We start from the raw sequence: 224,855 nt of genomic DNA on the forward strand, positions 1-224,855 counted from the left end.
TCATCCATCCATCCATCCATCCATCCATCCATCATCCATCCATCCATCATCCATCCATCCATCATCCATCCATCATCCATCCATCATCCATCCATCATCCATCATCCATCCATCATCCATCCATCCATCCATCATCCATCCATCATCCATCCATCATCCATCCATCCATCCATTTCTCCCTCTCTCTCTCCATTTCTCCATCCTGTGCACGAGGTTTTCCTTCCCTCACTGAGCTGCCCTGTACCCTCAGCCCCTCGGTGACAGTGCCAAGCCCAGGCTGGTGACACCAGGCTGGGGATGTGCTGCCGGAGTCTGCTCTGGTGGCACCTGGGAATGGTCTTTTCCTGCTGCCCTCACAGCTGCTCCTGAGCAAAGGCCCATCCCACCCTGTTTTCTGCCCCCACACCTGTCCCTGCCCCACAGTGCACGGGGCTTGCGGCCAGATCCTGCCTGGCCCTTGCTGAGGACAGGGATCTGGGCGGGTTCCTCTGCAGATTTTGGTTTGTCCAAGAGGGTGACTGCTGCCCCTGCTGCTCCGAGACTCGAAACCTGCTTGGGGGCCAAAATAGCTGCGGGTTATGCAGTGAAATTCCAGTGAATTTTAAAAAAGCAAACCCAGTCAGAGCCAAAATCCCCTTTCACGGTGACCCACGGAGACAAACGCCCGCTGTGCACAGCACGTGGGACGAGAGCCCCGGGTGCCTGCGTCACCTGCACCAGGTGACACCCCCGTGGAGGGCATGGGATCGGCCTTTGCCAGCTGAGTGGCCACCAAAGAAATCAGAAGATCACCTTTTTCAGAAGAAATCCTGAGGCAGCAAAAATAGCAGGACAGGGAAGGTGTGGTGTTGATGTCATGATGCCACCTGCTCCAAGGCCCAGGGAATGGCCAAGTGCTCGGGCAGAGCTTTGTGTCCCAGCTCCTCTTGGCCTGAGCTCTTCACTGGATGCCAGTCTGGGATGCCAATCTGACCTTTCCCACCCCTTCTCCCCCATTCCCACCTCCTCATTTCAGACACAGCTTTTCAGGCAGATCCCTGAACTGGAGGAACTGGGGGGTGTCTGAAGGGCCAAAGCTGCAGAAGCCAAACTCCTCTGGTTGCTGGGTCTGCAGTGTGTCCCCTCCTGTCCCCTTCCCTCCCCACCTGAGGCACTGGGAGCTTCTCGTTTTGCTCCTGGGGGCCCGGAGCAGCTGAGGAAGTTACCAAACATGGGCTGGGGGGACTCGCGGCGGCGGAAGGAAGTGGAGGAGGGCAGGGAGGGGCCGTGCCAGGGCTGCAGCGGTGACAAACAGCACGTGGGGCCACCAGGCTGACACAGCCAGATCGGGGAAAGGGCTCTGGAGCAGGGGCACCTCCAAGGGATGTTGACATCAGCATGTTCCTGGGAGCTCCCTGGAGCAGGGAGCTGTGTTTCTCCTTATTGCTAGCTGGTCTGAGTTCAGGGGATCCTGGGGATGCTGGTGCCACACCAGGGTGACAGCAGGCAGTGGGACCAGGTGGCTTTTGGGGTCACACAGAGAGCAGGACTCACATCCCCAGTGGCTCCCACCCACGAGGAGAGGTAGCAGTGAGTGTGGCTGTGGTGACACCAACGATGATGTTGGAGCTCCAGCCAGAGCATGGCCATGGAGCACTGGCAGCTCCAGCACATCCCAGCTCAGCTCCTGCCCCTGGAGCTGCCCACCAGCCCCAGCAGGAGGAGGAAGCTGAGGCTGTGCTCTAATGAGCTCATTTAGACCTTTGGGCTCTCTGTGAACACCCCAGAGTCAAAGAATGGGTTGGAAAGGACCTTAAAGGTCATCTTGTCCCAAACCCAGCAGGTGAAGGGACACCTTTTAACTGGACAGGTTGCTCCGAGTCCTGTCCAACCTGGCTGTGGACACGGAAGTTCACCTTACACTGAAGTTCAGTTCATCACAGTCCTGTTCCCATTCTCTCTGCTCCGCACCCAGACACGCTCCCTGAAACAGCAACTCCAGGTGAGCCCACTGCTCCCCTGTCCCTGAGCTCCCCCAGGAATGGAGCATCCCAGCCCAGCAGAGCAGCTCTGCAGCCTCTCCCCACCGCCTGTCCCTTGGAGGGAAGGGGAAGCAGCGTCACTGAAAAGGGAACCTTCTTGTGTCTGGTTTTCCCCACAACTTGTGTTTTTCATTTCTCAGTGCACACTCAGAGGATCCTGAGAGACTCTTCCGCAGCCCTTGAGAAATGAAACTGGGGCAGAGACCTTGCTGCGGGCAGATCTGACACCAGACGCTCCCCTTCCACCTTCCATGGAGGAGGCGACAATGCAACTTTACATGACCCAATCTGTTGAGGTGACAAAGATTTTCTGGCCAGTTCTGGGCTGGGAGGGCTCCAGAGCTGTCCCACTTTCGGCAGAGGAGTCTGATCTGCGCTGATCTGGGGCTGCCGCCATCCCCAGCTCTTCGCGCACCCCCGGCTCCGGGCGGGATTCAGCCGAAGCTGGAGCCCCTCTCCTCAGTGCTCAGAGCTCCTTGCCCTGACAGCAAGGGACTCCTGCCCGGATCCCTCTCCGGGACCTGGAGGAGCGCACACAGCCCCGGGAAGGGGCAGAGCGCTGGGAAGAGCCGGGCTGGGAGCGGCTTTCCCGTGGGCTGAGGTTTCCACCCTGTGTCCTGCTGGAGAACTGCAGCGATGGAGCGCCTTCGGCATCCCCCGGGGGGGCAGCTCAGCCGGTCCTGTGGGCAGTGAGTCCCTGGAAAACACTTCCCAGAGAGTGCTCTGCCTCTGGCAGCCTCCCTGGTCAGCCCGCAGGAGGCACGACGTGAGGGTGCTGAAATTCCGTGGGTCCCGTGGGACCTGCAGCTGCGGTGACCCTCAGTCTCGGCCACCTCGGAGCCTCCAGAGCCAGCAGTGCCTTCACTTCCCAAAGCACCACAGCTCCTGGTCAGCAGCCAGCCCTGGACTCGGGAGCTCGCTGCGGCCACTGCCAGGTGAGCTGTGCCCATAAGCAGGGCTCGCTTCAGGTCCTGATGACACTGGATGAATCTGGACAATCCCTGGGGCTGGCTGCACACCAGACCTGTGCTGTGCCACCCCTAGGCCTGGGGACAGCTGGACACATCCCCGGGCAGCCACACATCCAGAGCTGGAGGTGACAACATTGCAGGGCTGCGAGCCCAGAGTAGCCACGGTTTGTTCTTCCCCACAGCCACGGGGGAACTGAGGCAGCACTGCCCAGCCATGGCCCAGCCTGTCACTGTCATTGCCCCTCCACTTGTGGATGCACCTTTTGTGATGGCCAAGATGTAAATTAGGTGTAAATCTGAAAATCTGGCTAGAAACCACAGGTAGGTTCCTGCACCCCTCGGGAGATGGGCTCTGCCTTACCAAATGCAGGGGCTGAGATATTTCCATAAGGGACATCCCTGAGGAGCAAGGGACAGCCAAGATCCTCAGCTGGGACCCTTGGGGCTGTTTGGCCTCTCCGGAGGTTTTGCTCCCAAATGAGGCTGCAGCGGGAGAGGGAGAGCTCCAGAAAAACAAGGACGGGGATCCATCCCCTTCCAGCCCCCTGGAGGGGTCCCTCCCCCCAGACACGACCCATCCTCAATCCCGTCCTGGGCTGGCACAGCGGGCTCGGCGCTGGGACCCCAGCAGATGGCAGCAGGGCCTCAGGGTGAGCGCCTGTGGATCGTTTCTTGCTGCCAATTTCCTTTTTTCCCTGCTTACTTTAAACAAAAGTAATCACCCCGTGCAAATCCACTGCAGATGCACCTTTGGATAAGCTGGACTGGGAGAGGGACACTGGCCCTGCACCGTACCCAGGTGACAAACTCGTTGTCCTCTGCAGGCACCTGGATGATATGTTTGCATCAGCCATGAGGAGAAAATGGGGTTTGTGGACAGGGTAAACGGGAAAAACGGGACAAAGATCTCACCTAACCCAAGAGAAAGAGGCTGGAAGCAGGACAGAGCCGGGCTGGAGCAGCCCATCCTCAATCCTCCTTTGGGGGTAGCAGGACAAGGGGATGTGCCAAGGTGGGCACATGTAGTTCTGAGCAAGGGCAAATCCAGGACTCTTCCGGGCAGGAGGCACCACCAGACCCTCTGCTGTCCATAATCCCTTAAACCTCAATCCATTTTGCACCATTGACAATGGCCAGTTCCATCCTGATGCTTTAATTTGCACTTAGAGAGAAGTCACTCCATGCTCAGCAAAGCCTCCGAGGTGCCATCAGTGGGTCTAGGCTTAAATAAACTGGTGTGTTTAAAGCAGGTTATAAACCCAACCCTCTGGTTTATCAGGGCACCTGTGGCAGGGTGGATGTGCTACAGGTGTCTCCAGGTCTCAGGCAGTGCAGTTTTCTCTACATTTGGGTGCCACGAGTGCAGCTCACAGCCCTCACTGACCCTCACAGCAGCGACATTTTAGTGCTTCTGTCACCCCACAGCTTACGGTGCCACCAAATGACCCCGGTACCTGTGCGGGGAGACAGTGCTGTGGGCAGCATTTGCTGGATGGGAGGTGCTTGCAGCTGGAATTCCGAGGGGCAGCGCCTGCGAGCATCCCGCGGGGTGCCCGGGCCAGGCAGGATCCGGAGCCGAGGATCCAGCGGAATCCAAGCAGGCGCTGTGCTGGGAGAATGGGTTTGCTTTTGTCTAGCGAAAGATGAACAGTGAAAACCAGCAGGAGGTCACTGGAGCCATGGAGGGAAGGGACAGAAAAAAGATCTTCACCTTCTCCTGCCCCTGGTTCCTGAGGCATCGGGAGCGGGGATGAGACCTTCAGCTGCCTCTCCTGCCACGGACAGCGAAGGGCTTCCCCGAGGGTACGAGCATCATTCTCTGCTCAATGTCTGGGGAAACTGAGGCTGACCCGGCGTGCTCCATTCGCCTTCTCCCACCAGCGCCCAAATCCGCCCCCCTTCGTGCTTCCCGTGCGCTCTCCGGCATTCCCGGGGCTCGGGCACGCCGCGGGACCGGCTCCATCGATCCACGATGAGCAGCAGCCGACAGCGAGGAATTCGGCTGGGCAAACAAAATCCCCTCTTCCGAGGGGACCGCGGAGCAGCGGGGCAGGGGGCCCGGCTGGGGATGCCGCGGAGCCCCCGGCACTCCCTGCTGAGCTGGGAGGGCCGTGCAGGGCTCCGCTCGCTCAGATCCCCCCGTGGCCCGGCCCGGCACGGGCACCACACCCATGAATGGCACTGGTGGCGGCTGGAAGGACGGACGCAGGCCGGGGTAAAGCCGCGGAGCTCCGGCAGGGCTGGCTCGGCAGGAAGCCAGCGCCGGGATGGGCGGGATGAGCGCTCTGTGTCCCGGGAGGAGGCACGGGAAGGTTCCTCCGCTGGAGCTGCGGCCCCGTTCCCAAAGGCCCGGCCGGAGCCGCTCCCGCCGCCTCTCTCCAAGCCCTCCACTGCGAGGTTAGAGCCACTCGAAGGCCACTTCTTCCAGCTTAATACATCCTTAATTATAATTAGGTTAGGATGGCTGCCAAAAGGAGCCCGAACTCTGCGCAGCGCCCTGGGGAGGGTCCTGGAAAACTCGTCCTGACAGATGGCAGAGCTTTGCTCCGGGCTGGCCCAGGGCTCACTCCCAGCACCTCTCAGCAGCATCCCGTGATTTTGGGCTGCCAGCAAGACCCCAGCACCCACCGTGCTGTCTGGTCTGTGCTTTGATAATCTAAAAAAAAAGATCTGCAGAGTGGCACCAAAAACTCAGTGAAGTTTCTCTGAATTAAACATTTAATTAATGAATTTAAACAAAGGGCGTATCCCCATCCCCTTTTCTCCACACTGATCCCCAGGAATATTTATACAGAAATCGGCCTCCTCCAAACCCAGACCTGTTTCCTTCACCCCACATCTCCCACACCTCAGCCTGGCAGCGGATTCCTGCAGATCCCTGAAACTGAGGTTATAGAAATATGCAGGGACATTCCCTCCATCAGTGCAGGGGGTCCTGCCAGGCCTCCATCAGTTCTGTGCAGGGAGATCTCCCCAGCTGTGTTGGGGCATTCCCAGTGACCCGAGCTCCCAACTCAGGTATTTCTTTCCCCTGGAGCTCAGGACATTGTTGTGAGGTCACCAAGTCCCTTTTGTCCATCCCTGCAATGTATTGCTCAGAGAAGTAATTTTGACTTGGAAACAGCTTCCAAATGTAGGGTAGCTTTGTTTGGGGTGCAGGAGGAGCTGGGCTCTGGAGGGTCTGTGCGTGTTCCTGGACCTGCTTTTCCCCGGCAGCGTGTCCCAGCCTAAGCTGCCTTGTTTGTGTCGTTCTCGACCTGCAGCCACCCAACCGAAGCCGTTGTTTCTGTCAGGTAGCACGCAAATAAATCAAAGGCTTTGACAACTTTGCCATCCAGGGGCGCCCCCGTTTTCCTGGGAATATCTGGGAGCCGCAGTGCTGCAGCAGCCGCATCCACCTGCGAGTTCCGTGCAGTGCCTGAGCCGCTCTGGACAAGTCTGGCTCCTGTTCAGGCCAGCCGGGAGCTCTCCTGTGTCCCGCAGCTCTGCTGAAAATAAATCAAATATTACTCACCGACCTTCCCAGCCTGCCTGCCCTAAAGAAAACATTTTGCAAGAGAAAATATAGTATTCCGGAGGCTTATCTCACTTGGTGGCAATTGTGGGTGTGTAATTGAAAACCGAGTAGATCATTAGAGGTTCACAGAGATGCTGAATAGCCCAGTGTTCAGTGGTCTCTGCCAGCCACGGCCAATTTACATTAAAGGCTTGATTCTTCAGCCCACTTCTCAGCCCCTGGGAAATCTCCTCGGTGCTTATTCCTCGTTTGCAAGGACTTTCTACTGCGAGGAAAAGTCTTGCCTGGCTCTGCTGTCGCTGCTGTCCAGGCTGAGCCAGGATGTCCCTCACTGACTGTGGGCATTTGCAGGGGATTCAGCATCAGCCCCATGTCCAACTCCCCCATCCCAAACTGATAGTCAGGCTTGACCCTCCCTTCCTTAAACGGTTACTTTTTAATGTAAAATTCGTTCTTTTATTTATTTTTTTTTTTCCTCCTCCTCCATGAATGAAAGGAGCCAGAGGTGTGGTCTCCCGGGAACTGAAGAGAAAACTGGATTAGGGGCCAAGGAACTACAAAGCGATAGGGGAAATTACACTTGTTTGGGAGCAAAGCGTAAATATTAGAGCGACAATAATAACAATAACTGCCTGCCGGGAGCCACGGAGCTTTAGGGTGGAGGATTAAATGTCATGTGCAAATGTTGTCATCCGTGCTGGCAGAGAGACATGGGTCCGGGAAGAGCCAGCGGTGCCTTCTTCCCTAATTCCCTTGGTACCGCTCTCTCTCCCCTTTCTCCGCGGTGTTTCTATGACCCTTCAAGCCAAGCAACGCGAACCAAGTTACGGATCAGCATCCCTGCACGATCCCTCGCCCTCTCCCTTCCCTCTCTCATCGCAAAGAAGCGACCGGCTGATCGTTTTCGCATCCCCGAGCCGGCCCTTCGGAGCTGAGGGAATTTGGGAATGCCCCGGGCTCTCTCGCTCCGGTTGCAAACGCCTTTGGGGCAGCGGGGCTGCTCCGCTCTGCGCTCCGGTGACGGACGGTCCGTGCGCTGGGGAGCGGGGAGGTGCCGGGGAGCGCCCGGAGGGGACCCGAGAGCGGCACAAGCGGCCTCGGCTGCGGTTCAGCCCCTCCCGGAGCCGCACGGTGCCCGCCGGAGGTGAGAGATGCGGCAGCGGTGGGGCGGTGCCGGAGCCGGGCAGGGCAAGCGGAGCGGGCCCCGCGGAGTCTCCTCGGTCGCTCCGCCCGGCTCCGGCCGCCGCTGCCCCCGCGCTTGCGGAGCGAAGTTTGGGGGGTTTGAGGGGAGCAGCCCGGGCCGCCCGCCGTGCCCGTGTTTAAAAGATCGCGGAGATATTTTCACACCTTAAACCGCCGCCCCCCTCTCCCCTCCAGTCCCCATCGCCTTGATTTAGTCCTTGGTAATTAATTTGGCATTTCAGAATAGCTACTGGGCTGGATAATGGCCTCATTCATCTCCCCAGCCTAATCTGAACAGAAACTGGAAGAAAAGCTTTCAGAAAGACAGAAACTGCCATTCGGCAACTGCTCAAAAGAACTGTCACTCCAGGGGAATAAATCGCTCCTGATTATTTCAACCCGGGTCTTCTCTGCTTTTCCAGCCGCTCCCGGTCCCGCCGGGGAACGGCCCCCCGAGTGCCGAGGAGGAGAAGAGCCGCTCGGGCTTCCCCCTCCCTTCTCCAAGCCCGGGCGGTGCAGGGGGAGGTGGGCGAGGAGCAGCGCATTGTTCCCGGGGAGGAGGACGAGCTCCGGCACCCGAAGCCATTTGACTTTTAAAACAGGCTCCGAGCGCTGGGGCCGCCTTTCCCGCTGCCCCCAGTGCGGCTGAAATAAAGCCCGTCCCGGTTCTCCGTTCTCGGGGCTTCTCCCCGGCCAAACACCGAGGAACGGGGACGCTCCGCTCTGGCCCGGCCCGGCCCTGGGCCCGCTCCCGGGCAGGGACCGGGGTACCGGAGCTGATGCTCCAGTGTGGTCCCAGCGGTGTTTCGTTCCCGGTGGAGGTACCGGAGCTACTCCGGTGCTGGTCCCAGCAATGTTCCGACCCCGGTGCTGGTAGCAGCGAGGCTCCGGCCCCGGTGCTGGTACCGGAGATGCTTCGGCGTCTCACAGGGGCTGCCTTCGGCAAGGGTCCGTCCCCTCCCGAGACAGGACACGGCCGAGACTGGCTGATGCTTCATGACAGGAAAATCAGATCCGAAGGGGGGCGATAAGGGAAGGGCACGGCCTGGTGGCCCGAGCATCCCCCCCGTTCCATCCTCGCGGGCCGGCCCCAGGCCCCTGCCCCGGGAGGGCCCGGCAGAGTCGGGCCCGGGACCGGCGAGCTGTGCCTCGGTCCCCGCGGAGCTGCTTACATGCATTTAATAGCTCGAGGGAGAGGTAATTAGAGGAGAAAGCCTCAGTAAATCACGTTAATGACCGCAAGAGCCATTACAAACCCCGGGGGTTGTGAAACACCGAATAAACCCAGAGAGAAGGGCAGGAGGGCGGCGAGAGCCGCAGCTCCGGGAGCGCCAGCGGGCAGCGGAGCCCCGCGCTCGGCAGCGCCGGGAGCTTGTTAAATTAACACCCTACTAATGGGATTAGGCAGCACCTCGGCTTTGAGGGGGAGTTCCGCGGGGATCAGCTTTCCTTAGATTCACCCCAAGTTTTGCTGTGAGGTGGTGAAGGACCGTGCGGGCTTTGAGGGGCCGCCGGGCGACTTTTAGAAGCTCTCTGGGACTTTAAAGAAACGCTGACATTTCAGCCCTGCCCTGGGCACTGGGGGCACTCCCGGGACCGCGGTCGGGCCGGCAGGAAGCGCCCGGAGCCAGCGGAGCCAGACCCGCATCTGTCCCCGGAGTATCGAGGCTCCTGGCACCTGCTGCGCCCCGAGCGGGCCCCGCGTGTCCTCCCGGGCACAGGAGCCGTCCCCTTGTGCCCCTGTCCCCCTGTGCCCCTGTCCCCTGTCCCCCTGTCCCTCTGTCCCCCTATCCCCCTGTCCCCCTGTCCCCCTGTCCCCCTGTGCCCCTGTCCCTCTGTCCCCCTGTCCCCCTGTCCCCCTGTCCCCCTGTCCCCCTGTGCCCCTGTCCCCCTGTCCCCCTGTCCCCCTGTCCCCCTGTGCCCCTGTCCCTCTGTGCCCCTGTGCCCCTGTCCCCTGTCCCCCTGTCCCCCTGTCCCCCTGTCCCCCTGTCCCCCTGTGCCCCTGTGCCCCTGTGCCCCTGTGCCCCTGTCCCCCTGTGCCCATGTCCCCCTGTGCCCCTGTGCCCCTGTCCCCCTGTCCCCCTGTCCCCCTGTGCCCCTGTGCCCCTGTCCCTCCGCAGCCCCGGCACGGCCGCGCACGGGACAGGGAACCCGCGGCAATAGCTGGTCCCGGACACGCGTGGCCGAAGGGAAATCGCCAGGCGAGTAAAGCGGGGGATCACAAACGAGGGCGATGCTCATGGCAGGCACCTGCAGGGGTCTGTGGGCCCAAAAAGGGCGCTCCGGTCTGGGCATTCCCGTCCGTTGTCCCTGCCGGGGCCACCCGGGGCCGCGGTGATGTCCCAGAGCCTCTGTCCCGGCCTGGCCCCACGGTCCGGGACAGCTTCATCTGAATTATCTCCCTCCCTCCTTGAGGTAGACGAGAGCACACACACCCCTGTCCATCTCAATTCTGCAAAAGGGCCATGAAAAGGGAGTGGGGTTAAAATCTTCTCCGGGGCTGGCGTATCCCGGGAGTGTCCGGGAGTGTCCTTGGGTGCATCGGGTGGGACCAGAGGGACGGGACCGCCAGTCCCGGCTCGGCCGCATCCCCAGGCACACACAGCCTTCCTCCTCCCCCGGCGATGGAGGGCGCCGGCAGCGGGACGGAGGGGCTGTTTCCCGGGGAAGAGTTAACAAATCCCGGGAGCGGTGGGGCTGGGGGGGCGGCTGGGGGGGGGTCCGGGGGGAGCGATGGGGGCAGGGAGGCTGCGGAGCCCCGCTGCCCTGCAGGGAAGGCGGTTGCATTGCCAAAGACGTCCCGCTGGGCTAGCAGGCCCGGGAGCAGATTAATCAGGCACTAATTCAATTTACAACAACCACTTTTATTCAGCTCGGTGGCAAGGAATTCAAAGCGGGGAGAGAGGCGGGCGGAGAGGAGGGGGCGGAGGCCGGCCTGGGGCTCGCCGCTGCCCGGGCAGCCCCCGTCCCCTCGGGCCGCCCCGCCGAGGCTCTCCGGGGAGGGGACCGAGCCGCCGTGCCAGGGCCCGGCCGCTTGAGTGACACGGCGTGGGCAGCGCTCCGAGAGAGGGCACCTCCGTTGGAAAAATAAAAGTGCCCTTTTAATCAAAGAGGGAGGGAAAGGGGGCGAGCAGGGCGGTCGGGAGCCGAGGGAGGGAAACTCTCCGCTCCCTCCCGGGACCGTCTCTCCGGGATCTCGGTACCGTCCCCCCGGGCCGTGTCCCCGGCCGGGATCACAGCGGGAAGAGGATCCGGGGTGGATCCGGGGGGAAGCGGCCATCGGGGGCGGCCCCTCGGCCCTGGGGGTCCTCAGGGTGGGTAGGAAGGGGAGACAGGGGCTGGGCCCGGTGCGGGACAAGTGCCGCCCTTTAACCCCTTCCTCGCCTTAACGGGAGAGCCGGCGAACTGCAGAGCGAGGCGGGGGGCGGCAAGAGGCGCCTTGTGCCCGGTCTCTTCGGAGCTGTGATAGAGAGTCTGCCTCTCTTCACCGACCCCAGCCCCCTAAAACAACCTGCCGGGGGTCGCCAGGCCCAGTAGTTCCCGTGTTGTGACTTCCCTCCATTAAATTTCCCCCGCACCGGATTTTCTGTCCCAGGAGCGGGAGCTGAGGGAGCCCGCTCGGGCCGGTGCCCCTTCCGATCCAGCTGCGGGGGCCAGTCCCTGTCCGGCCCGGTGGAGAGGGGAGGCCAGCAGGGACCAGGTGGGAGACGTCCCCATCCTGATCCCCCAGCTTCCCCACAGGTGGGCGTGGGGCCCCTGCCGGCCGCTTCTCCCCATCCCGCTCCACGCCCACGGAGCATCCCCAGCTGCAGGGCTCAGCAGGTCCCGGCTCCCCCAGCCCCGTCGGGGGCACCGAGGGGCGGGGAGGGGGAGCAGAAGGGCCCAGGCCCGGCTCCTCGGGGTGTCTCGGGAGCCCCGCGGCGGAGCTGGCGCCCATCACCGCGGTGTCGAGGCGGGCTCCGTCCCACTCCCATCCCCCCCCCGCCCTCCCCGAGGCCTGCGCTCGTCTCTGGCTGAGCCGCCAGTGGATGTCGTTGTTCTGTTCCTTGAGCGCGATGTCACTCCTTTAGCATGACCTCAAACGCGGCGGGGGCTGGGACCGCCAGTCATTCTCCGTGCGAGGGCCGGGGCGGGAGGCAGGCGGGACCCAGCCCCGCCGCCAGCCCCACTTTTGTGGTGCCGCCGCCGTCGCGGTCTCCCCTTTCTCCGCGGGGCTGGCCGCGGGGCGGGCGATGCTCCGGGCTCCCTGAGCCGCCGCACCGCGTCCCCGGCCGAGGTGCCCCGCGGAGCGGCGCGGTCGAGCGGCGGCTCCCCGGTGTGGCCCGTGTCCCCCTCCCCGCTGTCCCCACGCCGCGCGGAGGTCGCGCAGGATGCCGCGGAGGGGAGCGGAGGCGCCGCTGGCCCTGCTGCTGGCGGCGGCGTGGCTGGCGCAGCCCCTGCGCGGCGGCTACCACGGCGTGAGCATGTTCGCCGTGCAGACCGCCCAGCCCGACCCCTGCTACGACGAGCACGGGCTGCCCCGCCGCTGCATCCCCGACTTCGTCAACTCGGCCTTCGGGAAGGAGGTGAAGGTGTCCAGCACCTGCGGGAAGCCGCCGTCGCGGTACTGCGTGGTGACGGAGAAGGGCGAGGAGCAGGTCCGCACCTGCCACCTCTGCAACGCCTCCGACCCCAAGCGCGCCCACCCGCCCTCCTTCCTCACCGACCTCAACAACCCGCACAACCTGACCTGCTGGCAGTCCGACAGCTACGTCCAGTATCCCCACAACGTCACCCTCACCCTCTCCCTCGGCAAGAAATTCGAGGTGACCTACGTCAGCCTGCAGTTCTGCTCGCCGCGCCCCGAGTCCATGGCCATCCACAAGTCCATGGACTACGGCAAGACCTGGGTGCCTTTCCAGTTCTACTCCACGCAGTGCCGCAAGATGTACAACAAGCCGAGCCGCGCCGCCATCACGAAGCAGAACGAGCAGGAGGCGGTGTGCACCGACTCGCACACCGACGTGCGGCCCCTCTCCGGCGGCCTCATCGCCTTCAGCACCCTGGACGGCCGCCCCACCGCCCACGACTTCGACAACTCGCCCGTGCTGCAGGACTGGGTGACGGCCACCGACATCAGGGTGACCTTCAGTCGCCTGCACACCTTCGGCGACGAGAGCGAGGACGACTCCGAGCTGGCCCGCGACTCCTACTTCTACGCCGTGTCCGACCTGCAGGTCGGCGGGCGCTGCAAGTGCAACGGGCACGCGTCGCGCTGCGTCCGGGACCGCGACGACAGCTTGGTGTGCGACTGCAAGCACAACACGGCCGGCCCCGAGTGCGACCGCTGCAAGCCCTTCCACTACGACCGGCCCTGGCAGCGAGCGACGGCCCGGGAGGCCAACGAGTGTGTGGGTGAGTCCCGACCGCGGACGCTCCGGCACGGGCGGGGAGGAGGAGGAGGACGGGGACGGGGCGCGGAGGTCCCCGGAGGGGAGGTAGAGGGAGGGCAGAGCGAAGGAGCAGCGGGGAACGGCAGCGAAAGGCACGGGGACGTCCAGGAACACGCCGAGCAGAGCGGGGACACGCAGGGAGATGGAGAACGGGATAGCAGGAGGACACTGAGGTACCGGAGAGCGTAGGGATGAGGACGGGACACCGAGGGACCTTGGAGCGCGGAGCAGGGATGTGAAGGCACTCGGGAGCGCAGGGGATGGGACACTGATGGGCCCGGCAGCTCAAGGCAGGGAACACTGAGGTGCTCCGGAGCCCGCTGGTGACAGCACCGAGGGATCTCCAGGTGCAAAACAGAGGGCACGGGGGACCTGGGACCATCGGCCGGGCACAGGAATTTGGGGCAGGGGATACCGAGGGCCCCGGAGACGTGGGACGGGGACACTGGAGGCACCCGGCCGCGCAGGACGGGGTCCGCGGGGGACTCCGACGAGCAGAGCAAAGGGAAGCTCGGAAACTCGAGGCAGGAAAAAACAAGGATCTCAGGAGCGGGGATATGGGACATTCGGGATTCTGGGGAAACGCCTTTCGTGTCCGGAGAAGCGCGGAGGGGCCCTGGCCGGCCGGGCAGCGTCTCCCGTCCCGGGCGGGTCCTGAGCGGGGGGCCCGCAGCCCACGGCCCGGCTCCGGTGCGGGGATCCCGGAGCTCGCCCGCCGGCCCGTTCTCCTCCACGGGACACGGGCTCAGAGCCGCCGCAAAGCCCGAGAGGCTCCGCGTCCGGGCGGGATGGGGATGGGCTCCGGCCCTTTGCAGAGAGGGAAGGCGGCCGGCAGCACGGCAGGGAAGCGCGGCGAAGCCTGCAGCTCCCGTCCCTGCATCCTCAGGAGGTGCGGGCGGCCCTGGGAGGAGGCGGCGGGGACTTGAACGAGCCCCAGGGCCAAATGAGAGCCGGGCAGCCGCCGGTTCTTTCCATCTCGAGCGAAAAACGCGCGCCGTGCTGGCTGTCCCCGGGCGGAGAGGGAGCGTCCTCTTCTCTGCCGCGGTGGATAAGGGTTAAGAGCTGGGGAGTTCTCCGTGAGCCCCACACATCCCGCCGAATGTTCCCTCCGATCTTCCACCCCCGCTTCCCAGCGGGATCCCCACGCGCTGCCGCTCCTCTTCTCGCGGTTTAAGGGCCCGGTGCTCAGCCGTGTGCCCGTGAGGACCCGGGCCCGGGGCTGGGGTGGCCCGGACTGGGCTCGGCTCCCCACGCCGGGACCCCCCGGCCCCGCGGAGCGCAGCCCCAGATCTACCGCCCGCCTCCGCCGCTGCCTTGTTTACACGGAAAACACGGCCCCGTCTTCCAAAATATTTGCAGCTCCGACGATAGGAAAAAACCCTCGCCGAGCGGCCGGAGTTGGCCGCCTATTTTTACTTTCTTTTTTTTTTTTTTTTCTTTTTTTCCTTTTTCTTTTTTTTTTTTTTTTTTTTTTTTTGCTTTTTGTTTTTTTGTTTTCTTTCCCTTCTTTTCATTTTTTTGAATTTTTTTTCCGTAAAATCACAATCAGATGTGTCCCTTGCAGAGAGCGCAATTTCACCAGGGAGGCACGGCCGAGCCGGCTTATCTGGCGGGGAGAGGGGCCCGCTCCCGCGGCCCGGTGGCACCGGGGCACACTCGGTGGCAGCTCCGGGGGCGGGTGCGGGGTCCCGCAGCCTCGGGGCGATGCTCGGCCCCGCCGCGGAGCCCCCGCTCTCCCGGGCTGCGGATCGGCGGCTGCTCCTCTGCTGCCGGGGTCAGCTCCGGGTTTGCTCTTCCCCCGGCCCGCGGGTCCCGGCGGCGCTCGGGACGGAGCTCCGCGTCTCGTTTACTTCCCAGCACCGCCTCTTGCCCAGCAGCGAGGCCGGGGGACCAGGAGGGGACCGGCTTTCCCAGCTTCAGCCCCGCTCCCTGCCTGCAGAGTCACCGCTTTCGGCGATGCCGTAAATTCTGGTGCGGTCTCGGGGTGCTATCGGACCCCCGGTCTACTCCGCAGGATCCCCAAATGCTCCTGAAAACGCTTCTATTCAGTTATTGTGCTGGCGCCGTGCTCCTGCCATCCTTCTCCCTTCCAATTTATTTCCAATAAAAGGGAAGCAAGTTCCCAGTTTCCAGTAAAATATGTCACTTTTATGCCAGGCTTTGCATTTCAGACCATGTGCAGTCCTAGCCGCGTCAGACTTCTGCAAACGAAAATCGCTCTGTTTTTTCCTTTTCCACCGGGTTTGCTGGGAAGTGAATGTTTTGCAAGGATGAAGCTACCGTAAAACAATTTTCCGCAGCCGAGTCCTGCTGCTCCTTCCCTGGGGCCGCACCTATCAGTCTGTAAAACCAGCCACGGCCAAACACCCGCGCTGCCCTGCCAAGCCCACACCGCCTGGAGTAATCCCCCCAGATAAAGATCACAATAACCCCATTCAACTCCCACCCACTCGCTCATGACCGTCGGCCCACCCTGGTTTCTCTCCCAAATCCCGAGAGAAAGTCAGGCCCGGGTCAGCGGGGCTGCGGAGCCGCCCGCGCCGGGCAGGGGCAGGGGACGAGCGGGAGCTGCTGCTGCTGCTGCCTCCGCACGCTGGAGGCTCCTTCCAGCTGCAGAGGGGATCAGAGCGGCCGGAGCCTCCCGAGCCGAGGGGAAGGTGAATCGGCCAAATCAGCTGAATTTGCATCAGGTAGCGGTGAGAGAACTGGTTGCGGTTTTTTTCTCTGAATTTACTTTTTTCCGTTCTGGAAAATCGTTGGGAGTTTTATTTTTCTTTTTCTTTTCATCCAAAGAGAAAAATTATAGAATGTGTCTGCTTTGCTCAAAAATTTGGGTGTTTTCTTTGGTTAGCCCATTTCCCCTGCCAAAACCGAATCTTTGTTCCTATTCATGCTCATTTGGGGCTGAAAAAGAAATGCTCTGGAGTTTTAGACAGAAAGTCAAAATTTCCCACGGGAACGGTTTTTGCCAGCTAGATCGAATTTTTCTTTAGAGCTCCTTGTGAGATCCCAGCGCTGCACATGGAGAGGACAGGGCTTGTCCCAAGGAGATGTTCTCCAGGGATCTGCTCCTGCAGAGCTTTGCACAGCTTCAGGTTCCCATCAGCTTTACCTGGCAAGTAACTCATCCACGTAGAGCTTGGCCCCGCGGTCCGGCTTTGGCCGAGCGCCTGGGAGCCGGAGTGCTCCAGGGAGAACTCAGCTTGGAGAAGAGCTCCAAGGTCTGTTCTCCATCCTGCCTCTCTCCAGCGCCGCTGGGCTGGCTCTTTGCTCAGCACTGGTCCAGCCCAAGTCCCCTTCAGACAGCCCAGTCTGTCCTGATGCAGCTTCCAGCTCCCCCGGGAGAGGGGATTGCAGCTGGGAAAGGTCTGAACTAAACCGCTGTCAGAGCTCAGCTGCTGGCGAGCTTGTGTGGACACAGGAAAATGCAGGCAGGGTCTTTGATCAGATTTAACATCACTAAAATATACATGAAAATACCACTGCAGCTTCTCTGGAATTGCGGTGTTATTTGGAGTGCTGGCAATGAGCCTGGCCATGCACCCTCCCTTCAGCTTGCACGGAGCACCTTGGATAAAGCACCACTGGACAAGCCCAGGCTGCATCCTGCTGACAGGCACTTGGAGAGCTCCAGACTCCATTCCCAGTGCTGGCTCTGGATCCCCACAGCCTTCCCCCCATTGAGCCAGGAGATGCTCCCTGCACCTGCAGGTGTTCCTGACGTCAGCGGCGGCTGCAGGTGCTGGGCGCCGCTCGGATTTTGGCCCTCTGTGATGCCTTGAGAGCGTTTAACTAACCCAGGAGCGAGCGCAGGGAGAGAAAGGAAACACATTGTGTTCCCAGATAGGGATTTGGCACAGGCAGCACAGGGAGCCTGGTGTTGGACAGGCTCTGCTCCGCTGCCGAAGGGTTCCCAGGCTGGGATGTGTCTCATGTCAGAGCAATTTCCGAGCAAGCTTCTTATTCAGCGGAAAGGAAACTTCACCTCAGACAAGGAGTTGACCAGGAACTCTGAGAGACGTGCCCGCCAAACACTCCCAATGAAAAACTTCCAGTCAAACCTGGGGCTTTCTCACCTCCGTGGTGGTCCAGGGAGGCAATTGCAGGGCAGTGCTTGGGGCCCCTCCACCCTCATCACAACCAGGGAAATCAAATCCTCCCACACAGCCAGCTCCTCTCGCTCTGCTCCCACAGAGGGATGGGAGGGATTTCATGCCAGGGCGTTCCTGGTGTCCCTTATTAAATTCAGATGAACCCTGCATTAATCACCTCCACCTCAAAAGCCTTCCCAGCTCCATCCTGTCTGTAACCTTTCCCCAGGCTGGCACAGTGGGATATTGGGGAGCCTCATGAGAGGATTCCTTCCCATTCTCCTTGGCCTCCAAATAGAAGAAGGAGTCGAGCTGGTGGTGACTTTGGCTCTGTCCCACTGGACAGGAATTTCTTGTGAGCCAGTGCCTGCCTGCGGGGTCCAGGCCCCGGGGTCAGAGCAGGGAGCCAGGGCAAGGCCTGGGCCACCAGGGGCTGGCAATGGCTCACAGTGGCCGAGGCATCTGACCAGGAAGGGCTGGGCTGGTGGGAAATGTCCTTTCTGCCTTCTCCTCTGCCGTGGTGGCTCAGGCTTTGCAGATGGTTTATCCTGAGGGGGACAGAGGGACAGAGGCACTGGCTGCTGCTGTGGGAGGGGGACAGGCAGAGCTGGCAGGGACCCTGTCACACAGGGGCACATCCAATGCATCCTCTGCCCCTCTGGTTCTGTGGTGGGGTGGGGGTCAGACAGAGGAATGAAGTAGCTTTGCAAATCCCCCTGTGAGGAGAAAAGGAGTCTGAGTGTCCCTGTGTTCACCCTGCTTAATGTCCACATCTGTTCCAGAGGGATGGGGAAGGTTGCAGGCATTGAGCCCTTCTTGCTTGGAGAAACAGCCACATTCCCAACCTGTGCGGAGAGGCTCTGAGCAGGTTCCCCAGGGTGCCAGAGCAGGATCCCCACAGTGTAACATCCTTTGTCCACCCGAGGCAGACGCTGGTGCCTGGATCTGGCAGCACAACACAACTCTGCCCCTGCAGGATCCAGCCAGGGTTCTCAGGTGGATTTTGGAGCTGCTCTGTGGTGGTGCTGCCCGTTACCTCCTGATGATAACAGGAATGCTCATAATTTCTGATATCCAGGTTCAATTTCCCTTCATTCCCTCAAATGCCTCAATTTCCCCATTTATAGGGAGCAAAGCGGGGGGCTCTATAAAATCCTCCAGATTTGTGTTGAGAAAGGCACAAAGCATTATTGCCTTGTACTCAGAAAACTGCAGCTGGGGCAGCTTCACCAGCAGCTGGAGCAGACCCTGCAAGGGCTGCACTTCTTGTGGCTCCATGTGCCACCCTTGGAGCCACAGGTCCTTCCCAGCCCCTCCTGGTGCAGCTCCCAGCGGGTCGTGCTGCATGGCGAAGGGCACGAGCAGGGGTAACTGTATTGCTGAGCAGATGGGTGCTGTAGCCATAGAAATTTGGGCTCATGAGCTGCTGAGGCTCCCATTGTAGCCTCCCAAGGGAGCCTCGCATGGGCAGAGCTTTCTCACAGGCTTTTATTCTCAGGAAGCTTAAAGTTAAACTGATTTCCAACAGAAAGGTTTTTACACCAACAAACAAACAAACAAAAAAGCGCAGCTAAGGCTAAAACAAAACCAGGCTTGGCACTCCGGGTTGGACACTTGCCTTCCCTTGAGCTTGTCCACGGCTAATCTCTGCCCTTCTCTTTCTGGGCCAAATCATGTCATCCTTATTCAGCCTCCGCTGTCCTCGCCTCGCAAACTCCCTGTGCCTGCCCGGGGGGACGTGCTGCCTCTCCAGGGATGGAGCAAAAAGCACCCGAGGGCTCTGCAATCCCCACAGCCCAGAAAAGCATTCCCAGGATTCTGGGATTTCTATCTGGCCTGTGAAGTGGGAACAGTTGGGCACACAAATTTGTCTTCATATTCATAATTTATCTCCCCTCCATCGTGAGGGATGGGAGATGGGTTTTTGTGACCATGGAAAGTGGATGCCTTTTTGGCCCTAAATCTCTCCTGCCTCCCTTTTGTGACAGCTTTTTGGTAGTGGTTTTAGAGGCTCTTGTGCTTTGTATGGGACTGCAGAATTTCATTCCAGGTGATTCCTTTTCTCTACCCTGACTGATCATCTGCACCTCAAAAGCCTTCCCAGTTCTCATCCCGTCTGTAACCATTCTGTGGTTGGGCTGTGCAAGCAGAGTTTGATTGGGGATTTTCTGGAGGATTTCAGGGTGCTGTGTTGAGTTTTTTCCTCCACCACTTTTGTCCTGGGGGAAATATGGGGAAAAGGTGACGATGGGTCAGGATGGCTGGAACAGTCTGGGTACCTGCCTGCCTTTGCAGGAGCCGTAGATCATTTGGCCCCTTGTTGCTGTCAAACAGTAGAAAAAACCCCAGAGCAGCCCCAGGACCCATCTAATCCAGCATCCACCTCTTCCTAGAGAGCTCTGGCACGGCAGCCTGGGGCACAGGACCCCACGGCAGGGCGGTGTCCCCGGGACACGGGGGCTTCACACACTCAACCCCACCAGGGTGATTTATTTGCAGCACGTTCATGATTGCACCGAACACATTCCCCCCGTTTTTCAGGAGAGAAGGGAGAGGATTTGCTGCCAGGATCAGCCCGTGCAGAGGGCTCGGGGCCGGGCCGGGCTCGGCGGTGGCAGAGCCGCATCTGCTCCGTCCCCAGGGTGCCTCTGGAGCAGCGGCTGCAGTTTGGCCTCTGCCGCTCGGATCAGCAGGAAACGTTTGCTTTGCATGAGCCGAGCTCCCGTCCCGAGCATCCCTGCCAGATCCCCGCTGCTTCCCGCATGGAGCAGGCACAGCCGGGGCTGGCACGGCTCAGCCTGGCTCTGCAGCCCCGCGGGACCGCGAGCTGTGCCGTGTCTGTGCAGGGATCAAAGCACGGGACAGGGGACAGGGGACAGGGGATGGGGACAGGGGACAGGGACAGGGACAGGGATAGGGGACAGGGGACAGGGGACAGGGACAGGGACAGGGACAGGGACAGGGACAGGGATAGGGGACAGGGGACAGGGGACAGGGACAGGGACAGGGACAGGGACAGGGACAGGGACAGGGGACAGGGGACAGGGACAGGGGACAGGGACAGGGACAGGGACAGGGACAGGGACAGGGGACAGGGGACAGGGGACAGGGACAGGGACAGGGACAGGGATAGGGGACAGGGGACAGGGGACAGGGACAGGGACAGGGACAGGGACAGGGGACAGGGACAGGGACAGGGACAGGGACAGGGGACAGGGACAGGGACAGGGACAGGGACAGGGGACAGGGGACAGGGACAGGGGACAGGGGACGGGGACAGGGGACAGGGACAGGGACAGGGGACAGGGACAGGGACAGGGACAGGGACAGGGACAGGGGACAGGGGACAGGGGACAGGGACAGGGACAGGGGACAGGGGACAGGGGACAGGGACAGGGGACAGGGACAGGGACAGGGGACAGGGACAGGGACAGGGACAGGGGACAAGCTGAATCCACAGCCGGGGCAGTCCCGGCTCTGCCCGCAGCAGAGATTCATCCCCGCTGACCGAGCTCCGAACAGTCTGGAGAGCTGGGATGGAGTGACGGGCAGGCTCTTAAAAAGATATCTGTAAAATGGATTTCGTTTCTAAGGGGATTAGGATGCCCTGGGGACTGATAAGGAGACAGAGGCTTTTCCTCTCTCAGCCAGGGCAGCCGTGGAGGCTCTCGGAGAGAGCGGAACGGGGACCCGGCCGCTCCCGATCCACCCCAGGCAGAAGCAGAGGGATCAGTGGCACAGAGGGGCTCAACCCTACACTGAGTGCGAGTTTGCTTTAGGCTCAGCAGGAAACAGGGAATTAATGGTGGGGAGGGGAAAATCCGGCCTTCTTTTGGGAGACACTAAAGAAGTGTATTGTGATGTGGGAGAGCACGGGAATGGAAGAGACACTCAGCTCTGCCGGGAGATGAATTCATGGAAGTATTTTGTACACTGCTGGTTTAGTGGAGACAGGAGTCTGAAAGCTGATGGAGTGATGTGGACAGAGAGATTATTTTGTTCTGGGGCTCAGCAAGCACTCTGAGGTTTCAGCTGGCATGGGGGACATTGACAACACAAACTGGGCACAGAACTGCTGCCCACAGCGGGCACCTCCTGCATGGCCGGGACTGCAGAGGGCAGAGAAAGGAACAGGAAGGGAAAGAGCCTGGATTCATGTCCCACACACAGCCGTGAGACCATGGAATAAATCTTCCTGGGCAAATGTTTCCACAGGCAGAAATTTTCCTTTCAAACCTTTTCAAAGTGTCTTGTGAGTGACGGGAGGGTTGAAAATTGTGTCTGCATTCCCCCCTGGACAGAGGGTTAGAGCGCAGGGAAGGAGCAAACCTTTATTTCACTCTCTTCTGGAAGTACAAGGTTTTCCTAAATGATTTTGCAGAAGGGCTGGAACGGGCCTCTGGCTTTGCCCAAGGCCTGTTGTCACCCAGGCTGTGGTTGCTCATGGAGAGGGATCCCCCCTCGGGCTGAGACAGGACACCTGGGGATGCTGCACTGGGAATCACAGCCCTCAGCCCAATTCCTGTTCCCCTGGGGATCAAGGGGACACCAATGGATGAGCCCAAAAGTCCTTGGACATTTTCTGCCAAAAACAATCAGCAAAAGGAGATTGTGTGGGCAGGTGAGTGGAAACTTCAGTACAGGTAGGGGGTAGCATCTTTGGGAGTCTCTTGGGAATCAAAGCTGCTGAATCTCCGATTTGGGGAGAGGATGGAGAGCCCAGGGCCTACACCCAGCATCCCCAGTTTCCCCTGGGAAAGGGCCAAAAGGCCGTGAAGGGCAGGAGCAGGCAGTGCAGTGACACAGGCTGGGAGCAGCCCGGTTCTGTGGTGTCATTTAACAGCAAATTTATCCTTTTTGATGTGCTGGGGTGGGAAACTCTTTCTGCCAGGCAGAAATAGACACAGATGTGTTGATGGTGCCTCCTGGAGTGGTAAGAGCATTCCCCATTTCCCAGTGCATGAAGGAGGGAGGTGAGGTGTCCTGCCCCTGGCCCAGGTGGGAACTGGAGGAGCGTGGCAGGAACACTCCGGCTCAGCAGGCCCCACGCTCCAGGCTCGGTGCCATCTCCGTGCTGGGGCTGTGCACTCCCAGTCCCCGTGAGGAGCAGCCCAGCTGTTCCCTCCCGATCCATCCCCGCGGCCTGTGCGCTCCAGGTTCAGGGCTCGGCTTGGAAAGATGGATGAGGTGTCCATGTCATCATCCCTGTGGTGTTTCGGAGCCATCCATCACCCAGATCCCTGCCAGGCTGCACTGGGTGGATCACTGGGATCTGTGCTTTGTTTTGACCAAGGGAAAAATTTTCATGGGAATTATCATTAATTAATGTCCCTCAGTGGCAGCTCTGTGGGTATTTAGGGTGCAGGCTCAGGAAGTCAGAGCAGAGTGGGTGAGGAGAGAATGGACAGCACACCTGATTGGAACAGGGAGTTTTAACACTCACTGGGGACTCCCCAGCACTTGCTCTGCTCTCACAGCCCCAAAACAACTTTCCTTCAGGCTCTGGAGTGTCATCTCTGCGTGGCCAGGAGATGCTCTGGGGAGAGCTGAGCCCTGCATGCAGGGAGGGGAGGAGAGGGAGGGACAGTGCAGGCAGGTGAGACCTGAATCTCCCTGTCGGCAGCATCCTCTTCGTGCAAAGCCTTCCTCGGAGGGGTGGCCCTGGCTCTTCCTGTCCCACTGGCTACCCCAGCAGGTAGCAATGCACGAGCAGAGGAGCCTGTTCCAGCAGCAAAGCGAGCCCTGGGGGATGTGACAGAGGCATCAGGACGCTGGAAATGGAAAGGGAAGAAGGAAGGTAAAGGTTGGGAAGAGCCGCGGACAGAAGGAAAATGTCTGGGTTTAAAAATCAGTTTGTGGTGCACGAGAGCAGCCTGAGGAGCCTCCTCGGGGTGGGTACAGCCGCTCCCTCCTGGCGCTGCCAAGAGCCTGTTGTTTCGCAGCTCCATCTGATAAGCGGTGCAGAAGCAGCCCCGCGTTTCGCCTTCCTCTGTCAGTGCCGCCCGTCCCGAGCCGGGGCTGTTCACTGCCTCATCCTCCCCCTTTTGCAAGAGGGAGTCAGTTCTGGTTAATGTTGGAGATCGGAACGTGATTACCGAAAGCCTCATGAAATTAAATCCGTTCTCTTCAAAGCGGCCGGGGAGGGAGGGAGGGAGGGAGGGGAACGTCCCTCTGGCAGCGGCGGCGGCCGGGAGGATATTGAGAGCAGCCTGGTGGCCAGCGCTGCCCCGCGCACAATCGGGCTCTGCCAGGGGGAAGGCAAATACAAACAGCAGCTTGTGTTTGCACACAAAAGCTCTGCGCCCCGCCATCCCCGGCCCCGGGCTTTACACCCTCGGCTCTTGGGCAAAAAGTCCTGGGAGGGCTGGAGGGAGGGAAAGTCGGCTGAATATTTAGGGATGAATTGAAGTGTGCAAACACGCCTTTGGGGAGCTCGCGGAGCAGCGCTTGGATCAGCTGCCCGCCGGGGCTGGGACGCAAGCGCTGCGCTTGAAAGGGCGACTTTCACGCTGAAGCAAAACGGGACAAAGGAAGATAAATGAAACGGGCTCCCGGCAGGGTTTGGTTTGTTTGTTTTTGTAACTCGGCTAATATTCCCGCATTGTTCAGCCCAGCGGCCCAGTGTCTGTCCTTCACACGCTGCCCGTAAATCGGGGCTGGGCGGGCGGCGCAGGCAGCGGGCGGTGCGGGAGGGACGGGAGCGGCGGGACGGGGATGGGAGCAGAGGGACAGGGATGGGACCAGAGGGACAGGGAGCAGAGGGACAGGGATGGGACCAGAGGGACAGGGAGCAGAGGGACAGGGATGGGACCAGAGGGACAGGGACCAGAGAGATAGGGACAGGATGAGTGGGACAGGGACGGGACGAGCGGCTCTGGCCCTGGGGACCAGGGATTGTGCTCTGCGGCTCCTGCGGTGCCGGAGTTGGGGACGGCGAGGTGGCCATGGCACCGCGCTGAGCTGGGCAGGTCTGAGCCGGAGCGGGGCGCTCAGCTCTGGTCATTGCCAGCTGTTCCCGCATTCAGCCAGTGGCGGTTTTGAGCGCAGTTCAACATCTAACAGAGGTGTGTCGGGGGGGCTGTGCACCGGCAGAGCTCTGCTATCAGTTCATTCCCCAGCTGAGCGTGGCGTGTCCTGATGATTTTCCACAGAGCTGGCAGCAAATGTGCTGAGATTTGCCCAAGTGGGGACATGCCAGGCAAACCGTGGGTACCAGCGCTGATGTGTCAGCCCATCCCATCCCATCCCATCCCATCCCATCCCATCCCATCCCATCCCATCCCATCGCAAGGAACAGCGCTCATCCTCACTGTGTGCGTGCTCAGGGATGGGTCCCTGCAGAGCTCAGAGCCTGCCCAGGACTGATCCCGTGGGATGGGCATAAATTCAGGATTAGAGATCTCAGGGTGGACTCAGCCAGGCTGATGAAGGCGCTCGTTTGATTGCAAAGATTAGAAGATCCCCAACACAAGCCTCCTGAAAATTCCCTTTCCCTCTGGATTTTAGGCAAAGCAGGTTTAACACCGCAATATTTCTCTAGTGTGAGCTGAGTAAGCAAAATTTAATAATCAGCTGCATAATAGTTTAGCTCAAATCAAAGAGCAAGAGCAGCGTCGCCTTTAAAACATTTGAATAACATTTAATATCCTCTGTAGCATTTACTTTTCCACAAGCCTCTGCAAAACCACCAAATGTTCACAGAAATTTGGCAAACCGATTTCTGCAGAAATCCAGCCCCCCAGATGAGCTGTTTGTTAGTCTCCACTTCACAAAGTTTCGCCCAATCAACAACAACAACAACAAAAAAATCCCAACAAAACCCCAGACAGCGCCTCACGTGCTGGGGGTGACCAAAGAAATCCCCTGGTTTGGGTGACCAATGAATGTCCCCAGCAATGAAAAGCAAACAATTTGTCGGCAGCCCCTGCACTTGAAAACGAATGATCCAAATTATTCAGCGAGTCTCCCTGGATAGTGAATCCATTGAAAGGGGATCAAGACAGAGTCATAAATTATTCATTACCCAGAAGAGACTGAAATGCATATAATCATAACAATAATAATAACAACAACAATCGTTACGCTAATAATAGCAAGCAGAGCCCACGCATTCTCCCAGAGAACCAGGGAGCCATGAAGCCTCCCAGACTTTATTTTCCATTTATCCCAGCCCCTATTTAGAACAGCTGTGTTAAATAAAGGAATGTAAAGTGGGTCGACATTTGGAATAAATGTATTTATTGCCAATAATTGGACTCTCTTGTCTTGGTTGGGGGTGATGGACTTTGTGCTTGGGTCCTTGGCAGGGAGCAGCTCCATGAACTCACACTCATCCCTGGTAATTGCTCCATGGAATGGATTTCTCCGTGTCCTGGGCTGCTTTTAAGGAGCCTTTGGAAGCGGCTGCAGCGGAGGCATGTCCTGTCCCTCTGTCCCTGGAAAATTTATAGGTGTCCGTGGGCTGAAAGAGAAGCGGGAAGTGCCGGCCTGACACATATCCTCGGGATTTGGCTCTTCCCGGCTTGAACCGGACGTTGCTGGTGGAGTCCGGGCGCAGAGCGGGAGCTGGGAGAGGCCCCCGCTCCTGTCCCCGGCCCGAGGGTCCCCGGGCACCCCCGGCCCCGGCTGCGACAGCCCCGGATCCGCCTCCAGCCGGTGCCTTCAGCTCCCCGGCAATTCTGCTGCCCTTGGGACCGAGCTTTCCTTCGGGCATCTTTGACTCGGAAGCTCCTTCCAGCGGCCCCCCCGAGGGGATTTTCTCCACGGGGAGCTCTCTGCTGGGCGATATTGAACATTCAAATACATTTCTATGCCTGCACCGTGCTGGAAGGAGCCCGGCTACCACTTTGGCATGCAAATGAATGCAGGGGCTCAGCCGTGGCACTCGGCCATCTCCCGAGCCTTTCCCACAGGTCGCCCCGTGGTCGCACGGAGGGGTCGGAGGGGCCCGAGGATCCTTTCTGAGGCTCCCTCGGAGCTTTCTCCACCTGCTGCTCTCCGGGAGCAGAGGGGAGGGCTCTGCTGTTTCCTGCATGCGGGCAAAAATGACATTTTTAAAGCCGAGGAGCAGCAGGTTGGGCCGGGAAGGGGTGAAGCGCTCGCCTGCTCCGGCTCCAGCAGCGCTGGGGGCTGCAGAGGGGGCTCAGCACCCACAGGGCTGGGCTGGGGGGCTCGGTGCTGCAGCAGAACCAGCCCACGGGGGTGCTTTGGGTACCAGGGCTGAAACAGCACCACAGAGATGGTTCTTGCTTGCTCGGTGAGTTAATCTGCAGCTCGGGCTGGGGAAGGTGCGGGAGGATGGGGAGATGAGGCGGACAGAGCGGGGCTGGTGGTGCCCGGTGCTGAGCCTGGTGCCATCAGCAGGGCTTGGGGACACGAGGGACATGTGGGACCCCTCCCTGTGGCACGGCAGGAGAGCTGAGCTCGCAGATCCTCTGCTGCGGGCAGCTGCAAGGCAAGGAGCAGAAGAAAGAGTTCCTGCTGGCATTTTTGTTGGAAGTCGCCTGAGTATTAAGTGGAACACGGTTTTCATTACCAGCCCCATTTTGGTGCAATAAATCATGAACTAGAAACACGCTTCTGGCCTGGATTCTGCCCTCAGTTCTGACTGGCAGTAACCAGAGGCAAAATCCAGCCTCGGCTTCAGCGTTACAGCCCATATGGTCACCTTTTGGAATTAATTTCTTCTGGTAATTTCTGTGTAATTAGACAGCACTGAAGGTTGCTTCCTCTCCTGGGCAATTAATGGTGCTGATCTCGTGCCAAAGGTGCACTTTACACCGCACAAACCTGTGAGGAGAGACAAGCTCAGCCTCCAGGTGACAATCTGGACCCTCAGCAGGATCCTGGACACCCCCAGAGTCCTGGGAGGAGATGGGGCCACCAGGCAGCAATTCAGCACAGAGCAAGCCCTTGCTGTTGGGCTGTGAAGAGAGCACGGAGTGTTTGTGCGAGCTCCAGCTGCTGCTGGAATATTTGGGAGGTCATTCCCGCAGAGCAGGCTGCAGGAACCTGTAATTGCAACAGATGCTCTCCGACAGCGGCGGCCCCGTGGGGGAGCAGAGCCGCTCATCCCCCAGGGCAGGAATCTAATTTATATCTCATAAGACAGTTTTATTTTTCGGGATTACCGATGGATTCCGTGCCAGAGAGCCCCGCGGGCTCCGGCCGCTGCCTCGCTCCTGCCCCAGACAGGGGGAGTGCAGGCTCATAAAAGAGACTCCTCGTGCTGGGTTATGGGGGCTATAAAATTATCCCTGCTAGGAGCCGGCTGCCCATTTAAAGGAGCAATTTAAAGGGATAACAAAGGCAGCCCCCGGCCCCCTCGCAGCTTCTGTACAAAGCCCGAGTTTGGGTGGGGAGGAGAGCTGCGGTGGGCTCGTGTGAGCCGGGCTCTGTGCGCTGCCATCAGCATCCTCCATGAGAACGGCCCCAGCTCCAACGGGACAGAGAGGGAGAGCAGGGAGGAGGAGCAGGAGGAGGAGATGCCCTTGCCAGGTATAGTTATCCGTCTCTGAGATTCACTCTTGGGAGAAAATGAATAGAAAACTGGGAGGGAAAAGTGGATTTTTTTTGCATCTCCTGTGCATCCAGCTCTGAAAATCAGACTCATCTGGTCAGGGGTGTGCAGCTGTGTTGGGTGAGCATTTCCATCCACGGGAAGCACTCTGCAGGTCAGTCCATCACATCTGTGCTTGGGAGCTTAAAATCAGCTCCTCGTGCTCAGTTTCAGTTTGAGATCCCAGGCAGAGAAATGCTCCTCCAGCCACAGGTTGTCACCTGGTTTCAGAGTGAGCACACCCCAGCAGTGCTGAGAGCAGCTTGTCCCTGTCCCATTACCTGGACAGTGCCATCCCTTCCCAGACAGCTTCCCCACCTTCCCAAACCTCAGCTCCCAGGGTCACGGGCTCACATTTTCCCTCACTCCTTCCTCTCACAGCAGCACAGAGAACCTGGGAAAGCAGGAGCTGAAACCCAAGGTGGCAAACAGAAAAAAATTATCAAACCTTCTCAGAGGAGAGAAAACCCCTCTGGTTTTACCCCCCACCAGGGCTGTGCATGGATCTGAGCACTTTTGGGGGACAAAAAGGGACAGCCCAAGGTCTGTCCCTCCCCTGGGGTGGATGCTGGGGAAGCAGCCACAGCCTCTAAACAGCTCCCCAGGCTCCCAGCCTCCTGAGAGTTTAATTTTTGGGAAGCTTTAACATCCCAGCTTACCAAGCTCTGAAAGAAAGGTCAGCTAATCCTCCAGAGCGTCTGAATGAATTCAGGCCCAGAAGTGAGATTACTAAACAGGGGAGCGGGAGGCCGGCAGAGCTGCATGGATACAGGGACCCTTCCCATAGTCAGGCCTGGCTTTCTAAAGAAATGGACCTTTTATTCTAGTTCTCATCCCCTGGGAGGAGGGAGGGGTGGGCAGACGTGGCCAAAGCACCCAACTCCTCCCCCAGCAGCAGGGCTTGGTGGAGGGGAGCCCTGAAAGAAACCTGAAGGTCCCCATCCATGGAGGGACAGCAGGGACACTGGGGTGTCCCACAGACACTGAGCAGCACCCATGGCCTTTGGATGCCCTGCTCTGGCAGTGAGCTCAAGCATTTAGGGGAAAAAAAACCCAGAACCAGGGTCCTTATGTCCCTCTTTGGCTGCTTGGGTGGCTCCAGATCCATATCAGTGGGCACTGAGGTGCCAGCAGGCACCAGGCACAGGGTGACACTGACAGAGTGTAGGAATTCAGGCCATTGTGGCCACTGCTCCCAGCACCTGTCCTCGTGGCTGAGGCAGCCTTTGTGGGACACCTGAGCTGTGCCTGGGCTGAGCAGGGTGAGGTGGGTGCCTGGGGAGGGCAGTGGGCACCGTGCCTGGGGTCTCCGTGCTGCACCCGCCCTCCTTTGTGAGCCCCCTGGGTGATGACATGGCAGCACCACTAAGGACGAGTTTTCCTGCTGCAGATCCAGTGTCCTGCTCAATGCTGGAGGAGCAGAGCCCATTGAAAGCCGGCAGGCAGCAGCCCCGGGCGTGGATGTTCTGCGGATGAGCCATGGTAACCTGGCTACAAGAGTGCCAGCACAGACACCCAGCCCCCGAGCCTCCCTGCCAGGCTCCCCAGATCCCTAGCCTGGCTATTCAGGCCACAGGGGCTTCTCTATTGACCTCGAGACACTGTTCTGCATGGGAGAATTCTCTTTCCTCCTCTCCTGGTAACTGCAGAGCCCAGAGTTTGCACTCAGAAGGTCTCACTCCCACCACAGTCACAGCAAACCGTGACTCAGCCAGGAGCTGGTGGCCCTTCATTCTCAGTGTCCAGGGGCCAGCTGGGGAAGAGGAGGATGCTCTTTCCAGGCACGCTGTGGCAGCTCCAGCAGGGTGGGATGATCCCTTCCCACCAGCACAGCACCCAGTGCCAGCACACAGGACTGCCAACTCCAGTTCTGTTCCCCACAAAGCGCTGGGGGCCCTTCCCCACCTCCCTGGGGGTGTCTGATGGAAAAAGCCCACCTGGCTCCCAGGGAAAGCCTGAGGTCAGACCTTCTCCAGGGCTTGGTTTCTCCTGCAGAGCCCTGGGAGAGTCTGCAGCAGTGCTGAGGTGCTGCCTGGCCCTGGGAGCCACCTGCAGCTCCTGCAGCTCTGCAGGTCCCATGGGGAGCTCAGCATCTCCCAGCTATCCCGGGAAAATCGGGGAGAGGCATCACTCACACCCCTCAGCACCCTGTGGGACCATGGTGTGGGACCCTGGGAGCACCATGGTGCTCCCAGATCCCTCCTGCAGGGAATAAACTCCTGGTGCTGGTGGGTGGGATCTGTGTGATGAGAGGTTTTACCACCAGCCATGGGCACAGCCATCCAGATATGTTCTGTGAAATCCAAAGCTAAATTACACAGGAACCTGGATTCTGAGCAAATGCCCAAATTACAGTGAGGAAATGCTCAAAGCCACTCCCCAGATTTCACTGGCACGGTCAGGGCAGGGGCAGGAAGGTGTCCTGCAGGGCTCTGGGATTGCTGGAGTAGCCAGCCAGGAGCAGTCTCCCTTCACTGTGACACCTGTGACAGCAGCAGGGACAGCCTGGTGCCACCAGAGGCAGTTTGAGAGCAGCCTGTGGGGATTAGTGCCAGGGGGGAAAAGGACAGGGGCTCACACAGAGGGAGAGAGGTGCAGGACAATCATGAGCTGCAGGGTTCAAATCAGCCCCGTCTGCTTTCTGGGGAGGTGTTTTACCCTCACTTTGGTGGGGAGTTTCCAACTACAGCCCTGATTAGAAACCAAACTGATGTTGGAGTGTCTGAGCATGACATCTGGTGGGACATGCAGTCCCTGTCCTGGGGACACTGAGGCAAGGAACAAGGCAATGGCCACCAGAGAGGCTCCCTGGTCTTAATTCTCTTGCTTTCCCCAGTCCTGCACTGGTTTTACTCCAATTCTTGTTTTACTGGGAGGAGAGAGGAGACTGGTCCTTGCTGTGCTGGGGAGCATTAACCTGGAACCTGTGGGCTTTTGGGGCATTCTCATTTAGCTTGGCCTGATTTCAGGCTGGGCTGGTTTCAGGTGCACCTGAACATTTCCATCTGGTTTTGCTGCCCCTAAACAGGGACAAACATTAACCATGGGTGGCTGTGGGACAGACATCGAGCGCCCTGTCCTGGCAGGAGGTGCAGAGGGCTGTGCCAGCACTGAGGAGAAGGGGACAGTGCTGGCTTTGGCAGGAAAAGAGGGTCCATCCCGTGTCCCTGCCCATCCCCTCGTGTCCCAGCCCTGGGTGAGCCCATCTGAGCCTCCCCATCCGTCCCCTCCTCAGCTCCCACTCCTCCAGACGTTGCCCCCAGCTATTCAGCCTCTCTCCGGATCATTAAACATATTGAGCAACACCAGTCCTGTGACTGGTTAATTAGTAAAGACCTGACTAATTAGTTGATCGTGTTTACCAAGTGCTTTGAGAGTGCTCAGTGTTATTATTTTTAATTATGGCTGGCCCCGGGTGCCCCTCCCCTCCGCATGCCAAGGCTTGCAGGGCTCACGGCCTTTGTCTCTGCCAGCCCAGGCTGGGTTTGGGCTGGGAATTTGCCTCTTCTCCCCTGGTCACCAGATGTCCCTAACAGCCTCTTGGGAGGATTTAGAAAAGCCCCTCACAAACTTCCACACACCCTGGCACACTGAACTCTTCCAAAGCCATCTCATCCCTGGAGGAATCAGGGTGGGCCCTTGGGATGCTCTACAGAGCAGAGCCTTTGTGCTCCCCTCACCCCACATCCCTCTCCCAACCTTAGGGAAGATCAGCCTTGTTCTCCCTCCCCAATTCCAGCCCTCAGTGCTGCAGACACCTCGGATTTGGGATCCTCCCATTGTATATGAAAAAAATCAGATTCCCCACAGAAGGCAAGGCAGGTTATTCCCAAATCTCAGTGGGGCTGGTCAGGAGAGGACAGGCAAAGATTTCATCTGCCCAGAAGAATGTGGATGGCATTTGTTAGTCAGGGGAGGGTCTTGGCATCTCTGAAGAATCACCAAGTCTGATCTCCTTGGGACTGTCTTAATTTGTAAAAATGTCATCAGCTCATTAAGCACCCTCATAAAGAGCCACAGTCACCCCTTATCACTGTGGGATCTGCAGGGGAGGCTGCCAGCACCAGCTGCAGGAGCAGACCCACCTCCACAGAGCACTCAGAGGGGAAATCTGCCTCTGGAGCAGCCAACGAGCTGTAAAAGTCACCCAGGGCTGCCACAGGAGCAGGGCTTGGGAGTATTTCTGTCCCTGGGAGTCGGACAGAGTGCACATGGCCAGTGACAGTGACTCCAGTGCTGCTGCCTTCACCCCAGCCATGCTGTCCCCAGCCTGCAGCTGGCAGCTCTTTGCTTCTGCTCTGCTAGAAAGCCCCAGAGGTGTGGGCATGGCCTGGCACCCCCAGGTGACACCTGGATGCCGATGCCCCCCTCAGTCCGTGCTGCTGGGGGTGTTGCTGCAGGAGCCCTGGCTGGGAGGTGGGGAGGTATTTCTCTTTGTGCTCTGACTTTCCTCCTGGAAATCCTCCCTCCCTCCCTGGCTGCCAGCAAAGGGCAAAGCAGCCTAAAATGGGCACAGTCAGAATGTCAGCAAGAGTGGGGATGGAGCCCAGCCTTGGGCTCTGCAACTGGTCCTTACACTGGTCCAGAGAAAGCACCTGTTGATGCAGGATCCTGCTTCCACTCTGAGCAGCACCAGATCGCCTGGGAGGTGCTGGATTATGGAGCAGCCGTGTGGCTGTTGGGGTTTCTCTGTGATTTGGGAGTTTCTCTGACATTTAGGGCATTCTGAACCACAGATGGGATCCTTGCAGTTCGTTTTAGTGACACATCAGTAAGAATGGTTCAATGGCTTCCACTTCCATGGATCACTTGTCCAGGACATTTTCAAGTTGTTTATATGGATTAACTGCTACAGGATAAGGACTTAGCAGAGGGTGGGACCATTTGGAGTCTGGAAATTTGATTCTCAGCTGCGCTGCATTTGTCTCCCCATGTGTAAAAGTCAGAAGGGGCCCTGGGCTCTGTGTGGGCTGTGGCCCTGGCCTGTTGTCACTCCTAGAGGGGAGCCCACGAGTTCCTGGGTGCCTGCTGGAAGGGCAGTAGCACCAGAGATCACTTTAATTTCTTCCACAAGACCAACTTTGCTCCTTGTCCTACCTTCTCCCCACCATCCTCCTCTCAGAACCCATTTCTTTGCTCCTCCTGCAGCCAGGGACCACCAGGAGCCCTTCCCCATCCTCCCACTGCTGGGGTGGGGGAAACGCCTCTCTTCCAAAGTCCTCCTGGACAGGGCAAGGCCCCGAGCCCTGCTCCTCAGCCTGGGGTTGCCAGGATGGCACCATGTCCCTGGGCTGTCAGAGCTGACCCTCTGCCCCAGCCTGGCCACAGCTGTTTCCAGGCAGGAGAGGCTGCTCCATCTCTGCCTCTTCAGAGAGAGAAACCACGGCAGGCGGGGAGGAAGAGAGACAAACTCGGCTGCACCTGGGAGATGTCATGGTTGGTTTTCCAGCTCCAAATGGGCAGTGACAGCAGCTCCACGGGGGCGTGAGCAGGCGGAGCAGGGCAGATTTATGGCCGTGGGTCAGGCTCAGGCTGAGCCAAACCTCCTGCCTAGCATCAGTTTTATGAACAAGATGAAATGCAGAACCTCCAGTGCAGGCGCCCTGTGAGAGGAGAAACCCTGGAGAGCAGGAACAGGGGGTTCTGTGAGGGGCCATCCTGCCCCTCTCCCTGCTCTGCTCGGGGCTCTCCTTTCCAGGCTGGGTTTGGGATTGCAGTGACCAGGCATGAGCAGCCCCCAGCAGCTGCTGGGTCTGGGCCCACAATCTCATAGAACTCACGGGCTGGGAGCCATGAGCAGAGCAGCTGGAGGCTGAAGGAAGCAGGAGGCAAGAGCTCCCCTCTTTCAAAACAAAATAAAATTCACAGCAATTCCCAGCCCTGCAGGAGGGAGCAACGCCAGACAGAGAAATGAAACCTCGGAGACAATTCCAAATTCAACACCCTTTTGGGCATCGGGATTGCCAGGCCAGGGAGATGCTGTGGAGATTGTCACACTACCACAGGACACGAGGGCCCAGGCCATGCCAGGGCTTCCCTTTCTGGCCAGACAACCAGACTGAAACTCTTGTAAACTCATAACCTCATAGAAAAGATTAAGCAAAATTCCTGGAGGCTCCCGGCTCTCCCTGAGATCAGCGTGGGACAGACCTTTCTCCCAGATGTGGTGAGATTGTCACTTCATCACCGTTTGCTTCTGAAAGCTGGGTTTCAGCTGGGCTTTGACGAGTAATTGATGGATGATGCAATGGTTATTGTGACTGCAGTGTCCCCAGATTGTCCTCTTTGGCAATGCCTTTTGATGTCCCTCTTCAAAGGACAGGGCAGATCCTGCCCTTTCCCTGCAAAGGAATGACCAGGAAAGTCTTGGCAAACTCAAAGTGCTTGTGGTGTTGAGGCTGCTCCTGCTTCATCCCAGGTCCTTCACCTAAGGCAGGCAAGGTATTTTTCTGATACTTTTGCTCTGTTAGACCTTGTGGCATCTCCCCAGGTAAACTGGGGGGATCAGTGCAGTTGTTTGCCATTAAGTGCTGGGTACCCACACAACGCCCTGGGCAAACAAAGGCCATGGCTCAGTGGCTCTTAATGAGTTACAAATCCTCAGCTTGGATCTGTAATCGGATGAAAACGCAGTTATTTATTTATGGGATTCGAAGGGCTCGTTTCATGCTGGATAAAGCCAATGGAAGAGCTGGAGGCAGCTGCTTCTCTGGAGTTAATGGCAGCATCCCACTGATCCCAGTGGGAGAAAGGCAGAGCTCCGAGGGGAAATGCCAGTGCTGGGCTACCTGTGCTGCTCCCTCTGTGCAGGATGAAGGGAGTGTCTGTCCCTGCAGCTCCTGCTGCACCAGCTGCAAAGGACATAGCTCTCCAGGCGGCTCCAGGTGGCCCAGGAGGCTTCCAAGCCACAGTGGGTTTATTTTCCAGGGAAGCCACTATCAGAGCTCAGCTCCCTCCAGCTTCACTCCCAGCTTTTACTCTGGGTACTGCCGTGGTACCTGGTGAGCACCAAAGGCCTTCTGGCCCAGCAAGGCTGTCGAGGACCTTCACCCAGAGCCTTCCAGGGTGCTCTGGGGCCACCCAAGGAGGGCAGGCATGCTCCTCCAGCCCAGCCAGGGTGGATGGGGGCTCCTCCAGCCCAGCCAGGCTGGTCAGTGATGCTCCTCCAGCCAGTGCAGGTGGGACAGCTTCTCCAGTGGTTTGGGAGCAGCTGCTTGTCCTGCATCTGGATTTGAGCCTGGCTGTGGCTGGGAGGGTTCCACAGCCCCAGAACCCGCTCAGCAAAGCCCAGCCTGTGCAGGGAATGGGGCAGAAGGAGCCTCTGTCCTGAGCCTTGGAGCCACATCCCCTACAGCACTTGATGGGGCATGGGGCTGGGGGATGCTGTGGGGCAGAAGGCTCTGTGGGGACATGGGGGACTTGGAGCAGGAGGGGATGAATGAAGCCAGTGGGACCTCGAGCCAAGTCAAATGTAAGGATTCCCTCATTCTTCCAGCACTGTGGGCAAGCCACAGAGCTCCTCACACTTGGATGCAGAGGATGACTGAGGGCTCAAGGAGGGACTCTGGGGGGGAAGGGGGGGCTCAGATGCTCTATTGATGTGTAAGGGGAGCTTGACTCCCTCTTTGTGTTTGTGCTGGTAGGAGAAAATTGAGCATTGTCCACACACCTTGGGATTGGGAAGGGATCGGGAAGGGGAGGCAGGCCTGGCCTTGTTTCTCGGGAGCAAAGCCCAGAGAGGGCCGTTCAGCAGAGGAAAGCCATGTCAAAGGAGGGATATAATGGCAGATTACAGGGAATTCCTGGGGTGGCATTGAGCTGCCTGGCCCTGCTCAGCCCAGGCATTAACATTCATTGTGCTGCCCGTGCCCCCAGCCTCTGCCTCGCAGGAAAACCTGAGCTGTGCCTGCCCCAGAGCTCCGTCAGTGCTGTCACGGGGTCACTGACAGGCTGCCCTTTCATGCACACGGTCAGCTCCCCGGGAACCCCTCCTGAGGTATTTTGATCCCGCAGTTTGTCAGTGGTGGCCCGGAAAGGGCTGGGCTGTGCCGCAGGGTGCCCAAGGTCTGGGAGAGCTGAAGGTCCATTCAGCACAAGAATACCCCAAGCCAGCAGGTGGGACACGGGAACCCTTAATCCCAAATCATTTTTCCTGCTGGCATCCTTTTTTTGTTGGGAATGATGATGACTGCGGGCCGCAGCAAGGCGTGGGCTCGCCCCTGGGAGAGCGATATTATTCCTCTCCTTTTGTGCCCGGGCCCGTGTTTGATTTGGGAAACAAAGCTGAGCAGCTTGTGCCTCCTGTTGGAAGCCTTCCTATCCCGCTGGGGATCCGGGACCTTTTCATCTCAGCCCATGCACTCCAGAGGCTTCTGCCTCTTCCCATCTTTAAGTCTTTAGTAAATATCAGAAAAGAGAAAATAAAGGCGATCCCCAGGGCTCGGGAGTGTTACCTTCCCTACATTAAACAGAGGGGGGGAAAGGAAAACAGATATTTATCCTCATTTTTGCATTTTTCATGTGGAGCTTGCAGAGAGTAAATAATATTTAGTCTGATTTTGCAGGCTGGAGACACCGTAGAGCAGGGTGGATTTTACTCTTTGTGTGTGTGCCCAAATGTTGGGGGGGTCCAGAACCTGAGCCGTGGGAAGGGGAACAAAGCACTGCCAGCTCGGGTGCTCCCATCCCAGCGATTCTGGAGCCAAGGGCAGAGCAGGCAGGGAAAGGGAGAGCTCAGCCCCCCTGGAACCATCTGGACACAACTCAGTGGCAAACCCTGCTCCCTAAAGCTAACCCAGGAGTCAGGAGTGGCAGCAGGCTGAACAGGGAGGTTGTGCATTAGCACAACCTTAGCATTGCTGCTAAGAAAGGAGCAGTTTAAAAACATCCAACTCCTTTTAATTTATTGTCTCAGATTTGATGTGAATGTTTGGAGGAAACTCTTCCCTTTCCATGAAGTTTTTGATTATCTGATGGAAGGCAATTCAAAACAGGACAGGAATATTTCCTTTTTCTTTTGTTTGGAATCCGAACTTTTGGCTTGGCTTTCAAAACCCCAAATGAAGTCATTTAAATCTGACATACACCCAAAAATGTTTCTACTATGTTTCGATGTTTTTCCTTGGAAAAATGAAAATTTTTCCTCCCACAGCCTCCAGGCACCCTGTGATTTCTGTCTGAGGCTCACACTGCGATCAGCTCTAGCTCTGACACCCAGGCAGGTTGGCAAAAGCCGAGCTCAGCTCCCCAGCTCGGGCTCTGTGCTCTGACATCAACAGTTGCACAATTCCCTGTTATTCCTTTGCAGAGGAACACCACAGGAAGAGGTTTCCTGGCATGGATTTGAAGATGGCACTTCTTCGTCTGACTAACGATATTCACATGTGGTTGTTGTTCATTCTTTGCTCTTTAATACTTCCTTTTCCTCCAAAGCCGTTTCCAGGCCAGGTTTGCAGTTGGGTTCATCTGATGTCTCCAGGGCAGCTGTTGTCCCTGGTTCTTCTGGCCCTGGAGGCTGATGGAGGAGCTGGTGGCTCCAAGGTGGCTCAGGGGACATTCAGAGTGTCCCTTGGCCACCATGCTGTGTCCCCTCTGCAGGGAGCTGCCACCTCAGGGACGTTCCTCCCTCCCCAGCAATGCCAACAAGGTGGGGACTGGTCCCCAGAGCCAGGACAGGCTTCTGCAGGAGATGTGTGGGAGGTCAGGGCTGGGGGTCATCGAGAGCACCAAAATCTGCTCCTGCCAGCCTTGGAGCAGTGGGGAGACACAGGAGGTGACTGAGGTCACGATCCCACACCTCCCCAGTGTCCAGGCCTTGGAGCAGGCACCAGGCCTGAGCCAGAAGCCCAAACTTGCCCATACAAACAGGTGTGTGCTTGGGAGCTCCAGGGAAAACAGCCCCTTCCCAAGATACCCCTGAGGAGCTGCAGGGCCTGAACTGCCCCCAACACTGATTTTCAGCTCATTGGTCAGTGGGGCTGAGCCAGGTCCCCCCTGGTGCAAACCCAGGTGCAGAAGGAATGAGTTTGCTGCCCTGGCTGCTTAGAAGAGCTCCCAGAAGCCACCCCCTGCTCTGGCAGAGCACAGGAGGCATTTGGGGCTCTCTCCATCACCTGTCCTGGGTGCACCACCAGCAGCGCTTCTGAGGGGGACCTGCCACCTGTGGCACTGCCAGGGACAGAGGAATGCTTTCACTTTCAAGCTGTGCCCAGTGTGGTGGGGCTGATTGAAAGCCTCTCTCTGTGAGGGTGAGGGCCGTGCATGTGCCCTGCTCCAGTGAGGAACGCAGCTACAGCAGCTGTGCTGAGAGTTCAGATCCAGCTCCCTGCAGCTCCGCAGGTTCCCCCAGGACTCCCATAATTGCTACATTTGGTTTGCTCTGCCTCATTATTTCCAAGTTTTCCAGCCCGAACGCCAAAGGAGGCTGCATTCGATGTAATTATTACTCAAAACTTTGAAAACTTAAAGGAGAAAAAATAGGCCATTAAACAACCAAGGAGCAAAGTAACAAGTGTGAATTATGGCTCTGCCCTGTGGTTTGCCTGTGATGGGTTTGTTCCACCCATGGAGAGATGCTGGAGAAGGGAAGGTTGAGTGGGTTGTTTTGCTTAATCTCTCTGCTGTCAGAGTTGCAGTCCCCAGAGAATGCAGATCTATAGAGAAATGTGCCTCCCCTTTGAAAGGCAGCGCACATGCCCAGCTCCCAGCAAAGGACTTTTGTTCTGCTCTGATTTATACAATTCTCTGGGGCCAGGAGAAGTGGCTGTCATGGTTGCAAGGATTACTCGCAACTGGAGGCAAGGGTGGACTGTGCAAGGGTAATTTGTTCTCTTGGCTGGGCATGGAGATCCTGCTGCCCCTTCCGCAGGCTCCAGCCCTCGCCCATGAGGGGTTGCTGACCCCCAGGTCCTGCTCTGCCCTGAGGCTGCCCCGTCCCCTCACAGAGTGAGTGACAACCTGGGGACGCTCCTGCCCGTGCCCAGGGCTGGAAAGGGACCCTGAGGATCTCACCCAGAGCGGGGGATGCTGCCAGGAGCTCCCCTGGGCAGCTTAGCATGTGCCCAGGGCTGAGTGCAGCACCCCAGAGCTGGCAGCTTCTCTCCCGCGGCTCTGGAAGGGAACTGGGGTGTCTGGCTCAAGGGAAGCCCATGTGGCTACTGACGCACAGTCTGAGGCCTGTGGGCTTCCCCCAGGGCCACAGATTGCTCATCCTCTGAGTGCACCTTGAGCGAGCTCTCCATGAGGAGCATCCCCTGCTCACCCACGAGCACGGGGTGAGCTTTCTAAACTCCACTCCAAGGCAAGGAAAGCCCTGAGCCTGTTCCTGGTGTCCAGGGCTGTCCCTGGGGCTCCTGGAGCAGCTGAGCACGTGGTGCTGGGTGTGGGCCTGTCTTGTAGGGCCCAGCAGCCTCAGAGGGCTCCATTTGTCCATCCAAGGGTCACCTTCCACCTCCACCAGCACCTCCACCATTCCAGCAAGGGACGTGACTTCACTTATCTGCTCCCGGAATGTCTCTGCTTGTTTGTTTTGTTTTCATCCTCTGAGGAGGAGGAGGGTAGTGCCTCCACACGCACAGGGCCAGCCACCTCTGAACCCCAGCGCCAGAAGCCCTTTCCATGCTCTATAAATTTTATTGGAAAATCTGTTTTTCTTGGGGGAGGGGTGGTGGTGGTGGTGCATTTCTTTGCTCCCCCAGTAACGCACCATGAAAGGGCTCGTTAAACACCAGCTCCTCGCTCTGATGAGTCCTTCCAGGCAGGCAGAGGTGACACAGACTGATGGCATTTCCAGCCGGGCTGTCCCCCGGGACAGGCTGAGGCGGCCGGAGGAGACGCCTTGGATGGTGCCGAGGTTGCTCTTGGCTCCGGTGCTCATTTTGTGGTGGAGAAGTGCCTGAGGAGCCAGGCAAAGGCTGTGTCCCTGGCAGGACCGGCCGAGTTTGTTCTCCCGTGTGTTCCGGGGCCTGTCCCGGGGCCACGAGCTGTTCCAGCCCCGGGAGGGCTGGGGAAGGTGAGGGAGGCCCATCCCAGGTGCTCGCAGGGCCCCGCGGCACAGGGCAGTGCTGCCTGAGGGCTCCTCCGGGAGCGCCTGTCTGCACCAGGCTGTTTTGTTAACCTCAGCCTGCAGCCTGGCCCTGCCAAGGCTCTGATGTTCTTGGAAAGCCCTGGGCTAAGGAGACACCTTCCCAAACAAGAGCTGCTTAAGGGACTGCGCGGCCATCGGCTCAGCAGGCACAGCTCCCAGCAATCAGCAGCAAGGTGGATCTCCCCGGATCCCCAGCACTGTTTGGGGTCAGCAGTGGAAACTCCACCTTGACCCAGACCCTTCTCCACCTCTTTCCTGACAAGCCAGACTTGCCTTCTGAGGAAGGTCATGAAATGCAGCACCAGTTTAAGAGTTGTGAGAACCCAAAGAAGAAATCCTATCCTGCCCCATCCTGTTGGAAGCACCGGTGCAGCTGGAGGCAGGAAGAGCCAGGGGTGCTCCCAGGCTGGGTCAGAGACGTGCCTGGGGCCACCCAAGGTGTGCTGGATGGAAGGCAGACCCCTCTCAGGAGGTGCCAAGGTGCCTGAGTAGTGCTGATATTTCTGTGCTCAGATCCAGCGGTGACACCAGGCTGAGATCCATCAGCAGAAATTCCCTCACCCTGCCAGCTCCCCCTGCCCTCAGCACACATCCAGCCCTTCCCTCATGGAGACCTTCACCTCAGCCTGGCCAGGGACCAGCGAGGTGCACCCAGCACTGACTCCACCTTTGCTCCAAGGGTCTTGGCCGTGATGTCCAAGAAACATAAAGGCTTGTAATGCTTTGTCGGGCCAGGAATAGAGGGAATTTGTGGCAAGAAGGTTCCCATGTTATGTAAGTAAGACAAGGGGAGCTGTATTTGGACTGGCACAGCAAAGTTGTTTTCACTTGAGCAGAGCCCAGCTCACGGCTGCTTCCTCGCTGAGCTCTTGTTCATCTTGGCCTGAGCAGCTCCAGGTCAGAGAGGCAAGGCTGTGGCTCCTCCATGGGAAGGGAGAGATGCAGAGGGCAGCACAGGGCAGTCCCTGTCCTGGCTGGAATCAGGCTGGGGTCAGGCACAGCTCCTGCTGGCCCTGAGCTCCAGCACAGGGTCCAACATGGGTCACTCCCAGCCAGGACTGGATCCAGAGCTGCCCTGAGCTCCCTCCCAGTCACAGCCACTCCCAGCTTGGGAGCTCTCAGGATCCCAGTGGGAGCATTCCCATGGAGTTCCAGCAGAATTTGGAGCTCCAGCCCTGAGCCAATTTTACTGAACCAGGGCTTTTAGCCCTGGGAGCTGCTGGGAATGAGTAGGAGCTGGACATGGAGGAGTGGAGCATCCCTGGCCTGGCTGCCATGGGCAGCACCGGGAGCATGGTGGGATTCCCGGGGTGGGAGGTGCTGCTGCCATGGGCTGCAGGAAGGAATTGCCCCGAGGAGGGGGCACAGAACTCGCTTTTGGCTGCCACCCTGAGGACTGGATTCAGTGTGCGGCCACCTTCATGCTCGGCGCCGCCTTTCCATGAGGCAAGGCGCTGGGGCTCAGCTCTGCCTTTGCCTCTGCAACCTCAACCTACTCTGAGCAGTGCCAGTGCAGCTTCTGGGCTCAAAGCCCATCCCTGTGGTCATGTCAGGGGTCAGGAGCAGAGCAGCAGATCCACAAACTGAACCCACCAGGCAAGGATTAGCGAGAGTTTCCTGTGCACAGCCTTTGTAGAAGACCCAAAGCTGACCTGAGGAAACGAGACATAAATGTGATGCTTGGCGTGGAGAAGGTTTTCCAATCCCTGCTGAGTGAACCCTCAAAAGCTTCATCATTGACCTTGAGATTGCTGAGATGTCTCAGGGGTCAGCTGAGCCCACGGCTGATGTCTTTCAGCTAAAGCCTGTGTCTCCCATTTATAGCCATGATGCTCTAAATGGAGCTTTTCTGCTCACGTGGGGAGCCTCACTAAGGCTGCAGAAAAAATCAGATTGAACTTTGCCAAAAATGCAGCAAAAGGCACCAGTTGTGGCAGGAGATGGGCCAGGAGAATTTTTTCCTCGATGTAGTAATAAAAGAGTGGCAAGAGCAGCAGCAGCTCTGCCAACAACCCCCGGCAGGGCCTGGTGAACCTCTCCTAGCCCTTCCTTAGGGGTGCTGGCACAGGGAGCTGGGAGATCCTCTTTATCTTGTGTGGCTGAAGCAGCCCGTGTTAAAAGGGGATGAACACAGCACAATGGAGGCCGAATTTGTTTCCGTGCTCTGGGATTCATTCAGGGGGATTACAGGCGCTTTTCAGCCCCTTACCACCTGGAGAGGCAAATACAAGGCAGCGCTGCTTGGGATCGGCTTCCCACCGAGCAGCCTCAGTTGTGCCGCAGCCAAAGCTGGGCAAGGTTAAAAACGATCCGGGCAGGAGCTGAGCCGAACAATCGGCTGGAGCACGAGGATGTGTGGGGCTCACGGGGATGGCAGCACTGCCCGGGCTGGGGAAAAGGGTTTGCACAGGCAGGGACCAGCTCAGAGCGGGCTGCAGGTTTGAAACCGAGCCTAAGACCCCTCCGAAGGGAACTGTACCCCACCTTTAGAAAGGGATAGAGAATTGCACAAGGAGTAACAGCTGGGGCTGAGTTAGGGACCTCTGTGGTCAGGGGGAGGACCCCTTTATCCCCGGTTCCTGGGTGGGATTGTTATGGGTGAAGGGATAAATGACATCAGGGCGGAGCACCAGGTGTGGGTGGTGTCTCTTCTCCGTGCCGATGTGCCCCCGGGGGAAATGGGGTCACCCTGAGCACCCTGGGATGGAGAATGAAGCCAGTTCCCCATTCCCAGCATCGCTGGAACGCGTGGAGAACATCCCAAAGTGCCACCACAGGGTGGGAACTTGATGCCCCCACTCTCGGAGACCAGCTGAGCATGCCATGCCCATGGCCCATCCTCTTCTCCTCCAGCCACTCTGAAAGCAGCAGTTCTCTCAGCCAGACAGCATCTCTAAGCTTCAGTTTGTATGGTGTTTGTTTGGGGCTGTCACGCCTGAAAGAACAGGCTTTTGGGATTATGAAAACTGTGAGCTGAGTGTCAGCAACTCCAAAAGCTGTTTTCAAGAGTTTATTGCTGATGAAGCCTCACTAGAAGCAACCAAACCCATGTCCTCTGGGCCATATGCAAAGTCCCTGCAGCTCTGAGCCAGGAGGGTGGGCACACAGCAGTACACACCCCTGGGGCTGCTGCTCCTCGGCCCTCTGTCCTTTCCGAGGGCTCCCAAAGAAAATGCCATATTTGTGGTGAAGCAGGGTGCTCCTGCTCCCCTCCTCAGCCAGCACTGCACAGGCTGGGGACTCCCAGTCCCTGGGATCCCATGGTCCCTGGGGATCCACAGGCCCTGGTGTTCCATGGTCCCTGGGCACTTCTCCTGGCCACAGCCACACAGCAAATGGCTCCAGGACTGGAACTGGTGATAAATGACCCAGTAAAAAATGACGCCAAACTTTTGTTCCTCAGCCAGCTCTCCATGCTGCCCAGAGAGAGGGGAAAGGACCTGCCCAAGGCCGTGCCACTGCTGAGGGAATTCCCTCCCTCACCCAGGAGGGCACCAGGGGCGAGGGCAGGACTTCTGGTGTGCCATGGGGGTACCCCATCCCCAGGACACTTGGGGTACTCCAGCCCCCCTGGCAAACATCCCAGCTCCAAACAGCACCCAGAGTGCTCTGGCCACCTGCAGGAGCAGCCCCTGGGATGAGCTGCGTGGCTGGAGATGTTTGCTGTGCCACGCACTGAGATCCAGGGAAAGCTGTGTCCCAGGGCAGCAGCTTGGCTGTGTGCCCCAGCAGCAGGCAGCAGTGAGGAGCTGCAGCTCTCCAGCCATCCCCCCCACTGCTCCCTGGCCACAAACACCCCTGGCCCGGCCCAGGGAAGGCTCTGAGGTGGCATTTGAATGACGTGTCCCCTCCCCTGGCACACAAGGCCCTGTGCTAGGATGAGCAGGGCACCCCCCGGGAAGCCCCCCCGTGTGAGGGGATGGAGCTGTGGCCAGAGCCCGGCCGGCGGCAGTGGCTCAGCTCTCAGGCACAGCCCCTCAGTGCCAGGCTGCAGCAGATGCCCTGATTCCACACCCCAAGTGTCAGTTCAGTTAACTTGTCAGCAAGGGCAGTGAATGAAGGCCTCTGACTTGCATTTCCTGAAGGGGTGCAGCTGGAGGGGACCTGCCACGCTGTTCCAAGGGAGAAAGGTTTGCTCCTGGGAGGGAACGGGCTTGGCCAGAGCACCTCGAGCTCCTGAGGGAAAGGACAGCAGAGAGAGTGTCGGGCTGCTGGGCCAAGCCTGGTTTCAAAAGAAGCAATGTTTGTCACGGTGAAGATGAGTGTGTTTCTCTGCTGGTGATGGGAAGTCCCCAGGTCTTCCAGGTGAAAACACATCCATTTTCCAAGTGGAGTCATCAGCCAGCCTCCTGCTGAGTGCCAGGACCTCCATCCAACACCCCCATGACCACCAGGAACCACTGAGGGCCAAATACAAGAACCTGAAAGGTGCTCAGGCACTAAGGCAGGGCTGAGGCCATGTCCCCTGTGCCTCTCAGCCTCTTCCATGCCACCCTTTTCCAGGCTGGGCTTTGCTCCTGTGCTCTGGGTGTGATGGCAAGGTGACGCTTTTGTGGCTGTCATGGGTTTGTTTGCCTCGGCTCAGCCCTGGAGTCCGTGTTTCTGTGGCTTCTGAAGGCATTGTTTCCTGATGTGGGAATATCCCTGCAGGCCCTGCACATTCCCTGACATCAGCGGGAGCAGCCCGTGGGTTCACAAACATCTGGGTTCCTGGGAAATGCCGCCTATTCCTGCCTGGATCGCTGGCTGTTAACGCTCAGAAAATGATGTGGGTTTCCGGCTGTGGGGAGCAGGCTCCAGCTCAGGGTTATTTCCAGGGCCAGAGATACAAGCCATGGCAAAGGAGGATTCAAACCTAGTGTTCAGCACTGGGCAAACCACAGGTATTTCAGGGCTTTGGCTTGGGAAAGGCTCACCCCGAGGAGGCAACAAAGGGAACTGCTGTGACAGGGGCACCCCGACTGCGCTGGGTGGGGATGGTTGTCCCACCCAGCTCCAAAGCCTGGCCCATGAGGGACAGAGGCACCCACCACCCCTGGGGGCACAGCTGGACTCTCCGTGGAGCTGCTGCTGTTCTGCAGGGTGGCTGGGCTGAAAAACCAGCCAGGAAAGCTTCTGTGGGAGAGGTTTTGCACATCAGCCCCTGCTGCAGTCAGGCGTTTAGGAGTTCACAGCCTGGGTCTCTCCCAGAGCTGCAGCTTTGTTTTGGGGCCAGCAAAGGCAGAGGCAGGGCTGTGCTTCAGGCAGCTCTGGGTGGGAGAGTGGCTGTGGGGTGTCACCTCCAGGCTGGAGGGGTCTCCCATCTCAGGACACAGCTGGGTGGCCCTAGGGGGAGCCAGGAGTGGGCGAGTGCCAGCAGCTCTGGCCAAGCTCAGAACTGCAAAAGCTTTTCTGTCCAGAGGTGGGCTCGAGCTCAGGCCTGCTTTCTTTTCCCTGCCAAAGCATCTGCTGTCCTGCACACTTCCCTTCCCCCTTCCCTGCAGTATTTCAGGCCATGGGAATGTTTGATGTGATTCCCCCCACACCCCGGCACAGCTCCCTTTGGTTGGATTCTCTCTGGTTTGATATCCCTCCTCTGGCTGCCTTGAGGTGACCTTGGCTTTGCAGTGCCATTTCTCACCGGAAAACCAAAATATTGCATTTCAAAATTGCCCAGACGGGTATTTCCAATGAGCTAACAGGAAAAGGAGCGTTTCTTCACAGCTCCATCACCCTGACTTTGTGAACAGCTCCAGCTGGTCCCAAGCTGCTTTAATAACCAATAATTTATTTGGCTGGAAGCGTCCCCAGCCAGGTTGGGATCCCGCAGTCCTGGGGCCGGTAGGTCTGGGTCCTGTGGTGATCCCTGTGGTCCCACTGTGATTCCTGGGGTCCAGCTGTGATCCCTGAGGTCCAGCCATCACAAATGTGAAAATTTGGTGTAAGAGCTGTGAATGGAAGTGCCCAGAGAGGAGCCTCTGAAGCAGGAGCTGAGGCTGCTCCAGGGACACCACAGATCTTCTGCCCTGGACAAGGGCAGGACCTGATGTGCCACCATGGGAGGTGGCTGTGAGAGAATCATCTGTGCTGGCCACCTCACCATTTCACGGTGATTCCTGTGGAAGGTGGGAATTGGAAGATGATCCCACTTGCTAGGTCATTTAAACCTGGGTTTAAATGTTGGTCTGCATCTGTGCCATCCCATTAAACCTCTGTCATGGTGTAGCCTTGGGCTGTGGATGGCACAGCCTGCAGCAGAGTGGGGGACATGTCCCCCCTCGATGGCACTGGGGGGCTGCAGACTCCTCTTCCCTTTGACTCCCCTCAAAAACCCTACTTGATCTGCACAGGGATCAGCAGATCCTGGGAGGTGCCTCCTGCACAGCTGGCTCAGGTACAAGGAGCCCACAGCAGAAACACATCTGGCCCTTCAGGACAAAGGACAAGCAGGGATGTCCTCCTGGGATGGGGGGATGTCCTGGGGGAGGAGGGGGCAGCTGAAATTAGGAACACCAGGGAAACCACTGGCACAGCAGCACCAGCACTCGGGGTGTGTTTCTGAGCTGCTCGGCATCCTCATCCTGGCAAAGCCAAGCTCTCATCTGCCAGATCAGGCCCTTCCCTGAGCGGGCATTGTGATGGAAAAGCTCCTGAAGGCCCTGTGAAGTCACCGAGCCTCGGTCTGTGGCCATGCTGGAATGCACTATCCAGGAGTTGTTTTGAGGTCAGAAAGGAATAAGTTGTTTGCAGACAATTGATGTTGTTATTAAAAACATCCACGGCACAGAGCAGGGGGAGGGAGGTCTCTTTCCTGTTTGGGAAATAGTTTCTCACTGCATCCATCAAACGAAAGAATTCTTTATGAAAAATTAATTTAGAAAAAAAAAAGTTTCTGGGGCACACGCGCCTGAAAATAACCACAGCAGGAGCAGAGGTTTGGCTCAGACCAACATCCCAGACTCAGAGGCAGAGGCCAGATTAAAGCCTAGGACTGCTCCCAGCCTGTTGCTGGAACTGAAGGAAGTGCAGTTTCCTTAAGAGAAATGCAATGCTCTGTAACTTTTGGACAAAATTCAGGAACTGCAGCTGAAGCCCGGAGCAGTCTCCCACTGAGACAGATTTTGTGAGTCTGGAGCAGCAGCTGCACTGCAGGAAAGTGGTGAGCACGTACATAAAGGAGGAAAAACCCCTCAGATTAAGGGATTAGGCTGTCACCCTTCTCCACACGGTGAATCTCCCAGCCAAGGGCGAGCAGTTTTTCCATCCCTGTCCTGCAGCTGTGAGATGTGACCTGAGGAGCAGCCACATCACATGGAACTGTCCTACGAGAGCCAGGGCACCCTTCCAGCATTGCTAGCACCACATGGGGCCTGGCACGGGTGGACCTGGCCCAGCTGTCCCTGTTCCCAGCCACTCTGGGTCACACATCCAGAGACCTTTCCCATGGGATGGACAGGAGGAAGCACACTCTGGACATGAGTCAGTCCCTGCAGTGTCCCTGGCAGGTCAGGTTGAAGCTTTGGGTGTAGCTCCAGTGTATTTTGGGATGGGAATCATGGCTGGTGTCAGGATTTGTGGGCACATGGCTCAGTTCCTGCCCGTGCCCAGGCTGTCCCATGTCCCTGCAAGCACCAGCCTGACCCTTCCTGTCGAGGTGGTCACCACCACCCTGGGTCCAGGACAGAATGGAGCCTCCCTTCATGGTGGCGGGATGGAAAATTTTAGGGACAAAGTGGCACAAGCCAGAGTCTGAGTGGTACATCTCGCTGTCGCTCCCACCGCGATCCCCGGGAATGTCTGCACTTCTGCAGCCTTTGAAACCAGCCAGGTCTGCAGCCTGCACCGCGGCCGGAAGAATTAATTATCCGTGATCAGCTAATTAAAGGGTCCCGATAAAATCTGCCTGACAGGCACAGGAGCGTGTGGTGGCCCTGGTGCCCCCAGGGTGAGGGAGAAGGCGGCTGCTGGGACACCCAGGGCTCCATCACTGCTCCTCCCCTGCCCTCAAGGCATTGGCAACACCTTTGCTTGGTCCTGGGCTGTCTTGTTTCTCCGCTCCAGGTGGGTGTTGGCAGCAACCCCGGGGTTACAGGTGTGACTGGGTTGTTGGCAGTGACTGCATGGCCACAGCCCCGTGGAGAACAAGGGTCTCAGAAAATATGGGTGGTGTGGTGTTTGGAAAGGGGGGACCACAGAATCCTTCCCTCTCCCTGTGAACCCACTCCCGGGCGTTCCCATTCCTCAGGTTTAGGCCAAAATGTAAAGCAAAGGTTCCCATAGCTAAACAGCTTTTGCTGCCCTGCAGAATGTGCAGCTTTTTGTGTCTGGGTTCATGTCAAGCTCCTCTCCAAAGACCTGCCCAGTTTCCAGGAATGCTGTCCCATCCAGGGATTACCCATCCTCTTCCAACAGTCCTGGTCTTCTCCAGCCTCCCTGCCTGGGAGAGAAAGCAGCCAGGGCCAGGCTGGCCAAGGCAGTGTCCCAGGGCCATGGCATGCACAGGAGGCTGATCCCAGCAGAAAAGCTGGGAAATCCCTGTGTTGGACTAGCTTTGATCTGGATTAAATCCCTCAGAGACAAACAGGAACAGCTCTCCTGTGGCTGTGTGTTTTGACTTGAAGGCATCAAAGTTTGCCCTGAGTGACCCTGAAAAGTGAGCAGGCAGCTGCAGGCGCTTGGCTGGGCAGGGAGGAGCTGCTGCATTTCCAGGTGTTGTCCTGGCCCAAGGGAGGCTGTAGGATCAGGTTTGGATTCAGGATTGGGTAGATGTCTGCCTGTTTCATCCTTGATGCTGCTGGGTCAGTGGGATCGCTCCAGCCCCATACAGGCTGGGCTTGGTGCAGAGCCAGGAGCTGTGTCCTTTGCAGGTGTCCTCTGCTGCTGGCAGTGTGTCCATAGCCACCCACTCCCCTTGTCCTGCACCACCAGGCATTTCTCTATCCAAATGCTGGCTTAAGGCAGATGAGACTTGGCTCAAAGTCCCTGTCCTACAACAGTCCCATGAGCCCAAAGAGATTTGTGTTTCCAGCTCTTGAATTCTTTCTGTTAGGAGCCTCACACCTCTGGTATCCCACAGCCTTGGGGTGGAGGAGCAGGGAGGGATGAGCACACACAGGTGTGTGCAGGTGAGGAGCACAGAGCTGCTGAACCAGCCCATCACGTCTAGAAGCCCAGAGCTGTCCCTGGGGCAGCTTCCAGCCAGCGCTGGTCAGCTGCGAAGCAGCAGCACAGAGAAATAAGGCATCCCATGGCAATCCCAGGAAAAGTGAGGAGGGGATGTGCCATGTTCTGGATGGGTGTGGGACCCCTGGACTGGCAGCTGCTCCCTCCGGGGGGTGATGTGGCCTCAGAATGTTGGGGTCTGGGTGTTAAACATGGGCAGTGCAGGACGGTCCCATTCCCATGGAGACCCCGCAGGGGATGCTGAGCCCAGCCAGGGCTGCCTGGCCTCCCTGAGCTACTGGAGCCCAGCACAATCACAATCCACATTTCTGCCCAGAGCCTGTTACAGAAAACCATTAACAGTAGCACAGCTGCCCTGATAAGGCAGGATAAGCCTGTCAGCTTTTGATAAAACCCCAATCTTCAGGAAAACAAAATACACCAGTGCCTTGTTGGGAGTGCCGGGAGCTCCCAGCCTGGCCAGGAGCAGAGAGCTGTGGTGTGGGGGGAGCAGGGCAGACAGCTCGTCCCAAAACCTCCCTGAAATACCGCCATGCCCTCGCAGCGATAGCCACTGGGATGTCAGGCTCATCAGCCGCAGTTTTCCTTCGCTCTCAGATGCCCTGATAGTGTCCCGAGATAAGATAGCTCTGTTTACCCAGGGCAGCAGAGCTCTGTCCACACAGCCCTAAAGGTGTGAATATCCCTGAGCAAACACAGCTCTTCACACCTGTAGGGCTGTTCCAAAGCCAGCCCAGGGTGATGTCAGGTCCAGGTGACTGTGGGATGGGAGCTGGGCACTCACCCCATCCACCACCATGATTCGTGCTTGGACTGGGTTGCAGGATTAGCTCAGGTTTAGGAAGGCTTGGAAGTGGCACTAAAATCCATCTCTGCTGAGTTTTCCCAGCTGGGGCTGAGTTTTTATGTCATCCAACATCATTCTGCAGATCCACAGACAATTCTGGCTCCTGTCAACCAGAGCTGAGAGCCTTTGCCACAGCAAAACCCTCCCAGGGTCCCTCTCCCTACTTCCAGAAAGGGAAGCTGAGGCACAGTGGAGCTAGGCTGAGCCATGACAGGACCTTTCCTGCATCCTTGGAGCATCTCCTCTCCAAGGACAGAGCCTGGCTGAAGCCAGGCCATGGAGCTCATGGGACAGCCCATGGCCAAGCTCTCCATGGCAGCCCCGGGGCTCAGTCCCGCTGTGCTGGGTGAAACAAATGTGCTGAGCTGCCAATGGCCCCCCTGAGCCAGCCAGGCTCGGAGAGAAACCAAAACCCTTCCCAAGAGGGGTTATCTGTCAAGCTTGGGTTACTGTCTGGCACCTCGAGTGGCCAGGCATGAGGTTTGTCACTCATGGGAATGGGAGCACTCCCAAAGCCACCCTGAGCTCCATCTCCTGGGGAGAGGCACAGGCAGGACCAGCTCCCAGCAATGTGTGACAAAACAAGAGGGACCATCCCCCTGGAGAATCCTCTTCCCTGGGGCTTCTGTCCATGCTGGGATTTCTGGGATCTGCCTGCAGGAGAACGCGTTTCCCCAGAGGAAGGTGTTCTCTGGCTAGGGAGCCCCTGTTCCTTGCTGCCCCGGGGACACGGGGTCTGGGGGTGTGAATGCACAGCTGCAGCAGCTGGCCCTGCCTGGGGGGGTCAGGCCATGCAATCCTGTAGAGAGGAGGGAAGGCCACACCAAACCATGGTGGGGAAAGTACAAAAGGACAGTGATGCAGACTCCAGGGGGAAATCCTGCAGGAGCTGATCTGAAGAGAGGTGGTTTTGGTGTTGTGGCACCATGTGGTGCTGCTGCTGGTTTTGAGGAGGGATGGTGAGGCCTGGGTTGTGCCCAGCTCCATGCTGGCTTCTGGCAGCAGCCACAGGGTCCCTTCGGAAGTGGGGCTGGCTGAGGCTGGTTTAACAATTCCCCTGGCCCTGCTCCAGAGGAGATTGGGAAATGATCCGGGGTTAAAACAACACAACACGTTCCTGAACGCTGTTTGTGCAGAGGAGCCCGGCACAGCCCGACCTCACAGGAGGCTGAATTAGCAGCGACCAGGCACGGGAGCAGCATCACTTTAAGCCGGGTCTGCCCTGGGGGAAGCACAGCCTGAGCTGGTTTAAAACCGCCTCGCTTTGCTTTCACCCCTGGCTGTGGCAAAGCACAGCCAAGTTTTCCGGCTCCCTGGGGCACCGATGGAAGCAGAGCTGAGGCTGTTTGTATCCCTGGTCCTTCTGGGCTGAACAGTTTTAATCCAGATTTGAAAAGCCTTTGACTCTTCGCTGGGCTGGTTGTGTTATCAGCCTTGTGCATTTTGGGTAACCTTTGCTCGGAATGAACAAATTCTTTCAGTATCTGTGCTGTGGCTTTAACACTGAAGTAGCTGATCCCTCCTGGGGCAGAAATGTAGGAAAGTTTACAGGGAAATGTCCTGGAGGATCACCTGGAGCTTTGGGGTGCTCAACCCCACCACGTGCCCTCCTTTTGAGATGCAGGGTTCTGATTTTACAGAAACACAAACGTATTGGTGAGACCAAGCGCTTGGGGAGTGGGATGAGGGTGGGATGAGGATTTTGACCACTTGAAAAGCATTCCCTGAACCCACAACATTTCAGAGCTGCCATCAGGCTGGACAAGAAACACCAAGGTGTGGGTAGAGAGAGGAGAAAGGTCTTGGAAGGCACCACAGCCCTGGAGCAGCTGAGGGAAGCTGCTGCTGAGATCTGAACCAGATAAGAGGGAAACCGCAAGGGCAGAGTCTAAGTGGGTAAATTGTTCCCAAGTGGATTCCCCTCTAAATAAACACTGACACTTCAGGAGCACCTTGGAGCTGGGCTGGGGGGTCAGAGCAGGGGCTGGGGGCTCTGTGCTATCCCTGATAACCCAGAGACTGCAGGGTGAGCTCTCCCGTCAGCTCCTGCCTTTGAATGGCATCTGCATGAATTATGGGATACAAACAATTCATTTCAAAGGATTGACAATCTCAGGAGACTGGGCTTGGATGGTGAAATTAAACAAAGCAAGCTGATGACAGGCTGATATCATCTCCCAGAGTGAAATAGAGTTCACTTCTTGACTTTTCCCTTCTCAAAAAATAATAATAATAAAAAAAAAGTATTAAGCTCTTTCTAATCTGAGGTTTATCTGCAAACTTTCTGCACAACACCTGATTTGCAGAGAAAATCTCCTGGTCAAATCTGAATCAAATCCTGGTCAAAGCTTTTGCTGGATGCTTTAAGCTGCACCAGGGGAAGTTTAGGCGAGACATTAGAAAAACTTTGTTACAGAAAGAGTGGTTGGGCATTGGAATGGGCTGCACAGGGAAGTGCTGGAGTCACCATCCTGGAGGTTAAAAGAAGCCTGGATGTGGTGCTCAGTACCATGGTCTAGTGACAAGGTGGTGTTGGGTCACAGGTTGGACTCGATGATCTCCAAGGTCTTTTCCAGCCTCACTGATTCTGTGTTTGTGAGCGCTATCCCTTCAGTGTCCCAGCAGGACTGGCTGTGGGTGCAAGGTGCTGGCACCCAGGGCAGGACAGGACAAAGCCGTGCTTTGCCCACGCCACAGAGCAGCCTTCAGGGGAGATCCCTGGATCCCAGCTCAGAGCTGGCTCCTGAGGCTGATTCCTGCTGAGGCTGAAGGCTGATCCCCAGAGGCGCTCAGGAGAAGGCTCCGCTCCAGTCTCAGGGCAGCGCTGTCCCCTCGCAGCGCTCTGGAGGAAGCGAGGGCGATTTACAGCCCATTTCCCGGCGCTTGGAGTCCAACCGTGTGTGCTGCACCAGGGCAAGGCTGGCTTTGTGCTCCCCATCCTGTATTGAGTAAGAGCGCTTTTGTCTTGGGAGAAAATGCCTTGGGTGAGAGGCTGCCACAAATCCCAACATTTCAATGCAGCACAACGGGCCCGTAGGTTCCTCCTCCACCCCCATCGCCTGCTGATGGACCCTCAGCTGCCGGCTGGCTTTGAAGGAGCCATTGCAGGTCACTGGACATGTCCCTGAGGACTCCAGCAAGGAACACACAGCTCAGTTGGACCCCCAGGGCTGCCAGCAGCTGCTTGCCACGTGTGCTGCCTGGCAGTGCGGAGAGCTTCGCTGCCCAGAGATTGTTCAAATCTGGCTCAAAATCTGGATATCTGGGAGCTGTAAATCTCCCAGGAACAAGTCTTGCTCTTGCTCCTCTGATGCTTCTTGTGGGGCCACAAACACTACGTGTACAGCCAGGAAATACCTCGAGTGGTTCTGGTGTTCCAGTCCAGGCTGGGACCAATCAATGTGGAAACACTTATGGAAACCTCTCCCTCCATGGAATGAATCCAAACCTAGGTCAGACCCAGCACGGCAGCTGAAGATCCCAGCGGTGTCCGTGGTTGTTGGGATCAGCTCCCGTGGCTTGTGAGGCTGGAGGATGGGTGGGCAGCCAGTGCCTGGTGGGCAGCAGCTGCCAGCTGCTCTCCAAAGGGATCTGGTGTTGTTGGGAAGAGTTTTGTGCTCACCACACTGCAGAAAGTTGATAATTCTGAGTGTTGACTGTTAACCCTCAGCAACTGATCTGACAGGACTTGTTCTTCCCTCTTGTGGGGCTTGATCTGTGAACAGCTCTGGACTTTCTCCCTGGACCTGCTCTCAAAACCAGACACCATATTTTGGGATTTGGCTGTGCAAGCTGTGCATCTGCTGCCCACTTTGGCTGGGCACTATTTCATCTGGTTCTGGGTGTTCATGGGCAGCTGGTTCACCATGGACGTGCCTGGTTTGCCCCTCTTGTCGCTGGGGTCAGGGCAATCCCAAAACATTCACAGGTTCAATCTGCCAAACTGCTGTTCAGCATTTGCTTTTCCTCCCCACTCCCAGCATCTGCTGGAAGTTCTCCCTTCCTGCTGATGGGCCTGACAATGACCAGGGCAGAGCAGGGCTCCATTGGGAAGTCCTGATGGATGGAGGTAAACCTCAGACAGGAGGGATCAGGGTGGCACTGCCACACCTGGGGATCCACCAGCAGGACAGGAATCCTCTGCCCTGTCTCTACAGGCCTGGTTTTGGGCTTGGTTTAGGCAGTGAAAATCAGATTTTCATGGAATTCAGCTGCAGAACTCCATCAGCTTTGACCAAATGTCCTCCCTTTTTCAGTAACTGAGAAATGCAGCTGAGCTTGAGCAGCTCTTCTTAGAGACGGCAACAGACACATCCCTAGCAGAGAGCAGTGTTTTTCTTTTTAAGCCTTGGCTTCAAATGTAAGGGCAATAGATTTTCTTTAAGGAAATAAATCCCCAAATTTGTTAGGGTTGGCACAGCACAGGATTTTTCACTCGCCTTGTTTCTCATTTCCAGCTGAATCATTTTAGCAGGGACTTTTCTAGAAATGCTCAGCCTGACTCAGACACCCAGTCTCAAACATTTCAACCCAAACACTGAGTCTGGCTTTTTTTTTTTTTTTTTTTTTTTATAGGAAAGAGAATGAGGGTCTTATCCTTGGAAATCCCAGGCGGGCGTCAGTGTTCTGTTACCAACTCCAGTGTCACAGAGAGTTGTTACACTTTGCAGAACCAACACTGACAGCAGGACATGTCCAGGGCCTCTCTGTCTGTAAGGCATATGGGGATTTAGGAGCTGGCAAAGTGGGAAGTGAAGGGCACTTGGGTTGTGCAGCCTCCCCAGGGAGGTCCTGAGTCACTCTGATGACATGTCCTCCAGAGCTTTTCCACAGAACTGCCATTCCTAGGGATTTTCAAGCATGGAAAAGTGTTCAGATCCCCTAGATCTTTCTGTGTTGAGGGGGAGATGTCCTCACCGTGTTTCTCCCCAGGATCCTGCTCCCTCATTCCTTGCTTTCATGGGTGGAGCGGGGACCAGAGGTATTTGGGCTCCTGAGGAGTGATCAGAGTGTGAGGGGCTCCCCAAAAAGCCCTCACTCCAACAGGGGGTCCTGGTGAGGCTGGGGTTCTGCCTTTCCTTCCCTCTGCCCATCCCCACTTGCTGTTGCTGCAGGCCAGGGCTGTGGCTCTGGCCTGGGGGCGATGCCAGCCACAGTTGCAATTTTTGTGGTGTGTCCACACACTTCCCTCCATCCCTTAGCTCTGACTGTCAGGAAAACCTGGCCCTGGCGCAGCCCTCATGTCTGCCCCTTGCAGCCACAACACCCCCATGGATTTCCCCTTGCCTGAGCCAACCCAACCAACTCCTCCTTACTCACACCCAACTGCTCACACAGATGAATTTTCCTGAGAAAATGTTTTTGTTTGCTGGTGGCCAGCTGGGGCTGTGCTGAGTGGCACTGGGCCACTCGGGAGGGCATGGGGACAACTGCCCTGTGAGCAGAGCTGGGTCTGACCCCTCAGTCCCTATGGCTCCAAGCCTTGGGGCCACATGTGGTGACTCCACTCTACAGGACCTTGCCACTGGTGTTCATCCTTGTTTGGCCATTCTGCTGCAGCAGGCACAGACAGAAACCCTCCCCCAGCCTGGGGTCATCCAAACCCCCAGGAGAGGTCCCTGCAGGGTCACACCTGGAAGCACTCATGGGGCCCTGGCAGCCTGTGCTGGACTGGTGTGACCTGTGGTGGTGTGAGAGCTCATCCACCACTTCCAGGTTCATGCCCAGCTGCTCCACAACCTCAGACCAGTTGGCAGTGGCTTGAAGGGACACTGTAGGGACGCCCTCCTGCTGTCCCCATGGGCAATTGCTCTCCACCTCCCAGTCCAGACACGTCCCCACTGGCTCTGGCTGCTTTACCTCTGTTGTCCCTATGGGTGTTCCATCGACCATTATGATCCTCAGAAATAACACTCCTGATATCTCTGAGGATATCAGGGATATCTAGGGATTCCGTGGGAGGAAAGCCCCCCCAAGATGGGCATGGGGTCCCTCTCAGGGACTGGGACCCCTGCATGTCAGGATTTCTCCTGCAGAAGAGAAATAATGGCTCAGGCTGAGCTAGCAATTTTCTGGGGAAAAAAAATATTTGTTTGGGAAAAGGGTAATTTTAAGGAGACTAGGACTGTTCATAAATTTGAGTCAAATTTAGAGATTACTTTCAGTCTCTGGATTCTTCCATCCTCCCCTTTTCCTTCCCCCCTCCCCTGAATTATTGTTTGCAAAAATTAAAACAAAATGTTTTGGGGTTTTCGTTTGTTTAAAAAGCAATTTGCATTTTGAAAATTGCCAAAATATAAGCTTTGGGAGGGTGGGGTCTTTTGAAAGGGCAGCATTGTCATTGCTGAATGAAAACCACGGAGAGGAATTTGTCCTGCGAGACACAGGGCGCTGGGGACATGGTGGCAGCACAAGGACCACAACCACAGCTCCCAGCACAGCCCCAGCCTGTGCCTCCATTCATGTCCCTCCTTTCCTTCTCCCACATGGAAAATCCTGCCCACCTTGACCTCCTTAAGGGGTTCATTTGACCAAGTCACTGGTTTTAACACGGAGAAGGTTCCGCGGTGTTTTCTCCGCCTGCTTTCCTCTTCCCCTCTTCAACCTTTTCCAGGTTTCAGAACATCTGTGTTTAAATGAAATCTGGTTATCCAGAGCTGAGCCTGGCAGCTCAGGTAGAGATGCTCTGATGCAGCTCTGCACATCTGTGAGCAATAAAATCAGGGAACAAAAGGCTTGTGAGGTCTTTGGCAGCGCAAGAGAAAGAAGAGAGAAGAGACAGCAGGACTGGGCTTAGTGGAGCAACCAGAGCCAAAACCTTTCCTCACAGAGCCCTCAGCACCTGGCCCAGGTTTTGCTCATAGCAGGGTCTGCAGCAGTGCAGGGGTGTCTTCTCCACCAGGTGCAAAGCAAAGTTTGAGGAATGGACATGATGCCAATCCTGGAAGGTGATTTTTATTACAGCCCTCAAAGGCGTTCATAGAAAGAAAAAACGGGTTGCTAAAGAGCCACTTGAATTCAGGGAAATTCAAACTAAGAAGCAGTGGCAGAAAATTAAAGCCAGGCCAAGTCATGTTAGGAACAAGGCAAAATGCTTCAGCACAGCAGGGGATTAACCTCGGGCCGAGCAGAGGGAGGGCGGGAGCCGCGTTTCCTGAGCGCCTCTGTCCAGGGAAAACGTGGCCGGGGAGCCACACACCCTGGGGACATGCACGGGTTTGGAGCTGGGATCCAAAACCATCCCGACCTGCTGCTGGGGCCAGCCATGTGCCCAGGCACTGCCCACACTCTGCACCTCCAGAATTATCTGATCCCATCACAGCGTGTCCCAGCCTTGTCCACACAAGGACTCTGCGACGCCTGGCTGGGACATTTCTTGCATTGCCCCAATTCCTTCGTCCCTGTGTGCTATTGCCAGGAGAAATGGGATGGGCATTTTCCTTCAGTCCCTCTGTCCCTGTGTGCTGATGTCAGGAGAAATGGGATGGGCATTTTCCTTCAGCCAGACCAAGCCTCTCCCACTGGGCATTCTGCAAACACACCAGGCTACAGGCAGAGCGGCCAGCTTGCCCTGGCTTGTGGCCAGTGGTGCACAGCACTGGTCACTCCAGCCCAGGCATTCAGGGTGGACACAGGACACAATAACTCCAATTAAAGCCGTTCTCCCTAAGTTTGGCCCCTCTTGACTTCAGAAACAGGTGGATCAGGAGGGGTGGGTGCTGGAAAAGCAGCCAGGTGTATGGGGATGGGAGGAAATTGGTGCCAAACTACTTCTAGCTGTTTCCTGGGAGTGGAAGGAGGAACTGAGGCTGAGCTGATGGAGCCAAAAGAAGCTGAGAGGTCACAGTGGAGGGGTGGCTGTCCCTCCTTGGGTGCCTGTGGGGATCTCGAGGGAGGTCATGGAGTGGGGCTGGACCAGACCACGCCTTCTCCCAGCTCACTCACTGCCTTCCTGGAGGGTTTGTCCCCCAAGGCAGCCACAAGATTTAGGTCGTTGTCTCTGGATGAGGACAGGGATGGATGTTTCAGGGAGCTCCTTGCAGCTTCCTGGGAGGTTCAGCTTCTTCCATTCTTCAGGATTTTCCCATCCCTGGAACACCAATGGAAAACTGATCCTGGGAGCAGAGCTGGGAGGAGCTCTGTACACTCAATTTATTCTCCCACATTCCTGTGCAGCTCTGCTCTGGTGGCACCAGTGGAAATGTTAGCAAAGAACTCAAGAAAATCCCCAGAGTTCTGTTTTCCTGGCTTTGCAAAAAACATTTCTGCTTATCAAGCAACCCAAAGAAATGCGAAGATTTTCACTCACTCTTCGTGTGGGCTCAGCTTTGAATTTTAAAAAGGAATTTGCCAATGCAATCTTGCAAAATACTCCAATGCCAAGTCCAGATCTCCTAAAATACAAGTTTTAGGAGGAGGTGAGCTTTCATTCTCCTGGGAAAACATGCATTTCTGACAGATTTGAGAGAGAGCTAAGGCTCCTGTGAGGCCATGCCAATCCCTGGAGAAATAAAGGTCCCCTCGTGTTGATCGACAGGGACCAAATCCTGTGGTTTGTGGCACCAAAGGCAGAGCCGCTTGTGAGCCTCGAGGCTTTGGATGACTGAGACGTGCCCACGTGGTCACAACCTACAATAGTCCTCAGACTGAGGGATTTAAACCTTTTTTCCTCTGTTTGAGCTGAGTCCTGAGGCTGTGCCCTGGGTACAGGTGCTGCCTCAGGGATTAGGTGTGGCCAGGAGATCATTCCCTGTGTCCCAGCCCTAGTCTGTGCCCTTGGGAAGGCTCTGCCCTGAGCATAGGAACCAGCCCTGGGTCCTGCACCTCCAGGAAAAGGACTGAACCTCTGTAAAACAAGGGCTGGGAATTTAAAAGCCCCACCTGCACCCTACAAGCTTTGCTAGTGCATTCTGCAGGGCAGGAATGACCTCTAAAACCCTTTTTGTGGTGGAGCCGTGGCGTGGGCCGGGGCTGCTCAGCACGTGTGGGATGAGGAGAAGGCAGAGCTGAGCGGCCGCTCCAGCAGGGCACAGCAGGCTGCTCTTCCTGAGCTTTCCATGGAAGGGGAAAACCCACGAGGGGGGGACACACAAGTGTCTGGTGCGTGCTCCTGTGCTGCTTTCTGTGCTAAAAGTGCAGCTTCAGCACATGTGGGGCTGGGCCCGATCTGAAACAGCCATTCCCTCCGGAGGCAGCAGTGCTGTCTCCGGGCTCCCTCATGCTTGTGTCCTGTTGGGGAGATGACAAAAGCTCCTGCAGGCTGCTGGGCTCATCCCAGGAGGGCCAAACCGCGGCTCAAAGCCGGGGCCCAGCTTCGTGGCAGGAATCTCTCTCCCTCACGCCTGGCAAAGCTCTCCCAGGCCGCTCCTGTCTCCATCAGCACGTCGGTTGCTGCTGCTCCTGCTCTGCCGGCCTCAGTGGGGATGTGAGGTTTGGCCTCTCCGTGTCAGCCACAGGAATTCTGACGGCAGAGCACGGAGACAGCGGCTCCATCCCACTGAGGGTGCGGGGACGGGGGTTCCGCTCTGCTCGGTGCTGTCACGGCGTGTGTCAGCTGGGGATTGCTCCTAAGAAACACTCCGGAGCTACGCTGTCATCTTCTGGGCTGAAATTTGATAATTAAGCAAATACAGCATGGCTTTGTATTGGGAGAGCACCATAAGGTAAACAGGAAGGAATGAGGGATTAAGACATCTCTGCTCTGAGGGAAGGTGACAAGCCCGGAGCTGTGACACCTCCGTGCTGAGGCGAGGGGCCCAGCTGTGGGCTGGCATGGCACAGCTGCATTGTTCAGGGGTGAAGAACAAATAAAAGCCACGGGAAAAGAAAACAAGCTATAAAATTCTCAGCAAAGCACAGAGCCCCAGCAACTGCCTCCTGATGGCCCCGTGACAGCTCTGGGGAGAGGCAGGCATGGGGTCGGGCTTTTGAAGTCCCGAAGTTGTCCTTTGCAAAGGCCCCCTGTTAAAATAGGCCTGGTGTTGACTTTAGGCTGCATATGGTGGAGGAATTGGACAGCTCAGTCACAGCAATCAGAGCAGGGGGGCACCTTCTGGAATTTGGTTAACTGGGTGTCAGGCCAGGGCTGTCCCAGGTGGGATGGGGGATGCAGGGGCAGAAATGAAGATTATCAGCCTGGTCAGGGCTGCAGGTGAGTGACAGAGCCTGTGGCGTGAAAAGCTGAGGGAGAAACCAGCTAGGGAGGTCTTGGAACAGCATTCAGAGCTCAAATGTGTGTGTCAGAAGTGGTGAGAGTGGGAATACTGGGAAGGTCGGGCAGGTGGTGATGGAAACCCCTTCCCACAGGGACAGAGGGGGTTCCTGAGGGGTTTCTCAGCAGTCTGGGGACCTTTGACCAAGCAGTAACAACACAAAGAGAGAGTGGATGAGAAGGGAGATGAACGGTGCTTCCATGGGGGAAAGTGCTTGTGACAAAGCTGAAGGTGTCACAGGGGTTTGTGTGCCCTGTCCCCTAACCACAGAGGGGCCCCTGTCCTCACAGTCCCCCCATAACCCACACTACGAGCAGGGAGGTAAAGTCGGGTGCAGGTGGTCAGGTGACGCTACCTTCCCGAAAGTGCCTCCGGAGAGGAAAGCGTCTGACAGGCCACAATCTCACACATACACACACACAATCATACTCACAATCACACTGACACACACACAATCGCACTGACACACACAATCACACTCACACACTGACACAACGCAATTACACTCATACACACACACACACACACACACAGAGTCACACTCACACAATCACACTGACACAACACAATCACACTCACACACTGACACAACGCACTCATACACACAATCACACCACAGACAGCTGAGCAATGGTGGAGAGATCTTTGTGTGGAGTTCCAGTGGGGTTTATTGCAAGCTCACACTGAAGGAGTCCAGGAACAAAGCCAGGGAGCAGTGGAGGGGCCACGGATATATCTGGGCTTGAGGGGGTGAAGCTGAGGGTCAGGATCCAATAGGAACAGGGGAAAGTGGTGCATAGGCGGGGTCAGGGACATGGAGAGCCAATGGGATCACAGGGGCGGAGCACTGCAGCAAACTGTGGCCAATGGGGACACAGGGAAGGGAGAACTTTCTAGGGAATGGACATATTATGTAAAAAGGGGAGGGACAGCCCACAGGCCAGCTGGGTACATAGACCTGGGGTGCAGTAACATGGTGGTGTGAAGAACTATGGGAAAAGCTTTTTTATTCCGTCTTTATGTGGGGGAAAACGTTCCTGTTATGCTTTAAGTTCACACCTTACAGGGAGAGGCAAAGCCGTATTTAGGAAAGTGAAATGTGGTCTTGGCAACCTCATTTTGCCCTCCCAAGTGCTGGGCCCAGCCCACAGCACAGGTCAGGGGGGGATCTGAGTGAGCAGCTGGCTTCTCACAGCCAGAGGTGCCTCCCATCCCGAGACCCCCCCCAGTCTGACAGGGCACGCACAGAGGGGTTGGCAGCAGCTCCCCAGGGTTGGCACCTCCCTGTTTGGGCACAGATGGTGACAATGTCCTCTCTTTGCCTCTCTCAGCCTGCAACTGCAACCTGCATGCGCGGCGCTGCCGCTTCAACATGGAGCTGTTCAAGCTGTCAGGGCGCAAGAGCGGCGGGGTGTGCCTCAACTGCCGGCACAACACAGCGGGCAGGCACTGCCATTACTGCAAGGAGGGCTTCTACCGCGACCTCAGCAAGCCCATCTCCCACCGCAAGGCCTGCAAAGGTACGGGCTCAGGGTGGGGTGGTGGGAACACTCAGCTCCTCCTTCCCCAGCCCTTCCCTGCAGCTCTGCTGCCACAGCTCTTCCTCCCTTCTCCCAAACCGGTTTGCAGTTGCTTTTTTCGCTATTTGGAATGACTCCTCGTGCCCCCACATTCCCTGCCATCACCTCTGCAGCCTCCTGGTGAGGACAAGGCCACCCACATCCCCTGCCAGCCCCTCTCTCTGCTCTCCCCCACCTCCCGCTGAGGACGAGGCCATGGAAATTAAGTCCTTACAGCTGAGGAGGACTTCAAGATATTTCAGGGTTTATCACTTACAAATGGTGCTTCATCTGCTCCTACCTGGTCATCACTCTGCAAGGGCAGAGGGGCATAAAATCCCAGGTATGGGTGAGATGTAGAATTTGAATCAGCCTCCTCCAAGCCCCATCTCCAGCTCCCACCTTTCAGGCAGGGCCCACGTACAGAAGTTGTCACTCCTCCGGATAAGGAGAGAACAGAAAAAGGGGAAACGAGTTTATTTTGAGCTCGGTGTATTTTGAGGTTTCCTCGTGTGGCCGTGGAGGCGAGCTGGGATTCAGCTGGGGCGGGAGCAGCAAGAAGAGCAAATCCTGTAAATGAACCCTTGTAACTCTCAGCTGCTGCTGGAAGAGATGGAAATCCTGAACCTGAGGTGCAGTGAAAGGAATTGAACAAATGTTCAAAAGCCAGATTAGAAAATGCTGGGGTTTCCCACAGAAATGCTCAGCTCTTTTCTCTCTAAAGATTTGTTTCAACAAGAAATCGAAAGCTTTTTGGCATCAGATCAGGATTTTTGGCTGGGAAGTTTTGGGTCTCCAGCATTTTTATTTTTGGGGTTTTTTTTCCTTACTGAAAACAGACATTTTTTGTCATAGCAGAAAAGAAATCCCTTTTTCAGACAGTCCTACTCCCCCTTTTTGAACCTTGTGAAAACTATTTCAATGAGATATTTTTGATATTTCCCAGGTGCTCATTTCTGCTTTTCCCAGCTCTCCTCTGTGGCTGGGCAGCTGTTCCCCTCTCCTGTCTGTCCACTTTTCTGTCCCCTGGCCCTTCACTGCCACTGACAGCACCGAGCCCTGCCCAAAAACCTGGCTGGGTGGCCCCTGCAGGTGGGAAACCTCTGAGCCGTTCAGTTCCTCAGTTTCCCCAAGCAAGCACTGAAAAGACCTCATTGGCCTCCCGGAGGTTTTCAGGCTGAATTCCCCACCATTCTCTCTATGAAATCCTCCTTGCAATTGCTCTGTTCTCCTCCTCCTCCTTCTCCAACCTCTCCCATATTTGAAGCTGGAGATGGCTAAATTTCAGCGCTCCTCCGCAAACCTCCGCAGTTTGTGACAAAGCCATGCCCACCAGACCCACCAGACACAAAGGTTTGTGAAATGTTCAGCACCTGGCTCGCAGCCTATTAGTGCCATTTCCCAGTCCTCGAGGGGTTTCTGTGGAGGCTAATTCACCGTCCCTACAACAGCAGCAAAATGAATCCCCCACAGCACCGGCATCCCTTTGAAAACTCCTTTTCCCAAGATCTGTTTATCATGCAGTGGGGTTGATGTTCCCTGGTTTTCTCTCCTGACTCAGGGCTTCTGCTGAAATAATTGTTGAAAATGGGCAGGTTTAAACCCAGCCCTCCCATTTAACAGCTCCAGCCACCTCTCCATTGATAACAACATTCATCTACCATCTCACCAAACCAACACTCCCAGAGCCTCCTCTTGGCTGATTGTCATTAAAATTAAGGAATTAAATCCTGAGCTCCTGATACCTACCTCATCACTGCCTGCACCCAGAAGAACCATATTTTCTGTATATTTTCTCTATAAAACCTGATTCTTTAATCCATCTCATCACTCTGATCATGTCCCACACATAGCAAATTTAAATAAAAGCATCTCAGAGAACCCTGGTACCTTGGGAGCTGCTGAGGAGCTCGTGGCTCTCTCACACCCCAGCAAGATCTTGGGTGATCTCACAGCAAAGGCTTCATGAAAGAGCTGCCAGAGACATTTTTTCATTAATTCAACTCCATTTATTCAGCCTAACAGACACATCCAGCTAAGTTGCCTGTCCTGTGCCTTGCATTCCTCATCTCCCACTCCATCCCATGCACGAGGTGCCTCAACTCACAACACATCAAACATCAGCCAAGAGGCTGGAGTTGCATTGTTTGAAATGGTTGGTTTGGGTAATTATGCAAAAATATGACACATTATGCAGAAATGTTTGCACAATGTCTCCTTCTTTTTAACTTGGAGAAAAAGAGAATTCCACCAACTTCTGCACATGTTTCAGGGCATGAATGAGGCTCAGGCAGCAGAAGGTGAGCAGAAAGCAGAGCTGGGCAACATCCCCTGCCCAGCTCAGGGTTACTGGTGTTTCCAGCAGCCAAACCTTTAATAATTAATAAAGAAAAGACTTGTAATGATCTGAAGTTCAGATCAGAAGTGCAGGTGAAGGCATGAGGAGCTGGGCTTTAAGGATGCCTTTCCCTGATGGCTAGTAATGATCCAGTTGTGCCAGGTGCTTTGCTCTGTGTTTGCTTCCAGAGGTTTCCTTGCAAAAATGATAAAAAGCCTGGAAGTTGCCAGTGGCCAGAGATGCCCTGGGACAAAGCCACACCAGGCAGGCCATGGCACGGAGGCTGCAAACCACAGGCAAAGGAATTGATGACAGATGGAGCAGGGATATTTCATGGAGTGGCAATGCTGGGTGTGTGCCAGACCCTGCCAGGCTGGAGCTGGGCACGGAGGATGTGGCTGCTCCGGGTGGGTGGTCAGGCAAGCCCTGGGACACAAAGCCAGGGCTCCCTTGGAATTCTGAGGTCAGATTGCAGCTGATCCCTGCCCCAGCCATGGATCCTGGGCTGGAAGAGCCTGATGGTCCTGCTGCTCCTGCTCCAGGGGGATGGGTGGGCTCATCCCAGCGGGCAGGGGAGCAGGATGCCCTTTGTCCCAGCAGACACATCGCAGCCCTGCTCCTGGGCACACCCCTGCTCTGGGGTGTGCTGACAAGCAACAAAACTCGGGGTATAAGAAATGCTCACGTTCGTTTTTTTCAGACTCAGACAAGGACAAATTGTCCCTCTTTTCTCCCTGGTTTTTGAGAAATCACCAAGAGCTTCCAGCACGCTGAAGCCCTGCTTCCAGTTCCTTCTGCTTTCCCTCTGCTCCAAATGATGTTGCAAGTGAATTTCCACATCTGGGTCCTGCAAACCCTCGTCCACCCTGCTCTGTCATGGGCTGCTGTAAATCTGGGCCCTGCTGTTGGTTCTTTTGATTAAATTCCCTTCTGATATTTGCCAGATTGTTGGCACTAATTTAATTCCATTGGAGTAGAGAATCTGCAGGGTTTTATAGCCTGGCTGTAAAACAGCTCTGCACTTTGGGGAGAGGCTTTGCACACTTTTTGATGAAAAGATGACAAACGAGATGTGCTCTGAATGCACTTGTGCTGAGGCTGCCAGCACAAACCCCTCGTGCTGGGGCAGGATTTGGCACCTGGAGAGGTCACATTCATCAGGGCTCAATGTTTTGGGAGGAAATGGGATTGTCAGTGTGTCTGGTGCTGCTGCAGCCTGGGGAGTTTTCCAGCTGTGCTGGAGGATTTCATGCCTTGTGCAAACCCCAAAAAGCACTCCCAGCCTCCCTGCCTGTCCTGGCCTGCACCCACCAAGGGTCAAGACTTGACATTTGCATTTTGGAGGCAGTTTGGGCTGGAGCAGAAGGAGGTGAGACCCCATGGGCTCAGCCTCCCGTCCTTGATTTCAGGGGTGCAGATAAAGGGTTTTTCCCCAGCCAGTGGCAGGCATTGAGCAGGGCAGAACCCGAACCCCTTTGGCTCCAGGAGCTGCCGGGAGAGCCGAGCAGAGCCCCCGGTGACAAGGACAGTGGCACCGGTCCCCGTCTCTCTCCACTGACTATAGAGGGAGCTGCGTGACCAGCTTAGAGCTGAGAGCTCATTCCCTGGAGGTTGGACCAGGGGAGATGGATCCTCTCTGTTCCTGCTGCTGCGTCCCGCTGGGAAGTTGGGGCACAGGAGGTGGTGGGGGAACACCCGCGGCAGACAGCACAGTCTGAGAATGGTGTCACTGCCACCAGAGGTGTCCCACTGCTGGTGTCCTGCTGTGGGACAGGGACACTGGTCTGTCCATGGTTCCAGTCATGGTCAGCATCCCTCCAGCCTTGGAGATGTCCCCTGTTCCCACAGTCCCCGATCCACACCTGGCCGGGGCAGACTGAAGCTGAAGCATGCCAAATGCATTGGGATGGGCTGGCTGGATCCCACCAGGGCTCCAGGGCCAGCAGGGCCAGCAGTGGTGGCTCCTGCAGGGCTCTGTCCCTGGAGCCCTCTGTTCCTCACTGCAGGTCTCTGCTGGGACCAGCCCAGCTCTGCCCTTGGGGTCACCTCAGGAGGGGCTGAAGCGCAGCCTTGAGGGAGATGCTCCCCTCGAGAGCTGCCTCATTTTGATGCCCATCTCTTGTCCAGCTCACTCGTGGTTTTAAGGCAAACTCCAAGGCAATAATTCCCAGGAATGCACCCCAGGGAGTTGTCCTTAATGGTCAAATTTCCTTCTCTTCCTTTTGATCCTCTTTGGATTCCAGCTGGAGCTACTGTTGAGGTGAGAGAGGAGCCAGCTCGTGGTGCTGGCAGGGCTTGGGTTGGGCTCTCGTGTCAGAGCTTGGTCACCTCTGAGAAATCACATCCCTGGAGAAATTCCAAACTTCCCAGGCATTGATCTGACAAGCACAGACTTTAATTTCTCCCCAGGACTGTAGAGATTCTCTTCCACTGCCACAAGAATGATTTTCTAGTTGCATTTCCATCCTGCATTTGTCAGTGGCTGTGCCCTTCCCCACAGCCCCATAATTCCTTATATTGATATTATTGCAAGCCCTGAGAGCTGATTTATGACTTCTGCATCTAAAACTTGTCATCACAACCCCCAGACACACACAGAACATCAGAGAAGGTTTCTAGAATTGCAGATTTAAGCTGTCCATGCTCACGGGTCACTGTGGGAGTGGCCTGGGGCAGCACGGGAGGCTCCAGTGCCACCAAGTGTCACCTCCTCCACGGCACCGCCAGGACCCAGGGCAGAGCTGCACCATTCAGCCACCTGGGCTGGAGGGATCCCAGAGGAAAAACAGGACATGAGCATTGCCAAAACCCTTACGCTGTTCTGAGTTTGTAGAATGCAACCGTGGAAAAGCAGTGACTTTTTGTTCAAGTAAGACTCAAGCTCAACACAAAGCATCTCCCAGCCCACACCAGCTTTTAAAAAATCCATTAAAATCCACATTTTAATGATGGATAAGCAGACACATCAAATTCAGCAGCTGCCTTTGTGTGGGCAGAGTTTGCTGAATTGTAGAATTCAGGGCAAGACACTGCTGAATCCAGGGAGCCATGAGGAGAATGGAGGAGCCCCTCAGAAAGAGCTGGAATCTCCATGGCCACCTGGAAACCACCTCAGCACCTTCAGAGGAGAGACACAGCTCACAGCTGAGTCCCGAATCCGTGGCAGACATGTGGATGATCCAGCTGAATAGGAAAATGTAGACAGCATTGATTCCCTGACAGGAGCCGGCTCTGCATTCCTGAAAAATCACATCCTGGCAATGCTGGTGCCCAGCAGGAGTTTACTGGATAAACTGGGGCCATTTTCCAAACTGCGGTTTGCGTTTCCAGCAGAGAAGCATCCAGGAGCAATCCCGGAGGGCAGGTTGGGATGTGGTTTGTCAGAAGTGGAGACACAATAGAGGGGAATTTGCACCCTATTAAGAAATAAAACCAGACTAAACCCCAGCTCTCCATTGCTGGTCTCAGACTAAGGACAAAAGTTGCCAAATTCACTTGCACAGCCGGACCTTTGCATATCCACAAGACAGAGGAAAGAAAACGAATAATTTGCCTTCCTCATAAATGTTTTCCAATAACTGAGATAATTTCCTTCTTCAGACCAGTTCTCAGGAGTGGAAAGTGCTTCAGGCTCTCAGATCCTGAGAATTAAACCCAAGCTCAGTCCTGCTCATCCCCACACTCTGGTTTTCAGCGTACTAAAATGAGAAGGGTTTTTCCTGGTGGGAAAGGATTTCCAGTTAAACAGATGCTTCTCAGAGCATCACAAATGAGGGCCTGGGTTTGTGCCCCAGGAGCTCTCACTGGGATTTCTCCCTGATCTTGGGGTGTTGGGGACTCTCCCCACTGTGGATGCTTTGGTGTCCCATGAGGGCTGTGCACACCAAAAGGATCCTTTTCTGCAGAGCTTTTCCAGCTTCTCCCTCACCTTCCCCACTGCCTCCTTTCCCAAGGCTTGTGGCAACCTCATTATCTCTGAGACTTCTGCTCCGCTGCCAGATTTGAATTTTATTATTAGTGGGAGAATGCACTTGTAGGAACCTCGTTTCCTCCAGAGCCAGGCTAAAAACGCATCAGGAAGAGAAAAACTTTGCCTCTCTTTTTTTTTCCCTCCAATAACAGCATTCCCAACCCACTGTTCCTCGTGCAGCATCTCCCATGAGAACAGGGGGAGCTGGGTTGTTTTAGATCCATGAGGCCACCGTGCCCCACTGAGCTGCTGCTCTTGGCCTGGCCAGAGCTGCTCCTGCAGGTCTGACATTTTTGATGGAAAAATCAAAGGGATCACATCCTCCACAACAAAACCTAAATCTTGCCAGCAACGTGGGGTGAAGGAAACCCCAGCGCTTCATCTCAGCGTCCCTAGCAGCTTCTCCAGCCCTGCTGGAATCACATGGGAAGTGGAGCTCTCAGTGGACAGGAGAAGTTTTAACAATTTTGGAACAAGGAAATTTTCCAGCATTTGGGGAAGTGCTGCCATAATTGTCCCATTGTGTGTGTCACTAATTCCTGCCCACGGTGCTCCTGCCCAAAAAGTGGATTTATTGCCGGGTTCCAAGGCCCCTTGGATTAGCGGCGACTCTGGCTCAGTGGAGGCTTTGTGGCCCCGTCTGTTCCTTGTTATGGAGAAGACAAAGCCAAGGTCTAATCTGTGAAATTTGGCCCAAACTGCAGGGCACCAAAGCCCTTGGCCCCCCGAGTGCCAGTCCAGGAGGGGAAACGGGAGAGCCCTGAGAAGTGGCGCGGGAGGAGGGGCAGCAGGAGACACCCAGAGATTGTTTGGCTCTGCCCAATAAAAGGAGGAATTCATGTTCTGCTGGCAAGAAACCTTTAAATCTCCAGGAGAATGTGCTGAGGGACATTGAGCATGAACATGATCCTTTGGAGGGCTAAATCCAGCTCCCAATGCTGCAGACAGGCTGACGAGCTCCCAGCAGAGCAGTTAATGGTTAATATTTAAAGTCATTATTTGTATTCAGAGTTAGCACAGAGACATTTCCACCCCTGCTTCTGCTTTGCAAACCAGCTGGGGCCAGACTGGGTGGGTGCACACCAAATTCCAGCTTCTCTTCCCTATAAATCCGTGGGATTTGCAGGACGTGCTGCCCATGCTGGAGATGCTCTGGCAGTGCCTGTGGGCTCTCCCATCCCCACAGGATGTCCCAGGGCCAGCACAAACCTCTCCTCAGAACTCTGGTGCACAAGTTCAGCTCAGACTCCCCTGATCCATGGGTGAATAACCGGGATTGGTGTCCAAAGGAAGGAGCCCTGCTTGTTTTGAATTGATTTCCCAAAGACAGGAGCCAAAAGAAAGCTGTGAAAACATCCTGTCCTCCTTGGGACCACTTCAAGGTCACCTCTGGGATGGATTTCAGCTCCAGGAATTCTCACACCTTGAGTTCTCTGGGAAGATGTGTTCAGAGGGAGCAGGATTTGAAGTACCTGAGCTCCTAAAGACAGTGGAGCAGGAAAAAACAACTCTACAATAACAACAAAACCTCACTTCAGTAATAATGCCAGAACCACCCCTCTAAACACTAAACCATAAGGTGAAGTAAGACATGTTTGCTGCATCAGGATGCGTTGTTGAGGCAACAGGAGAATTTAAATTGAATTTATTTTGACATTTTGACAACAAACCTGGGTCTGTTGCATTTTTTTTCCAGAAGTTTTCTGTAGCCACGTTTTTTTTTACTCCTGTTGAAGTCTTTGGAGGAAAGAAGGGAAGCAACCAAAGGGAAGCAATTGTTGGCCATGATTCTGGAAAAGCATTTTAAAGCCTGATTAAATATAAGTGTGCACCTAAAGTACATTGGCTACCTGGGATAGAATTTGCACTTCAAACTGAGTGTGATTTCTGAATACAGGAGCCTTCATCAATGATTATTGCAAATTAAGGGTGTTTTTTCCAGTTGAATGCATTGCTGGGTTCCTGCTCAGTCCAGAGGCTGGACCTGGAGCCCTGGGAGGTTTGTGATCCTGGCACATCTGGGGTGACACCCTGGCAAACAAAGCCTTTTTTTCTTGTGCAGGCAAAAAGATTTTTCATCACTCTGAAAACCTCCCAAGGAATCTGCTTCCCCGAAAACAGGAAGATGCTAATTCTCAAAAAATGCAGCTCTTTTCAGGCACCTTCTCCATAAAGGTCACACTTGAGGAGAGCTGGGCCAGGAGCTTTATCCCTCTGTTTACCTTTCAGCACACGTGTGTGGGGCAGGATTAGGGGCTGGGAATGCCTCTGCCTGAACACCGGGGGTGTGAAAATATTTGCATTTTTGTCCTGCTATTTGTCAACCTTCAGTGGGGCAGAACCATCTCAACAAGTTCAGCTGAACTGAAAAGCCGTGGTGTTTTTCATCCCAAGCATGGCCCCAAGATGTTTCCAGGTGTTTTTTAGCCCCAAACCTGAGCTGAAGCACAGAAAAGCATCGCTGGCTGGGCTGGGGTGGGCAATGCTCTGTCTCAGCGGGTTTGTACAGAAAATAGGGGCTGATTTGGAAGCTCCAGACAGAGCTATAAAAACCCACGGCAGCCAGTTCTGCAGAGCCGGGCCCCGGGGGAAATCTCCTGGCTGCAGGCGGTGAGGAGCTGCCTGGCAGTGCTTATATCCGTATATATATTAATCCCAGCTAATGTAACTACAGATGTTCTCATTCAGAGCCCTATCTAATCCTGTTGGGCCCTTGCCATGGTGTCTCGTAGCAGGAGTTCTACGAGTTAATTACGTGCGGTGCAAAGCAGCGTTTCCTTTTATCATTGAAAAGGTTGCCTTTTCAACGCCCTCAATGTCCCTTTGTTGCTGGGCTTTAAGGACCAGTGAAGAGGAGCACCTGTCTGACCTTCCCGGCGCTGTGCATTGCTTGGCAGCCCTCCACCGTCTCTTGGCAAGGCGTTCCGAATCTTTTCCGTGGGTGCTCTCCGTGCCTTTCACTCCAGCTCCCAGCTGAGGACGTGCTATTGATTTCTATAGTGCCCTGATATGAATTCAGAGTTTCTCTCTCCCCCTTTCACAGCACAGCCTCCCATCTTGTGGCTCTTCTGAGCTCCGCTGCAATCAGCCAGATGTTTCATTGACTCTCAGATCTTTTCCTGGAGTGGATGCTGGTAATTGGGACCCTTCAGCGTGGATGAGCCATCCTGTTCCCTCCTAACAATTATGCCTCTTTCTGCACTCCGGATTTTGGCTGCTCTCCCCTCATCCACTCGGCCGCTCTGGGTCTGTCTCGCAAAGAGCGACGTGGTCTCCTCACATCTGGAGCAGCCAAGCTCAAGGTGCTCACCTGGGAATGCTCTCAGCTCCCTGCTTTCCAGGCCATGGTTACTTTATAGGGAAAATGACTGCTGGGAGCAGAGGCACGCCCACTGCTGCCCTCCTTGCCTGTTAAAGCCTCCCAGATTCCCGCTCCTTGATTTCTCCTCCACAGCCATGTTTTCAACCAAAAAATAACTTCATTTTCCACTAGGAATTCCTGGTCATCTCTGCCACAGACACAGCATAAATTTTCAAGGTTTTCTGAATAGAATGAAATCCTGAGAGTTGTTTCCCTTCCCCCGGTGCTCTGTGCACTGACAGAGTGCAGATGCCCTTTTCTTGCTCCAGCATCATCCCCGTTGGCTTCTCACCGTACCTCTATGGGGCGATCCTTCCAAGCAAGGCATGAGGAAAAGCCTCGTGTGTTACCCTCCTTATCATCTCCAGGATGTCCCAGCCACTCCTGCCCTGGTGAGGGCTCCGCTCAATGCAGGGCACTGCTGAATTTCTGCTCCTCGGTGAACAAATCCACGCGTTCTTGCAGCCAGGGCAGTTGAGGGATGGGATTCAGGGAAGTTCGGGAGTGCAGATGTGTTCTGTGAGTCCCGAGGTGCCCATGGGAAAGGCGGCGATGCCAAAGGGGCGTTTGCACCAATCATCCCCGTTCTGGCATCCCGGGGCAGACTCCCCTCGGTTCGGGGTTACAGCCCAAAGGAATTTGAACTGGATTGGAAAAATCAGCATCAAGCACCAGCAGCCCGGCCCTCCACGGCTGGGGAAGGAGAAGAGCCTGTAATTGCTGGCTGCAAGTGTTTGCACTGGCCGGGGAACTGTAAATTACCTTTAATTGCTCCTAATTGCTGGCGCCGGTTCAGCTTCTGGAGGACAGGGACAGCAAAGGCACATCTGCAGCCGCTGCCGGGAGCACCGGGAGCGCCGGGCCGCTGCTGAGTGCCGGGCTTTGGGAAGGCAGAGCGGGCTGGGGACCCAGGGGACACTGACACTGCGGTCCCTTTCCCCACGGTGTGGCAGAGATGGGCCGGGATCCCATCCCGGTGAAATCCGGAGCCTCTGCCACCCTGGGCACATCACACACGGGGACATCAGATCCTCACAGGAGCCCGGCTGGGAGAGAGGAGGCAGCCTGGGAGAGATTGGGCTGTAAAAACAGCCCCGGCGGCTCCGGCCGAGCTGTGCCGAGCCGCTGCCTCATGCGGGAAGGGAGCACCACCATTTATTTATTTATGTGCTGCCCAAAGAGCGCTCCGTGCTCTCAGCCCGGCCTCCAAGAGCCCGAGTCTGGGGATCTTACTTGTTGCACTGTTTTAGGATGGCAAGAAGCACGACACGACTCTCTCAGCTGCATTGTCCAAGAGAGCAAAGTTTATTAATTTTAATCTTCTTTTATAGATGGGTTTGAGAAGGTCCGAGAGGTAAAACCCTCACTGGTCATTAAAACAACACATCACCATCATTGCTTAGGCTGAACACCACCCCTTGACTGTTTCCCAAACAACACCTGCTAAGATTGTTGTCCTTTACCAAGGACTCTGGATTCTTTCTCAGGCCAGAGTGAGAAGCCTGTGTGATTTAGTTTCACACAGGCTCTGTTCCCTGCTTGCTTTTTGCATTTAGTATCCACACTTATTCATCACCAGGGCTTTTTTCCCCTCTTTTCCCTCTCTCATCCAAGCGGTCCCACTGAAATGAGGGCGATCCACTCACATGGGAGAATCCTCTGGACTCTGCAGGGAATGCCCGGAGCAGCCCCAGAGGGGACGCCTGAAACATGAGGGTGTTCCTCCCCATCCTCCTGCCCTTTGCCTCTTCTTGGGTAACCCTTCCCTGATTTGCTTATTTTTGTATTAACTCCTGACCCTCTGCTCTTTAACTCTTTCCTGTTCCTCCTTCAGGCCTTCATGTTTATTTCCTTTCCCCCAGAATTACCTGAGCCAACCCTTGGGGCTGCAGCCTGAAGGTTTTCCCACCTAAGCATCCCTCTGCTCATCACCAGCCACGCTGTTTCATGTTAAAACATTTCCAATTGAAATTAGCTTTAGAAAAGGAGATTTCTGCTGTGGGCAGGTTTGCAAGCAGCTGTTTCCCAGGGGGAGCTCAGGGTAGGGGGAAGAGAGGGACATTTAATCAAAAACCCCAAATCAGAATTATTAGGAAAAGAGCATAAAAGGAACAAAAGCTTTGTTGTTTTCTTGAGGGTTTTTTTTTTTTTTCCCTCTCATGTGAAAAATCATTGGGTTTTGGCAAGGCTCTGTCTCTTCCCAACCAGCACTAGCGGGGTCAGGGCTGGTGGCAGTTTGCTGGGCTCTGGGATGTCCCCAGGGAGAAATGGGACAGTGCAGGGGTGCTCCAGGCACCATCCAAACCCTGCTGGGCAGGGATCAGCCTGGGAGCTGCTGCCCAGTGAGGGTCAAACTGGCGGCTGCTGGTGCAGGGTGCAGGATCGTGCTGGGGTGGCTTGGAGGGCAAACCAAACACCAAAACTTGGAAACCCAAAACCAGTGTGGGATGCAGTCTGCTGTCCCAAGTGAGACAGATTGAGGGTGTTTGAGAGCCAGCGGGGTGCAGAACAAACCAAGCAGCACTGCAGGATCCAGGAAAAGCCCTCTTGGGAGCAACGTGCCCACTTTGGGGGCTTGGGGGCTTTGAAGGCACTGGTGCCCATGGGGTGCCCCCTCCAGGGCCCGGGCAGTGGGACACGTTTCCCCCAGGCCCAGCTGCTGGCAGGCAGCTCCCTTGAGGGGCAGGAGGAGAGCGGGATCAGTGCCCCCCAGGGAGGGATTTGGCTGGCTCCTTCCCGGGGATGCTGCAGAAGAAAAGGAAAGCTTTCCTTCCTGCCTGCCTGTCCCTGCCACCGCTCAGCAGGGGCAGCCCGCAGTCTGGCACGGCGCTTGTAGCTCTTACAAATCAGGGCTGTTAACAAATGTGCGAGGCCGTAATCCTTTTGGAGCACTGATGATAACAAGCCCTGATGCTTTTTTCTTTTCTTTTTTTCTTTTCTTTTTTTTTTTTTTTTTTTTTTGGCTTTTCTTCTTTTTGCCGTATTTTTTGGTTTTGTTTTTTTTTTTTTTTTTTTAATTTTTTTTCCCCAAACAGCTGCACCGGTAAAGTCCCACTGTGGGAAATGAGATGGTGAATGTTTTCAAGTGCAGTATTTACATCCCCTGCCAAACCCTTCACATCTGCCCAGCTCTGCCGTCAAGGCTGCATCCATCTGGCCGGGAACAGCAGGTCCTCCACCCCACAAGGGCATTTCCTTCCTGTGCCCGCGGTGCCAGCTGCCAGGGATGCTGCTCAGCGGGAAGGGCTCGAGAGAGAGCTCTGAAAGGACGGGTTTGATTTTTCTTGAGTGCACGTGAAATGAATTCCCAAGCTCTCTGCAAGCGATTGCTTCCTGCCGGAGCCGGGCGAGCCGAGGGGTGGTGGGACCTTGCTGGGTTTGTACCTCTGTACCAGCCCTGCCACCGCTCCCGGGAGCCCGGCGGCTTTGGAGCTGCTGCCCTGCCTTTAAATCCTGCGAACTCCCAGGATCAGTCACCGGCTGCACTTCTGTCCCTGTGACAGGGCCACCCCTTCTGCCGCGCTGTCCCCCAGCCCCGGTGCCAAATGCCAGCTCTGTTCCAGCTCATTCCGAGCTGCCAGCGGCACAGGAGGTGGAGCCGTGCCGGGGGAGCTGCCCCGCTCCTGCCGATGCCGCACCGCCACCTGTGCCCTGCCCTGACCCTGCTGTCGTGTGTCCCCCCAGAGTGCGACTGTCACCCCGTGGGTGCCGCCGGCCAGACCTGCAACCAGACCACGGGCCAGTGTCCCTGCAAGGACGGCGTCACCGGCATCACCTGCAACCGCTGCGCCAAGGGCTACCAGCAGAGCCGCTCCCCCATCGCCCCCTGCATAAGTAGGTGGATCTTCTTTCCGCGTCTGTGGAGGAGAGGTTTTAACCCTTAAAACCCTGCCGGAGCCGCTGCCCAGGCTGGGGGGCTGCTGAACCCCACCGGCGCCCGGGGGCCGGAGCTGCCTGGGGACCCCACCCTCCGCTCTGCCCAAACGTGCTCCAACATCCACAGCAGCTTCCAGCGGCTCACCTGCCCTGTTGGGGGGGTTCTGTGGGTGCATCTGCAGCCAAGCTTGCTGGGAATTCAATTTTGCTTCATGGGACAGATGTGCTCCAAGAGCACTTTTATTTAGGGGTGCCACATCAGGGCTGGATGCTAAAGCAGGTTTTTCTCTCCAAAATCAGGCTGTGCTACCCTGGCACAGAGCTCATCAGAGGAGCTGCTCCTTTGATGGAGTTGCCATCACAGCTGAGAACACCTGGATTGCTGAAAGGGCTCTTGCACTCACACAACCCTCCCAGAAACACGGGGGGTTTTACCTTTGGCCTCCCTGGGTTTGTTTTGCAATTCCCTTCCCAAGGCTTCTCTCACCCTCTGCTCCTGAAACAACAGCAGAAGCACCAGGTACAGCTCCCAAAATGCCTCCATTGCAGCATCTGCTCTGCAAACACCTGGATCCCCTCAGCCCCTCTGAGCTCTCACTGCCCAGCAAAGTTGGGGTTTAGCTCTGTGCCCCTCCCTGCTGCCTCTGGGTTTGCTGCTGTTGGATCTTCTCATGCTCATGCACCTTGTGGGACATCCCCACCTGCCCTAACAAACAAAGCACCAAAATTTGTGGGGATGGGATGGGATGGGATGGGATGGGATGGGATGGGAAGGAGGAACTGCTCCCCTAAGGGGTGATGCCCTGTTGCTAAAAGGAGGAAAAGTCTCAAAAAGAAAAGTGAAGGTTTAAAGAATCAAGCCTTTGTTGGGAACCCACAGTCTGCTCTCACACTGTTCCCCCTCTCAGCATGGCCATTGCCAAATTCTGGGGCAGAGACCCTTTCTCCACCTTCTCCTCCTGAAGAAAACAGACATTCCAGGGTGGTTTGGGGTCACTTGGGATTCATTTTTCCCTGTGTCGCAATGGGACAGTCAGAGCCCAAAGCAGATGCTTGTTGTCCCCAAGACCTCCAGCCGTGGCTCCAGTCTGCTGTGCAGCAAGTGTGCACAAAGGTTTATCATTAATCATTCCCCAGGGCCAGGGGAAATCAGAGAGTAAATTGTTCCTTGCATCAGCTCCCTCAGGATTCATGGCACTAAATAAAGACAGACCCAGGATTTCAACATGGCCCATCCAGGCTTTGGGGCTGGGCACAGTCACTCTCTGATTTACCACTGCTCACAATTCCCTGTTCCCAGAGACTTGTAGTCAGGGAAGGAACACCTTGAGAGAAGGAGCGAGACCCCCGTGGGCTCTGGGTCAGGCCAGGCAGGAGCAGCCCCAGCTCTCACTTTGTGAGATGGCTGTGCTGGCTCTCAGTGCTGCCTGGCCACGCTCTGTGCCTTGTGCTGTGTTTAATTGCCCGAGGGTGAGTGACCCAGAGATCCCCCAGTGCTGATTGGGCTGCACATGAGCTGCTGCCACACACCGCAGCAAACCCACCTTGGTGGCCGTGCATTTCTCCAAGAACAGAAGCAGAAAGAGGCAGATGCCCTCTCCCAGCTCATGCCTAAATTCCATTTTCAAACAGGGCTGGTGGGATGTTCCCCCACAGAATGGCAGCACTGTGCCCTAAATGCAGGAAGCACATCCAAGGGGAGCATCCTGCAAAGCCAGGACCGTACAGCTCCCTCCATCCACAGTCCATCCTCTCAACAAACACAGCCAGGCCTGGGAAGGAATATCCAGAGCATGATGTGGATTCAGCTCTGCAAAGCTGGCCCCAAATCAGAGCCAGGGACCAGGGAATTTGCACCAGATGTGTTTGTGTTTCCTCAAAATGTGGGAGGCAGCGCTTGCATCCCAGCAAAGCCACAGCCTGTACCTGCACCCTGCCTCAGGCACCAGCACTGCCTGGGTGACAGCAGCTGGAGGGGACACTCGGGGACAGGCAGTGACCACAGGGGCTGGGCACAGTGCAGCACGCATCCAAAAGCCAAAGTTGTGGTTAAAAACCCCCTTTGTGACAGCCTCGAGGGATGCCTGGTTCCCCAGCTCCCGGTGCACTGCTCTGGGGGCTCTTGCTGGGGCTCGTAGCTGGGAGCCCTCCTCGCAGGCAGACATGGCTGGGAAGGGAACCTGCAGTGTGTGCAGGGGCCAGGATCTTTGGGGTTTGGAATGATTCCTCCTCCTTTTGTCTCCTCTCTGTTGCCGTGTGGTCCTGGCTGTCCTGCAGAGATCCCGGCTGCTCCACCCACCACGGCCGCCAGCAGCGTGGAGGAGCCCGCAGGTACGTTCTCTTCTTTTGGAGCTAAACCTCAGTGCTAAAATTCTCTTCAGCAATCATTTCCCTCGAGATAAATTGCACCAAAGGCATAAATCCTGTTGTTTGTACCGGGACAATTGGTTTCCTTCTATGCCCAAACGTGCTGGAAACACACGTGCAGCATCCTGAGGTTGGTGTTCCTCAAGGGCACGGAAGGTGCAGGAGGATTTCCCGCTGAATCTGTGAGCACAGAGGGTTACCCAGGGTTGGAACCACAGCTGTCCCCCCCAGAGGGACCCCTGCTCCCATCTCCCTCGTGTTAGAGGGCTCTGACCAGGGGATGACAGCAGGAGCCAGAGGTCCCAGGAAAGGCTGACGTGTCCTGGGCTGCTGCCTGGAGGTCCCCCGGGTGTTTGAGCCCCAGCTGTGAAGACATGAGGTGTAGAAGCTGTTTACTTTTGTCTCAGCGGTGCAGGAGGGTTCATAAATTAAGGAGTTTGTACTAAAAGGGATGGATGTCACCCTGGATTGATCCCTGAGCCAAGTGGCAGGGATTGACACCCTGCGTGCTCAGGAGCAGTCCCTGGGTGGGAAACCCAGGCAGCAAAGGGACACCTTCAGTCCCCAGTGTCACAGGAAGGTTGATCCCAGCAGCATCTGTGGGACTGATTTCAGGGACTGGTTTTACCCCATGCAAACACATCTGTACCCCTGCCACTGGAGAGGGGCTGTTTCGGGATCTAAAACCCAGCTGAGTTTGCATAAAGCCAAAACCAGAACATCCCAGCAGGGTTAGAGCCCTTCCTTAGCTGAGGAGCCCTGGCTGGAGGCTGGGAGAGGGTTATCCATGGTGTGGGAGTGATGAGAAATGCCTGGACAGTGCCTTGTGGATGCCTGTGTCCCTGGAGGGCCCCCATTCCCTGCCCAGAGGGGTGACCAGGGACCCGGGCATCCCACCAGGAGCCTCCGGTGCCAGTGAAAACCCACTGAAGGCTAAGCCAAGCTGAGCAATCCAACAGACCCAGAATCCCACCATGATTCTTCTCACTGGGATTTTATTGGAGTTTCTAAGCACTGCTCTGTCCAAGGAGCCTGAATCCTCTGTATTTCATCCCTTTTCCTCAACAGGGAGCATCCAGCAGTGCTGTGTCTTGGCATCTCTCAGCTCCCCCCTCCACCCTGCTCAAATCTGGGGGGTTTTTAACAAATTCCTAAATCAGTGTCCATGAGCCAGAGCTCCCATGCTATGGGAGAAAAAGGGTTTGGAAATAAGATGGAAAAAGCAATTAGGGGGAGATTTTGAGTGCAGGCAATTGTGGGAGAGGTGCTGCTCCCTTTCCTGTGCTCGTGGCCACGTGGGACAGAAAGTGGCCGAGAGCTCAGGGAGCATCACCCCAACCTGGAGCATTGCACAGGAGCACGGGCCAAAGCTGGCCTTGGAACAAGGGGTGGGACAATGTCAGCTCTGCTGTGGGGGGTCCTGCCTGGCTCTGCCTACTCTCAGGGGTCCCAATCAGTTTGGGAAAACGGGCCAAAACTGGATTGTTTAGATGAAATGCATTCATGCTCTCCCATGCTGGGAGATTGGAGGATGAGGAGGGGCTGCTCCTCATTTTTGCTGCCAGGCAAGACGAGCTCTTCTGGTCCTTTTTTGGTCCCTCTTAGACAGAAGAGACCACAGTGAAAGGGAAAACAAAAATAGCACAGGGGGGGTGAAGGCTTACAAACCTGCCAGTCAGGCCTTGTCTTATCTGAATCAAATCCAGATTTTCTGGGGAATTACTATCTGAGGTGGATGATTTCAGCCAGTGGGCTTAAATAAAACCAGGTGATTGCATTGATGCAGCTCCCCATGGTTTTCCCCTGGAACAGGGCTCAGCCTCCTCCCCGAAGGGCTCCTGGCTGGAGCACAGGCTTCTCTTCTTGGTGAGGATGCTCCCAAATCCAGGGTTGGGAGGAATTTGCACTGATGGGGAGAAAAGCCCGAGCCCTTGGCTGTGGGGAAGTGTCAGCCCTGTGGAGAGCCGGGAGCATCCCAGAGCCTGGGAACAAAGCGCTGCCCAGCTCCCTGCGGTGCGGTCGGGAGGGGAAATCATCATTTCATTCACCCTGGGGTAAATCTGGGCTCAGCCTGCGAGTCTCCAGCTTTGTACCCGTCCAAAGGAGGAATTCATTCAGCCCTGCCCGGGCTTTCTCTGCCTTGTCCCAGCTGTAAGTGAGGTGATGGATTGACTGCATGATTGATTGACTGATTGATCAGCAGCATCCAGCTCCCTCTGAAAGGTTTCTCATGGTGATCCCTGGTGAATGGCTGGGAGCACAATAGGGGAGAGGGGCATCCAGCGAGGGAGCTCCTGGTCACTTCAAAATAGCTCCGAAAGTCTGAAGGAAAAAACCTCCAACAACCCCCCCAAAACCGCTGAAATGCAGATAAGCTCCATGCACGAGGGCAGCGTGCTCTTATCATCTCAGTGCAGGGCTTCCTGCAGCCCCACATCCATTCATTCCCCCATCTCTGCATCCCTCCACCCCCAAATCCCTGCATTCCTCCAATCCCATATCCCTGCACCCGGTTTCCTCCACCCCAAACCCCTCCATTCTTCCACCCCCTTATTCTTTTATCCCCATAACCCTTAATCCCTGCAACCCTTTACCCCCACATCCCACCATAGCCAAGCCTCGAGCTTCAGAGTCAGGACTGACAAGCTCCCTCTCCCCATCCTGGGACATTTCCAGAGGCTGATTCCCCCGGTTACACAAGCTCTTGTCCCCAGCACCAGCTCCCTGTTTCTGCATCTCTCCCCGAACAGAAAACTGATTTTCCTGCTAGGCTGGGAGCTGCTCAGGCAGGAATGTATGGGGTGCTGGGCTCCCGAGGACAGATGTTTTCCTAGGAATGTATTTCACGGTGTTGGCAGTGGATCTTGGCAGGGCACCCCTGGATCTGTCCCCAGCATGTCCTGGGGCTCGACACTGGGGGAAATCCTGTGGGAAGGGATAGGAAATGTGGGAGCCTCCCGGGAGAGGGCTGAGGAGGGGGCAGAAGTGGTGTGGAAGAGCTGTAAAACTCCGAGTTGCTGTGGAGTTTTCTTCCAGTGAGGTGTTTTCCGGTTCACTGTTGGTTTCCAGTGCGGTGTTCCCACCGCAGGCTTTTCCCGTGCAGTGTTTCCAGTGGGTGCCTGGCACAGCTGGACTGTCCCCACTGTGCCACCAGCAGCCATCGCCTGCCTCCTGCTCCCTTTAGATCCGGGAGAATTGGGATGCGGCTGCTGAGGCCACAGCTGCTGTGGGCACGCCTGTCCTGGAAGAGCAGAAATCCCCATCCCCAAAGGGCAGCAGGAGGCGGGGAGCGAATCCCCCCGAGCTGCAGCGGGGCCGGGCCGTGCCTGGGGCGCTTCCCTCTGACCGTGCCCCGAGCTCCCAGGGATGGAGCCGCTGCTCCAGAACATTCCCGGGATGTGGGGGCACAGCCCGCTCGCATCCTGGGGGCGCTGGGGTCCCGCTGGGGATGTGGAGGTGAGCAGGGGCTGCGGGCTCCCGGGAATCCCTCGCTGCCGCTTTCCAGCCGCTCCAGGCGAGAGGCTTTAATCTAATTACATGCTTTATTTGCGCCAATTTGTTTTTCAATCAATCTTGCTCAGCCAGAAGAAAGGAGGCTACTGCGGGCTCATTTGCACCTTCTTGTTCCAAGGGAGAGGTTAATGGCCGCTCTCCGCTGGGGTCTGCGCTGCCTGCCCGGCAGCTCCGGGGCTCTGCGACTCGCTGCTCTTCTGGAGCCGCGGCATCCTGCACGAAAGGTTTTGCGTACGGGGATTGCAGTGGGCTCCCAGGGGAAGGTTGAGTCTGCAAAGCACCAAAACAAGCAAATAAATAAGCGTGGAAGTTACTCCTCCCGCTTCTCCTGCCCTGCCGGGGAGTGGCACGGTTCAGAGCCGGGGTGGCTGTGCCCGCACAGGGCAGGGCTGGCCTCGGTGCTCCCCACGCTCCTGTGCGGGTGCCAAGGGCTCCTCAGCCCGCTCTGGAGAGCAGAGGATGCTCTGATGCTCAGCAGGTGCCTCTGCCTTGACGGACTGGTCACAGACCCACCTCAGCTGGCGGGACAAAGCCCTGCCAGCTCCTGGGCACTGCTGCTCCCAGCTGGGAGGTGACCAATGACAGAGCACCTGGTTAATATCACCCAGTGCCAGAACCTTGCTGTGCACCCAGGCTTGGCACAGACCCTCTGGGGGCAGATCCAGGCCCCTGGAGTGCCCTGTCACACCTGGGCACCATCCTCTAGATAACACAGCAGGCACGGCTGGAGCAGCCCAGCCGCAGCTCATCCCAGCTCCAAGGCTTGGAAGGGATGTGCCTCCCTGTTCCAGCTCCTGGCCATGCTGGGGGAATGGCCATGGCCACCCTGCTGGGGACACCAGCTGTCCTGCAGCTGGCCAGGGATGAAGGGCACTAATTTGCACATGATAATTACAAAGGGCATCGTGTGGGACAGCTGGGCCATGGCCAGGTGAGAGGAGAAGAGCCAATTAGTGATAACAGACCCTGTTTTGTGATAACAAACCCAGTTCTGTGATAACAAACCCCTGTCCACTCAGTGGCCAGACAAGGCTGCAGCAAAGCACGGGACAAGCGATGCCACTGCTGAAATTAATAACCTGGGAAGGATTCTCTGCCTTAGCTTTGCTATTTTATTAAACCTCCTTTATGTTAAAGCAGCCAGCTCTGAGACAGAGACTCCCAGCCGAGTCCTGCACCAGTTAAATGACAGCTGTGATCCCTCGCAGTCACTGTGTGCCCTGTGAGCCAGACATGCAGTCCCCACGCTTGTCCCACAGGGATGGTCCCATCTCCATGCTTCCTGGGAAAGGAGAGGATCCAGAGCATCCCGTCCCCGAGGACGTGTGGTCAGCAAGGCCCAGAGCCAGCAGCTTGGAGCAAGCAGAGCTGGAGCTCTCCAAATGACTCCAACAGTCTTTCCCTGGCACTGATGGAGGTGGTAAAATAATTCCTTGGAATGGAAGCAAGGGGCAGCTTCAGTACTGTGGGAAGTGAACCAGGAGTTCATGGTCATCGGGGGAAATCTCTCCTGAGAGCCAAAGGCATCCCTGGCAGGACTGCCACAGGACCATCCTCTCCTCTCCTCTCCTCTCCCAGTGCTGGGTTGCATTTTATCCTGTGTCCCTTGGGAACGTGGCAAATCAAAGCAGCCCCACTGATCTGCCCTGACCCACTCTGGGGGTGTGTGGGACCCCAGGCAGACCCCACTCCTGTTCTCTCAGTCCTGCTCTCTCTGGTAAAGGAATCAAGGATTTAGAACTTGATATTTGGAGCTGCACCTACCTTTGGTGGCTCGGTCTGGTTGCACATTCCCCCTGGTGACAACAGGAGATGGGGACACCCCAACCCCACCCACAGAGCCCCCAGAGAGCAGAACCCCTGGGAGGGAGGGCAGGAAAATGTCCCTCAGCCCCAAGTGCTGGGGTCAGGCTGTCAGGGCTGGGGCTCCGCTCCTAAGCCACAACACCTCCACTTTGGATCGCAGCCCACAAAGGCATTTAGGGCCTTACCTGGGGGAAATCAATAGGAATTTAGCTGCATAAATTTGGATTAGAAATCTGAATCCCCTTGGGGATCTAAGCCTTATATCTGCATTTCCAGTTAGGTACCCAGGCCAAGAAATGTGGCTTTAATCGCTCTATCATGTCAGAATCAAGGGGCCTTTAATTTCCGTTCCCGACATGTGGCTTTTGCAGCGGCTCAAAGCTGATTTTGGAGCTGCAAGCGCAGCAAGAGGCGCCTGGTGCAGGATCTTCCCTGCAACAACACTCAGCACCCCCAGCCCTGCTGCCAGCACCTCCTCCCTGCACTGCCCTGGGAGCAGCACTCCGGGAAGGGCAGGATCCTTGAACAGACCACGGGATGACCACTCAGCACCTCGCAGCTCTCAGCCTCACCACAGCGACCCCAGACACCTCCCGAACCGAGGATGTTTAAACAGGAAAAAAATTAAACTTTCTGAAGGAAAAAAAAAAAAAAAAAAAGAATTAAGCAAAACAAAGAAGGTGTTTAGCTGTGAAAAGTCTCTGCCCAGCCAGAGAATTAGTTCTATCAAGGGGATGGGCTGAGCTGCAAAGCTGCTGAAGGCTGTGCTGACACGTTTTACTGCGCTGCGAGCGACACGAAGCAGCCGCTGCCACCTGCTCCCCTGCGAGCTCCAGCGGCCGCTCCCCCAGGCTGACTCAAAACCCACCGGGGCTTCGGGCTCGTGGCTCTGACACAGGCGTTTGGGATATTTGTGCAGCTGAGCAAACTCGGGGAGGGCCAGGAGCAGGGGCTTGGATGTCAGCGGGGTGCTTGGGACCGGGCTGGACACGGGCTGAGAGGGGCTCAGGGGGGTCCTGGCTCTGTTGAGGGCAGCCGAGCCCTGCCAGGCCAGGAGGACAGGCAGGGTGAGCAGGGGACACTTGTGCAGCACAGGGGGACAGGGAGCTGGGGCTGAGCCCATCCTGCTGCCCCATCACTCCTGCAGGACAGGAGCTGGACGCTGTCCCCATGCAGGGCTGTCCTTCAGGCAGCTCTGTGAGCTCTCAGCCCGCTTTGTGGCTGGGCTGTGGCCACAACGTTATCCCAGGCTGGTCCTCTGCAGCCTCGTGGAGAGGGGCAAGAAGGACCTGCAGTAAAGTCTTGGGACTCCAGAGATTTGTCACATGAACACGTGGGGATAAATTTTGCACGGGTCTCACATCATTTGCGTCTCCTGTGCATCCCCACGAGTCACTGAGCCCCACATCCACCCTCCCCTCCCCTTGCCACAGGCTGATCCTTCCTCCCATCCCTTCCCCAGCTCCACCATCCCTTTTCAGCGAGGAGCAGCAGCTCAGCAAAGCTTCCCCAGAGCCCAGAGCACTGAAGAGTCACTCAGTGAGGAGAGCAGGGTCTGTCCCTGGCAGCACTGACACACCATCCTGCAGCATCCCCTCCGAGCACTGTCCCGAGGGGCAGCACCACCCCACACACACAGAGCTCAATGCCTGGCTCATAGAAATCCCATTTGCCCTCCCAAAGAGGCCCCAGAGGATCTCCATGTCACCCAGGAGGCAGAAGAGCTCTCTACGAGGGAGACAAAGGAAATGAACCGGAGCAAATCCCCCACCCACGGAAACCAGCGCTGGCATCTGGTGATTCCCAGTGATTTACACCAGCTGGCTCTGGCCAGGCCGCTTCAATTCAAACCAGCTGAGGCTCTGGCACAGCCCGTGGGGCTGGGGAATGAGGGGAAGGACAGGGCAGGGTTGTGTTTAGGCAAAGTAGGGTCAGCCGTGGATCTGGCAGAGCCCCAGGCTGCCACCCTGGGAGAAGCAGAGGCTGTGGGGGCTGCCCTGCAGGGTGTGGGGGTAGCTGGGTGCTGTGCCATCACCCCACAGCCTGGCAAACAGCCCTGGTGGGCTCCCAGTGGGTCTGTAATCCCAGGTAGAATGGAATTTCCGTGGCAGCGGTGCAGGGATGGGAGCTCAGCTGAGGTCAGGGATGTTTCTGTGGGGAGAGATTGCTGAGGTGACTTGGGCTCTTGTGAGGGTTCTGGACTGGAGTCCAGAGCAGTGATGTCTCTGGTTGCTGCTTTTTTGGGCTGGATCCCAGCAGGAGTGGGGCTGCTGGGGGACCTGCTGCAGGTGTGCTCTGCCAGCCTGGCTGCTGCAGATCCCCTGTGGGGCTGAACCATCAATGTGCAGGTGGGAGCCGCTGCCCAACCCCACTGCTTGGGGCCAGCTGCTGGCCAGCGTGTCCTGGATGTGGCCAGGGCAGGAGGGATTGTGCAGCCAGAGCTTCCAGGCTCATCCCTGCAGGCGTTCACTGCCCACCTGTCCTTGTGTCACCTCTCGTTCTGCCCAGGGGCCAAGGTGTGAACATCCACAGAGCTCCAGGATTTCTGTGCCAGGGAGAGCCAGCAGCAGCTTGATCACACCCCCACTGCTGTGCCGAGGACATCAGCAGCCCAGCAGAGCAGCCGATGGCCTGTCTGTCCCCTGGCATTCCCTGCTCCCCCAAAAAGCTCAGGGGAAGCTTCCCCGGGCTCTTAGGTCACTGCACAGACATTCAGCTCCCTTAGAGACTTTTCCCTCAAGGTTTATGGCCAGGAACTTTGGATCACCAGTGCCTTGGATCAGGAATGTTTCTGCTCTCTGTGCTCAGTGACACCAGGCAGCCATGTCCTGTGTGGTGGCATCCTGCCCCCTCCTGCCCCTGGCTGGGGCTCTGCTAGCATATCTCCATCCACTCAGCTACTGACGGAATATCCACGCCTTTCTCAGTGTGTTTCCAGTTTTACTCCATGTTCAGAAATGTTAAATGAGAAAAACAAATGGGAGGAGGCATCAGTGGCTGGAAGCCCTCAGCCATCAGGGTTTGGAGGGCCCTTGGCTGGGTTGCAGCTGGGCACAGATCTCAGCTGGGGCTCTTGCAGGAGGAAGATGACAGGGCTTGGATTTGGCCCTGGCTGGGTCCTGCTGGAAGAGCAGGAGGCCTGGATTTCCTGAGGGTGTCTCCTGAGGAGTGGGAGCAGCAGAGAGCCATGGGCTCAGACAGGCACTCTGCATGGCCAGGTTGAGAGGGGCTGGGACACACATGACTCACAGGAGTTGGTGCTAAGGGAGTTCCTCCTGGTCTTGGCACCCAGTGTGAGCTGGCCATGGGATGCCAGCAGCATTCCCACCTTCCCGACCACCCCAGGGGCCGTGCTGGGACATTCCAGCAGGTTCACACCTGTGCTCCAGCAGAGGCTGGGGAAGGACAGTGCTGGGAGAGATGGAGGCCTCCAAGGGCTGGCATTTGTCCCAGGGCCTCCTGCTGCAGACAGATGTGTCCTTCCTCCCTGCACCAGGGGATCCTGTGCTGCTGGGGCCCCTCTGGCACTGTGGGTGCTGAGGAGCCGTGGATGTGCCTGGGCAGCACAGGGGGAGCCCACCCCAATCCTGGCAGCTGGCGTGGGATGGCTGCTCTGGTGCCACGGGGACGTTCCTGGTGGTGGCCAGAGGACACTGCCACCTGCTGCAGAGGCAGTCGCTCCCAGGGTGTGGCTGGGTGTCCCCACGGGCTCCATCCAGGGCCGTGCCCGTGGCCCATGGCCCGTGGCCAGCGGCGGTGGCAGTGCCAGGGGGCCGTGCCAGGCTCCCGCCGGCCGCCCGGGCCAGGCCTGCGTGTCCCAGCAGTGGGGGCCCATTAGAAATGAAATGTTCCTACTGGGGTATTTTATTTGCACACTTCAGTAGAGTGGACACCAAAAGGCTTTGCTAATGCTTCATGGGCTGCTAATTTCCTCTCTGACCCGCATTGTGGCGGGGTGACCCCAGCCCGAATCTCTCGGCAATGAATGCCAAAGGCTGACACCGGCCCGGGTTAGGGGTGACAATGGGGCCTCTGTGGGCTCCGGGCAGGCTCCAGTTGGGAGCTGGAGAACAGGGGGAATTTGTGTGGCTCTCAAAAGCTCTGGGTGGCACAATAAGGGAGGCCCCCGGGGTCTCCCAGGAAGACAGAGGCGGCCGGGGAAGCCGGGCCGGGGGAGGCGGAGGGAGGATGGGCTCCTTTGTGAGCAGCTTTCTTTAGAAAGGAAGGGCTTTCTCAATGCCCCCTTCGACGACCCAATCGGGGCCTGGCAGATGGATATCACAGGCACGCTGCTTATTCATGGCAGGCTGCAGCTTTGAGCCGGCCCCCCCTTCCCCCAGCGCTTTCTTCATTTTAAGGCTAATTTGTTTTGTTAATGTTTTCTTGCCCTCCCCCTCTCTCGGCGCAGACTGTGACTCGTACTGCAAAGCCTCCAAGGGGAAGCTGAAGATCAACATGAAGAAGTACTGTAAGAAAGACTATGGTGAGTGTCCCCTCTCCGAGGGACGAGCGTGCCAAAGGGGTGCGGGGCAGGAGCATCCCCGGGGGTGTCCCCAGGCCCAGCCAGGCACAGCCCTGCAGCTTTGGGAATGGCTTCTGCCAGCTTTGGACAGGCAGCAGTGCCGTGTGTCACTTGGGAAACTGGGATGAGCACTCTGTGGATCCTGAGCTGGGTCTGAAAAGACTCATCTTTTCCAAGTGGTTTCCAGCATCTTCTGGGTTATGATGACACCGTGTCCCCTCTCCTCTCACTGTGCTGTTATGTGACACAGCTTCTAAATATTTTAAAATATTTACAATATTTTTTGCTGTGGGAGTGAGCAGCAAGCAGTCTCCTGTCACTGGATCCAATCCCCCCATAATTCCCAGGAAGCTTCAGAGGGTGGCACAGCTCACACGTGGATGTCTTGGAGATTTGGGTGTTGCACTCGGATCTGTCGGAGGTTTGGGTGACACACATGGATCTGTTGGAGGTTTAGGTGGCTCTCACATTTGGATCTGTTGGAGGTTTGGGTGACACACATGGATCTGTTGGATGTTTGGGTGCCACACTCGGATCTGTTGGATGTTTGGGTGCCACACTCGGATCTGTTGGAGGTTTTGGTAACTCTCACATTTGGATCTGTTGGAGGTTTGGGTAACTCTCACATTTGGATCTGTTGGAGGTTTGGGTAACTCTCACATTTGGATCTGTTGGAGGTTTGGGTGCCACACTCGGATTTGTTTAGGGCTGCCCTGTGGGCTCCAGCAGCCCCTGGGGAGGGTGTGGGTGGCTCCAGAGGGGTCCCAGGCAGGGAGCAGTCAGCAGGGAAGAGATGCCGCTGGAGTGGTGATTAGGGGAGCTGCAAAGAGCTTTTCCTTCTCTTTTCTCACTCGCCATCACTTGTGCAGCCTCCCCAGTGAGCCGGAGCCGACTGCTGGGGCTGGCTCAGCTGCGGGGACACTGTCACGGTGCTCCCACCCGACCCTCCTGGCCATGGAAGGGTCCCCCACAGCCAGGGCAAATTCGCGTTTTGGGGACAAACCAGGGCGGTGAGGCAGCGGGGTGAGCGATGCCGGGGCAGCCCAGGCTTTCAGCAGGGCCAGGGAGGGAAGAAAGGGTTGAAAAGGTGCAGGGAGGGATAATAAAGACTTTGGGACTGACACCCCAGCAGGAAGCCAATTAGGAGGCTCTTTTCCTCACCGTGCTGCTGGCATCGCTGGGCTGAATGTCCTAAAAGGCCCTAATTAGCTTGAACAGAGTTCCTTCTCCCGCGGGCTCAATCGGGAGCTATCATCCGCCCCGCGCTCCTCAATGGGGCTTTTTAGCTCCCCGCTTCATTCAGCCTTTCAAAGGGGATATTTTCCCTTATTTATTTTTCGTATCTGTTTGTTTTTGTCGGGTTTGTGGTGTGTTTTTTTTTTTTCTTTTTATTTTAATTCGGGCTTTTTTTCCCCCGCGAGATGGGTTTGGGTGCAAATATTTGGAGTGAAACAGGAGGGGAGGGCAAGCCGGGAGATCCAGGGACGGGGGGAGGCAGGAACAGAGGCAGAAAAGCTTTTCCTGGGTTTATTTTGGCTGCGTGGGGAGCGCAGGGCCACTCAGCTCCCAGAAAAGCAGGGAGAGAGGAAGGGTTTGCTGGGGTGGGGGCAGTTAAATCCCGGGAAAGCAAAAGGGATTCCGGCTGAAGGCACTGAGCGTGGAGAGTCCCAAAAGGAGAGGGGATTTGATGAGAGCAGGCGATGCTGATCCGGGTGAGGTGTGAACATCCTTTACCCCCTCAGGCACCACATTTTCCTCCCGATTTTGGGGATCTTTCCGCTCTCCCTGGGGTGTGACTTTGGTTGAGGAAACCTGGAGCTTTCCCATCTCCGTTTTGCCGCTGTTTCTGAGCTGCCTGTGCTGCAGCGGGGCCCGGTCCTGCACGGATGATGCTGGCACGTTTTTGTACCAGCACTGCGGTCCCAGGCATCGCTCCCATGTCGGCCCTGCATCCCCATCCCAGCACTGGGGAGGGAACAGGATCCTCATCCGAAAGGTGAGATCATCTGCTCACTTTGCCCTTTCTTGGAAAAAAAAAGTAAAAAAATCCTTCCTTCAGTGGAGCCTTCTCTTAGTCACCCCCTTTGTCGAGAGGAGCTTGGCAGGGGCTGCTGGAAAAAAGCAAAACGTGTTTTCAAAAGGCAGCTTGAAAAGAGGGCGGGAGGGGGGAGAAAAAACCTGAATCCTCAAAAAAAAGCCAAGGCAGGGGGGAAGCACCAACCCTGGCACTCACAGCCCCTTCCACTGCTTGGAAGGTGGAGAAATCCCATCCCTGGAGCTGAGCAATCCCTGCTGGAGCCACGTGCTGAGGGAGAGAGCTGGGGCAGTGAGGGGTCCCCCAGCAGCAGGGCACACCCAGGGATTAGGGATCATAAATCTCCAATATTAAACCAGTAGGAAATTGGCAACTGGAGCGAGGCAAAGCCGCCGCCAAATAAATTAAAAACTGAAAAAAAGGGGGGGAAAAAAATTCACATTTTAGCACTTTGCTCCAGTGAGGAGACAGCCCTTTACATTCCCAAACCCAGATGGTGTCGGGGTCACCTTTTGCTGTGGGTTGGAATAAAATCCACATGGACTGCACTCCACTTGTGCAGTGAGAGGGGAGCCAAGCCTTTGGAAACCCCTGCCTTGCACTGGGACATCTGTGCCTGCCACCGCTGTCCCCAGCACCCCCTTCCACCTGGCCATATTAAATACCCTCAAACTGCTCTGTTCCCACTGCCACTCCTTGGGCTCTTTCCCAGGGGCCAGCACTGTGATGGTCCCCAGATCTGCAGCTCCCACAGACAGGTCTGTGCATGGGGTATGTGTGAAATTCCAGGATTCCACAAGAGGATGCACACATTTGGCCCTGCAGCCCAGCCCTGAGTCAGCCTTAGCAGGGGAAGCCTTGAACTCAGGAGATTTATCACAAACCCCAAATGTAAATTAAAAAAAGAATGAAATAATTAGGTTTTCCCCAGCCTCCCTCCTTTGATGGCAGCCTCAGGATTTTGGGGCTCTGACTCACTGAATGCTGCAAGGCACTGCTTTGCTCTCAGCCTTCAGCAGCTGCCCTGCCCAAAACGTTGTTTTGAGGCTTTGGGCTGGGATTTGTTTTTATGAACATCAAACCATCCACCCCTGGGCTATCTCCAGCTTGCAGCCTTTGGGGCTTTCTTGTGGCTGGAGGCTCCCAAGAGCCAGGCCTCGAAGAGCCAGGAGCATCCCTGAGCTCTGGGGATGCAGGAGAGGACCAGGGACCCCCCCTGCCCTCCCACAGCCTGAGACCACTTGCTCACCTTCTTCTGCGAAAGAACCATTGTGTGCTGAGAGCTGGAAGGCAGCAGCCAGGTGGGATCTGAGGTTCAGGAGTATCAGTGTCAGGTGGGATATGGTTCATGGGGCAGCCCCAGCTGCCCCCCAGCTCCCCAGGCCCTTTTGCTGCCTGAGAGCTCCCTTGGGAGCAGAGCAGGCTGCAGGGAAGTGAACCTGGAGAAAAATCTCTGGAACTCTGGGAGTGCCTGGGGTGCAGCAGCTCCAGATTCCCCCCAGGGCTCGGCTGCCCAAAGTTTGCAAAGGTCAGGGAAGAGCAGGCAAAAAGCACCAGTGGGATCAGGAGCTGGGCTGGATCCCCTCTTCACTGAAACCAGTGTCACCAGTGTGGACCAGAGCCCATCCTCACTGAAACCAGTGTCACCAGCCCCAGCTGGAGCCATGGAAGCTGCTGCTCCTTTGGCTTTGTTCTCCTGCTCCAGGGGACCACAGTAAGGGGAACCATCCCCATGAGGAACCATCACCTCCTGCTGCCCCAGGGGCTCTGTCAGGGATGTTTTTCCAGGGGTAGACCTGAGAGCAGGGCTTCCATGGGAACATCAGCCAAGTGAGAGCAGCTCAGCACAAAGCCAAGCTTTGTCCCAGGAGAGGGCAGATGAAGGACAACACCAAGCCCCAAAGCCAGCTTTGGACTGGGGGGACACAGCTGAGCCAGAGCCCCAAATCTGGAAGGGACTGAAACCTCCTTCATGGGAAGGGAGTCCTTAAATCCCTGGCGATTTCTCCAGGGGAGCCAGTTTGGGTTTCCAAAAATTCATCCTGGCCCCTTCCTGCCTCTCTGTGTGTCCTGTGTCCCCTGGGAGATGCTGGAGGTGCTGGTCCCACCCCACCACTGAAATACCCAGGCAAGCACCACTAAAGCTGGGCTCCAAACCCAGCTCAGGAGGAACTGGATGTGAAGCTATGGGCAGAAATCTGGCTGTCAGGGCAGGCAGCTGTGGCTGCGCCAGCCAAGCCTTCCTCAAAGCTTTCACTCCTTCCACTTCATTAATAAAAAGGGAAAAAATAAGAGACGGGGGCCTTGACATAAAAAAAAATACAGACTGTGTGTTTTAGAGCAGAGTTTCCTGTAACCACCTCTCTCCAGTTCCTTTTCATTCATTTTCTCCATTTTGTCAGTGTGGACCCAGGCAGGTCAAAGGTTTAAGCTTTTTTGGAAAGATTTGTTTCCAAAAAATAAAAGTTGGCTACTCTTCACATTTTGTTACCTTCACACCAGACAGGGAAATACACAGTCAGAGCTTAGGGTTGTTTTTTTTCCCTTTTTTCCCTTTTTTTTTTTAATGAAAGCATCTGGCCTCCATGACATGCTCTGAAGAAATATACCCCATATATTTTGCAACGTGTTAAAAAGCTGTGCTAGGCTGCAGAGCTCTGCTTCCTCCCAGAGTCTGGAATCACTTGGTTTTAGAGACAGGGGGATGCTCCTTCACCACCAACCCAGGGGGGAAAACTGGACTGTTACAAGGCAAATGGCAGAGTTTTCCCTGAGGTTTTGCGATGTTTCTTCTCCCTCTGTTGATTTATACAAATAGGATTGGCCCCACTGGGGCTCAGCCAGGCAGCTGAGACAGGCAGGTGAATGGGCAGGGGGTTATAGCTCCCAGGGCATGGAGGGAAGAGTGGGGAAAAAGGGAAAAGCTCAATGATTTGGCTAAAAAAGCTCTTTGTGGTTGTGCTGTGCCAGCCTGTGCAGAGCCTGGCTCCTTCCTGCTCTGCCAGCCAGACCATCCTCACCTGGGATTTCCCTCTGGTGGGAATTCCTCATCCCACAGCTGGCAAACACACCCAGGAGGGATGGGCAGGCCCTGCCTGGGGAAAGTATTTTCCTGGAAGCTGATTTTTAGCCTGATTCCAGGAAAGAGCAAAGGCTGGAGTGGTGGAGGCCTGAGGTTTCCTCAGTTCATGGCTACAGAGGAGGTTACACAGCATCAGCCATGGGCTTGGAAAACGTCATCATCATCACCACCATCATCATCATCACGTTGTGCAGGGATCACAGTTGTCCTCCCACCTCAGTCTGACTGTGGGGGCTGGTGGTCTCCCAGTCCTCTGCCAGGACACCAGGAGATCTCCTTGGAGCCCAGTGCTGCCATTTAACACTTCCAGAGAGGTTTCTGTGACTCTGCCAGATGCAGAGCTGGAGAGCATCTCCCAAGCCTTTGGTGCTCTTGGAAGCTTTGCTGGGACCCTCAGATGCAGCACTGACTGCTCCTGTTCTTGGGGATGGCCTGGGGGCAGCATTTTGGGGCATCCACAACCCCTGGCTGCTGCAAAATCCCTCTTCCTCACACAGCCCATTAGGTAAGGCTTGAAGCTGATTTTCTCCTCGCCAGCCCAAACAGTAACGTGTTTTCCTCTCTTGCCTGTGTGTTGCTGTTTTCCAGCTGTCCAGATCCACGTCCTGAAAGCAGAGAAGAACGCGGACTGGTGGAAATTCACGGTGAACATCATCTCTGTCTACAAACAAGGCAGCAACCGGATCCGGCGCGGAGACCAGACCCTGTGGATCCACTCCAAGGACATAGCCTGCAAGTGCCCCAAAATCAAGCCCATGAAGAAATATTTGCTGCTGGGCAACAACGAGGACTCCCCGGACCAGAGCGGCATCATTGCAGACAAAACCAGCCTGGTGATCCAGTGGAGGGACACGTGGGCCCGGCGGCTCCGGAAGTTCCAGCAGCGGGAGAAGAAGGGGAAGTGTAAGAAAGCCTAAAGGAGGAGGAGGAGAGGGAGAGACTGACTGTGCATGCTGCTTTGTGTAGAGCTGGGGCGGGCAGGGACCGGCTGCCAGGGCGGGCTGGGGGGACAGGGGGACAGCAGCCATGGCGGGGGGGGACTGGGCTTGCAGCTCGTATTCCAGGGAAGACAAAACCCAACAGAACCCAACAGGACCCAAGAAAACCCAACAGAACCCAAGAAAACCCAACAAAACCCAACAGAACCCAACAGGACCAAACGAAACCCGATTGCACGCACGGACAGAACCCATGAGGGGCGTGCGGGCGTGCAGCACCTGGGGCCCCCCAGCTCGCTCCTGCCCCGTTGCTGAAGAACTCAGAGCCACCAAACTGCCTTCCAGCTGCCAACATCTGCTGCCTCCAAAGCACGGCATGGGAACATCCACCCTGTAAGAAACTAATCAACAGCACCGCTGGAAATTAACTCCCCATCCCCAAAATACGTATTTGCAACTTAGGCTGACGGAGACAGTTCTTGTAGAGGAAACTAAACCGAGACTTTTGCTGAGGACAGATCCGAGGATCGGCAGACGGGGTCTTGGAGGCCTTTGGTACCCAACAGCTGTGGCCACCACCCACTGATGGTGCCTGGGGCGGCCGAGGTCTCCAGCTGTGATGATGCTCTGGGCCCACAGTAGGCACAGCCACAAGGGGACAATGTTCATGGGTGATTTCTGCTGTGCATAACTCTGGGAATGGCTCCGTGCTCAGCCCCTGACCCTGAGGATGCTGCCCCCAGCACACTGAAGGAGTGTGAGCCCACATCGTGCCCTGTCCCCCTCCAGCCACCCATTCACAGGTGAGGAGTCAGTAACCAGGATCCCCAAGGAAACACCCAGACCTGACAAAGAATGAGTTGGCATCCAGTTCCCACAAAGTGCCCTGGAAGATCCTGCCAATCTCAGTTCCTGAATCTCCACTGTGGCCACCCCTGAACCTCCTCCATGGACTTGGTCCCCTCTGCTGCTGTCAGCACACCAGGAACCCTCAGATGGTAGAAAATCCCTGTAGATGACACCAAGGTCCTGGCTGGTTTCACTCCCAGACTCGGGCAGCTCTCCCAAACCCACAGCAGCTCTGCCCTCGCTCTCTCTGGAGCTGCATCCCCCTGAGACCCCTGTGAAAGGGCTTGGAGACAAAGTGGGGAGCAGAGTGTGCCAGGGACTGTCCCCATGGGCAGTGAGGCCAGTGCAGAGCTCTGAGGCTTGGCTGGAGTAGAGCCCACACAGGGCAGGGACTGGCCCAGGGAAGGGGTCTCAACCAGGAGCAAGATGTGACCCACCTGGAGCTCTCCTCCTTCTGCTGGGGGGAGAAAGAGCCAATTGAAAATTCCCAATTTCCAGTCATTTATGCACTGAGCACAGTGGAGGCTGCCTCACCTCAGGCTGGAGCATCTTCCCAGGGGCACCCTGAGGGCAGGACTGGCTCTGGAGCTGCCAGCTCCGTGCCAGGCTGCTCCCCTGCCACACCAGCCCATGGGGAATGGGAATATCCAATTCCACCTCATCCATGGAGACCGGGAATAGCTGGGGCAGGAAGGCGGGGAGGGCAGGACGGTACCTGGAGGAGAAGCAAACATTAGTCGCTATGAAAAGCAAAACCTCCCCAATATTTTTCCTTTTAGGAAACTTGGAAACATCTCTTTTATGACATTTTCCAGTGGTTTTGCCTTGTTTTATAGCAATTGACAATATTTATATAATGACATAAACCACCATAAAGCAGGGTAGCCATGTAAATAGGTGCAAAGAGGAGGCTCCCAGGACTGCTGGAGACACCACCCGGAGGGATCCAACTCTGCTGAGCCTCCCCTGCCACCACAAGGCCCCCAGAATTAATCTGGGTGTTAGGAGAAAAATTCCACCCTGCACATCAAGCAACTCCCCCCCACCTCCCCAGTCTGTGTTTTCTCCCCTTTCCCAAACTGGACTTGGTTTTCCTTATCTCAGAGCTCAAGGAGAGCTGATGGGTTTGCAGCCAAGGGAAGTGAAGCCACCAGGTTCTGAAGGATAAAATCTGACCTCAAGTGTCTAAATGGAGGCTTAAAGCCCCCAAATGGGGCTTGGATGCTCTCCTGCAGTCAGCTGCTGCCAGGGAGCCCCAAAGCTGAGGACAGCACATCCCCAGGTAGCCGAGACGTCTCCAACCTTCAAATGGTGCCTAAAAGTAACAGAACCCAACCCAAAGCCAGTTCTCATGGAGAGCAGGAAGGAAAGACCAGGGGACGTGGGGACTCAGGAACTGCCCATGGCAAAATTGGACATCCAACACTCCCAGTTTCCAGCCTTGTCAAGCACAGCCACCCTCCCCAGCATGGCCTGGACACCCCAAACCCCCCAGGGACACCCTCCAGCCCCTTCCCTGCTCCCACTCGTCCTGGAGGCTGCAGAAGATCCCCCACCCCCTCATCCCACGTCCAGTCCCCTCCAGGCACTGACACAACCTGGGGAATCAGAAGGAAATGAGTTGGCACAACACCTGGATCCTGGCACAGGAGGGAAATCCCCAGACTGTCCCACCAGGACCTGTCCCTCCACTCCTGCTGGAGTTTTGTGCTTTCCAGTCAGACCAAGCAAAGCCCCTGACTCCACCCAGTGCCCTTCATGTGCTCCTGACCTGCAGGAGCTGCTGCTGGAACTGGTGCAACAGGAACAGCCTCTGCTGGCAGGGCAGAGCAGCCCCATTTCTGGGTCCAGAGGTGCAGCTCCTCCCTGCAGCCAGCCCTGCTCTAGGACATCTCCAGGAGGACAGCAAAGAACCCAGTGCCCACCCATTGCCCTGGGGACAGGAGTGGGGACCCCGAGGACAGTGGGGTGGCCGGGAAGGGGCTGTGGTACCTGCAGAGAGGCTTCAGAGAGCAGCTGAAATGCCAAAACAATCATCACTGACCGTAGCACCCGACAGAAGTCGCTTGGTCTCGTTTCTGTTCGTTCCATCGTGTCTGTGCCCCCTCCCCGCCCTGCCTCACCCCCTCACAAACCTGTGTTCGTTTTGGGGTTGGTTTTTTTTTTGTCAAATCTTTTTTTTTTTTTTTTTTTTTTTATTTTATTATTTCTGTTAATATCTTGAACTGTAAATGTTGTTTAGTTATGACCATGGCAGATTGCTTTGGGCGATGTTTCTTTACAATGCATACTAATATATTATGGTTATTATATATGAATATATTTAATGACACGTGAAAAAGTTGTGGATTTTCTTATTGTTTTTCCGAGTTGTTCCTTTTTTTTCCCTTTTTTTCTCCCCTTTTGTTTGTTTGTTCATTAGATTGGCTGTAATTGACCCGAAGGAGCTTGTAACTGTTCAGCACCCCCTCGGTAGAACTAAAGTCAGAAACCAGTTGAATAAACTCTTGTAAACTGTAAAAATCTCCAGGAATTTCTGCTTTTTCCCACCCCATTGCTCACTGAGCCTGTGGGACAAGGACCTGGGCAAGGAAGTGACGGTGTCCCCTCCACCCCCCTAGCTCTGTCAGCTCTTTGTGACTGGCAGCCCCAGACCTGTCACCCAGCACCCAGCACCCCCAGGCAGTGGCCACATGGCCTTGGGGACAGGGGTCACCGTGGGTGGGTGGCATGGGGGGTCCTCACCAGCCCCTGTGGGCTCAGCTGTGCCCTGCAATGGGACCCCAGCCACATCTGGGGACAGCCCAAGTTCAGAGTCAGGAAAGCTGCCAACCCCACTCTGGACCCATTTCTGTCCCATCCAGAGGCTGCTCAGCAGTGCTGACCCTTCCTGCCCGTCCTCTGCAGGGCTCAGGGCTCCATCAGCTCCATCCCAGGATCAGCGGGGTCAGCGCTGCCGGAGCCCAGCCCAGGCAAGGACCGGTGGCACCGACACGTGGAGAGATGGAGGTGGGGGGAACTGAGGCAGCAAAACATTTCCAGGGACAAAAATCCAAGCAAAAGGTGCTGCCAAGTGCTGGGGTCAGCCCAGCTGACCTGAGCCTTCAGCAGTGCTGGGAATTTATGAATCCAAAAACATCATGGGGGGTGGAAATCTCAGATCTTTATTGCAGAGACAAATGGGTCACAAGTGCCAGCCCTCTGCTCTGAGGGGCAAATGGGCTTCCCAGATTGCAGGTGGCCACTTGTCCAGAGGTGACACAGTGGCTCTGGAAAGAGGGGGATGAGGTTTTTCCCACGGAGGACTGGACCTGGAGTGGTTTTCCCAGCTTGGTCCCACCAGGCAGCAGTGTGGGAGAGGAGCCATCCACGCACCGAGCTCACACCAGGAATCAGGGCATGTGAAAATGCCCAGCAGCCTTCCCAGATGATCCCTGTTCTCGTGCAGGAGGTGGGGATTTTTCCCAGGGCACTGGGACATGTGTGTTGCACACACCAGAGCTGCCCCCAGCCCTGGGAGTTTTGATGAAATTATAGCTGGAAGCAGCTGAACTCCTGAGCACGTCCTGCAGCAGAGAAATGGAGGAGGTGGCAGGGAAGGTGACACCTGGGGTGTCTCTGGGCACATTCCAGGAGGTTCTTTGCTTGCAGAAGCCACTCCAGGTTGGCTTCTCCACTGCCGCTGCTCAGAGCCAAACCCCGGCGTCTCTCGTATTTTAACCTTCCTTTTTCTTTAGTGGGGCAGGGAGACAGAAAACCTTCCCTGCACACAGCAGAGCACTGCCAAATCCACTGCTTTTTAATAAAATTCCTCACCCACACCACACGTTAAATGTTACCTAAAGGACAAGGCTGAGAACCTCTTTGTTCACCAGCACAACGAGCAAATCCTGGAGTTTCCATCCTTCCCAGGCACTCACAGGAAAAATGTGTTGGAGGACCCAGTGGGTCAGAAGGGACCTTTGAAAACCTCGGCCAGAACAAAGTCCCTGTGGAAGACTGATCAGGATGAGCTACGTGTCCATCCTGCATGTCCTGGGAATTCAAACAAAGCTGTAATTCCCTCCAGAACTGACAGCTTTAATTAGCCCAGGCCCGTGGTCTCATCTGAACAAACCCTGCTGCTCTCCTGCTGCCTCTGAAGATCCACGGGGCTGCTCCAGAGCTGGGAGTGGAATCCTGCCCTGGGCTCAGAGGCTGCTGCTGAGGAACAGCTCCAGAGCATTCCCGGTGTCGCTGCCTCCACAGAGCTGCAGGAATGCACAGATTTGGATCTCCTCTCCAAAGCCTTTCCTCGTTTCCAGCTGGAGCAGCCCTGCTTAAAGCTCCATTTCGAATCTGACATCAGCAATGAACTCATCAACTCAGGTTCATCCATGACCCCCTGCCCTGTCACTTGAAAACCAGAGGACATGAGACCACCTCTGTCCCTCCCCTCTGTGACAGCCACATGCTGAAGCATCTCTACAAGAAAACTGGCCAGGCACAGCCTGGGCTGCACTGTAAAGGCTTCCAGGGTTTTCTCCAGCAGAGCACATGGAAGACTCTGGAGGAGCTCCAACCTCCAGTCTCTCCTGCAGCTCTGAGTGCTGAGGACGGGCTGAGCATGGGCACAGAGCCCTGGCTGAAGCTGGAGGGGGCACAGCTGGATCTCAGGGCCTTTCTCTCCACCAAGTTCATCTCTGTCACCCCCATGCCCTCCCTAGGAGCACAAAGACAGGGAAACACTCTCTGGCTCCAGGGGACAGCTCCCACAGCTGCAGGACACTGCAGCACCTGTGGATCCCTGGGGATGTTCAAGGTTAGACTGGACAGGCCTTGGAGCAACCTGGGCCAGTGGAAGGTGTCCCTGCCCATGGCAGTGGTGGCACTGGATGGGATTTGAAGTCCTTCCCATCCAAATCATTCTGGGATTCTGTGTATTCCATGTGTCCCATGAGCTCCCTACCTCTGCTTCCTGCAAAACTCCACCTGTTTCCATGGCCCTCATCCTCAGAGCCTGGAGCTGGGCTCCAAACTCCAGCCAACACCTGCACCCTGCAAGGAGATGAGTGAAGGTGACCTGCACTTACCAAACCTTTAACAAAGGGGGCAAGTCCCAGTCTGGGGAAACCGAGCCCAGAAGGGCAGAAGGGATTTGTGCCAGTCAAGAGGGAAGCCAGCAGCAGGACAGCCTGGTGCCCACCTCCCAGAGCAGTGCTGGATGTGCTGTGTGGGCAGAGGGAAACGAGTGCCAAAGCCAGGTGAGAGCTGTGAAAGGAGACACCACCAGTGCAGGTGAGGGCCAGCCCTTGCCAATCTCACAGATCTGTCATAATACACACAAAGTCTGACAGAAATTGCTCTTTTCCTTCTCCAGACCAGCTCTCAGCATATAGCAGCATTGGATAAATCATTCACAGACAACACAAGAGAGTAGAAACAATAAACCCTCAGGCAGAGAAACTGTATATAAATGGATCAGCTTTAATCAGTACTTATTGCTTGCTCTATTAATCCTGAAATCAAACCGGCATGTGTAACAAAATAATTATTCTCTTGGCCAGAAGCAAACATTTAATACTTCTTTTTCATTAGTTTTGAAATAGGTAACCCTTTCTCTCAGCTGTAGAAGGGTGTAAGAAGCTGTCAAAGGAAGAGACAGAGCTCAGTGAGGACGTTAATTCTGATGCATGTCCCGAGGCCAGGCTGGCAGAGCCCCTGGGGAGCACACGAGGGCAAAGCTCTCCACTCTCACAGGCTGGGCTGAGTCCTGCTGCTGCTTAACTCCCATCCCTGGAGATCAATAACTCACCAATAACTATCCCTGGGGACCAATAACTATCCCTGGAGATCAATACTTCCCCCATGAGCTGAGCACTGACCCAGTCTCCAGTGATTCTGGGCAGCCCACAGCAGTCCTGCAGGGCTGTTGCTTCCCATCCCGTGAGAATCCAGGTGCAGTCATTCTCCAAGGCTATTCCTTGGAAACCCTGGAGCATTTTCTCTCAGAAGAAGGGATCCCAAAGCAGGGGAGCGTTGCTGTTCTCCAGAGCACTCCAGGATTTTGGTGTTTGGAGGCCTGGGATGTCTGAGCTCAGGGAGATGGGCAGGGCAGCAGCAGCGTGTCCCCAGGTGCAGATGCAGGAGAGGTGGCTCCATCCTGCAGCTGCAGCTGCCTGAGTGCCAGAGGAAGGTGGGAAGAGTGGGATGAAATCCTCTTTTCCCACTGCAATCCTTCAGATCCCACAGAGCTCCTCAGCCATGCTCCCAGGAGAGTGGATGTCTGGTGGACACTGCTTCAGCCTGCTGCTGTGGAGTGAATTCCCAGCTCTGGAGTTTCTTCCCAAGGATGGAGTTTCTTCCCAAGGATGGAGTTCATTCCCAGCACAGAAGGTCCCTGCATATGGCAGGAGCCTCCCTTGAGCCCTGGTGCTCCCGTGGAGCAGCTGCTCCGGCGGGGTCGGGGTTAACCCGTGGGCCAGAGCGCAACCACGGCAATGGCGATGAGCAGCAGCACGATCACCACCAGCATCCCTGCAGGAGACACAACAAGGATTAGGCTGCTGCCTTTCTCATTTACAAATGGGTTTCTGTGATTAAATTCCCCCTGCTCCCAGCTGGGAAGGGTTTCCCCTGCCCACCCCTGCCAGGCCCTGAGCAGAGACCCAAACCCCAGGCTGGCAGAGCGGCTCCTTCTCCTCCTGACCCTTCAAATCCAGCAGTGCCTGTGGGGTATCTTCCCACCCCAACATCTGCCATCAAGGGATGTTTAACTCACAGCCAGGCCAGTTGGGCTTTGCTGGAATCCCTCTGTACCATCCCACCAGGGCAAAGGATTAGCGAGGAGGAAATCCAGACTGCGCCAGGAAATTGTTTCCAACACAAAGTGCTCCTGCTTTCAGACAGAACTCTGCAGAGCTGGGCTTTCAGGCATGTACCTGACCTGGGGAAACAGGGATCCCACAGTGCTCTGCCCCACCTCTGCCTGTGGCTCCGTGTGCCCCATCCTGCCCCAAAACCCACTGGATCCCTGCAGAAGTTAATGACAAATGAGATTTTACAAGATAAGATCCTCTTCCCCTAACTCCCGTTTCTCAGCAGGAACTCTTCCCTTTCTCTCCCATTTTTTAGAGGAAAGGGAGAAATGTTTTAGTGAGAACATTCTGGATCCACCTCCCAAACCACCCCCAATAAACAAACTCCTCACCCAGCTGGATCCCTGTGCTGGGCAGTGGCATCACACCCATGGGCATTCCCTGCGCTTAAATGATCTTTTTATTAAGAGGCTTTTATTTGTGTTCAGTATCTGCTGTGTGCTGTCTCCCTGCCTGAGCTGAGGGAACACAGAGGGTTCCAAGAGCAGAAAATCTGTCCCTTCCTCTGCTCTGCTCACTGAGGACTATTACTCAACCACTTACAGTATTTACAAGTCCAGCTCATGCCAATTAAAAAAAGGATGTATTGAAATAAACTCCTCTTTCCAAGCTGGAAAAGGATATTAGACACTGCTTTTTGTAAATAGTGTCATGTTTTCTGTGCAGAAACTGTTCCTCTGCCAGGGGGCCAGGATTTATTTTTTTTTTCCAGGGAAATAAGAGTTGCCACCAACAGTATTTTTTTCTTTAATGCTCAGCTGAAACCATTTGTGATCCCATCTAACCTTGTCCCCTGGCACTGGGAGCCATTCCCTGTGTCCTGTCCCTCCATCCCTTGTCCCCAGTCCCCCTCCAGCTCTCCTGGAGCCCCTTTAGGCCCTGGAAGGGGCTCTGAGCTCTCCCTGGAGCCTTCTCTTCCCCAGACTGAACAGCCACGACTTTCTCACCCTTTCAGTCTCGTATTTTTTACACCTTAATATACATTATGGAGTTTTCAACAGAGCCAGAAGCAAATAATTTGCCTAAATAGGGAAGAAGTAAGATCTGATAAAGCTGCCACATTCCGATTCTCTGTTATGTTTTGCACTGGAGGGAGAAGTTTTAGAGGGTGCAAATCCTTCACACAGTTTCAGCGTAACAGAGTTTATGGACTGCAGCAATTAACAGACAACCGAGATCAGCTGCTTGGAAAATACTCCATAGGTGTGAATTAGTAATGATACAGAGGGGACTTAATGGGGTGTAATTATTCTTTGACGAGTCCCAAGAAAAACTGCACATAAACCCCAAATTATTCCCCAGCAGGAAGAGGGGAAGGTGGGGGACTAATAAAGAATTGCTAATGGGCAATGCTGAGTGAGGGAACTGAAGGGCACTGAGAGAGGGGACAGCAAAATGAAATAAACCTCCTTTCACTCCTGGAAAAAGACTGGCATTAAAAACCTGGAGCCAAAAAGCCAAGTGCTGTCCTTGTCCCAGCTGAGGTGGAAGCAGCAGAGCTGCTGATCCAGGGACCCCAAACCAGGAGCACACACGTCTCAAAGCACCTCTTGCATGATACAGACCAGATGTTACACACATTTCTTCCCCCCTGTACCACAGAACAGAAGATTAGAAGGATCTGAAGGTTTTAAACCTGGGTATTTCACGTTCTTTCCCTGCAAAAGCTGTGGATAGGATCTGACAGGAATTCTGCATTCTGAGGTCCCTGCCTGCTCTGCCTTTTTCTGCTCAAATGCTATGAAATATAAATATTCCCCTTGACAAGCAGCCCTCGAAGAGAAGTTCAGGAATCAAAGCCATTCTTAAAGTTAACAGGAGTCGGAAGAGAACAAAGAAAAGATTCTCGTGCAAAAGGAAACAGCGCCAGGAATGCAAACCCAAACTGCATCTCTCAGGGCAAGGTGGGAAACAGAAATCTCTGTGCAATCACAGAGCAAACAATTCCAGCAGGCTGGAGTAAATGCCATGCTCCTGAAGCTCCCTCTGCTAAAGGCTCTGGGGCAGTGCTCCAGCTGCTGATCCAGCTGCTGATCCAGCTGCTGATCTGAGAAGCAGGGCAGGAATGCAGGGAGCACATTCCCGGTTCCCTGGCAGGATGGGGATGTCCCCAGCATTCCTGGAAAGCTGGCACTCAGTGGCTCTGCAGGGGCTGATGTTACTGCTGAGCTCAGCTCATACCCCAGACCCTGCCTCAAGGCCATTCAGTGCTCCACATCTCACCAAACCTTTTCCAAACAAAAATCCCATTTCCCGATACAAGACAGAAAGAAAAGGTTAAATTGCATGTAATTTCGGCTAATAGTGCTCTTTAGTCTGTCTCAGCTGCTCTGTCCAGCCCTGAGAGCAGAGGAGCTGGGGTTCACAGAACACACCAACCCAAGCCCCCAGGCCATTCCCTCTCCCCAGGATTTGGCAGCTCTCAGGGTTACTGGTTTGGGATTCCTCACAGACACCCTTCCCACTGATTTACTCCCCAGCCATCGACTTTCCAGCTTGGGTTCACACAGAAAAGCAAAACCCCAAGGTCCAAATCCACCTGGAGGGCATCCAGGAGAGGAATGTCCACCCCAGCTGGTGCCTCAGTGACCAGGGCAGGGGTGAGGAGTGATGTCCCCTCTCCATGGGCACCCAGCCCTGGATTCCCTTCCAGCCTGGGAGCAGATTGCTGGGGCTGCCCCTCCCCACAGGGAGTATTTCTCCTCTGGACAGGTTTGACCAATGTGATCCCATCCCCAAAGGCACCCCGGCTGGAGCCTTGGGAAGGGGCTGTCCTCGGTGAGCTGCATGGCTCCCTGGGCTCAGGATTCAGGATATTCAGAGAGCAAACACAGCCACGTGCTGGTTGGGTCCTGGGGACTGAAGTAAATGCTGATTTCAGCCCATTAAAAAAAAAATAAAATCCAAGGCATGTGCATTTGTGTGTGTGTGTGGCCAAGTCCTCTGCCCTGGTTTCAGAAGCTGCAAGGTTGCATCCAAGCCCATTTCAACAATGTCCACTTGCATCTGGCAAATCCCACCCCAAAAATGAGATGTGCCTGTGGCAGTGTCCTGGCTCTGTCCTGCAGAGAGGAGGTGCAGGGAAGGCAGCATCCCCTGAGCATCCCCCAGCACCCTGCCAGTGAATGTTTCTGGGAACAGCAGCTGTCCTTGGGCTTTTCTCTATCTTTCCTGCTGATTTGAATGTAGTGTCATTCCCAGGTCCAACACTGGTGTCTTTTATAGATGATAAAATAATAATAAATAGCATGCTCAGACTTTAAAGAGCCTGTACAGCATTACATTATCTGGAAAAAGCAGCTTGGTTCAGGCCAAGGAAGTTATATTCCCATAGAACTGTCTATCCAGAAGTTTATGAATAAGTCTTCTTTTATAAGGGACACGGAGCAGTAACTTATAAACACATAATCATCGTTTTATAGGGCAGCAGAGAGGCAGGGCAAGGATGGGAGCTTCAGCAAGGAGCTGCAGAGGCCTGGCTGCTTTCCTCGAGGACTTCTATTTAATATCACAGTTTTAAAGAAACCAAATTTTATCTGCTGTTTCAGTAAGTTAATTTTAAGCCCGTGTTGCCAGATATATGGCAGAAACCCTGCCCAAATCCCTTCAAAGCCCTGCTTTTGGAGGCAGCAGAGAACCAGCCTGAAGGCTGGCTCTGAACCCTCTGCACATACCTAAAGCACTATTTTCACATGGCAAGCACCCCAAGAAATCCATCTTGCTGTCCTTTATGTTCCCTAAGAAAAGAGCCAAGCACTTTCTCCCCCAAAAAGCCATAAAAATCCTTTCCCTCTAACATTTTCCCTGTGCCGGGTATTCAATTTGTGTTGCATTAAGAAGCACTTGAGCAGAAATCCCACGCTATTAAGCTGCCTTGTGTGTAAATACAGCCCCGATTCCTACACCTGCAGCACTGAACCCACATCTCTGGAGGCTTTTCTTTATTAGTTTTGTGACAGCCAAACGTTTTCTTGGGCGAGAGGGCCGGGGAAACACTCCTTCCCTGACACCCCCGCCCGCCCAGAGGAACCTGGCCCTTATTGCTTTTGACCTTCCTTTTCAACTGCTCTGCCTCGAGAAATTTAACACTACAATTGTACCTCTCAGCCCTGACATCAAAATCATTGGCAGTTCCCAGAGAAATCAAGAGCAGGCTCGGCGAGCGGTTATTAAAGGCTCCAAATGTTCACGTGTTTCATTGGGTCTAGAGCAGGGAAAAAAAGACGCCTCTCAAAAGAGCTGAGCTGGTTGGAAACAACAGCATTATTTTGCAGGATTGCATTATTAATTCCTTATTTGGAAGAAAGAAAAGCACGGGTCATTCCCATGTAAGATGAAAATACTCTTGGTCTATGAGTTATTGCACATTTGGAGCTGTTCATGCGATGCCAGATTAACCTGAAGAAACGATTTATCTGAGGGAAAGGTGCAGACTTTGTTTATGTACATTAACTCCTCAGTCAACATTATTTCACAGGCTAGAAATTGCATTTTTGTGGGGTTTGGTCATCTCAGGTTGGAGGCAGGATTCCCTCTGGGGCACACAGATGAGTTTGGTGCTAACACAAGCTTTGATCAGGGCCTGGAGATCCCTCAGGTCACTGTCAGAAGGGGCTGTGGGCAAAGTGTGGCTGAAGCCAGCAGGATGAGAACCACCACTATCAGAAAACAAACGTCAGATGAGCCCCAGAAGCAGCATGGGGTGAGTTTATACCCAAACCTTTACAATTAATCCCAAACTTCTGGTTCCAAACCCCATGTGCAGCCTGGCTGAGGGCAGGGAAGTGAGATAAGTGTTTCTCTTAACCCACCATTGTTATACTTCAATTTGCTTCTTTTTTAATCTATTTTCACATTACGGACATGTGCCAGGTAATGCCCTGAATTGCTTCCAAGCACAACTGCACTGAAATCCCAAATTCCTTCAAGGAGTGGCACAAACCCAACCTCACCAACAGCTCAGGGCTTTGGTCACGGCCTCCAACTGCTGCTGACATTCAGCACCCCTGATGCTGGGGTCATGGGAAGATGGGAAGGTCATCTCCTGCCCTTGGAAGGCTCAGCTCCAATGGTTTGAGGGGCCACATTTGACTGTGTGGCTATGAAACAATTCCTGAGCCTCCTGCACTGCCCTGACAACCAGAAGTCAGGAAGGGCAGCTCAAAGGTAAGTTTCCTGTGGAAATTAGGAAATTTGAATTATTTTACCTTCTGAGCCACCAGAAGAGCTCAGAGACATGCAAGACATTTGTTTGGAGCTGAAGACAAGGCAAGAGAGAGCACAGCAAGAACTAAACTGTCACAAGTTTTAACTTTCAGAGGAGTCTGTGGGAAAGGGAACACTTTGAGCTAAATTTGTATCTCCTTTAAATAGCAGCAGGTAGCTGGGAGAGGACAATGGTGGAGAAATGGTTCATGTACCTCTGAGACAATGGCTGAACCAGAGAGCTTTAAAGCAATCCACACCTGAACACCTTCTGCAAAAATACTGGCTAATAAAATCATTTCCTGGACTCACCATCATGAAGAGCAGGCAACAGCTTCACCAGGTGACTCCCCATCCCCAAAACCCCAGATCAACCCAAAACTGGCAACCTCAACCCACCTCTGCCTGTTCTGAGGGGTGGGAAGAGCTGTGCAGATCACCCAGCCCCCAACAAGCCCCAAACTGGAAACATCCTCATGGTTTTTCCTTCTGTTCTTCTGGAGTGACTTCATAGACTTTCCTTGCTTGGCCCCACACCATCATCAGACTCTTTCCAGCCCCAAAGGTCATCGGCAGATGTGGTTACTGGATTTCTTTGCATGTGGCTTATTTTTCTTCCCCTTTTATTTAATTAAACAAGCACACACACAGAGTTTCCAACTGTCCTTCCTCCAAACGCTCAGGCTTCCTTTCCCTTACATCAGGGACACCAAGGAGCAGGAGCAGGAGCAGGAGCAGGAGCAGGAGCAGGAGCAGGAGCAGGAGCAGGAGCAAGAGCAGGAGCAGGAGCAGGAACAGGGGCAGGAGCAGGAGCAGGAGCAGGAGAGCAGGGGCAGGAGCAGGAGAAATAGCAGGAGCAGGAGCAGGGGCAGGAGCAGGAGCAGGAGCAGGGACAGGAGCAGGAGCAGGAGCAGGAGCAGGAGCAGGAGCAGAGGCAGGGGCAGGGGCAGGGGCAGGGGCAGGAGCAGGAACAGGAACAGGAGCAGGAGCAGGGGCAGGAGCAGGAGCAGGAGCAGATGAGGAATACTCAGCATTTCTGAGCAGCAGAGCTACAGCTCAGAACGGGACCTGGGACAGTTTCACACAGCTCAAGGTGCACTGAAAGTTTCCCAGGAGAAAGGAAACGAAACAGTTCAAACAAGAGCACAGAGGTTCTAAAAATCCCTTGTTTCATATGAGGGTCACTCAGTTCACTCAAGTGAGCCCAAAGGTGTCACCTGAACCCTTCTGCTCTGGAAAAAACCAGCAGGAAGGGTGAGAAAGCAGAGGTTTAACTGGGACATCCCCATCTCCACCAGAAGCTATCTCCCCATGCCGTAGCAATCAGGAACAGAAGGGTTTGCCATGAAGTGTGCCGTGAACCCTCAGCAGCTGTGGTGGGGATCAGGGAGTGCAGGACAGCCCGGGAGAGCTCTCCCAGCCAGAACAAAATACCTCAGGAAATCCAAGGGTTTCTAATGGAAAATCCAACCAGGTGGGACCTTCTGCAGCACAAGTCACAGGTCACTGACGAGACTCCAAACGTGGGAGATTCACCAGCCCTGGCTGCAAGGAGCCACCAGCCTGAGCCAAGTGAAACCCCAGAGATGGGGCAGTGTCCTGAGGACTGGTGTTCCTCCCAAATCTGTGCCTCCATGGAGCTTCTCCAGCTCAGCTTCCCTGCCCAGCCCCAGCTCCTGCAGGGGATGCAGAAGCCCAGCCCAGCTGGCAAACTCCAAAGGGTTTTCCTGAAAGGAAGGGTCACAGCCCAGCTCTGCTACCTGCAGCAGGCTGGGAACAGGCAGAAGCTGTGACAGATGATCTCAGCAGGGGACTGGTGTCCCTGCACCACTTTCTCCAGTAAAAACAAATGGGCAAAGAAAAATAATCAAATGAAAGGCCAGCTCTGCTGGCCTGGCACAGAAGGGACATCTGCCCACGTCCATCTGCCACCAACCCCACAGCCTGGCTTTGTTTCTGGTGGGGTCACTTTCCTGCCATTGTAGCTGCCTGAACTGCCTCACCAGGACACCAGGGCCAGACAGGGAAAAAGGTGGGAACGTGGGGAGAAGGAGCAGGCCACCACCAGCCCTGCTCAGATGCATCACTAAATTGTCCCATCAGGCTCTTAAATCACTTGAGAAAGGATTATCTTTTGCCTCTGCCTTTGTTTTCCACTCTGGTAAATGCTGGGATTGCTCCCTCCCTACTTACATGGATGCATTACAGCACCAAAATGCTTCCAAGCTGTTTCAAGCATCACATGAAAAAAAAGAAACAAGAAATAAAAATAATCATGGCTCAGTCCAATGAGCGGAACAACAACAGCAACAACCTCCTGGTTTTGCTGATCCTTCTGAACCCACAAGGACAACCTCCCCAGCAAGGCACTGACCAAGAAGAGTCTGCAGCACAAAAATGATCATATTGTGTTCATACCATCATTTAAGGTCAGATTAAGTGCTCTTGAAGGCTGGTCCATGTGTCTCCGATTTTCCAAAGTGCCCTGCTTGCCCAGGAATTGGAGGAACTTTTGAAAATGGGCTGCTGGCTCCCAAGTGCCCAGGATGCCTGACTGAGTGGTCAGGAGGGCTGAGATTTCCATACAAATTGCAAAGCTCCTAAATGGCTTCCTCAGCACAGGGCCGGGGGTGGAAACGGGAGAATATTTAATGATTAGTTCCTTATGGCTCCCACATTCTTGAAGCATATTTCTTGCAGTCCCTGGAACACTCCTGCATTCTTGATTGCAAAATGGCAATAAGTGATTTCCTTTAAAAGCCTTGTCTTTTATTGGAATACTAAAAATACCCCACTAGCCCCACTGCACTGCACTCTCTCTCTTTCCTGGACAGGCCCCATCAACCCTGATGTATTCTGTTTTGAAGACAGCAATAAACATTTCAGCATGGGCCGTTCAATCCACTTCATAATAGATCTTGCATTTCCAGTGGAGCCCTTCTAGCACCATAAATCATCTTTACACAGACTTAAGTATGAGAAACTCCAGCTCAAAACCAGCACGGGCATTTTCTTTTTTTCTCTTTAGAAATTAAGAACGGGCACAAAACAGTCAAGAATTAAATGTGTGACAACTTTAAACATAAAGCCAAGGGCTGACCCTGTAAAGCAGGACTGCTGCAATGGTCAGAGCCACACTCTGCTCTGCTGCTCCAGCCAATCCATTTGACACAAACCTACCTTGGTGGGGTGAAGTTCAGAAAAAATCCCCTGCACATCCACTCCATCTGAACAAACATGGCTCTCAGATCTGGGAGACTCTGGCTGCTGCTGATTTTAAAAGCCACAGATGAAGATTAATGACACTGCACGCCTGAACTGCTTCCACACACCCAAAACTCCTTTTGTTTTTCCAGTCCATACGAACTGGAAGCCCAAACTGTTCTCCCCTCTGCTCATGATGTCTATCTCCATCTGCTACAGACCTTGGAGAACAGCTCAGAGAGAACTCCAGGTAATTTCCTCCAGCAAGGAGGCTCCTGCCTGAGCCAGGATTGATGTCCTGCCTGAGCTGAGGGGCTGTTCCAGGAGCAGCAGCTGAGCAACTGTGACCAAGAGCTGTGACAGGAGCAGCCAGCCCCGCTCTGCTCCCACCATCGGAGCCTGTGTGTCTCCAGGAGCCAGCAGGGATGGAATTCTGAGTCCCCAGAGCAGGGTGCCCGGCCCAGCAGTGGATGGGGTCCCCAGAAAGGGGAGGTTTGGCTGCACGAGGTGCCCGAGTGGCTCTGAGCCGCTCCCCCACCACGGCCACTCCTCTGCACACCAAGGGGCTCTGCTGGAACCCTGACTCAAAGCTGCTGCTCACACCTTCCCTCTGCTCCTGCCCTTTTCCTCCAGCCCCTCAGCCACAGGCTGGTCCCCACAGGATGAAACACAAGCTTCAGCCTTCCCCTGAGCACAGCCCAGCTCAGGTGGGATGTGGATACTGCTCCACAGTCCCAGAGGAAAGGGAACCTGACTTTGGGGCTGTGGCTGGACAATCCTCGCTGCTGCCACATGGATGGCAGCTCCCTGCTCCATCCAGCCTTTGCTGGCCATTAGCTTCCCTTTCTTGGGTGAATCTCACATCTCTGAGCCCTTCCCCACCTGCAGCCAGGCTCAAACAGCAGGGTCTGCTGCATCTGGCAGGAATTTCCCAGGCAGGCTGACAGACCTCTGCAGAAACTGGGCAGAAAATGTTTGTCTGAAGTGGTATTGGTGTTAAAATCAGTGAAGTTTCACCTAAATGTTTACAGAGCCACGAGAGAAGATGCCAAGGGTTTTTCTTTCAAGTGCTTATTTTCAGTTGACTCGTTCAATGAATTTTTTCTGGGTGGATCTCCTACTCCAGCAGCAGGATCTGGTGACCACAGCAAGGCCATGCTCTGCAGAAAGACACCTGGAGCCTACTCATAAAAATATCCAGAGGAAATGCACCATGGAAGGTTCTAGCACAACTCAGTGCTCCAAGCAGGGTCAGGTTGGGGAGCTCAATGATCCTGGTGGATCCCCTCCAACCTGGGATATTCCAGGATTCCGCAATTCTGGGACCATGCTTGGGTTTCTCAGGGCTTTGTGAGCCTGGGCCTTGGAAACCCTTCAGGACATGGAGCTGTTGAGGGACCCCATGCTCTGGATTCCCTGGATGAAACCCAACCAAAGATGTGCCCATTGTCCCCACCAGCTCTCAGGAAGGTGCTTCCCAACCCACCAAAGCTGCTTTGGGAGGCCCAGCACAGCAGGGACAAAATGCTGCAGTGGGAAAGTGCTTTTCACCTCAAACACAACCCTGAGAGAAGGGAAAAAACCTTGGCATCTTCCTGGCTGGATCTTAAAACATTCAGGTGAAACTTCCTTGGTTTTAACATCGGTCCCACTTTGGATTAAGAGTGTTTCACCCCAGCTTCTGCAGGGGTGTAGCAGCAGAGAATAGCAGAGAATTCTTGACACAGATACAGCTTTTTTTTTGTTGAGAATTGTGTTTTCACAACTCAAAGAACAATCCTGCTTTTAGAAACTTGCTCAACCTTTGGCAATGCAGCCTAATCAGCAGAGAAAACTGCAGAAACTAGCAAGCAAATACTCTTTATTAATACCATTTACAGCTGCTAACAACTAAAAGAACCTTCTAAAAATGCCAAGGGAAACAGGGTGGGTGAAACAATCCCTTACAAACAACTGAGCCAATATACACAAGAATTGTGATAAGAAATTAGGTTTGACTTGCACAATCACTTTAAAAAGTTTTTGGAAAATGGAGTTTGAGGAGCAGGAAGCTGATAAAATAACAGAGTTCAGTAGCAATGCAAAAATTTCATAATTTCATGCCGGTGAAGCAGGGAATTCAATCCTTGCTGAATTCTTGACATCATTTAGATGTTAACAGTAGTTTCTTCTCCAAAAAAAGAAGGCAAAGCATCTCTTAAAGCCCACACACAGATCTCTGACTCCTAAATGCAGAGTACTACACAGAACTATTTTGGTTTTGGACGACTGCATTGTCTCATGTGTCAGGATGACTATTTGATTTTCTTTTATTTTTTAATTTCAGCCTCGAGCAGAGCCAAACCTGCACAATTTATGCGCGTGCAGTGCAAGAGGTCCCCTCTCATTTTATGTCCAAAAATAAAAAATAAAATAGAAGAAGAGAAAGGAGGAGGGGAAAACCACAGTACCATTTCATCTCTGTACCTTCCTAAAACCTGAGAAGTTTGTGAGCTCTTAGTTTCAGTTCCCTGCTTTTGCCTTCCCACATGACAGCTCCAAGCTGCCCCAGCAGCTGCATGGCAAAAACCTTCGAAGGAAATGAGGAAATTACTGCTCTGGGAACAACATGCTGGGGATCCCCTGGCGAGGGTGGCAAGAAAGGGCTGGGCTGGTAACACTGCTGTGTCCCCATGTCCCCATGTCCCCATGTCCCCCTGTCCCCGCCACAGGCACAGCTCTGTGCCCCCACTCCCAGTGGGGATTTCTGCTCCACAAACCCAGGAGAGCTGCAGGGAGCAGGATGGTTTGGAAAAACCTCTCTGGTACCCAGTGAAGTTGCTGATGTCCCATCCCTGGCAGTGCCCAAGGCCAGGCTGGACACTGGGGCTGGAGCAGCCTGGGACAGGGGAAGGTGTCCCTGCCATGGCTGGGGTGGCACTGGATGGGCTTTGAGGTCCTCCCCAACCCAAACCAGTCTGGGATTCTATATTTTGCATCATATTTTCCTTTTGGAGAACATTTCACTTTTTCAGCTCCTTAAGGTTACTGCTAGGTATGTGTGGGGGTTGACAGATAAAAAAAAGATAAATATATAAAGTTATGGAAAAAAAAAATAAAAATCTGTGTAAGGATTGGAGCCTGTTGTCAAACAAACAACCAGCATAAAAATACTTGGGAGCCATAAGCTGCCTGATTTACTAATTCCTTTTTTTTTTCCTGGAGTCTAATCCATGGTTAAATCTACAGAGGTTTTCCCCTCACACTTCCAGGGGGAGAAGAAACCCTCCCAGCAAAGAGACACATAAATCTCTCTGGATCATTTGTCTGAGTCCTGCTCCTGCCCAAACACAGGACGCTCCATATGCTTTTGCAATAGCTCTGTTTTGATAGAATTACCAGCACTGTCCCTTATTAATCATATTGCCACTACAAGTCCCTCTGGAGTGTTTGCTTATCCCAGACTTTTCCAAACTCTTCCAGTTTCCTCTTCATTTATTAAAAGCTTGCTGAAGATGACCACAGTGAAAGCAAACCCCTGCTACTACAAAATAGAAGGGGAAATAAGGAGGGAGAGAGGGAAAATCACCTTTAAGCGTGACTTTTCCTCTATTCCCAGAACCTCCCCCAGAACACCGCTTTCACTCTGTTCCCCTGATTGTGGAGCCGTGGCTATTTAAGGTAGCATTAAGATTCATGGAACACTTTCCTGGATGTTACTATTTGAGCCGGGATCATTGGAAGAAATTTGGTATTGGCTCAACCCTTCAGTGCCCCGAAATCAATGAGCTCCAGCCTGTAAAGTGTTCTTAGAGCCAGGCTGAAGTGCTTTGCTGGCCGGGGAACAAAGCCCTTGGCACCCCGCGGGACTGAACCCTGCTGAGGTGCAAGGCGTTTCCAAACACTCCCAATTAACTAAAAGAATCCACAATTAGGGAAGCGGCGGTCCCGGGGCTGACAGAAGAAAGGGAATGTTCAGCTCCACAGTCCCGGCACGGGAGCGCCGAGCGCGGCCAAGGCCCGGCGGGGGATGGAGAGCAGGAGCGCTGCTGGGGCTCCCGGGAATGCCGCTGGAATCCCGGCCTTCCTCAGATCCAGGGCTGGGGACGGGAACCGGCCTGAGCTCAGCTCCAGGGCTGGGGACGGGAACCGGCCTGAGCTCAGCTCCAGCCCATCTCTGCTCCCAGGAATGCCGCTGGAATCCCGGCCTTCCTCAGCTCCAGGGCTGGGGACGGGAACCGGCCTGAGCTCAGCTCCAGGGCTGGGGACGGGAACCGGCCTGAGCTCAGCTCCAGGGCTGGGGACGGGAACCGGCCTGAGCTAAGCTCCAGGGCTGGGGACAGGGAACCGGCCTGAGCTCAGCTCCAGGGCTGGGGACGGGAACCGGCCTGAGCTAAGCTCCAGGGCTGGGGACAGGGAACCGGCCTGAGCTCAGCTCCAGAGCTGGGGACGGGAACCATCCTGAGCTAAGCTCCAGGGCTGGGGACAGGGAACCGGCCTGAGCTCAGCTCCAGGGCTGGGGACGGGAACCGGCCTGAGCTCAGCTCCAGCCCATCTCTGCTCCCAGGAATGCCGCTGGAATCCCGGCCTTCCTCAGCTCCAGGGCTGGGGACTGGAACCGGCCTGAGCTCAGCTCCAGAGCTGGGGACGGGAACCATCCTGAGCTCAGCTCCAGAGCTGGGGACAGGGAACCGGCCTGAGCTCAGCTCCAGGGCTGGGGAAGGGAACCGGCCTGAGCTCAGCTCCAGAGCTGGGGACAGGGAACCGGCCTGAGCTCAGCTCCAGGGCTGGGGACGGGAACCGGCCTGAGCTCAGCTCCAGAGCTGGGGACAGGGAACCGGCCTGAGCTCAGCTCCAGGGCTGGGGACGGGAACCATCCTGAGCTCAGCTCCAGAGCTGGGGAAGGGAACCGGCCTGAGCTCAGCTCCAGAGCTGGGGAAGGGAACCGGCCTGAGCTCAGCTCCAGAGCTGGGGACGGGAACCATCCTGAGCTCAGCTCCAGAGCTGGGGACGGGAACCGGCCTGAGCTCAGCTCCAGGGCTGGGGACTGGAACCATCCTGAGCTCAGCTCCAGAGCTGGGGACAGGGAACCGGCCTGAGCTCAGCTCCAGGGCTGGAGAAGGGAACCGTCCTGAGCTCAGCTCCAGGGCTGGGGAAGGGAACCGGCCTGAGCTCAGCTCCAGGGCTGGAGAAGGGAACCGGCCTGAGCTCAGCTCCAGCCCCTGCTCTGCTCCCGGGACGGAGCAGACACGGCTGCGGGAAGGTTCTGGACCTTCATTTCCATTCCATCTCCTATCCCAGACCTGAGGATGGGCTCCAAAGGAAAGGGGATGGTGCAGAGAAAATGCTGCCTATGGAAGCTTCCCTCCGACTCCACGTGGACTCTGGTCGGGAAGATCCACATTTATCCCCCAGACTTCACATTGTTTTGAGGACTCTGCTGTCTGCAAAGCATTAACTCAAACCAAGTGATACAATTCTGCTAAAATTACACTCCTAAGCCAACTACGTCTTTCTGAGTCACAAAACAAATATGCCTTTCCACGCACTTTTGGAATTGCGACATGGATTTCATTCTGATTTTCTCCCAGCTCATACAGAGTTTACAGAAATGATTTTTAATGCTTATCTTTCCTCATAAAACCCACAGATCTATGCTAACAAAAGCTGGGCTCACCCAGGCGTGGGGCAGCAGGGAGGCTCCAGCCTCCAGCCGTGCTCAGGTGGACTCCACCTGGATGCAGCCATTCCCAGCAGGAACTGAAGGCAAAGCCCTGTGGATGCTGTGGAGGGCACTGGAGAGCTCTCCCAGACAGAGAACTCTGCGTGGGCTTTTCCACCTCTGCTCCAAGGCTGCTTCCCAGGAGTCCTGGATCAGTGGGCAGGAATGGGGCTATTCCAATGGGGCTCTGAGCTCACATGGGGGGCTCTCACCTGTCCAGCACAGGGGCAGAAGCAACAGCCCTGGATCCCCGGAGGTGGCCAAGGCCGGGCTGGACATTGGAGGTGCCCCAAGGCAAGGACAGCGTTGGAGCACCCTGGGATGGTCCCTGCTCATGGCAGGAGTGGAACAGGGAGATCTTCAAGCTTCCTTCCAACACAAACCAGTCTGTGGTTCTGTGATCTGTGAAATCCAAACTAGGCTGGAAACCAGAAAAATCAAACCAGCTCAATTTCAAAAGATGGAGCAGAACCCAAACATCTGCACCCATCTCTGAGCCACCAAGGGGAAAAGTGACACCAGGACTTCTGCCTGGTGTCCTCCTTCCAGGAGTCCTGGTGTCACCCTACCAGGAGTCCTGGTGTCACCCTGCCAGGAGTCCTAGTGTCACCCTGCCAGGGCTGTGTGTGAATGACTCTCAAGTCATCCTAGAAGAATGTTTTTTCTGCGGTTTCACCAACTCCCACCTCGATCACTTCAAAAGCTCCACACGCAGCAATGCAGCAGGAATAAAGTCATCTGCAAATGGTTAATGAAATGCACGTTAGGTGCAAACCACTGGGACTGCAGGGAGGTGCCTGGCAGGGTTTGATTTCAAGCAAGCCACAGAACATGACAGTAATTTAAATAAAACCTGTACAGTTTATCCAGTGCTTCAGCCTCTCTGCCTCTGCTCCCATCCAAGCCAGCACAGGCTGACCACGTATCACAGAGCCCATCTCCAAGCAGGAATTTTACTCACAATGTTTGGCTTTAGGAGGAGGCAAATTAAAAACAGAGATGAAGGGAAACTTATCCTTTTATTTTTAGCACAATCAAGGTTTGGTGGGAGGGAATCCTAATACAATTTAAAAGGAAACACTTCTAATGGAGCATCCTTAATTTTAAAATGAAGAAGTGGATGCAGTGATTAGTTTCTGCCTGCTAGCAGCTTCTTTTTTTTTTTTTTTTTTTGTTATTTTGATATTGTTCAATGTGGTTTTCATGGCTTTGAGAGGAAGTTTTTAGCAGAACTAGCTGCCAAGAACATCCCCCAGTTAGCTGCTTTGGTCATCAGTCGGTAGCTGCCATTAACACAGCAGTTTCTATCTGCAAATCCAATAATTCTAGAGCTACCAAACATCATTTTCCCTCGAGATTAGTTTTGGTGGAGAAAAACATCCTTTGGAAGGCGAACCATTTATTTTTCTTGGGGTTTTTTAGTATTTTAGCTATCAAACCACATGGTGCAGCCTGGAATAGAGCTGCCCATCAAAGCCCTGCTCCTCAGCCAGCCTGCCGGTGAACATGGGAAACCACCAACTCCAGCTGCTCCAATTAACTCCCAGCATCTTCCTCAGAGCCCAGACAATCCCGGGCTACTTGTCATGCAAACAACCTGGGAGCTTCATTCTCCTGGCAAGGCAAGAGGAGGGCTAAATGACTGAGTTAAGTAGATTACTGGGGAAGGAGTCACACTCAGCAGCTTTATGAGATGATTAGACCCTGGGAAATTCACACCCCAAATCCCCTGGCCCTGATAGTGCACATTCATTCCCAGCTCCAGGATCCACCGCAATCAGGAACCTTCCCTGGCAGCATTAAATATTCATTTCCCAATGAACTTCCATTTAGCTGTTCCCCCTGCCAAAAGGAAGATGATGTTAACATTTTTACAGGTGAAGGAGCTGCAGCAGCGTTCAGCAAGGCAGTTCATGCTAAAACACCTTTTTTCAGAAAATCCTCAGCGTTTTTGGAGCGAGACTGGCACCAGCAGCATCACCCAGAGCGGTGGTAAGAGCCCCCTTGGGCACCTGGGACTGCACAGGAGGGCAGCAATTATCTGTCCTGAGCACTGAACAAACCCAGCACAGCACAGCAGCCCCCACAGCCCAAAATGGAGGAAATAATCCCATTTGTGGCAGGAGAGGCAGTCTGGGCACAGGCTGTGCTTCTGTGGCACCGCAGTTAGAGCCTGGCACCCATGGAGATGGGTGATGCCTCTCTCTGCACTCACCATGACCTGACAGAGCACAGGGACTGCAGGATTCATTGCCTGGAATACTGGGAGAACTGGCAGCAATCCTTTTTGCCAACTCATGGTACCTTGAGGTGTGACAGGTTCTGGGAGAGGCTGTTCCACAGACAGGGCTTTGTAACACTTCAGGTTATAAAAGACTCAGAGTTTAACAGGAGTCTATACAGCATTATTCAGCAGCATTCCATTATCTGAAGAATTACAAACCTCCCATTCTCTGGATCTATATAAAGCAAAGGGCATAACCCCCTCACACTGGAGAAGGTGAGTGTGCTGAGAGCTCTCCCTCCTACCTGTGGTATTTTTATCAGAAATGTCTTTAAAAATACCTCTCAAAGAAAGTCTCTTATGCAAGAAGTTAGACAGCTGAGGACTCCTGAAGTGCAGTCTAATTCCATCAAAAGAAACTCCACCACTAGGGATGGTTTTACCCCTGGTACCTAAAAGAATAAATTGCACAAAGCCAGTGAGAGAAGGGCTTATCTGCCTGGAAGCTGCATGGTGGGACAGCTCTGAAGAGGAAAGTGCAAGACTAAGCACTCCTGCTGAGAGAGCTGAAGTTATTCAGCCTGGAGAAGGCTCCAGGGAGAGCTTCTACTGCAACAAAGGGGCTCCAAGAGAGCTGGGGAGAGACTTGGGACAAGGGATGGAGTGGCAGGGTAGGGGAATGGCCTTAAGATGAAGGAGAGTAGGGTTGGATGGGATACTGGGCAGGAATTGTTCCCTGGCAGGGTAGGGAGAGCTGGCACAGGGTGCCCAGAGCAGGTGGGGCTGCCCCTGGATCCCTGGCAGTGCCCAAGGCCAGGCTGGACATTGGGGCTGGGAGCAGCCTGGGACAGGGTAAGCTGTCCCTGCCATGGCAGGGGTGGCTCTGGGTGGGATTTGAGGTCCCTTTTTCAGTCCAAACCCTTCTGTGATGCTCTGAAGACCCAAGAGCAGAAATAACATTTCCTGCCTCCTTGATCCCCTTTTCTTTCTCGACTAATGCTGGATGAAGGCATGAAGAGGAGATGGGGTCCCCCCACTATCTGGGGGTCTCAGGTGAGCCCACAGCTGAGCAGAGCCCAGCCAAACCCAGCCTCAGCTCAGGCTGGGCTCTGTGTGCCCCGTGCCAAACCAAGCAGGAAGGAGACGACTGGAACTTGTCTGCTGTAAAACTTCAGTCATATCCCATAAAAATACCTGAGTGCCCACCTACAGACACCATTCCCTGCTGGTGCTGCCACCTCAACTTCCAGGCCATTTAACACCTAAATACTCCCCAGTTCCACCTCCTCTGATGACTTAACCATGTCCTTACTGCCAGAACTGCCAGGAAAAGAGATGGCCACCAAAAAGCCACCAGCATGACTTTGATCTTCATTCACACAGCAGCAAAGGAGAATCAGTTCTGCCCTTCCTTCCTGGGAAGATAATCTCCAGTGCTCCTCTGGCAGCCAAAACACAGCACAGATTTTGTAAGGGGAGCAAGCCTGGCATAATGGAATCCCAGAATGGTGTGGGTTGGAAGGGATGCTAAAGATTGTTCAGTTCCAGCTCCCCTGCCATGGCAGGGACACCTTCCACTGTCCAGGCTGCCCCAAGCCCTGTCCAACCTGGCATCGAGGGGCAGCCACAGCTGCTCTGGGCACCCTTCTCAGGCCCTCCCCACCCAGGATCTTGGGCAGTTGCAATTGAGAGCTGTACCTGAACTCAGCTTCTCATCACTGGGCAGGGCCAGTTGATCCAAACAAGAGATATTCCCGTCCAAGAGAGTTTCTCTGTTAACCACTAGAATTCACACACAAATATGCTGTGAATGCTCTAAAAAGGACAGAGGAACTCAAGGGAGGACTGAGCGTATCCTGCATTCATGGGCACAGCTGCATCCAGAACCAGAACAAACAGCATCTCCCAAATACCAAAGGTGAGGGCAAACAATTGAACCACTTAATGATGGAAGTGGCTCAGAGGACACGGCAAAGCAACCAAGGAAATGTTAACAATGCTGTCATTACCACCATAACCAGTAAAGCAGAAACAGTGACACTGGGAAAGGTGCAGAAATGAAGGAATTCTAATTCCAGCAAAGGACTGAGGTGCAGTGAGGAGTCTGGAGGGCCACTTCTCCTCCACATCCCCACCCAGACCTGCAGGTCAAACAACAAGTGGAGCTTTAAGCCTCTAACCAATTCCCAAGGGATCTGAGTGTCTTGTCCAAACACACTGTGCCAAATGGAGTGTTTCTAGGTCTGAAAACACAGAATGCACAATTCACAGGAAGAAATCCCATCATCTCATCTCAGGAAACTGGGAATGTTCCTGTTTATGGCGCTGCCTTGCCCCATGTTGTAAAATACCCAGCATGAATCATTTGGCACTGCTGCTGTTTTTCTAGAAGGCCTAATCATGGGGCCTTTTCCCCTCACTTTTGAATCTCTAATTCAATATCAAGGTGGGAAATTAATATTTTTTGCATTTTACTTAAATGCCAGAAAAACATTTGCTGCTTTTCTAGCAGGAATGAGTCACTTTGACTCCAATAGGGTGCTTTTCCAAAGCTTTTTAGCAGCACTGTCACCTTGCTAATGCTCTAGAGCTAAACACAAAACATTGTCTGCTGGGATCCCCCACTTTATAAATACTGCAGTAGAACCAACACATCCAGACCTGCAGGAGCTGGAAACTCTAGAGCTAAATAAAATCCCCAAGCCCAGGGAGAAGCATTAAAGCCAGGAATACCTCCACTTCTGGAGAGGTTATACTTTCCAAACTCCTTGAATTTGATGTATTTGGGACAGTTTTGCAAATATGCCTGTGATGTTCAAAATGTACCCCTCATGACACATGTTGTGTTGTGTAAATCACTTGTCTCCTCTCACAGGTAACCAGAAACAATCAGCCAAGGGGTAAACACCAGCAAAACTGCAAATTTCATCTGCCCTCAAATATCCCTGCCCATGCTGGAGCAGAGGGAAGGGCAGGAGGAAGCAGCTCCCACCTCCACCCAGGGACCCACCTCACAGGACAGATGCAATGTCTGAGTTACAGCCACAACCCTGGAGCTCCTCAGCTGAGGCTTCAAAACAGGCTGACAGACAGAGATTAGGGGGGGGTGAGCCATGTCCCCACCCTGCTCTGCTCATCCTCCACCCCTAATCCCAGCTGGCCTTTCTGGGAGCCCTCCCCAGCTCCCTCCTCCAAGCCTGGCCCACTGGGTGCTCTCCCACACGTGGAGAGAATTCCTTATCCTTATCACCCATCATCAACTCCTGTCTGGGCTCAGATCCCCAGACAGCTCCAGCAGCTCCCAGTCCCATCCCAAATAGGTACCAAGCTTCTCCTTGGGCTCATCTGCAATTTTCCAGTGGTAAATGATGAAGACCAAGTTTCAGTGTGGATCCAGGGATGTGTGGCTTCTCCAGGTGCCAAAAACCACCTGCAGCTGCTGTCCAAGGAATTCTTGGTCAGCAGGCCAGGACCAAAGGCCACACCACAACTCCGGGAGGTGATGGCTGCAAAGTCTCCAGCCCCAGGTCAGCACTGCCTGGAGACACCCTTCCCTCTGGAGCGGGAGAAACACTTTCACCAGACCCAGAATACAAATCATGGAATCATAGAATGGGTTGGGTTGGAAAGAACGTTAAAGATCATCTCATTCCGGCCCCTGTCACAGGCAGGGACACCTTCCACCAGACCTGGGTGCTCGGAGCTCCGTTCAGCCTGGCTCTGAACACCTCCAGGGACAGGGAACCCCAAACTCCTCCCTGTCGTTCCGATTGGGAACGGCGAGGAAGAACGACACTGGACTCTCAAGGGAGTCACAACACGAGAATTCCCTAGTTTATTGCTTCAGCCCTGTCTTATAGACAGATACGTGGAAAGTACAGAAAAGAAACTCTTATTGGTTAACAAAGTGCTACATCACCATCATTGGTCAGGGGCACTCTGCCCCCCTGACCCTCTCCTGCAAGGTAAACACAAGGAACAGACAAACAGCACCTGGCAGTTGTTTTCTGTCTCTGAGGATTGTTTTGAAATCCTCCTTTGAATTCCCAGGCTAGCTTCTCAGGCAGGACTGAGAGGCCATGGGCCTGCAGTCTCTGCAGCTCCCTGCAGCCTGTTCTAAAGCTAGCATCCATACCTCCCCACACAAGTGCACACCCAGGCAGCAGCAGCGTACAACCCAGGGCCTGCCCCAACCCTCTGCCCCTCCCTCAGACAGGTGAAGGATCCTGCAGGGACAGAACCCTTCCTACTCCCAGGAATTACTCCTTTCCCCACACAGCAGTGGGGTGGAGGGGCTGGCTATGGCACTGCCAGCCCCACAGCAGTGACCTGTGGTACTGACAGCCCCACAGCAGTGCCCTGTGGCAGTGCCAGCCCCACAGCAGTGCCCTGTGGCACTGACAGCCCCACAGCAGTGCCCTGTGGCAGTGCCAGCCCCACAGCAGTGACCTGTGGCACTGACAGCCCCACAGCAGTGACCTGTGGCAGTGCCAGCCCCACAGCAGTGCCCTGTGGCACTGACAGCCCCACAGCAGTGCCCTGTGGCACTGACAGCCCCACAGCAGTGCCCTGTGGCAGTGCCGGCCCCACAGCAGTGCCCTGTGGCAGTGCCGGCCCCACAGCAGTGCCCTGTGGCAGTGCCAGCCCCACAGCAGTGCCCTGTGGCAGTGCCAGCCCCACAGCAGTGCCCTGTGGCAGTGCCAGCCCCACAGCAGTGCCCTGTGGCAGTGCCAGCCCCACAGCAGTGTCCTGTGGCAGTGCCAGCCCCACAGCAGTGTCCTGTGGCAGTGCCAGCCCCACAGCAGTGACCTGTGGCACTGCCAGCCCCACAGCAGTGACCTGTGGCACTGCCAGCCCCACAGCAGTGCCCTGTGGCAGTGCCAGCCCCACAGCAGTGTCCTGTGGCAGTGCCAGCCCCACAGCAGTGCCCTGTGGCAGTGCCAGCCCCACAGCAGTGACCTGTGGCACTGCCAGCCCCACAGCAGTGCCCTGTGGCAGTGCCAGCCCCAGTCTCTGCCCTGCAGTTGCCATCAGGGCACAGGAGCCGTGTCCCCCCGGCCCAGCCCCTCTGCATGGGGGGCCGAGCCCCACACGTCACCAGCCCCCTCGGGACGGAGCCTGGGAGTTTCTTAATTAAGGCCAAGTGAAAGGCAGTGCACAAGCATCCCACTTCCATCCCGGGAGCAGCTCTGTCTGCACTTCAAACGCCCGCAGCCCTGCCCAGCAGCCCGGCCTCAATAGCTGCTCCGGGATTTTCCTGCTGTGAATGGGAATGCCCGGCCTTCTCCCGGCCTCTTCAGCCTCCTCTCATTTCCCTGCAGTTTTAGACGTGTCTCTGGGATAGAAAGGAGGGAACAAAGGGGCTGCTTGTGTGTCAGGAGCCCTCGGAGGGGCTGTGTTTCAGTCTACCCTTCTCCAAAGCAGGCCAGTGTCTGGAGAGCTCTTTAGGAGTTTTTGTCTCATTAACATTTCCATGAGGGATCAAAGAATATATTAAAAAATATCTAAGTACAATTCCTGTTACAGAACGGGAATATAAGAAAAAACCTGCTTGGATGCCTTGTCCTGATCCCTGGCATTACTGTTGGATAATTGTCTCCTCGGGAACCCAGCTTTTATTCCCACCCAAAGTCTCGGCACATCCATCGCAGCAAGCCCCCGCTGCCCTGCCCTTCTTCCATGGCCAGGGCTGAGTTGCCCCATGTTCCTGCCAAGGAGATCCCAACTCTTCCCTGGCAGAAAGTCACCGGGAGCAGGAATTAGTGCTGCCCCTGGAGCAGCTGCTGGGGTGGGCTGGGAGCTGGGATGAATACTAAGGAAGCACTGAGGCATCGCAGGGGGACGGGGCAGGATTTTCTCCTGGGAGGAAGCAAATCAGGGAGCTCTGCATGCCCCAGATGAGCCTTTTCCTTCCTCCTCCTCCTCCACCTTGGGCATCCCTGCCTGTGTGGGAGCTGCCACAGCTGGAGCTGCATCCCAGCCCCTCTGCAGGACCCACAGCCGGCCCCATCCCCAATTCCTGCCAGGCTCATTAGGGATGCCCAGCAACACCCCGCGGACAAAGCCACAGCAAACAAAGTGTGGGGAGAGGGGGGAAGCGGGGGAGAAGGGGATTTTTTCCCTTTTTTTTCCAAAGAAAGGAGTGCGGAGGAATTCCTCATTCACTGATCTGTAGAATACATTAATATCCCAAGTGTTGGCACAGCCTCCCATGCTCGGGGGACCAACAATGCAAGCAATGACTCCGAGTCTGGGATCTTCAAATAAACCACCCCTGCTGTCATGGCCACCAGGAAAGAGAATAACAGCAATATTAGCTGACCTTCATTTTGTTGTTTCCCCAGACCTGACTGCTAGACCTCTGTTTGCCTGTTACTAGGATTTCTTGGCTGAAAAATGTGAGCATTTCCTAGACGATAAAGAGGCAGTTTATTAGGTAAATAAACCAGGCCCTGAGCAGCCTCTGCTGCTTGATAATGAGGAGGGAAGGGAAGGCCCAGACCTCCCTGCACCACCTAGAATAACCCCAATCAAGGCTCTCTAACTACCACCACACGCATATTTTTCAACAGACAGTTAATGAACAAGAGAAGGTCATCCTAGCCCAGCCAACTTGTGCTCAAAACCATTTGCTGAGAAAACTATAGGCCATAAAAATCCCAGCAGGCACTGTCTGTATCCTATAAAACTCTGTGGAAGCAGATAGAAGTTTAAAAGAAGTGAATTCTTTCAGGCTTCTGACAAAAGAAAGCATCGGGGGGATGTTTACAGAGGAGGGGTGGGAAGGAGAGGCCGGGGACAGCCCTCACCATTCCCTGATTCCCTGAGCCCCAGCAGCCTCAGTGACAAACATAATTAATTATCAGGCACACAACGACCCAAGGGTGAGGTGCAAGCCTGCAGCACCTCCCTCAAAAGGCTGCTGCAAATTAGAGGCAAGTTTTCCAAGTTTTCCCAACGCAGCTCCCAGATAAATGTAATAACCAGACAGATTCAGAAAGCATGGCTTGGAAAATGAAGTTTCCACTGAAACAGAGCTAGTGGTACTGTTTTCCTTGCCAAAAGAGCAATGTTCTGGTGCAGGTTTTTTGAGTATTTAGGAGATAAGTATTACACAGGAGCTACTGTGTGTCACAATCTATCTGGGGACGTGGTACAACACAACCTCAATGCAGCCAGTGCCCCACAAGTCACAGCCTCACACCTACGGAGCCCAGAAGCCACCAGAACATCACAGCAGAGCCACTGGCACAAGCTGATCGTGGTGCAGCAGAAGCGAGCCCCTTCCCTCCCCAGGCTGCACATTCCAGCCGCACGGTGCAGCCTCAGGAGGGCATCCCTGCCACCAGGCTCCAGCTGGCTTTGCAAACAGGGGTGCCACGCCAGCCCTGCCCTGCCCTGCCCAGGGAGCAGCTCCAGGGGCAGCCCAGCAGCTTCAGTGTGAGCCCCGTGTCACGCCCGTGTGACACCCAGCAGCCACCACCTCTGTGTGACACTGAGCAAAGGGCACAGAGCCCACCTGGGCCCTTGGGCAAGCAGGCAGGTAGCCCAGGTGATGGGGACATTGCAGGCACCTTCCCCAGGGCTGCAGCAGTGAGGCCAAAGCCACGGGGTGTGATCTGCAGAGATGTGTAAATACACACCCCTGCCCAAGACCAGCTCTCTGGAGCCCCTTTGGGCCCTGCAAGGGGCTCTGAGCTCTCCCTGGAGCCTCTCCAGGTGAACACCCCCAGCTCTCCCCAGCAGCTCTCTGACCATTTCCCCTCTGGGCTTTCTCCAGCAGCTCCTGCTGCTGTTCCCCAGGCTGGGGCAGCTCTGCAGGTGGGGTCTCACCTGAGCACAGGGACAGAATCCCCCTCCCCACCCTGCTGCCCACGCTGGGGCTCAGCCCTGGGGGCCAGAGAACACGGCCAGGGAATGTTGAGCTTCTCATCACCAGTACCCCAAGTTCTTCTCCTCAGGGCTGTTCCTGATCCATCCCCACCCAGGCTGCTTTGGGATCTCTCTGACCCCTGTGCAGGACCCTGCACTTGGCACTGCTGAACCTCCTGGGGGTCACAGGGTCCCCCAAACTCTGTGGGGCTGCTCCCACCTGAGCCCCACATGGCCCCCATCCCACAGTGTTCCCTGGAACAGTGACACTGCCCTGGCCACACACTGACCCCTCATCCCTGCCCAAAACACAACCACCAGGCCCAGAGGTGGGATGAGCATGGCTTTGCTGTCACTCTGCATTGACACAGCAGGGCTCCTGTGTTTGAGTACCACCAGATGAATGCCACACAAAAATACTGATTTTCACCTTAAATCAACGCATTTTCTAAAGCAACACCAGAAATGTCCCCCTGCCCCAGACCTGACAGATCCCCCACAAGAGCAGGGCTTTTCTACTGCTCTTCCCATGTCCCTGGGGACACTTTTCCTCCAGCCCACTGGCATGATGGCAGGAGTCCTACTGCACTTTGGCAAAACAAGAAATATTTGAGATCCCAGCCCCTGCTGATTTATATCCCCGGATTCTGGTGGGATCAGCATCCTCCATGCATCTCACAAAGCCCTGAAGAGACAACATAACCACTTGTCCCTAGCAGACTAATTTCTCCATTGACCACATCCTCCGTGCATTGTTGTGTCCCTGCAGTGCCCGGGGCTTGGGAAGCAGAATTCCAGATGCTGGACCCTCGCTCTGCCCAGGCCCTGTGTGCTCAGCACAGCTCTGGCTTGGGGTGGATTCAGGGTAACACGGCCAAGAGAGGCTGCAGAAGGCTCAGCATTTGGGGGCTAAAGATTAAGGCAGAATTTCAGTCTGCAAGAATTCTTACAAACGTTTAACCCAGATGCTTTTCCCCCTAATTTAGGTTTTTAACGTAGCATGAAACCCCCGAGCCTGAACACCGTTGTATTTCAGCTCCAGATCAGGGAGAGCAATTATTTTGTCATTGAGCATATTAGGAAAGAAAAGGCAGAAGGAGGCAAGTTCGAGCCTCTTTGGTAATGTACAAATTAACACATTTCATCACTGTTTTCAGAAATATAAATTAATGATTTAATTCTGCAACATGTACCCTTGGAAACCAAGCCGTAAGCCGTCGCCCTTGGATGTTTCACACAATTCCATTTTTTTCCATATTGAAATATAATTAATTGCTTGGCCTTTTGCAGTGATGGACAGCTTGGGTGAGCAGGGTGCCCAGGGGCATATTTTACCAGCAGATTTGTAGGATCCCACTATGTGGGTTGACAACAGCTGCCCTAAATCTCCTGATAGGTATGAACAGGCACTGGTGAAGTTCAGTCTGTTTGAACAGCTGCATATGCAAATGTAATTAAGAAGATCTCTATTGCCTTTTGCTCCCCCTCTCCCCTCGCCCTGTCTCCTGATGGGGAGGGATGGCATTTCACTGCTCCAGGTTTCAACCTCTGCTTGATTTACATCTCACAGCCCAGTCCCAGAAATGCCACTCTCGGGGTGTCCTCACAATTGGGGCTGAGCTGCTGAACGGCCGAGGTGCTGAGCAGGGTTTTTCCTGCAATCTCTTGGGAAGCAGTCCCTAGGCAGTGTGCCCCAGGAAAGGGACTTTGCCCCTCCTGGTTTTACCCATTTGTGGCTGCCCTCCACCCTGGGTTTGTACCACACCTGCTGTGCAGCCTGGATAAACCATTTGGCTCCTGTCTCCATCTGCTGTCACCACCCAGGGATCCACCCAGGGATCCACCAATATGCAGGGAGAAGCTCTTGGGTCACCACAGATGGAAAAAGGCACAGGGGAAGGGGCTGGGGACAGTGGCTGGAGAGTGCCTGGTGGGAAAGGTCCTGGGGGACTGTGGCTGGACACGAGCCAGGACAAGAGGCCATTGGTCCCTGGGCTGTCCCTGTGGCCACAGCTCCAGGGTAGGGCCTGTCCCCTGGGCTGGCACTGCTGGGGGCACCTCCAGTGCTGGGGGCAGTTTTGTGCCCCTGATGACAAGAAGGACATGGAGGGGCTGGAGTGTGTCCAGGGAAGGGATTAGAGCTGGGAAGAGCAGCTGAGAGCTGAGGGGGCTCAGCCTGGAGAGAAGGAGCTCAGGGGGAATTCTGGCTCTGCACAAGTCCCTGGCAGGAGGGGACAGCCGGGGGGGTCGGGCTCTGCTGCCAGGGAACAGGGACAGGAGGAGAGGGAACGGCCTCAGGCTGGGCCAGGGGAGGCTCAGGGGGGAAAGCAGCAAGAATTTCCCCATGGAAAGGGAGCTCAGGCTTTGGCAGGGGCTGCCCAGGGAGGTTTGGAGTGCCCATCCCTGGAGGTGTTCAAAAAACATGTGGATGTGGCTCTTGAGGACATGGATTAGTGGTGATGCTGGGGTGACACCTCGACTTGATGATCTCAGGACCTTTTCCAGCCTTGGTGACTCTGTGATTCTGTGATTTGAAATGATCACTGGTTGAATGCACTGAGCTATGGGAGCATGGAAAAGGCTGTGGTGGCTCTGGAGGGTCTCGGTGCCACAGGATGAACTCTCATTAAATGAAACGAGCTGGTTAATGACGGCAGGACTGATGCACCCAGACCCTTTCCTTCAAACTGGGCCTTAGCCAGGACATGTATCCCAAAATTAGGGATCCCTCCAGAGCCAGAGGGGAACTGCAGCACCCACACAACTGCCACCCACAAAATGTAAGGAAAAAACAGATATGAGCAACTCTGGGCCTGTCTGACCAAGCTGGGCAGGATGGAGGCTCCAGAGCAAACCAACACTAATTAGAACAGGAAACCAAAAAGAAAAGAAGGTAGAAAACACTGGGAGTGCACTGAAGGGAAATCAGAGCACAGAGCTAACCAGGTTAGCTGGTCAGATAATGAATTTTCTAGACAAAGGAAGTGAGATGGATCCTATCCACACAGACTTCAGCAAAGTGATCCAGCCCCACGTGGGAAATCCTGAAATGAAAAACTGGGGATTAGCAGAACTGGAAGGGCAGGAAACTGGTGAAAGGGGAAGCGGCGTTGAAAGAAGGATCGGAATGGATGGAGGTCACCAGCAGAGCTCCTCCAGGAATGGTCAGCAGGCAGATCTTAGTAAATACTTTTATTAATGACCTTGGCACAAGAAGTGAGTGTGCTAATGAAATCTGCTGCTGACACAAAGCTGGAAAGCAGCACCAGCACACAGGAAAGCTGGGACTGGACGGGGGAAAAAATTGGTAACTGTGAAGATGAATGGAGGAAGGTTGAAATTCCATGAGATGGGAGAGGAAGCCACGCACTGGGGATAAACAATAGTTTTTGCTGTTAGCTGGAAAGAAAATGAACTTGAGTGAATAATGTTCAAGAGTGAGAAAAGCCCAAGCAAACAGCTCAAAACCAAAATGACTGAGGCTCCACCATGCTGGACTTGCAGTATTTCCAACAGCCAGAGAAGTGCTGGAGCTGCTGGACAAGGCAGGTTATAGGGCTTATAGAAACCCAGAGCTGTGAGAAGGCTCCAGGGATGCTGCACTTGGCTCCTGTGGTTAAACATCCAAAAGGTTTAAGTAAAATGAATTAAAAGAAATGTAAAAAAAGACTTGGCAGAAAACAGATTAATTTAGGAGATTAAAATGTAAAGACACTTGTTCAGCCCTGGAAAGCAAAAGCTGTGAGGGCACACTGGGTGATCTCTTGGACACACACTTTTGAGTGAATAAATAAAAAAGAGGAAAGAACTATTCAGGACAGCAGAACAAGGGCTGCACATGGCCATCATGAAGTATCCCTGACAAGTCCAGGCTGGAAATAAGTTTATGACCATTTCAGCCTTCCAATAGGAGTAATGGGGGGGAAAAAACAAACTTGTTCTCAGAAATTTATCGTGAAGGGATCCTCTGACCCAGAAGGTCCCATCTTTTCATTCTCAACACACACAGAGCTGACTGCACCAGGACATGCTGTGCTTCCCACCTGGAAGGGGACTCATAAAGCAAATCCAAACCACTTTTTTTTTCAAAAAAAAAACCCCTGTTTATGACTGCTTAGGTCTATCCACTTTCATCAGCTGAATCCATTCCAACACCTCAGCACAAGCTAATATTTGAGAAGTGAATAGAGTGTGAGGAGGGAACTGAGGAAGAGGAGGCAGAGAAGGCCATGAGCTGGCTGGAGGGCACAAGGACATTGCAGGAGTGAGCACCAGGCTGGGGCCACTGCCACCAGCACGGGCCTCATCTCAGGGAAATACAGGAGCTGCCAGGCCAAGAAATCTCATCCCAGCAAAGGCTGGACAGGTGACTCAGAGCAGTGCAGTTGTCAGGGAGGAATATCAGTGTAACTTCTCCAAGAGTCAGATTGCAGGAAAGGCTGATTTCATGGCAACTGAACCAGCTCCTCCTCTCCACTGAGAAAAAAACAAATGGATGGGGACTTGCTCATCTAAATACACAGGACACGTCAGAGGAACAAACCTGAGCAACTGCCATCGTAATTTATAAAACAAATTAAATCCATGGCAAAAATAAGCAAAACTTAGAACAGAGAGATCACAGAACCTGGCAGAAAAAGGCTCCAGCCTGCATGAATCATTATTTTCTGGAGGAAACCTTATATAATCCAGGCTACCCTGTTTTAAAACAAGCCAAACCTTCCAAAAACTCCAATTACTGGGTTTAGCAAAGCTCTGTTTTTAATTCAGGTGTTTTGGTAAGATTTAAAAAACAACCCACCTGGTACAGATTAATTCAATGTAGTTTATACGCCGCTTTTGGCATCCCCAGCCCCTTCCTCAGCAGGAAGGCAAAGGGGAGCTGAGAGCCTCTACCTGGGGCTGAGAGAGGTGATTAGAGTGCATTGCCATCTTGTGGAACAGGAGGAAAGCAGGGAAGGGGAAAACTGCTCAGGCACCTGTGTGCAGTGGGGTGCTGCTCTCCAGGACTCAGGTGCTGCCCCAGAAGGGGATTTGCTGTGGTTGTTCCTCGTCCTCCTCAATTATCTGAAAGGGCAGAGGGATGCACACAGGGAGAACATGGTTTGCTGCCCTCAGGCTGCCTGGAAAGGGATGGACACAGACTCATCTGACAGAAATAAAAGCTCTCTTTTTTTTTTTTTTTGTGCTTGTTTTCACCGTGACAAAGTCATGATTTTCTGTGTTGCTTCCCCAGGAAATAAAAGTAGCTTTTCTCCCTGCTACAGGAGAGCAGCAGAGAGTGACTGGGGTAGGACCAGGAGTGGAACCAGCAATGCCCAGGTTCCCTCCCCAGCTCGTGGTCTGGTTCAGCAGGACCTGGAGAGCATTTCTGACTCCACACATTGCCCAGCTCAGATGCAACCACCTCTGCACAGGTCACATCTGCCAACAGGGCTTCCAGCTGTGCCCTGAGCTACTAAAATCCCCTTGGCTCCTGCAGACACAAACACTTGAGGGTGTTCTGATCACAGCCAAAGCCTGGCTTAACCATCCTCTGCAGGGAGCTTCCTACTCGTGTCTTTAGGGAAAATAACCAAACAAAAAATCCCACTACAACACTCGAGGATGGGGGGAAAGTTACCCAGAAACATCAAACCCCTGTTTTCAGCCAGGCTGGGAACAAGGGGAGGAGGAAGGAACATCTTCTGGACTTTTCACAGACATTCCCCAGGGCTGGCCCACAGACTGAAGGAATGGCTCCTGTGGGGACAGGGAGAGAGTGGCTCTGGGGGGCTGGGGTTAAACCATGACATCCCCAGCATCTCAACAGTAATTATACTTCAATTTATTCACAAAATTTTAAATGCAGTTCTTAAGAGGACATTCTAAGGGTCAAAGTTTCTAAAAAAGAGTTACTGAGAAATAGTGAGTGTTACTCTACTGAAAGCCCTAAAGGTGCCTGAGCTGGAAGAGAGAGGACAAAGCAACCCAAGAGCACCAGAGGCTGAAAAGTCAGGATTGTGCACACAGCCATTCCTGGAGCAAAGCTGGTACAGACAGCCTGACACTTGACTGATGATCTGCGTGAACACTCTGGTGAAAGCTCAATGCAAATTTCTGAAATCTAAACAACTTATATGTCCCAGCACCCCTCCTAACACCCAGCACGCACTGGAAGGGATAAAACAATGCCAGGCAGTGTGCAAACATTTGCCTGTGGATGACTGATGATTTTCAACAACAATTTCATAAATACAGCAGGCTGGAGTCTATCCCGTGGTTATTCTTCCGCTGCCATCCCTGGGAGTTCCCAGTGCCACCAGTGTGGGGCTGCCCGAGGCCACCGAGGGAGACAGGACAGCCTTCCCTGGGCATGGCAGGGCTGGCACTGTCAGCAGCTCCTGGGCCAGCGAGAAAAATGGCACAGAAAAGCAGCTGTGAATGAAACAACCCCTGAGGGGTTGTGCCAGGCTGAGGCAGCTCCTGGGCCAGGCAGGTAATGCCAATCCCAGCACTGGGAACAGCCCCCACAGCTGGGAATGAGGTTTGCATGAGATGGAGATGTTGAAATATTGATTAAAACTGGGTTTCACCAGCAAGACTTTGATTTTATGATTATGCTGGCTGCTAACAAAGACACACCCATTAATGTATTACATTCCTGCTTGTAAAACAGGGATTATTCCATTATTCCAGCCAGTGTATTCTGCTTGTATCCACAGCCCGTGGCTCCAGCACAGGCACTCATCAGGGAAATAAAAAGACATCGTGATTTCAAAAAGGAGGGAAAAACACATTAACAGCCACATGCTGGAACAGAGTGGAGACGGCCTGAGTAGGGATGGGGTGAGCAAGGGGGAAGGCTCAGCACTTCACCCTGCTTTAAATCCAAAGTAAGACACCAAATCCAAAGAGTTACTGAAGATTTTATCAATTTAAATGATAAAAAGGCACAATGACAGAGTCCCCTGGCAGGTGCCAGTTTTCCTGCTGCTTGGCCTCATTCCAGGGATAATCATATGTACAGGTATTTCTCATATGAATCCTCATATGAGGGTATTTCTCATCTCCATACAGCACTTCATTCCAGTGTCAGGGGTAAGGGTGGAAAAGGGATGGGAACCCGTGTCCTCAGCAGTGCTGCTCCAAACCTCTGCCTGGGCAGGGGGGAGCAGCCATCTGAGGCAATATGGTGTTTACTTATGCCCAAATTGTTATGCAAACACAGGAAGACCTATGGGAGCAGAGGGAACAGGCACCAGAGGCAGCACTTCTCACCAAAGCAAAATGTTTTTCAATGTGCAAAGGGTGAGAGAGGTCACCCCCAAGCAATCCTCCCAGCCTTCACTTCTCCCATCCTCCTCCTCTGAAATCCCCCAGGCAGCCAGGATGGGCTTCCCAGGTTAAAGAGACAGCCTCATCATGCAGCAACAGGTCTGGGGCTGCACTTGCATGAGGAACCTGAAGATGGGGAGAAATCCCGCGTGGATGCCATGGGACTGACTCCCTGGCCACCCCCCAGATCGAGCTGAGCTGCCCTGGACTCGTGAGGAAAACGAAGCCACAGGAATTAAGGGGAGCCTCCAAAGGCACACAGGGGTACTCAGCATCATTCAAGTGCACTTAGTTTTAAATTAAATCCATCTTGCATCAACATTCACGATCTAAAATAAAAGAGTCAGTCATGAACTCTGTAGTCACGCCTTTAATTCCATCTGCAGTTGGTACGAGAGAACTCGGAGACAAATGACTCTGACAAGTCAACTTTAACCTCCAGAAGAAGCCACAGGTTTTCATCAGCCTACATCAACCAAGCTTTCAAAACGTTATCACTGATGGAGAACCAAATAAATCCCTGGAATTTTCAGTGCTGGAAAGATGCTTGATTGCCAGTCTAAGCTGGGGAGCTTCTGCAGCCTCACTCCACAGAATGAAATCTCCCTCCAGCCACAAACAGGTTGTGACCACACCAGCCCTTGGCTTTCTCTTTACTGAACTACATAAACCAAATTTCAACAACTTCTGACTGTAAGTCAGATTTCTGTAGAGAACTGTGAGTCTTCCAGCACAATAAAAACCACAGACACCAGAACCAGACATACTGCTTCCAGAACTAAACTGCCACCACCTCCCCAGGGACTTCACCCCTCAGCCAGTCCCTCTCCCTACATAAAGACATTTTCTGCCACCATCAACAGCATCCTCTCCTGGTCAGTGCTACCAACCCTCAGCTCTTCATCCAAACCTGCCTGTGATTATCACCTCTCCTTGGCTGGCTGGAGAGGGAGCCCAGTTTAGCTTCAACAGCCTGCACATCACTTCACGAGTCACCAGGAAGGACTGCATGCCTGGCAGGCTCTGAGTGCTGCTGGGTTAAGAGCTCATTCCTGCAGGACACCCCAGGAGCTCTCCTGCCGCCTCGCTCCCCGCTGTGCCAGCTTTGTGAGAGCTGGTAGCAAGTTTGTGTAAAGCTAATTAACATGCACCGCTCTAATTTCAACCCATTTCATACAATCAGGATATTGTGCAATGCTGGAGTCAAATGGCTCAAGGAAATTAACTGCACCAGCACTTCAGCACCGCCAGTCAAACCTGCTGGAGATGTTCGGCGTGCTGGGGTTTGTGCCTCTGAAAGAAGCTGTCCTCGGTGGGGAGCGCATTGCACAGCAATTAGCAGCAGTTAATAATGCACATCATCGGTTAAGAACTGCCCTGGTATCGAGTGATTTGTGCTGGAGCCATTTCCTACCGCAGGACGTTGATTTCTTGTCCACCATCTTCACATGCCGTGTCTGGTTGCGCAGCCGGTCGTCCGTGTTCTCCACCAGGTTCGTGAGATCGTCGATGATCTCTGGGGAAAGAGGAACAGGGACATGAAATCTGAGCCCACAGCACCCCTGAGCAACTCTGAGCTCAACCACCCTCCTGCTGAAAGCTCCAGAATGGGAAGCAGCTGCATCCTGCAATGGGACAGACCAGTGCTCACATCACTGAGGTCCAGATCCCGGGAGAGCTCCACTGCGGCTGTGGAGGAGAAAGTACAGCCTGAAGTGGAGAAAATACAGCCTGAAACAGCAGCATCAGTCTGGGAGGTCAGGGAGTGCAGGGTGAGGGCAGCCATGAAGCTGAGGTGAATTCCCTCACTGAGCCAAAGTGAGGAAATTAGTGCCTATGCGATAGGAAATCTGGAATTTCAGTCCCTGGAACAGCAGCTCAACACTTGGTCACAACATCATCACTAAACCACATCCACCATCTTCATAAAGGCTTCTGAGAGCACCCAGTGCAGTCCTGACCATGCAGTCACTGAGGCCACAAAGTCCTGCCATGGTTCCCTCCTGGAGCTGTGGGTCTGGCAGCTCTCCCTGCTGCCCACAAAGTCCTCTGGGAAAAGGCAAGTGGGCAAACTTTCCCCTACATCGAGTTTTAAGAGAGGAGAAAGGAAAACTTCAAGCCAAGCCACCCTCAACCTCCTGTAAGTGATGGCTTTAATTTTGTCATGGAAAGCAAAGCTGGTACAAGGCTTGCAGTGAGAGTGGTTGATGGGATGGCTGAAAATTGAAAGCCACATTCAGGCACTAAATTTCCCTCTCACTGCCTGTTACGCTCTGATTTCCCTGGAACACTCAGCCAGTGCTTCTGGTGTCTGAACACACCATGTCTGGCTGCCCTCGGGCCCGCAGGTAGGAAAGGCTTCCTTTGTGCAGGATAAATCAGCAGAGGACAGCAGCCAAGCCCTGAGTGCTGCTGCACAGCCTCTTGCTCTGCTTCCAGCACCCTCCCCACTATTGATCCCCACCTCTGTAAGTCCTGCCTGCCTTTGAGCTGGCCTTGGGGACAGTGGCTGTGCCCTCGGCTCCTCTGTAGCCCAGCAGGGCCTGGCCCTGCAGCTCTGCCCTGAGGAAACCCTGGGTTCAGTGGCCCTTAAGCAACACAGAGCACACAGCACCCAGTTAGCAAGGCTAAGTGATATCCTGCCCAAATTTATGGATCATAACCCTGCATGGATGATGGTAGAGGGTTAAAGAACATTTAAAGAACACAACTCCCGTCAACAGGACAGGGCTCTTATTATTAAGCCTTTATTGTTTTGACTGTATTCCTTCAAACAAAACATTTCCCAAATGTTGCTACAAGGAAAAAGGGGATGACAGTGAAGAGGACATTCCTTGTACCTCCCAAACTTCCCTGTGACACAAGGAGCCCTTGTCTTTACGAGAGTAGTGCCAGGGTGCAACATCAGTTCCTGCAGCTTCCCTGCTGTCTTCCCCGTGACACCAGGCATTGAATGGGAATGGTTTTCTCCACTATTCACCTTCCCAGAGTAGATCACAGAAACTCCTGAGCTGGAAGAGACCCACAGGGATCATGGGTCCCTGCCCAGACCCCGCAACAATCCCACCCTGGGCATCCCTGGAGCACTGTCCAAGCTCTCCTGGAGCTCTGGCAGCCTCAGGGCCGTGCCCATTCCCTGGGGAGCCTGGGCACCCTCTGGGGGAAGAACCTTTCCCTAAAATCCAACCTAATCCTCTCCTGACACAGCTCCAGCTGCTCCCTCAGGTCCCAGATGTTCATTATGGAGGGTGTTTATGTTCTCAGTCTTATCAAGGAACAAGCATTGTATCAAATACAGATAAAACCAGCCTGATTGTACATAGAGATAACAAAAAGTACATAAAATTATCAAAGTTCTGCAGGCACAAAGGAAACGTCCAAGGCACATGAAGCACGCAGGTTTTGCTCTCCCGGAGAGCTGAGACATTTGAGCATCGTCCTTGCAGTGCGTGTTTCCATCTGCTCCACAACACTGTCATCTCCAGTGAATCCCTATGTAAAATGATATCAGCATCTAAAATATCCTGTACTTTGAAAATATACAGCTTTCCTAAAACATCAGCTCCTGATTCATGTCCTGCAGACCAAACCATCCCTGAATCCCCACGAAGGGAGGGCAGAGGGCAAACATCAACCACTTCCCTGTGTTTTATCCTCTGGATCTGACCCATGCACCCCACCAAAACTCTTCCATTCCAGACACAAACCCTCCATATTTCTAAAGTTGTTTGCAATACTAAAAATTATTGTTCATCAATAATTTCACACACAGTATTGTCCATCCTACACCAAAACACATTTTCCCAAGGGATGGGAGGCGCTTTGTTTGAGCTACAAGGTTTGTTCGGTTTGCAGTTCAGATATTCTCTCTCCTCCCCCTTCCACCCAATTTTCCCAGGTCTGACATCTGCAAAGCCAACAATATTTTGGGGAAACATTATCTGTCCTGCATGATTCAGCACACAGGAAGAGCAGGACAATGCTGCCTGCAAGGGCAGGACTGCTCGTGTTTGCCTCTCCATGAAAAAAAATGCCGCAAGTTCCCATCGTTGTCAAGGACAAAGTGATAAGCATGCTTGGGAAATTGGAGACTTTCCTCTGCCAACACTGACCAGACCCTCCTTGAAAAACATCCTGGTGAACAAGCTGTAGCTAAATGAGAACAAATGTGAGCAGGAAAATTTTCTGTCATCATTTCAAAGCCCAAGGCAGTGCAATTGGGAGTCTGTGTAGAGCGTCTCCTTTCCCCATCGCCCTGCCAGGACTCATTTCTGAATCAAAGGATGGCCCTGGACACCCTGCAAGAAGCATTTCTCCATATATATATATATATATATATTTATATTTATAACATGTTTTGTGACACAGTCAGGTTCCTGGGGAACAGGGCATTTCACCAAACACACAGCCCAAAGCTCCACAAGCACCCAGACCATTGATGTCTCAGTTGGGACCTGGAGAATTCTGGAGTGCTCATGGCAGGACCTGGAGGTCTGAGCAGCTGCAATGGAGAGGAAGCACAAGGAGGTTCTGACCCCGCTCCCAGCTGAGCCAGAAGTCCAGCTCAGCAAGTTCCCCAGGCCAGAGTGCCCTTGAGGAGAAACATCCATCCATCCATCCATCCATCCATCCATCCATCCATCCATCCATCCAAGCACAGGGCAGCACTCAACCTCCCTGTGAATGAAATGTTTCTCCCAATGCAAAGGAAATCAGTGTTGGATAAGGCAGAGTAGGAAATCAGCAATGGATTTCCAAGGTGGGCACCAAGTAATCTATGGCTAAGGAACTCCTCAGAGCACTGACACTCCACAGGTTCCCACCTTTCCTGACCCATCTCTGCCCTTCAAGCTGGCAATTCCATGTTCTATCACCTCCCATTTAGCTGGCTGTGCAAGGAACAGGCTAAAAAAAGATGGAGAGAGACCTGAAAAGAGGGAAGGAGCCAGGTCCCCCCGGCGGGAGGGAGCAGACGGGGAAGGCAGGCTGGCTGCTGGTGACCTTCCAAAGGACATTCCTGTAACATGGCACTGCAAACCACAACTCAGCCAGGAACACAAATTTAGCCAAGGTCTCCTTTCAGGGAAGCAGGATCTTGAAGCAGAAGATAAAAACCCAGTGCCCAACCCCAGCACTAAACTCGGAGTCACTTAAGCACAGCTGAAGTGGGAGAAGTTTGAAGGTCAGTGCTGGAGGTGAGCGTGGCCAGGAGCTGCTCCCTCAGCAGGAACTGCTCAAAACCCCCTGTCACAGCTGTCCCCATCCCTGCACACGTGTCCCTGTGCTGCAGCACCAGCCACCAGCCAGGCAGGAGGTTTTGGAGCTGACAGGAGCTGAGGCAGCCCAACATTCCCCATGGGAAGTGTCCGGCCCCCACAGGAAAGCAGAGGCACTCCACTCTCCTCACCACCTGTCCCTACACATCTGGGAGCTTTTCCTGGTGATCCAAGCTATAAAAGCTGGGATGGAGCCCTCAACAAGGGCAGGGTTTCTTCAGCTACGTGTCAGACAGCAAAGTAACGGTGGGATCTGAGGGCAGCACGGACAGAGAGGACAAAAGTCATGGCAGCTCTTCTCTGGGGACACAAGCATGGCTGTAGTGCTTTCCTGGTCCCTGCAACCATGGAGAGGGCAGGGGCAGCCCCTCAGGAAACCGGGATCAATCCCACACATGGGCCTTACAAAGAAAACACTCAAGGAAGGAGCAGCAAAGCCAGCACATGACAGGAAAAATGTAGGGTGATATGTTCTGAAATACCTGACTTTTTTTTTTTTTTGTTCAAAATCACACAGCAGCGGTTTTTGATCTTAGGCAATGTGTCCTGGACAGTGCAGAGCAGGCTGAGCGTGGGTCCAGGTCAGAAGAAGCATCCCTGAGGAAGAGGTGGGAGAGGCTGGAAGGGCAGCCCTCTCCCATTCCAACATAACTCTGCCTCCCAGGAAGGGGAGAGGTGTTTACTGGAAAAAGCCTGAGCAAAGTGAGAAAAACCTCCTCCTATTTTATTTTTTTTTTTCCCAAAACCAAATAAATTTTCATTTTCTTTAATAATTTGCATTAAAAGTGCAAAGGAACAACCTGGCAGCAGTGGTAAGGGTGGACTTACACACATCCCTGAAACCACATCTGCTAAGAGCTGAAAAAAGGAAAGATTTATGTAAAGGACACCAAGGGAAAACAGATGATAAAAAATTGAGCAGAAGAAATTGTATGGGATCCTAGGAATTTCTCAGGAAAAAAAGCTCATTCCTCATTTCCCTCTTCCTTCAGAGACTTTGCCGCTGCCATGAAAATCAGAAATGTTCTGTTTTAGTTGCTGAAATCACCGGTACCTCCTGCAAAAGCTGGTTGTGCTTCTCTCCAGCCACGGCATGGATAATTTCAGTGCCTCCCGTGGGCCAGGAGCCCCCCAGGCCAGAGCTGTAACTCATCCCTGCAGGAAGGGAACGCAAAGCCGGAGCCACACCAGGTGCTGGAGCAGCCTGAGCTGTCCAAACAGATCCTTCTGCTCTTCTCCTCTGCTTCCCCTCCAAAGGCCACAAGCTCAGGCCCTGGGCTCGCCCCCAGCCCCGAGCAGCAGCACAGCCCAGCCACAGCTCCCCCAGCAGCACTCCCAGCTGCCTTTCCCACATTCCCAACGTCTCTGCTGACATTCCCAGCAGCCCTTCCCATCGCTCTGGGGCCGGACGCCTCTGGCAGCCCCATCTTCTGTGTCAACTCAGCCATCAAGTCTTTCTACAGCTGGCCAGAAGCTTTCCAAGGGAACAGTTTTCCCTGGAAAGCCACTTGGCAGATGGCAAAACCAGCCCGTCCCCCCGCCAGCACTTCACCTCCTCGAGGGTGCCCTTTGTGCTGGAACTCCTCCCTGGCCAGCCTGAAGGGAATAATCAAATGAAATTCTGTTTTGCCAACAAAACGAGGAGCCCAAACTTTTCCAGAGATCAGGAGCCTCTGCTGCAGCTCTCTGAGCCACTCTGCCTTTCCTCCCTTGCCAGCCCCACTGTGCTCCAGTGGATAAAGGAGCAAATGGACTGTCAGGGCCCGAGATCCCACCAGAAATTAATATTCCACCATCCTCTGCAGGGCCCCAGCAGCAGCCAGGACACAGAGTTACAGGACAGGGCTCAAGGTGCACATTCCAGCCAAAAAAGCCTCACTTTGGAGAGGACGAGGCCCAGCGTGGGGCAGCACGGGACACGGCGCTGATCCTGTCCCTCCGTGATGTTCCTCCTGCTGAGGAGCTCCTTCATGACAGCTCAAACACCTGATTCTGGGGAACTGAGCAGCTCCTTACGGGAGTGAAAGCCAGGCAGAGGCAGAGCTAGAGAGCATGAGGAACCTGTTCCATTTTTCAGGAAACCATGGGGCGTTTCTCGAATCTTTCCTCACTCAAGAGCAGGAAAATGACCCAGTTCCTTTCCATCCTGTGTCTCCCTGTCTCTCCCCGTGTCCCACACAGCTGAACCACCTTTCTGAGGGCACATGAATTGCTTGGGTTTTTTTAAATCCCTCTCCCTAACTCATGGAATTCCTTGGGAAGGATGACCATCTCTTCCCATGAAGTAGAACAGGTTTTAGAGTTCTACATACATGACTTAACACTGATTGATTTTTTGTTTGTTTGTTTGTTTTCTTTTAAAGAGCCACATTTGGTTTTGGCAACTCCATCTTTGACCTGCACCCATTCTGTCCGTGGAAATGAGAAACTCAAAAAAAAAAAACCCAAGCAAAAGCAGCCACATGAAATTCAGCACTGGAAGAGAGAAACAAACCTGAGGTTTGATCAGTTTAGCAGAGCGGTGCTGCTGACCAAACGTTTCCTTAGAATTGTTTGGATTTTCCGTGGATTGAAATTTATGGATCACTCAATAGCATTTATCGATGAGTAATGCACCTCCATGGCCTACCCCACTGAGTCATGGAAGACTCCAGTCAGCCCTAAGAAAACACACAGAGAACTAAAATCCCTACACAAAAGCAATTACAGTAAGGCTGGAATTTAGTGGAGAAGCCAAGCAGGCTTTCCCTCCCTCCTTCAGGTCTCTGGTGCCTCAGGAGAAGAGCTGGATACCAAAGCAATGAATCATATAGGGAATGCCAACCTCTATATGTTCAAACCCCATAATTACATGTTAATAAGAAAGCAAAGCATTGTTCCAAGTGCCAGGGCTGTGAAATGAAGATTGCAAATAATGGAAGCACATCAGGAACCTGAAGAACCTCAGCACGATGTGCCAGCTGTAATGTCAAGGCAGAGTGAAAAGAGAAAAAATGCAGTAAAAAGGTACAAAGCCAGGAATCCTAATTTCTCTCCCTGGCTGCAGCCGTGGCAGGCTTTTGCAGCCCCTGTGAGGTGTGCAGCTCCCTGTGCCAAAGGCAACACGGGAATGCACTCCTGGGCTTCTCCTTCAGCTCCACCTCAGCTCCCCATGCTGCTCATGGCTCCACACGGCACTGGGACACCAACACCCCCTGCCCTGCTCATTTCTGCACTTCCAGCAAACACCTAGAGTCCTCCCTCCACCATCCCAAATTTAACTGAGGACATTTAATCTCTTCTTTGGCAGAACTTCCTGTAAGCATTAAAATCCCCAAAAATACAAATTTCTCCAAGGGGTCAAACCAGCTTGTTCCTCTGTGTTCCAGTTGCCTCACTCTTTAGCTCTTTTAATTAACAGGGATCATGATGGGCCTTGGGGACAGGAGGGTTCAGAAGTTCTGCTTGGGCTCCTGCTGGGAATGTGTCAGGATGTGAATCGGAGGTAAAGTTTATAATTCCTACAGGAATATTTCTGTTACAAAGGTGAGCACAGCAGGGAGGCCAGGGGGGATCTCCATGAGCTCCAGGTGGCACAGGGACATTTCCCAGCCTTCCCTGTCCCTGTCCTGCTGGCAGAGGAGCAGGAGCTGTGTCCAGGCCCCAGCCCTACTCCGTGCCCAGGTCACATCCCGAGGCACTCCATGCTTTCCTGGCAGAGCCTCCCAACTGGAGGAGCTCCAGGCCATGCCATCTCCTGCCTGAGGAACTCTTCCAGAGGATCAGCAACTCCTTCATTTCCAGGACTGCTCCTGCCTCCTGGAGCTCTTGACAGCAGTGACAAAGGCACAGAGTGGAGAGCACGAGCTGTCCTGAGCCCTCTGCCCTCTGCCTGCCCGTGGGAGGTGAGGAGCAGCCCCAGGACCCAGCCCAGAGTGCCCAGGACCGGCCCTCACCTTCCCCCAGCCAAACCCTCACCACCCTCAGGGCTAACACGTGCCAAAACAGGAGGAACCTGTTTGTTCTGCCACAGAGAACCTCGCCACCTGCTCCAAGGACGTGTCCAGGCCTGCTGCTTCCAGCCCACCCCACCTTCTACCCTGCATTCACCCTTCCTGAAAGATCTGACTGTATCTGGGTCAAGCTTTGATACCCCCAGGCAACACAGGACACTTCATCCTCTCGAAAGCAGGTCCAGGAGCAGCAGATGGTGACTGGAGAAGGCGTGGAGGTGACACAGAACCAGCCAAGGATATCAGCTGTGGAAGCCCTCACCAGCTCATCCTCAGCTACAGAGCAACACTGGGAAAACAAACACTGCTATCAGTTCCAGCTCACAGTTATTAGTTAAGAGTTGTTATTTTAAAAGCACACACTGAGAAGTTTTCCCTTCTCCAGCTGCTTATTTTGTTTGATTCGAACAAAACCCATGGACATTAATTTTAGCTGTACTTAATTGAATAATTTCTCCGGGGAATGGTTCAGGGACAGTTTTAATGCAGGCTGTTTCCAAGAGCCATTACTAATTGGCATCTACCACAGCCCCAGTGTGCCAACCAAAATAGTACTTTTGAATGTTACTGGAACTGCTCTCAGCCCAGATGTGTTGAGAACTCGCAGTGATACAAGGCAGGCAAGAACCATATTCACATGATACAGCATTCTGAGTTTCCTCTCCCAGTTATCTGCAAGGAGATTAAAGTCTCCTTCCCTGGAAGTATTTGAGTGTAAAGCCATTTGTTCCTCCTCCTTGCTCCCAACAAGTGACCCTTGCTTTTACTCACCGTGTTTAAGGCACAGCAGCGCAGTCACCTGAGATCAAACACAGCTTTAGAACAAAAATATTCTTCTAGAAATTATAAAAAGTTGCCTCCAGTTTACAGCACTGGCTGAAGTCCCCAGGGCACTGTTCTGGGCTCTCCAAGCTCACAGCACTCACTGGGCTCTTTGCACTTGTAATTAATATTTATTTGTATTCAAATCCCAAATCCAAGTGCCCCAGCAACACAAAGAGAGATTTTGGGGCCAGACTACTCAAAATTCCAGCAAAATCTTCAAGTTATAGGGACAATGTCACCAAATTATTTTCCTACAGAGGTGACTCTGGGAAAAAGCAAGGAAATCCTGCTAATAGATAAAATACCCATAAAATCTGCATGTCTAGGAAAGCCTGGAGCACTGAGAGGCTGGAAGGCCACTTACATGGCTATAACAAATCCCTGCCAAGCAAAACACTTTTCCTGCTCCAATGTGTTTGTGCCCTGCAAGCTTACAGCAGAAAATGAAAGGATAGAAGCTGTTCCAGACTCCACATTTGTCTGCTTTCCCTTTATCCAAAATCTACGATAAAATCAGGATTGTTTAAAATATTGCCTTCAGAAACTGTTGGTAGCTCTCACTTCTGCTTCCTTTTAGCAACTTTCATTTTCCCCAAGTTTTTACACCATTGCAACCCTTTTCCATAGATATCAACAGCTTTCATTACAAATACACATCAGTTGCCACAATTTCCTAAGGTGGTTTAGCAAATCCCCATAAAACACTGTTTTGGCTGCTAAACACCTCAAGCTGAGGTTTCCATTTCACAAAGAAAGAAACCAGCAAAACCCCACAAATGTACCAAAATACCTACAACCAAAACAACCAACAGCAAAATAAAAACACCAAAAAAAGTCCAACAGAGCTACGTTATAGCCCATAAAACACTATTTGGCTACTAAACACCCTAAGCTGAGGTTTCCAGTCCATTTTGCAAAGCAAAGAAAACCAAAAACCCCACAAAAATACCAAAACAAAAACCATAAAAAGTAAAAAGTAAAAAATTTAAAACTCTGTGTTATACTCCACACAGATGTTGCCACTTTTAAGATCTCCTTGGCAATTCCTGCTCCTACACTTCATAAAAGGTGGACCCGCCCCAGGAACGTAACACAATCCTTGTGGGTACCAACAAACCAGCCTTTAGTCCACGGAGAAAAACACCAAATGCAACAGTGAGCACCCCATCCACTCTGGTCACAGCCACCTCCACCCAGCTCTACACCTTCCTGCCATGAGAAAAAAAACAATTCTCAGCTGTTGCCTCAGTGGCAAACACCTTCAAAGAAAGGAGTACTGAAATTCCTGGGATGTCAGGCAGGATGGCTACACTCATTCCAACTGAAATGAAGGAAAACTCAACCCAAAAAGCAGGACCAGGCATCCCCCAAGGGTTAACTGCAAGGCCATTCCCAGCCCCACACTGCTCACAACAGAGAGCTTCTCAACATTAAAAATCCAAGTCCAACACTTCATTGGTGCCATGGCCCCTACAATGGAAAACCATTCAACAACTGCAGATCGAGCGCTCTTGGTTTTGACGCTTTAGATTAAAGGAGGTTGGAAAAAAGGAGCAGCAGTGCTCCTGGAGAGCAAACCATGGAGCTTGAGGAGCAGAACAGGGATGGATGCTGACCACAGCTGGGACTCGGGCTGAAGGGGAGCCTTCCTTTCCTTCCAGCTTTGCTCATTGTCAGGGCAGGCAGTGCCCCTGTCCCGTGGCATTGACACAAGGACCAGCAGCCACCACATCCAGGGGGGTTCCTGAGGTGACCAACACAGGACAGAGCTCATGCCCTACCACCCTCACCCTTTAAAGGAAGATGGGGCTTGGTATTTCTTCTTTTTTTAAACTGGAAATGTGCCTTAGGAATCCAACGAGCACCTTCCGCAGTCAGACCAGCCTGACCCTCCACGCTGTGTCTGACAGAGTGACTCAGCCATGGCCAGTTCCCCACCAGTACCTTCTGCAGAACTCCAGCATCAGGCAGGAGCAGATGCAAAGTTTAGGGTAAAAAAAGCTCCACTGGTCTAGTCCTGGCTCTGAATCATGGGAATGCTGTCATCAGGCTCAGAATTCACACAGCTTTTGGAGTACCGGGAGTCCACACAATCTTCTGAACAACCTCAGTGCACCAAGCCTGGGGAGATGCCACCCTGCAGCACATTCCCATGTGATGACAAATCAGTGACAAACACGGCAGAGGAGGTCATGAGGCCAGCAGCAAAGATCTTCCTCACCCCTTACACCAACAGGAGCTGGTAACTCCAGGGAAGTTCCCCAAAACCACACTCAGAATGACCAAACACCTCTGCCAAGTGCTAAAAGCTGATTGCCACAGGTCCTGCAGGTCTGTCCATCCACTCTGCACATCCACAGTTAAACCTCTCCTAAAATACCTCAGCCCCACCTGAGCACTGAGGGACTTGTTTCACTCTGCTCAAGAGATTTAGAGCAGAGGAAAAGGCAGACCCATGATCAGAGGGATGTGCAGAACACAACTGCCATTTTAATAAACGCTCGCGTTGGGAAGGAGCCAGCAGAGCATCAGAGTGTTCACCACAAGAGCATCATGCTGTGGACAGCTGCAGGGCATTATCCTCTTGGATCACAAACGAGGAGGAAAGCCACTTCAGAACTGGGCTATCAATCATGGGAGGAACCAGAGAACTTGCAAGTGCTTCATGGTTACAGTATTGAAAGCAGCTGATAAAGCTAAGGTCAACCCAGGCATCTGGGACTAATCTCCAGCTGACACCCTTCATCAAGCTCCACTGGAATCAGTGATAAATTGAGTAAATTAGCAAGAGGAATACATCACCTAACAACATGTTTAGAGCTGGGCAAATAGCAGGAACTGGATGCCCTGCAGTGATGGTGCTCCTTGGGTCTCGCTGGCATCAGAGTCCTGCCTGCCTAGCCACCTGCCCAGGAGAGTGACAGGCCAAGAGCACAGAGACACATCTCCAGAGCTGATGGCTCAAAAATATTCCATTCTCAGTCTGCAGCCATGGAAAAAGTTCTGATTACTCAGGGAAGTGGTTAAAACAACAGAAAGGCTGGAAGAACTTCCACAGATAAGACGACCTCGAGTCTACGCATCCCCGTCAGCCTTAGCTAATGATTTTCTTTCTTCCCACTTCCTTCCACCAAGAGCTGTGCCAACTTTCCACATGCCCTCCCATGGATTTTCTGCAGATGTGGCTGAACACTCGGTGTTTGGGGTGGCTCTGTGCCCGTGGATTTCTGCAGAGCAAGAGGAGGCTGTTGATCAGAGGGAACCCTTCCACAGCTGCTCTGCTCCCCAGTGATTTTGCCTTTCCCTTTTCCCTTTGCTGGAAGGAGCCTGAAGGACTCCGTGGCACGATCTGCACCAAGCTGAGGGGCTGGTGCCACCGGGCTGAACTCTGATCCCCACACACAAATCCTGAATTCCAGTGTGACAAACCCCAGCACAGGAAGGAAACCTCGAGCCTCCACTTTATCAAGCTGCACAAACAGGGATTTATCAAACTGCAGAGATTGCTGGGGCTCTCTGATTGCTTCGCCTGCAAGTGTCTGCAGGACTGCTTTGATGGCTCTCAGCGCATGGGAACAAGTGAGCACAGGACCTGACTGCAGCAGCCAGAGTTCAACACTAAACAATGTCTTATTAGCCACAAATACATTGTTTCCAAAGAGAAATTAATTTTAAAAAGTAGATAGATAGATAGATAGATAGACAGACAGACATATATATATGGCAAAAGATTACCTGCTAGTTCTATGAGTGTAATCCCAAAGTTGATTTATTTAATTACTCAGTTTAGGACATCCCGCTTTAAAAAAAGATACACTGATACCACAAAAGGCAGTTTTAGCCCAGGGTCTTTATTTTTTTTCCAGATTTTTACCTAGGAAAAACACCCATTTTTGTCCTTTGTTAAACCTGCTTTTTACCATACTTGTACTCATCTGTTGCTCCACAACCCGGAATAAAGGCAGAGACCTTTCTGAATAGAGCAAATACCAAATATCTGAGTGCACAGAACGTGCCTCTGCTACAGTAAAGAGGCTGTGCTGCAGAGGCTGAGCCTGACCAGAACTGAACACCAGTAGGATCATTAGTCCCAAATAAAGAGCCACAAGCTTTTTACATCTCCAGTTTTAATAAATCCCAATAAACCCCATTATATTTCCTAAGGCAACTTGAGGATGACCTGCCCTGCAAGGTCTGCCCTTTCTACCTTTGAGGCTATGATCTCAATTTTAAGACATCTGGTAGTACAGACTCCTCATGTTTGCTCTTCCCATATGGGCTGGGAGAAAGTTCTGGATGTTTTCATCATTTCTCTGCAAGGACAATGAACTCTTGTTGCATTGTTTCCAACCCAAATAATTCTGAAACCCAAACGGGCATTCATGGGTAGATGCATTGTACAAATCTTCATGAGCACAAAGGATCACATTCAATGGCTTGGCTGAGGCCATTGTGTTTCTCTCTTTAAAAAGATGGTTTGGACATTAAACACCACTATTAAACCCTTTTCCAGTTCAGTCATGACCTTGTAGCCTGGTTAGACCTTTCCCCCTGTAGTGGGTGAACAAACCTGCACCACCTGGGCCTTCCTGCACCCCCCTGGAAACAGGGATAATTCTACCATCAGGAAAAGGTGTCAGTTTGTCAAACCAGAAAACATGAGCCTCTGTCTTTAGCTGTGAAAATCAGGGAAACGTGGTCATTTCCAAGTGAGTGCCTGCAGCTGTCCCCACACTCCCCAGGTTTCAGCAGGAGCAAAACCCAAACCCGCTTTAACCTGCACTGATTGTGTGAAATGCAGAATTTGATTACTTGACATTTTGTAAAACCTTAGGAAGCCCCAGTACAGGCAGTGTCAGGTGCTCCAAAATCCACAGGGGACTCGCAGCCTGGCCACACTCCCAAGTGTGCTGAGTTTGAAGCTCCACATCCCCTGCAGTATTTCAAGACTTCAGATGTTGGGTTCGGGGCCTCAGCCTTAAATTATTTTTTTCAAACCCTCTTAAAACGCATGTAATCCTTTGTTTTCTTTGTGAGGAGAAAGGTTTCACATCTGGACTGTCAACCTGCATTCCACAGCATTAGCCTGGCAAACCAAAGCAGCTGAGCTGTAAATCTCCCAGAAGAGAACTTGTCATGGAAATCGAAACTCAGCATTAACTGTGGGCCCAGTTCAGCAAGAAAGCCAACATAAAACGCCAAAACAATGCAGGCAGCCCCAAGACAACTCTGGAAATGAGTCCTGCTGTCTGAGAGAGCAAACCAACCTCATCTAACACCTCAGATTGGAGCAGAATCACTTACCTGGGTTTGATCCCAAGCAGGCACCTAAGAGCCCACTGAGAACAACTCCCACAGTTGAATTTTGCAGCATTTTCTCCAGTCAGTGCCCTGATTTCACGAGCAGAGTGCAGTTTCCAAAGGTGCTTTGTGAGAGCTGAGTGCTCAGACCCTGTGATCCCCCTTTTCCCTTGGGCTCCCACTCTGCTGTTTAAAGATTTTAATTTGTCCAGCCAGATTTCAAGAGAAATCCAAATGCCAGCAATGCAAAACTGATTCAGCAACAAAAGGGTGTAGAACAGCAAAAATAATAAAAATAAAAGTATCAGAATTGGCCAGGACAACAGCATGTTACCAAGTGTCTCAGCTAAGGTCATAAAAAAGTGTTAATGTCACATTTTTTGATCATTGCAGCATGTATTTGTTAGGTTTTTAGACTGAAAAGTCAGCTGCTAAAAAGAAATCAATTTCTGCCAATAATTTGTTTCCTTTAGAGGGAAAGCAGTTTTGGAAAAAGACAGCTTGAGGTTAATTCAGCTCTGGAACAACCTGGAAGAAAGGCCTGGCTGATGATACTGAGCACCAGCGCTGTGCTTGGTTCATTCCCCTGCCAGCACTCACTCCCCAAAAATCCAAGAGCCCGCCTCCATTATTTCTTATCCTTTATAGCAAAGCACTCTATTAACTCTCTCTCTTCCTCCCAAACACACAATGCAGAACTTTGTGTGCTGGGCTCTGAGGATTGTTGTGTTCCTTCAGCTCTGGTTCCCTGTGTCTCCACCGCTCTGAGCCCACCAGGAACAGATCCATCACTGCTGCACACCATGGCTGAGTCTTCTTTTCCCAAAAGCTGCAAAAACCCTCTTGGCAATCAGCTCCACCCATTTTTGCTGAATTATCAGCATCAGCACAAGGCTCTGCTGCTGCAGGAAGGCTGCCATGAAATCCCCTCACCCTGCCAGAGCCCTACCTGGGAGCCAGCCTGCTGACACACAGTTACTAAATCCACACCCAGTCTCCACCAGCAGGAAAACACAGCAAGTTTTTCTCCAAACCGACACAATGTGATATCTGGATACCAAACCACTGTGTGGGAGCACCTTTTTATCCCCCCCATGCTCTGCTATCAGCGCCCTGAGCCACCTCCACATGTTCCTCTGCTGTTTCTGTGCTGCCACCCAGCAGCTGTTCCTGCTTCTTGCCCCAAGGCTCCTTCATTCCCTTGGCACAGGAGGAGGATGCTGCAACTGTGGATGCTGAGAGTGATCCCTGCAGGAGGCTGCCCTGGAACAGAGGCTGGACAGAGCTAAGAATAAAGTAGGGATTTACTGAAAGGCTTTAAAGGACACACCTTGGGCAGCACAAGAGCCTGGCCAGGGCCTCACCCAAGATGGACCAAAAATGGTCCCAAAATGCACAACTGGTCACGAGGTCTCACATTTTCATCAGTTTTGGTCCATCTGCATATCAGGGTTAATTGTCCAGTCACTGCTCCAGGTTATGGAGTCCCATCCTTGTTTTCTCTCTTCATTCCACCTTTGTTTCTGCTTTTGGGCCTGAAACTTGTAAGGGCTGTCCTTGGTATGGAGCTGGAAAAGGAATTGTTCTGTCTGTCTGCTCTGTGAAGAGAGCTCACTGACACTGAACATGAAGCTCAGAGCTTCACACCTGGGCAGGGCAGAATATAAAAATATGAAAGATCAAACTTAGGGCATCAAGAGCAGACCCCAGCCTGAGTCAGCAGCCCAGGTAGCCACCAGAACAAGCATCTCCAGGCATGTCCTCCTGGGCTGACAGCACTGTCATAGCTCTGGAGCAAAGGAGCCCCCACCAAAATGGGCGCTGGTTTTCTGCTGGCTCTGGGCTGAGGTAATGGCTCTGAGCTTTCACAGGGCACAGCACACTGGGTATAATACAACCTTTTGAAGTCCAACAAGAAAAAAAATAAAATAAAGAGGGTTTTGTTGGGTTTGTGTGAGGTTTTTTCCCCCCTTTCTTTTTTTTTTTTTCTGAACGATGTGATACAAACCAGCTTGATACACAAATTAGAGGTGATCTCATCAGGCCATTAGGACTAAAGCAAGACCATCACTTGGGAGGGGATGTGCTGGCCAGATAGCCCTGATTGGCCTGTGAGCAGCATTACTGTGGGGTACAAATGCAGCCTTCATTACACAGGCAAGGCATGGCTCCCAGCTTTCAATCCCTGCCTGCAAACTGCATTGAAAAGTGGGATTTGGGAGCAGCGTCCCCCACTCACCGCTCCCAGCGGCGGGCACGGAGCAGGGCCAGCCCTGCCACCTCTGTGGATAGAAGGAAATGACCTGCAGACATCACAAGCCTCTCTGATTCACACCAAACACTGCCTGGGACACAAAAAAACACACTCTCCTGCTGGAAAGCAGCGCAGGAAAGGCACTTGAAAATTCCCTAAGAATGATAAAATGTGGTTTAGAGGCTTTCGCCTTTCATTTCTCATAAACTGGAACTCCATCACATCTTTCCACAGAGCTTCTTTGGATGTCTTTGTTGTCAAGCTAACAATGCTTGAAAGCGAAGAAAGTCTCATTTCTGAGATGTTTCTGTTTTCAATCGAGCAGCAGAACTATTTATTTTCCTAGCAGTGACGGAATTAAACAATTTGTCTTTGAAAACTCTTTAAGCCTTCACCGTGACATCCCCCCATCTGCTTTTGAGATTAAGGTACTTTGATTTTTACCAGCTAAAGGTTTATGAACTGCTGTATAAACCCAATTACTCTCATAGTAAATTATGTAAAGCTTACATGTTATTTTTTAAATTTTCCCCCATGGAGTACTCTGGAGATTCAGAACAGGAAAAGCTCACTGAGGCATTCTGAATTAAAAACGTGTAACAGGGAAAACCACAGAGCTCCCAGAAACTTGGAATAAGAAAGAAAAAAACCTCAACATCATTAAGTGAGGATGAGAGGCACCCCAAGAGAGGCTTTACAGGGGAGGACTGTTAAAAAAAAGGAAAAAAAAAACCTACCTCTATTTCAGTGGGAGGGAGTTCTTTAAAAACAGATTAAGTTTCATCTGAGGCAGTATTTATTCCACTTCCTGATTGAAAGCAGGGATGGGAGCGATCCTGGCACAGGGTGGGCAGCTTTGGAGGTTTAAAGGAGAGCTGCCCTCAGTGCGCAGCGTGGCTGAGCTGTGCCCAGCAGGGGATGGAGCATCCCCAGAGCACCAGGCTGAGCCTGAGAACGTGTGGGACTGATCCAGCACTGCTCCCCCAGACTGGGGCTGATCTGGGAGCTATAAACCACCAGCTGCAGGCAGTAATCACAACCTACAGCTGGCAGGAGCTGAGTGACCGGCTGGCCACCGCCTCTGGGACACCTTGCACTGCCCACAGCAAGTGGAGCACAAATCCCCCACTCCCTGGAGCAGCTCTGGGGTACAGAAATCAGCCCCAAATCCCACTGCAGTCACAGGGCTCTGGTGAGATGCTGCAGGGATGGTGTTTGTTGGCTGTGGTGTGATGCTGCATTATTTGGGGAACACCAGCAATGCACCTTCATCTTGTGCTGCACACCAGGAGCTGAGGAAATGGGCAATGTTCTTAGGATCGTGAATAACCTCCCATAAATGAATATTTGTCCCATGTAAGCTGTCACAGAAAACACAGCTTCCAGGATGTCCCAGCAGATGCTCCAGGCGGGGACACAAGGGGCAGGGCTGTCACAGCTGTGAGGAGCTGCACTCACAGCCATTTGTTCTGCCAGCTCTGCATTCAACACCAAAAAACACCTTTGAGCAGCACCACAGAGGAACTCCCTGATGTGTGCTGTGCCTGCCAGTGACTGGCTGCTGTGACCAGTGTCCCACATTCCAGAAACAGTAACAGAATTTAGCACTTTCTAGACCAGAAAGGGGCTGACAGCACTTGATCCTCTGCCCCCAGCACAGATCCACTCTGTATTAAATCCATTTTCCTGCCTGGGTTACTCCTGACTCCAAGTCCCACCGCAGCCAAGGATGCTGGTGCTGCCCTGTGCCAGCAGCTCTCCAGAGCTGCTGCAGAACTCTGTGCATGTTTGTCACACTTTTCATTCAAACCCTGATGTCATGTTTCCTTCCCAGAGCAGCTCCCTCCTGTCCTGCTCTGCCTGTGCTTGTGCCATGGATGTTTCATTTCAGCAGCCCACGGTTGACAGGAGATGCAGCTCGGGTTCCCAGCGAGTGCTGCCCACCCTGAACAGGAGCAGGGAGCTGTGCCAGCAGCACCCACAGCTCCCCAGGCTGGGCACAGCCCTCCTGCACCCACCAGTGCCCAGGACTGCTCCACCCCCAGCGCTTCAGAGCTCTCTTTTCACTTCAGGATCCCCTTCTAAAGCTCCCACCTGTTTTAAGTGTCCTCCCACCCCACACTCCCGGTATTCTCCCCTCTGGCCCGTTAAGATTCTTCTCTCCTGGGCTGTGGTTTGCTACAGGATAAACCAAGTACTCCTAAGTTTATTTTGCAACACAAACTTCAGATGAATGGAGCATCTCTGTTACACAAGCGTGGTGGTGCTGGTGCCAAGCACGCCTCTCCCAGCTCCAGCATCCGCAGGGATCTCCCAGCCCAGCCTCCTCTCAAATCCCAATTCGTTCCGGGAGGTCCTGCCCATGCCTCCCCTTTGTGTGCTCTGCTCACAGGGGTGTTTGAGGAAGCTTTAACAAATCACTGCCATGGCAGTGTCAAGCTGTCAACATGACCACAAGGCCACTCTGCTTGTGAAAGGGCTGAGCTGTACAACAGCCCTGCAGCCAGGCACCGCCCAGGAGCCTGTCAGGAGCCCTAAACCCAGCAGCTCCTGATCAGAAAACCACTCATCAGCACTGTGCACTCAAAAAAACCTGATACAGACTGTAAGGAAGGAAAGAACGCTCCAAAGATTTCTGAAAAAGAAAATAAAAAGCTTCCGAGCTCCAACCACAGAGAGATTTGAGAACTGGAACGTCTACAAAGTTTGGTTTAGCTACTTAAACTTAACAAGAAGTTTGAAATAAGCTGTGTTTTACCTGGGGAGGGAATCCCACCTCAGAGAACACTCAGCTGCTGAGGCTGAAGGAGTTTTACAAGGAACCCAGTGCTGCTGTGATGCTGCTCAGAGCACCTCCAGAGCTCCTGCAGGGACACGGAGCAGGACGCACACACACACACTGCCCCCAGCACCACACCCTGAAAAAATTAAAATGCTATCAACAAAACGAGAGGAAACAGAAGCTAAAAGTATTGCAGATGGCAAGCTAAGAGTGAACCCTCCCTCTTCTTTTATTTTTGGGTTTTTTTCCCTTTTGGAGAAGAGCAGGAAAGTCATTCCCTGATGCAAGATGTTTTAATTCACATTTTCCTTCTGACATCTCCTTCACAGGCCCATCAAAACAACCTGGGGAAAAGGTCAGACACAGCTATACATTAAGCAGCAAGGAAAAACAAGGCACATCCCACGCTGAGGACATGCTAATGGCTCTTTGGAGTCAACACTTCCCTAATTCACTTTTTAAGACTTTCAGTTGCAAATTTTTTATTCAGCTTTCACAGCACAAATAGCCACAAGAAAGCTACCCAAAGCCCAAGTCGCCACGTCAGGATTATTTGATATGAAGGTCACTTCCTCCAGCCCCAAGCAAACTCCTTTAAACCCTTTAAGAGACACAAGGAAAAAGGACAAGGACTACTTGTATCGATTTTAGGATATGAGACACAGGTCAAACACTGAGTGCACAAAAATAATTCCTGCTTCTGGAGGAATATAGCAGTAAACACTCAGAAATGCCCTGTGCTGGCATCTGTGGGGTGCCCCAGTTCATTTACAAAGACAGATTAATGTGCCCACAGCCCCTCCAGCGTGAAGGCGATTCTGACCTCTCCAGATTGGCTGCCAATGTGATGTAGGTCCAAAAAAAATCACCCTGTTCTGCTGTGACAGAACAATAAATCGGCTTCCTCGAATACAGTGGTTAAAGAATCCAAGTTCCTGACCTTGGATGTTTCCCTAGTAGGATGCTGTGCTGTAGGGAACAATCAGGACGGCATTTGCCGAAAATGCGTGGGATTTATGATATAATAGGTTGCACATATGTGCCAAAAGAGAAAAAAACACTCTTAAATCCAAGCTAATCAAGATTAATTAGCTATTAAAATAGCTAAGAGAACACAGTGCAGTACAGGTGGTACAACAAACCAGCTCCCTCTCCGTGCACAGCAACTCCAGTTGTTTTTGGGGTCACGCCGTCCGTGGATCTGCGAGCGCACTCTCACTGGGAAAAGCCAAAACTGCCTCTCCTTTGTCAGCTGCTGCTGTCTGCAATTCTCCAGGTTTGCACTTTCATAAACAAACCTGGCGCAGCCCTTTTATAGGAAGTCCCCCTAAGAGCACAGGAAAATCCCGTTTTGCCTGGCTTTGATCACCAGGACAGGCTGAGAAGGAACTCGGGAGTTTTTACAACGCTCCTCATGCCGAGGAGAGGCCACGCTGCTCACACCCACCTCCCCACTCCAGCACGTCCCTCCAGCTCTCCCCTCTTCCTCCAGCCTGGTGGCTTTATGTTTCCTTGCTGCCAATTGCAATTACAGGTGTCCCAAAGCCCAGGGATGCCTCACGTCCCAAGGGCAGCGCTGGGCTGGGATCGTGCGTGGCCAGCAGCACCCCAAAGCCAGCACTCCCCATCAGGAATCCCAGCAGCACCCCAAAGCCAGCACTCCCCATCAGGAATCCCAGCAGCACCCCAAAGCCAGCACTCCCCATCAGGAATCCCAGCAGCACCCCAAAGCCAGCACTCCCCATCAGGAATCCCAGCAGCACCCCAAAGCCAGCACTCCCCATCAGGAATCCCAGCAGCACCCCAATGCCAGCACTCCCCATCAGGAATCCCAGCAGTCCGACTCCTCCGTCCCTTCCCACCGCGCCAGGAATGTGAACAAGTTGTTAATACCCTGCAATCTGCTCTGTTTCCCTCTTAATCCTGGTTTTAAGCGAGGCAGTGCTCGCAGGAGATCCCATCAATGCATCCACAATGCGGGACAGAGCCAATGTTATTGTGAGCCTGAGGTGGAACGGCTCCACTCGCAGCAGGAGCTCCGTTTGTACAAGGAACCAGCCAGTTCTGCTCGAGCAGGGGAACCACTTCAAATGAGCCAGGCTCCCTGCAACAACAAATCTGCCTGGGCTGTGGTCAGGCAGGAGCAGCTGCCACGCTGAGCCTGCCCTTCCCTCTCTGCAGGGACTGGGGTACCCCCCTCTCCTCCTGCACACATCTGCACCCCACACTCCTCCATGCAGCTCCCCACATCCACGGAGATTGGGAACACAATGCAGGAAAAGATTTCTTGCACCCATGGTCTCTGTCCCCACTAACCTGAGAAGCTGAGCCACATCCCTCCTTCAGGTGAGGGATTTGGTCTTTCTTCCCTCCAAAATCCTTATTCTGCAACAGGGAAAACTACCATGGGATTTATTTTCACACCATTTTCAGCAGTTCTCAGGTGCACAGCAGGCACACAGTTAAACTCCAACACATTTCCAGCACTGACAGCAGTGCTGGGCATCCCTTGGTTTGTGCTGCACAAACTGCAGACACTGACTTGGCACTGCTCCACATCTCTACCTGGCATGGAACCCTCTTGGTACCTTATCCCCAGCCAGGGAAAGCTTCAACCATTGACACACTGAATAATGAACATGAAAATCATTGAGCACACTGACCTGGTGCAGAGGCAAGGACCAGCTGCCACAGGGCCACCAAACACTGAAACTTGGACAAGAGGAAATCCCTCCTCCCCAGGCTTTTGGAAGCTTCCTTTAATACTCAACTCCTTTCACTCAGCTGTTTCCAGGACATTTGAGCTGTTTGTTAAAGACTCAACACCCTCTGCCACTTATCTGGAGAGGGGAAAAGCTCCTCCATCCACTCCTGTAGTACCAGAGCTCCCTGAGCAAACTGTGACTTGCAGAAAAAGAGGCTGCTCAGAGAAACCTCCCATGTGAACACCCTGATCCCAGCTCAGAGCCCTGACGGACAAAAACAGCAGGGAAAAGCTTGGAATCCCCCCCCAAACTCACTTCTGTAACCGCCTCGCTGGTCAGGGAGAGACAAAAGGGACACAGTCAAGTCAAACACCGCTCACATGAGCATTGGCCAAACACGTTCTCAGGGCTCTGTATTTTCCAGAAATACAACCTAAAAGCCTAAAACAAACCTAAATACCTAATACAAACCTAAATACCTAATACAAACCTAAAACCAAACCTCCTCCTTCCCCTTGTGGCTGGGGCAGAGCAGAGCTGTGGCAGTACCTTACCCCGGGACTCGTTACTCCAGCACTGACGGACGGATTAATTGGAGACAGCTGCAAGGAGAACTCTCCTAAGGACATGATTCATTAGTTTTCATAGATAATTACATCTGCTCATGGCCTCACACTGAATCATTCATTTAGGGAATTTTTGGGGCATTAAATTTAAATGCAGTAATCAGATTTGTTAATCCGTGGGACAAGGCAAACCAAACACAATTTTATTCAGGGGATTGTTTATACTTTCAACATTGACATGAATTCAGCAGCAGGAAAAAATTAGCAGCATAATGTATGCTCATGAAGTTTAGAAATTATTAATGGTAATCTCCCTCACCCTCCCAGTGCTGGTGACCAGACTGGGCAGATTTCCTCCTTCTTCTGGACTGCAGGTTACTTCCCTGCATGAATCTTTGTGCCTCACACAGTCCAGTGGCTCTCTCAGAATACACAGAGATCTTCTGATAATTTTTTGATAGTAAGATCTTTCCATAGAATGAAAGAATGAAAATAATTGACACTTGGGTTTGCCACTCTAGATTCAAAATACAGCTGGTTTTTCGTTGATGGTGCATTATACATTAAATAATCAGTTTCAAACACAGTTTAGCTGGTTTTATTACTCTGAAATAGCAGCACATATTCACAGATGGAAACCCCAGAAAGATCTACAGATCCAGGCCAGTTCCCTCCCTGTCAAGTCACGAATTTTTTACTAATCTGAACTCCACTTTAAAAACTGATAAATTTTTGCTCGTTTTTTCTGGAAGCTCCTTTGGAAATTTTCATCTCATAGTTAAAAAAGAAAAAAAGGAAAGTAATTTTCTCATCTCTACTACTTATGGTCACTTCATTTCCATTTTTTCTTGAAGCAATATTCTTCTTCAGCTTCAGTAGATTTTTTCCTCCCCAATATTTTACTGCCAAAACACGAACAGAAAGCAAACCATTATCTGCAATCCATCCCCAGCTGGCCAGACCACACAGCCCAGACATCAGAGCCCTCTCTGTGCTTTCCCACTGACCTCCACAGCCCTCACTTCTTCTCTGCACCTTCCTCTCCTCCAATTTATTCTTCTGAAGAATACAGAACAAGACAAAACAAGAAGCAGAAAGTTCAGAGAGCATTTTTCACACATCTGTGTCCAGGTGCAGTGACTTGTCTTGGCCCCAGGCACAGTTGTCACCTGCTCCACCTCATTTTCTCTCCCCATCAAACCAGCAGAGATCTGGTCAGGTTTGGGACTGGCTCAGGACATGCTCAGCCCATTGCAGCAGCTCAGTGGATCAAAAGCAAACTCAAGGCTTCATCCTCACAACTTCTCAGGAACTCCACCCTCGTGATACCGTGACCTAAACCACGCTGAAGAAAGCAGGAAGGATCTGGCAAGAGGAATCATCAAAGATCCCACAGCTCTCAGCAAACCAGCTTTCAGGGAAGAGCAGCTCAGGTTCACCAGCACCATCCCAGGGGAAATACCTTTGGGGGGCCTAGAAACAAAGGGCAAGGTGGAGAGCCCTGCCCAAAACCACACAGTGAGTCCTTGGGCAAGGCAGGAACGCAAGAACCAGACCACAACAGAGCTGCTCCTGCGTGTACAGGAGAGAGCATCTCTGATAGCACAGCTTGGGCTCCTCTACATTCACAGGCTACTGCTGAGAAGCTGACATTAATGTGCAACTTGAGACCTCCTCCTCTGGTGAGGCTGCACCTACGCAGTCGTATTTATTCTTGTTGAGGTTTGGGGAGACGGGGGATTGCTCCATGGAAGCTGGAACAAATTAATATTGCCCTGAGAATTATTATTTTAAGAGAAAGAAGCAGCAGAAGCACAAAGGTAAGCCAACAGCTTCTATTTTCTTTTAGTGAAGCGTCTGACAACACGCAGTATATTTTGTCAGGATCCATCCCAAACACCACACAGTGATAAGCTCCTCGTGAGGCTGTTCCTGGAAAGCATCCCAGGCCCTGCAGCCCCATCCCCATTCCTGCAATAGCTCCAAGCCTCACAGCCCTGCCACTGAACCCTTCCCGAGGAGCAGCACCCGAGCTCGGTGCTCCTCTCCCGCCACACTCCTGGTCTCTGCCGAGAGCAGCACCACTTGTTTGTGTAACTGGAGACGTGTCAGCCCCTCTCTTGCTGTGATTTAAGCTCTGCCAGTGTTAGAAGGAAAACAAAGAACAAAGATGCTGAGATATCCATCATCCCAGCAGCGCCCATGGGGAGTAGCTGGAGGAATGCAGCGCTGGGATCCGCTTCCAGGGCAGCCTCCCCTTCCTGTGCACACCGAGAGCTCTCGGCAAGGAATTCAGCTCTTCTGATGCCTGGAGAGGCTCCTGGAGCAGAGGCTGGGCAGGGTTAAAGGAATAAAGCAGGGATTTATTAAAAGCCCTTCCAAGGATGCACCTTGGGCACTGCAAGAGCCCGGCCGTGGCTGCAGCCAGGATGGGCCCTGGCTCAGGAGTTTCACCCTTGGATCAGTTCTGGTCCATTTCCAGTTGGGCTGAATTGTGCAATTGCAGCTGCAGGTGATGCAGTCCCATCCTCCCAGGTTGCTCTCCTCAATTCCCTGCTGGTTGCACTTTTTGGGCCTGGAGCTGCAGCGGTGTCCTTGGCTGTGGGGCTGGAGAAGGATTGTTGTGTGTGCCTGAGCTGTGAGGAGACCTTGCTGACACTTTGTGTGGAGATCAGAGTTAGGAACCAGTGCAGGGCAGAATCTGGAAAATATGAAAGGCAAAGCTTAAGGCATCACTTGCAGCCCAGGCAGGGCTCAGCACCCCTGGAGGAGCTGCCTGGCCTGCAGGCTCCAGGGGCTGTATGCTGCTGTCACCACAGCGGGTTCCTGGAGCCCTCATGGGCAGAGTCCTGCCTGTGTTAGTCCTGCAAGGAATTCGACAGCTGGATACAGCAAATCCAAGAGCCAGAGCTGTTTGCTAAGAGGGGTTTTGATTACTAAATGCAAAAACCCACAAAAGACTTTTTTCTCTTACTCTCTGAGAGAAATGGAGATGATACACATGTGTTTTATTGTGCACAAGTGCCATGAAAGGAACTCATTTCCAGGGAAAATTAAAATACCAACTTCCCTCTCATTTACTGAGGAAAGTGGGCACAACTGTGGAGACAACTAAAATAAATCAGAGAAATGCAAGAGAAATGGGGCAACAAGCACAGTGAGGAGTCAAACGTTGTCCTTGGAAACCTCAGCACAAAGGGACCAGGACAGCTTCAGGACAGCTTCTCCAAGGAAACTCAGGCACAACCCCCAGGAGTTCAGTGTCCTGCCTGAAAGGAGCAGGAACAACTGAATTCCATGGTCAACAGCTCTTCCTCCCCAGCAGCAGAAGCACCTTGAGCTGAGCAGCTCAAAAGAAAGGATGTGGAAGCAGAACTCAAGCCCTTCCCCTACCTCACTGCATTCTCACGCTGGAGAAGAGCTCATCAGTGACTGTCAGAACTTGAGGAGTAACCCAAACACTGGGGGCTGTTTTCAGAGAGCCACATGAGCAGAGCCAGAGCTCTGGAGGAGCCCAGCCCCAGGGACAGACACGGATGTGACGGCGCTGCCAGACCGTGGGCTCAACGCCTTGCAAAACACACCTGAGGCCACCACGGGCATCTCAGGGCTGGGATGGGGAAACAGTTCCAGGAGCCAGAGCCCCTCTCCCAGGACAAGATCAGAGGCTCTTCCTCACTGAAGAGCTGCATGTGCTCGACCTGCTGAGGCTTCCCTGGTGTGCAGTGCTGCAGTTGGGCAGCAACATTTCCACCTCCTCCTCCTCCCCTCAGGCAGCACTAGCTTTTTTCCAACAGTTGGGCAATTGTCTGAAGAAGTCTAAGAGGGGAAAAACATTCCTCTGAAACAGCATCACTGCCAGGCACAGGACTGCAGGATCATCCAACCTTACTGCTGACCCCATGCTTAAAAAGCACCTTGAAAATAAAATATAGCCATTATTGCAGGCAATATTAAAACTGCAGGAAGAAAAGCAGTGCCCTCTTTTTACAAGGGACAAAATGTACCTTCGGATTTGTAACTCTCCTTTTTCAATGTTTTGTGCTTTTTTCTTTCCTGTGCTTCTCTCCCACGTGGAAGGGATGAAGAAACATTGGGGAGGGTGGTGGCTCAGGACAGTTTAAGTGTGCATGAACCGGCTGTTCACTCTCAGCACAGCACTTGTGCTCCAGAGGGATCACCCCAAGCCCATGACACCACTCCTTCCTTCAGCAGACCTTCCTGAATTCCAGCTGGAGACTCCTTTTTCTTCCCTCAGGGGCAAAGGGAAACTCACTGATATTTTTCATGTTTAGGAAGGGGGGAAGGACATGCCGGAACACTGAAGCATATTAAATTGCTGAATTTCTCTTCCCCCACTCCTTCCCCTTTTTCTTCCAGAAGAAGGGGAGTCTTCCAACCTCTAAAACAGACCAGAGGAGCAGAGTGCATGGGAATAGCACCACCAAAGCCACGGACCCCTCTGAGCCCCTGTGCACCACACAGGAGTCACCACACACCCACAGCAGCCGCCACCAGCTCCACTCCCAGCCCCTGGGCTGGTGTTAAAGCCATTTGGGGGAACAAGAGGAAGAGCATCCTCTGCAGGAGGGAACACAAACCCAGTGGCCCTGCAGCACTGGGACAACTTTGGCTGTGTCAGCAGCTCATCAGCTCGCAGCTCCTGGCAGGAAGAGCTGCTGCCAGCAATGACACATTTTACCCAAGATCTCCTGAGCAAAGCTAAATTTGGAGAATTCAGTGTTTATCACCATTGCTTTGATCCAGAAACGCCAGAGGATGTGATGGGAGCTTCAGTGGAGCAGCCATGGGCAGCCCAAGTTCCCAAGGACACTTGGACAGGACCAGAGCTGTGGCTGTGGCTGATTTGCACACAATAACTCTTAGTGAGAACTTTTGGAAAGTTCCCCCCGTTCCAAAAACCAAACCTTTCAGTGAAGCCAGCAGTGCCAGTCAGTTTATGAAATGTTTTTATCCCAGATTGAAGGATGGGGGTTTGGCTGTGTTTGTGTTTGGCAATGGCTGTACATTTGGATGATTTAGGCAGACAAGATCTGCTGCCTCTAATGCCCAGCTGCTCCATTTAATCCCTGTTAAAACTGCTTTTCCCCTTCCAATTTCTTTAAACACTACTGGGAGGCTTGTTTAAAATATATCCCTTATAAAGCCTTCTGGCAACTCTGAAATGAGAGTTTTCCTTAATCTTCCTGCTACCTTCAGAGGATAAAGTGTTCAGCTGTCACAGTGCAGCTGATGTTAATGAGCTGCAGGAGAAGCCAGGCCACAGAAACCCTGAGGTCCCACTCCACTTTCCTCTGCCCCTCTCTAACAAGGTGTCCTGAGGAGCCCTGACAGACCAGGAGTCCCCAGGTCCTGCAGAAGAGCCAAGCACCTTCCAGAAAACACTGATTGAAATCTACTAATTAAGGTCTTCTTCACCAGGAGCGTGATGGTACCAAGAGTCCACTAGGACTTGGACAGAAGGAAAAATTCATTCATTTTATGCATGGGAGTGGATCTCTCTTCCTGGAGGGATGATCTCTGTAGGTGTCTGACAGGGTCAGGCCCACATCTGCACTTGCAGACAGGAAGGTTACTCCTCCTTCAGCTCAGCTGCACATCAAATACGTACAGATTATGGTTTAAAAAATAAAAATAACTGGCTTTAAAAAATATCAAAGAGGAAAAACTCCACACATATCAGAAACTGTATTAATTTGGCTTGGTATCCTGCACAAGTTGAAAGCCTGAAGCAGAGCAAGCCTGGCATGTGCTCTCTTTAAAAGGCTCCCCAGCCCTTGTATTAATGGGTTTTTCCTCCATTATTCATAGAAATCTGAAAGTTTCTCTTTCAGCACAGACTGAGGAACGGTTTTTACCTTCAGAACAAAACCATGTAGAGACACAGCTGTGTAGGGTAGTTTGCCCTCACACTTGCACTGAGAATACTCAGCAGAAAGCAGAGTGAGAAATCTGCCTTATGCTTACAACAAAGCTCTAAGATTTCTTTTTCACCAGCTGTGATTGTTGTATTTTTGATTTATGTTTGCTTCTGAGGGATGCAACCTTCCCTCACTCAATAACAGCCCCTGCCATTCCCTTCCAACAGGAATTCCAGTGGGACAGAGCTGGGTAGGAAGCACAGGGCAGATTTGGGGGTTATTTCCACTTCAGAGAGGTTCCTTCTGGCAGGAAGTGAAACAGAAACCTCCCTGCACGTGGGGACAGCTCACAGGTGTTGTCCTGCACACTGCCAGTGCAGAGCTGGGATAAACCCTGCTGTCCTCTCCCCAGCACCTGCCCCAGAAATAAAATCACTTTCAAGTGCTCAGGGAGATTTAGCAGCAGCACCAACCACTGGCCCTGATCAGAAGAGAGGAATACACTGATTTTACACTCAAATCCTCAGCCCTTCCCTCTCAAGTTTCCAGCTATGAAAGTCATTTTCCTTTCATTGAAAACACACCACCCACATTAGCCATCAGCAAAACTGCTGCAGTTCCCACTGTAAGAAAGCAGCAAATGGAGCTTTTCCCTAACAAGTGAAGTCAGAACAGCTTAACCATGGGAAGAACCCCACTGCAGCTCCAATCTAAGTGTGAGCACCCCTAAAACCACCTGTGACTAGTGACATGGAAATCTGGAATCCCAGCACTGACCCCAACTGCCACACAGATGCACCAGGACCAGAAAATCATCATGCAGCCTCAAACCCAGAGCTCTGCTCATTTAGCACATGGATGTGTGCCACGCTGGAATCTTTATCCCCAGCCTGGTGCTCTGAGGCAGCTTGGACCCAATAATAATTTCCAAGTGAAAACACTTTTTTGTAACGAGTACACATGAGGCAGCTCATGTCCTAAGCTCAAGCAGAAGAAAGCTTTCCTCCCAGCTGATCTGATCTTCTATTCATTGCAGACACGTTTGGGAAGGCCAGCTCAGGGTTCAATCCACACTGCTCATTTTCCTTGGCAAGGCCCCAGGTTATCTGCAAGCACTGGCTGAGAACACAACTGCAGCAACGTGACCCCAGTGCACAGCACCTGGCTAACACAGGCACGGGGAAACCTCCAGATTGCAAAAGAAGGGCAGGGGACAGAGCTGTTAACATCAGATCCCAGGGCGTGAAGGAGCTGGAGGGGCAAAGAATACCAAAATTAAGAGGTGCCCTCGCAGTGCCCAGCCTGCCTGGGGACTGTCCCTGCCTGGGATGATCCCTCACTGTCCCTGAATGTCCCAGTGGGCACCTCCTGCCTTCCCTGTCCCTGCTCCTGTCCCAGCCTCCAAACCAGGAACAAGGAGAGCCCTGCTCACCCCTGCAAGCCCAAGCTCAGCTTGATCGGGGAAATATCATCTGGAGAAAACGAAGCAGACAAATGAACACCTCTCTGCTGGAGCATCCCCCGGGAGATTTCCAAGCTCAGCCACATCCTGATGGATTTTTTCCTCAAGCCAATCACCACCAGTCACTACATCACCACATTAGTCCCCTCAACCACTACCTGTCTATGCTACAGCAAAGATAACAGACTTCTGCAATACAATTCAAACTGTTAAAAGAGTTTTAACACAGTAAAATTAACAATTTCTAAGTTTCTTGCCCAAATCACCACACTCCCCACTCCAGTTCCCTCACACATGACAAAGCCCATGCCAACCAACCGGTAAGAGCCAAAAATCTTCCCTCTACACCCAGAAGAGCTTCTTTGCTCCACACCCCAGTGCTGGGGCTCTGTCACTGGGACTGGGCTGTCTCGTCCTGCTGCTCTTTAGATCCTAAAGACACAAAGCTCAGGGCTCTACAGAACATTTCATCTCTTTATACCAAATGTTATTTTAGTTTTACATATAATTTGCCCAGACCAGACCAATCCCAACCTTCTGAAATCCTGGCAGGGCTGCAAACCAATATTCCTTTAAGCATTTGTGCTCATACCTGGAGGAGCTGATGCAGCTGTGGGGATCCCTGGAGTCCCCAGCCCAGCCTGTCCTGCTCCAAACTGGGATCCCTGGAGTCCCCAGCCCAGCCTGTCCTGCTCCAAACTGGGATCCCTGGAGTCCCCAGCCCAGCCTGTCCTGCTCCAAACTGGGATCCCTGGAGTCCCCAGCCCAGCCTGTCCTGCTCCAAACTGGGAACTGTGGCCTCGGTATCTCAGAGCCAAATCCATCACTTTTTATCACAAAGGTATCACTTGAATTCCCACCCTGAGCTTGGAAAAAGGCTGTCAGGCCCAGATGTTTCAGACTAAAGACTGGCCCCAAACCAGCATTTTTCAGCAAACTTGGTTCTATAAGAGAATTTCCAATAAAATTCTGAGATCAAACACCCCTGGAGCTGTTTCAGCACAATGATCCACACAGCCAAAAGCCAGATTTGATTGTGCCCCTGCACTTTGATGCCAGACACTTCATGTTATAGGACCTCGTGTACCTTGTGTGATTTATTCCCTTCATACTGAAGTGCTTCTTGTAAAACTTCGTGAGAAAATAAAGTGGAATTTTGTCTGCTTCCACATCCAAGACTTGTACTACTGTTGTGCTGGAGGATTATTCCAGTTATTGATGTCTGGAAACAGCAGTTCACTGGGAACAACAAGTACATCCCACTCCCTCCCAGCGCTCCCTGGGATCGTAGGAAAGGGCTGGAGTCAGGCAGCAAAGCATTTTTCACAATACATGGCATCAACAGGATAATACCCACAGCAACTGAGATGGTTTGGGATGCAGAGGAAAGAAACATTTAATACATTTCAAATACATTTAATACATTTAATGCAATTCAGACCAAAAGGTTACACTCGAGCTTGCAAGGAAGCTACTTTAATTTATAGTAATAGTTATAACACCATGATTTTGTCAGTTCTTAAGTGATAGCAGGATGCTTTAAGAGATCAGCTTCACCAGTTTAAAAGAATGCCACGTTTATGTCACATTAGTTTTGTTTCTGACTGAAACACAGTTTGAGGAGGGAGCAACTGGTCCCAGCTTTCTCTCTGACTCCATCAAGCTGCCATGAGCCTGGCATTGAACAGAAAGCTCTGACACAGCCCAGGCCAAAACCCCTCTGTGAAAAATCAGCTCCCACAAACACTGTGGGCATCACCTGGCACTGCAGCTTTCCTTAAACTCAGCCATTACACGGCAAATCCACCCCCAGTGCTGCACCTATGGATTGGTTCTGCTGCCTCACCCCAAGCCCAGCTTCTCGAGAGCAACAAACTGGAACTGTGAGCTGTGCTGGCCACCAGCCCAACGTGGAACAGCTCCACTGCAGGGATTTTGGGCAGGGAAAGTCAGCACCTCCAGAGGACTGCACACAAGAGTCAGAGAAGCAATATATTCTGCTCAGGAGAACAGGAGAGATGGGAGCAGAGATGGGAGGAGGGATGAGCTGGCCACGCACTTGGAGGTAATGGGAAAAGCAGGAGAATGAGCTGGAGAGCCCTGAGCAGCCGGCTTGGGCTGAGTAAGCCCAGTTCAAAGCACTCCTCAGATTCCAGCAATACCTCAGGAGCACAACGTGCCCAGAAACGTGGCTTTCTTATCCCCTCCTGCGCTGTAACCGTGCTGCTCCCAGCCCCACAGGTTTTCTGGGAAATCTATTAAAATCCCGGGAAGTGCCCAGCAGCCCTGACCAGAATCACCAGGACACAGGAGCATCTGGTTCCCACCAAACACCATTCCTCCAGAGCCTGGACATCCCCTCCTCTCCAACAATGCCGGGGCAGGCGGCTCCTCAGGAGTGTGGGACAGAGCAGCCACCTCCTCCTGCCCCATCAAACCTCAAAAAACCTCCGAGAAGGGGAAGCACTGATGTCAGAGTCCTTAATGTACACACTGAAGTAGAAATCATCAAGCCGTATTTCATTGCCACAAATAGCAAATATTTAAAAATAAAACATTATTTTTAGCCTAAGTGGTGCTTAAGGATTTGAGAATAAAACATTGCCCAGAGACAGGGAAATGTCATCATGTGAAAACGCTGAAGCAGCCGTGTCCTGCTTGGTGAACACCAGCTCAGGGCAGAGAGAATGCCTTTGGGATTCTGTCTCAAACCTTAAAACCTCCCCTCCAGCTAAAAACCAGTACAGAACGAGTCAGGTAGAACACCTTGGTGTATCTGCAAGGGTAAAACAAATAAAATTATACAGAAACTCCCATCACATTTTCCTCTAGCAAAGGCTGTTCTCCACAGGGCAATTTATCCCCTGCCTTTCTCTGCCACAAGCAGTGGCTGTAAGATCAGGATACAGAATTGCAGCTGCTCTCAGACAGGTAGGGATTGACCAAAAAGGGGCTGTAAAGGAGAACAGACTCGGTTTGTCCCTTCCTGCTCCTTTACGACACATGACAGACATCCTAAGAAAGCAGGAAAGCAGGCTGGGAAAATAAATCCCCTCTCCACAGTCTCAATTTGAGATTTTCTTGAGCAGAGGAAAAGCTAAATTAACATGGAAAAAAATCATCAGCGTTTTGAAATATCTACAATTACAGCTAGGTTTTGTTTTCTTTTTAAACAGTTTAAATCAAATGCCTGAAGAAGCAGATGGGAAACTCTCATGTGCTAAAAGTTGAGGCTTCTACCAGAGCTCTCCATTAGGAAACTAAAGACAAGGCTTAACAAAGAAGATGTTTAAGATCATAATTCTTATCAAAAAATCCTGAAAGGCTTAAAGAAGCTGGAACTCATTTCCCCAGCAGCTCTGTCCCCATGCAGACAGATGGAGGGAGACGGCTTCCCCCTCCCCAGCGCGGGGTGGGTGAGGTAGGGATTGACTAACTGTGGAAAAATCCACATAATTGAGAAGACAAATGTTGAACAGTTATTTTATGGCTTGACCTATTGAAGGAAAAAGGCTGCCCGTGCCAAGGGGCCAGCCAGGCTCATTGTGTGTGTGAGCAGCCCGGGCAGCGGCGGCGCTTTCATCCCGCCAGGTGCGGCTCCGAGTGCTGCAAACACCAGAGAGGAGCAGCAGCATCTCCAGGCACTGAGAGCAGCAAAATCCACAACAGCCCTGGCAGCATGAGGCCACTTGCTGCTTCCCATGAGAAGCCCCATTTTCAGTGGCTCCAAACGATGGAAAGCTGTAACGACTCAGGCTGGAGATCCCCAGCTTGGAGCTCGCTTCCAGATGAATTCTCAAAAGTAAAATGAAATAAAGTTGCAGCCATAATCTGAGCCAGTTCAGAACAATGCTGCTTCTTGCATGTTAAGACTCTGCAGTGGCTTCAGGAGCTGCAGTACCCCAATGTTCCCAGTGATACACACAGAAGATACAGGGGGATGCTGGAGGGGAACTGGCTGAGCAAGAATGCTAGATGGGTGGTTTCAAAAGTGAGGATCAGACACATTCAGAAAGGGAAATTAAAGATCAAATCAATAAAAGCAGCAGAATGAGAAGTCTGAAGGAAGCAAGTTATGGAGAGAGTGAGCTAGGGAAGGTCCCATGAGAAAATGAGAACTTGTCCAGCCCATGTCCTGCTCTAACTCAGCTGAAGCTGTCTGGAATGACACACGCCCCTAGAGGTGTCCCACAACAAGGGCTGCCCAACCTCCTGACAGGCTGTGTAGGATTTTTTGCCCCTTCTGACCTCGACTCAATCCTGCCAGCAAAAGCCTCCACTCTTGAAGCAGCTTTGCTTCATTCTTCCAGAGCCCTGTGCTCCCTCTCACCTGCTGTCCTGCACTCAGCCCCCCTTGCCCAGGGTTCCACATCAGGCTCTGTGTCCTGCCTATCCCAGACAGACCCAGCCCAAGCCCAATTCCAGCCAATCCCCAGGAACATTCAGCCAATCCCTGACACTCCCAGGGAAGGGAAATCATTTGTGCCCACGCTACCACAGACTCACAAGGACCTCTCATGCAACAGCACCAAAGCTGTCCTGAAGCTCAAATGACACCTAATTCTCTTCATAAAGCTCTTGCACAGAAGAAATCCAAATTCATTTGACTCTTACAAGGACGGAGCTGTCATCTCTCCTGTGCTTACAAGGAGTTTGTTCTGCTGTCCCAGCCTGACTGCTGGAAACCCATCCCAGTGGAGTCTGACGTCTGACCAGCAGCAAAAGGCTGGAAACCCATCCCAGCAGGGCCTGAGAGGCTGCAGGAGGCTGGAAACCCATCCCAGCAGGGCCTGAGAGGCTGCAGGAGGCTGGAAACCCATCCCAGCAGGGCCTGAGAGGCTGCAAGAGGCTGGAAACCCATCCCAGCAGGGCCTGAGAGGCAGCACCAGGCCAATTGCTCCTTGTTCCTCCCCCTGCTGTCAGCAGCCCTCCATGAAGCCATGGGCAGGACACCTCACACCTCCCTCATGCTGCTCCGATCATCCAACACTGCTGAAATTACCCTGAGCCTGAGCTCCAGAGCTCCCAGTGCAGGTTCCCATCTGGCTGCTGACCCAGGCTTGGAGACAGACCCATTCTGCAGTGGCTTCCCTGCTTTTTCCATGTTCCTTTCAATAAAACTAAGAAATTTCACAGATAAATAAACACTGGAAATACTGAAGCAGCAAAGTCTTGTACTTAAAAGGTTAGGAAACACTACAGTTCCTTTTTTGTGTAGATACCTTTCTCAAAGCAATGCAAATTCAGTGTAACCTCACTTTCCATCACCCAGCAGGCAGCACAGGCAGGGTAACTTCCTTGACAGATACCAAATAATTTCTTTATCCTCATCACCCAGCACAAGGCTGCATTCCTCATGGACTGCACAACTCCAGCTCTGCCTTGAGGAGTCAAAGCTCCCTCACAGACCTTCCCACAATGGCCCTCCTGACAGCAGGTTTGAGTGTATTTGGATTTTGACAGCTTCCTTGGGAGATGAAACACTATTATTCCAACTCAGATGGAAAATAGGAAAACTAATAGTTAAGGTTTATTTTGGATTTTCAGTAAAAGAGAGTTTGAACCTCTCTTTTTTTAAAAAACAACATGCAAACCAAACCTTATCTACCTTTCCAAGCAATATTTAATATATTCCAATGTAATTCATGGACATGGTTTCATGGTGGACTTGGCAGTGTCAGGTTTACAGTTGGGCTCGGTGATGTTAAAGGTGTCCCAGAAATGATTCTGCATCCCCAATCCTTCCTGGGGCTGGCCCAGATGATCCCCAGAGGTCCCTTCCCAGCCCGAGCATTCCGTGATTCCCTGCAGCCCCTGCCAGCGCTCCAGACCCGAGCCTGGGGTGCCAAGTCAGGCACACAGAGGGAAGCTCTCCTGGAAAACTCAGTTGGGACAGGTTATCCCCTTCACTCCCAGCTCCTGGGCAGCAGCACAGTTTTATGCTCTGAGGCAACATTTCCCTGCTGTTGCTGCCACAAACCCTCTTAACAAGCCTGGCCTCACTCTCTAAATGTTTTGCCACACCTGGAAGGAACGAGGCAGGGACCTTAAAAACAGCTTTTGTCACCACACATGCACAGTTCAACCCCAAAAGAGATCGAGTCCCATGCACAAAATGAGGCAAGACCTGCAGAAAACAGCGTACAAGTGTTTTAGGACAAAAAATACACCCAAGAAGTGCCGTGTAACCTCAGGTCTGCCACTTCCCAGCTTCTCAGTGCTCATATCCAGCCTCAGTATTGCACTATTCAGACCACTCAAGACAAAATGCAAAGTTAATTTTTCCCCTAGGAAGGGTTAAATCCACTTAAACAATGTGCAATAAAGACAGAGCAGTGCCCCAGTAACACTGAAGTTGTTTCTATTCCATACAATAAGCTCAGGAAGCAAAATTAAAATCTATCTGCATGGTCTGAGGTCACTCGGGCTAGTAGGGATGGTTATTTTAAATCTGAATATTAAAAACATATGGTCCCCTGTGGAGGTTTCCAGCACAGCTGAACCTGCTGGTGCTCAGCCTTTCCCAGGGAATGCTGAACACCTCCAGAGCCCACCAAACAGGACTGGAGCCATCTCCAAGGGGGTCACGGCAGGCAGGGCTGGGGCTCCATAGGATGAAAACAGATATTGTTTAGACAAGATGATGAACATTTCTAAAAATTTAATCTTTAATCATTTCTGATTTACAAACTAATCCTAACAATGATGCAATGCATCCCTGCCCCACTGCTCTGAGGCTCATAACTCAAGCACAGCCCATACACAGTGCTAATTAGTTTGTGTTACAGCAAAAATGCTCTTAACAAACAGAAACGTGAAATGGCTTTTGCACTGTGCAATAGGCACGTAAATAATCTTTAGGAGAAGCCCTTTACTGTCCATATCCTGCCTGGGCTGGCTGCACCAGGAGCCTGGGCTGAGCACTGCCCTGGGAGAGGGGAAGCACGTTCCTGGGGCTCTTCCCAACAAGTCTTTGCATGGCCAGGAGTGTTTTCACTCCCCTTACTGATGATACCAGGACAGTTCTCTAGGTGTGTACAGAGCCAGGACAGGGCTCCAGTCTCCAGCACTTTGATGGCAGCGTCAGGGTAACAAAAATCTCACACCAGGCTGAGCCGAGTCCCACCCCCCAGAGGATTTTGTGCCACCCACTGTGACCAGAGGTGACACTGCAACCTTGATTTGCTAAGCTATTGTAAACAAAAACATAATGCTACAATTGCTGCTTGGTTTCAGAAACTTGATTTTGACAAGAAATTCAAAATGTTACATAACCATATAATTAAAGGATTATAATGAGAGATAGTTTACTCAAAATGATCTGTTCTGGTTAAGAACATCCTGACTGGGAACAGCATTCTCCTAACCAGGAAAAAGACATCAAGTGTCTGACTTTACAGCTTATCTATGAACTTATTTATGCTCTGCCCTAAGCTTTAGAGGAGCCAGAAGCAAAAGAACCCATCCTCAACAGAGCAAAGCAAATGGACACTGACAGGGGAAAAATACCAAACAGGGCAAGTTTTGCAAGCTCCCAATATTTACCATCCATTCCAGAGTATTCCGTTCTCATGCAAGCATGTCACAATGAGAAAACAACATCTCTATAAGGGTAAAACAAACAGCATTCACAATTTCTGAAAGCATTCTTCCACAATTATTGCACTAGATTAGATTGCCTCATCACCAGGGCCAGAGGCCATTTACACTATTTTCTTTCTTTTTTTTTTTTTCATGGAACAGATGAAAGGATTACAGAAAGTTTTTCTGGGGCCAAATTTGGAGCTAATGATGGGAAAATTCTTCTGCTAATCCCCACTGCTAGCAGACTCCTGAGGCTGGAAAAAAAACAACATCTCCTGAAACAACATCTCCTGGTACCCTGCTTCTATTTTGCTCATCAGTGCAAAGTGTCCTTTACAGGAGGTTTGCAAAGGCCCATCAGCTTTAAGCAGAGTCATAAAATCTGCAGGACAGGGCTACAGTGAAAACCTGAGGAAAGAACCACCTGGGGCTCCCATTAAAACCTGGATGCTGCACAGAAGCCAAGGATGGACCCAGCCACATCCCACATCCCTCCGAGGGAATGGGCTTTTCCAGGGTATCCTGCAGGGATCCCAGCTGAGCACTTCCTGCTGGCTCCAGAGGATTCTCGGAGAGATGAGTGGAAGGATGTGGAGCTAAGGCAGGCTGCTCCATGGCCAGGGAGCTTTCCACGGGCACAGCTGCCACCGAAGGCCAGGGATGCTCCAGCCCTGCTCCTGCTGCCCCTCCGCCCAGCAGGAGGAGCAGGCACCACCCAGGCACCTCCTCCCCAAGGCAAAGTTTCACCGTTCTGCAGTCACTGAACAAACACAAAGGAACTCGCACGCAGCGGCTCTGCGAGGAGTAAACTCTGCATAATTAACGCAGGCCTGGCTCCCGGAGCATCCGCAAAGGCACAGCTACACCAGGCGGCACTGCGGGGAGAGCGCCTCTGGCACCCGAGAGCTGGGACAGCAAACTCCTCCGGACAGCCACGGAATGGGAAAAGCAGACCTGAGGAACGGCTCTGGAAAATCAGTACCCAACTCCCTAAAGCCTAATTCATTAATGCACATTATCAGCTACTTCTGAGCTAAGCCAGGTTTTATCCTAACACCAGGACAAGCTGCAGAAGGTGGGAGCATCCCAGCAGGGCAGGGAAGTGGAAGTCAAGCTTCCCACAGAAAGGGGCGGTTTGATGGAAAATCTGACTCGAGGAAAAAGAAATGTTGAAGCAGCACTTAATGAAGATGAACTTCCCCTGCCTCCCCACAATACAGACGATGCCATTATCACTCAGCACTGGGAAGGAAAGGGATTCCAGGGAAGGGGAAATTACAGGGCAGTTATCCTCATCAACCTGAGCGTGCAGCAGTGACACGAGCTTGGCACAGCGCCTGAGCAAAGTCTGCTCATGGTTAAGGGCATGAAGTAAGATGTGCACAGGGAAAACAGCCCCTGGAAAATATTGCTAAGGACTCCAGCTTTTCCAGGGTGCCAGTGGCAACAAAATGTCTGACCTTATCCCCCCCATGTCCGCCAAAAAAGCCCAAAAAAAAGGGATTGCATAAAGTCAGCGGAAACATGGGAGTTCCACTTGCCCGGCAGGGATGAAGCCAAGTGCTGAGTGATCTGCCCCCACATCTGTCAAGTCAGGCTCTTCTTTTTATTTCCCAACTCTTTTGGACAGCTTCAACCTCTCCTGATGCTGCTCCCACAGGGCTGGCAGGTCTGCTGCCCGTGGCTGTGGGACACGAGCAGAGCTCCAGCTCTGAGCAGCCTCCTCAGGACCAGCACACACAGCCCTCGCCTCTTCCTTGCCCAAGCACTCAGGAGTTTCCCTCTCTGGAGAAAGAGCTGCCTCTAGCCCAAGGTAGAGCTCCTGTGGAAACAGGAATTTTGCTCAAGGCTTTGTAACTGTCTGTAAGACAAACAACACCAGCACTACTTGCATTATTTGTAAAAAGGAGGGTTAAACATACTCAGTTTCACAGATGGCCTCATTGCTAGAAGTCTGACAAAAATGCAATGGCACAAAACACAGAACCTTCAGGGTCCCCAAAACATAAGAATTTGGGGCACCATCCCCAACCCTCAACAGAGAAATGGGACACAGATCGTGTATTTTCCTGAGGAGAAACCAAAGTTTCACAGAGAGTCCATAAACATGCTCATGCTTCCCACCTGTTTCCTATTTAGAGCAAAAAAAAGAGCAATTAATATGACTTTTTAAGCAATGATTAATAAAAAAACCTATGAGACCACTAATTGAAAATGTCTTTCCACACATGAGGCTGAGGACCAAAACATGACAAGAGCACTGAGCCCAGTCTCTCCCAGCTGCACAAACCCTTCCTTAACAACCTTAAGATTAATAAACAAGGACATATTCTAAGGATTTCCTCTCCCTCCCAGATCTAGCTGTGGCAAACAGGAGAGCAATTCCACTTGGCCACTGGCTCCTCTGAAAGGAAATAGGTGCTCTCCTGGTTCAATATTGCACTTAATTTGATCTACATTCACGCCACAAACCCAATCATTTGGAGCAAGCAATGCAATGCTTCTCCTTTAGTCACTGCTCAAGGCATTTCCATTCAGATCACCAGGAAAGACACAGAATGAGAATGCTCGAGTGAAGGAAGCCCTGCAACACACAAAAACTGTCATAAAATAGAAAAATGCAGAAGATGGAGCACAGAATCAATTCTGTGCTTTGGAGCAGTAATCACCAATCTCTTTGTTCAAAAGTCAGGCTTGGGGAAACTCCCCAAGTGTTGGGCACAGCCCACAGGGAATGGAGGGAGGCACAACAAAATCAAGGGATGAATGGGCACAATCTGCACTGGGTGCTTGAACATAAACCTTCAGTGTCAGCTACTTGCTGTGTGGGCAGAAGGAGAAATTGTGTGAGGACAGAAGAAAACAAATCCTGGTCTTACATAAAAAGTGAGGCAAATCTTGTCCTTACCGTTCTGCTCATCCAGCTCATTCCCAATTTCCTGCCCCATTTGTTTTTGCCTGGATATGATTGAAGAGAGAGCATCGAGTCCAGCATCTTGTTCTGCACCAGGAAAATATATTAAACTACTTTAGAAAGTTGCTGAAATAAATGCCAGGCTACATAAAATAGGCAGAAGTGAAGAAAAAAAAAATCTACTCTGCTCTGTGCTTAAAGGGCTAAAATGTATTAAGAAAAACACATTAACACAACATGAAAATGAATCTTTATGACAACAGCACTCTTGAAATAATGTGAATGATGGGTAAATAATTTCCCTGCTCTGGCTGGGTCATTTTGCTGAGGATCCAAAAAAAAACAAAAAACAAAAAAAACACACAAAAAAAGAAATCCAAGAATTTCACATTCAGCTGTTACTCAATCAGAAATGCAGGGACTTTCTGGCACACACCCTGAGCTCCTGATTAGCCTTTTTAAATTTTCCGAGCAACTTTTAACATGAATAAAAGAAAACAGGTGATGCAAACACCAAAGAATTCAAAGAGATTTTTAAAGCTGCAAGAGGGAGAGGGGGTGAGGGCAGTCCAAGTGAGATGTGCTCCCACACTCCTGTGTGAAGAACCAAATCCCTGTGCCCTGCAGGCACCAGGGAGCCCCTCAGCCTCTCCCTGCCCAGAGCAGCCACGAGTGGCACAGGAGGAGCTGCAGAGGGTGCCCAGGGCACAGCAGGGATGCCCAGATGGGGTGGCCAGGACACCCTTCACTCCCAGAGCCCTCCAGCACCTCACTCAGCCTCAGCTCCATTACCTATAATGTAATTAAAAACGCAGCTGAGGTTCCTCCTGGACCATGCAGATTCTCCTCAGCTGCACACAAGTTGTTCCCATGCAGACTGAAGCAGGCTTTATCTGATTTCATTCCATCACTTCCAATACTTGAATTGCCTGGAAATGACCTCATTAACCACCTGACCTCCTCAGACTGAGGTTTCCCAACACTTCCAAAGTTGGAGGTTCCTGATAGGTGCAGAGGGCCAAAATCTAAAGACCCTTTTTGGATGAGCTAATTCTTCCCTCATTCCAATTCAACAAGACATTTAATGCACCCAGCAACACCCCTACACCCAGAGCAGTTATGTGATCACACTGCATACCAGAGCCATGAATATGGGCAAAATCACAACCTCCAAAATTCAATTTAAGAAGTTGCATCCAGTTAAGAACATTGCAAGCACAATGCTGCTCCTGCAAATACAGAAAGCAGCTGCCTGGAGCTGCTGCACTTGACATCTGTAGATAATAAATAATAAAACTTCAGCCAGGTTGGTGGGTTGAGGTTCAAAGGCTCCTCTCAGAGTTCCAGAGATGCTCAGAACAACCAGAAAGGCTCTTGTACCTTCAATGATCCTTCTCTGCTGCTGCCTGAGCTCATCAAAGCCAAGTCCTCTGGTCTCCTCTGATTCTTCCAAGAGCCAGGGGTTGGTGTTGCCTCGTTTGGCCCCTCCTGCCATGAGGCTGGATCTGAAAAAAGTTCCAGAGAGTGATTTCCAACCCCAACCCCCTGGCAGACAGCAGCACACAGGGCTGAGCACTCCACAGGGCTCTCTGCAATCCCAGGAGCAATCAGCCAAAAGCAATCCCCAATAACAAATCCAACAAATCCAAGTGGATCCAAGGAGAGAATTCCTTTTACAGGGATACACAGACTGTACAATATATCCACTGATTGTATAATATATCCATAGAAAAGGTTGTTTAGAAAAGGTTGTGTAGCACACAGAACATTCCTGGGAATACACATTATTTCTGTATTTACTACGTGATCAATGCACAAACTTATAAAAATACTGCTACAGCCTCAAACAGTAAAAGAATGCACTTGTTAACAGACATGCAAATCAGATGAGACTTTTAATTCTCTGCAATCCTGACCAAACCTAACCAAGAACATTCCTGAATTTCGAGAACTGTAGATGGACACAGCTCCCTTCCTGCATTTCCTAGTCTGGCATCAACCTGAACGAGAAGCCAGGAACACACACTCTTAAATAAAAGAGTAATTAAATAATGGGTTTTCTTTTCAAAGAATTATGACTTGAGATTGTTCACATTACAGACACTTCCCTGGTGAGCACAGAAAACAAGTTTTCCATGTCCAGGGCACATAAATCCAAGCAATAAAATGAAACCCCACTTAAATATTTCCTCAGTACCAGATTTTTGGTTTGTGCCTTTCAGCTCCTCACTGGTTTCTCCCACAAGACAAACCTCATGACAAACTGAGAGTCCCCTGAGCCCACAACTGCAACCCAGCTTTGGGAGGAGGCATGGTAAGGTGCTTCCCCCCAGATGTTCACAAGTTGGAGTTTTTGCTTTCTGCTTTCCTTTCTTTATGCTCTTTATTTCATTCCCATTTTACCTTTTCCCTGCTCTTTCCCAGAGCACTTCCACAAACAGCCCAAGAACAGAGAGAGTTTTTAGGATCTCTCAAATTCTCAATGATTTTTAGTTACACCACAACATAAATTGGAATGTTGCAGTTGTTTTGGTGTTTTGAATTGAGTTTTGATGGAGCTGCTCTGCAGAGATGCTGCCCGGTGCCCACAGCTGCTGACATCGCTCTGTGGCCAAAGCCCCGGGCCAGGAGGTCACTGTGCCCAAGGACAGCGGGGCCAGGAGGGGTCAGGGCCCTGCTGGCACTGGAGGTGTCTGAGCACAGCCCAGAGCTGGGCCCGGAGCTCCTGCAGGAATCCCGGGCAGCTGGGGACATCTCCTGGCCGTGGGATAGAGCAGCACTGCTGGAAAATCAGCCACACACGAGAGCTCCTCAGCTCCTCTCCCTGGCCACTGCAACGTGGGCACTGCACTCCAGCTCAAGGCAAAGTCAGAATGAAAAATGGAAAGAAAAAAAAACAAACATTTTTTTAATAAAAGTGGCTAAAAAAAGCACTTTTTATAAATCTCAGCATCTCCCTTAACCACTCCAGCGATGCTGAACACCAAAGCAGAGCCAGCCCTGCTGTGCCACGACCAGCTGGGTGTCAAGGGCAACAGCAGAGAGGAGCTGGGACTCCTCTGCATTCCAGCCCTGCACCTCCATCCATCCAATTCCCATGTGTTTATCGAGGCTGGCAATCAGGTTTGATTAGAAAAACTTACAGCAGGAATGCAGTTTTACACATCACCCAGCTTTCCTCCCTACTTTGGGGGATTAAATATGCTCTTTTACCTCCCAGTCTCACAACTGGCAGCAGGTTTGTGAACATGACAGAAGCATTACACTGCTGAAGATGGAAACATCTCTGCAGCTCACCCAATTCAGTTCAATTAGAAGGACACAAAATCCAGGGTAACAACACCTGACAAAGCTGTTTAACTAAAGCAAAGGGAACATAAAGCTCTCTGCTTGTTAAAAAGAGCACAACTATTTCTGCCTGTTAAAAAACAGCCAAGGCAAGCAAATTTGAAATAATTTGCGGCTCTGTCTCTCTCCCTCCCACCAGTGCTGTGCCCTATTCTTGTAGGTTGGGTCATGACAAGTGGTCTGCTGGTTACAATAATCTTTGTGACATGTTTGGTAACTGCCTTCCCACACAGCCCAGCAGAACTTCCTCCTGCCTCTGATCCTGCCCTGCCTCGCCTGGCTGGTGTGAAGATTAAAGCTTATCCAATTAGCCACCCACTGCCTCCGCCAAGTTAATCACACAAATCTTGGGAGCCTCACTGGAGTGTGGGGATGGCTTTTGATGATGGGAGCAGATTTAAGTAATTACAAGGCTCAGCAATGCGCCTGAGTATAAAAGGTGATGGGGTTTAAAATCAGGGAGCTCTGGCACTGCCTAACAAGGGAGGGCTTGTCTTATTGTTTCACTGATAATTCTTCGAACACCTCCCAAGTAACTTAGATTACTCAACCAGCACTTACTTTAGGCCAAGGCCACACATCAAGGCTTAGGGCTTCACAAGACTGATCAGCAAGACTGAGTCTTAAACAAAACCTGGGTCATATGACAATTGGGTGGATGATCACTTAACATTCCCTGAACTACAGAGGGGCTCTTTGAAGCACCCAGGACACCCCAGCCTGGCTTCACAGGTCACTCTCCACAGGGCTGCTGCTGCACTGGGGCATTCTCTCACTTACAGTGCTCACTCTGTATTTTTAGGAAGCTCCAAGCTAATAAATAAAACAAACATAATTTTAACATACAAAACAGAAATCGTCACTATCTCTCCAAAAACCCATGAGAGGCCCTTCCAAAATCCCCTCCAGGCACTGTCCCAGGTGGAGATTTCCCCACAAGAACCTCTCCTGATGGGCAGCCTCCAGCATTCCCTGCATCTGGCAGAGGACTTGCAGCCCCACCAGCACAAGAACTGCTATTCCCATGTTCCCGGAAATTCCATGTTGCTCTTGACACCATTTCCCTGTGGCTGGCTTCACTGGTCCCACTGCTTCAAGGACTGGGAGCTGCAGGTGCTGGCTGAGGAGGGTGCTGGGCAATCCTGACCACACAGCCAAAGGCAGATCAGTCCTGGAAAGCCCCAGCCCAACCCTGGATCTGATCCTGGCACTCAGGTCTTCTCCTGGATGGACAATTCCCTCTTTTCCCACCCTTCCAGAACTGAGGCCAGCCCCATCCCAGCTCAGGAGGCTGCAGCAGGAGCTGGGAGGTAGGAAGGACACCAGGAAGGACTTCCACAGGACTCTAAACAACTCCTGTTGATCTCATTTCCTCAAGAGCACTTGCCCCCCACAAACCACAGCCACATTTCCAAAAGCATTTGACACCTGAAACCAGGCACTCATGGACTGAAGCCTGTTTGGCATCAGGCAAAATTCCTGTTTGGATCAAGGCTGAAATACCTTCCATCTGTCAGGAAAGTGTTCAACCAGGAAAAATGGTGACCCACACTGAAGAGGAAAAAAAATATAGACTCTTCTAAAATGTACCTGGGTAGCTCTTACTGAAGGTGCTTTGTGTCCCACAAACACCAGAAGTTGCCTTTATTTTTGAGGAATTCCAAGAGACATCGAGGAAGGCCAGTTAATTTATTGATTCTCTGGTGACTGACATGGGCTTCTCCAGCCTGAGACCTGGTCAGACAGGAGCAGGAATATTGCCATTCCTGTCTCCACAAATGTTTAAATACTCTAGAAGTTTGACATGTGACATCCAGAAAGCCAACATTCCTGGTTGCTTTTCCCACCCCTGCCTTTGGAATGGAGTGAAACCCTGGGAATTCTGCCCCGTTAAAGCCCCTGCTCTGACAACCTGCACAGATCTCTCCCAAGGAGAAAGGGGGCAGAAGATACTGAAATTGTTATTACAAGACAGTTAAAGGAAATGTAACCAGCCCTGCTCAAGGGGAGGCAGGCAAACAGCACAACCTTGCCCTGGAAAATTCCAGTGGCACCTTAATTAAGGCCAGAAGGGGCAGGAATTCTGTCCCCAGCCACGGAGCGTCCTGCCTGCAGTTGTCACTTGGGATCAAACCTGAGAGCATGGAAGCACAGCCCTGCACCCCAGAAACAGCTTCAGAGCAGCTTTCAAAGGATGTAAAACTCACTGAGTGGTGACCAAACGCAAAGCAGCTTAATTCCAGGGAAAACCTCCCAGCCCCAGGCCCTGGGACAATAAATATGTGATCAGTGGTGCAGGAAGCTTAATGAAAGGAAGGGCTGCTGGCAAGAGCAGGACCTGGGCACCGTGGGCTGTCACATCAGGGCTGGATTAGATATGGAAAAGCAGCACAAGCCAGGCAAGTGTCACTGCTCAGCTTCATCAAACTCCAGGTGCTGATTTTTCTAATGCAGGGAAAAGCTGAGTGTCAGCTCCAGGCACATTCCAGGGTGGGCTCTGCCACCTCCGGAATCCCAAAGCTGGGCCAGGACTCTGCAAGGATTTCAGAGGGACCCTGAGCTGGGAGCTGAGCCCTGCAGACCCTGGGGGCTCCCTGCCTGAGACCAGCTCCTGCCAGGTCCTGCCAGGATCCTTCCAAGATCCTCCAAAGTCCTTCCAAGATCTCTCCAAGCCCCTTCCCTACAGACCCACACAGAGCCCAGGCTCAGGCAAGAGAGCAAAGTTGGATTTCCTGGCACAAAACTCAAGGCCTGAGCTGTCTCTGCCTGAGCCCCTGAAACCCAGAGCCACAGGGGAGACCATGGAAGAGCTGTGAACTCACCAGACAGAATATTTGGCATAGTTTTATACATTTTTAATAAAAGAAGTTAAAAGAGAACTATAAAACATCAAGCCTTGCAACACTAGCAAATAAATACTCTGATGTTATCTTCTGCTGGAAAATACTGGATTCCTTGATTGTTTCTAATGGGGCTTGAAATTATCATGGGATTTTGGTATTTTCCTCCCATTTGCCTCAACACCTTCTGGCTGGGGCAGCCCAAGGCTGAACCCCTGAAGCAGCACCTTGCCACCACTGCCCTGCCACAGCAGGGATGGCCACAACAGCCACACCAGCTCAGGGACTGCTCAGAGCAGGGGACACACAGGAGCTCTCCCACATCACAGCCCCACGTTTTGCCTCCTGGCTGTTTTACTTGTTTTGGGTGACTCAGTGATAGATTTAAGAGCCAACACAACAACAGGAGCTGCCCTGAGCTCTGGAGAATCCAAACCTTGAACAATTGTTTGGGTTCAAGCCCAGCCTGAAGGTTTATCACCTGCAGCAGGTGCTGCCCTGCTGTATGGATACCTAAAGATGACAAACAAATCACAGTCACATATTAGAGAATGGTTTGGCTTGGCAGGACCTTGCAGATCATCCTGCCATGGGCAGGGACACCTTCCACAATCCCAAGCTGCTCCAAGCCCCAGTGCCCAACCCAGCCTTGGGCACTGCCAGGGATCCAGGGGCAGCCCCAGCTGCTCTGGGCAACAAGGGCAGCCCAGCTTTGGGTGTAAAACACACCAGGGAACACAAGCACCAAAGCCAAACCCTTCCCCACCTCACTGAAGAGGCCCCCAGCAAACATAAATACACACAGGAATGCAGGAAACTCCCAGCTGAACTCTGAGTGCCACCAAAACCAGTGCCCAGGAGCTGCCACTCACAGCGCTGCCAGGAATCTGCTGCCAGGGACACAAACACATCCCTTCTGAGCAAATCCATCTCCTGCTGTTACCTGCAGGGGTCAGCCAGCTCAGTTAGCACCTGAGATGCACCCAGAGCACAGACCCTGCTGGGATTTGGGGGGACAGTGCCGTACCTGCTCACGTCTGGCTCCGGGCCCTCGTTCCTGTAGGATGCCTCGAGCTGTTTGTGCCGTGTCAGGAGCTCGTCCACCAAATTCTGCCTCCTGTCTCCCTCCAGCTGTGTGCTGATGGCTCTGGGTTAAGGACCAAACTCAGAAACACCGAAAAGCTTTCATTTCATCATATAAAATAACACTTGTTACACATTCTTAAAATAAATTAGACTCCCTGATCATCAAAATTAACCATTTTAACAAAAAAAAAAAAAAAAAAAAAAAAAGGCTCCAAGATCTAAGAGGATTGGTCACATTTTTGTGAATGAAACCTGCTGTTATTCTAAATGTGTTTCTGATCTTTACATATCTCAAACAAAAGGTTTCATACAGTGGCCATAGAATGATCTTTGTCATCATCTCAAAGTAATTAGAGAACTGAAAGGACATTTACTGCCAAATTAGCATTAAGAATAGCATTTCCCACTCCAAAATCCAACCAAAGTCATTCTTTGTTTATTTGCTGGTCTCCAACACTGACAATGTTACAGTACTGCACAGGGTAAGCTCAGGGAAGGAGGAGATTTCTTAAAAGAGCTCCAAACTGCACTGTCACCAGCAGGGCAGGGCCAGGCAGAACAGCCTTTCAGATCAGCAGGGGATTTCTCATCTCACTTCACTGCAGGCTCCTCACACAGACCAGGGGAGCAGCTCCCAGCCATGGGATCAGAGAAAAAACAGTATTTTCCTTTGAGCATCTGTTTCCACTTGCAATCCATGAGCAGAGCACCCGACAGCCGCTGGGGAGCAGAGGAACAATTCACACAGTGCCTCTAAAGAGCTGTGGCTTCCACAGGGGAGCTCTGTGGGCTTCTCTTCATTAACCTTAGTGACATCCTGAGGGACTTCTAACTCTCTCTTCTACTGCTGAATGTGTTCAGCAATGGCTGAACTGGTCTGTGTGTGTTTTCTGCCACAGCAGCAGCATCTGCCTGCTCAAGCAGCCACTGGGCTGGGGAGTTCAGCTCTGGCCACCACACAGCACTCAGGGCTCAGGAGGGATTTCTGCTGTGCTAGGCTGAAATTAAACTTTCCTCCCTCAAACTAGACTGCTTCTGGATGTCTTCAGGGAGATGGACATGCCTGGGACTCCTTAACCTGGCTCTTCCTGCATATCCCAGTCTGGCCCTGGGGTAACACTCCTAGAAAAAAAACCTGAGATTTCCTCCCAAGGCGTATTTGCAGTTTGATATCAGTGTGAAGCTGCAGCCCTGTTGTTTCTCAAGTCAGACAAAGTCAGGATACCCCAGCCCTGCCACAGTCTGAACAAAGCTTCTCCTTCCTTTCAGCAAGGCCTGGCCAAGAGACAGTGCCAGGAGACAATGCCAGGAGACAATGCCAGGAGACAATGCCACCTGGTCAGTTTGGTGCTAGACAAGTGACCTTGCCCATACACTGGCAGTGCCTGCACAGCACAGACAGCACCAGGGCAGCTCTCAGGTGGCTCAGACATCTCAGACATCTCATTGAGCTCCTCTCAGCCCATCCTGTTAAGGATGGGGACACAGAGGTGACCAGAGCCAGGTTCACTCCCTGGCTGCACCCCAGAGGTGCCCAGCCCTTCCTGTGCTGCAGCTGCCATGAAAATAACAGCCAGCAGCACAGAGAAAGTTCTGGTGACAAAGTCTCCTGCAAAGGGAATGAGGGGAAACCCAGTGGCAGAGGAATGAGAGCACATTTTGCCCCAAGCCCAGAGGGGCAGGGCTGCTGTTTACAGATACATCTGGCGTGTTGACACTGCCCGCAGCAGCAGCTCCCTCAGCTGCTCAATCTTCTCCCTGAGGCTCTGCAGCGATGACCTGATGGCCACATTGACCTGGGGGAACACAGAGGTTGTCACTGGCCTGCTCTGTTTGAGCTGCATGACATTTCATGCTGCTTCATGACAATATATTTAACTTTTACTGCACAGGTGTGAAGGGCTCTGCAAGCCCAGAGAGCCAGGAGTCACTCCAGGCTGCTTACAAAACAGTGCAACAGTTCCACAAACACTATTCCAAAGCATTAATGCTGATGAATATAGAAAGCTGTCTTTCAACTCTTTATAAACACACTTATTTATATAGGCAAAACATTTCAGCACATTTCAATATTTTCCAGATAAATTTCCAGCCCTTTCCTCTGATCTTCAATAAAAGTACAGGCACCAGCTTCTTTTGCCATTGGGTTTCTTTCCCAGCTACCTGGATCAGAGAGAAAGTTACTACAGGTTGACACATTCCCTGCACTGAACTGCTCTAGACTTGAAACTTAACACCCCAAAGAAATTCAGATTGCTCCATTTCCCTCTCAGCAGCACCCAGGACTCCCAATCCTTTCTCACCACTGACCTGCCCAAGATCCAGATGTGTCTGTTCTCAGTAAAAATGTAATTCAGTCATTCTTCCCTACTGCAAACAAACCCCAGGCTTGCAGGAACCCTCCTGGTCTTTCTCCCCACCCCTTCCCAACTCTAACTCACATTATCCTCTGAGTTTGTCCTCCTCAGATGTTCTCTTCATTCCAGTTATGCAGAAAAAACACTAACTGCAATTAACAATGCAAGTCATCTTAACTAAGATTTGCTGTGCCTCTTGCTTGCAACGGCCAGTGACCCCAGCTCCCATGGGCAGCAGAGAGGGACAGCTGCTCACTCTCAGTCCTGCTGGCTTGGGGACACAGAGACAGCAGCAACTCTGCAGGGCCAGCAGAGAAGACTGAACCTTGTTTGCTCCCAAACACCACCAGGTGCAACAGAGAGCACCCAGGCTGAGGCAGCCAAAATCCTCCTCTGGAGCAAGGCAGCCCCACACCCCACGGCAGCAGATCAATCCAGGATGGGGGCTCAGAGGTTTGGGGAATGCTGAAGCTTCTGTGTGGCCCCCAGCTTTGCAATCAGGTAATTAAAGGGCCTTTCATTTGTTCTCAGCTCCAGGTGGACAATGCTGCATATGACTGACCCAGAACAGCAACAGAGCACAAAGGTGACACGGCCAAAAAGCCACCAAATGCAGACAACTGGCCAGAAACTGCAGTGGGAGAACAAAAGATTTCACCTCAGTTTACAGAAAACTAAGAAAAAAGGAAAGCAGAAAGAAAAGAAACCAGTGGAAGTTTTATGATCAGCTCAGTGGAGCAGAGCTCACAGATGGTAAGTGCTGGATTAAAATCTTTCCTCACGGTTTATTTTTCCATTTTAGATTTTATGCTCTATTTTTGGCTCAGCAACAAGCAAGAAGTTTGTCAGCCATGCTAATCGCAAAATACTATAAAAATAAAAACCTGTTTACATTCTTCCTAAAAGGCCAATATTGTACAAAGACATTTTCCTGCATTACAGCACTCAGGAGGCACAGGACACGCGACTGCTCAGCCGTGGATTTCTCAACAGGCATTTCTGTTATGAAAACACCTCTCTCGTTGTTGGAAACTTGTTTAGAGTAGAATCAAACACTGCTAAATATTCCTCTTTACCTGTTAATGGATTAAAGGAAGCTGGAAAACACAGGGCATGGAACAAATGATTTTATGGAGAAGTCAGTCACCCGTGCAATGTTTCCATAAAACACAACCTCGGAGAGTTCCAGCCCCAGAAAGGCTCCAAACAACAACCCCACGTTTCCTTGGGTTTGGACTCCTCAGTGGTGGCACTGATGGCAACAGAGGACTTTGCCCTCTATAAATACAGATTAAGCAGCAATCTTTTTATTGGTCTTCTGTTGCTGAGGTGTATCTGTACAACTCTGATACGTCATCATCCTGAAAGCAGGAATTTAATCTGCACCTCCAACACTCCAAAGCCAGAGAAAACACCACCCTCAAATCCCACTTATTTGGGGTTTCTGAAACCCCTTCTCAACTCCTGCTGAACTGAGGCAGCCATCCAGCAGCACTGATTATTGTGCACAGCCTGCACACTTTTCCTCAGAATTTCTCCCAACTAAACATCTCAAAAATGACATTTGATTTGAACATCTCTCAGCAAAGTGAGTGGCCCAGTAGATCCAGTGATCAGGCCTTGCAGTACAGCCCTGATACAGAGAGGTGGGAGATAAAGCACTGGGGCCTTAATTATGCCAATTATTAAAAACTACCAACTCAAGGGCTTACAGCAAATTTAATCTGAACACAGCCAAGGGAGCAGGTAATGACTCAAAGCTGCTCCTGAAGGGAAGGATGAGGCCTGGAGCCCCAGGGAAAGCAGCATCCTGAAAACCTTTATTTTATTTTATTTCTTAAACAGGAAGTGCGAAAACATGGAGAACAAAACATTCCTGGGTAAGCTCCAACTGCTGCTTCTCATTCCTCTTTAACTCTGGGCTTGTATTTTGTTAGAAATGCAGCTAAAACAAAATTCCTATTCTCTCTGATCTGCAGCCACTGCAGAAGGCAGGAGCCAGCCCTGGGGGAGGAACATCTGCTCCCTGTTCACAGAGAGAGGGCAAAGAGCAGCTGCTGAGCATCCCAGCATCCCTGAGCCTCTGGGACAGCTCCATCCCAACATCCCAGCATCCCTGAGCCTCTGGGACAGCTCCATCCCAACATCCCAGCATCCCTGAGCCTCTGGGACAGCTCCATCCCAACATCCCAGCATCCCTGAGCCTCTGGGACAGCTCCATCCCAACATCCCAGCATCCCTGAACCTCTGGGACAGCTCCATCCCAACATCCCAGCATCCCTGAGCCTCTGGGACAGCTCCATCCCAACATCCCAGCATCCCTGAGCCTCTGGGACAGCTCCATCCCAACATCCCAGCATCCCTGAACCTCTGGGACAGCTCCATCCCAACATCCCTGAGCCTCTGGGACAGCTCCATCCCAACATCCCAGAGCCTCTGGAGCAGCACCATGCCGGCAGGGGCAGCCCGGAGCAGCAGCAGGGTGTGCCCAGCCCCTCCACAGCTCTGTTAATCCAGCATCGCTGCACGCAGAGATTCGCTGCTGCTAAACCCAAAGGACCTTCCAGACCCGGGGCAGTCACTGCTCATTCCCAAACGGAATGCAGTCTTCCAAGTCTTTCCCAACGTTCTGGTTCCCTTTACAGACACCTCCAGGGACAGAGCCCTGCGTGGGGCTCCTGCCGTGGAGCACGACCTTCCCCTGCGGGAGCCGGCAGCGACCGGCACACAGCCCGGCCCCGCTGCGCCCCGGCCTCGGCCCCGAACCCCGGGATCGGCCCCGAACCCCGGGATCCGCCCCGAACCCCGGGATCCGCCCCGCACCCCGGGATCCACCCCGCACCCCGGGAATTCCACCCCGAACCCCGGGAATTCCACCCCGAACCCCGGGATCCGCCCCGAACCCCGGGATCCGCCCCGAACCCCGGGATCCGCCCCGAACCCCGGGAATTCCGCCCCGAACCCCGGGATCCACCCCGAACCCCGGGAATTCCGCCCTCCCCGAACCCCACCGAACCGCTCCCTGCCGGGGCACCTTGGCCGAGCTCTCCCCGCTCCGCTGGCAGCGGTTCCGCTCCTGGATCCTCTCGGCGATGTCCTGGGCGAGCTGGCGAGCGGCGGCGAGCAGCGGGAGCCTGCGGGAACGGCAGCGGCTGAGCCCGGGGCCCCGGGAGGGAGCCGGGACCGCCGGGATGGGCTGGGATCGGATGGGACCCGCCGGGATGAACCGGGATGGGCTGGGCTGGGCTGGGATGGGCCGGGATGAACCGGGATGGGATGGGCTGGGCTGGGCCGGGATGAACCGGGATGGGATGGGCTGGGCTGGGATGGGCCGGGATGAACCGGGATGGGCTGGGCTGGGCTGGGATGGGCCGGGATGAACCGGGATGGGATGGGCTGGGCTGGGCCGGGATGAACCGGGATGGGATGGGCTGGGCTGGGATGGGCCGGGATGAACCGGGATGGGCTGGGCTGGGCTGGGATGGGCCGGGATGAACCGGGATGGGCTGGGCTGGGCTGGGCTGGGCTGGGCTGGGCTGGGCTGGGCTGGGCCGGGACCGGCTGGGGTGGGCCGGGACCAGCCAAGATGGGCTGGGATGGGCTGGGACCATCCGGGACGGGCTGGGATCGGATGGGATCCGCCGGGATAGGCCGGTATAAGCCTAGGGAAAAGGCCCGGGAGGGGAAGGCACAACACCCCCAAAAACACACCCACAAAGCCTGGGATGGGCATAGGGAAGGGACCCCGGGAAGGGAAGGCACAGCAGCCCCAAAACAAACGCACACCGGGATGGGATTTTGGAAAGCGCACAACCCCCCACGGGCACAGCCCGGCCCCGCTCCCGCCCGTGCCGGGCCCCGGAGGCTCCGGACGCTCCGCAGCCCCGGCACGGCCCGGCCCGGCCCGGCCCCGACCCGCAGCCCCGGCCCGGCGCTCACCAGGGGTCCGGAGCCATCGCGGCCCCGGAACCTTCCCGGCGCTTCCGCCGGATCCGCCCGGACACGCCGCGCGCAGGCGCCGCGAGGGGACGGAGGAGAGGGAAATGAGAGAGGGAGAGGGGAGAGGGAAAGGGGAGAGGGAAAGGGGAGAGGGAAAGGGGAATGGAAGAGGAGAGAGAGGTTCCGGGGTACAGCCCCAGGGGTGCAGCGGTGCTGGGTGCCCGGTGCTGCCGGGAGCGGAGCCGACGGGGCGGCGGCGGTGCGGGGCAGGGGACAGAGGGGAGAGGTGCAGGGGACAGAGGGGAGAGGTGCAGGGGACAGAGGGGAGAGGTGCAGGGGACAGAGGGGAGAGGTGCAAGGGACAGAGGGGAGAGGTGCAGGGGACAGAGGGGAGAGGTGCAGGGGACAGAGGGGAGAGGTGCAAGGGACAGAGGGGAGAGGTGCAGGGGACAGAGGGGAGAGGTGCAAGGGACAGAGGGGAGAGGTGCAGGGGACAGAGGGGAGAGGTGCAGGGGACAGAGGTTCAGGGGACAGAGGGGAGGTGTTCAGGGGACAGAGATGCAGAGGTTCAGGGGACAGAGATTCAGAGGTTCAGGGGACAGAGGTGCAGGGGACAGAGGTTCAGGTGTGTGGGGTGCAGGGACAGAGGGGAGAGGTGCAGGGGACAGAGATTCAGAGGTTCAGGGGACAGAGGGGAGAGGTGCAGGGGACAGAGGTGCCGAGGTTCAGGGGACAGAGGGGAGGTGTTCAGGGGACAGAGGGGAGGTGTTCAGGGGACAGAGGTGCTGGGGACAGAGGTTCAGGTGTGTGGGGTGCAGGGACAGAGGTGCAGCTGTTCGGGGTTTACAGAGGGGCACATTCAGTGCACTGAGGGCCGGGTACAGAGGTTTGTAGTACAAGGTGCAGAGATACAGATGCGTAGGGTGTGGAGGTGCAGATATTTGGGGTGCAGATGTGTGCAGATGTGCACAGCACAGAACCAGAGCTGTCCCCACCCCTCCCTCCGGCCAAATAAACCCAAACCAGCGGTGGCACCGGTTCCCTTCTCCAAATCTCCAGCCGCTGCCCTCCCTGCCCACTCGGATGTCCCCACCCGGTCCCGGGTGTCACAGCCGGTGCTGGCACTGTCGCTGTTTGGCGCAGCCCCTCGCTCCCGCAGCAGCTCCGTCCCTTCCCACCCCTGACCCGCCAGGATTTGGCCTCTCCCTTTGTTTTGGGGTGCGATCCGTGACGCAAATCGGGCACAAAGCTGAGGAGCAGCCTCGGGGCGCTGCCAGCGATGCTTTATCGCCCTCGTGACGCGTGGCACCGCTGGGGTGGGTTGATAACGATAGCGATGACGGTAGTGATAAGGACAATGACAGCAATAGTGATAACGATATTGAGTTCGATAGCGAGCGCATCCTCGTCAGCACGTTCCCATTCCCGGGGGCTGAGACCCCACTGTGCTCCCGTGTTCTGAGCAGCCGATCCCCGCTGTTCCCCCGTTCCCGGGGCCGATCCCCGCCGTTCCCCCGTTCCCGGGGCCGATCCCCGCCGTTCCCCCGTTCCCGGGGCCGATCCCCGCTGTTCCCCCGTTCCCGGGGCCGATCCCCGCCGTTCCCCCGTTCCCGGGGCCGATCCCCGCTCCTGCCCAGGGGCACCCAGTGCCAGCAGTGCCTGAGGGGCTCGGAGCTCCCCGCTGGCCCCGGCAGCCCCCGGGGTGGGCTCTGTCCCCTGGCCCGGCTCTCCGCACACCCGGAGATGCTCCCGCAGCCGCGCCCATCAAACATTCATGGCCCTCGGCTGCTGCTCAGCCGGAGCCCCACGGCCTCTACATATTTAATATTTCGCCATTATAAACGCATGAAGCGACAGGTCCTCTCGCCCTGTCCCAAATTCGCTTCCATCTCCGTCTCCGGAGCGTCTGTCGGAGGTTTCAGAGCCTGAAGGCAGGGAGGCAGGTCAGGAACAACCTGCAGCTGCTCTTATCACAACGGAAACAATTGGATTTTAAAGGCAAATAAAAATCTTTTCAAATGTTAGGATGCCAATAAAAGTGCCTGCTAAGCGCTGTGAGCTCTGCGGCAGCACCGTGGGCCCGGGCCCATGTCCTGGGAGCCTCTCCCAGCTGTTCCAAGCATCGGTCCCAACCATTCCCCGGGGGCAGACTGGGAACGCGCCCGGCGGGGGCAGCCGGGGGTCGCTTCTCTCCGCGGGCCCGGTGTCCCCTGTCCCCGGTTCCCGGCCCTGCTGCTCACAGCTCCTCTGCCCGGCTCCCCGGACCCCCCCAGCGGGAAGCGGAGCCAGCCCCGCTCGCCGGGCCGGGCTTTCCCCGCTCCGGACCGGGCCGTGGCCGGAGCCCCCAGCCCCTCCTGCCCCGGGCGCTGCGGAGGGAGCGAGCCCCAGAGCGGGAGCACGAAGGTGATCCTCGGGAAGAGGAAGGCTTCATTTACTGCTCGCACGGCTGTTCCACGGTACCTCAGCCCACGGGGCTGTCGGCAGCCCCCCGGCCGCGCTGGCCGCGGAACCGGGCCAGGAAGGGGCGATGCGGGCGCGGAGCTGCTCCACCCCTCGCTGTATTTACCCCAAATAAACGCCGCTGCCGCGGGCCGGCCCTCGCCTTAAAAGCGCGGCCAGGCGGCGGGGCCGGAGGGGAGCCGGCAGGGGCGGCCGAGCCGGCAAATGCTGCAGCTGCGGCTCAGCCCGCCCCGCTGCCCCGGGGCCGCCGCCTTCCCCATGGCCGAGCCGGCCGCGGGCGAGGACACGGGCACCGGGCGAGGTGAGTGCGCCGAGCGGGACCCGCCCGTGCCGGGACACGGCCGGCGGAGCGCAGGGGCTGCGCCGCACCCCAGTTCCTGCCCCGAGCCCCCCCACGGCTCGTCCCGGGCCGGGCGGAGCCGGAGCCTCCATTCGGAACCCGGGCCCGGGGCACCGGCGGTCGGGTGGGCTCGGGCTGATGCTCCCCGGTACCCGGGCAGGGCAGCACCCTGCGGAGAGGACGGGGTGAATTTGGGGAGCAAACAGCCCCCGATTCACCGCCGATGTTGTCCCAGCCTGGTTTCCGTGGCCGGGAGCCCCGTGACTGTGCTGGGGTCGGGCTGTGTCCGGGACACGGAGTCGGCCCGAGCCACCGGATCCAACAGCTGCTGCCCTGAACCAGCCTGAGCCCGAGCCGCTGCTCCTGCTGGCCTTGGGCAAGCGCCAAACTGAGCCGGAGAGCCGGAGCCGGAGCCAGCCCGGCCGTCAGGACCCTCCCGATGTGCCACCACGTGCGGTCCCCCCGCTGTCCCCTTGGCTCAGTGCGAATCCATCCTTGACCCCCCAGCAGCTGAGCACAGCCACGATAAAAACATCCGAGAGTTAATGAGGGAGCTAATTGACTTTATCCCTGCCCGCTAATCAGCGTCCAGCTCCGTGTCCCCGGCAGGGCTCGGATCGAGCTCCGCAGCCCCGGGAACGCCGCTCCCGTCTCTCTCGGAGGAGCTCGGACTCCGCTCTTCCCAGCGCCGGGCTGGCGGCTGCCCGAGCCCTGCGCGGGGCTGTGAGCTGTTGGAGGGGTGAAAAGCCCCTCACGGTGTGAGAAGAAGGCCCGACACCCAGCTGGGACCTGGCCCCACGCTTCTCCAGGGCCCTGAGCTGATGGGAGCGGGAGAGGGCAGAGCCCGAAACCCTTCCCTGTGCAGGGCAGAGCAAAGAAATGCAGGACGTGGCTGTGAGACTTGAGAGCGCCCTCAGCCAGGGTGAAACGCTGTTGGCGCTGAGAGGTGCTCAGTAAAAGGTCTTTGTCCTACAGAGGTGCTCGGCTCATCCCCAATCACCATCGTGGTCACGTCCGAGGCTGACACCTGGGACATCGACACCTCCTCCCTGGGCCTGGGCTGCGGGCCCTTCGTGGACTGGGACAAGATGCCGGAGCCGCAGCAGCCGGCGCAGATCCCGTGGGACGTCCTGGGCAGGCCCCCGAAGGAGCTGAAGAGGCTGGCGAGGGAAGGCTGCTGGGGCTGGAGCCACGCGGGCCGGGCCCGGCTCTACCCCCGGCTCATCCAGCAGGTCTCCTGCCGCCTCGTCACCCCCGACGCGCTCGTCTACAGGGACGTGGCCGCCCGGCTCTTCGGGAAGCCCAGCGTGAGCTCCCACCCCCTGCCCGAGTTCCTGGAGGGCTGCCCCGTGCCCACCTACTGCCTCAGCCCGCGGGGGGTCACCGCCCTGAAGAAGATCCTCATCTGCGTGGGCGCCCTGTTCCCCGACATCACCCACAGCCCCCTCCTGCCGGCCCTGGCCGCGCTGCTGCTGCACTACAGCGAGGACGAGGCCCAGTGCTTCGAGAGCGTCTCGCGCCTCATCGCCAGCAACGCTCCCCACGCCGCCTACATCGACCAGTCCTTCCTGGCCCACCAGGCCTCCTGCATGACCTTCGGGGACCTGGCCAGCAAACACTGCCCGGCAGCTCACAAGCTCATCGCCGGCGCCGCCGAGAACGTCCTCGAGGTCTACTCGGAGTGGCTGTCGTGGCTCTTCCCCGGGCTGCCCTTCGGCTACGCCGTGCGCGTGCTGGACGTGTTCCTGCTGGAGGGCCAGAAGGTCCTGTACCGCATCGCCCTGGCCCTGCTGAGGCAGTTCAGGCTCTCGGTGGCCCCGGCCGGGCTGCAGGGCTCTGACATCAAGGCAGGGCTGCAGGCTTTCGCCAGGAACATCGCCGAGCACGTGACTGTGGACAAACTCCTGGAGAGAGCCTTTGGCATCCGTCTCTTCTCCCGCAAGGAGATCTGGCTTCTCCAGATGGCCAACAGGAAGGCCTTGGTGGAGAGGGGCATCACCGTGGTGCAGAGAAGGTGAGGAGAGCTCTGCGCTCCCCTGCTCTGGGGGCTGAGCAGGCAAAACGTGAGCTCCTGTGGAGAACAGCCGGGGGCAGCTGCAGGCACCTCCCGCAGCCGGGGCTGTGCTGGGCCCTCCCAGCCCCTGGGGGACCCTGCCAGGGGCCACGGCACGGCCGGAGCTGGGGATGCTGGCAGAGAGCTCACGGTGCAAAGAGCAGGACAGACCCTGGTGCAGGGGCCGTGCCCCGAAAAGCAGAGGGGCCCCACAGCCCGGCCTGATGTCCCTCCCCGCAGGCCGTCCTTCCACCTGGCTGTGGACATGCAGAACTTCAGCTCCAGCATCGTCACGGCGCAGGAGATGCGCCTCGTCTGGTCCTGGATCCCCGAGCGCTTCTCGCTCTTCCCCCCGCTGCTGCTCTTCTCCACCTCCGAGGACGGCTGCAGCCTGCAGAGGTGAAGCCTCACCTGCCCGGCGGGGTCGGGCACGCGGGGGAAACCTGGGCAGGGCTCGGTGCTGGAGAAAGGAGCAACACAAATGCCCTGGGGCACCTCTGGGGCTGCTGGGGACCCTCCTGGGCTCCATTCAGCCTCCTGACTGTGACTCAGGGGAGAGGGCAGAGGCTGGGCCAGGTGGCCACCAACACCTGGGCACCGCCCGGGGCACAGGGAGCCCTGTGGATGTCCCAGGCTGGGATGTCCCCGTGTGCCACACGGTGCCAGGCACGCTGTGAGCGGCCAGGGACAGCCGGCACACCCTGCCCAGGGCTCCAGCTCCCCCTGACCCACCCCTTGTCCATCTCTGCAGGTTCTACACGTGCTGTGAGGGCTACGAACCCACGGTGCTGCTCATCAAAACCACCGAGGGGGAGGTGAGCGTTTCCCAGGCAGAGCTGGGGAAGGGAGCAGGGTGGGTGACTCCACAGGCTCCTCTTGGAGCACCCACGGGCTGTGTGGTCCCTGTCCTGCCCACCCCGGCTCTGTCCCAGCTCCCAGGAGAGAACACGGGGACCACCGGGGCACAGCTCAGCCGGGGGTGCTGGGGAAACAGGAGTGGGTGAGGGGGAGAGAGGCCACGAGTGAGACTTTAATTGCAGGGCACCAGGGATGGGCAGTGCAGGATGGGGCTGGCACAGCAGGATTGGGCTCTGATTCCCCAGGGGACGGGGCAGAGCCCCTGCCCTGCAGAGCCCGGGACGATGCCCGGCGCTGCCGGGACTGGCTCTGCTCCCGGCCATCCCCTGACGGCTCCCTGTGCTCTCTCCCAAGGTGTGTGGGGCGTTTCTCTCCTCCGACTGGAGCGAAAGGAAGAAGAGCGGAGCCACATCGGGCTTTTTTGGGACAGGGGAGTGCTTTGTGTTCACTGTAAGTCACGGTTTATGCCCGGCTCTGTCCCTTCACTGCTGCCCTGCCAGGACACCCTGTCCCTTCCGTGCCCCAGGCCCAGCTGGACGCACCCTGGGCCCCAGCCCCCCGAGCAGCAGCAGCAGCAGCAGCAGCACCTTCCCCCAGCGGTGGCCAGGTGCCGCAGGGCCAGGCCCGGGCTCACAGGTGTGTCCCGCTGCCCAGGTGCGCCCCGAGGCAGAGAGGTACGAGTGGGTGCTCATCAAGAAGCCGGAGCTGGCCAAGGCCGTGCCGCGCTCCCGGCAGCGCTCGCCTTCCCCCGCTCCCGAATCCCCGCTCGGCTCCTCCGGGGACAGCCCCAGCCCCAGCCCCAAGCACCTCGCCGTGCCCTCGCCGCAGAGGAGAGCCCGCCTGTCCCCGTTCCTGGCCATCAGACACTTCCTCCTGCCCTCCAAAACTGCCTCCATGTTCATGGCCGGCTCCCGGGACGGGATCGTCATCGGTAAGGGCGGGTCGAGATCGGTGAAAGGGATCGCTATCGGTAAGGGGGATCGATATCGGGATTGATACCAGTAAAAGGGATCGATATCGATAATGGAGGATCGATATCGATAAGGGGGTCGCTATCGGTAGAAGGGATCGATATCGATAAGGGGGTCGCTATCGGTAGAAGGGATCGATATCGATAAGGGGGTCGCTATCGGTAGAAGGGATCGATATCGATAAGGGGGTCGCTATCGGTAGAAGGGATCGATATCGATAAGGGGGTCGCTATCGGTAGAAGGGATCGATATCGATAAGGGGGTCGCTATCGGTAGAAGGGATCGATATCGATAAGGGGGTCGCTATCGGTAACTCCCCGGGGTGGCACCCCCCGCCCGCCGCTGCCTCGCTGGGAAGGAAGGGCCCGCTCCGGGTTAAACCCCGAGCGTTCCCCGAAGAGCTCCCGGCTCTGTCGGGTTAAAGTCCGGGGGGCGAGGGCAGCTCCCCTTCCTCCAGTGCAGGGAGCTCCTGCCGAGAGCCCCCAGGGGAGCCCCACGGCCCCAAAGCCCAGCGAGGCTCGCGGCCCGGGGCGTCCCTTCTCGGCCCTTCCCTCGCCCCGGGCGGGGAGAGGAGCCGGGGCTGGGCTCGGCCCGAGGAAGGGCCCCGAGGCTCGGGTCTCTGTGTCCCGGGGCCGGGGGGGCCGGCAGAGGAGCCGCAGTGGGTCAGGAAGGCCCGCAGGAACAGCCCGAGCCCCTTCCAGCCCCGGCAGCGGGCTCAGGACGGGACAAGGGCCGGGAGCGAGGGGCGGGCGCGGCCCCGCCGGGGCCTGGGGGAGCCGGGCCCGACCCTGCGCTGCTCCCGCAGGCGGAGGGGGAGGCCAGGCCCTGTCCCTGGACGCCAGCCTGCTCTGGGGACACACGGAGCGCTGCGAGACCTTCGACAACCCCCCGCTCTGCCGGGAGCACTTCCAGGTGCAGCTCCTGGAAGTGTGGGGCTTTCGGAGCGCGTAGTTCCCTGGGGAGCCCCCGAGCGCCCCACGGGCACGGGGACCCCTCCCCGCGCTGGCCGCCCCCGGCCGGGCTGTGGCCGCCCGGCCAGCCCCGCTCTCCATCGGGCCCTCGGCGGCCGGAGCGGCCTCGCGGTGCTGTGGGGAGAGGCCGAGGCCGTGCCGGGGCCGGGACTGCGGCCGCTGCCCCCGGGGACATCCCGGCGGCCGTCCCAGCTCGGGCCCGGCCCTCCCCACCCGCTCTGGCCCAGTTTGGGGTGCTGGAGGGGAGGGCAGCCGCTCTGCAGTTTCTCCCACCTCCCTGGCCTGTCTGCAGCGCGGGGCTCAGCAAACCGGTGTCGGCACGAGCAGGTTTTGTGGGAGTTCTGAGCCCAGGCCAAACCAAACGCCGAGCTCCAGAGCTCACCAGAAACACCCTCAGATCCGCTTCCCCCGGGCCCCAAGGCCAGCACAGCCCTTCAAGCCATCCACGGAGTTGTGCAGCCCCCGTGGGTACCCAGGACTGCCTGGGATCCACCAGCACCGGGAGAGACTCCTCTTGTTCCCAGCTGGCAGTTCTGCCAGTGCTGGCAAAGCCCTGCCTGGAGTTTGTGGGGTGCAGCGACAGCCCCGAGGGGAGCCCATGTTTGGGGCTGAGCCCTTTGCTCTGTCCCCAGCCCAGGGCTGGCTTGGGGCTGTAGGGCTGGACATGGAGATTCCCCAATGGGATCATCAGGATGGGCCATTTTAACTTGGGATGGGAAGGTTTGGTGTCGCCCTGTCAGAGATGGGAGGGTTGGAGGGCACAGGGACCCCTCTGGCTGCTGCAGGAGAACCTCTGCCACCCCAAACACACTTTCCTGGGTGGAAAAGGAAGGGCTTGGAGCCTCCACAGGGTAGCCAGGCACAGCATGAATGGAGTGTCTGGGCCAGAATAGCCAGGAAGGGAATCAGCAGGAATGAGAAATACCTGGGGGAATGGAATTGTGGCAGTGGGAAGTGTGACTCCCCGTCTCATTGACCACTGCCTCAAATGGAGCTTACCCAGCTCTAAGGAGGGAAGACATCTTGTGACAGATCAGGATACACCCAGAAAACAGGGCTTGGATGCCAATTAATAAAAAGTAAACATTAATAAAGCTATGTGATCAGCAATCAGTGAAGGCAGATGTCCTTGCTATGTGTAAATAGTGCCAAGTAATGATGAGCAGGGAGCCTTTTGTGGCCGCCCCCAGCTCCTGCTTTGTCCAGAATAAAAAAGTCCAGAATAAAGAAATAAATATATATATGTATAAAATAATATATGATATAATATATATTAACATGTTTTTATATTACTATATAAAATATAGTAATATATAAATACATAAAAGAAATAAAGCTGGAATAAAGAAGCAACAGGAGTCACTGGGCTCGGCAGGGCACAGCTGTGGGGACAGGAGCTCCCTGACCCGCCTGCTGCAGGGACTTGAGGCTGGACATGCATGAAGAGCTCGACTTTAAATGTGGCATCTCTGTTTTCCACCCAAACAAGCCTCACCCACGGCCTGCAGGGTGCAGGGAAAGGCCTCCAGCGCCTCACCCGCATCCCGAACAATGGGGAGGTGATGCCATCCGCAGGCACCCCGAGAAACAGCAGAGCGTGTGCCCAGAACGGGAGGGGCAGCCGGGACACCTGCACCGGGCACTGCTGGGCGATCCCTGGAGCTCAGGCACGTCGGAGCCTTCCCAAGGCCTCCCATCCCGATGCTGGTGGGAATTCTCTGCCACCCACCGATTCCCGCTGTCATTTCCGTGCAGCATGGAATGGAAACCTGTGCAGCAGCTCGGGGTGGAAAAGCGTGTGCAGACCCACCGGGATGGGCAGACAAACTCTTCCCAAGGTTCAGCATCGCATCCCCCGTGGCTGTGGGAGCCCTGGGCTGTGGATGCTGTCTCCCTCCCGCTCCCTGTGCACAGAGCTGCTCCCAGGGCTCCTGCCTGGCCATGGGGCACAACTGTAGCCAGAGCCCAGCCTCAACAGGGGGATGGCTCCTGGTGGGGCAGGAGCAGAGCTCCTGGCTCACACCATGGTTCAGCTGTGCCCTCGGTCCCTCGGTGGGATGCAGGCTCCCACCAGGAGCGAGAGGCAGTGTGAGGAGCTTGGCAGAGCCCTGTTCCCAAGCTGAGGGGCGAGGATGGGCATCAGGGCTCTGCAATCCAGCACAAAATCCCCCAAACCCGCTGAATGTCTCAAGCAGGGTTGCAAAGCTGGTCAGGGAAGAAAGGAAAAGACTCAGAGAGCTGTCACTTCCTTGAAACTCTGCTCCTTTCTTTCCTCATCTGCCAGAAGTCGTGCAGTAAATCAGGATTTTCCCAGCACAGCACTCTGGCTGCCAGACCGAAGCGCTCTGCTTGTCCTTTTGTCTCTCGTTCCTCCTCTCCTCTTTGGGTCCCCGTGGCCTTTGCTGGGAAGTTCGTCCCGATTTTGTCAGGAATGGGTCAGCAGTGCTCTCCCAGAGCCCCGTTCTCCACAGCTCCCATTCCTGAGTGCGATTGCTGAGGCTGGGAAATGCAGGTGGGTGCTGAGTGCTCTGGCTCTGACGTGGCATTTCCAGGAACAGGGTTGGAATCGTCCACTTTTGGCTTCAATCCCCACAAGTTTTTCACCTCTTCTGGTTTTGAGGCAGTTGGGAATCCTCCAGGCCCCCCCTGGTTGGTGGCAGGGTGAGGGGCTCTGCTCCCGGTGTCAGGAGTGCTGCTCCGGGCAGGATGGATGGCAGGCAGGGAGGGCTGCAGGGAGGGTGGAAAAGGAATGATTTGGGGTACAATTCCTGCCCCCTCCATGCGGCTTCCGAGCAGAGTTTGCAGCTCCACAGCTGGGCTGCAGCTCCGGGAAGGATCCCAGGGGGCTGTGTCACCTCAGGACACCGAGGGACAGAGCGGGCTGTGCTTCAGCAGCCGTCCTGCATCCCTGTCCAGGGTCCTGCGTGCTCCGCAAGGACGAGGACAGCCTTCCCTGAGCTCAATGACAGCTCGAAACCCGAGCGCCCACCGTGCTGAGCCCTGAGTCCTCCCGGGCTGGGCACAGAGCGGGCACAGGGAGGTGCAGGGGCTGTGTGAGGTGGCACCGGTGGCAGCCCAGCTGTGCCCGTGCCCTGGCCGGCTGCTGACACGGAGCGTTCCTGCACAGCCCGCAGCCTGACGGGGAATTTGCCTCCGCATTCCCCGGCCGGGAAGGAGGGAGTTCATCGGGAGCGGTGCAGGTAGAAATCCTCACTGAGGGTGGCATCCTTACCCAGGGCCCGGCCCAGCTCTGCTGCCCGTGAGACATCCCAGGAAATCTTTGTCCCTGGCTCAGAGCAGCAGGGAAGGTGCTCGGGTCAGCCCAGGTGAGGCCGTGGTCATGCCCAGGCACTCCCTGCTCCAGAGCTTTGTCCCTGGCGAGGAAACAAAGGGTCAGGACAGGGCTCACTGCAGCTCAGGGGAAAAACTCGGAGCTGAACTCTTCCTCAGCTCAGCCCCTGCCACGGAGCCCCAAAAGCTGTGCAGGGAGGAAAGGGAGGTTGGCTCCAGCTGTCCCTCTGGAGCACAGTAGCTTTGGAAAGCAAAAGCTGCCTGTGAGGGCTCCACCAGCTGCACTCTGGCCCAGCAGGGGCTGAACCTGGCTTTATTGCTTGGCTCCAGACAAGGAGTAGACACAGACTCAGCAAGGGAGGACGGTAAATGCAGTCACATCCTCCCATCCTGCTCACACCTGGGACCTTCCTGCCCACCTGCACATCCCCACGTCCTGCTCAGGGCTACTCACACTCTCCAGGAGGGCTGGCATCTCTCCAGGGGCCAGCCAAGCCTGCACTGGCCTTGGAACTGGGCTTTTCTCCCTGGAGCTGCCTCCCAGGCTGGCCACAGCCAGGGCTGAGCGGGCAGGGTGGGACGGTCACTGCCCAGGCACATCCCACTGCTGAGGCCAGGTCTGCGCTCCCAGAGACAGAGCCCAAGTGCAGGAACTGCTTCCAGCTGGGAAAAGGCTCTCTGCAGATCCAGGGAGACAGGAAACATCTGCATTGTCACAGCTGGCCCTGCTCTGCAAACACAGGATGTGTCCATTAAACAGCCGATTTCCCCCAGGCTGGTGCCAAGGCGGGCTGTGCTCAGGTGGGACACGTGCAGCCCCACCAGCTCCTCTCCACCAGCCCCACCAGCTCTGCTCCAGCCCCACCAGCTCCTTTCCAGCTCCCCCAGCTCCTTTCCAGCCCCCCCAGCTCTTCTCCAGCTGTCCAGCTCTGGAGCAAGCTCTGGGCAAATTTGGGCTCTGCAGCTGATTCCTTCCACGGGGGATGTGGTTGCTGATGCACAAGGAGTGGAGAGATGGACAGAGGTCCCCAACTGCTCCTGTGTGGGCAGAGACCCCATGGTCGGTGTCCCATGGCTCTGAGACCCCTGCCCAGGCTGCTTTGTGCCACAGTGAGACAGCAAAGGCTGGCACAGCCCCCCTGGGCCTGAAATGATGCAGAAACAAAGGGCTTTGCACTTGTTTCTTCCTTGGGCTTGCTTTTAGTCTGCAAGGATAGAAAATGTCTCCATGCCAGGCACCATCCCAGCTGCAGAAAATGTCCCTCTTGCCCCCACAGACTGTCCCTGCTGTCTTTAAAACCATCTGGGAGGCCATCAGACAGCGAGGTTTGCTTGTGGAAACTCCATGGCAAAGGGGAGATGGGACAACAGCAAAGCTTGACTGAACACATCACATCTCAGACTCTGCTTTCCCATCATCCCTGCGATGGTTAAAAGAAGGGATTGCTCATCTCCTGACAAAGCAAAGCTGATGTCTGCACCAAGCACAGTCCAAGCTGGCCTGCTGCTCACCTTGCTATGCTGGAAGCAGTGCCTTGCACCCTCTGGGCTTCCCCATCACAGCTCAGGGCACCCCCTCTCAGCCATCCCTGAGAATGCCCCAGATCTGAGCTCCCCATGCTGGATGCTCTGTCCATAGAGGAGAGAGGGAGGGAGGGATGTGTGGCACATGCAGTTCACCCTCTCCAGAGCTAAATGGAGGCCTCTCAGTGCTAAACTAAATTAACCTTGAAAAATTCATTTCACAAATGACTGCAGCAATTAGCTGCTTTTAATGAGCTGCTTCACTCAGGCTGATGTCTGAAGGTCCTGGAGGAAATCAGTACCTGCTGCTCCTGCCCCTGACAACCGATGCTGATAGGAACTGGCAGCCCCTTCCCACCCACTTCCCAGGGAGGAATTCCCACATTTGTGGCTCCAGTTTTCTGCACACAGGTTTCTGAGCCCAACTGCTTCACCAAAGGCTCCTGAACCCAAAGCTCTGCTGCTGCATCACAGATTGTCAGGGACGAGGAAAGACAGTGATTTTCTCTTAGGTGATGGGGAAGGACAAAACATAACAGCATTTTTGGGTGAAATCCAAAGGGAAAGAGCAACAGAATTGTGCTGGAGCTGCAGCTGGGTGCAGGGATGTGCAGCAGCTCCCTGGCTCTGACCAGTGCTGACCACGTCTGGGGGGCAGCACTCAAACCCTGCGGGACCTGGAGCTGTGACATCCCAGAGCAGTGCCCAGGGAAGGGCACTGAGGCCTGGGCTGGGCTGGGCTGGCTCGGAGCAGGACCCTGTGCCCACCGCAGCTGCTCTGGGCCTTTGGCTCCTTCTGGGCAGGATCAGCTTCCAGGGACAGCCCTGTCCTGCTGGGAGCTGAGCCGTGGTGCTGAGAGGGACCAGCAGCCTTTTCCTGGGGCTGTGGGGATGCTGCTGGCTCCCCACAGAGCCCTGAGACATCCACCTTGTCCCTGCCTTGTCCCACCCACCCTGCTGGCTCTGCCAGGGGCATGAGGAGCACCTGATCCCCTGCAGAGCTTTGGGACTGCAGGGGCTGCCAGGCTGTCCAAGGTGAGGGCTGCAAGGGACATTCCTCCTTCCTGGAAGCGCCCAGCCACAGCATTCCATGCTTTCAGGGAATTCCTGAGCCCACACAGCCCCGGTCCTCCCTGTGGTTCACCTAAATCCCCTTGAAAGCTGCAGAGCAGCTTCAGCAGATGCAGGAGGCAATGTTTGGCTCATCTCACCCTGCAACACTTCCTACCAGCCTCAACTGAGACATTGAAACGTCAAAAATAGTTTATTCCTGCAAGAAAATCCCTGTTCCATCCCTGCCTGCTGTCCCAGCCCCAGAACATCCCCCTGGGGGTGCTGTGCTTTCTCCTGGTTGCTCTCACAAAAGCCCCACATGAGCCCGAGCCTGGCATTTCACTGTCTGCACGTTGGACCAAAGTGATTTCTAGAGATGCCTCTGATTCTTTCCCTGGGTCTCCCTTCTTTCTGTGGCCTCAAGCAAACACTATTAAATCTAATGTGGATTTTTTCAAGTGTAACCTCCTCTTGTGAATGACCTGGACTCAGCACAAAGGCTCTTGATGTTCTGTTTGAAAAGCTCTAACCCATAAACACCTCCTGTAACAAAACCTCAAAACAGCTTAATATTTACTCATTAACCACTGGGAGAACACCAGTGTTTTCTTTTATTTCCTTTCCCCAGTGCAGTTTGCTCAGCTCTGAGCATTCCCTGCTCTGAGCTCACAGCTGAGATGGTCCCTATGGAATACTACAGTTCCTGCCAGGCATTCCCTGAGCAGTGGCACTGCATGTGGAATTTAGACAAATCTTTTCCCACTGCAACATCCCTGGCAGTGTCCATCCACAGGGATCACTGCAGGGGCAGCAGAGGAAAAACCACCAAGTGTCAGGGGAGCTCCTTTCTCAAATCCCCACGGAGTTGTCACCTATAAACTTGGAAGTGGAGTCATCCAAAGCAGATCCCTCCAGCACAGGGCAAACCTGGATGGAGCTGAGCCTTGGAATCTGCTGCAGTGTCCAGTTTTTGTGCCAGAAGTGTCAGGGGAACGAGGAAAGCTGTGGCAGGATGTTGTAGGGTTTTGCTGAGCTGCACGAAAACAAATGTGTGCAATGATTTGAAATGTCCCAAGAATCCAATCCGGTTGTTTTCCCAAAGCTTTGTCATTTCCTGGGCAGCACCATTAAAGAGGGATTAAAGTGTTCCAAACCCACTCCAAACGGGATAGATTTTGCAATCCACCCCAGAGCTCTTTCTAAGCATTGCACGTGCTTGGGAGGCAGGGTGCTCTGGAAAAGCACAAATATTTCCATTTTCTGCTCAGATCTACCTCAGGAGCTGCTTCCCAGCACATTCCCCTTCGGAAATGTGGCCTCAGGTGCTCAGGGGGCCGAAGCCACAGGGATGGGGAAGCCATGGAAGATGCAGAAGCACACTGGAAAACAGCTGCAGTTCAGGATCAGGCTCCCACCTCAAACAACCTCTGAGACTTGATTTTTTTTTTTTTCCTTTATGCATTTTTTCAATGTCTGGCAGTGGGGCTGAGATCACCCTGATGACTTGCTCTTGACAGCAGCCTAAATGTGGGTCTTGTCTCTTCTTTCCCAGATTTTCTTGCAGGAATAAACCATTTTTGACATTTTAATGTCTCAGTTGAGGCTGGTAGGAAGTGGTCAGCATATTCCAGCTGACTAGAGGCAGCAAACAGGCAGGGAAACAGAGCAGTTTAAACCTCTGCAATAAAAGTGGTTTTGTAAACGTTTACAAAGCAATTCTCCCTTGCTGTTTTCTGGGGTTTGTATTTTCCTGGGATGGGATGGGATGGGATGGGATGGGATGGGATGGGATGGGATGGCTCTGCCAGGACACAGGAACAAGCCAAGAGCTCTGGCCATGCCCGGTTCACGCAGATAAATCAGATAAGTCAGATAAATCAGATAAATCCTCTTGCATATTCCAGCCCCTCAAACCGTGTGTGCCCCAGCCTTGGTCCTGTAGAGCTCCCAGCATGTTCTTCAGGATTTAGTCATCCTGGGGGTGAGGGGACATTCCCAGGGCAGTGAGGGAGCTGGGAAGAGAGGAGAGGAGAGGAGGGGAGAGAAGGACAAATTGTTTTGGGTGCCTGCATGGTTGGGTTATTTATAAGGGCTGAGGTCAGGATCAAACACCCTCATTTCTGCTGCATGAGCAAACGGCTCCAGGGCTCTGAGATCAACCTCCAAATCCAGCCTGGTCCCTGGGGCACAGAGCCACCCCCAGCCCGGGATCTCCTCCTCCTGCTCCTGCACTATAGGAGACAGCCTTGGATCAGAGCAGCACCCAGCACTCAGAGCACCATCCTGCCCAGAGCCGTGGAAATTCCATTCCCCAGATGCTTTACACCGTGGTTCCCTTCTGGAGGAGGGCACAGGAGATCCCTGGATCCAGCTGGGCCTTGGCTATCTGTCCATCCCTGTGGGAAGGGGCTTGCTGCCCTCCTGGTGTGGAGGCTTCAGGGCTGGGAGCTGACCCAGCTTCTCCCACAGCTCCAGGCAGATCCCTTGGAGAATTCCAAGCACACTGGGCCATGAAACTCCCACTTCCCACCCTCCCAGCCGATTGCTGTGCCCAGGAAAAGGCAGCTGTGGGTGAGACGAAGCAGAAGCAAAGCATTGCGTTATCGAGGGCTTGCAGAGCCCAGCCAGCAAACATCACCAGGGATCTGTGGGAAAAATGGGATCCACATGGCAATTCACACTCCAACTGCTGCCTTATCTCCTGCAGGCCTTATCTCCTGTGAGCTGGAGCTATTTTCCTTTCAACCAAGTAAAAATGTGTCAGTTTTATATTTATATATTAGGCCACAATCCCATGGGAAATTAATTTGCCCAACAGCAGAAATTCTGTCATCGCTGGCATCAGTCAGTCTGGGAATGGGGATCTCCAGACCAGGCCCTGAAATCAGGGAAATGGCTTAAAATAATAACCACAGGAGGATGTGGGAGACTGAGCAATTACACCAGCTCCTTCCTGAGTGCAAATGTGCTTTGAGGCGTTTTGTGGTGGATACATAAATGCAGAGCCGGGGCTCCAGTGTGACCCCACCTCTGGGGGCTCCCCATGGGGGAGGGATCTCAGCCCACACAAGCCATGGGATGGGGAGGGATGGCTGAATCTCCTGGATGTCCCTGCAGGTCTGGCCATCACCATGTCCCCACCAGCTGTGCCACAGCGGCTCTGGGTGCCCCAGGGAGCCTCCTCCCACCCCTCAGTGGGGCTCCCACCACGGTCCAGCTGGGTCTGGGAGCCAGAGGGATCTTCTGGCCCCACTGGGACTGGTGTGGAGGGGACAGAGACACCCCTCCCTTTGGGCAGCTCCCCTGTGGCACTGCCTTTCTCTGCTTCCCAGCTTTGAATTGCACTTCTTCCTTCAAATCCATGGGCTTCATTTAAGCCTCAAAATGTTCCTGGGAGCTCCTATCCTCCCCTCCCTGCTCTGGCCATGTGGAGCACACGGGCTGGGCTCGGGCTCTATTATCTCTCCACTTAATAACACACCCGAGCCCTCCAGGTCCCATGAATAAATCCTGTTTTCTCATGGAGACACTCCCACCATTGAAAGCACTCAGGCTGGGCTGGCAGAATCCTGATTTACAGCCAAAAACACCAAGGCCACGCCAGCCTCTTCTCCCCACCATTTTTTTTTTTTTCTTCTTCCTGAAGAGCAAACCCATTCCAGGCAGCGAAGTGAGGGAGCTGGGATGGGCTGGGGGGATTGAGGAACAGGGAGCTGGGATGGGCTGGGGGGATTGAGGAACAGGGAGCTGGGATGGGCTGGGGGGATTGAGGAACAGGGAGCTGGAATGGGCTGGGGGGATTGAGGAACAGGGAGCTGGGATGGGCTGGGGGGATTGAGGAACAGGGAGCTGGGATGGGCTGGGGGGGTTGAGGAATAGGGAGCTGGGATGGGCTGGGGGGATTGAGGAACAGGGAGCTGGAATGGGCTGGGGGGATTGAGGAACAGGGAGCTGGGATGGGCTGGGGGGATTGAGGAACAGGGAGCTGGGATGGGCTGGGCTGGGGGGATTGAGGAACAGGGAGCTGGGATGGGATGGGCTGGGGGGATTGAGGAACAGGGAGCTGGGATGGGCTGGGGGGATTGAGGAACAGGGAGCTGGGATGGGATGGGGGGATTGAGGAACAGGGAGCTGGGATGGGATGGGCTGGGGGGGTTGAGGAATAGGGAGCTGGGATGGGATGGGGGGGATTGAGGAGCAGGGAGCTGGGATGGGCTGGGGGGATTGAGGAACAGGGAGCTGGGATGGGCTGGGCTGGGGGGATTGAGGAACAGGGAGCTGGGATGGGCTGGGCTGGGGGGATTGAGGAGAAAGGAGCTGGGATGGGCAGGGGGGATTGAGGAGAAGGGAGCTGGGATGGGCTGGGGGGATTGAGGAGAAGGGAGCTGGGATGGGCTGGGGGGATTGAGGAACAGGGAGCTGGGATGGGCTAGGGGGATTGAGGAGCAGGGAGCTGGGATGGGCTGGGCTGGGGGGATTGAGGAGAAAGGAGCTGGGATGGGCTAGGGGGATTGAGGAACAGGGAGCTGGGATGGGCTGGGGGGATTGAGGAACAGGGAGCTGGGATGGGCTGGGCTGGGGGGATTGAGGAGAAGGGAGCTGGGATGGGCTCCTGCAGATGCTGGGGCTCTCTGGGACTCCTGAGCTGCAGTTTCACACGGTGGAGGGAGCCTGGCAGGAGCACGAGGCTGGAGCAATGTTGGGAAGCACAATCCAAGGCTGACGTCAGGGCAGCCCTGGCTCTGGCTCCCTCACCACATACCTAATTTTCCCATATAAGGCCAAGGAGAGCAATCACTCTCCTGGCAAGCAGATCAATAAAAACAGATGGTGGGCTCACAATTAGAGATTAAGCACATACCGATCCAGAACAAACAGGCCATAAATCATACGTGAAGGAGCGTATTTATAGTTTAGATCACATTCCTTAATTAATTCAAAATGGCCCAGAAAAGAAAATAATACCAAACTGCTCTTTTTCTGCTTTGCTCCTGCCTTGCCTTTGCAAAGCTGCATTCTTTCCTTGGGGGGTGCAGGGACACAGGACAGAGTGAGGGATGCTCCGGGAGCAGGGAAGGGAAGCGAGGGCTGGAATCTGGGAATTGCCATGGAGCAGAGGTGGGGTGAGTAGCCAGGGTCTGAGGGGGTGCAGGGAGAGGGCAGGAGCCCAGCTGAGCCTGCATTTGTCTGCATACTCCTGGGGCGTTGGTTTGCACCCCCAGGGTGGGTGGGATGGGACCAGTGAGCCCTGAGATGAGGGTGAGGGGTTCCCATGTGTGACAATCAGCACAAGCCTTGCCAACAGGGAGCCTGGAGCCACGGTCAAACATGTTCCTCATGCAGCAGCTCCTGCTCTGAATGGACTTCCTCTCTAAAATGACAAGGAGCTCCTCACTCTCGGGGCACTGCCAGGCTGGAGGTAAATACAACACAGCAGAGAGAAAACAGTCACCAAAACTCATTAATTCTGAGAATACAGCTGGGCTAAAACTGAGGAGGGGTCCCAGCCTTTCCCAAGCACCCCTGGGACTCCAGTCCTGACCCCTAGGACAGTTAGGAATTATTAGTTTTAATGGGAACAGTGGGAACAGGGTATCTGAGGCCTCTGGGCACTCCAGGAAGCCCCATCCAGCTGCAAGCCTTGCTCAGAGCTCCTGAGGCTGGGTGGAGGATGGAGAGGTTCCCTCTGTGGGGAGAGGAGAGCATGGGGATGGAGGGTTCCTGCTGCCCAGAGAGGGATGTGTCCCTCCCTCCCCTCCCCCTCTGCCCCAACCGCTCCCCCAGGGCATCCCCCAGTGGGGCTTGCTGACCCTGCAGCAGAAATTTACCCTGCAGTAAAGTGGGAAACTGGTGAGAGAGCTGAATCAGCTGTCTCTGGTCTGTTGCTGACCAGAGGTGATGGAAATCCATATTATCTATATAATTAATAATAACAATAATGATAATGATAATAATAATACACATATAATACATATATATTATATATACATATATATTACTATATACATATATACACATACATATTATAGATAATTATTATTTACATATATATTATTATTACATATAGATGTATATTATATATGTATATTTTATATATCTAATGATATATATTATATATATTATACATGTACATATTAAAAATGTATCTATTTTTTTATATATACACACACACACACTATATATATATAATATACATTAAGTGACCCCATTGGCACAGCCCAGCCCAGGGGCATCACAAGGTGTTGATGATTTATCCTCTGGTTTGACCCTAGAGGACAGAATGGGTCTCTGCAGCACAGGAGGTTGTGCAGGGAGGATCCAAACACCTCAGGTCTATTTGGAATCACAGAATCAATAAAGTGGGGAAAGACCTCCAAGATCCTTGACTGACCCCCCGGTACCACTAAACCAGGGCACAAAGTGCCACATCCACTTGTTTTGTGAACATTCCCAGGGATGGTGACTCCAGCACTTCCATGGGGAGCCTGATCCAGTGCTTGACCACTCTTTTAGCAAAGGAATTTTTCCTCATATCCAAGCTGACCCTCCCCTGGTGCAACCATTTCCCCTGGCCTGTGGCTGGCTGCCTGGGCCTAGAGCCCCACTCCCACCTTGCCTCTTTCTAGGGAGCTGAAAAGGTCCCTCAGTGCCCAGGGCCGCCTGGAAATCTCCTTTTCCCCCTGGTCCCCTCCTGGCCTGTGCCAGGGCTGCCGGTGGGGCAGTGCCCATGCCCTGAATGCCACAGCTCCCTTTGTTTCCTTGCCGCAGCTCTGCAGCCTGCGGGGGTTTTGGGGCTTTGGGGCTCCAAAGCACGAGAAGCAGTCCTGGCCGTGAGTCACCTCTCAGGACACCATTCCCACATCCCCAGGGCTCCCTGCCGGCATTCCCAGGGCTCGGAGCAGCTCTCTCCCTGCCCTCATCGTGGCCAGCTGTTGTGGAGCATGGCTTGTGCAATACCTGGGGACCGAGGATGCTCCCCGGGGCATCCCCGACACCTGCGGGCTGTGCTGCCGTGTCCCTGGGGCCAGCACACCCCAGGGCAGCCAGGCTGAAAGGACCTGAAATGTTTAACCTGGAATATTTCATCTGGAACTCCACACAGGTGTTGAGGGCACCTCCTCTTCCAGTGAGAGGAAAAGGCCAGAACTGCCCCCAAAGTCCTGATGCGGACCCTGTGGGCTGTCTTCAGCACAGTCAACTCCTGAGTGTCCCCAGCTCCCCCAGCAGCTCCCACCGCTGCACTCATGGCTCTCACACTCTCCTCCAGTGAGAAAATGCACAGAAAATGCACCAAAAGATGCCTCCGTGTCTTTGTTGGATTGAGGTGGAAGCAAATTTCCCCTAAAGAAAACTCCTTGGGAAAAACGGTTTAACTTCTGCTTTTGGGGTCTTATCAAATGTTTTATGTTTTTGCCCAACACCTTTTCACACCCTGAACCATAATTTCATTACATCTATTTTTTGACTCAGAGCCATGTTGAGGTCTTTGCTGTGAAGCATTCACAGGTGTTTAAACTACGGAGGAGATTCACAGGCACCAAATCCCGGTGGCCGTGGGGCCACAGCTGTCCCTGGCCGTGCTGGGTGCTGGGCTCTGCCCCAGGGAGCCTCTGCCACTGGAAATAAAGATGAACGGGAGGTATTTTAGGACAGGAAAGTGGGGCCACAGGAGGTGCCCATGATTTTGTAGGGTGCCACACCCAGCTGAACCCCTGGATGCTCTGTGGGAGCAGCGGGGTGACAGCGGGAGGGCTCAGGAGTGACATCCCCTCCATCCCAGCCCATTCTCCCTGCGGGGATGGGGTGGCTGCGGATTGAGGGGCTGTGCCATCCCCCCGGGCAGGGTTTGGCAATCCCCGGGCTGGGGATGCAGACGAGCTGTAAGGCTTTGCAGTCTGTCTCCTCCACAGCCCTGGACTGATCCAGGTCCTGGTGATGCCTCAGTCACACGGAGGGAAATGCCACCCATCCCATCTTCATTAGTCACGGTCTGCCTCCAGCCCTTGGGGCACCTGCTGTCCCCTCCCATGGAGCCCCCTGGGCAATTCTGGCAGGGAGAGCCTGTCCTGTGTGCCTCCAGCCCTGGCTGTGAGGGGCAGAGGAACCCCCCTGCCCAGCCCATCACCCCCTGACCCAGCCCAGTGCAGGGTTATTCCCAGGCTGTGCTAATTCCAGGGACACCTAAGGGACCAAACCTGGGCCTTCAAATGATGCTGGAGGATGCAGCCAGAGCCTGGCAGTGCCCACAGGGCTGGACATGCTCCTGGTGATGTCCCTGGCAGTGCCCATGGGGTTGGACACGCTCCTGGTGCTACTCCTGACAGACAGACAGGAACACCAAATGTGTCCCAATCACCAGGAATTGTGAGTCCTCCAAGCTCAGCACTTGCTGGGGGCTGTCCCCTTGCTCCAGGCAGCAGCAGCTCCTATCTGGCTGCTTTCATCTGCTGTGAAATCACTGCAGGAATTCTCCTCCAGCAGTTACTCATCCTCCTCCTCCCTCCCGAAAAAAAAAAAAAAAAAAGCTGTTTTGTCAGTAAATGAGATAAAAATCTCCTCTTCATGTAGATTCAAGTTAATAAAAATATTTCCACAATCCTCAAGGCTGTGCACTCACCAGGGATTCTGTGGGGTCCTGATTGAGGCAGGAGCCCCTTGAGCATCACCCCAGGCCAGGGGAGCAGCCCCAAGCTGGTCTCTCCAGCCCTGGTGCTCAGGGGCACCTCTCACTGTCCCCGTGGTCCCTGCCCCACCCAGCACAGCAGCCTTTGAGGGGCTGTGACTGCAGCAGCTGGAAGCTCTGTGAATCCATGGAAGCCTCGAACACCCATGGAAGCTCTGTGAATCCATGGAAGCCTCGAACACCCATGGAAGCTCTGTGAATCGATGGAATCGGGGATGGGAGGGAGAGCTCTCTCTCTCTCTCACCCAGCTGGGCTGGAGCAATGGAAGACCAGGCAGATCCTGGCTGAGATTGGAGCAGGACCTTGCTCTGCCTTTGCTGACAGCTCACACACCTCACCCTGCCCATGGCATCAGCTCTGGCACCTCCCCAGCAGCCGGGAGCTGCCTGCCCTGGCCCAGGGGTGATTTCACCATGGGGCTCCTCAGGTTGCTCCCATTTATGGAGCTGTGGCAATGAAGACTGAGCCCTGCATTTCCACTTTTCACTGCTGCACTACATCAGCACTGATGTGTGGGCCAGCCCTGCCTGGCCAGGTGAGCCACCTCCACCCTCGGTGCTTTGCATCCCCAGAAGCTCTGGTGGATCTGGGAGAGCTGTTTTGGAAAGCTGAGACTCAGGATCTAGAACAAGGTCATCTCCTTGTTTTGTTTTGTCTTGATGGGGATTTTTTCAGGCATTATAAAGAAACCTGTGCTGCTTTGCTCCGGCAGATAAGCTTTTCCTGCACCATTGTTCCAGGCTGTTTTCCTTGATGTGCTCTATTTTTGGCACATGCAAGGAGCCCTAATGTCCTTTCCTATCTCTGCACTCGTCAGAGTTCAGTTTAAAATATTTCTGGCCTTTATCTTAGATTTTCCAGTGCTGAAGCAACACCATCTATCCTCTAGACCATATTTTTGTCTTATGAATCACCAAGCTTTAGACAAGCCCCCAGTGGGTATAAAGAGCCCCTGCTCCAGAGCCAGCAGTGCTGGGGCAGTGGCCCAGCAGCTCCCTGAGCTCCCAGCAGTAGCTCTGGCACTCTTTGCATCCTGCCGGAGTCTAGACGAGTGTTTCTGACCCAGCAGAGAAGTATTAGCTCAGGCTCTGGACTTTGCTCCCCCACACTTTTATCAAATGCTCTGGGACTGCATTTGGAGCCTCTAAATCTTCTCCTATTAACAGCCCATTTGCAGATGGAAAAGGAATTTCGACAGTCTTGAGGGGGCAGTTTGTCAAGCAGGTTTCACTGATAGTGGCTCTCTGTGAATAAAGACATGAAATATTCACGCTGGTTTCTCCATCCCCAGGGCTGAGCTGAGCAGGACGCTCCCACCAGGATGCTGGAGAGGTGAGAGGGGGCTGAGAGCAGAGGGACAAAGACAGCACTGTGCAAAGCCCAGCAAGAAAAACTCTTGCAGGAGCTCACTTTCCCCGCCCAAGGGTTGCTAATCTCATCCTGGCACAGCCTTCAGCCCCCAGCTCCGCACAAAGGCCACCCACTGCCCAGGAATCCCAGGAAGGCCCATCACATCCCACAATGTCTCTTTGTTCAGGAAGACTTTCAGCTCCTGGAAGAAAGGAATCGGCTCCTTCTTAACGAATTAAACTCAACAAGCTCGGACAAAGCAGCAGGGTTTGCCCGTGGGGGGATTCAGCCAGATCTGGGATTTATCCTGGTCCTCCCATCCCGTGTTGGGTGCTGGTCAATGCTCCAAGTGCTCCCAGCTCCCTGAAGCAGGGGCAGAACCAGAACCCTGCACGGGGATTTTTTCCCTTCACCCCTGCCCCAAGCTCTGTGCAAACACCAGCCACCCTCCAATGCTCAGAAACTCCTCTGCTGCTTCAGACAAGAGGAAAATGAGCCCCAGGATGCTGAGGTGACCTGTCCGTGCTCACACACTGCAATGGCTCCAGAACTGCAGGGTGGGAATTATGGGGCCCTCACTTTGTAGGTTGGTGATGAAATGATTTTGCTCAGGATTTTGCCCCAGTTCCCAAAGGCTTTCCAGTAACGGAGCAGTTCTAATGAGGCAGGCAGCAGCAATCCAATTGGTGTTGGGCAGAGAGCTCTCTGAAATCACTGCCATTGCTCCCAGATATTTTTCTTGCTGATCCTGTACTTGTTTCAGAGCTCCCAGGGTGCACCTGCAATGAGTGAAGTGCGCTAATTACTAACCTGAAACTGGTTGTGTTTAGGATCCTGAATTTGTGCTCCAGGGCCCTTTCAAGTTAACTGTAACAGCCTCAATTAATCCTTTATTTGTGGAGACTCGACCTGGTGGAAACAAACAGAGGGGAGGAGGAGCTGGGACACTTGGGCTTGGCTCTGTGCTCTCACCTCTGTCACTGACCCTTGACATAAGTTGGCAGAAGAAGCCAGGCCTGGTGAAGGAGATTCAAAGGAGATTTAGGAGCTCTGCATCCAGCTCCTGGCTTTGTTGCACATTCCCTGGGTCAAGTAAGGAGCCTCCTTAAAGCCAAACTCTCCAGCAGCTTTTCCAGTTTTGGGGTGATCACAGAATCATGTCACCATTAGGGTGGACAAGCCCAGCCTGGGAACCGTCACCACCTTATCCCCCAGACCCAGGAGTGCCTCGTCCTGTCATTCCCTGAGCACCTCCAGGGGTGACAGATCTCTCTTCTCGGGGCTGAGGCCAATTCTCTGCCTGCCTGGCATTAGGACAAGCAGGTTTTGGCCTTCCTGTGGCTGCCTGGGGAGCTCTGCTGTCCTTGGGGCGAGCATCCCACGTGCAGCCATGGGAAGCAGAGCAGGGCTGAGCCCGTGGGGCCTTCAGGGCTACACACAGGGTAGGTGTGGACAGGGACTGGGACATTCCCAGCGGATGCCACTGGTGGGAAGGTCTTGGCCCTGCCTGGTGGCAGCAGCACAGATCTGTGTGCACAGGAGCTGCCCCAGAACCAGGCTGGAGCTCTGGGGAGCAGAGCAGCTCATCCCACATGAAAGCTGCTGCAAACAGAACCAGAAAATACACTTGTCTCGCCAGCAAGCAGCGAGGCAATGGCCAAACCAGCCAGGCTGGATAGAAACCAGTCAGGCAGCCCTGCTCAGCCCAGTTAGACTGGGCTGGGAGCGGGGCAGGTTTAGGAAACGCTCCTCAAGCTCCTTCTTGTGCCTCTGTTTGCGCAGGCACGGCGCTGGCAGCAGGCAGGGAGCTGTGTGAGCCCCTCCAGACATGGCCAGGGCAGCTCTCCCCTGCTCCAGGTGCCTGCAGGGCTCAGGGCTGCAGGAGCCCCCCGTGTGTGGGACACGACTGAGGGACACCTGCACACCCTGCCTGGCTGGAGATGGGCTGAGCAGACCCCAGCACCCTCTGGCTCTGCTCGAGCAACACTGGGCTGGGACACCTCTTTCCATCTTGTTCCTCACCCAGTGATGCCCAGAAATGGACGTGGCCTGTTTTGGGTGGCCACTTGTCTCTGGTTATTTGCTCCCTCAGCTGCCCTGAGCTGAATTCTGCAAGAGCAGTGATGTGCTGGAGCTGCTCAGCCTGGGCTGGAGGTGGCCCAAGGGTCTGGAGTTACCCCCTAAAAATGGGGTTCATCACCCCTGCACCCAGCCAAGGGTCCCAGGAGGAAGGCAGGAGCCAAACCCAGCCCAAAGGAAGGTGTGGCTCATGCTGGGCAGGAGGTGGGTCAGGGAACTCCAGGAGGTTCAGCTGGATTCCATGAGACACTGAAAAAGTGCTTGAAAAAGCGATCTGGGGAGATCTGCTAAACCAGAAAACCGCACCAGGCTTAGAAAATCTTGCGCAACAAAAGGAGTTGGAGGGTGGGGAAGTAGCCAGGGGACAGCCTGTGCCTGCTGATACCAATCTGACCCTTCCCTGGTCACTTCTGCCCACTGGTCCCGTTGGATTTCTCCTTTCTCCTTCTATCAGCCACTAAATCCTCCTCTCCTCGCCAAAGGTGGTTTCAGGGAGGAGAAAATGATGGGATTATGGGGGGTGACAAAGAAAGGGAGAAGTCAAAAGATCAAACCACTTCAACTGGGAGACATGAGCTGGGAGCCCAGTGGCTCAGCAGCTGCTCTGCTTCAGCTCCGGGGATTATTTCACTTCTTGCTGAGTTTTCTTACAAAAATCTGAAACCCAGAACATTTTCTGGGGGGGAAAAAAAAAAGGAAGGAAAAAAGCCAAACATTTGGGATAAAACTACAATGGCAAAGCTTTTGCTGGGCTCTGGCTGTGGCACAACTGGAGAGGGGAGTAAAAGGGCAAAGGGGGAAGGTGAAAATACCCAAATCCAGGTGCAAATATTCACACCCAGGGATCTTCACCTCTGTGGCCATGTCTGTGTCCCCCAGGTCAGCAGGAGTGGGCAGCTCCAAAGCAGGAGTGAGCACTGCTGGAGGGAGCCACGTTCCTCTGCACCCCATCCCTGCCCAGCCCCGTGGCTGCCCTGCTGGGGAGCTGCTTTCAAATCCACTCAGGCCTGTGCAGTCACCCGTGGCTCTCCTGACAGGAGATTCACGTTCCAGACTTGGCTGAGAGCTGTGGCAGAGGGGACACCTCGTGGCTGCAAACCCAGCCAGGGAGGGCTGAGGCACCAGGCTGGAGCAGGAGGGATGGCATCAGAGGGACACAGGAGTTTGGTGCTAGGCTGCTGGGAAATGCCTGCTCTGGGGCATCCTGGGCAGCAGGAGGCCTTGGGGTCACCCAGAACAGGAGGGGACACTGAGCAGCAGCTGAGAGCCCGACTGCAGCCAGGGGACCCTTAGGTCCCCACTGGGGGGGGTCCTCTTGCAGGAGCTGAGCCCACCTGGAGGTCCCAGATGTGGGGGTCATGGAGGGACAAGCAGGAGAAGGCTGGTGGCAGCTCCTGGATGGTGGCAGCTCCTGCCTGTGGCCACCAGGAGAGCTCAGAGAAGGCTCAGCCTGCAGGTGTCCAAAACTCCCACTTGCCAGGGTGGTCTCACTAACCACAGGCATGCAAATAACCATCAGTGAAATAATCAGTGAAAGTGATTGTGTGCTTTCAGCTTCACCTGCTTGCCATTTTCTGACTGGTTTGTTTGTGCAAAGAGCATTTTGTGGGGATAGGGGAGAGACCAGGTCCTCCCTGTGGGGATGGTCGGGGCTGTGGCTTCTCCTGGATGATCCTGGGGGGTTTGGGCAGCAGGGCAGGGGTCTGTGACAGCCCCAGGGGTCACAGCAAGGTGGGGGCTGCTCACCTGGGGCCAAGCAGTTGGGGGGGCCATGTCCCATAGATGGCTTTTGGGGTAGGAGAAGGGACTGGGCAGCACAAACACCTGGTCCTGTGCAAGAGCAGCAGCTGGGCTGCCTTGGAGGCTGGGCACAGGGGACACGGGCTGGGCACAGGGGACACGGGCTGGGCACAGGGGGGACACGGGCTGGGCACAGGGGGAACATGGGCTGGGCACAGGGGGAACATGGGCTGGGCACAGGGGGGACATGGGGTGGGCACAGGGGGGACATGGGGTGGGCACAGGGGGGACACGGGCTGGGCACAGGGGACATGGGGTGGGCACAGGGGGGACATGGGGTGGGCACAGGGGACACGGGCTGGGCACAGGGGACACGGGCTGGGCACAGGGGGGACACGGGCTGGGCACAGGGGACATGGGGTGAGCTGTCTCCCAGGGTCTCTCCAAAGGCCACAGCCCCTCCCAGGACAGCCTGCAGGTGACAGTGGCAATGCTGAGGTGCGAGGCAGCAGCTTCACACCCCCCTGAGCTCCGGCATGGGTCCTGGATCAACACCACCTCCTCCTCCTCCCTCCAGCGCATCCCCGGCCAGGACCGTGGCCCGGCTGAGCAGGTCAGGGGAGGCTGAGCTGCAGGCAGGGCGTGGGGGCTGCTCAGACCTGCTGAGTGCCATTCCCCAGCAGCAGCTCCTCCAAGGAAGCGATTCCAGGCGATGGGAAGCGATTCCCGGTGATAGGAAGCTGCTGAGCGAGCAGGGGCAGGGCGTGGGGCAGTGACTCAGCCCTGGCCCCGATCCTGCTGATTTCCCACCCAGGCAGCCCAGAGGGGCAATTCCTCCTGGGCTGGGGGAAGGCAGGGCCAGGCAGTCCCAGGGCAGGGATGAAATCCAGGCTGGTTCCAGTGCAGCCTCTCCAGCCCAGCCCTGCTCGGAGCTGTCTGCATCCTCTGCCCCTGCTGGAGCCAGGACGGGAGATCCTTTTGATCCTCAGTATAAAACACCCAGGGTCCAGCATGGGGCAGCTTGGAAAAATCTTCCAACACCATCGAGTCCCATCTGTGCCCGACCCCACCAGCCCAGAGCACCGAGTGCCACGTCCAGGTGGTTCTCGGGCTCCTCCAAGACTCCACCGCCTCCCTGAGGAGCCCCTTCCATGCTTGACCACCCTTCCTGTGAAGAAACTCTCCCTGAGAGGAATTTCTCACATTTCCACAGCACGAATTTGCCTTCAAGGGCTTTCAGGTTTCCCTGACACCTTTTCCTGCCCTGCAGTTATTCCCAGGAAACTCAACTTCTGTGAGCAGCAGATAAAACCTGGCATAAAGCAACGGGGCCCTGAGCAGAGCTGCCTCCCACCCCTCACCTGTGGCTCCTGCTGAGCAGAACTGCTCTGCACCACAGCTCAGATACTGAAGGGACTTCTTCAGCGCTGAGGAAGAGCAAGCTGATGGCTGGGAGTCAGCCAGAGCTCCCTGGAGGGGGATGGGATGGGATGGGATGGGATGGGATGGGATGGGATGATGGGATGGGATGGGATGGGACGATGAGATGGAGCTCAGGTGTGCTGCAGGTGTGTGTCCCACTGAGCTGCACAGCTCTGAGAGGGAGAGGGACACATTTCTGACTCTTCTCAATGCTAGATCTGCGATATCAGATGGGTTTGAACAGAAGGACAGAGCCGAGGCTCTGGAGGCTGATTTGGCATCAAATTTAAATTTATCAAATGTATCAAATCAGATTTATAAGTTACATTCAAAAATGGTATCGAGCTGGGGTTATGGAGGGGCTCAAACAACACAAGTTTAGGGTGAGTAATTGTACAAGGTCATTGCTGATCACTTAAACCCAAATGTTACAAATTCAGGAAATTCAGAGCTGAGGTTAAGCATCAGGGAATTCCAGGCATGTCAGGAATGCAGAGATCAGACACAAAACACCTGTAGCAGAACCAGGGAGGGGGGAAACGCAACAGGTCTGTAAAAGTGGGTTCATTCTGATCCAGCCACCATGGGTGGATCATTCCTCTGTCACTGTGGAGCAGGGACAGCACCTCCAGCAGAGCCCAGGAAAAGGAGGGGATGGAATTTGGAATTAACAAATCCATTTGCTCCCAGTCCTGGGCTGGCCTGTGTGTGGTCGAGCCTGCCTGCACACGTTCCTCCCCCTGCACATCCAGCTTTTGGTTATTCCTGAGCAGCAGGAAGGATGTTTCAGAGAACCAGAGACTCGAGGGACTGAAAAAGAGGAAAAAAAAAGTTAAATTTTGTGCCAATGAAGGGAAGGCTGAAAATGTGAGCAGCCGGTGTGAGTTAGCAGAGAGCTGGGGATGTGTTCTCGGGGCCCTGGGGTGCTGCAGTGTCAGAGGGAGAGCCCTGCTGGGACCAGGCCTGGCTCCATCCATGCCTTTTCCCACGGAATTTTCCACCCATGTACCCAGCTGGGGACAAATGTCTCTGTTGCAGGGACACTGTCAAAGTGGGGTCAACATTTCAAATACTCCTGTGGTTAGGTTTTTTTTTGGTTGGTTTTGGGTTTTTTTTGGGTTTTTTTATTGTTGTTTGGGCTTTTGGAGTTTTTTGGGGGTATCTGTTTTGGGGTTTTTGGGGTGTTTTTTGTTTTTTTGTTTGTTTGGGGTTTTTTGGGTTTTTTTTGAGGGGGAAACAGCCCTTTTCTGGAGCTTGCTGTAGCCACAAGCTGGGCAGAAGATGATTTCACACTCTGTGCTCCCAGTTTTCCAGAGGAGGCAGCTGCAAGTGCTGCAGAGGAGGTTTCCCTAGGCTGGACACACTGAGGGCTCTGCCTGGCTGTGGGATTGGCGTGGCTGAGCCTGACCAAACACTCCGAGCTCTCCCCACAGCATCTGTGTCCCCAGTGCCAGGAGCAGGGGACAGGCTGCCCTGCAGAGGGGTCAGGGCACAGCCCCTCAGCCCCTGAGCTCTCAGAGCTGGGCAGAAACCTGACAGATTTCCAGCAGAAGGGAGAGGCAGCAGCTGGAGATCCCCCTGCCTCGGAATCTGCAGGCTGGGACGGGCACTGGGATGTGCTGGGAATCACATCCTGCTAAAGCAGCCCCAGGGAGCCCAGGGCACGCTGTGGCTGTGAGGACAGGCTGGCACTGCCAGCTCTGCAGCTCCTCTGGGGGAAATCCCGAGCCCTGCATGCCAGCCCAGGCCATGCCAGCATCCACACGCTCTTGTGCTTCTGCCCTGCCTGCTCCCTGCTTCCAAGGGCTTTTCCCTGCCTGCCCCTCGGCTCCCAGCACATCCTGGTGCCCAGGGTGTGCCTTCTGTCCTCACAACAAAGCAAACAAACAAAAAGGGCACCAAACAAACCGCCCTTGACCCCCTCAAGGTGGCATTTTTAAGTATGAGAAACAAATAAATTGCATTCTGCCTCCCAGGCTTTGAAGGGACTCTTGGCTCCAAGAGAGCCCATCAGCCTTTCCCTGTCCATGGATCTGCAGCTGAGGGTTGTGATTGCTCCTGGAGTGGGATTGTCTCCCAGACATCCTGCAATATCTTCACCCCTGTCAAGCTCTGCCTTTCTCTCCTCCAGCGCTCGGGTCTGGCCAGGAGCCAGGGCCTCTTTAAACGTTACCAGAAGGGCTGGCAGGAATTCAGCCCTAACTCATTACAGGTCCTGCAGACGTTCAGCTGGGGGTGAAGATTGGCCTCTTTTGGGACCCTGACAGGGAATTTAAATTGAAACGGGAGGATGGAGGGGAAAGAGCCCTATGGAAAAATGAAATTCCTGACAAGGATGTGTATGTGAAACCCCCACTGGCTGCTGTGAATCACGAGCTCTGCTCCCTGCTATCCATTCAAATGCTCAGGGACTGTCTGGATGTGGCACAGTTACCCCCTTACACACCCTAAAAGAGTGGCTTTGCTCCCCCCTGGGTATTTCCAGGCCCCCAGAGCTGAGAGTGCAGTGGCCCCGTGGTTTTTGTCAGTGGTTCCTCATTGCCTTGCTGCAGGGCTGGAACTGGGGGATTCCTTCACCTCGGAGCTCGGCTGGCTCCTCCTGTGCTGCTTCATCTCCTTTGGTGTTTTTTGTGCCATGCAAACCCAGCATTGCTCAGCACTATTCAAACACAGCCCCTGTATGAACACTCCCCCTCTATGCTGATTTCCACATGATTTAACATTGAAAAATCCCTTGACTCTCTGCCCTTCAGGCACAGCAGCACCTGCAGAGGCTGTTCCAACAACCCAGAAAAAGGGCATTTTATTCTTTCTAGAATCAGGTTTAGCTTCCACCCTGCTGGTGATTGAATAACAGCACGCACATAAAATGACACAACTAAGAAATAATTAATAAATAAACCATGACAAAAAGCTGAGCTACCAAAGAGACATTCACTTCAGCCTCTTAAAACCCCAGGGTGGAAATGCAGGCAGAGGAAGGCAGTCTGTTAAATATGCAGCACCAGGATCCCTCAGCAGAGGTGGGGAGGTCCCAGTGGCTCCATCTGCAGATGACCTTAAATTCCTGTGCCAGGCAGCCTGATGGAACTGGTGCCACTGGGCTGTGTGGGCTCCCTTCCATGGGTGGATGGGTTAAATAGAGGTGGTAGCTCCTGTGCTGATACACAAACCCCTGCTCCAGCACCTGGCCACCTGAACCCACCAGGGATCGTCCCTGAGGAGCAGCACACCTTCCTCCAGTGCCTTCCAGCCAAGGTTAGCATCCAGGATAATTAATAGCCTGTTTGTTTGTTTTACAAACAGCCCTTTCAGAAGCTCAGACCAATCTCATCCATCTTAAACAGGTGAGGAAAGGCACGAGTCCAATTAAAAACTAAAGCATTGAATCATTTGCAAATCACCTTTGTCTTCTTGATCCTGAAGCTCTGCTGAGCATAGCCTCTATGGTGCTGAGCCCTCCTGTGTCTGGGAGCAGTTCCTGAGGAGCAGGTGAGCTCCTCCATCCCACTGGCACAGGCTGTGCTGCTGCCAAGGTGGGATTTGGGAATGCTGCCTCTGTGGGAGCAGGGCAGTGCTCATGGGAATGGTGAGATGCCCACAGCAACAGGGACAGGCCCATGAAAATGTTCCCAGGGGAGCTGGGAAGTTGCCATTGAGGATCAGGTGATGCTGATGAGAGGGGTGGGATGCCCGTGTTGGCAGCATCCTGATCCCAGGTGCTCTGCCCTGTCAGTCTCAATGTCCCACTGCAGGAGCTGTACTCTGCATTTCTGGCACCCACTTCTGTGCTACCCAAGAGCTCCAGGCTCTGGGCTGTGGTTTTCTCCCACTCCTCCCATGGCAGCATCTGCATTTTCCACCAGCAGAGCTCAATCCAGTGCCATTTGCAGGGTGGGAACAAGCACTGAAGATATTTTAGAAGTCATCCCGTGGCTGAGCTGCTCCTGCTGGGGTTGCTGAGGGAGTGCTCTCAGTGCTGGGTTGCTCACTGGGTGGAGGGGGAGATTGAAACTTTCCCCACCCAGCCCAGGCAGCTGCTGCAGGTCCCCTTTTGCCAGCTGGGGACACTTCAGCACCTCAACAAAGGCATTTGAACCTCACCTGGATGAGTTCCCTGCTCGGGGTGACCCTGCCTTGGCAGGGGCTGCATGATCTCCAGAGGTCCCTTCTAACCCTGATGATGCTGTGATCCTTTGAGGGCTGTGGCTTGGGGACAAGGTAAACATTCACAGGGTCTGGAGAGGAGCAGACGCTGCCAACAGGGTCCCAGGGCTCGGGCCACAAAGGGGGACAGGCTGAGGGACATGGAGCCCCCTTTCCCTTTGGAAGCCCCTGTGAGGCTGGGGCTGGGCTGCTGAGCCGTGTGTGCTGTGCCAGGGGTTAACTGCTCCTCACCCTGCTCATCCTCCCTGCCCCAGGCACCCATCGGCTGCGATTGCTGGGATCGATCCCCAGCCGGGAAGGGGCAGTGTGTGAGTTACAAACTCACCCACAGCTGATAGCTGACTATTGGCTGCTTAATTAACCCTGCAGGCTTCAGTCGATCATTAAATCAGTTGAATGAGATTGAATGAGATGGTGGCTGCCATCCCAGGGTGAGTCTGGCTGCCAAGGGAGCTCCCTGCTCACTGCCACGGCCATGGGAGCAGGAGCAGGGACATCCCCAGCCAGAATTTATCTGCCAGCTCACAGGCACTGGGTGCTGCTGGGTTTCTGGGAGGAGGCTTTCTCCAGCTGGCACTAACCAGTGTCTGGAGCTGGTGCCCACCAGAACCTCCTGCTTTCAAGCCAAGGATGAATAACCATGGAGGAGACTCGTGAAGATCGATGGGCTCCTTCAGAACATGGTAAAACTGTGTTGGAGACCACCCTGCTCCCTCTCGGGCACTCTTTACCACAGCCCTGCACAGAGGTGAGCTGGAGCAGGACCCTGCGTGCTGCCAGGGATGGGGACTGAGCTGCAGCAAAAGACACATCCCAAAGCCTCTGTGCCTGTCACGGTCTCTGCTGGACACAGGAGGGTGACAGCACTGGCACATGCTCCTCTGCCTCCTCTGAGCTGCGAGTGACCCGGAGCTCCAGCCTGGAGCCTATCTCCTGTCCCACAGCTGCGTTTCGCACCCTGGGAGGGTGAGAATCTCCAGGCAGGAACCTCGAGGCCAGCCTGGCAGGTCAGTGAAGCCATGAGGGGCCCCAGAGCAGCGGCTGAGCGCTGGCCATGCTCAGGAGCCGCGAGCAGGGCTGATCCCTCAGACTCACACAGCCCGTGCCCGGTGCTGGTCAGCCGGCCCCGAGGGCACCGTCAGCTCTCCACAGCTCAGGGAGGAGCTCTGGTGCCAGGCTGCAGCTATAAAAAGCCCCACAATTGCCTTCCAAGCTGGTGATTCAATAACAAAATGCAAAAGTAATATTAAAGCTGCCTGCTGTGCCAACTGCTGGCTGTCTGCAGCAATAAAAATGCCGTAAATCAGCTCCAATTAAAGACTGCAGAGTCTAACAGGAGGCTCCAAGCAGAGCTGGGAAAGCCCCCAGCACACTGGAATTGCCTGGGCAAACCCTGCACGCCGTCACTTGCCACTCACAGGCCACTGGAGCTGGTCAGAGGCGCAGGGCTGGGCAAACGCACACTTGTGAATTGTGAGAGGCTTGTGCAGGGTTAGGGGAGCTGGCAGTGCCTGTGCCCGTGTCCAAACACGAGGCAGGGCTTGGGAATGCTTCTCTGAGTTCTTCAGGCAGACACAAGCTCCTGTGGTCAGGTCTCAAGGAGCTGAAGGTGCTGCTGGCCCTGGACACTGCTGGCGGTATGCTGGGACCTGCTCTGGACAAGTTTCCTGAGGAGCTCACACCTTCTCACAAGACAGGGAAACGTCCCAAAAGCATTATTTGCATTTAAAAATGGGGCCCAGGCTCCCAAGGCACCCCAGCAGCCATCGGATCATCCTTCCTGGGGATTCTCCTCTGGGGTCTGTTGGAAGCTGTCCTCACTCAGCTCTTGGGTGTTTGCTCCTCAGAGGGGTTTTTCTGAAAGGGCTTTTCTCCTTTTTGGCATATTTGGGCACAAGAAGAGCCTCTGATGGCAGGTGGGAGGTGGAGCTGGCATGTGCAGGGGGAGGCTTGGCTGGCAGTGAGGTCCCCTCAGGCCCGAGTGTCCCCTCATTTCTCAGCATCCCGCGGCCCTGGCAGGGCCTGGCCCCCCCAGCAGAACATTCCCGTTCTCCTTGTCCACAGGGCATGGCCAGGGCTCCCAGCACGGGCACTGACGGGAACCTTTCCGCACTGCTTCCTCTTTATTGATCCCTTAACTGGGTAAAAAATGGATGGGTTCAGTTAAGGCTTCTCCACAAAGGAATGGCTGGTATCAACTGGAGGTTCTGGCTCAAGAGGAAGAATTTGGTCCCTTCAGCCCAGCCAAGGGCCACTGCAGGGTGGTGAGAAACCCTGAGCCATGCAGGGGCTCGTGTGCCTTGGCACCATTTGTGTATTTTTATGTAACAATGTCAGATAATCCTGCTGGGAGTGCCCAGGTACAGACAGGGCATTTTTTCCCCATTTTATGGGGCATTTATCTCCCCCAGCAGTGTGGGCAGAGGGACAGGGCATAAATGGGATTTCCAGCCAGGGGGGTGGGTGCTGGACCAGGACTGAACCCTGCCTGTGGGAACTGAAGATGGGGCACAAGAAACCAGGCTACAAACAAACCTCACAGCCAAAATGTGAGGTGGGGAATCTTTCCCATTGGGAGAGCTCTGCATGACAGGCTCATGCTGCTGGCATCCACACACCTAATCCTGCACTTGTGCTGAGTAAAGGCCAGTTCTGGCCATGGCAGAGATCCCTGGGAAATGTGCCCTTTGCAAGTGGATCCATGGGAAACTTCCACCATTTTCTTTATTTAAGTCTGCAAAATCCGAGCTAGGTTGAACTCAGTGATGTTGGGATGTTCATTCCAGCTCAATTTACTCTCTAAGATGCCCAATAAAACTTCCTTCTGGCCTTTCTACTGTGTAATAAGTAAATCATTTCCCCTAAAAACAATATTGCAAGTGATGAGTGCTTCAGCAGTGCAAACTGGTGTAACTGGGATGAGAACTGAACGCCCTCAGTCACACACAAGCACCAGGGCAGCTTCTCAGACCTGCCACACGTGGTTTTCCTGGGACATTTCCAATCCCAGGGTATGGGGGAGGGCAGATCTGGTGGACAAATTCTCGCTTTGAGGGGAGAATGGAGGTTCAGATTTCTGGATGGGTTTAGGCCGAGATTTGAGAATGAGCCCTCCTTTTCCTTGAGGGAAGAGCCCTGCACACCAAACCCTTGTGCTGAGAGTGGAAGGCACTGCTGTGAAAATCCTGCTCTGCTTTCCCAGTTTCCACTCCTTCCCAGTGTGATGAGCAGAGGAGGAGGACAGAAAGCAAGGAGCAGCTGAGCACAGGTCCCCCTGCACAGCCACGTCTTGCTCCAGCATGACTGATCCGGGATGGATTTCAGCACTGTCCTCTGCTCCAGCCCTTCCTGCTCCAGCAGGCTTCACGGAATTCCCTTGAGCAAAGCTCTGCAGGGCTGCTGAGGTGTGCTGGGAGTGAAGGCAGACCCCAGCCCCATCCCTCTGGAGCTCTGTCCCTGCAGAGGTGGCTATTTCTGCCGCTGTGACATCAGGCCCCTGTGCAATCCCCCTCGGAGAGGAAGGGCCAGACTTTCCATTCCTGATTTAGAGAACTTTTAAAACTCTCCAGGACTGAAATACATGCTGGGTGAGACAATGGAGCTCGTGTTTGGTGATGCCTCCTGTTTGGGAACGTTTCCTATTGAAATAACCGGTGTGGCCCTGGAGGACACTCTGCTGCAAGAAATAAATGTAACCTCATCTTACTGCCATTTAGAACAGCTCAGGAAGCTTTGAAACTCAAGCATCAAGCATGAGGCTTGAATTTCCCATTCCTTTCAAGCTTCTCACACAGAAATGTTTATTATAAAGTAATTTTCTTGTGGAATAATTTATCTTTTATCCCTGCACCTCTCTGTTTTGATCCCACACAACAAAGCAGACGGTTTGTACAGGAGCAATTCTGCCTTTTCCCCCACCTTCCTTCGAAGGAGCCACAGCACCCTGTGCCTCAAACGTGACCTCAGCTCTGACATGGCAAATGGGAGCAGTGACATCTCCTCCCTGTGGCAGGGGAGGTGCTGTGGCCACCCAAAGTCTCAGCAGGTCAGGATTTGAACTGGGAAGTGAATTCACCTGGAATTAATTTAGGTGTCCTCTCATCACT

At 54.2% G+C, this 224,855-nt stretch overlaps 3 protein-coding genes across 12 annotated transcripts; 2 read left to right on the top strand and 1 right to left on the bottom strand.

The window, feature by feature from the left end:
• The first annotated feature begins 11,968 nt into the window (after positions 1 to 11,968).
• Positions 11,969 to 96,816, top strand: NTN1 (netrin 1). Its single transcript, XM_086857083.1, has 6 exons — positions 11,969 to 13,085; positions 61,409 to 61,597; positions 74,990 to 75,139; positions 77,459 to 77,512; positions 87,276 to 87,350; positions 93,095 to 96,816. The coding sequence occupies exons 1-6, from the start codon at positions 12,062 to 12,064 to the stop codon at positions 93,421 to 93,423; spliced, it is 1,821 nt and encodes a 606-aa protein (XP_086713209.1). The 5' UTR covers positions 11,969 to 12,061; the 3' UTR covers positions 93,424 to 96,816.
• STX8 (syntaxin 8) lies at positions 81,072 to 187,869 on the bottom strand. 9 transcript variants are annotated; one of them, XR_015277945.1, is made up of 10 exons: positions 187,787 to 187,869; positions 186,882 to 186,981; positions 183,192 to 183,286; positions 181,432 to 181,542; positions 175,597 to 175,721; positions 174,211 to 174,303; positions 134,088 to 134,189; positions 94,828 to 95,008; positions 92,445 to 93,111; positions 88,734 to 89,497 (listed from the first exon to the last, which is right to left on the bottom strand). XR_015277945.1 is itself a non-coding variant. In XM_086857084.1 (10 exons), the coding sequence occupies exons 1-10, from the start codon at positions 187,801 to 187,803 to the stop codon at positions 93,008 to 93,010; spliced, it is 1,050 nt and encodes a 349-aa protein (XP_086713210.1). In that variant the 5' UTR covers positions 187,804 to 187,869; the 3' UTR covers positions 91,956 to 93,007. The 9 variants fall into 9 exon arrangements, 7 of the variants coding, with proteins under 7 accessions (XP_086713211.1, XP_086713213.1, XP_086713216.1 ...); XM_086857084.1 differs by lacking the exon at positions 88,734 to 89,497 and adding an exon at positions 93,724 to 93,845 and having other exon boundaries at positions 91,956 to 93,111; XM_086857085.1 differs by lacking the exons at positions 88,734 to 89,497; positions 92,445 to 93,111 and adding an exon at positions 81,072 to 81,331.
• A 2,533-nt stretch (positions 187,870 to 190,402) lies between these two features.
• On the top strand, positions 190,403 to 214,076 carry LOC147649774 (TBC1 domain family member 24-like). 2 transcript variants are annotated; one of them, XM_086857093.1, is made up of 7 exons: positions 190,403 to 190,547; positions 191,562 to 192,600; positions 192,880 to 193,038; positions 193,391 to 193,454; positions 193,852 to 193,947; positions 194,152 to 194,428; positions 211,283 to 214,076. In XM_086857093.1, exons 1-7 carry the CDS (start codon positions 190,451 to 190,453, stop codon positions 211,291 to 211,293), a joined length of 1,743 nt encoding a protein of 580 aa, XP_086713219.1. In that variant the 5' UTR covers positions 190,403 to 190,450; the 3' UTR covers positions 211,294 to 214,076. The 2 variants fall into 2 exon arrangements, with proteins under 2 accessions (XP_086713219.1, XP_086713218.1); XM_086857092.1 differs by lacking the exon at positions 211,283 to 214,076 and adding an exon at positions 195,274 to 195,548 and having other exon boundaries at positions 190,404 to 190,547.
• The last annotated feature ends 10,779 nt before the right edge of the window (positions 214,077 to 224,855 follow it).

Source organism: Cyanistes caeruleus, chromosome 19 (genome assembly GCF_971803275.1).
Source record: "Cyanistes caeruleus chromosome 19, bCyaCae1.hap1.1, whole genome shotgun sequence".
Lineage (NCBI taxonomy): Eukaryota > Metazoa > Chordata > Aves > Passeriformes > Paridae > Cyanistes > Cyanistes caeruleus.

Excerpts from the sequence above, each read along its gene's own strand:
- NTN1 (XM_086857083.1), top strand. The coding sequence starts at position 12,062 with ATGCCGCGGAGGGGAGCGGAGGCGCCGCTGGCCCTGCTGCTGGCGGCG. Across the intron at positions 61,598-74,989 it reads CCACCGCAAGGCCTGCAAAG|AGTGCGACTGTCACCCCGTG; the intron begins GTACGGGCTCAG and ends GTGTCCCCCCAG. Across the intron at positions 77,513-87,275 it reads CAGCGTGGAGGAGCCCGCAG|ACTGTGACTCGTACTGCAAA; the intron begins GTACGTTCTCTT and ends CTCTCGGCGCAG.
- STX8 (XM_086857090.1), bottom strand. Across the intron at positions 134,190-174,210 it reads TGAGCTGGATGAGCAGAACG|AGATCATCGACGATCTCACG; the intron begins GTAAGGACAAGA and ends CTCTTTCCCCAG. Across the intron at positions 93,112-94,827 it reads GGAAGATGCTCCAGCCTGAG|GACGTGGATCTGGACAGCTG; the intron begins GTGAGGCAGCCT and ends CTCTGCTTTCAG.
- LOC147649774 (XM_086857092.1), top strand. The coding sequence starts at position 190,451 with ATGCTGCAGCTGCGGCTCAGCCCGCCCCGCTGCCCCGGGGCCGCCGCC. Across the intron at positions 190,548-191,561 it reads GGACACGGGCACCGGGCGAG|AGGTGCTCGGCTCATCCCCA; the intron begins GTGAGTGCGCCG and ends TTTGTCCTACAG. Across the intron at positions 193,039-193,390 it reads GACGGCTGCAGCCTGCAGAG|GTTCTACACGTGCTGTGAGG; the intron begins GTGAAGCCTCAC and ends CCATCTCTGCAG.